Source organism: Dipteris shenzhenensis, chromosome 5 (assembly GCF_047967505.1).
Source record: "Dipteris shenzhenensis isolate YYH24624 ecotype China chromosome 5, Dip_SZ_1.0, whole genome shotgun sequence".
NCBI lineage: Eukaryota > Viridiplantae > Streptophyta > Polypodiopsida > Gleicheniales > Dipteridaceae > Dipteris > Dipteris shenzhenensis.
In genome coordinates, this window is record NC_141600.1 from 51505463 (window position 1) to 51793820 (window position 288358).

At 43.5% G+C, this 288358-nt stretch overlaps 3 protein-coding genes across 8 annotated transcripts; 2 read left to right on the forward strand and 1 right to left on the reverse strand.

The window, feature by feature from the left end:
- The first annotated feature begins 2518 nt into the window (after window positions 1–2518).
- LOC147902167 (cryptochrome-1-like) lies at window positions 2519–6769 on the forward strand. 2 transcript variants are annotated; one of them, XM_087374718.1, is made up of 5 exons: window positions 2519–3616; window positions 3706–3930; window positions 4016–4722; window positions 4848–5645; window positions 5750–6769. In XM_087374718.1, exons 1-5 carry the CDS (start codon window positions 3310–3312, stop codon window positions 5768–5770), a joined length of 2058 nt encoding a protein of 685 aa, XP_087230844.1. In that variant the 5' UTR covers window positions 2519–3309; the 3' UTR covers window positions 5771–6769. The 2 variants fall into 2 exon arrangements, with proteins under 2 accessions (XP_087230844.1, XP_087230845.1); XM_087374719.1 differs by having other exon boundaries at window positions 4848–5615.
- Window positions 6770–35843: 29074 nt separating this feature from the next.
- LOC147902168 (uncharacterized) lies at window positions 35844–168032 on the reverse strand. 4 transcript variants are annotated; one of them, XM_087374905.1, is made up of 15 exons: window positions 166989–168032; window positions 157408–157702; window positions 155896–156121; window positions 138509–138620; window positions 138124–138403; window positions 137781–137819; window positions 137490–137648; window positions 121986–122186; window positions 112502–112571; window positions 91296–91403; window positions 76963–77264; window positions 42275–42352; window positions 37230–37373; window positions 36873–37079; window positions 35844–36424 (listed from the first exon to the last, which is right to left on the reverse strand). In XM_087374905.1, exons 1-15 carry the CDS (start codon window positions 167864–167866, stop codon window positions 36293–36295), a joined length of 3231 nt encoding a protein of 1076 aa, XP_087231031.1. In that variant the 5' UTR covers window positions 167867–168032; the 3' UTR covers window positions 35844–36292. The 4 variants fall into 4 exon arrangements, with proteins under 4 accessions (XP_087231031.1, XP_087231030.1, XP_087231027.1 ...); XM_087374904.1 differs by having other exon boundaries at window positions 137745–137819; XM_087374901.1 differs by having other exon boundaries at window positions 137490–137819.
- Window positions 168033–218284: 50252 nt separating this feature from the next.
- Window positions 218285–222390, forward strand: LOC147902169 (pentatricopeptide repeat-containing protein DOT4, chloroplastic-like). 2 transcript variants are annotated; one of them, XM_087374317.1, is made up of 2 exons: window positions 218285–218839; window positions 218954–222390. In XM_087374317.1, exons 1-2 carry the CDS (start codon window positions 218481–218483, stop codon window positions 221211–221213), a joined length of 2619 nt encoding a protein of 872 aa, XP_087230443.1. In that variant the 5' UTR covers window positions 218285–218480; the 3' UTR covers window positions 221214–222390. The 2 variants fall into 2 exon arrangements, with proteins under 2 accessions (XP_087230443.1, XP_087230444.1); XM_087374318.1 differs by having other exon boundaries at window positions 218712–218839; window positions 218937–222390.
- Window positions 222391–288358: the final 65968 nt, after the last annotated feature.

Here is a 288358-nt window from a genome sequence, read left to right on the forward strand (position 1 = left end):
GATTGGGACTTTATGCTATGGTGGGGTAGGGATTCTATGTGGGCATCATCGCTCAATTCTAAAACTAATGTTATTTTGGTTAACTCATTGTTTGAGGTAGGGGGCTCTTACTCGAAACCCGATGGAAACAAGCTACGCCCTTTTGCATAATGCTTACATGTAATAAGCACAAAACCCTTGACAACGTGGGTGAAATTTAGGACTTATCTTAAACCTCACTTGTCAGTTTACTGTAGACATCATAGGGTGTATGGTCTCATAGCACTCCTCTATGCCTACAATCCAAGCATCTTCATGGTAGTGGGTAAGCCACATTTTCACATAATTTTGCAGGAGTTAGGTTGGATAACAATAAATAGGGTGCAAGCTACGACGACCCTATTATTGCTATATACCACAATTAAGATTGCTCTTATGGCAAGGCATGAGGTAACAACTTGCATCGCATGTCCTATACGACAATCGTTAAGCAAATCCACGATACTTGTAGGGCAAGGTTGGGCTAGAATGTATTATTTTCATGTATATGTATAAGAAATATGGATCTACCCAAGATGCAAAATTGGGGAGGGGATTTAAGGAGGGTTTTCATTGATTCAGGCACATTTTGACTCCAAATTAAGGAGGACTAGTTAAGTACTCAACAAAAGTGTATTTCAATTGGGATATTAAAGTGGGCCCAATTACTTTAAATCTCTTAGCGGCATGTTAAAGATGCTTGAAAATTTAACCCCTTCAAAATAGTTACTTTAAGGACCTTTTGTGAAGGGAAACGTGTTGAAAGAGAGAAAATAAAGGTTTAACTTAATGGTGGGTAGTGGAAATGTTACTTTAAGTAGATTTCGGTTAAGTATTTTTTAGGATTGAGAATATGAATTCTCATTTTAAAGCCTTTAAAAAGAAGCAGCCATTGTGATCATTAAGACCCTTTGTGAAGAACATAATGGGTACCGATGGAAATGGAATTGTGTTAGGGATAACTTTAGTGTAACTAAATTAGTTACTTCAAGGTCATTAACTAACATAACGATAGGTGGGCAAAGGCCCTCAATGTTGCTTTCGTGATTTCTTCCATCCATGGCTTTATGCTTTTGTCTTCCTTTTCCTACACTCATGCTTCTTTATATGCTCATACCTCATCATATCACCAATCTTCTTGGTGACTTGTCATTTGTTGAATACAATACTAGATTGTGTGAGATGGTCTATCCAATGGGTGTTTTTCCCCTTCCTTGTCATCTTGATTCTTACATCCTGATCATACCTTATTTGTATGCTTACAATTGATCATACGACTAATCTTTTTGGCAACTTGTCATTCATTGCCTACAATACTAGATTGTGTGAGATGGTTCATGTAATATGTGTTTTCCTCCTTTGTTGTATCTTGATTGCTACATTTGAAAGGTCTTCATGTCGATGACCACCATGATGACGTGCAACCCTCAAGCTTGTGCCTTACTTTTGCTGTGAGTTGTAAACTCCAATTTGCATTAGGTTATTTATGAAGGTGCCCATGTGTCGAGTTAGAAAATTTGGGGATTAGGGCACCATGAGATAGCCAACATACACATTTAGGATGTGTTTGAAGAGCATTCTTATGCTCGTAGGGGGGATTATTATGGGGAATGTAAGAAGAGATCAAATTGAAGCATGTCTTCACATCCACACTTTTATGATTGTGCCTAATAAACCATAGTGTTAGCAAGGAGCTATACCACCTTTGATTGCAAATAAGTTTCTAAGGCCTGAAGTGATGAGAGGCTACCACAAGCTTTGGATGTGAGAAAGGGATAGCAATGAGCTACTCATAAGAAGGGTGTGCTTTGGTGCAGTTGCATGGTAACAGTTGGCTTTGGGAATGTGTGTTAAAGGGAAGGAAGGGGGCGGGGGGATTGGAGGGCCTACTTTGACAAGGTAACAAGTTGGGAAGTTGAATGGGCTCTTAGGGCAGGTTCCATCTCGAAGGGGCGTTGATTGATGTGCGTATCCTCTAAAACAAAGGAGAAATGGCTTGGGCACACAATGCCGAACATGTTGTCAATCAGAAGGTAAAGACCACTTGAGCTAGGACATGTATTAAAGTTTGTTTACCGTTGTTGCCTCCCCCCCCCCCCCCCCCTCCCCAAGAGGACTCCAATGGCTCACTCGTTAAAGCTTTTGTAAGTAGACAATGTCTGCCCTATCTGAACACACAACAGTAGCAGTCCTCCCAAAGGAAGTGTTTGACGAGTGCCACGTATGGGGCGGGGGAGCGCTTGAACTCCCACAAACATGTTCACTCGTCGCTAAAGCTATCGTATGAAAAAGACGACCGTTCTATTTAAACATCACACAATGGTGGAGTCCTCCCAAAGGGAGAGTTTGACTACTGCTGCTGCGCGTCTAAACCCAACCTGAGGTGAGCACTGAGCGTCTAGAGAAAACTCCCCCTCTAGGGGGGGGTTGTAGAGAAAAAGAAGGGGGGGTGGGGGGGCCAATGAGGTTACTAAGCCTCATCTTGGGAGAGACCCAAAGCTCTAGAGACTTTTTGCTCTGAGAATAGCTCCTGTGTCTTCTGAATCTGAATCAATAGAATAGCAAAGCTCTGAGAGAGAGACTTTGCTCTGATGCTGCTCCTCTTCTTCTTCTTCATCTTGTGCTCTTGATTCAATAGCAAAAGCTCTGAGAGACTTTGCTGTGATGAGACTAGCTCTTCCCTGTCATCTGAATCAATCAGTAGCAAAGCTCTGAGAGAGAACTTTGCTGTGAGAGAGCTGCTCTTGTGCTTCTGTTCCGGCTCCTGCGCTGCCATATCGCCCTGTTTGGGCAGCAAGATGCTGCTTCTGCTTTATCAATGACACACCTCGTGCTACAGAACCACCCTCATCACTGCTCCCTTCTCTTTCAGCTCCTTCTTGGGTACTTGTCTGTAGTCGTTGGTGTTGCAGCTGGCTTCCCCTCCCCTCCCTTCCTCCTTCACGACTCCCGGTTTTACTCCTCACCCTCTCTTCGGCCTTTCATTGCCTCGCCCTCCCTCTCCAGAAAATTAGGTGCTCAACGAGATTGCCAGTTGCCTTGCTAGATTCTATCCTCACTCATACACACATCAAGCTGCTGCTTTGAAGAAGCCCAGCAGCAATCTGTGTGTGCTCTTGAGCCACCATGTTCTCCCCGATCCTGCCTTCAAGCCCTCAAGCCTCTTGCTCGCAGCCCAACCGCCGCCTGCATCCCTTCCTGCCTGATCTCTAAGCTTTCGAAGTGACCCTGCTTCCGTTTACAGCTCCACATCCTGCCCGCATATTTGCCTCAGCTCAGCTTTCCACGCCCATGGCGACGTGCACAATTGTTTGGTTTCGTCGAGATCTGAGAGTGGAGGACAACCCTGCGCTGGTTGCAGCATGTAGAGCAGGGATCACGGTTCCGGTTTTCATATGGTCGCCTGAAGAGGAAGGCCAATTTCTTCCGGGTCGGGTTTCGAGATGGTGGTTGAAGCAGAGTCTGATACACCTAGACCAGTCATTGCGCAGTTTAGGGGCGCCTCTGATGATGCGACGAGCCAAGAATGCCCTGTCTATCTTGCTTGAAATATGCAAGGATACAGGAGCGACCCAAGTGTTCTACAACCACCTTTACGGTAAGCTAGTGTTTTCTTATAGTCCGGTGTTGTTTCGTTTGTGTTTGCTTGTCGCGGTCTAATCCACTCTGGGTGCCTTGGTCCATCAGATCCTGTGTCCCTTGTGCGTGACCATAGAGTAAAGCAAGGACTCTCGCAAGCTGGTATTTTAGTCAATACATTCAACGCAGATTTGCTTTACGAGCCATGGGAAGTGAATGACGAGCATGGCAGGGCTTTCACAACTTTTGCTGCGTATTGGGCAAGGTGCATGGACATGCCTTTCGAGCCGGAGGCTCCTCTGCTCCCTCCTAAACGTCTTTCTAAATTCTCAGGTACCACCAACCGCCTGACTTGGTTGTTGTCTTGACGAATTCTAAGTTCCGCTTACATGGGTTATACGGCTGCCTGTTGTCGCAGGACCTATCTCGAGCTGCTCGATTGAGGACTTGGAACTTGAGGACGAATCAGAGAAAGGAAGCAACGCGTTATTATCACGAGCATGGGCTCCGGGATGGGCTAATGCAGACAAGGCCATAGAGGCGTTTGTAAACGGGCCTTTAACGGAGTATGGCAATAACCGGCAGAAAGTAGATAGTGCCACGACTTCTCTGCTTTCACCTCACCTGCACTATGGGGAACTGAGTGTCAGGAAGATATTTCACCTGATTCGCATGAAACAAGTGTTATGGGTGAAAGAGGGCAACGAAGGAGGCGAACAAAGCGTCAATCTGTTTCTCAGATCTATAGGTTTCAGAGAGTACTCAAGGTATCTGAGTTTCAATTTTCCTTTCACACATGAAAGGTCTTTATTGTCGAACTTGAAGTATTTCCCATGGCGGGTAGATGAAGGCTATTTTAAGGCATGGAGGCAGGGCCGAACGGGATATCCCTTGGTGGATGCTGGAATGAGGGAGCTGTGGGCGACTGGATGGTTACATAATCGGATTCGTGTGATTGTCTCCAGCTTCTGTGTGAAGTTTCTGCAGCTTCCATGGCGTTGGGGGATGAAGTATTTTTGGGATACCCTCTTGGATGCAGATCTGGAAAGTGATGTTCTGGGATGGCAATACATTTCTGGCAGTTTGCCAGATGGTCATGAATTAGATCGGATGGACAACCCCCAGGTATGAGTGATATAAATGGAAGTTCTTTTCTCTTGCTGTTTCGCATCATCATGATCACATTTTAGCAGCTTCAGGCTTTGCACCTATTGTGTTTGTCATTTTGGCTTCTGGTGCGTTTGTGGCAGATTGAAGGGTACAGATTTGATCCTTATGGAGAGTACGTTCGCCGATGGTTGCCTGAGCTGTCACGTCTGCCAACCGAATGGATACACCATCCATGGGATGCCCCTCCAGGTGTGCTTCGTGCTGCTGGAATTGAGCTTGGCTCAAATTATCCAAGACCGATTGTGGAGATTGCTTCAGCTCGAGAACGCCTAGAGCAAGCACTTGCAGACATGTGGGAAACGGAGGCAGCGGAGAGGGCAGCCATGGCAAATGGTTTGGAAGAAGGTCTAGGTGACACTATAGAAGTGCGAGGTGCAGATAATACTCTGACCGAGAATATGGACATTGACGGAGGTCCAACCCTTGCAAACGGCAAGAACTCAGGGCGATCACCTTATGACCAGATGGTTCCAAGCATGCAGATTGAAGCTAGAAAAACAGTCACAGAAGTTGTCTCAAGCCGAGCAGCCGAGCAGCCGAGTCCGGCAGGCCATGCATGTACCGCAAGGGAAACTCCAGGGAGAGAAGATATATTTGCCAGGCAGTTACAAGGACACAGGCTGATGTCCTCTTTGCCAGCGTTGGAAAATGCTAATGATGACACTAATTCTACGGCTGAATCTTCGTGTGCTCAGAAGGATCATCAGACCACTGGTGGCGGTATACCTGTCTGGTCAGACTACGTTTCTTCTCACTCTCCAGTGCTTCAAGATGATTCCCAAGTACCATTAGTACCAGAGTTACGGCGTGGAGTCTTGTCCAGAAGGCATATGCATTCACTGCCCATGGTGAGTCTTGAGGCCATTGCGGCAACTAAGGTAGTCCTTAGCTCCAAACTCTCTTGATGCAAAGGTTGATCAAAATTTATTGCCATCAACATGGAAGGTGGCCTTGATTCTTCATATATCTTGCCTGGGTGCAGACAAGCTCACTTTCGGCATGAATTTGTTGGGGATGCTGTTTGGTGGTTCGGCTGGTGACTTTGGGTTTTGGAAGGTCTACAAGAAAAACAGGCCTTCGCCCAGCTCCACGGATGTGCTGTGTACTTGCTTGCTTGCAGGAAAGAACCACCGTATCACCTGGAGAACAGCTTGGATTACCCCTTGTGGTCTTTGCAGAGTTGCATCGCTCCTCCCTCTTATGGATTGATAGGTATCCTTTTCACTGAGTGGAGAGTGGCATTTGTTCATTGAACCCATGGCAAGGAGGGTAATGATATTTTCAACCGCTGGTACCACAGAAGTTAGCTCTTCCATGATACTGAGGTGGGAGTTTGCTTCACCTGCAGATGTGCTGCTGTGAAGGCTCTGCAATAAAAATCTGACGAGGTTTCCCTTTGCTGCTAATCTAGTTGGGAGCTTAGTTTTTACAAAGGTTGTGAAGATCAGGCTACGAGTGTTTAGGGTGTGAGTGCTCGAAATGTTAGCTTGTTGCAAGCTCCATGGTTCTTCTTTACTCGTTTATTAAGGTATGAGAATCAACACACTTGCCTAGGTGAAGCTGGTCTCTGTACAATAAGGATGTATCCGAGCTTCTTGCTTGACTGTACAAAGGAGTTGCGTCCGTCAGAAGTGTTGGGAGGATGTTTATATGTATGCTGCTTTTCCACGGTGGCCTAACTGGTGTCTCCCAGAGTGGAGGGTTATGTCTGAGCTTTCTGTTCTTAAATTGGAGTCATCTTTGGGAGGGTTATGTTTGAGTTTACAAAACTTGAACCTCAGTTCTGTCTCCTCGAAGATGGTGTTAAGTCATAGATCTTACAGTAAGTGCATGCACGCAAAGGTATATACTTTTGAGGCGTCTTCATCTGGAGTGTGGGTGGCCTATCTGGTGGCGGACTTACTGGGGGAGAGTGCAATTCCCTGACCTTCGTTCGGCCTGCCCTGCTAAGTCTACCTTTGGTTTTTAATATTTAATACACCATTTTTTCTTTGATGGAGAATTTGTTTCCTAAATATAGAGCATTGTATACAAGGATGCCTTGCTAGAATATCTTGATTTTGTGAAAGGGATTGTGGGACAGGTTTGTACTGCAGTGAGTGGGAGTTTTGCGTGAACATGTTAAGCCATGGCAACTGCTTGAAATCTGTTGTTAAGACCATATATGCAAGCTTATATGTAATGACCACATGTGCTGTGTTTGCAGCAATCTGCTATTACCTGCCCACATTGAGCATGTTAAAGCTGAATTGTTTTACTTACGTGGGTTATTGCAAACTGGGTGCATGTTTAGTGCGGGAATTTGCTAAGGGACTCAATTGCCTTATATTATTTTCTGTCACACCAATACTTCCTGAGCAAGCCTCTGCAAGGGTATTCAAAGACTTGATGAGTGCCATTGCTCACATCATAATAAATTTAGTTTACTCTTGGTGGGCGAGGCTGCCATTCTTTGAGTAGACCTTAGAATCACAGGATTGCACTCTGTTTGGTTGTGTGTAATCTATTCACATGATAAGAATTTGGTAAAAACATTTTGGCCTTTTTTTCTGTGCTGTGGAAAGAGCTCCTTGTGCTAAGTCTCCACCCTTTTTTTTCCTCATCATATTACTGTACAGGGGACCATGTGCCTTGTGACTCACTTGATGCTTGCGCACCAACTCCTGAATATAAGTGGATTAGGTAAAACATAGTTTCAGTCACGGACCCTTTTGGGGCCGTACTGGATGTGGCCTCAGAAGGTAGAGCGCGGTTTGCTGTAGCTAACTCCCTGCAGTGGAGGACTTTAATCTGGGGTTCGCACGATGCCTAAAACAAATGTCACTCCCATGTTGTGTACTATTGTTACTGAAGTAGACACATACATCTCGATGAATAAACAGCCATGTAGACAACCAATAGAATGTAAGAGTCAGAGCCATATACAAATTTCCCTGCTCGAAGCGTGCCATGTGGATAGCTTGTGGTTGTTTCAACTTGCACCAAACAGGTGCTTCACCTGGGGTCCCCTACTGCTGTTGATCACCCTTCACATGCGTCACCCTAGGGCCTTCAACGTTCTGCAAAAGGATCTCCAGGGCAGGACTGCCACTCCACCCCTTGCTCCGTGTGCTGGAGATCTGCAGATATGAATGCCTCAACCAAACTGTATGCTGGACTTCAAGGCCTCGCAGCCCTGCTATGCAACTGTGGTGATGCACGGAATGAACAGCAATCCCCCTCACAAAACAAATCTCACTCCCATCTTGGGCACAAGTGTTGCTGATGAATAGACAGCTATGTAGACAATCAGCAGAATATTTAGTATGCTCTTGAAAGAGTTAGAACCATGTACAAGAAACCCTGCTCAAATGGTGGCCATGTGGAAACCTTGCTGCTGTCCCTCCATGCACCAAACAGAGGGTTCACCTGCTGTCCCCTACTGCTTTTGACCACTCGTTAAAAAGTGTTCCTCCAATGGATCTCCAGGGCAGGACTGCACCACTCCTTGCTCCTACCCTGCTCTTCCCCCTGCTGGAGATATGCAGACTGTGTTGCACAACCACACTGTATGCTGGACTGCTAGGCCTTCTTGCAGCTCTGCTATGCAAGTACTGGTGAAGCATGAAATGGCTGCAGTCCCCTTGGCTTCACACGATGGTAAAACAAACCCCACTCCTATCTTGTGCACGAGTGTTACTGAAGTAGAAACTCACATCTAGATGATTAGACAGTCATACAGACAACCAATAGAGTATTTCCTATACCATCATCCAAGAGCCTAATCCACGATTTGCCCCATTATCAAGTGTGGAATCCATGAGAGCGAAGGATACCCAACCATGCACTCCATGCAACTGCCACATGGCAGTAGTTCTACCAACCCCCCTCAGACTTAACCTAGACAAACTGCTTGTCTAGGAGACTAAAATGAAATCATTTAGTCTTTACGAGCAGAAATAGCTTGAATGAAGAGATTTTGGACTACTTTTTGATTAGCCTTCTCCTTTAGTTCTAGCCTTCGTCATGGTTGAGTTTGTCCTTCACCTCCGGAGTGTCGGCAGAAACCCTTAGGGTCTACACCCATTGTTGGCCGCTCATGACGTCAGTTGGGGATGTCATAGTAGCTAGTCCTTGCTATGTGTGACTGAGTTTATGTTTTCAACCTTATGAGTGACTATCATTAGATTGAAACTGCACTATGTTGTGTTTTTAGAGGATGAGTTTGGGCGTGTTCCTAGATTCATCTAGATACATGCTTCTGCCGTATTAGTGGACATGAAAATTTCACCTTTTGAAGTTTTTGTCCATGTTGCGGCCTATTGGTATTGCAATAATTCTTTCTATCTTAAGTGGTGCATTGCCCTATCAACTAGATTTAGATGCCGACAGAAAGCCTTTTGGTCTACACACACTGTTGGCCGCTCATGAAGTCAATTGGGGATGTCATAGTAGCTGGTCCTTGGTATGTGTGATTGAGTTTATGTTTTCAACCTTATGAGTGACTATCATTAGATTGAAACTGCACTATGTTGTGTTTTTAGAGGATGAGTTTGGGCGTGTTCCTAGATTCATCTAGAAACATGCTTTTGTCATATCAGCGGACATGTAAATTTCACCTTTTGAAGTTTTCGTCCATGTTGCGGCCTGTTGGTATTGCGATAATTCTTTCTATCTTAAGTGGTGCGTTGCCCTATGAGCTAGATTTAGATGCTCATCTGGGAGAGACTAAAATGAAATCGTTTAGTCTTCATGAGCAGTTGTAGTTTGAATGGAGATTTTGGACTACGTTTTTATTAGCCTTCTCCTTTAGTGCTAGCCTTCGTCATGGTTGAGTCTGCCCTTCACCTCCGGAGTGCTGATAGAAACCATTATGGTCTACACCCACTGTTGGCCTCTCATGATGTCAATTGGGGAAGTCATAGTAGCTAGTCCTTGCTATGTGTGACGGAGTTTATGTTTTCAACCTTATGAGTGACTATCATTAGATTGAAACTGCATTATGTTGTGTTTTTAGAGGATGAGTTTGGGCGTGTTCCTAGATTCATCTAGATACATGCTTCTACTGTATTAGCGGACATGTAAATTTCACCTTTTGAAGTTTTCGTCCATGTTGCGGCTTGTTGGTATTATGATAATTCTTTCTATCTTAAGTGGTGCATTGCCCTCAGCTAGATTTAGATGCTCATCTGGGAGAGAATAAAATGAAATCGTTTAGTCTTCACAAGTAGTTGTAGTTTGAATGAAGAGATTTTGGACTACTTTTTTATTAGCCTTCTCCTTTGGTGCTAGCCTTTGTCATGGTTGAGTCTGCCCTTCACCTCCGGAGTGTGACAGAAACTCAGTATGAAGACTTTGTATAAATAGATGCTCACGTGTGTATGGGTGTGTGGATTTGTATGTGTGAGAGCATATGTTTATACTATGCTCTACACCCACTATTAGGCGCTAATGAAGTCAGTGGGGATGTCATAGTAGCGAGTCCCTGCTATGCATGGAGTTTAGGGTTTTTAGCCTTATGAGTGACTATCATTATATTGAAACTCCACTATGTTGTGTTTTTAGACGATGAGTTTGGGCGTGTTCCTGGATTCATCTAGATATATGCTTTTGCCATATTAGCGGACATGCAAATTTCACCTTGTGAAGTTTTCATCCATGTTGCGGCCTATTGGTATTGCGATAATTCTTTCTATGTTACGTGGTGCGCGGCCCTATTAGCTAGATTTAGATGCTCATCTGGGAGAGACTAAAATGAAATTGTTTAGTCTTCACAAGCACTTGTAGCAATGAAGAGATTTTGGACTACTTCTTGATTAGCCTTCTCCTTTAATGCTAGCCTTCGTCATGGCTGAGTCTTCCTTTCACCTCTGGAGTGCCCACAGAAACTCAGTATGAAGACCTTATATAATTGGATGCTCAAGTATGTGTAGGTGCTTGGATTTGTATGTGTGAGAGCATATGTTATACTATGGTCTACGCCCACTGTGGGCGCTGACGATGTCATAGTAGCTAGTCTCTGCTATGCGTGATGGAGTTTATGGTTTTCAATCATATGAGTGACTATCATTAATTAGTGTCTTCAACCTTGCATAACTCAATGAAATGATCTGCTACTGCATGTGCCACTTCTTTAGTTTTTCTAGCCTCCTTGTTTCGTTTCTTCGTGTCTTCTCTCTTGAGGTACCAATACTCCTCACGGTGAGACCTCGTTTACCACAATAGCTACACTTCAGTTCAACATCATTATCTTTCTTTTTATCTCTTCTAGTAGTGACTTTCGAAACACAGACATGCTCCATATTAGTATATCCAAGAATTGTATTTTGGCAATGTTCATAATCCAATAGTGCAGCACAATCAATTAAGCTAGGATGATCTTGCTAATGACTCGTAAGATCTTCACAATATCACTAAAAGTTGGAGTCAGGCTGGACAAAAGCACTGCTTTCGCGCCTTCATCCTCCACATGAACTCCCAGATCAACAAGTTGACGAAGGATTGCTCGCATGTGATTCAGGTGTTCTCCAAAAGTTTCTTCCTCAGACATTTGCAAGCTATAGAGTTCTTGCTTTAACAACACTTCTGAAAGTTTCATCGAGAACCAAAGAAAGTCTCTACAACGAGCCAATTTCCACATGCAAACTTAGAAAGATCCAAATGATGATTGTACCTCCCACCTAGGGCACGATGAGGAATCTCGATGGCACCTTCATTTCTTGTTTTCCATTGATGGGTCTTCTCGGGAGCATCTTGAGCTGCCTTCCCTGAAGGCTTCTTCTCCGTTCCAGCAACAACAGGCCACAAACCTTTCTCCATCATATCCTAGTTGCTATGTAGGAAACTTCAATTCGTTAAATGTCACCAGCTTCACTGTCTCTCTTTTTTACTCCATCTCTGTACCTTCTCTGATACCAACTAAAGAAAAGAGAGCGTATCTTAAGTGCGCAATGATAGAAATAGAGATGAGTCCTTCTCTCAGTAGAAATGAAAGCATGAAAGTAGAGACACCATAGATTTAGACTCCTATTTCCGGTAGAAAGACTTGAGACTATATCTCAGACAACGAACTCTGAACTCACAACAACGAGCCATAATAAGGATTTAGAAATCCTTGAAGGGTAGAGGAGGACATCCATTATAGACTGAGCATCTCCACGGATGAGCCTGATCCACGATTTGTGCCACTATCAAGGGTGGAATCCATGGCAGCCAAAGATACCAAAGCATGCACTCCATGTAGCTGCCACATGGTAGTAGTTCCACCAACCCCCTTAGACCTATAACCTAGACAAATGTACTAACCCAACCAAATTTTGCTTCCAACACCCCCCTCAAATTGAGAATGGGTGAATTTCAAGAGTAATTTTATATCGTTAACATACTCATAAGCTCTAAAGCAGAAGCCTTGAATACAAGTTGAAAATAAAATTTGAAAATTCATACCAAATAACAACTCACAAATGCAAGTGAGTGTTTTCATGGGCATGCTGCTCTAAAGAAATCACAGCTAACTCAAACAACGACAACCTATGACTGTGACATGCCTTGAAGATATCAACAACTAAAATGGCCTCAATCCCATAGGGTATATTTCCAATTACGACGTTTTATTTATGATCATCTGAGAACTCAGTCACAACTTTAGAAAGAATATTCATCAAAATCATTGTCTTTGACCTCACACAACCCAATGAAATGTTGCATGCACTACTTTAGTTTTTCTAGCCTCATATTTCTCTGTGTCTTTAGAGATAGAAATACTCCTCACAATGACCCAGTTTACCATAATAGAGCTAACTTCAATTGAGTGTGATTATGTTTCTTTTAACCTCTTCTAGTAGTGACTTTTAAAACACAAGCATGCTATCCATGAATTAGGTTTTGGAGATGTTCATCATTCAATAGTGTAGCAATCAATTCAGCCAGGGTGATCTCACTATTGACCCATCCTTGAGCTTCTGTGTAGACTTTCCATCCATAACGATCCTCTCCACCTTGCTGTCTAGAAACCAGCCTAGGTGGGCTGCCACTCAAGCTCAGTCTGTAGCTCCTTCAGGGTCACCTTCACCTGGACCTATGGATAGGCCCAAGGCTTGCCTTCTTGCTACTCCTATTTGCTGTCAGAGGGCTGCTTCACTTGCTTGGATGGGCTCACAAGCAACGGTTGCTCACGATAGTTTTGGTTGCTTCTTCCATTAGAGGAGATTTGGGGTCTCAAAAGGGCCTCCAATTAGTGTTTCCTAATTTCAAGGGATTAGAGAGGGATTTGAGGTGTACCAATGAGAGTGCTTCTTTGTGTGGGGAAATGGAACATTGAGGTGTACAAAAGGACATGTTGAGCATTTATGGGTGGGGAGACCTCTCACCCATGGTTCAGACCCATGATCTTCCCTTCCAGCCATTGATCTCATCTACAATCCAAGAGATACATTCAAATTTGTGGTAGAATTCTCCAAGCCATTAGATCAAGGTGTAGATCCAATGGATACCATCAAAGGATAGAAGGATCAAATCTAAACCCTTGAAAATGGCAAGGATCTAATGGATGAGATCAAAAGAGAAGGGGGATCATTTTAAGCCATCCATCTAGAAATAGATCTAACGGTGGAGATGCAAGGAAAAGGTGTTGGAATCCGGGCCATTGATCTTAAGGAGATCCAAGGGTGGAGATGCAAGAAAAAGGTGCTCAAATCTGCACTCTCCATTATGGGCCTGAATCTCAACCGTTGATCTCAATGGCTCCATCTACACCCTCCAAAATGCGTATCAATCTAGGCTTTTCATTTGATTCTTTGATCTCCACCATTAGATCTATCCAAGATCTAATGGTCCACAACAAATGGCGACCTTTCCCCTTTATTACACCTCTATTTTGTCAACCTCTATTTTGTCAACCTTTGCCAGTTTGGAGCACACCAAATGTGCCTCCTACCAAGTTGAGCATCCTAGGCCTTTGATTCATCCACCATCCACCTCCATCCAAGGGCCAAGGTTGATCAATTTCAAAATAAAACTACCCATGCTAGTTGAGTAAATGCTAGGGGACCCTTAGCCCATGGGTTACCATAGTGGGTTCACTTGGTCTTAGCTTAATCCATTCCTTATGAGGCCCTTTTGAGACCCCAATTCTCCCCTAATGACTTAGCCATTAGCTCTCATTGGCTCCATCCTATGGGTTTTCTCTCCTCTCACCTACTCTATTGCCTCACTTTGTTGCTCACGGCTAGTTACAGTTTGTTGATCACAACTCCTACTCCTACGAAGCCAATCTCGCCGTTGTTGAGGCCACCTTGCACCTCTTTTATTATGTGCTAGTCAGTTCTTGGTGATGCCTCTCCCTCATAGGTCTTGCATGTCAACGTAGTTCTCTTTTGGTTTTTCTCTTAGTTGCATGACTCCCTTATCCTACTATATATATACTTCCCTTGATCCTACGTAGTTGCTCTACTGACACGTGTCCTTCCCTCATTATGTTGTGGTATTTTATCAAGGATTTTTTCCCCCTTTTTTTACTTTTCATGTATTATATATATATATATATATATATATATATATATATACCTTTTTTGACATCTATAAGTATACTTGAAAAATATATTCCTGCTTTTTAATTTTAATAAACGTAATCGGTCTTGTTTATTTTCTTTCCTTGTTTTTATTTTTTCCTCTTGGTCTTTATTACGTAGAAGATTTTGTATAAGTTCTATATTTACCCCTCTTAAGTCTTTATCTTTCCTCTACTACCCCCTATTATTATATATTAAAAATTTTCATTCTCTCTTTGTATCATTTTCTAGTTTATAGACCTTTTACTTTCCTTTATTAATTTATTTGTTTTATTCTATTTTTTCATTCATTTGCTTTTAATCCAGTGCACTTTCTTCTCCTTTAATTCATTTATTCATTTATTGTAATTTTTAGCTAAGTACCATTACACTTTTTTATAAAGGGTTGAATTGGTCTATTAACATTTGTGTTATTTCGCAATTTTCTAGCTTGTATTTTAAGGACATCGTCTTACTTGCTTAATTCAATAGAAAAGTTTGTTGTAGTTCCTGAAAATAATGTGCCTAAGTTTTTTTCTCCATTTGACCTTAACTCGATTGGTTTAATTGTTTTCATGTTAATGCTTATATTTTCCTTTATTAAATGTTTTGCCTTATTAAAAAATCCAGTCAATGTCCCTTGTTAGATGTTCTCCCTTACTTTTCCTTCAAAGAAATTTTCTTAAATTCCTTTAATTGATTGCCTTAATCAGTTAATTACCATACACATTTATAGAAATCCTTCAACAAATTGTTTTATTTTCCCTTAAGTTTTAAAAGTGTCTAGATGGTCCTTGTTATGCAATCACACACACACACACACACACACACATCATGCACATGCAAACAAACATACACATACAATCTAGAAAAAGAAAAGATAAACGACTAAGTTTTAAAAAAAAAGGGCTGACAAGAGGGTAACTACTAAGAAAAATAGCTAAAGAAACCTAAGGTAAGTAAAAAGACAAAAAAAAAACCATAAGAAAACAATGATGGCGAGGAAATATATCACTCCAAAATAAAGCACAACCCACAAACATGCACCAAAAGGGATGAGAAGGTTTGAGGTAAGTTGCCCCTTAGAAAGTGCGTGATAGTCGGGATGTTGTATCTATAAAAATCTTGACTTAGGTAATATTCCCTAATGTCAATGTTTCAAGGAGAGGAGACCATGCTATGTGAACATCATGTGTATGACAATGATAGACTGTGACCAACATGCATGTATGCACACATGTACGCACACTTTTTAGGGTGTGGGTTTTGACTTGGAATGTCTATGTATATATTTTCTTGATTTTAAAAATTTCAAGATTTCGAAAGAGGGGCACCATGCGTCCCACAAAGTGACATCGTTGTGTAGAAGTGTACTTTGGATTCAAGGTGTCGAGATGGGTTGGATACCAAATTCGAGATGTAACACTGATGGAAGATAAAAGAATGGGTGCCTAAAATGGACTTGTCGGCTGCTACTATACTAGTAAAGTTATAGAGACTAGGCTTGGATCATGATTACACACCTCACAGACACAAATGTGCAAAAGAAGGTTGATATTACAACACCAAGATCTAGGATTGATACAGATGCTATGAAAGAGGGCTGCACTTTCATCTTCCTCTCAACCACGGATTCTATTGAGAGCTCCCATCCTTGGTTTCTTTTTCATGAGATCTCTTTTTTATGAAACCTCCTTTCGATAATGGGACTCTCCTGGAATGCCAAGTGCCCTTCATAGGACCTTCATCTTTTAATCCTTCTTAGCCCCCCACTCTAATACGAGCCTACATATTCCTAGGCATTAGTTCTTTTGTCCACCGTTGCATTGTCACACCCTCTTGGTTTTCCGCCTCACCATGATCAAGCCTAAGATTTCCAAGATTATGGTTGATATAACATTTCTTTTGCCTTAAGAATGGCATCAAAAATAGAATTGGGAAACCTCCTCTGGAGATTGCTTACCTTTCCCATCTTGAACTCTCTTTAGGTCTATCTTTCCACTTAACCAGACATTCTTGATATGTTGTATGTCTCGTTCCTATTTCTTGCCTAGCTTTTTTTTGTTTTTGTTCATGTGGTAAAGTAGCAGGCTCAATGAGTTCAACTAGGCCTTCATTTCCAATTAGATTATCATCATCTCTTTTTGGCCTACTCACATGAAAAATTTGATGTACTCTACATCCCTTTGGTAAGGCTAATTTGTGCACAATTTCTCCAATTCTTTTAAGTATTATGAATGGCTCAAAATACCTAGGAAACAAATTTTAACATTTACTTGACTTTAGGGATTCTAAAGATTCAAGCACCTTGAGATAGACTTTCTCATTTTCTTCAAAGTCCAACCTTCTATGATGGGGGTTTGCATAATTTCTTACTCTATCTTGAGCCCTTCTGATGCTTGAACCTTCTCTCTTTTAGTCCCACTACAACTGGGATCTAGATTGAAATCCATACATCATCATGAATGGACTAAAACTTGTAGCCGAGTGCTTGGCATTGTTATATGCAAATTCTAATATGGGCAAGTACTTCTCCAAATTAGTTTGCCGTTTACTTACATATGCATATTCTCAATGACTTGATTGACCCTTTCAATTTGACCATCACTGTATGGATGATCCACAAAGCTCATATTCAAATAAGTTTCCAACCTCATAACCACAGCCTGCCAAAAGTGGCTACTAAATTTGCTATCTTGGTCACTAAGAATACCGATTGGTAGCTCATACAATCTATAGATATGCTTAGGGAGTCTACTACCACATTAAACTTTCCCTTTTGATATGTCAATTGGATATCAAACTCTTGCATTATTCCAACCCATCTAGCTCTTCTTTCTTTAAGTTCTAGTTGATTGCAAATCCACACAATGCTTTCATGATAAAAAATGATCTCAAATTTGGCACCATACAAATAGTGTCTCCAAATTTTCAAAGCATAAACTATAGCATACAGTTCATATGTCAAGCAATTCTGTTGGGTATGGTCTAACTTTTGCTTTCAAAGACACTGGTTGACCCTTTTGTAAAAGTATGCCCCAACAACAAAATCACTGGCATTTGTTTTAACCACAAATGGCTCATTGGGATCCACTATCTTTAAGAGGCATGAGTAGATGCTATAGCTTCTTTTAACTTCTCAAAGATATCTTTTGAGGTTCATACCATATGAAGGTACTCGCCTTCCCCTTAAGATGATGCATCATCATAACATCAATTTTAGCATAGTCTTTGATGAATCTCCTAGAATATCCAAACAAACCTAAGAAAGTCTACAATCCTTGTAGGTTTGTAGGCTATGGCCATTCCCATATGGCCTTTATCGTATCAAGATCCATATGAATCCCTTCTTGGGATATAATATATCCCAAGTGTTTCACTTGTTTGCTTTTTTCTTGTTTTACAATAGGTGAGGATATCATCTAAGAATACTACATCAATTTTTCCTAAATGTGGCCTCAAGACACTATTCATTAAGTGTCATCAAAGTCAATGGACCATTTGTTAAACCAATTGGCATTACTCTAAATTGGTAATGTTTGTATCTAGTACAAAGTAATGTCTTAGGGACATCCTCTTCTCTAATTCGCACTTAATGATATCCCTATCTTAAGTCAATTTTAGTAAAATATTTTGCTCCTTGCAATTGATTAAAGTGCTCATCAATGTGAGGCATAGGATACTTGTTATTCTAGTGTGCTTTTATTTAAAGCTTGATAATTTGTGCATAACTACATAGTACCATCTTTTTTCTTTACCAATCAAACTAGGTAAGATGAAGGTGAGCTACTAGTTGAATTTGGCCTTTCCTAAGATATTCAATTAATTATATTTTGACGTCACGTTCTTCCGTTTGACTAAATCTATATGGTGATTTACAAATAGGGGTAGATCCAAGAATTATGTTTATCTTATGATCTACTTCTCTCCCAGGGGGTAAGCCATTAGGCAAATCAAACAAAAAAACGTCTTTAAATTCAACCATCAAATCAATGAATAAAGAATTATATTTTTTAACAACCTCAAGAGAAATTTTACTCTTTTCAAACATAGCAAAAACAAAATCACTAATAAAAGTAAGTTCATAGAGATGTACTCACATTCGTGTTGTTGTAGAAGTTGTTCCAATTCCATCAAATAAACAAGGGAAGAATTGGGTACATGTTCTTCTTCCTGAATATGAATGACCCTACTAACTTTTACAAAATGGAGCTATTCAAATAACTCCACTACAAGGTAGGCCCAAGATTATACAACCAATCTCGACAAAAAACAACATATGTCCTATCAAGATGCATAATTTGGAAATCTAAGGCATCCTGATATCCTTGAATGTCCACCTCTACATAATGAATCATGGTGTCCCAAACCTTTTTATCACTTCCCTTTGCCAAATTGACCACACATTTATGGACGCTTGGACTCTTAGACTACTTCAATTTCTTAACTAATAAATAGTATAAGAAATTTTGTGTAGCACTATCATCGACCATAATTCTTACTTTTTGTCCCTTAATTTTTCCATGCATCCTCATTAAGTCAAGAAGACCAAAGGTGGGCTACCACATTGCCGATGATAGGCAACACATGTGGGTGCTATCCTCATAATAAACCTCTATCTCGGTGTACTTTTCAGTGCCTTTAAGTGATACTACGTGCACCGTGTGTATTTGCTTTTATGGAGGTTTATTTGGGGCTCTAGCTCTCACCTGTTTGTTTCTAGGATAGTTCCAAGTAGCTTGATCTTTGCCTAAACATTTAAAGCATATATTTTCCTACTTGGCCTTCTCATAATCCTCTTTTTTCAAAAGAGGATATCTTTGTGTATGAGGTTTCTTAGGTGCTGCTATGTGAGTTATTGAATCTAGGAACAAAACCAATTTGTTTTGAAGTTCCAACCCTTGATTTTTCCATAGTATCGTCATATAATTGGGCATACCTTATAGCTTCCTCAAAGGCCTTGGGAGAATTTCTTCTCACCTCAACCTTGTAGGTGTCTTTTGGAATTTATCGACCTTACAAAACCTCTTATCTTTTGGAATTTATCAATCCCCTTCAACTCAAGGACTACCTCCCTATAATTTGGTATGTATTGGACTAAAGTATTCTTGTCCATACTACAATTATCCCACACTTCTCATGCCCTTTCTAGCTCATTCTCAGGTAAGAATTCTTTAGGAAAGCTAGCCCAATACTTTGGAATCCTATCTATTTCCCTGAGGCTCATTCACCATTTATATGGCTTGTTTCCAAGGGAAAGGCTTGCTTTCATGACTTGATTTTCAGGAGGGGTATTCTTGAGTTGGTGGAAGTCCTACCACTTTTGCAAGAACATATTAATGGTGTCCTTGTTTCTTTATTTTTCTTCCCCATTGAATATTGCTAGTTTTAAGTCCTTAAGAATATTCGAGGTTTCTTTAGACAAGAGATAGTTACCTCAATTTGACTTAACTGTTTAATGAAAATATCATAAAGAGGGAAAAAAGAATGAAAAAAATATAAACATGAGACACGACACAGGGTCCATCAAGACCCGATCCTCCTTGCAAATATCCGGGGTAGTGTTTTATTATTACCTTGGTGATGTGCAAAGATTTGCGCCTTTTAGGAATTGAATCCCAATGAATACATGAATAAGACTACGCTCATAAGAGCTCATAGGATTGCAACCTAAATAATATTGTGTCATGGACTACAACCATATGAAATGCCATCCTTCGATCTTGCATCCCATGTGGCATCTCTACTGCTGATTTCGAATCTTATTTGCATCAAGAACATGCCGATTGGAGAGTGAGGATCAACTAGGTGTCGTTGAATAAGGATGGCCCAAGAAAGCATCCTGCCACTCATAGAAAATATAAGGTCCTGACAAAGAGAGCCAAGCCATTGATCCCCAAGTCATGAAGAAACGAGAAGGAACAAAAGTACTAAGGATCTTGGCAGCCCCTATCCATATGACTTACATGGCTGTAGTCCCATAAGCAATGATGAACCAACTCCTTCGCAGACGAGTACCTAGGACAAGTGGAGTCTGCTCAAATCTGGACCTCCACATGTTCATCGGCAATCTCTCCATGAATAGGAAGCCAAAAAAATAAATTGATCTTTCTATTTCTTCGGGATTTTCAGAGCCTCCTCCAAAAGACTCTCTGCAAATCTGCAGAAACTTGATAACTCTCCCAATGAGGGGCTCTGGAAGGTTTCCAACCTCTACAACTGATTTGGAACCTCCTGGCATTACTGATCGTGTAACCAAAAAAAGGATGCCTCTTCTCTTGGTTCCCTGCGACAATCCATTCCCACTCTTCGGGGTCCCATTGAAGATACTTTATGGGGACTCCTCCATAGAGCCACAACCTCCATGAATCTGAGATAGAAAGACGAGAGCTCGGATCTATATAGCAAGTAGAGCCCTTATGATCCTGGCAGGCTGAAAAGGCATGCCCAAAAGAATATCATCTGAAGAAATAGACAACCTGCCACTTGACTGTACATCAAAGACAAAGGCATCCTCGTGTGCTTCCAAAAAGCCAATGACCTAAAGAGGAATACCTACCCTTGAAAAAGCCCCCATCCACTATGAACAAACTACAGGCTTGCCATTTGTATCCATCCAATCATGGGGTAAGGCTGCATTTATTTGAAGTAACCTCCCTGCACTTCTTATGAGGTGACTAACCAATTGCTGTTGACGATCTTCCGGAAGCCTCTTGAAGGCTTTCCAAGAACCTACCGAAGTGGTAGGGCCTCTCTCCCACCTGGACCACTACATATAATGAGACAAGCCAAGCTGCCTACCATGCTCATCAAGTATACTATCATTCAGCTACTTGTTAATCTCTTTCGCAAAGGAGGGAGGAACTCTCTAAAGGGTATTTTTGAAGCTAGCCCAAGATTTCAAAATAGCAACCATAAGGGGGAAGGAAGGAGATCTGAGACAGGCTGAAGTGAAAATCCATCTGGTGTTGCCCATCTAGTCTCCACTTGAGGAGAGGCTATATATCCGAATGCAATGAAGTAAAAAAAAAGTCCATGGCTCATCCTCATGCATTAAAACTTCTAATCATAAATTTGCAAAGCAAGGCATGACACTACAAATTTGGGTCTATGATGTTGAGACTCCCCTCTTGCGTGGGAAGGATCAAGGTCTCCCACACCACCTTGGCAACAATGTTTGCTATGCCATCTAGCCCACTCCATAAAAAATTTCTTATAGGCCTTATGAGCTGAGTGATGCAATCACTGGAGTTGCATCAACAAGGGCAAACATACCAAGCTGTGGCTAGCCAAACCTGGTTAACAACCACTACCCTAGATGCAAGGTCCAACCAAAGAAATCACCCTTTGCATCAAGTAAATACTCCCATGCATCTTTTTTGTCCTAAATTCTATTTGATGCAAAAGAATTATCCATTTGAGCAAGCTGCAAGGCCAACAGTGATTTCGAAGAATCAGAGAATCTTCAGCCCGTAAGAGTTTGTCGACATCAAGATCCAGAACAAGAGCCCCTAAGTTGATTGTAATTTAGTTCGGGCTGCCATATACTAGATTCTATCTTATTTGGACCAAACCCCAAACTAGAGGTTGAATCATACAACCAAAAGCCACTCCCACCCTTCATCACGCATCAGGCTAACTCCCATCTTCACCTATGAGCATTTACCTCCGTGACAAGAGTGAGGTTTTGTAGTTGGCTATTCGAGGCTCAGCCAGGTGGGATCCAGTTTGGGTTCGATTTTCCATCTCGCACATCATGGTTTCAGAACATTGCAGTTTAGCTTCCCAATGACCCAATCAAAAGGGACATTTAGAACCTAATGATGATCTTGATAAAGACTTTCTTAAGGATAAAATCCTAGAGTTGGAATTCGTAAAGAAGATTCATCAATTTCAACATCTTTTCGAAGGCCCACATGTGTCTAAGCAGTGACTATAAGCCATCGCCGTTCCCCTAGTCTAGTAACTTCCCGATATCCCCCTAGTTCTATGGAAAGAGGGAGGAGTCCACTCCAAGAGAAAAGCGAAGGAGATCTTCTACTTCTCAAAGTAAGAAGCGCACAAGAAAGTCATCTACTACCAGTTCCAACACAAGTTCCTCTACTTCTTCACGTCAGAAGCATTCAGAAAAGCCTTCAGCACCTCAGGCTCGATGTGCCCTTTGGTGCTAAAAATTACGCAGAATCTTCCAAGCTTTGCATGGTGAGTCTGCATCTCATTGACACGGCCAATGCATGGTGGAGTGCGCAATTGGCTACTACCAAAGCTCCCAAAACTTAGGTAGATTTCAAGAAAGTGTTGTATCATGCTAGTTCCTCCCAAAACAACTCATGCATGAAGTGCCCATGACACGGGATTGTTTTCACATGGATGAATAAGAGCCTATGGAACTTTACAGCAATATATTTTGGGATATCTGTATGCAAGTTTCTTGCTTTTCAAAAATCCCTGATGAGGGCTGAGCTTACGTGAACACCTTGTCTCATACAAAGATTCAAGATGTTATCCATTCAGCTTCCCTTGGAGTTCTTTTGTACATCAAACATTATCCTTCCTTCGAGAAATCAAAGAAGGGAGGATCAGAAAAGAAGAATACAACATTACCAAGAGGACCTAGAAAGAAGTCTTCTATGCCACCAAGATTTGTAAAGGATTAGCCTCAGAAGCCCAAGGGTGAACCAAATCCCTATAAAGGAAAGTCTAAAATCACACTAGAGCAGATTGAGAACTTTAAAAGGAGGGGAAGTGTTTTGGATGCGGGACCTAAGGACATTAAGCAGATGACTGCCCCAAAAGATCCAAGAATTCAAAGAACCAGGGAAAGCCAAAAGAACCACCAAAGCCTTTGGCAGAAGGAGTCCTTGATGTACTAGGGAGATGGCCTGCTGTCCAAAGGCCAGAGAACTTTGTCTCTCATGGGGCAAAGTAAGAGACCAGAATGTTTTCATTTTGTTTGATATCGAAGCAACAGTGAACTTTATTTCCCAAGACCTAGCCATGCGGTTAGGGGTAAAGAACAAACAGCTAGGGCCGTCCCTTGATGCCCGACAAGTTTTTCGAGAAGTGTCAGTACCCATGACACCACTCATTGGAATGCTTAGGATCCATATTTTGGACTATGTGGATCACGAAGACTTCATGGTTTCACCTTTGGAACAATACGATGAAGTTTTGGCGATGCCTTGGTTCTATTAATGTGCATCTCATGATGCCTGAAAAAGACACTTGTTTCCAATCATAGAGGCAAAGAACATCACGAAAGGAGAGACAATTCCTGTTTATCCAATGTTTCATTTGGAAAATTAATAATGTCTTTATGTCAAGGAAAAAGAACATGAAGTGGATTCTCTAGATCAAGAAAAATTTCAGTTCTCAGATTCTTTTGAAGATTGTTTTTTTAAATTCATTGGCTAGACTATGCTCTGATACCATTGAAACCTTAAGCACACCACAAACCCATCCCCCAGAATAAAATAGCTGTTGGAGTCAATTTACACTTTGAAAGCAGGCTTGGAATTAGCTGGAAACTTCAATCGCAGCAAAAGGATGAATTGTAGCACTCTAGAGCAAACTGCAGATGGGGAGTCCTCGTCTGGAAGCAAAAAACTCTGGAGATCTCATTAGGCACTCAACGATGAAGCTAGTGGGTGAATTGCTGTAGAGAGAGGAAATGGGAGAGGGAGAGAGAAAATAAGAACACAATACTAGGGGCCAGAAATAAACCCCCCCCCCCCAAAAAAAAAAGGCTTTCATTGCAATAGGAATCTCTTTGTACAAGGTTGCTCACGTGGGTCTGAGTACAATTCTCAATGCAGCTGGAAGCCTAGAGGCCTTTATTTCATAGACTATGCCAGCCAACTAGAAAGCACGTGCTTTCTAAAAGTTGGGCCTCCTCTTCTTGCCTAGAATAGGCGTTTTTGTCTGAAAAGTCAAGCTTTCTCCAAAAGCAAGCGCTTTTCTTCATAGAGTGGGGCGCTTTTAGCCCAAGTGGACCCTTCATTAATTGGGGTGCCACTTGTTCTCTTCCCCTTAAAAAGTAGGGGAATTTAGCACTCTCCAAGTCCTACAACTTGCACAAACAATACCCAACACTTCAACCCATTAGAGGTTAGCCAAACACATGCATTCTAGTTCTTGGACTAATCCTAGACCCACAATGTTATTTAACCCATGCAACGCAAAGAAAAATAAAACTTTTTCTAGTTCACCAAAGTCAACTTTCTTTGAATGAAGTCAATCTTAAAGACTTCTCTTTATTCCTTGGGAGAAGTTACAAACTTGTGACATCTTGGTAGTTTCTTCGATGCTCTTATAGGTCCTTACAACTCCGAATAGGTTGGATGAGGCATGATGTGCTTGAGTGCTCCTCACAACAGCATCCACTAGTAGCTCGAAGTCTAGGAGGGGCCTAGATGCTGGTCACAGCAGTCCTTGTGCTAGTCAAGGGGCCCGAAGGCTACTTCCAGTAGCTCGTATGGCAGTGGGGGCCTAGGCATGGCCTAAAGGCTGCCCACAGTAGTCCACGTGCACCCGCAGCAGCCCACGTGCACCCGCAGCAGGCAATTAGCTAGGTCGAGGCCTAGGTACTGTCTCGAAAAGGAAAAGAGAAAGTCGATCAGCTTATGGTTGATGTGAATGCAGGTCACTCTTATGTGGATGGTGAATCCAGTGGCTCAAAACAGAGCTTTGATGATGAGTTGGGTATTCCTTCTGTTGTTACACCTGGAGTAAGGAAGACAAGGGATGTTTTGAGAGCACCTGGTAGTGAGCCTATTTTGTGCAGGTCTACTAGAGCTAGGTATCTCGTGGATAGGGTGAAATATGATGGATTTACAGCCATTCACTATGCCTATATGGTCAAAGTGATACATGAACCAGAACCCACTTCTTTTAAGCAAGCCACAGGAAAAGAAAAATGGGAGAAAGCCATGGATGAAGAAATGGATGCCTTGGAAGAAAATGCTACATGGGAATTAGTGCCTTTGCCTAAAGAAAAGAATGCAATTGGCTACAAGTGGGTTTATAAGGTGAAGCACAATGCAGATGGTTCTGTGAACAGATACAAGGCAAGATTAGTTGTCAAGGGGTATGCACAGACATATGGCATTGATTATGAAGAAACATTCAGTCCGGTTGCAAGAATGGCAACCATAAGAGCAATCATTGCTATGGCTGCATCAAAGGGATGGTCTTTACATCAGATGAATGTAAAGAATGCCTTCTTGCATGGTGATTTGCAAGAAGAGGTCTATATGAAGTAGCCACCAGGTTATGTTCATGCTGTTCATCCTGAGTTTATTTACAGGTTGAAGAAAGCCTTGTATGGCTTGAAGCAAGCACCCGGAGCATGGTCTGACAAGATAGGACAGTATCTTGCCACTATTGGCTTTTATATTTTCAAGGTAGATTTCTCACTTTATGTGAGAGAAATAGAGAAAGGCATTATGCTACTTGTCATTTATGTTGATGATTTGATCATCATAGGTGATAGTAATGAAGATATCCTTCATGTGAAAATGCTATTGAAGCAGAAGTTTGAGATGAAGGATTTGGAAGAGCTGCGTTACTTCTTGGGCATTGAGGTGATTAGATCCACAAGTGGGATATGGCTCTTGCAGAGGCAGTATGGGGATATGGCTCTTGCAGAGGCAGTATGGATTAGACATGCTGTCCAAATATGGGATGACAGGCTGTAAGCCTATTTCAGTTCCTTTGGAGCAGAATGTGAAGCTGAGCACAGATGCAGGTGAGCTTCTGGAAGACCCTACTATGTACAGATGCATAGTAGGAAGTTTGATTTATATGACTATTACCAGGCCAGATTTGAGCTATGCTGTTGGTTTGGTAAGTTAGTTTATGCAGGCTCCAAGGAAACTGCATTTGGATGCAGCTAGACACATACTGAGGTATGTGAAGTCCACATTGTAGTATGGACTATTTTATGAGACTTGGATTCAAATACAGTTGCATGGATACACTGATGTTGATTGGGCTAGTAGTATTTCTGATAGATGATCTACCAGTGGATATGTGTTCTCTTTTGGGAGTGTTGCAGTCACTTGGAGCAGCAAGAAACAGCCTACAATTGCCTTGTCGATCACAAAGACTCAGTATAGGGGTGTAGCAATGGCTGCATGTGAGGTAGCTTGGTTGCATAAGCTACTTTATGATATGCATCAGTCTACAGATGGGCCAGTTGTCATTTATTGTGAAACATGAGTAGTATACACTTGGCAAATAACCCAGTCTATCATGCTAGAACAAAGCACATTGAGGTGCATTATCACTATGTGTGGGAGAAGGTTCTAGTAGGTTTTATTGATCTAGTTTATGTCAGCACAGAGGATCAGGTAGCTGACATATTCACGAAGGCATTGGGTGTAGAGAAGCTGTGCAACTTCAAAGACCTACTTGGTGTGCAGGAATTGGGATTGAGCTCGAGGGGGAGTGTTGAGATATCGAGCTCCACTTGTGATATGCTAGGGTGACCGTTGTGCATTTATGTCACCGACTTGTTAGAGCTGTAGATGTGGTTGGTACACCGCCCATGAATAATAGCTGGATGACATCTATCTTTATGTACTCTAGTTAGTGGTTTGGTTAGTATGCCACCTTAGTTAGCTGAGTTTGGTTTGAGACCCACATATAGGGTTCACCTATTCTTTTGTACTTAGAGTTCTTTTGGCTTACACAACTAAGAAGAGGAGAATTGTTTTCAGCCTCCACCTTTGTGTATATTCCTCCATTGTGTATGTAAGAAAGCTGCAAGTGAGACTCCTTACTTCTCTCCCACTCTCTTCACATTTACTTGATCAGCTCCTTCTAGGCTTGCTTCTGCTTTCTCACTTACAGTAGGTGGAATTTTGATCTTCTTGGGCTTCTTCCCTCCTTTCGGTGTCCAACTCCATACTATTGAGTCTGCTTGCTCCCAACGTGTAAGAGCTTTGTCATTGCACATCCAAAATTTCTCCCAATAGTTTGCATACACTTCTTCCTCGCTTGCATTCTTCTTACGGGAACATGATGCCCAATACTGTATCAATACCATGTTGTATTCTTTAGAGGAAGTGTTGGGTTGAATGCCTGCACCCAACCAAATTGGATATATATTGTCGCTTGGCCTCACAAGAACAAAGTCAACCTTTTTTACAGCTATAAGAGGTTGGAATGTATCTTTTGGCTTGTTATGTTGTGGACCACACTAGTGGTCTTCCAATGCCTTTAAACCCATGAAACCTTCATTTTTGGTGCTGGTGTTATGTTCTGCTGCATGTGTTGTCTGTGGCCAAAAGCCTGAACATATATCATGACTTTGCATAGTTGATGCAAATTCTGACAATGCATTCATCAAGTTTTCCCAATATTGTATCACTAGCGTAATGTATATAGAATAAGGATCCAGTGAGCCTTTGTCAATGCGATGCTTGTTCCAATATTTTATATAGTCATTTATGCCATTCGCCACTTGAGCACTATCTTTTAAGTACTCACACATTGGAAGTACTTGTGGTTCCCCAACTGGCAACAAAGGTTTTCCAAGAGTATCTCTTTTCCAAAACTCTATGCCACCACCCTTTGGCATCCAATGATCTTATGTGTGATTCATTTTGTACTGCATTACTGGAATGTCATCTTGCATGAAAAAATGAAAATGCAGTGGCTTTGAATGTCCAATAAGTTTATCTTGGCCTTCACATAAGTAACCACCCTTTAAAGTCTGGAACCTTTGTCATCATAAAAGGGGCAGGCCTTGAGCTTGTGCACTCATTGAAGGTTTTCATAAGATGTGCTAGAGTGAGAGAATGACTTGTCCTCAACTGCTCTGAAAAATGACTAAACAATGCATCAATATCTTCATGGGTATGACCAACCATTAAGAAACCCATCTCTATCATTAAGAAAACCTGCCTAGCCACCAGCAAAGATAGGTATGCAAAAACATATCTGTTTTTATTCTCCGATCCACAATTGTCTAATTGCAACAAGAGGCAAGGTGGAGGAGTTTTGAAAGCTGTAGTGGATGTGTTATATGTGCTTGCAAGCACTTGTTGAGCATAAGGATTTGACTTCCCATCCATTGATAGATGAATATCCATTCCTATCCTTGAGGTCACATAATTTGGGAGCTGGCTTGAAGTATTTAAAGAACTATGTACAAGATCACCATAGTCATTCTTATCTTCTCTTCCCAAATTACGAAAACACAGTGCTAATGATCCCACGGTAAAGTTTGGGTCTGTGGGCCAAATACCAAGCAAAAAATGTCCATATGCTTCTTGTCCATGTCCATGTCCATGTGTTAGCATTCCAATTAGTGATACTGGCAATTGATATGACTTATCGATATAGACTTTTGCTCTAACTTTGAGCCTCGGTATGGTTGTCTTCTGTTGATCCATCTTATCATGTATGATGCAGAAGACTTGTTGAGGGTCCTTCTCTGATTTGTAATGCCATGAATAATATACATGCCGACAATTCATTAGTTGTTTCATATGCTTCCTCCTCCCTACAAAGAGCTTTTCATGTTCTACTGGTATCTTAGTAGCACCCAATTTCAACTTGATTTCACTACAAAGGCTACACTTTGAGAATGTGCTTGTATGAGAAACTGAGACATGCTTGAAGTCTGTGTTCCAAATTCTATTGAAGGTCGACTTTGGAACCTCCTTGTACCCTAGCTCTTTCATGGTCAGATTGATCTCATGCATTATGTCCACTTGTTTGTACATATCTAGAATGACAAGTCTTGTTTCTCTCATGCCATCTATTGTTGTTCGAGCTTTATGCGGCATCCCTTTAGCATTGTTATTCACAAAGTCACGTAATACAGCTCTTGCCATCTCCACATGATCCCACCCTTTTCTAATGATGCCTTTGTTTCCATGCATGGCATTTATGCATCCAACATTATGTTTCTCCTTATACCTATAGTATGATGTTTTAGAAATTGCGTGCAATTCATACCATGCCCTGCAACATATTTCCCTCCCATCAAAGCTAAACAGATGTGACACAACACCTTTTGAATCAATCCGCATAGCATTACTGAAGCTATTGAAGATATAGGTCATTCGATTCTCCAAGTTCATGCTCCAAAATTCCACTCTCATTTGCAAAACCAAATTACGATCTACAATCTGGCAACACTTCAACTCACAACAATCTGTAAGTTCCACTTATTGAACATCTTCATACGTGCACTTCTTCGTCAAATGGCATTCAATTTCCTCTGTAGGCTTGCGATTGACCATATGATATTTTCTTTTTGTGCGAAGTGGTTCGACATTTAGGAAAGTACTACCACTCCCCTCATGTGCTTTGGATTTTTTCAACCAATCATCCATGTTGCTTTCATAGACTAAGGGTTGTAACAATGAGCCATCCTCAAATGTGATCTGATCTATCGGCCATTTCTCTAGCACTGGAATAGAAACTTTAACCTTTTCACTGCTCAAGTTATTTGAGTGTGGCATATTACCTTCCAGTATCACTCCAACATCATTTTCACCTAAGTCTTGGAAGTTTACAACCTCATATGGTTGTACTAGAAACACTACCCCTGTTTTAGGTGTTTGTGTCTTATCCTTAGCCAATAGAACTTTTTGCTCTCTCCATGTCTCCCGTACATCATATCCATCTGCTCTACTAAGTTGCATGCTGGCATTATGTTCATGCACGTTGACCAAGGTACATAGTACGGAGCGGAGCAGTACGAAACCGTGCGGTTGTACAACACAGGTACAAGGGATGTACGTAGTGTAGTACAGAAATAGGTATGAAGCTGACAATCAACACCATGCCTTAGTAGCCACCTTCATTGTCCCACCATCATGTAGTAGAAGATAACTAGCCAGGATGTGATGTCCTATCACAAGAACTCGCATGTGTAATCAGTAAACATGTGATTATAATTAATATAAATAGGACATCTATTAATGATCCAAAAATAGGACATCCAATAATAATCCAAAAATGTAGTGTAGAAAGTGTAGTTTATCTTTGTTCCCATCTTGGTAGTATCTTAAATCTCTTTCAAGATTGTAACTCCTTTTCTAGGTACATGTTCCAAGCAAGATGGATCTTTGTTTCATCACCATCTTAGTAGTGTTTTAAATCTCCTTCAGGATTACAACTCCTTGTATTATTGAATCTTAGTCTATCAATACAATTTCTTGAGTTATAAGAAGCCAATTTACCATATAACTTGACACGTAGGCTTGTAATGTGTTTATTAACTATGGCTTCTCCTATTATGAAAATTTTGTTTGCTCATATATTTTCTTAACCTAACAAATGTTACCTTATGGTCCTTTGCTTAAACTCAAACTAAGGTAGCCAATGCCATTCAAATTCACATATAGCATTATTTTGTTTTAAATTCTTAGTAGTTTGCTCTTGATCTAGTGTTCAATTCCAATTTATACAATCTCCCAGGAATCAAAATTTTGATTATGTTGCATTAAAGTAAAATTTAAACATTCAAAGAATTTTTGTCTAGTTTATTCTTAGATGAACAGACGTAGAAACAATTGATTTCTATAGCATTAAAACATCCAAGAGTGTTTTTAATATATAATCTAGCAAATATACATACGAATCCTTTCGCACCACAACTTGTAAATCTATGGAAATCTAATATGGACACTCAATATATTTTAGAGCCAATTGCAGCTGCATCATACTGCACATCATACCTCACAAAATGTGATAATACAATAACAAAAACTTTTAATACTATTATACAAAAATGTAAGCATGAGCACAATGATGCTACCACATGTATCAAGCAACTTGGATCATCATTCCTAAACATGCAACAAATGTCTGCTCAACAAGCAGTTTTTGTACTACTCTCATTACCACTACAACATGCTTCCAAATGATTCCAATTTTTTAATCAACACGACACCTCCACAAGATCCATGTTTCATGTTAAAATGCAATTATGAGCTCCAAGCCTTGACAATTCCACATATATAAGTGCACGTCCATTATAGAAAAATACAAGGCACATCTCTCTTCCCTTGACAATTATACCCTATTTGACATTTTTGCATCTTATAATTACAATGAGAGCTTTAGAAAGTGAAAAAAAGATAGAATCATAAGATCAAAAAAATATAATAGACACCATGACCTTGAAAACTACTACAGAGATATGATCTTACTATGTCCATCTTTCTAAAAGAAAAGTTGAAAGGCTCGTATATAACATGGAAGGACTTCTACAATCTCCAAATTGATAATGTAATAAATAATGCAAACAAATACACACATGCTTTGTAACAATGATGAATCTAGCTGGAATAACTTTGAGGAAAATGCTAATCAATTATCAAAAGACAACGATGCCTTCATAAGTTGAACAACTCTCGACTTTCGTGAAAATAGTATCAAGTTAACAAATACTACAAATATTGAATTATATAACTTAGCTTATGAAGAAGACAACAAAAAGTCTAAACGGAGCATCCCACCATACTAGTTACTAACACCAAAAGGAGTTACTTTATCCTCATATGAATCTATGACAACTAAACCTATAGCAATGTCAAATTTCTGATGACATTGAATTCAAGTTAACTTACCAACAAGAACAACAAATATATGCATTTATCACAAGAGGAGATGGTACCGGGAAAACAACTCTCTTAAAAGTACTCGTTGAATTAACAAGAAAATTTAATTCAAATGAATATGCTGGTCCATTGAAAATAAAAGTCCTTACACTAGCATACACTAGTAAAAGCTGCATACAATATGGATGGAATGACACTACACTCAGTTTTGTATATTCCTATCAACGAAGTCCCAAATACCAGATAAACAATTTGATACACTCACAAAAGTGTACACAAAACTACAAGCAATATTTGTAGATGAAATCTCCTTAATAGGAGCACGGATGCATACAATACTAGACAAGCGTTTACGAACAATTGAACATGGGCAACATCTACCATTTGATGGACTACATGTTTTCTTCTTTAGTAACTTATATCACAACCCCCCCCCCCCCGCGCGTGTGCGTGATAAATGGATATTTGCATGACAAGGTATATTGCCTACAAACATTTAGATACAAAATTTCAAATACTATGAACTGTCACAGGTTATGTGGCAAATTGGTATTGAGTCCATAAATATTCTAAATAGATTTTGAAAAAACAAGCAAATACAACAAGAAATTGATACCATAAATGAAGCATGTTTTTGCAAAACCCCAGATCACTTGACAATACCACTTATTCTATACTTAAAAGGCTACAAATCAACACAATAAGGTCGTTTTCCAAAAAACCCAAGGTTAGATTTACATTTTCAAAGCAAAAGACTTTTACAACAACCATTTTAAAACAAACATAACGTTACCAAATAATCCAAATAAAACAGTTGGTTTATATACAACGCTCGAATTAAAGTCATCACTGTTAGTGGAACTATGTGCAAGAAATTAGGACACGGCTGATGGACTAGTTAATGGAGCAGATGGTTACTTTGCACATCGACAACAATAGATACGAATGATCCAATTATTTGAATACAATTTCTTCAACCATGTGTAGGTGCAGAACACGAGCTCGACATGCAAACTTATATACAAATGGCATACAACATAATTGGACATGTATCTTCCCTATCTCGAAATAAATACAAATAGGACACCATAGCACAAATATAGTAATCAAAAAATAATTTCCAATACAAAGAGGCGTAACTCGTACAATACATTGTTCACAAGGATTAACTCTAGTACAAGTAGCTTTATGCCCAATAAACGTCATTAAGCATGAGTTAACATTCACCACACTATCATGTATAGATCAAAAGAATATTTATATCTACTATCACCACTGACAACTTCAAACTTCTATGTAGACAATGTCATCGAAGAAGAAACTAAACGACTATTAACTGAATCCTTAAAGCAATTTTTGATCTTACAAATACAAGACTTATATGCAAGCGACCATAATATCATGACATTAAACACGTTTTTTATTAGCACATGATATTGATCTAAAAGCTTACTTTATGAAATATAGTCATATCATTTGTTTGACAAAATAACAAATATAAATCCATCCCAGCTCCTAGTAATTATGCAACAACACTTCTCTATGATAGTGAATATAGTTTAATAGAAACACACATAGAAATGACAACTGATTATGACATAATAGAAACAACATTACAGACTAACGGACACATGCTACTTCACATCATGGCAACATATCATTCACCATCTAGTAACCCAAAAACTTTCTTAACAGTACTCAACAACAACAAGATAAAAACCATACCAATTACTTCTCCAACATTCATCCTTGGTGACTTTACCATTGATATGTTCACAAATAGTAAAGAACAAAGAATGCTACAATCATTAATGTCTACAAATCATTTGGTGCTAGCAAACAAATTACCAACAACTAATTACATATCGCTACTAGATCATGTATGGACAAATGCATCGCTATTAGAATCAATTACCAATAACATACCGATCTACTAGTCAGATCATGATGCAATTATGCTACCTTACAAAATGCCATCATATATGCCTTCATTTAAAATAGCACAAGAAACTTGACACTAAAAAACTTCATACTTGAAAAGTTGAAGCTTGAAGCTTGAACTAGAAAGCTAGATTTCTAGATTCCTATTCCTCAATCAAGATGATGGCTAAATTGCTAGCTTGCTATTAATGCTCGATACATGGACAATCAATCCCTTCAGGTATGCTCGTAAATAAATCACATCAATACTTAGACTATTGTCTTTTCTTTTACATCCTAACTTTTCTTAAACTATAGCTACCGTTACTAAACAAGCGGTCCTATGTACTAGCAAAGTTCAAAAAGCCTTGCTATGCTTTGCAGAAAAAAAGTCGACGACCTCCAACAAAAAAGTCAAAGAGCTAAGCAATAAAGTCACTAATTAAAAGACAGGTAAATTGCATGCAAAATTATGTCTACCATCAAAGCAAGTAGAAAATCAAAACATCACAAGGGAAGAAGAGCAATAGCTTTCTATGACAAGATTAGCAACAAGTATGGGTTTTCTCTCTTTAAATGTGCAAACTAAATCATTGCTACAATCTAACCTACTTTCTTTTAACTTGTTGACTAGTAATGTTGACAACGAAATGAAAATTCATCAAACTAGATACCAATAAGTGCACATTGAAAAAATAGATCATGTATTAACACATAATATTGTTTGACTGATTAGAAAAAGGATCTGAGCGTAACTAGCTAAGGCACACATTACAATTTTGCTCATCTAGAAGTCAGCACTCTTTCATGATATTAGTGTGCTAACAAAAGCACAAGTCCGAATTTTCAATCTATTTACAAACATTGCGACCAAGACCTGATCTACTAATTTAAGAATGCCAAAGTTCTTAGGCGCATTGAATTATCACATGATGTAATCTACAACATTAGCCTCGCTATACTAATACAATCAAACACTTCAGTATGCCTTGCTTGAAGCTCCTCTTTAAGAGCTTTAGATTTCGAGGAGACAATCTTGAAAAGTCTGTTAAAACTTTGGTTCTATTCTTTCTTCTAAGGGCGATGGTCTCGATACCTCGTGCCTCTTGTTTATATATTACAAGGAGTTCCCAAAGAGAAACATGCCATTACAAACATAAGAAGATTTCAATATAAGACAGGTAGATCTTTCTTCTAAGGGCGATGGTATTAGTACCCCGTGCCTCTTGTTTATATATTACAAGGAGTTCCCAAAGAGAAACATGCCATTACAAGCAATAGAAGATTTCAATATAACACAGGGAGACAAAGGAATCTATCTAACAAGCACTGAGACGATCATAAAAAGATTGCCTGAGTGACATTCAGAAATAGTGCCATTTGGAAAAAGCCCACACACACTCACATACACGTCCCCCCTCCTCTAAACACACATACTGAGTTTCTGTTTACACGTTCGAGGTGAAAAAGGACTCAAGCATAACAAACCTGGTACTAAAGGATAAGGCTAATAAAAAAGTAGGCCACATTCTCTTATCCAAGCTCAATATTTCTTCTAAAGACGAGTATTATCATTTTAGTCTCTCTCCAACAAGCATTTCTTAGAAAAAGAAGGCTTCCAGAAAAAGCTCATGGGACAAAGGACCGCTATAAAGGATTATTGCAATATCAACAAGCCATGACTTAAGAGGAAAACTTTTCTAAGGAAAATTTACAGGTTTGCTAATGTGGCGTAAAATGTATCTAGATAAACTCCAAGAATGACCAAACAACCCTTGAAAACAAAACAAATAGTGCGGCTTAACAAAATGGTGTAGACCGTAGCATAAATATATTCTCACATATATACAAAGATCCCCATATTAAGTTTCTGCCAGCACTCTAGATGTGAAGGGCAGACTGAGTACCTGTGACAAATTTTAGCACTAACTGAGACGGCAAATCCAAACGTAGTCCATATTCTCTTTATCCAAGCTGCAACTGCTGAGACAACTCTCTCCAAATGAACATTTCTAAGCAAAAAACACCTTCACAAAGATAGCTGATAGGGCAACACAAATTAGGCCAACTCATTTTATTTCGTTTATAAATTTCATAAGAAATGGTACTGTTACTTTGATTGCACACGGCATTAGTCCATCTGTGGAATATATGGATGCCTTAAATAAGACATGGCCAAATCTTCAAAGTTCAATTCGCTCTTTACAAGATATATATTGTGTTTCATATAATTGCAGTTTACTGCAATAGCTAGAATTGAAGTGCGTTTACAGTTCTTAATGAGAAATTCTAATAAAAATTAATAGCTTTGAATTTGGAATAACCCCATTCATCTTGATTTTTTTAAAAACAGACATTGGACCATATTACAAGTGTGATCACATGGCCCGTGCTGCCATAGGAGGGTTTATCTTTGGAAAATCTGCTGCTGCAATCATATGCATCTGCTTGCTAAGAAAGATTGCAACAAAAGACAATCATGATGTTTGGAGTGAGTCATACTGTCCCTTTTGGATATACTTGAGAGAAATGGGGACCTATTCGATCCACATTCTTTCGCAAAATTGAGAAGTATTGATCTTCCCAATGCTTGTTTACACCATCTTGACCAGCGTCTTGCATTACTACCTGGAAATTTCCAAGAGGCTATTTACATTAGCAAGAACACCCCTAAAAGGCAAGCAAAATGGAGATGTCACGTGTTGCCCCTGTGCATATTGCTCATAAAGCACACATTTTAACCATCCAAATAAAACACAGATGTTTTCTCAACCCCAGGTTGGAAGGCACAGAATACCAAACAATGAGCAACAGTAGAATATAGTGCCGAAAATATATTCTAAATACAGAAAGCTCAACGTGCTACTAGGAGATTTGTGTTCCTTATTTTAAATAGATCCCAATGCTATGCTCTATGTAGAACCTTTGTGCAAAAATGATCCAGCCGTCAGGAATGTATTATTTCCTAAAAGAAGGGACTGATGACAGACAACTTGCAAAATGACCATTTTAAATCTCAGGGCTTACAAGTAAAACTGGAGAACATGTTCTGATATGTATATGCATGATTCTTTACCTGTATTGCAGGGGCGGATATAGTGTTGCTTTGCTGGATGTCATGCATACACTGCCAAATCAATAAAAGTAAGTCCGACATATCCTCGCCATCTAGTAATGAAACTATTTCTGAGCTAGATGCCAGAGCCTTGGGAAGCCAGCCAGCCATGGAAATTATCTGAATAAGACGACAAACTTGGACTCTATCAACTTCTTCGCCCGTAACCTGTGGATTGAGATAATGTGAAACTTTAGCAAAGATTTGAACGAAAAGGAGAAGTGTAATAATTGAAAAAGTAAATCTCAAACGTTTATAGACGATGGTTGAGAAACAAAAATTATTTCATTTTCTCTCATTACATGAAACAGACCCTACCGGTAAACCTGCTGAAGGATAATGCTTCTTGGCTTGATTACTGCTATGCCAGTAAGAAATGCTATCAGCTAGCAGGGCTCTTATGAATTCTGCACACTGAAGTATCGCATTTTCCCCGCCTTTCTCAACGATAATTTCCAACATCTGCCATAACATGTTTACAATCATCTTCTTGTCAAAAGTAGTATTAGACGGTAACCTTGTAAGTTGAAAGCATAGGTTTGGACGAATAGGGATCAAATATAGTATGGTAGAGAATTCTATCCCTGTCCAATGGGTATGGGAGACAAGACTTTTTACCTCACAGCACCTACCATATCTAATGTTAGATTCAAGAAACAATCACACTGCCTTGATTAACATTTCCAAGAAAGAAATGTATTCATAGCATACAAAAATATTTTACCAATTCAGTACCAAATTTCGGCATCAAAGTTTAGAGAAATGTAGGAAGCATGAGACCTTGGAAAAGGTTTAACGTGCTTTTCTGAAAACTTGAACTACCACATGTGAGAATCTCAAAAGTTGAGAATTTAGGAAAATATATGTAAGGCAGATGCAACAATTAATGAGCAGCTTAATAAATACCTTATCTACGTTACTTTACTTATTTCAATATCTGTGGTATACAAATTGTGAGCCAGCACAAAAGCAATCTCTCAAAGACACAATCCAAGGCTCATGAGGGTAAAGGTAAAAAAAGAATTATAGATACCTCATATTGAGCATTGCAACAAGTAATCAGAAGGCTTTTAAAAGTCTGATTGAGGTCTCTATGACAGAGACCTATTGTTTGGGATCATGTCCTATTTCCTGGAGCTGTAAAAAGCAGTTTATCATTGTTTTGTCATCTATAAGGGTTGCACATGCAAGGACTTGAGAAGCTTTATGGTTGAGAAAACTTTCAAAAGTTGAATGATGTAGGCATGGTTCAAAATAAATCCTAGAAAATTGTGTAGGACATACTCAATGTCATTATCATCAACATCACCATCGTCATAGTCCTCACTAACACCATCATCATCATAGTAGATGCAGCCTAATCCAATACAATACACTACAGCACACACACGGCATGAAATGTCAAAGTATGTCCGGTGACGGGCCAGGCTGTACCGGCAAAAAGCCCGTCATAGGTCGCTGTCTACTGTTTGGAAGTGTAGTCAGTTGAGAACTCCCGGCAGCAGCTCTACGCCTAACAAGTGCCACAATAACCCTTGTTGGCCGTATCCCGGTTCTAAACATAGATGAGATGTCAGTTAGTGTGATATGTGCGTCTGTCCTCTGTTGAATGTGCCGTGCCTTGGTCTTGGGGTCTCTGCCTTGCCTGCTGTCTATGATCAAGGAGGCGGTATGCTCAGGCTGGAAGAACTCCATGATCACACTTTGAGATAAGTCTAGTAAGGTCTCTCGCTCCTGTCTCTGTGATCTAATGAGACACTCTCTATGTCAGACCGACTCAAGAATGAAAGCGAAGAGGCACCTCTGGTTTGGGTATGAGAGAATTCTGGAAAGGGGCCCGAAGCCATCTCTGCAAAGGTAGTAAGTGCATCTCGTAGTAGATTGAGCAACGGAAGGCGAAGTGTTCCTCTGACTCGATCTCATGTCTGTCACATAGTGTGTAGATACGACGCTCCCTCTGTCGAATGAAAGCGGAGAGGCACCTCTAGCTTGGGTATGAGAAAAGTCTGCAAAGGGGCCCGAAGCCATCTCTGCAAAGGCAGTAAGTGCATCTCCTAGTAGACTAGGCAACGGAAGGCGAAGTGTTCCTCTGACTCGATCTCATGTCTGTCACATAGTGTGCAGATATGACGCTCCCTCTGTCGAATGTGCTGCGCCTCGGTCTCGGGGTCCCTGCCTTGCCTGTTGTATATGATCAGGGAGGCGGTATACTCTGGCTGGAAGAACTCCATGATCACACTCGACGAGGCACCTCTAGTTTGGGTATGAGAGAAGTCTGGAAAGGGGCCGAAGCCATCTCTGCAGAGGTGGTGATATCGTTCGTGGATCTCGTAGTAGACTAGGCAATGGAAGGCGAAGTGCTCCTCAGACTCGATCTCATGTCCAACACAGTGTGTGCATATACAACGCTCCTTGGGAATCCCCTCTGCTCGTGCACTCTTGATATAGAGCTAGTGTGATGAAACATGGAACTGCCCAATGCCTAAGCAAGTGTGGTAGGTGGATCTGAGTGTACCTTGGTAGGTCAATGAAACCCTCCTTGAAGATACGTAAGCAATGATTCCTATACAAGCTGAGCTTGATAGGGAGTTCTGTCGGTGCCAACCAAGTCCTGAATGTGTGTAGCTGCCAAAGATCCTCCCCAATGATCAAGTTTAACTTGTTGCCCCAAAACGGGACAAATTGGGCATCCATGCTATACTGAAAGGGTGGCAGCCTGTTGATATGGAAACCCAGTCTCTCGAACCATCTACAAGAGTAAGCATACCGGCATCTCTGATCACCCTGAGGTGCTAATGCCATGCAAGAGGACAATGCCAACCAAGGTAGTCTGCGTCTCCTTGCAGTACAAGAGCCATAGCCTCTCACAGGGTATAGATAAGTGATAGTTTGAAATGCACATCCAACTGCAATGGAGATGCCCCGAGCTCAGCTTGAATGATCTAATGAGGAACCTATGGCTTATAGCGGATCATCCGTGATAGCAAGAGAACCTGTAATCTTTCAACTCAGGTCCACTCTGTATCAGATAGGTCTAGTCCCCAGCAAGGTTTGCCATGCATGCCTGCAGGCCGAACCAAGGCATCGAGAGGAGAACCTTGGTCCGTGGATCCTGTACATGTTAGTGGAAGCACTACCTCTCCAGTCGGGAAACGGAGGCATATCCTCTGCTTAGGCGGGCCTACATCGCCGGTCTCATCGTGAAGATAAGGCCAAAAAATAGAACCCCCAGGTATGTGTATGATGAGACAATCTCAACCAATGACCCGTCAAAAGTAAACTGCTCTCTGTGCATAGCTATTCGGGAGGTGTTGAAGATCATGACCTTGGTTTTGCCCAGGTTGACCTTTAAGTCATGGGACTCACAAAAAGGTAGTAGTGCATCTACATGCCTCCTGAGCCCCTCGCAGATGAAGATAAGAGCACCACGTCATTAGCATATAGAAGAATCGGGAGGAAGGAGCCAGCAAGAGAGCATCCAGCTCCCCCTAGGGTCCTCATAAAAGACTCAAGGAGAAATTCCCTAGCTCTGACCATAAGGTACCGTTACAGTTCCAAATGGTGCAAGCGAGGGTCTCGGTATCCTATGTCTCATAGACCCCACCCCCTAGGTGGGAGAACAGTCAGATGTTTGATGGGGTCCGGTGATGAGGCATCCATCCCGCACTACTGCCCACTTCCCCTCCTTGTGGCCCACATCCCACTGCTACAAGGACATGTCTCTGCTCTATTTGCAGAGGTGTCAGGTCCTCATCCATGGATATCGAGGGGTGATCTCGTAAAACCGATCTATGACAACGATCTCGTATCCTACATCTCATAGACCCCACCCCCTAGATGGGAGAACAGTCTAATGTACGGCGGGGTCCGGTGATGAGGCATCCATCCCGCACTACTGCCCACTTTCCCTCCTTGTGGCCCACATCTTGCTGCTGCAAGAGGACATGTCTCTTCTCTATCTGTAGAGGTGTCAGGTCCTCATCCATGGATATCGAGGGGTGATCTCGTAAAACCGATCTGTGACACAAAGCTACTAGGCATGCTTGAGTGTCTTTGAACTGTAGAAGGGAGGCTGCTCTCTGTTGGGATCTCTCCCCACTCGTCACCATGCTCCCACAATAGCATGATCAAAAAACCGTAAAGTGGTCACAAAAAAGGTGGTTGCGTCGTCTATCGGTTTGACCTTTGTCAATGGAATCCCACGGACTCTGACATTGAGAGCCTTATTGGCCCTCTGTTGCTGCTCCAAAAGGGTAGCGGAAACACACAGAGAGAGAGAGAGAGAGAGAGAGAGAGAGAGAGACTTGTATTAACGTCTTTGAGAGGCCTCGCGGGCCTATGAGACAAAGTACAATCAGCAAAGTAACTCGTACAAGCCACTGTGGGCTGAAGCAAAGGGCTCGCTAAGGCCCCTGCTAAGCATGGTTACACTGAAAAGCATTTCAAGGGCTGCTTTGCCCCGAAACTTTTCTCGATGGAAACGGCGTTTCTGTTCCTATCAAGGTGTGTCCATGCTCCACAATGATGTCCTCTTGGAGGACCTTGAGCTTGTCTTCTTAAATGGAAATGATTCTCCTAACTAGCGGAGGTGGAGGGGGGTCAGCCGAAGTCATTTTGTTAATCAAGGGTGGAGAGGCCGGCTCAAATCTCAAGTGCAAAATTCCGATTCTTGTTGATGAAGAAAGGCTCAAGGGACCCTTCATGCGAATACATCCTTATACTCCAGAAAGAGTTCTTGGGCTCTCTCTGAGGAATTTGTTGGGGAGTTTTTCATTAATTTCGATCAACTTCCGTACTTTCTGCAAACCCACATTGATGGCTGCTCTTCTGTAATCTAGCCACTAGCTGATTTGGTTGATTCTCGGTACGCGCCTTGTCCCTCCTTGTCTACAGTGAAGCCTTCTCGGAGGGCCATCTTGGACTCTTCGTCTTCCACCATCATCTGAACGGCTACCGGAATTGCATCAATCGTTGCAGCAAACACAATGTAGAGGGAAAGTGGCGTATCTTTAATGTTCAAGGTGTATGCCTCTTCAACCTCCAAGCATTCGGGCTTGCATTGCTTCTTAATAGTTTCCAAATCAACAAAATGAAGTTTTTTATAACAACTTTGAGACTAATGCAACAACAAGACAAGCTTGTCCTATCCCATGAAGTGCATTCTCAAGATGGCATTATGATTTTGTGTAAGAACGAAGAGAAAGAGAAGAGAGTTGCAACTCACATGAGCCAGTTTTCCCTCCTTGACTGGTTCTTTTTGGAGCACCTTGTATATACCTATATCCTTGAGATTTATACATATGAAAACATACCTAGATATAAGATGTACATTTTAGAAACTCTCAAGATATAGCAAAGCTTACCTCAAAGAGGAGTGGGTTCTTGTTAAAGCAGTCCATCAAGAAAATGTGCCTAGAAGCGGAGATGAATTTGGGAAAAACCTGCAAAGAAGTTGTCAACGCATTCAGGTGAACAAGAATTAAGGTCAGAACTAAATCCACCCATACCAGTCCTGAAGCCAAAATCAGTGAACCAAGGCAAATATATTTAAAAACTACCTAAAGACAAAACTATTGACATGAGCAGAGAACAAAGACTAGTGAAAAAGATCAGCTATTCTTCAAGACAATGATGTATTGGCCATATTAAATTTGAGATTTTGATAACGACAATCCAAGATCCTTGACTATGATGAACCAATTTAATGATACCTCAAACTAAATCACAGTCAAAAAACATAAACAGGTTGTGTGAAGAATCCAACCGCAGTTATCAAGTAAACAAAAAAAATGTTAGCCTGCTTAGCCAAGTTGTGGATCTCCACCCAATAAGAAGGGTTAAAAGAAGCAGCATGAGTGAGGTTGAAAAGCTCACTGTCACTGGTTCACTCTTGACATGTCACTTGAGATTTTCATTTCAATTACCATCTTGATGTTTGCTTTATGATCTATTAAAGTTCACATCATGATACCTATGATGATTGATTATCATTGGACTTTTCATTTTTGTATTTCTAATCATTTGGTTGGTGACCACTTGCCTTGCAAGCTAGCCTTCTTGTTATTTGGATTTTGGAATTTCAATTCTGAAATGTGACTTGCAAGCTCTCGACTAGAGTCCATGTCTTCCTTCTTATAGCCTAGGACATTGAATTGTGATGGCACTTTTCACATAAAAGCATGGGGCAGCTTCCATGGCTATTTTGCAATCTCCTCTGGCCTTGGTTACATGGTACCTATGCCGGTGGCATTTAACAACTAGCCAGCTCAGTCACACTGATGCTTGCAAGAGATGAGTATCTACATCCATTTTGAAGACCCTTTTACCTTTCTTTCCTCCAGGCACAACTTGCATTTGAAACTTTATAGCTCTACCTAAATGAGATAGACAAACGTCTGTGGCTTCTTATTTATGAGTTTGTATTTGTGGCCTTTCTTGGATGTCTTCTGGTACCGAATACCTCCAACCACTACTTCCCACTTCTCATAGGTCGACGGTTCCCAATGATCCTGAAATGCTTCCTCCACCTTATGTGTGGGTTTGATACACTCTACCACAAAGTGTGTGTCATCTTCCCCGTTCTCCTTAGAGGTAGTGAGAATTGCAAAGTTATCCCTCTCTTCCAATGTATCAGTGAGGTCGTCGAATCCCTCCCCAAACTACGGTCCAATGTTTGTTTGTTTGACCCAATCATCATGTAGAGGATAAATATGGCATAGCTCCCATTGTTTCACAGTTGCAATGTCCTCACACTTCTCATAATTTCCCATGATACATGCATTGCAAAAGCAAGAAGGCTGTCGTGTTTTGAGATAAAGGTGGGTGTCTAAAAATGTCCATATGGTGTGCAAACTTTGTGTGCCGTCAATGATGTCACAGTCATATCAGGTTCTCCTTTCTACTTCATCCACTTTCACCTCGTGGAACACTCTACACGCTAAATTGTTGAGGCTTGGTTTACAGTATAATAACTAATGTCGATACAGTGATGAGCCACATCCATCATGTCCCCCCTTGCCATGACTAGATCCAAAGAAATTCCACAACATGTTTTGGACGAGTGAGAGCAACAAATTAGAATCCAAGGCTACTTTAATTTGAGAGGAAGTACCATCTGACCTCACCCAATGTTGGTTTTGGATCATCTCACAGGTTCCAAAGAGCATTTCATCTTGGAAGCAAAAGGTCAACCCATCTTGAGTGGTTTTCTTGGGATAGAAATATGGAGGGATGACATGGGCATCATACTTTCTCAGATCAAGTACACTTAACGGGTACTGAAGTAAATTCATCTACATGACTCCGAGCCACTCCCTACTCTATAGAAGCAGCATCGAATTGTAAGCCCTTGACAATTATTTAGCTTTGGATCCTCATCACTATAGACAAATAATTGACAGCTTGATCTATTTGACTATCACCAAGCTTGGCATCTCTTACTTAGTTGGTGTGTTCAGTCAGTTCAGCAGAGACATCCGACTTATACTTCCATGGATACACTCATGTCAATCAAGAAGTATAAATGAAAAAAGATCCACTAGTGGATATAGGTTTAGTCTTGGCTCTATAGCATTGTCATAATAGTGGCCTCATCTTCCATTGAAGTAGAGTACAAAGCATCTGCCAATGGTAGATGTAAAGCAGTTTGGTTTAAAAAGGCTTCTATCAGACATTGAGATTCTTTTTAGAGACCCTATAGTGCTCTATTCCAATAATCTTAGTAGCATACAACTATATGTATTTCATGCCAGGAAACCAAACACATTGAAGTGCATTATCATTTCATTTATAAAAAAGTTCTCAGTGAAGGGATAGACCTAGTTCATTGTCCAAACATAAGAATAGGTTAGAAGTACCTTCACCAAGCCACTTTCTATGAAAACTTTGCACACTTCCAACATCAGCTTGGTCTTTGCTAATTTGATATAAGAGGGGAGGTAAGGGAAAAATAGAAACCAACCACCCATTTATAAAAGATCCGAAAGTGATAGTCACTATCCTTTAGGAAATGCAGCATGTCATGTGAACATCATAAATCTTTGGGAAATGGAAGTTTATCGTGATATAGCAGCAGCTTAAGCTACTATTGTGCCAACTTAAGGCTCCACAAGGTCCTAGCTTTTGTCCAACTATGCAGATGTTTCACACTATTAACAAAACAAAGAATATGCAAATGGAAAAAATAGGTGCATATTGCATGACTGCCAAGTTTCCACTCCAAAAGCGACACATGGCCCACCACCTTGTGGATAAGGGTACACTCATTAGATTGACATGTGGCTAATCAAGCCATGCTCTTGGATTAGGGTTGGTCACCTTCCCACCTGTGAACCCCCAAATGAGGAGTGCATCGGGGGGGTGGACCATAGGATACTATGATGGGTCATGGGGCTGCCACATGGGCAGCACATGGGCTGCCATGTGGTTAGCAAGCAATGAGAGGAAGTACCTGACAAAGGAGATACACCATGTAAGGCAGATTTGGCAGAGGAGTTTCCAGAGGCTGTCCATGCTTGAAGAGGATCAGACTGCACAGAGAAACCAGCAAGAGATAGCTGTGTGGACAAGTGGATGACATCATCGTGTGTACAGATCTGTACAGAGGTGACACGCGGCTGTACGAGACTGGCAGGGGTCGGAACAGGAGGCGGAACCAACAGGAAGATGAGGAGCAGCAAGAGTCGGCTGTTTGGAAGGCCTATGAGCCTGGAGAGCAGGCTGGAATATGGGCAGGCCTGCCTGGGCCAATGGCAGCCTGCCACGTGGCCAAGCAAGGCCAACCAAAGTCTGGAAATATGCCCCACAAGGGGGCTTTATAGGCTGCAGAGAAAGTCGGTCTGGGGGGGGGGGGGGGGGGTCGTGTAGAAATATAAAAGCAAGAGCTAGAAACTAGAAGACTAGAAGTGAAATAAGAACAAGATTGAAGGACAAAGAGTTACCTTGAGATGAGTGTAGACAAGACACAAGCTAGATTGATTGCAATGATGTGACCCATGAATATATGGGCCAAAGTACAAGACATAGAGCAAGAGTGCTTATGGGATAATTGTAGATGTGCCACATGGCACACACTCAAGACACAAAGACTAAACTGAGACTAGACAAATGTAGACTAGAGAAATAGTACACCTAGTGTGCACTTATCTCCAACACCCTCCTTAAGTGGACACTAGGAGGAAGACAGAAAGACAAGACTAGAAGACAGACACAAAGACCGATAAACTGAGAGACAAGACAGAAGACATGACAGACAAAGATCCTGAGACACCCCTCCTCAAGTGATATCCTCATATGGGTCCACAAGGGTAGGGACAAGATGGATCTAAAACAAAACACAGTCAGATTGATAGACAAATAGACAGACAGACAAGACTAGATAGACAGAAGACTGACTGTAGACAAACAGATAGACCTTGAAGACATTCCCTCCTCAAGGGCACTCTTCCTCTTGGGTAGGGACAAGAGAGAGGTCCAAAAGCAGAATGAGTAAGACACTAGAACCCCTTGACCTACATCATCGGTGGTCAAAGTGGTAGACAAGAAAGATGAAGTAATCAGAAAGCCCACTTCTCATCATATGAGGAATGAACAGCAAGATCTGCTGATGGAGATGCTGCAACAACATGGGCTGAGGTAGATGCAGGGGCTGATGTAGAGGGTTTGGAGTAGCAGTCCTTCTCCCGGTGATTATCACGGCCACAAATGGTGCATGGATGAGCCTTGAAGCAGTCCTTCTCCATATGATTAGTTTTGCCACAATGGGTGCAAGGCTTTCTTACCTTAGAACTTCCTTTCTTTGCTAAAAATGTAGTGTCAGTTACCTTTTGTTGTTGAGTTCTTTCTTCTTCTTGGAGAGCATTGATGATACCTTCAAGAGTAGGATTATTGTGATACTTGAAGGTAGTGACAAGAGTAGCATAGGTGTCAGGTAAGCTTTTGAGAAGCACAACAATAGCAATATCTTCGGAGATGGGGGACTTCACTGATGCAAGCTGAACCATAAGACTGAGAAGATAATTGACATGAGAGGCTATAGTAGCTCCCTCCTGCATATGTAGATCAAAGAATGAGATCATAAGTGCAATCTTAGAGTTTTTAGATCGGGGTCCAAAAAGGGTATCCAAAGTGATCCATGCTTGAGAAGCAGACTGTATGTCAGAGATGTGATGAATGTAATCATCTCCAAGACCGAGCAAGATGATAGCATAGGCTTTGTCGTTCTTGGCAGTGGAAACATAAGTGACAACTTGCTCAATGTCGTAATCTTCGGGAGCAGCACCCAAAGACCTTCTTTCATAAGATGGCACTTGATTTTGATTTGCCAAGTATGAAAGTTGGACCCATTGAATTTGTCGATAGACATGAGAGAATGAGTAGAAGAGGCCATGTGGGAAGGTCTTACCTCTTGCTAAGATGCAAGGGCAGTGTCTATTCCCTTACAAGATTGCAGAAATGAATGAAAGAAGAGATCCAAGAAGCCGGCTCTCTCACCACTTGTCAAGGCCATAGCATGTGACAGCCCATCGAAGCATGAGGAACCAGCAGTTTGCAGATATGAGGATAACAAAAAGGACTGCTCAGCAAACTGAAAGAGACAATGCATAGTACCTTGTAGACTCTTCAAGAGGAGGCGATGGCAGAACTGAAGTGAGTAGAGCAAGTGGCAGCAGATTCAGCAGGCGGACAATTGTAGACAGATGAACAGGGACAGAAATAGGACGGCAGCCAGAGGTAAACAGCAGCGGCTGTTTGCAGGGATAGGCGGCGGCCTGTTGCAGGGCTGCTACAGCAGCATATATGAAGATGGCCGTAGCTGGAGCAGGAATACGTGCAGCATCAGGAGCAGAAATGAGTGGCCAGATTTGGAGCAAGTGTCGGGGCAGAGAAGGGCGACCAGCAGCTGGAGAAAAACGTGCAGAAAATGGCGGGCAGATTCCGAGGAGAGGCGGCCTGATGTAGAGGAAGATGACAGGAAGGGAACCTGGCTCTGATACCATGTAGAAATATAAAAGCAAGAGCTAGAAACTAGAAGACTAGAAGTGAAATAAGAACAAGATTGAAGGACAAAGAGTTACCTTGAGATGAGTGTAGACAAGACACAAGCTAGATTGATTGCAATGATGTGACCCATGAATATATGGGCCAAAGTACAAGACATAGAGCAAGAGTGCTTATGGGATAATTGTAGATGTGCCACATGGCACACACTCAAGACACAAAGACTAAACTGAGACTAGACAAATGTAGACCAGGGAAATAGTACACCTAGTGTGCACTTATCTCCAACAGGTCGGCAGCTGTTTGAGTCAGCCAGGAAGCCCCTACCAGTCGGTTTAATTGAAGGGAGTTCAGCCCCTATAAAAGGGGCAGGCCTGCCTGGGCCAATGGCAGCCTGCCACGTGGCCAAGCAGGGCCAACCAAAGTCTGGAAATATGCCCCACAAGAGGGCTTTATAGGCTGCAAAGAAAGTCAGTTTTGGGGGGGGACGGAGGGGGGGGGGGGGGGGGAGGGGCCCACGGGCGTTGGCTGTTTGAGTCGGCTAAGAAGCACCCTACCAGTCAGTTTTATAGCACGGGGTTCAGCCCCTATAAAAGGGGCCATTTGGGCCCCTTCTTGGCATCACTTGGAGCATCAATCCACAGAGCAGAAAGAAGCAACAGAGGGGTTCCCTTGGGCCTACATCCAAGAGGTGAAGGAGACATCCAGAGGGCTGCAAACTTAGCTCAAGACAAGTTGCCCACCTAGGCTGACTACCCCGGCAGCAAGGTGGAAGGATCACTAGACGGAGAGTCTACATAAGCTCAGAGGAGCACGCGGGCTCCGAGATTAAGAGGTGCCAAGCAGATAGTAGGAGGACACTTGGTAAGATCGGAGGCCCAAGGTTTGGGGGGGACTCCACATCTCTTTTGTATTGTGTCCAGTTTTGGACGGACGGAAATATATATTGTCCAGTTTTGGATAGACGGAAATATATATTTGTTGCTTCCATATTTGTCTTGGATGCACAGTCTATTTGTTGGCTTGCACACACATCAATGGTTCTGAAGTACACATGAGTTAAGAAGTTTGATTCCGTAGTGAAACACTGCCGTGTGTAATTCTTGGGCCCATCTATCAGTCTTCCGCGGTGCGGGATCCCTCTGGTGGGATTTTCATTTCTAACACATACTTTTTTGGTAAAATCCATTGTATTTATATGCTCATGAATTTACAATATGGGAAGTCTCCCACACACTAGCAAAGAACACATACACCTCTTATCTTGACACGTCAAAAGGTCAGTTAGTAGGCTAGGTCATCACTGGCCCAGATTATTCAAAGATATCAAGTAGAGACTGCATTCCTTGGTCATAACTATTTTTATTAAGCTAGGCACAAGATTTTGGAATTTTAGGAAATGCAAAAGGTGAAAATAAATGTACAATTTGAATTACAGCTCCAATATAAATGGCAGAAATTTGCACCAAAATTGAAGGTAACTATATAAGCTTTTTACTCATAGGCTACAAAACCACTTTGATATCTCATATATAAAAACTGCTAAGAAGAATCTTCACAACAAAACCATGGCTTTCTTTTGTACTAATTTCTCAATGAATACTTAAGTGTGCATTTAAATCACAAAAAGGGGCCTTAACATCATATGCATATGCTATTGAGTTTCAAGAAGCCTTGTCATGTCATCTAACCGTGCATTGCGTCTCTAACTTTTATCAATGTGACCCCCGAAAATAGAGTTGAATTATAGCATAACATATCCACATGTACTATAGCATCATTTGCCAGATAAAATAGGTCAAAGAACAGGTTACAAATCCCAAGGCAGAACATTAAAAGTCCTGCTACAATGACCCCAGGCTAGAGGCACAAACCCTCTCAGTCACCTTTTTCTCTCTCCTAGAGAAGAACTTTCTATTAATGCTTGAGAAAGACCAACCATAAAAATCAGCTATCCGCGTGGCGCTAATCGTGGAGAAATACAATGCAAGAAAACTAGCTGTCTACCAGCCTGTTTTCAAAGAACTCAGCTCCCTGCCTATGGATCTCTGAAACAGGGGCCAACAACCGGATGGGGGGCTATACAACCAATGAATGCCTCGCCCTGTGAAAATGTAGAAGACACCTGCAGACCAAGCCTTGCAAAATGTGCCAGCCTCTCAGCAGTCTTCGAAGATGCCATCGTCCGTGACTTCCAAATGGCATGCAAATTATAGATAATATACTGCCAAATGGTAACGATTGCAGCTGTGGGAAACTTGTTGGCCTCCCATCACCAAATTGCTTTGAGCAACCAAGATGTTTGGAGCAGTAATGCTGGACACTATCTCCCTGGCAGGAAGGAGTTTTCCCGTCCTGCACCTCCCTCCAGGACTCAGGGATGGCAGCATCCATTGCCAACATCCTCATATCTGCCCCTCTCTGGTGAGAGAAATCTCGCATGTGCCTCCGTCTCTCAAGGGAGCCGACTTCATGCTCCAAAGGAATGAGTCAGGCCATTGTCCAAATGTGCCCCTGCTGCTGCTCCTCCATCTCATGATACAAGTCTCGTCTGCTTTAAGGAAAAATTTCAAGCCGTGCTTGGATTAACATCCCAAGGAGTCAAAGTGAGAAACAACTTCTAATAGCAAAAGGAAGGGTGAAGGGAGGGAGGGAAACGGAAGGAAATTGAAAAGGAGGGAGGATTGTGCGCAACAGCCACCCAAGAAAACTTGCCTAGGATGGCAAAACAGAAAAAAAAGGGGAGGGGTTAAGTGGCTCAAGGCAACTCTTAGTAGAAAGCAAGGAAAGCTGCAAAAACTGTAAAAACCACATCTACTTCTACACACAACACACACACCCAACCAATTGAGAAAAAAACCCGAACTGAAAACCTTTAGTGCATGTAAAAGACTTGACTACAAAGAAAGCTCCATAAGGGCTCCTCATCCCTACGTGGCTTGTTGAAGGATTTTTCACTCACAACATGACAGATACTGCTCAGGAGAGTCAAAACGAATGCAAGGCTACATACTATTATCCCGGCAGCAACAAGCCATTATATCAAAGATAGAGGATGAGTCGCCAAGGTTGTAGCTCAGCTCCCCTTAGAGGAGACCGCTAGAGTCGAGGTGTCACCTTGACATGGCCCATCAGATATAGAGATCAAGGAGACCACGTCCTCCGGCACAGCGAGAGACAACTTGATAGACTTAGATCGGAGACATCTTTGCAGCCATCTTTGCAGCCCACTGGAGATCCACCATGGCATTGGGTTTTGGATTTTGAGTTTCAGTCAGTTTTCAGTTTTGAGTTTTGGGTTTGAGCTCTTGAGCTCTCTTTCTTAGCATAGCACTTAGTAAGGGCCCCAGCACGTGCTTTGCTTCAGCCCATAGAGGCTTGTATGAGTTTCTTCTCTTGATGTACTTTGTCCCATAGGCCCGTCAGGCCTTCCGAGGACGTTAATATATCTTTCTTTCCGGAATTTGTTGGCGGAATCATCTCTCGGCTCCCAGGCTACCCATGATTCCTGCGTGGATTATGGCGTGGATTTTGGCTCGTGATGACCAAACATTGATCATGCGTGCTCTGGTCACTCTCTGTATCGTGTGTGGTATCTGTGCCTCTGGATCGGCAGCATCACGTCGTCTCTTCCCACTAATCCACACTACCCTCATGTCAGCTAGCCCTTCCTCCACCACCCAACTATGCCTTGGAGCTGATTCAAATGCATAGAAGTCCATGACATGTCATTGTGCTTGCCCTACCTCAGTCTCCTGTGGTGCGGGCCTATTCAGCCTTTGCGGTGCAGTCACCTCCTGCTATTGTGTGATCTGTCTCAATAAAGTCTCTCTATGGCATCGCATCTCAATTAGATAGAGCCCAAAATAGACCTCGTCATGGAAGTGGATCAACTATGAGAGTGGACCTAAGTTGTGCCCTAAATGAGGAAACGGTATCGTCCCAAGACCTCATAGTAGGTTGGGCGGGCACACAAAATGTGCTCCTCAGTCTCAACCTCCCCCAGTGTGCATAACCTACAGATCCGCTCCTCTCTGGGTGTTCTTGCAGCTCTCCTTGCCTCAATCCTCTGCTGATGGGACAAGGCATGTGATACTCCTCTGTCCTCTAGGTACTAAGGTCTGATGATAAGTCCATCCTCCGATACTCTCAAGAAGTGGTCGTGAGAGAATTGGATCTTGGAGGGGAACTCTTGGTCCCCCCACCCAAGTCCAAGATGTATGGAGCTCGAGGAGATCTAACTATATGATACAATTAATCTCATCTCGTGGGATCAACTGGGGTAGTGCATCCATCCTGTACTGAAAGAAAGGAAGCCAATCCAATCTTAATACACTGATTGGCAACCATGTGGATGCGTGTGCATACCATGCTGTGCTAACCCCGCTCTCTGCTAACCGTCTGGATGACTCTAGTGCTAGCCTCATTAGTCTCCAAATGGGTAAAGCCCAAACTATGTGGAGGATGTCATGTCTGAAAGATGGCATCAATCTGGAGTGGTGCCATGGCAAGCTCAGCCTGTACTATATGATGGGACCTAAGTGCTTACTCCGAATCATCCTAGACCCCATGATCACCTGTAGCCACTCAAATCTCCTCCAGTCTGTCACCGAGAGATCACTCCCCCCAAAAGGTGTTGCATACATGGCATTCGGCCTCACTAGTGTCGAAAAGCCAGCCCTTCCTCGACGGATCCTGAAAGTGTGCCTAAAAGCACTGCCTCTCCAGTCGGGCCAAAGCTCCTTGTCCTCGTGTGAGTTGTCCCCAAGCTGCATATACCATCGTGAAAACTGGCCCTATGAAGACTGCCCCCAAGTATGTGTAAGATTACACTATCTCCACTGGCTCAACTCAGTAAATGAAGCTATGTCAGTGGAGTATTGCGCATGCGGTGTGGAAGATCATAACCTTGGCCTTTCCAAGGTTAATTGTCAAGTCTCTCTCTCTGCATAACACCTCTAGGGCATCCAAATGTCTCTGCAGTCCTATGTGCTCTGTGTATTGTAGTATTTGTATCATCAAATCAACCAGCAGTGATCCCTCACCTCCTAGGCGGTCAATAAAGAATGTGATCTCGTCAAAGAAAAACCCAAAGAGAGTCGGTGAAAGGAAGCATCCCTGCTTCACTCTGATCGTGCTCTCAGCCGAATCTGATAGGCCCCCTGGGAACGAACTCTCCCACTGACGGACTGATATAGGCTCATCACCCCCCAAATCAAGACCTCTCGAATCTACATCTCCTGATCATGCAAGATAGTGAAACAAGACAAGTTTCATTTCATTATACACTTTTTTTTTTTGGGTGAAATCTTTGATTGATTATATTATATGAGTAGCAACCTCAAAACAAGGTGCTACAATTACATCAACTGAAAATTTCAATATATGTCAAAAAGACCTCATGATCTATGCAGCGGTTTTGCAAGCAATCAAAGAAAGATTGCTGCAGAGAACGCTTGAAAAAGACAAACAGAGAGAAAGTAGGATCACCAAAGACTTTACAATTTCCATATGTCCATAAAGTCCATAGTGCCCAGTAGCAAATCCAAACGAAGAAAAGATGAAACTCCGGTCTGGATGGATGAAACCCAAATAGCCAGAAGAACTTCCCAAACACAATAGATGGGAATCTCACTCTAAGCGCTGTCGACGCAGATCAAAAAACTCACCAGAGCACGGACAATGCCAAAACAAGTGAGGCACAGTCTCCGAAGAAGCAGAACATCTGTGGCAAAGTGCAGGAGCAATGTGTCGATGAGCTAATAGCTGTCCAGATATAAACACTCCAAAAAGAACTCGCCAAAAGAAAACCTATTGCCGAAGCGGTACTTTATAGGCCCAAAGTTGCTGTAATCTTTTCCTCCACTACTCAGCTGAGCGATGCATTCGCCAAACAGAATCACCTCTCTCTGAAACCCAAGGTTGAGGCAAAAGGATTTTATACAATGCAGGCACAGTAATCTGAGATAGCCTCAAAGGACGAGAAGAGGACCTTGGAGAAGTCAAAGTCCAATCTTCCAGCCCGGTCCTGGAGTTCCAGAGGAGGAGTCGGAACAAAAGGTGAAAGCATAGAAGTAATTTGTTGCCACAAAGGACGATAATGAGAGCCCAATCCATATCTGGTGGTTGCCAGAGAAAAAGGGAGCACAGTACCAGCATCATCTATAACATCAGCAAGCAAGGTGATGCCTTTAAACGAGACAAAGTAGGAACGTCGAGGTTCCTGTAAAGCCAAGGGAGGATGAAAGACTTTCGACCAGTGAATGCTTTCAGCTCTCAAAGAATTCCCAAGCAAAGACTGCCGTCCATTCCATTCCAGATGAGAAAGAACATGCTTCCAGTCAAGAAGCAAGCGAGAGACAAAAGGACAGCCAGGCAAAGTGCCATCAGTGCAGCCAAAAAGGAAATCCCATTGATCAAGTTGCCAATGACTAAACGCAGAAATACTGATATGAGTGACCAGAGATCTAATCATAAGAGCCCAAGGCTGATCACCTTGCAGAAATTGCAGCAACATTTTTTCCCTATGGGCAAGGATATGCACTTGAATATCCGTGATGTTCAATCCACCATGCATCTTGGGAGAACAAATGTGATGCATCAAAAGCAGCCTGAGACTTTTTCTGCCATGTTTGGATTGCTAGAAGATTTCCATAAAGACAGACATGAAAGATGTAAGATCTGCCTTAGTAAACATAATCAATGGCAAGTAAAATTGATTATATGCCACAAGGATGGACTGCACTATTCGAAGACGAACGTGCAAAGGCCAAGTTGCCAGTTTCCAATACTCAAGCTTTTTCCGAAGCTTAGCCAAAACCCAATCAGTTTATTGTCGGCAAGTGAGTTCCCACCCCAAAGGGTAACCAAGATGACGAACAAACTGAGTGAGTGGAATGATATCCCCGGGCCATAAGAGACTATGCCAATCTATGGAATGCAAAGCGAACAGCTTAGACTTTTGAAAATTAACATCAAGACCAGACGGAGGTAACAACACTTTATACAAAGAAGGCACTGTGATATGTGAGAGCTTCACAAGACGGGCTGAAGAAGAGGAAGAATGGAGAGTCCAATCCTCCTCAAGCCTATCCTGAAGTTCCAAACGAGGTACTGGCAAGAAAGGTTGAAGCATTTCTAAAATTTTGTGTCATAAAGGACGATAATGAACTCCCAAACCATACTTGCTAGCAGCCGCAGAAAAAGATAGAAGAGTGCCATCATCCTGAAGTACATCCGCCACAGAAGCAATACCTTTGAAAGATATAAATAAGAATGCCTAGGTGCTTGTATTGCCAAAGGAGGGTGGAATACTTTGGACCAATAAATATTCTCAGCCCTCAAGGAATTTCCCAACAAAGAATCCCTGCCATTCCATTCCAAGTGGGATAAAATATGCTTCCAATCAAGAAGCAAACGAGAGACAAAAGGGCAGCCTCTGATCTTGCCTTGAATAGAGCCAAGTAGAAAATCCCACTGTGTAGGCTGCCAATGCCCAAAAGCAGTAGTATCAATATGCAACAAAAGAGAGCGGATCATGAAAGCCCAAGGCACATCCCCTTGCATAAACTGCAACATCATTTTCCCCCTGCGAGCAAGTATATGCACTTGAATATTGAGTATGTTCAAACCCCCGTGCATCTTTGGAGAACAGAGATGATGCATGGACAGTAATCTGAGACTTTTCTTGCCATTTTTTGAACGCTAGAAAACCTCCATGATAGCAGACATAAAGGAAGCCAGATCTGCCTTAGTAAACATAATGAGGGACAAATAGAATTGTATGTATGCTATCAAAATGGATTGCGTTATTCGCAAACGAACATGTAATGGCCAAGTTGCAAGCTTCCAATATTCAAGTTTTGTCCTCAGCTTTGTGAGCACCCAATCAGTTAGTTAAGAACGAGTGAGACCCCAACCTAGAGGATAGCCAAGATGTCGAATCAATTGAGAAGGTGGAACAATTTCCTCAGGCCACAAAAGACTATGCCAGTCTTTAGCATGCAACGGCAAGAGCTTGGATTTCTGAAAATTCACATGAAAACCAGCAGCCAAGCCATATGTGGAAACAGCCTGCATAATCAAAGAGAGATTGCTCTAAGTATTTTTCGGGGTAAAGAAAGAATCATCAGCATATGCTTGAGTGATCATGTTGCGGCTGCCAGGAATTTCCAATCCATGCAACATGCCAGTGTCCAAAAGGTGGTCCATATATTGAAGCATTGGATGAGTGGCTATGGCAAATAGTAAAGCACTAAGGGGACAGCCTTGCCGAACAGAACAACCAAGAGTCCAGGTTGTAGAAATATCCCCTGAAAGTATGCAGGCAGCTTTACTATCTTGATATAGCCAATTGATAATTTGCTGCATTTTTTTGCCAAATCCCAAGGCCTGCATTGTTTGTGAAATAAAGTCCCACTGAAAAGTGTCAAAAGCTTTTGCAATATCAACTTGCAATAGCAAAACATCCTGCTGCATATATTTGGCAGATTCTATTCCAACATAGGCATTAGCAATGTTGTCTGTGATATTCCTACGAGGAACAAAACCATATTGCACAGGATGCAACCCATCATGCGGATAGCCTTTTATCTTATCAACAATCATTTTGGTAGTAAATTTGTAAATAACTGGCATAAGCGTGATAGGTCTCCAATCAGCCAAAGATTCACAGATTTGCTTTTTTGGAAGGAGTTTAACAAGACCTCTCTTCCATGTGTCTAGCATTTTTTGATTTTGCCAAGCAGAATTCACCATATGCAGCAAAGTATGCTGCAAAAGAGGCTAATATTCTAAGAAAAACTCAACTGTAAGACCATCCCATCCTGGAGATTTTCATCTACCACAGGATTTGATTGCATCTGACAATTCCCTTTAAGTAAAAGGTTCCTCCGATTCCAAAGCTTGAGTAGTGGAGATATAGGAGAAACATGCTGTAAAAGCAAATTTCTTGCAGACAAAACCTCCTGTGAAGGAGGATCTGCATAACCAAACTGCTGAGAGAAATGATGTACACAAACAGAAGCAAGCTGTGACCGTGATGTAGTCCATGAACCATCAGGCATAAGCACCCTGCAAATGTTTGTGTTTAATCTCTTCTGATGCAAGCTTTTTAAAATTTGTTTGGAAGAACAACCTTTATCTATGAAAGCTCTTTGTCTTGCTCTGGTCTCCCATTTGGCAAGTTTCCTGTGATCATTGATTTGGAGACAATGTTTAGCTTGGCATAGTGTTGTTTGCTCATGCAAGAACAAAGGACGAAATTGACTGAGTTCAGTGAGGTCTTGGCAAGTCAATTTAGCCTGAGCAACACTTTCCCTCATAGTCTTCATGTAAGACTTGCCATAACCTCTAATTACAACTTGCATTTTGGAAACAAAAGAATCCCATGCATTATCAATATCAAAGTGGCTCTGAGAAGACAGAGATTGATAGGCATTCTTAACCATCGCCTTGAAAGTAACATGTTGCAAATAGCTATTGTTCACAATCATATGTCGCCTTTGAGGCAGTCTATCATCTGGCATATGATGAAAAGATAGCCTCAACCATAACGGTGCATGATCTGAATGCACAAAGGCATAGTCAACCCACATTTTACATGTGAAATCATCATTTTGTTGCGGGGCTATGCTATACCAGCGATCCAGACGTGCCTCGTAAGAAGAAAGGGCATTATGTTGAAAAGTGTATCCAGGTGACAAAGACTGTAATTCCTTCCAAAGATCAACCAAATCAAGATGAATCAGTAATTGAGACCATGCATGCCTTTCAGAGGTTAACATATGAGTATTTCCTGATGTATTGTCACCCTGTTGTGGAGCATTATTGAAATTCCTACATATAAAGGCATGATATCTCCATGGATATCGGTGCATGGCATCCCAAATTGCACTTCTATCCCAAGAAGATTGAGGTGCATATACAGAAGCAAATTCAAACACCTCGCCTTGAATGATGCATTGAAGAATATACCTTTGTAAGACTAGAATAAGTCCAATCATACAAATTTAGATTTTTTGTTGTTCTAAAGATAAAAAATCTACACAAAAAATAAAAGAGAAAATAAAAGAGAATATGAAAGAGAAGAAAAAAGAGGTAAACAAAAACTTTTAAGAAAAACAAAAGGAAGACATACTTAGCAAGCAAAGCAACACTTATGTTGTCATCAGTGCCCAAGCATAAGCAGCTATACTGGGTTTCTAAAGACCCGTGGAGTCTCTTGGGCAAACCCAGTGCTTACTAAAATACATCAAATAAACACAAGAGAACGAAAACAAGAAATAAAGAAGAAAGAAAGTAGGTGACTAAGCAAAAATAAACAAGCAAGTCAAGAAACAAAATCTTCCAAAAAACTAGAATCTCTCTCTCTCTCTCTCTCTCACTCTCACTCTCACTCTCACTCTCACTCTTATTTAAAATGTAAAAAGCTAAATGGTCCTTTACACTTATGTATTGTTTCCTACAAAGAGTCAAATATACATTTTTAACTTAGAAAGCACAAGCATACTCAAACAAACTCTCTTTTGAAACCAAAAGAAAAACGGGCTATTCAGCTCCCCGCTTTTTGTTTTCAGCTTATGTTCAATCATTCTAAACATACCTAAGGCCGATACACCATAGATAAAAGACTTCATATCTAAGATTGTGCATACTTTTTTCATTATTTTCCTTGGATTATACCTCGTGTAATAGTAAAGTGATCAAATTACTACATTGAGTGATAAAAGACTCCTTAGTTGTACAAAGGCGGGAAAATCTATGGAATTGGGAAGAAATGACTCCATATTTTGCCAAATCAGAAATGTTTGAGTCAATGTGAGGCATTTTTATAATGTGTAAACCACTATATTCAGGTTGTTCACATTTATCATATATATCAACCTCTAATCCTATGGTAGATTGAGAAATTCTAAGATCTAAGAAAACACAAGAATCCCCTCTTGAAGTGCAGTTTAGTTCACAAGAGTCACAAGGATAGATTCCTTCTCCAAAAGCACTAGCGTCAAATCCTTTTGAGAAACTAAGGCAAGGGCGTAAGTTTTGGCAAGCGAGTTCACTTCTCTCAAAAGACATTCTAAGTAAAACTTTTTGCAAATAAAAACAAAGTTATTGGAACATTTGTCCATATAAGAAATGACAAAATTCCTATGGAATTTTGGAAGGAGAGTTTCATCTTCTTTAGAAAGATGGTTACTTTGCTTTGAGCAATTAACCGAAGGGATTTCTTCTAGTTTCAAAGCAACTTTCTTCAAAATCTTCCCTTTCCATTCTGATAAGATATTTTGAACTCCTAAACATTCTTCTAATTGCAAAACAAACTTTGAGATTTCCTTATTGATAGCTTTTAAAAGGCAAGACTCTTCAAAAGAGTACAATCGAAATTTCGTGCCTTTCATGAAAAGGTCTCTTAAGTTACTAGAAAGCAAAATTGAGGTATCAGCTGTGACTACATGTCCTAAATCAGCATCAATAAAGCTTTGGAATCTCTTACTTTTACAACAACAAGGTTCTCTAAGGATAGAAGACTTTAAATGCTCTGAAAGCCTTTTACCTATCTCTCCATAGTTGAAAGCCTTTTGTCCTAAAGTTTTTACATACTTCCAAGCTACTACTGGATGCTTCCAAATTCTTCTCACAAAATGAGGGAGAGAATCCATTACTTCAGGAGACTTCAAAATTGAGTTTAAGCCTATCTTGCCAAGTGAGGGAGAAGTAAAAATACAAATCAAGAGTTCCGTATTTAGATGGACTTCTTTGCTTTGAAAGGAAGCTTTTACTTTTAAGAAGCGATCTAACAAAGTTTTAAGTTGTATATAATGGAGCTTATTTAGATTCAAATCCTCAAAAGAGAAGTTTTAAAAGAGTTTAAAAAGAACTTTGACATTATATTTTTCAAAAACTTTTATTGAAAAAAGACCCAGAGACATTAATCTATCTAGGTAGAGTAGTCTTCTTTTATAGTCTCGAGAAGCTAAAACTCTTGGAACTGAGGAAGTTAAAGGAACTAAAGGAGGGGGAAGTGGAGGAAGAGGAAGTGAGGGAGGCAACTCACGAACAACATGTGAGATTGCAGGAGAGCTAGGACAACCTCGTAACATAACTTTAGGTTTCCATACAATGTTAGGTGTATGACTATGTTGGTAATGAGGAATGTTAAAGGGCTTGATATGAGTTCTCCACATCAAAGGGTTCTTTTATTTTTACGACGAGTTGATTTTCCTTCCAAATTAAAACCTCTTGGAAAGAAAGTGTGTAAAAGTTCTCATCCAAAACAATTCACGAGGACGAGCAGCCTTGTAAAAATCCTTGGCATTATTAAAATGGCCCTCTATATGCTCAATGGGAAAGCAACGAAAAGATTCGAAACTAGACTTTGCCATTGCCGCATATAAGGGTTTTGAATTCTCAATTAAGGAATTCTTCCTATGAACTTTTCTAGCTTCCCTAACATGTTCTTAAAAACGAATAAAAGCTGTCCTATAGGTTTGTCCTACATAAAGCATATTACTACTATGTATGTTATAGACAACATAAATTACTTGCATGGCATGAATAGGACTAATAGAAACAAAAGTCTTGAGATGCTTGTTTCTAAGACGTCTTAGTTTATTAAGAATTCTTATGTTATTATAAGTATAATGAGTGCTAACTAATAAAGCCTTAAAGTTAGACCAATTAATGTTACCTTCCCCAAAATTATGAAGATTATTCATGTTTGACATAGCTAAAAAGTTAAACCTTTCTCTATATATGTTTCTTCTAACTTTTTTGTTTTGATTTACCGAGCTAGACCCAACTAAATCACCTACCAAAGAGACAAGACCATCACTAGTATTTCCAATGTTGTTTGGTGAGGTCAAACGATCCAACATTGGGGAGCTTGCTTGCACTCTCCCTGCCCATCCCAAGGCAGTTTCTCCCTTGCATTGAAGAATAATCCATCTGCCTTTTGTTGAAAGTTGAATAGCAGGAAGTAAAGGGGAAGAAGCATTCCCATTTGAAACAACTGGGGCTTTGCCTTTATCCTGATTCACAAAAAGCTGTCTATTACCTTTATTTTTATTCCCAATAGAGGCAGGAGCATCCTTATTGGGCATCTGAACAAGCAAAGTAGCAGGAGGCATTTTATGCTAACTCATTGGACACTGCGAAGCCATCTGCCCAAATCTTTTACATTCAAAACAAGCCCCTGCAAACAATCCCCATTTCAATTTATAAAATGCATTTCCCATGTCAACATTGTTCACCGTGACTGAATAAGACTCCGGTGTGGGATTATCAGTATCCCAGAGAATGCAAAATCGATTAGCGTTGCCGTTAGGCCGTAGTGGGCAAACCACTTTGCCTAAAGTTGTTGCAATTTTAGGCAAGAGTGAAGCCATGCATTGTGGAAAGTCTACAACTTCAACCCAGACCGCACATCGATGTCGAATCAAAGCCTGATAATCCCTTGTGGGGGACCATGGCAAAACGTGCACCATTTGCTACCCAAAAAAGAGTGGTGAATGTTCCAAAAGCATTTGCCTGTGAACCTCATCTACCATAATGACCTCAAAAAAGCCTCTCGCTGCATAGTGTACCTTACGAACAAACGAGCCAACCAGTGTTCGGGTCAACCAGTTGCCTACCTCTGCAGCAGGTGGCATCCGACCTGGGAAAAATAAAATGACTGCATTTTTGGCATATTCTCTAACTGGATCCACAATTTCATCCACTTCAACCATGAGACCAACCGATGGAACAGAGTCTTTCCACTCTTTCCTTGTGTCTGCAAATCCTTCGTGCATGACATCATACACCAGTTGTGCTTCAATGGAATCATGCACGGGGTCATGCTGACCCTCAGCCTGCTTTTGCTTTTTGCATTGAGCCGATTGATCCTTTTGAAAAGTTTTTTCATAAAAGTATTCAGCCATGTCTTTTGAAGAAGATGGAACCCAAAAAAGGGGGTACCTGTAAAGTGATAAAAGAGAAAAAACACTCCCGAAAAACAGCCCACAAAGAAGAAGAAAATAGTGTATTTGCAAGGAGAAGAAGAGGAAAGAGATACTTAGGGATTTAAAAAGAAGAAAAGACAAGTTCTGGAGAAGGAAAAGAGAAAAAACCAGAAAAAGATTCAAGATGAACCATAAATCAGAGAAAAAAGAGAAGTTCTGGCGAGGGAAAGAGAAAAGGTAATCAAGTAGAAAGATTGAAGTTTGAGAACAAACACAAAAACAGCATACAAAGAGAAAGAAGAGAGAATTCGATAGCAAGAGCAACCAGGATGTGAATTCGAATGAGAAGAAGTGCCTCCCACAACATGCAGGTCCCATCAGCGTCAGCAACAGCAGTCCGTACAGCCGTACGGTTCCGTACTGACTGCACGAGAACTGTGCAGGAAGGGGGTCGAGGCTGGACTTTGGCGGGTTTGTATGGCGAGAAAGAGGCGGACAGAAGGGTGCTGTACCGTACGGCAAGTAGGGGCTAAGGCCTCTCTCTCAATCTCGCCCTCTCTCTCTCTCTCTCTCTCTTAGGCTTCACACACACACTTCTTTTTTTTTTTTTTTGTGAGAAGAAATATTTTATTGCTGTGAAATAATTACATTCATAGTTACTTCCAAAGTGGAGTAACTACTACTCAACTGAAAATCTCAGTATCAGCTAGATATACATCATGATCAATCAAACGAGTCTGAAAGCAATCATAGAACAATCGCCGCAGAGATCGTTTGAAAAAAACAAAAGATGGAGAAATAGGATCACCAAAGACTCTATGAATTCTGTCTATCCATAGAGTCCACAATGCCCAGTAGCGCACCCAAACAAAAAATAAATCAAAACCCTGTCTAGCTGGATGAAAACCAAATAACCAGAAGAACCAGCCAAAAGTAACAGTAGGAAATCTCGCTCGAAGCCCCTGTCGGATGAGAGCGAGGAAATCACAAGTGTGTGGACAATGCCAGAAGATGTGAAGCATAGATTCGACAGAATGTAGACATTTGTGGCAAACAACCGGAGCAATATATCTATGTGCGAGTAGCTGCCAAGATGGAAAAATGCCAAGTAGGACTCGCCAAAGGAAAAGCTGTTGCCGAAGAGGGACTTTATAATGCCAAAGGAGACGCAGCCGCTTTCTCCACCACTTTAGTGGGCGATCCATATGCCAAACAGAATTTGCTTTGTCAGAAATCCAAGGCAGACATAATAACACTTTATACAGAGAAGGCACTGTGATATGTGAGCTTCAAAGGACGGGCTGAAGAGGAAGAGGAATGTAGAGTCTAATCCTCAAGCCTATTCTGAAGTTCCAACCGAGGTATCGGCAAGAATGGTTGAAGCATTTCTGAAATTTGATGCCATAAAGGACGATAATGAGCTCCCAAACCATATTTGCTAGCAGCCATAGAAAAAGAGAAAAGAGTGCCATCATTCTGAAGTACATCCACCACAAAGGAAATGCCTTTGAAAGATAGAAAGTAAGAATGCCTTGGTTCTTGTATAGCCAAAGGAAGGTGAAATACTTTGGACCAATAAATATTCTCAGTCCTCAAGGAATTTCCCGACAAAGAATCCCTACCATTCCATTCCAGGTGGGATTAAATATGCTTCCAATCAAGAAGCAAACGAGAGACAAAAGGACAGCCTCTGATCTTGCCTTGAATAGAGCCAAATAGGAAATCCCACTGTGTAGGCTGGCAATGCCCAAAAGCAGGAGTATCAATATGCAACAAAAGAGAGCGGATCATGAAAGCCCAAGGCTCATCCCCTTGTATGAACTGCAACATCATTTTCCCCCTGTGAGCAAGTATATGCATTTGAATATTGAGTATGTTCAGACCCCCGTGCATCTTTGGAGAGCAGAGACGATGCATAGAGAGTAATCTGAGACTTTTCTTGCCATCTTTTGAACACCAAAAAGTATCCATGATAGCAGACATAGATCTGCCTTAGTGAACACGATGAGAGGCAGATAGAATTGTATATATGCTATCAAAATGGATTGCGTCATTCGCAAACGAACATGTAATGGCCAAGTTGCAAGCTTCCAATATTCAAGTTTTGTCCTTAACTTTGTAAGCACCCAATCAGTTTGTTGAGAACGAGTAAGTCCCCAACCTAGAGGATAGCCAAGATGTCGAATCAGTTGAGAAGTTGGAATAATTTCCCTAGGCACACACACACACTACACACACACACACACACACACACACACACACACATGTTTTTTTTTTGTCAAATTTTTTATGCTTTATATTATAGGTTGGCTATTCCCAAGAGGGAGATATGCCAAATTACACACACCTTTTTTTTGGATGGGGGGGGTTGAAAATTCTGATACTTTATATTACAGTTTGGCTTTTACATACTTTTTTCTTTTTCTTTTTTTTTTGTGAAATCTTTTATTTCTGTATGGGAAACCCCAAAAAGAGGTAAAAACCCACCAATAAGTACAAAGAAAAAATTTACAAGTAAAGCCTCAGAGCAAAAGTCATGAGGCAGCCAAGTAAAAAGTTACAAGATCAAACTGGAGGAGGATCAAACACAAAATCCTCCAGATTTAGATTGTTGCTTTGTAAAAATTGATGCAGTGAAGAAACTACACCATCAATAGAAACCACCTATTTTTTGCCCTTCTGATTCTTCTTAATATAAGCTAGAAGCCGGAATTTTTGAATCACAAGGTCAAAAACCTGTTGCAACAAACGATGAAAAGACTCCAGAGAAAAAGAAACATCTGCATCCTAAATAGAAAGAGACTTTGGCACAGTCTTCACAGACACACACACTTTTTCTTGTGGAATTTCACACACACACACACACATTTTTTCCGTGAAATCTTATATTTCTGTGTGGGAAACCCCAAAAAGAGATAAAAACCCACCAACAAGTACAAAGAAAAATTTACAAGTAAAGCTTCAGAGCAAAAGTCATGAGGAGAAAGAGACTGATGCTCAATAGGAGAGGAAGCTTGAACTGCTGCAGCAACAAAAAGATCATCCTTGGATTTGTCTACCTTCCTCCAGTAGTGCTTTGGAGTAGAAAAAGAAGGCTTATCCAAGGAAGCCATAGAAGAAACCGGAGGAGAAGGTAGAGGAATCTTGATAGCTGAGGAAGGAGAGGAGTGGTCCTAGCAACAGAAGGGCAAGCCCGTGCGAAATGACCAACTTGTCGGCACCGATAACAAGCTGTAGGAAAAGATGTAAACTGCAGCCGGATGCGCAAAGGATGAACAAATCCCAAATCTAGATCCAGAGAAGAGGGCACCGGCTGCAGCATATGCCATAAAATACAAATGCGAACATCCCAAGTGGCCTGCACAAAGTCCAGTCTCAGAACATGTAGAGGCCTCCCCAAAAGCGCTGCAAGGGTAGGAAGATGTGGAAGAAGAGGAACAGGCAGCGCTTTTAGAGTAATCCAAACTGGACAGTGAGTGAGAAGAGAAGCAACCGGATCAAAAAGTGGATCCCAAGGCATCACGTAAGCAAAGAAACCAGCCCCAGGAACACTAGCACGGCTGACAAGGCTCTCCACCACCTCAATCGAAGAAACCCGGGCATAATAAAAAACTTTGCCTAGAAAAATAAAGGAAGAAACAAGATCTAGGCCTGCAACTTCAGCCCAACGACGGAGCTGAGCTGCAGAAAGAATCCTGCCCATAAAATATAGACAGATCCCAAACTGCTGAGCCTGTCGAAGACCAGAAACTAAGAGGGCAGAATCCAAAGAGCAAACCATAGGACAACCCGAGGAGGGAGCATCTGTGATGGAAGCAGCACACAGTTGTCGAAGAAGATCCAACTGGAGAGAGGAAAAAGGACCATCTACCACATCAAGCTTTGCAGATTTGAATAAACGCGAAGCAAGGAGACCACCACGCTTCCGCCGAATAAAAACACGAGCAGGAGGATCAGGCATGGAAGGAGTAGTAGAAGCAGATAAAACAAAGAACCCATTTGGCAAAGCAGCAGGGAGAATGGAGAATCATACATCAAGAAAAGACGAAGATAAAGAGGACTGCTGCTACTGGAACTGAAAAGATAGGAAAGGAGGAACAGAAACAAGCTGTAACGATGGGGAAGAAGGTACAGACGAAGCAAGAGCTGAAGGGCTAGGGACATAAAAAGAGGGAAAATCAAAATCTGCAGCACGCCGGAACTGAAGAGTCGACCGTACAGACTGTACAGCCAGCCGTACGGCTGGAACATGAACATCAGATGGTAAAAGCGCCTACAGATCAGGTACGGACAGCAACGGAGAAGCTGTTCAGGGCGACTGAGATGCACGTTATTCACCGTGACTGAATAAGAGTCTGGTGTGGGATTATCAGTATCCCAAAGAATGCAAAATCGATGTGAATTGCCATTAGGCCGTGGTGGGCAGACCACTTTGCCTAAAGAAGCTGCAATTTTAGGCAAAAGTGAGGCCATGCATTGTGGGAAGTCTACAACTTCAACCTAGACCGGGCATCTGTGTCGGATTAAAGCCTGATAATCCCTTGTGGGAGAACATGGCAATACATGCACCATTTGTTGCCCCAAAAAAAGCGGCGAATGTTCCAAATGCATTTGTCTGTGTAGCTCATCCACCATAATAACCTTAAAAAAACCCTTGGCTGCATAGTGCACTTTGCGAACAAACGACCAGCCAGTGTGCGAGTCAACCAGTTGCCTATCTCTGCACAGCAGGTGGCATCCGGCCAGGAAAAAATAAAATTACTGCATTTTTAGCATATTCTCTGACGGGATCCACAATTTATTCTACTTCCACCATGAGGCCAACTGATGGAACCGAGTCTTTCCACTCTTTCCTGGTGTCTACAAATCCTTCATGCATGACATCGTAGACCAGTTGGGCCTCAAGAGTATCATGTACCGGGTCATGCTGACGCTCAGCCTGCTTTTGCTTCTTGCAGTGAACCGAACGTTCCTTTTGAAATGTCTTTTCATAGGAATATTCAGCCATAGCTTTGTAAAAAGTGGAATTCAGAAAGGAGATACCTGTAAAGTGGTAGTGGAGGAAAAAAACCAGTCCCAAAAAAAGCCCACAGGAAGCCCACAGAGAAGAGCAAAAGAGTATATTTGTAAGGAGAAAGAAGGGAAAGAGGGATATAGAGGCCAAGATAGGATAGAAAACAGTTTTGTAGATGCAAAAGAGAAAAAAACCAGCAAAAAAACCCCAAATGAAATATATGTCAGAGGGAAATAGAAGATTTTGGCGATGGGAAAGGTGCAGCCAGCAGACCCAGAGACTGAAGAGGAGAGAAATGGGAGCGAAGGCCTTCAAGATCAGGGCGTAGCTGTAGTCCGGATGCAAAAACCCTGCGCAAAAAACAGACCAGGAACCAGAGATGATGTAGGAGCAGCAGGCTGCAACAGGCGAAAATGGCCGTGCAGGTCGTACAGCTGTACGGAAGCTGTATGGAGGTCTGACAGGCTGTACGGCGGCTTATGTCTGCTCCAAAAGATCGAGTTCAGGGCGTTGATGCAGCGCAATAGGGTGCTGATGCTCACGGGCTGGTTACGGGATGCTTTAGAGCTGATCTGCAAGGGCTCTCATACGGTTTTCGATGAGCGCAAGTAGCCAGTCATGATGTGATTGTGTTGTTTGACTCAGCGTCAACACACAATGTAATTAACTCAAAGCTTATTAAGAGGTTCAAGTTGAAAACTAGTCCGTCTGACTATGCTTATACAATCAAGATGGCAGACGGAAGTTCAACTAAAGTATGGGACCAAAGGGTTACCCAGTTGGAACTTCGAATTCAGGACTATGTTGAGAAGCTGGACTTTGAATTGACCAGACTTACTCACGCAGATATAGCCCTAGGCATGGCTTGGCATTTTTGGAAAAATCCAGCCATTGATTGGAAAAAGCATATTTACCAGTTCAAGATGAACGGGGTAGAATATGTTTTGCGAGGTGAAAAGGATTTACCTCGAGGACCACTGATTTCAGCCATAGAAATTCGGAGGACTCCGAAAGAGTTTATGTGTCTGTGTATAGCATCGGTAGAGTCGATTGATGATGCATCGACTAGCACTGAGGCTACCCAAGATGGGGAAATGGCCGAGTTGGCTAAAGAGATACTAGAGAAGTTCTCTGAATGTTTTAGGGATGAACTACCTTATGGGTTACCTCCAGAGCGGAAAGTTCAGCATAAGATTGAACTGATCCCGGGGGCAGAACCTGTAAATAGACCTCCCTATAGAATGAGTTTTACTGAAGAGGCGGAGGTGCGTAGACAACTGGAAGAATACCTCAAGTTGGGGCAGATTCAACCAAGTTTCTCACCTTTTGCTTCGCCAGTGATATTAAAGAAGAAAAAGGATGATACGTTTCGCCTCTGTATAGATTACAGAGCATTGAATAATATCACTGTTAAGCACAGGTATCCGATGGCTCGGATTGATGATTTGCTAGATGCATTACATGGAGCCGTGATTTTCAGCAAGATAGATCTTAAGTGTGGCTACCATCAGATTCGGATTAGAGCCGAGGATGTGCATAAAACCGCTTTCAGAAGCAGGTTTGGTCATTATGAGTTTTTGGTAATGCCCTTCGGACTTACCAATGCTCCAGCGACATTCGTCATGCTTATGAACGATTTACTACGTCCGTATATCAGAAAGTTCGTGGTACATTTTATTGACGATATTCTGATATTCAGTAAAAGTATTACTGAGCATCGTGAACACTTAAAAATAGTGTTCAGTACTTTGAGGAAAGCCAGTCTTTATGTAAATAAAAAGAAAACTATACTGTGTATGGTTAGGCTTGAATATTTAGGATTCATAATTACTCCATAGGGGGTAGAAATGGATCCGAAGAAAGTGGCTGCGATACTAACTTGGCCAATCCCCCAGAGTCTGACCGTGTTGCGATCATTCTTGGGATTTGTCCAGTTTTATAGAAGGCATATCAAAGGATATTCCGGAATAGTATCGCCATTGACTGATTTGACCTCAGATAAAGTACCTTTTATTTGGGGACAGAATCAACAAGAAAGTTTTAACACCATAAAACAATCTGTGGTCTCAGGACCGGTGTTAAAAATAGTTGATCCCCAGAAACCGTTGTTCCTAGAAACCGATGCAAGTGGCATTGCGGTAGGAGCAGTTCTCCTTCAAGAGGGAAGGCTAGTAGCCTTTGAAAGCAAGAATCAGAGTCTTTTTCTGTTCGGGATGCAGAAGTGCCTTTTTTACTAGAATCTTTTCATCCCATGTTACAACAGGTTTTTGACCCTGTGATTCAGAAATTTCGGTTACCAGCCTATATCAAGAAGAATCACAAGGGCAAAAAACAGCTGGTTTTTATTGATGGTGTGGTTTCATCACTGCATCAGTTTTTACAGAGCAATAATTTGAAGCTGGAGAATGCTGTGATTGATCCTCCTCCAGCTTGATATGTAACTCTTTACTTGGCTGCCTCATGACTTTTGCTCTGAGGCTTTACTTGTAAAATTTTTTCTTGTACTTATTTGGTGGGTTTTTACCTCTTTTTGAGGTTTCCCACACAAAAATATAAGATTTCACTAAAAAAAAAGTGTGTGTGTCTATATATATATGTGTGTGTGTGGTGGTGGTATGTGTGTGTGTGTGAGAGAGAGAGAGAGAGAGCTGCGTAGGTGTGTGTGAGAGAGAGCGTGTGTGTGTGTATGAGTGTGTGTGTGTGTGTGTGTGTGAGTGTGTGGTGTGGGCTTGGAAAGGATGTTATCAGGTGCACCGCTTACTAACTTAGTAACAGACACACTTAACAACACAGGTACTAACCTCTGAGAAGGTCCCGCCAATTGCATCTGCATATGTTCCGCATTGGGACTCTCATGCATTTCCGCGTCGCATTCAGATATTATCATATTGGCCGTGCGACGGTCTTTATTCAGTGGACAATCTTTCCACTGATGTCGCTGAAGGCAGCCGAAGCACAATCCTTCTTTTCTAGCTTTCACTTTTTGTTCAGGGGTCAACAAGGACTTTGACCAAGCCCGGGCTGCCATTGGAGTTATTTTCCTTTTCACCCCAACGGTGGTACTTGTTTTTGCTGGTCCCTCAACCGGCTTCACCTGCTTGGTTTGGCCACTTGGCTGCGAGACACTTGTCTTTGAAGTCCATTTCCTCTGAAATCCCCCTTTTCTCGGGTACTCATACTGAGTCCCTGCCTGCACAAATCTACTAGATCTGCCTCTGGCATCCTCATAGTTCAAGGCTACTGCAATAGATTCATCTAATGTAGTCACATATTTAGCCCGAACTTCCATTTTAATCTTGTCGTTCAGTCCATAGATATAGTCTTTTAACTGAACCGACATAGGGAGAGGGTCTGTTATTTTCATGACACATTCCCTGAATTTGTCGGTGTACTCTGCCACCGACAGACTCCTCTGACGAAGGTTTCTATAAGCATCCCAAGCTCGGGACTCTTCATCAGGTGGAAGAAAGTGTTTCTTAAATTCAGCTTTAAACCCTTCCCAGGTGGTAGGAGCAACTTGATCCTTCAGTTGCTTTATCCACCATCTATCCGCTGCCTCAATAAACAGGTGAGTGGCCTCACGGATTTTCTTTAGATCAGATCTAATTTCAAAAATGGCGAAGGCTTCTTCCCACTTGTGTAACCAAACCTCGATCATATCAGAACTGCGCTCGGTCATCCGACCAGCGTACTTCTCCGGTCTATAGTTAGCAATATTAGGCACCTTGACCCTCGCACGCTCTGATGAATGTATACTGGGCTCTGGCTCTGCTGGAGCTTTGCCCTTATCAATTCTAGATGGTCTAGCCGACAAGGCTTGCACCATCTCCCTAATCTCATTCTGACCAGCATTCACTACATCTCCAACACCTTTTACAGCATACGAAGCATTATTAGCACATGTAACAGTCCCCCCTCAAGGTGCATCAACTAGAGAATGAAACAACTGTCTGCAAGATGTGACATGCTTGGAAGCACTACTATCCAAGTACCAGGACTGAGCATCATTAGCAGTAAAGAGTGCATCAGCTTGAAATCAAGTTGACTTCAATGCCAAGCACAAAAAGGACATTTGTCAGAGTGATAGGATGGCAGGAAATGGATGTGAGCTGCACATCTCCAACACCTTTTACAACATACGAAGCATTATTGGCACATGTAACAGTCCCCTCTCGAGGTGCATCAACTAGAGAATGAAACAACTGTCTGCAAGATGTGACATGCTTGGAAGCACCACTATCAAAGTACCAGGACTGAGCATCATTAGCAGTAAAGAGTGCATCAGCTTTGGAGGGATCAAATGAGCAATGGACAGCCCATGCCCAATCATCCTGAAGAGCATGTGCATGTGAAGCATCTGCTGGCTCATGGGATTCAATGGCATGTGAGGCATTAACTGTCAATCCTGCTTTCTTTTTCTCCGAAGCAATGCGCTTCCTGCATTCTGAAATGTCATGCCCAAGCTTGCGACAATAGTTGCATCTTTTCTTCTTTCCCTTATCTACTGTATTTTTAGATGCATGGGAGGAATTGCAGCTGCTATGCGTAGATTTTGGCTTGCCCATAGGCTTGGAAGCCTTGCCTCTTCCTGTCTGCTGTGAAGCAAATGCATGATCAGGAATAATGGCTTGTCTGTTAGCTCTACTTTGCTCTTCCTGCAAAAGCAAAGTAACTAGCTGGTCAAAAGAGTAGTGGTCTGGATTACCCATGGCCACTAGTCGAAGGGTTGTAGCAAACCCTTGATATGTATCTGGCACTCCATTCAATGTGGTACTGACGAGCTGTGAATTTGGCACCACCTCATCAATGTTGGCAAGCTGTTCCATGAGGTCCTTGACCTTTGTCAAATATGCATCCATTGACTCACCTTCATTCATATTCACTTTCTGTAATTGCCTTCTCAAATATGCAACACGAGCTTCATTGCGTATCTGATAGAGAGAAGCCAATTTATCCCAAGCATCCTTTGCTGTCCTGCAAGACCGCATGTGTGGAATAATGATTCTCTTGCATTATAAAGCAATGCATGAATGTGCATTTGCATCTCTGTATCCCATCTTGACTATTCTTGAGTTGGAAGAGTAGCAGTAGGAGTGCTAGAGGAAGAGGCATCAGGAGGAGTACCCCCTACAGAAGGACCAGCAGTAGAAACAACCACTGTAGCATTGGCTAGCCTCAGATCAGCCCCAGAAACAATATTCCACAAATGCTTTGCAACAAGAATATGTTTCATGAGATAAGACCACATCGGATAGTTGGTGCCATCCAACTTATCATCTTCACGAAGAACTCCAAATAAATCTTGATTGTTCCCAGCCATAGCAAATGTGATACCCTGAAAAAGACCTGAAAACCCAAAAGCCTCAAGGCTATCACTGCAAAAAGCTGGCTGTCCCAAAAATGACAGCAAATATCTGCAAATTTCTGACCCAAATCAAAGGGCAAATGCAGATCTGACCCAAATGTGACTGTGACAGGCAATGTTCACTGCAAAAACAGCAAATTTGGCAAAAGCCCCAAATTTATTGAGGGAAATAGGCCAAAAAGAAGGCAAATGTAGAAAAGCCCCAAATTTTGCTGAAATTTTGCAAATGTGACCCAATGTATGATAATCTGACCCAATGTCCTGCAAATGTAACTGAATGTCCTGCAATCTGACCCAATGTACTGCAATTTAAACAAGAAATTGCAGACTAAATCCCAAAACTCCAATATTCTTGCAAGAAATTGCAATCAAAGGAGGTTAAAGGAAATGAAAGCCCCAAATTTGCCAATGTCCTGCAAAAGCCCCAAAACTGCAAATGTTTGTAGATGACTGCAGTGAGACCAAGAACGTGATTCAAGCCAATGCCGAAACAGGTACGGAACCTGTGGTGAAACTGTACGGAATACCCAGATCAAGTACAAGTTGTACGACTGAAGGTACGTGTGTACGGGAAGCTGGTACAGGCTGCTGACGACTGATCTGTAGGTACGGTGCAAGTACCTTGTACGGAGTTCCTACGCAGGTACAGTTGTACGGCGTACGTACCTTGTACAGAGTTCCTACGCAGGTACAACTATACGGTGAAAGTACCTTGTACTCCTACGCAGGTATAGTTGTACGACGTAGGCACCTTGTACGGCGAACTGAAGGTATAGGTACCTTGTACGGCAAACTGAAGGTACGGCGATGCAGGTACAGACGTGCAATACGGCAAAGCAACGCGCAGGTACGGACGTGCAGTACGGCAAAGTGATGCGCAGGTACGGACGTGTAGTACGAACGCAAATACCAAGCCTTCCGTACGACTGTACGAAAGGGAATGCAATTACACCTTTTGTTTGGGAAGCTGGACGCCTGGATCTTGGACAGCAGCTGAAGAGCCTCGAACAGGCTGGGAATGTGTCGACCAGCAGGGCAGAAAACTCCCAATGAGCAATGGAGGACTCGGGGGCTGAGGAGAGCTGGAAGACTAGAGCAATACCTGCTCTGATACCACTGAAGGTACGAAACGAAGAGAGAGAGAGAGAGAGTGCAGATACAAGACGAGTCGATAGATCAGTCACGTCAAATCTTAGATAGATGAAAATACACAAGTACAAAGTACTTGTACCTAGACCTAGGACTAAGTGTCCTAGGTGTCACATAGGACTAAGTGTCCTATGTGGCCTAGAAGGCACTAACACTATAAGTGCCTACACTCATGCCTACAAGGCACATACCATGGCCTATAGGGCATCACTAGAACCACCAGAAGATGGCCTACAAAGTCTTGCCCAGTATGTAGTAAATGCATTATGATGAAATGTATAACCAAGCACTGACCCTTGGAGAAGCAGCCATAAATCTTCAGCCTGCACAGAAAGCAACATGCTATCCCATTTCTGCCTTTCCAATGATAGCATATGAGATCTTGAAGTGGTGTTATCTCTCGGCAGAGGGGAATTATTAAAATCTCCACACATAAATGCATTAGATCTCCATGGATATTTGCTTAAAGAATCCCATAAGGAAGCCCTCACGGCAGAGGTCTGGGAGGCATAGACTGATGCAAACTCAAGAATATCACCATTGACATTACATTGTATGACCATCCATCTGCCACTGCTGTCATTGAAGGCTAACTGAGGCTCCAGCTCATGTCTAACCATTATGCATATACCTGAGTAGGTAGTGGTACCAGCATAATATATATCATAGCCTCCAAAGTAATCATGATGACCAGCCTTAGAGTGTTGATTATGCTCTTGCAAACAAACAATATCTGGCTGCATTTTATGTACATAATTCCAGAAAAGCCTCCACTTTGAGACATTGCAGAGGCTCTGTACATTGTATGTAAAGCACTTGAGTGTGTGATGCATGAAAGAGATATATACAGAAAAGTATAAGGGTGAAACAAGATATCAAAGAGGCAAAGCCTCTGCCTGCATGGGCTGCATGCCTTCATGATCCATGAAAGATATGGCATTCTCCCCTTCTTCAGAATCACATATGGGGATGGCCTTCTTCAAAACCCCCACCCAATTTTGAAGGACAGGAGCTGAAGTGGAAGCCTGTCCTGGAGAGGGAGAAGAAGCATCCCATTGACGTGATTGAAAGGGGCGTTGCTTCAATACAATCACCTTCTTGGGCTGTTGAAAACCATCCCGATCTGTTCCCACATATTCCTTCATCTTCTCTTTTTCTTTTTCTTTTCCTTTTCCAGCAAGTGATTGCACTTGATTGATTGATTTGGCATTCTTTGCTCCATTTCTATTTGCTCCCTTAACTTGCAAATTCTCATTCTTTTCCCGTGTCTGGGGCGGCAAGGCATTAGGAGGGGGTTGATGCAGAACCATTGGGCGTTCAGAGGCTAGATGCCCAAACTTGTGGCAGGCAAAACAAGCTCCTGCAAACACACCCCATTTCAATTCAAAATACTTTTTCCCCAATTGCACTCCCTCAACTTCCATTGCAATAGAAGGAGGGGTGGGTGTATCAGTGTCCCAGAGGATGCAAAACCTGTTACGGTTTCCCATGGGGCGTGGAGGACAAATGACCAGTCCCAAAGAAGCAGCCAGGCCAAGCAATTCTTCATGCATATAATCCGGGAAGTTAACAACCTCAACCCATACAGGACAATGATGTCGTATAAGACTTTGGTAATCCTTATTTGGTGACCAAGGCATAGCATGTACCATCTGCTTCCCGTAGAAGAGGGGAGAAAGCTCAAGTAGCCTCTGCTTGCACAAAGCATCTGATAAGTGCACCTCATAAAAGCCTCTAGATGCAAAATAGGCACCCTCTATAAAGCATCCTCCAAGGATGGACTTGATCCACTATGCAACATCACTGGCTGCTGGGATTCTTCCTGGAAAGAATATTATTACCGCAATTTGAGATAGCTTCCTGAGAGGATTCATGAGGGATGGCAATTTCAATTTGTATGTGACCTCTGGAACTGGTTTGCCCCATTCTTGTCGTGACTGCTGAAAGTCATCCTTAAGTGTATCAAACACATATTGAGCTTCCATAGTAAGCTCATCATCTTGTGATGCAGGCTGAGAAGGACAGCGCTTGGCATCTACGGGTCTTTCTTTGCGAGCATATGTACACACATCCGAACTTGAAGCCATGATTGAAATATGGCAAAGCAAGAAAGAGCTGTACGGAGGGATATAGAGTGAAAGATAAAGTAGACAGAGAACTGTACCGAAGAGCACCGGAGGAAAAAACCCAGAACTGTACAGCAGAGATTGTACGGAGTAAACTGCATAGAAGGGACTGTGTGCTGTACGGAAAAGTTTGTACGGACGAAAATGGATTGCACGGAAATACCAGCAGAATTTGTACGGAAGAGGCTGGGCTGTATGAAGAGGCTGACAGGGCGCTGGAAACTGTGTTGTACGGAAGGACTGATGAAAGGCGTACGTACGCACGGAAAAAACAGAGGTCGGAGAAAGTGTGCAGGCCTGCGCTCAGATCTGCGCAGGGATGGTGAGCCTACCCTAGGCACTGGTACGGTCGTCCGGAAATCATACGGCCACCGTACGGGCGTACGGATGGAAGGGGGGCCTGCAAGAAGATCTTGGCGGGGCGCTCAGCTTGCTCACGCTCACACACACACACACACACACACACACACACAACACACACACCACTCCGTTTCCACTAACACACACACACACACAAACACACACACACACACACACACATACACCCTTACAGGGACGAAAAGCTATGCTATATTTAATTTAGAGTGAACAAGAGAAATACATGACAAGATACTAAAAAGGAAATTCAAAAAACAAACACATTAGATTCTAGAAAAACCAGGGCAAAAGCATGTATTCTGATTTGGGTGAAACAACTGTTTTGTTGAGAGCGTTTACTCCTATTTTGAAACGTTTCGTCTGTTTTGCATTTTGAGGTTTCGAACAGGATGAAACAGGTTTTCATGTGACTGGATCGAAGCCAGAAGAATTGAAAAATCACAGGCCGAGTCTCTGCCACAGTGGGTTATACATTCACTGGGAGCAGTAGGTTGCAATAAGGAAAGGTCAAAGAAGGGATGCCTGCAGGGAATCCCTTCTTTGAGCATGCGGCCTTTGTGCAGGCAAGTGAAATATGGGAGCTACAGAATTTGGATTGAAGCCAGCTGCCAGAAGAATAAGATATTTTAAGCTTTTCTCTTAGCATTAAGAGATTTCAAGGCTTAACAATCGATTGATATCTCATAAATTGCTTTAGTACCACACTTTCCTAGGCTTGTTAGACTAGCAGATTTTCATCTACTATTTTAACTGAACTGGCAATTCACCAATCAAAGAATTCATTGCTGAGACTAGCTCGGTCTCATTAGACAAGAATAGACCTTTAATCCATGCCATACCCAGTTGCTTTTTCAATGCCTTGGACATGTCAGAGGAAACTAAATCAACACATATTTCATCATCTTCAGAACACCAGTTTTTAAAAACAATAACAAATCAATAGCCCATATGTGTCAACTAAGTAGGACCAAATGGAAAAACATCAATAATCCTGCTTCCTTGAAACGGTACCAGAGAAAAACAGCAATCCTGACTAGTTACAAAGTTGATTAAGCTGTGCGTAGTCACCAGAAAATTATACCTGTTCATAGTGCTCCTTTGTCATGGGAACCTCATGGGGGGTTTGAAGACGATCAACAAGAAGCTTTGCTATGACATTTGATGGTTGAGGTGGTAATACATCAGTCTTTACAGACTGTTCTAACTGACTGGAGATCTGTGCTAATGTTCGATGCAGAAGGTTTTCCAATTGAGCTGCTATTAGGCTACCTTGAGAAAAGCTACCTATTCTATCTACTCCGATGGTTTTTGTATGAGCAGCATCATGCTTCCATCCAGTTTTTGCATGAGCAACATCATGCTTCGATACGCTCCTATAGTTTTCTGGACATAAAATCATGAAATAAAATTCAGATATGATAGGCAACAGATTCGAATATCCTCTACTGAACACCAGTAAGGAAAATTTCTGTAAGTTCTAGGACAGAGACTTGGCTGGGTAAACTTGACCTCAAGTCCACTTACAAACAAGTCAACTATTACAAACATTGTTGATTTAACTGATCCACTTAAAACACAAACATAATAACTCAGTACTGCATTGCATGAAGTACAGTTTCTTCAAGCATTGATAAATTGCAAACTTCAAAATGCTAAAACTAGTATGGATAAAGCGATATGAAAACAAAGCAATCTGAGGAACTCAAAATAACGTGAACAAAGAAGAAAGGAAAAAGAGATTCGAAAAGAACTCAAAAGCAAAATGCAGATGTCTTTAACCAAGACAATCTTCCAATATCATCAATATCTTGTACAGATGTCATGTAGTGCAACAGACATATCTAGATGAATCCAACAACAATGCAATCAGAATGTAAAAGGGAAAAATCAATGCTGTTATTAATCTCCTTATTTCCAGGCACAAAGTTAAAAATCACGATGGTCTATAAACACGTACCCAAAGGGAAAAATCAATGCAGTTATAAATATCCTTATCTCCAGGCACGAATTTTAAAATTGGTCTATAGCACATACCCATATGCCATATACCCTCTCACATGAGTACACATACCATGGTCACCAAGAAACAAGCTTCACCCTAATGAAGCATAGCATATGTTCTATGGCAAAGCATTTTTCGAAACTCCAAGAAATATAAATTATTGATAACATATCTATATGTGCTATATTTGTGTATATAATCAGTGCAGATCAATTTGGAGGCATCTAGTGAAAAGGCTAAATTCCTAAACACTTTTTAGTGGAAACAAGTTTCAAAATGTTTCACTTGAAACATTTACTGTGGCCAAGAGTTATGCAAATGTCTGCATACTGAGTCTCTCTTACAATCTCACAGGTGAAGGACATAGTCAATCATGTTTAAGGCTAGAAATTATAGAGAAGGCTAGGAAAAAAAGGTTCACACAGTCTTCATCGAGGCTACAACTACTCCTAAGAGAAGACTGTTTCAATTTAGTCACTCATACAAAAGCACAGTGAAGAAACTAGGCAAAACCACCCCCAATACACATGTGCACACACCAAACCCAAAAAAGGCGGGGAAAGGAGAAAAAAGAGAGCTTATTACATATCAGGAGGCTGCAGCTGAGACAAGACTCTACGAGGTGAAATCCGCATCTCCAGTAATGTGGCAAAAAAAGCATCCAAGAGCAGTTCCAAACTGGTCATGTAACAAAAAACAATCAATGCAACTGTAACCTCAAAATTATCTACTTCATCCTGCACAGGAGGGAATAAATTTAACTTCTATGCATGAAGATCAGCTGCAAAGCGTATGATTATAGAACTAATCACTCAAACATCTTCATATCTCTTCTACGTTTTAACCACGGACAGGTTTTTGCCATGCGCCAGCTTGGAGGAGATGAGCTTAGGAGATGTTGCCACGTGCACCTTTGGACTCTAGGACTATCACTACCTCTTGGATTACCACCCTTGGACTCTTGGACTTTTCACAAGCTCTTGGACAACCACCCTTGGACTCTTAGACTACCAAACTCTCTTGGACTACCACACTTGGAGTCTTAAACTACCATGGGCTCTTGGACTACCACCCTTACTTTGATGGCCGTATGGATGAGTATGCAGGGAGACTCCCATGCAACCTCAACTAGGAGGGCTTCTTTCTTTAGGGAATGGAAGGATTCTCCTTTCTTCTCTGAGACTCCTACAGGGTTGAGGTGGCACTTTCAGCCTCAGCCTTGGTTGTTTTCCACCTCACTTTGAGGGGGTTTTATTTATCCTCATGATTTCATGATGTATTCCGCTTTGAGCTTACTCTCGCGGGTTTTTTCTTCTACTTAATAGAAGTCTATTTCTGAAAAAAAAAAAGGCACCTGCTTGAATCCACAGCCAAACAATGGCTCACTGCACAAATGCATGATAAAAGAAAAAACACCTGCAAGATTCACCTGCAATGAGAACTCTCCAAATGACCAAGGCACCCTTTTACAGAAAGACTAGAACAGCCCGTATAGTACGGACTGTATGGCTGTACTGACATCTAACGAGAGTTGTACGGCCCTAATGTCAGCACAGGTGCAGAAGTCAACATAGGTACGGTTGATCAGAACAGTACGCATGATCATACTGTTGTACGGCCTAATATGCATTGATAGAGGAGCTATTGCAGGTATGTACGGAAGAACTGTCGGGAGCAGTACGGACAGCGCAGGAAAGGAGGTGTACAGACTAATGCATGTGTACGGTCAACATTACGGCAGTCTACTGTCAACAGTACGATAGTCGTATAAACGAAGGTACGGCGCAAGTACCTGTACCAAACAGCACTGTTCAGAAGATAACGCACGTACGGTGATGTACTGCATTGTACGGACTACTTACAATAGTGTACGGATGGAGACAGTGTTACTCTATAGTACGAATGACAGCACTTGTACACATGGGAGCAGATTGGCGCTGGTACGAAATGCAGTAAGGCTAGAGCGACGCTGGGTGTATGGACGATTGCACTATACGGAACAACCAACTATGGCTGTACGGAATGATTCACAGGTAGGTAGCTTCTCACGCTTGAGCTGAAGCTTGTGGGTGAGAGCAGGTCCGAGAGCTCTAGCTGCTCTGATACCAAATGATGGAAAAGAGAGAGAGCAGGAAGCAAGAGAGTGTAAGTTGAACGTCAAGTATGCAATAGAAAAGTCAACCAAAATACAAAGGGGGGATAAGGTTTCGTCTAAGTGACAAACCTTATCCTTCACTAACCGTAGTAAGTGAACTAATTGTGGTTAGGGGGAAAAACCTCTAAATGAGGGAAAAGTGCCCCTAACCCACTTATTGTCATTACATTTTGTCTTCGAGGAAGATTTTCTTGGTGGTGACCCTTGGTGTGGCCAGAGGGGCTCTATGGCAGCACCCTCGAATCCCACAACCGTTAAGATTCTCCTTTCCCCAACCGACAAGCAACAGGTGAAGCATGCAGTTCGGTCACTTCAGGACAAGGCGATCGTGGGCAGAATTGTGGGCCTCACTCCTACAAGGAAACAAGTGCGAGAGTGGATCCAAGCGAGCTTGGCACTAGAGGGTGACCACATTTAGGAGGTCACCATCCATGGAAGAGGCGTATTCGTTATCTAGCTGAGCTCCCCCAACACTGCCTCGACAGTCGTGGAGCAGAGCCCCATCCTCCTAGGGCCCGCATCTGCTGTACCTCTTTCCTTGGTACCATGGCTTTACAGTGGAGGACATGGACACGACACACCATGTTCCCTGTTTTTCGGTTACGCTCTACTTCCCAGGGCTCCCAAAGAAGTATCGATCCATTCTTCCCTTCATTGGTCGGACATTTAGACCGTTGCAAACAGATGGGTCACCTAGCTAGAGATTGCCCCCGCAGCCAAGGCCAAGCCCCTCCCCCCCAACCCCCGTAGAGCACACAGAGTCAGCAGGCCTTAGCCCAGCACCCCCCCAGACAAGAGCAGCAGGAGTCTCAAACCCCTTGGGTGACCCCCTTAGAAGGGGATTGGGGAGCCAAGTTAAAAAGAGAAAGAAACCAAGCAAACAGGCCCGCAAGCGTCGCAGGCAGAGGACTAGATGCAGAGCGAGAGACAAGGCTTTTCAAGAGGCACCTGAGGAGTAGCAACAGCAGAGGGCCCCAGGAGCTCCTAACGCTGTGATGGTGGAAGCTGCGGACGTTACCCTGGCAGCGACTGAGGAGGAGCGAGTCCAGAGCCCCAGTGAGTCTGATCAGCAGGGGGGGCATGTGGTTACCCCTACTCTCCCCCTCCCCCCTCCCCCTCCGGATCCCGCTCCCTCTCCACTCCCCCCCCCTCCCTCCTGGATTCCCCCGCCCCCTCCCCTCCCCTCGCCCCTCCTACTATGGTCACCCTCACCACCCGCCCCCTCCCTCCTGGACGAGTGAATGGGGCCATAGGGACTGGACCTGTGGCACGCTCATGGTGCGGAGGTGAATTTTCAGCTGTAGCATAGGTCCTCGGGTTGCATTCTGGTGAGAAGTGTAGGCTGAAGCATGGAATGCAACTCTCATACTCGCATAGGTGAGAAAGAGGGCTAGATCACAACGATGGGTGGAGGTTCTGGACTCCATGAGAGTTCAAGGGTTTAAAAGGGGGTTGCATGGTTCAGAAGGGGGATAAGGTGGAGAAAGCTAATTAGGATTCCAAAATTCGGAGAGGGTTGCAGGGTTCAGGAGGAGTTGAGGCTTGAGGAATGGAGAGCTAGTCCCTTTCGCGTCTTCAGGGGTAAAGGGTTGAGAAGGAGAATCAAGGGAGGAAGGAGGAGGTGGAGGGAAGAGGAGGAGGAGGAGGAGGAGGAGGAGGAGGGGAGATTGCAAGTTTAGAGCATGCTATCACATGATAGTGTTGAGAGAGCATGGACCCAAGGGAGATCAATCACATGAACACAATGGTGAACTTGAAGATTGAATCCCAAAGAGTGCGAGCTTCATTCCATTGAGAGATATTTATACATGTTGGTTTTTACAAAATTCATAGGTACCTCCAAGGTGGGACCTCTTTTGTAGGGGACCTTTCGGGCAAGAGTCCCTCCACTTTTTGGGGGGACCTCTTGGGTCCCTAAACAAAATGGGGGAACCTCACACCATCTTGAGTGACTTTCATGATTTTAATCTTTATAAATGAGAAGTTCACGCGAGAGAAGCCAATGTGTGGTTGGGCGGTAGGAGTTATCAAATTGCCGCTTGAGGCAAAGGTTGATTAGGCATACTACTAGCCACTCCAGAAGTGTGCCAAGTTGTTCGGGGTGGAAGTCTCCTTTATGATGAAGTAGGCACGGAAGATTGGCATTGAGCCACTGCCCACCTTAGTAAGTCGACGTACAGACACGGACTACTCGCCCTCCAAACCCCCGACAAAGTCATATAAGACAGTCTTTGTGGAAGAGGCACCCACTCACAGGAGAGCCTTGTTTTCTGCATCCCTGTCCTCATGAGTTGGACCATAGTGAGTTGGAACGTGCACGGGCTTCACGACCGTGCTCGTAGTCAACCGCAGTATCTGATCCTTCAGCAGGAGTTGCAAAGGACAGTGGTCGGGCGGACAGTGGACATCCTTTTGATTCAGGACCATATGTTCTCAGCATCAAACATCAGACGGAGACACCACCTCCTCCCAGGGAGAGGTCCAGAGGTGTGGTCCCCTGCAGTAGGATACAGCGGAGGCGTCTGCATCTCGATCTCACAAACAATGGCTCTAGAGGTCTATGATTAGGACGAGTTTATCCCAGGATAGACAATTTGGATGGGAGTTAGGATGGGAGAGTCCAGGATTGGGATCCTGAACGTGTATGCCCCAGCATGCAGATAGCATCGACCGGCCTTTTGGAGGAGGCTTTCAGAGTGTTTTCCGGATATAGATTCCTAGATTGTTGGAGGGGACTTCAACAACCTAGAGTTTGGGGAGAACAAGCAGGGCAGCGCCTCCTTCTCTAAGATGCCAGCAGCAGAGCGGAGCACCTAGGAACAGTTCATTTTCATGATCAGTGGCAGAGACCCGTGGCGAGAGCTAGATTTCAGCAAGATACCTGGCAGCCTCCTCTTCTCTTCGGACAGAGGAGACACGATGGACATCTTCTGAGGACGTCTCTCTCCCCTTTGAGTACAGCATGGATGCACCTTTTGAGTCGATCCCGTGAGATGAGATCAACCGTATCATACGGTAGAGGACTAGGAGCTCCCCACCAAGACCTAGTTTTATCGCGACCACTTCCTGAGAGTGTCAGAGGAGGGATTCATCATCAGACCCCAGTATCTCGAGGATAGAGGAGTCTCCCATGCACTGAGGATTGCCATTGCTCAGATGTGGGTTTCATCCCATCAGCTCAGGATCGAGGCAAGGAGAGTAGCGGGTATACGTAGAGAGCAGTGGGTCTGCACGCGATGTACACTGGGGGCGGTTGAGACAGAGGAGCATTTTCTTTGTGTTTGCCTAGCCTACTAAGAGATTTGGGGACGCTACACTGTCTCTACCTAGAGGGCAGTGGCTTCGGTCCTTTGTCACGACTGATCCATTTCCATGAACAGTCTGTATCGGGCTTTATCTGATGGAGATGCAGCGACACAGGGAGACGCTTCTGCGACAGATCAGAGAGCAATAGGGGATGGTCGGACCACTACTGGACATAGAGGGTGACCGGGCACAGTGACACGACAGAGACTTCTAAACACTTGAGTCAGCCCTGGACATAGTGGAGTGGAGGAGGAGCTAGCCGATATGAGAGTAGTCTGGATGAGCAGCCGGCACAGTACCACCGAGAGAGCGGAGCAGAGACCACATGTGCGACAGACAGCCCCCAAAGTACACTCTTTTGAGGTCCGACCTATCACAACTTTCCTCAGAGGAGACCGACACAGACGGGGGGTCACTCTAGACATAGCCCAGAGAGTCCAGAGAGCGAGGAGACCGCGTCCCCCACCACGGTGCGAGACAGCTCAACAAACACAGATACGAGACATCTTCGCAGCCCACCAGAGAGCCATCACTGTACCAGGCTTCAATTTTGTCCCAGCGCCTGGATAGATTGATTGATCTGGCCCACTATGCAGTTGTAGTTGACTTTTTCTATGATTATGATATTGTTAGCATAGATTAGTACTCAGCAAGGGTCCTAGCATGCCCTTTGCTTCAGCCCAGTGAGGCTTATATGAGTTCGCTTTTTGTGTACTTTGTCCCATAGGCCCGTGAGGCCTCCCGTGGATGTTAATATTTCTTTCTTTCTTCTCTCTCTCTCTCTCTCTCTCTCTCTCTCATTTTCTGGAATCTAGGCAGTTACTCGCACAAAGACATATTGCTCCGCCTGTTTGCCACAGATGTCTACATTTTGCCGAATCTGTGCTTCACATCTTCTCGCACTGTCCACACACTTGTATTTCCTCGCTCTCATCCAACAGGAGCTTCGAGCGAGATTTCCTACTGTTACTTTTGGCAGGTTCTTCTGGTTATTTGGTTTTCATCCAGCTAGACAGGGTTTTGATTTATTTTTTGTTTGGGTGCGTTACTGGGCACTGTGGACTCTATGGATAGGCAGAAATCATAGACTCTTTGATGATCCTACATTTCCATCATCTTTTGTTTTTTTCAAACGATCTCTGTGGCACGTTCTATGATTGCTTTCAGACTCGTTTGATTGATCATGATGTATATCTAGCTTATACTGAGATTTTCCGTTGAGTAGTAGTCACTCCACTTTGGAAGTAACTATGAATGTAATTATTTCACAGCAATAAAATATTTCTTCTCACCCAAAAAAAAAAAGAGTGTGTGTGTGAGAGAGTTGGTGTGTGTGTGTGTGTGTTGAGGTGTTTGAATTTGCTTCTGTATATGCACCTCAATCTTCTCGGGATAGAAGTGCAATTTGGGATGCCATGCACCAATATCCATGGAAATATCATGCCTTTATATGTGGGGATTTCAATAATGCTCCACAACAGGGTGACAATACATCAGGAAATACTCATATGTTAACTTCTGAAAGACATGCATGGTCTCAATTACTGATTCATCTTGATTTGGTTGATCTTTGGAAGGAATTGTAGCTTTTGTCACCTGGATACACTTTTCAACATAATGCCCTTTCTTCTTACCAGGCACGTCTGGATCGCTGGTATAGCGAATCCCCGCAACAAAATGATGATTTCACATGCAAAATGTGGGTTGACTATGCCTTTGTCCATTCAGATCATGCACCGTTATGGTTGAGGCTATCTTTTCATGATATGCCAAATGATAGATTGCCTCAAAGCCGACATCTGATTGTGAACAATAGCTATTTGCAGCATGTTACTTTCAAGGCGATGGTTACTAATGCCTATCAAGCTCTATCTTCTCAGAGCCACTTTCATATTGATAATGCATGGGATTCTTTTGTTTCCAAAATGCAAGTTGTAATTAGAGGTTATGGCAAGTCTTACATGAAGACTATAAGGTAAACTGTTGCTTAGGCTAAATTGACTTGCCAAGACCTCACTGAACTCAATAAATTTCCTCCTTTGTTCTTGCATGAGCAAACAACACTATGCCAAGCTAAACATTGTCTCCAAATCAATGATCACAGGAAACTTGCCAAATGGGAGACCAGAGCAAGACAAAGAGCTTTCATAGATAAAGGCTGTTCTTCCAAACAATTGCCACATATATGAAGAAGGATGTTTTGCTATTGCAAGTTGATATTGCCAAAGCTTTTAACGTTGTTCAGTGGGACTTTATTTCACAAACAATGCAGGCCTTCGGATTTGGTAAAAAAATGCAGCAAGTTATCAATTGGCTATATCAAGATAGTAAAGCTGCCTGCATACTTTCAGGGGATATTTCTACAACCTGGACTCTTGGTTGTTATGTTCGCCAAGGCTATCCCCTTATTTATTTACTATTTGCCATAGCCACTCATCCAATGCTTCAATATATGGACCACCTTTTGGACACTGGCATGTTGCATGGATTGGAAATTCCTGGCAGCCGCAGCATGGTCGCTCAAGCATATGCTGATGATTCTTTCTTTACCCCAAAAAATACTCAGAGCGATCTCTCCTTGATTATGCAGGCTCCTTCCACATATGGCTTGGCTGCTGATTTTCATGTGAGTTTTCAGAAATCCAAGCTCTTGCCGTTGCATGCTAAAGACTAGCATAGTCTTTTGTGGCCTGCGAAAATTATTCCACCTTCTCAATCGATTCGACATCTTGGCTATCCTCTAGGTTGGGGGCTCACTCGTTCTCAACAAACTGATTGGGTGCTCACAAAGCTGAGAGAAAAACTTGAATATTGGATGCTTGCAACTTGGCCATTACATGTTCGTTTGCGAATAACGCAATCCATTTTGATAGCATTCATACAATTATATCTGCCCCTCATTATGCTTACTAAGGCAAATCTGGCTTTCTTTATGTCTGCTATCATGGAGATTTTCTGGCGTTCAAAAAATGGCAAGAAAAGTCTCAGATTACCCTCTATGCATCGTCTCTGTTCTCCAAAGATGCATGGGGGTTTGAACATACTCAATCTTCAAGTGCATATACTTGCTCACAAGGGGAAAATGATGTTGCAGTTTATGCACGGGGATCAGCCTTGGGCTTTCATGATCCGCTCTCTTTTGTTGCATATTGATACTTTTGCTTTTGGGCATTGGCAGCCTACACAGTGGGATTTCTACTTGGCTCTATTCAAGGCAAGATCAGAGGCTGCCCTTTTGTCTCTCGTTTGCTTGTTGATTGGAAGCATATTTTATCCCACTTGGAATGGAATGGCATGGATTTTTTGTTGGGAAATTCTGTGAGGGTTGAGAATATTTATTGGTCCAAAGTATTTCACCCTCTAGCTATACAATACGGAGATTTTTGGTTGAGTAGTAGTTACTCCGCTTTTGGAGTACCTATGAATGTAATTATTTCACAGTAATAAAATATTCTTCTTCCAAAAAAAAAAAAGGTGTGTGTGTGTGTGTGTGTGTGTGAGAGAGAGAGAAAGAGTGTGTGTGTGTGTGTGTAGGTGTGTGTGAGAGAGGAGAGGAGCAGACCTGCTTCAGCCCAGCCCTTGTGTGAGCTACTGTGGCTTGCTGCGCCCTTTTACAGTCTTCTCGTGATAGAGCTTTGATATGGACTGCCATGCATAGCTATCCATGGAGACAACATGCCTTCATTTGTGGTGACTTTAATAATGCCCCTCAATCGGGTGACAACACCTCAGGCACACTCATATGTTGGCTTCTGAAACATCTGTTGTTCTCCCTACCTCGATCCTCAACTGATGGGACAAAACCCGCATCTAACCAATGGCAATCCTCAGTGCATGGGAGACTCCTCTGTGCTTGAGATACTGGGGTCTGATGATGAATCCCTCCTCTGATACTCTCAAGAAGTGGTCGCGGTAGAACTGGATCTTGGTGGGGAGCTCCTGGTCCCCCCCACAAGTCCGGGATGTATAAAGCTGGAGGAGGTCTAACCGTATGATACGGTTGATCTCATCTTGTGGGATCGACTTAGGAGGCACATCCATGCTGTAATGAAAGGAGGAAAGCATGTCCATCTCGATACCGTGCCTGGCAAGCCATGTAGATGCATACCATGTGTCTGCCCCGCTCTCGTCTGAATGACTCTAGGGCCAACCTCAAAAGTCTCCAGTGGGGTAAGTCCCAGACTCTGTGGATGAAAGTCACTGTCTAAAAGGAGGTGTCATGGCGAACTCTGCCTATACTATCTCATGTGGGACTGAGGGCTTACATCGGATCATCTTGGACCTAATCGTCACGTGTAGCCGCTCGAAGCTCCTCCAGTCTATCCTCGGGAGATCGCATCCCCAGAAGGGTGGGTGTTGCATACATGGTAGTCAATCGCACCAGAGTGTCAAAAAGCTAGCCCTTCGTCGGTGGATCCTGAAAGTGTGTCTAAAAGCACTGTCGCTCTAGTCTAGCCAAAGCACTACGCCCTCGTGTGAGCCGTGCCTGGACTGCATGGGTCATTGTGAAGATGGGTCCGTGAAGATTGCTCCCAAATATGTGTACGACCGCACTATCTTCACTGGCTCACCACGATAAATGAAACTAAGATGGCGAATCACTGCTCATGAGGTGTTGAAGATCATAACCTTAGTTTTCCCAAGGTTGACCGTCAGGTCTCTCTCTCTGCAGAACACGCAGGTAGGATTCAGGAGGCAACACTCTACTCTAGACCACATTTTCACTCTGAGGGCTGTCATTGAGGAGGCGAGGTCCAGACATCAAAAAGTACACATGTTTCATAGACTTTCGAAAGGCTTTCGACACTGTCCCGCCATCCCGTATGATCAGGAGACTACAAGAGATGCGGATTCCAGAGACGTTGATCTGGAGTGTGATGAGCTTATATGAGTCAGTCAGAGGTAGGGTCTGTGCTCCAAGCGGTCTATCGGATTGAGTCGAGAGCACGATTGGGGTGAAGCAAGGCTGCCCTCTTTCACCGACTCTCTTTGGACTCTACACCGATGAGATCAAATCCTTCACAGATCGCCTAGGGGACGAGGGTTCATTACTAGGTGATCTCCTTATACATATATTGTTATATGCTGATTATATAGTCCTTATATCCTCTTCAACGAAGAGGCTACAGAGAGATCTAGAGGCCTTAGAGGTGTGCCCTAGTGCTCGCTGCCCCATGCGTCTGTATGACTGCTGATCTCCCTCTCTAGTACCGATCCATAGATCTTGGCCAATGTGTGGCCAATCATGTGGCTGCGATAGTTCCCAGTGTCCATGAGGTCTCTTGCTTTGTGTATCGGTACGATAGTGGTGGTGCTCCATGCTGGTGGGAAGCTGTGACAAACTGCAAGGTTAAACATGTCTAGCGGTGTTTGCCTCACGACATCATATAGGGAGCATGCATAAGTGTGCCACACTCCCGGATTAGTAATGGGGATGGATGGCTTCCCCTCCGAAAGAAGTCCCCATCCAGTGGTCGCGGGTCTCCTCGAAATGATCTAATGATCAACCGTTGAAAGATCCGTTGTGCCTCATATGATGTCAACTAACCCAAGGCTCACTCCCCTGTGAGGTGGGCTCATATCTCTCTGCACTCATCATCAAACCAGGGGTTTTGAGGTATCTCCGTCTTCCCTACTCTCCAAGCTGCCTAGCATGTAAGGTTCACTCCCATCTTGGCAAATAAGGCTTGAGCATCTGCCATTGGGGTGTCTCCCATTGTGAAGCCTCTAACCAGGACATTCATTGCTTTACCAGCCCGTCTTTTCTCTTCCTCTAGTGTCTCAAAAATGAGCTCTTTTTTGGGAGCTGTTGATCTCTTTTTAACAACTTCTGTCCATTCAAGCATCACTTCTTTCCCCTTGTTGAGATGTTGTGCGAACTCGGCATGTTTACCACTCATGGTAGTCTGCATGGCCTCCATCTCTTTCTTAAGAGCTGCATTTTCTGCTTTCAGCTCATCCATAACTTTGTTGCCTCCATGATGTTATTTGTTTGCCCTTCATTTGTTGTAGCTCAGTCCCCAATGTGTGTACTTTGTCTTGTAGCTTGGTCTCCTCATTTTCCCATTCTACTCTTTCCTTCTCCCATTCTTCTTTCTTGGCCTTCTCCTTCCTCCATTCTTCTTGTATCTTCCCACCTTGTTTCCTAATCTCAGCTAGTGTTTTGCCCACATGCGCTTTCTCAGCCAATAGGGCCACAATGGTGAACTCCAAGCTGTCTATTTTTGCTATTAGCAAGAGGCAGATTTTGTTGAGGCATGTGAGTACCTCTGTAGTGCCTTTGTGAGTTGTCCCTGTAGAGAGGACTGCCATGGCTGTCTCCAAAGCTAGTTTGCCCCATGTGTCTTCCACTCCCACTCTTGTAGGCATGGTGTTTCAGCCAATTAAATGATGGTGCAGTAGAGATAGGCTAGGGAGTGAACAAGTGGTACACAAATGTAGAATCCATGAAGGCTTTCATTCATTCATCAAGTATGACAAGACAAGTTAAGTACAAGCCTCATAGGCTACACACTCACACACTTGCACCGGATGAGTCCCATAGTGAGACGCGGTACTCACACAATGACTAGTACTAGATCTCCTAGTACTACACACCAACACATCACATCAACACACTCTTTGGCTATGATATCTCCAACCCAACACGCAAGGAGTAGACCGATTTCCCCTCCACTGCAATACTGCAAAGAGCAAGTACAACTATCCAACACCTCCCGTGTGATAGTGACTTCTCAGTCAGCTTGTGACCGGCAAGGGCAAACCATCACTCATCATCCCCCCTTACTCTGAACTGGGTGGTCAATACCATCAAACCAAAGTAAAAGACAATACATTTATTTTTTTGGGACGACCCAAGACAGAGTACCTCTTATTGACTGCAAATACATTCAGTTTAGAGGGACAACTGGCTGAAAACCTTATTGACTCAACAAAAACACACATAGCATAGAGGGCCTAGAAAGCCCAATCACTATCATATGGGTCCTCAAAAGAGAGGTCGTGAACCTCTGTTGTAGCTGCATATATCTCCTGAAGCTTGTTCTTTAGCAAGGATATTGGCATGGTGCTTCTCTTGTTCCTGTTCCTTCTTCATGAAGCAATGAGCTTCAATGTGTCCATTCCTCTCGCAAAACCTACAAATAATGTTCTTGTTGGTCTTCCATTTGCTTGTGGAAGCAAATGCTTGATCACCAGGATAGGCAAGAGAGGCTTCCTATTGCGACAGTCCTTCTCAGTGAGTAGTGCCACCATATCATCAAACGCGGTAGTGGCAAGACGAAAGACTTCAAGAGTTTGCTCAAAGCAGAATATTCCATGCATACACTTCATAAGGACAACCATCTTATCTTGATCATCAAGTCAGCTCTTCAAACGTGAAAGTTGTTGAACAAGAGATTGAAACCTTGCTAGATGATCACTCAGCTCCTCAATCTCTTCCATTTTCAAATCATAGAACTTGAGCTTCAGAAAGACTTTGGAGTTGGTGATTTTATGACCAAATAATGTCTCAAGGTGATCCCAAATCTGCTTATTAGCCTGAAGTAAAAGGCATTTGAGGTCATAGTGGATGAAGATGGACAAGCGTAGCTGCCATTTGCATTGCAAATGATGGTGTGGCCTATCTTATTATGACATGAAGGGATATGAAAAATCCTATACAACATATAATGAGAAACGCCAGCCACCATGCATACTCCGCAAAAAAGGATACATTTATGATAATCCATATGTCCTTTCACGTAAGAAAGCAAATGATAAGGATATAATGCTCACATGAACTGCCTCTACCTGTAAGGATATATTGCTAACATGTACTGACTCCCGATGATTAAGATTAAAAGAAACATCCAGCCAAATCTTTGATAAAACTGACCAACACCTTCTACAAGTAACCTTTCTTTAATTATGAAGTCTTTCATGAAGGATATCATCTGAATAAAAAACTTACTTGAATGGGATTGGTATTCATGGCTTGATGGGAGCACAAATCTCCCATAACGATTTAGCTTTCCCGACTTAAATGTTGTGAAATATGGAAAGGCCTTACTAGTTTTCCCTGCATACAATCAGAACGTTTGCATCATTGAGCCTTTTTTGAAATCTGAAATGACCTAGCTATGAGACAATTATACAATCATCATTATCAATTATATATAAATATAAATAAATATACATACATACATACATACATATATATGTATGTACACACACACACACACACACACACACACACATATATGTATGTATGTATGTATCTATACATACAATATATATACACTTTTTTTTTTTTGAATCTTTGAGTCATTATATTACAAAGAAGCTATCCCAGAAAGGGAGAGCTATAAGAAAATCTCACTGTAGGACAAATATACATCATGATCAAAGACACGAGATTGCAAGCAATCAAAAAGCGATTGCTGCAAAGAGTGTCTGAAGAAAGAGAAAGTGTAAAAAACAGGATCACCAAAGACCCTATGATTACGATCCTTCCAAAGAGTCCACAGTGCCCAGAGTGCCCAGTACCGAACCCAAAGAAAAAAGAAATCAAACTCCTGTCTGGGTGGATGTACACAAAAAAGCCAAAAGAACTTGCCAAAAGCAATCTGAGAAAACCGAGCTCTCAAAATCTGCCCAAGGAAGTCCAAGAAAGCACGAGAGGAAGGACAATGCCAAAAGAGATGAGGCACAGTCTCTCTCGGAGCCAGACATTTGTGACAAATAGAGAAAGCAATATGTCGTCGTGCCAAGAGCTGTCCATGAGAAAGAACACCCAACAAAGCTCTCCACAAGAAAACCTTCTGACGGAGAGGAATCTTAGAATGCCAAATCTGTCTCAAAAGTTCAACACACTTTTTTTGGTAAAATCCAGTGTATCTATATTCTCATAAATTTACAAGATGGGAAGTCTCCCACACACTGACATTAGACTCCAAACTAGAGCCCAATGGAAAAACTCAAAAACAGATAGAGAACACTTCAAGGCTAGTAGCATCCAAGTCCCTTGCAGCAAAACTGTCATATAAGGATTGCTTGAGGGACATTCTGAAGAAAATATATGCTTGAGGAAACTATTGACCCATCCTGGAATGCAGTCTCTGAGTCCAAATGGTCCATAGTACCCAAAAGCGAGTCCGGTGAAAGAAGAGGAGGAATGGAGACATCTGAGATGAGAGGCATCCAAACATCCAGAAAAGTTTCCCAAATCTAATAGAGGGAAACCGAAGCCGCAACAAATGAGAAATACGAGTGATCAATATGCGAGAGTGTGGGCAAGACCATAATAGGTGAGGAACTGTTTCACAGTGATGAGAGCAACGGGGGTAGGAGGGGGAAGCAATGCGGCGTGCTGCTAATTTCGCCCCAATGGAAAAAGCTCCCACTATACATCTCCAAAAGAAAAACCTCTGTTTCAATGGCAATTTGGCTTTCCAGATTTTCATGAGTCGTGATTGCCACCAAGATAGAGGCCTATCCAAAGTCCAAAGAGTGTTGGCATGCTTATCAATCCATGGCGGTGGAAGAAGAAATCTGTAGACCTTCGAGGAGGTCAGATTGTGCATTGAGAGCATATGAGTAGCAGGAGGTAAGGAAGTCAAATTCCAGTCCAGTAATCTGTCCTATACAAACAGTGGAGGGACCGGAACAAATGGCTGCAACATAGTTGAAAGAGTTCTCCAAATGGACCTATGATGTAGACCCAAGGAGAATGTCCTGCAAGCTTGTGGAAATGAAAACATACAACCTTGTTGATCCACAACATCACGAACAAATCTTATGCCCAATTTCATGAGATTGTATGCTTTAATAGGTGCCTGTAAAGCGAGAGGCAATTCAAACACCTTGCTCCAATGGATGCTTTCCAAGCGAAGAGAATTACCATGATGAGAAGAAGCACCTGTCCATTTTGCATATGAGAGAATTCTCTTCCAATCATGAATAAAAGCATTAGAAACAGGGCAACCAGGAATTTTCCCCTGAAATGTGGTCATGACTGCTTCCCAGTGATCTGTAATCCAATGCCCATATGCATGAGACGCCATGTTTCCACACATTGCTGCTAACATAATAGCCCATGGCTGTTTTTGCTGAAGAAAATCAGCAATCATAGTGCTCTTTCTTGCCAACATATGAACCTGGAGATTGAGAATATTCAGCCCCCCATGAGTCTTGGGTGAACAAATAGACTGCATAGGTAGTAGTCGCAAAGCCTTTTTATGAGATTTGCTTTTCCAAAATATCTCCATAGCCTGAGACATATAGGAAGCCAAATGCTTGAAAGACCAGGGAAGAAGAGGCAAATAAAATTGCACATATGCCATAATGATGGACTGTACTATCCGAAGTCGAACATGTAAAGGCCAAGTGGACAAATGCCAGTATTCCAGCTTCTTGTTGATCTTTTGAAGCAACCATTTGAGCTGTTGTTGCGGGGTAATATTCCAGCCAATGGGGTAGCCTAAATGCCTCACAATAGTGTGGGAAGAGATAATGTGACCTGGCCAGAGAAGTGCATGCCAATCAGCTTCTTTCAAAGCTAGAAGTTTTGATTTCTAAAAATTGATTTGCAGTCCAGCAGCTATGCCAAAGTCATTCAGTGTATGCATCAAGTGAGAAAGGTCACTTTGAGAATTCCTGGGCATAAAGTATGAATCATCAGCATATGCCTGTGCAAGAAATGACTGTGCCCCTGGAATTTGCAAGCCATGAAGCTGTCCTGTATCTGCAAGATAGTCCATATGCAACAGTAACGGATGGGTAGCAATGGCATACAGTAAAGAACTAAGAGGGCAACCCTGTCTCACTGAGCGGGTCATAGTCCAGGTTCTTGAACACACACACACACACACACACACATATATATACATACATACATACATACATACATACATATGTATATATATATAGAGAGAGAGAGAGAGAGATGCAGTATCAAATGCATAGTACCATTAGCACTTATTTTCTTCATACAACCAAAAAGGATACTAGCAAGGTATATTTAGTTTGCTCTCAAAGATGCGCACCAAGTATGATTCAAAACACGCATTCAATTTATAGAGCACAATATGTCATATACAAAAAGGGATGTCCAAATTGGACATTCAATCCTAAAATGCTTATTAGTTGTCCCAATAAAGGGCAATGGCTGAGTGCAGAGCTACGCTAGACAAATGCATTATGGAGCCTTTCTTGGGTCACACTTACCATGGCAACATTGTTCTATGTTTGACTGGAAAACTATTTGAACCTCGAATTTCAATAAAATAGGCAGGTGTAAAAACAGGTAGTAATCATCGGAGTCTGACTGTTGCTACAAAGTTTAGTGCACAACAGTTGGCAACATTAAAAGAGAAGAAGGCTGATTCAGGCCACTTTTTCTAGGTTATACTCCAGAGAATTTGGATCCACATTTCACTTCTGAGAAGCCTTCTCCTAAGTGCTGTTGGATATAGCATTCAACTGGAGATCTCTACATAAAATGATAACAGTTTCACATAAAATGACAGACAAGCTACGAAAGATCTTTGTATTGCAAGACAATGCTACTCACCCCTACTAGGTTTGTTGTAGCTTACAAGTAAATATGCTAAGCCACAAAGGCTTATTGAAAAGACTCTGATATGGGCAGCAAACATCCACAATCTCTGTCACCCATACACACAGATGATGACCTAGTAGCTGGAGAGAACCGCCATCTCAAGCTCACCAGCAACACGTACCAACCAGAGACCTCCACGAGTTGCCTCCACCCTGCTGAATCGCCATCACCAAGAGTCATCAACCAACTCTCATGGGAGAGAGAATCTTGCGAGCCGACCGGGGAAGAAAGCCTCTCATGGTGACCATAGCTCACCTCAATGGAACTACATAGAACCTCGCATGCAACACTGCCACATGGCATGTTTATTTTGACCCCTCCATCAACCTTAGAGTTGATTAGCTCCTCATAAGGACGACCCTATAATCAAAAACTTCCTACAAGTGCTGCTGAGATTCCACTAGGAGTTGGGATGGCTGCATCAATCTCAATCATCGATTTTTGCTTTGTGTTTTGTCCTCTAGGAATCCAATGGAAGACATAGGTCTCCCCTTCTGTAAAAACTCTTGTTGAGGACAAGCCCAAATTACTTGTCCTCTTGATGTCCAAGTTCAAGTTCACTCATTGCTACCTAACACCCAAGGTATCTTGCATTACAAAGCCAGTAGATTCATCCAAATTCACTCGCTCACTTGATGTTAGGGAATGGAAGCTTGTGTGATTGCTCTAAACCCAAACTGTCTCCTCTATGCACAAGGTTGTGTCATTCTCAAACTCAAACTCCAAAACCTCTTACTCGTATTGCATCAGAATCTAAGGCCTACCAACCAAAAGTCTTGTGGTCTTCGTTAATAGCCAAGGGATTCTGCCACAAACATAACAGGAAGCTAGCAAGAGGATATCACTATCAACTTGATCACGAAAGTGTAAAAGCCTCCCATGTGGCCCCCACTAAGCATTTGACTGGATCTCTTTGAGCACATCCTTGAGACACCAAGAATCTAGCTCTTCTAGAAACCTGTCTATTCATCATGCCCTCGAGGAAACCAAATCCACTGTTGTAAGCCTTCTCAAAGGCCAAGAGTTGGTTGGTGAGAAGCCTTTCTTGTGTCTAGTGGCCCTCCACAAAGTAAAGATGGTATACAAAATGTTGTGATCCTCCACAAAATTTATGTGCTTGATGTCGTCCAAGGTAAAGCTCGTGACCTTCAGTAAGGCGTACAAAGGAAAGGAAGGCAGAAGAATGCACAAAAGAGCAGAAAGCAGCATCTTTCATTGAAGCAAAATTTACAAGGAGAGGAATCATGTGTAAGAGTGTCAAATGATACACAAGTTCTAGAAAAGACTAATACAAATTTGAAAACCTTTGATGCTAATTGCCTCTCAAAACCCATTTATATATTAATAGCAACCTTAACTTCTAGCACTCTTCCTTAATGCTTTTTTTGTTTTCATTCAAGCATGCCTCCATTCAAACTTCACAGCTTGTAGAAATATCAGCAACCTAATGCTTGAGATGCAAAATACGATTCCCACTTCCTTTGATGCCACCTTTTCTATGATAAAGTGATATTACACTTTCACATGTTTTTTCCTAGGATTGAAAACTGATTCTTTTTTGTCAAGCATATTAAACTTATGTTGTCACAATGGAACGTTATAGTATCATTTTGTGACATCCCGATTTCATAAATAAAAGTCTTTCCAAAGATGGTTGCTTATATTCAGCTTCAATGGATGACAATGCAACAATGTTTTGCTCTTACTACACCAAGTGATAGCCTCAATAGAGAGAACATAGATACATTGTAGATTTTAAGTCATCCACTAAACTTGGCCAACCAAACAGTCTAACCATGCGGTTTCATTGTCCACATGTGTGTAATAACACAAATGAATAATGCCTTTCATGTACATCAAAATCTTTTCTAGCTGCTTTCCAATGTAGTACCTTTGGGTGATGCTTAAAGTGACTTATTTTGTTCACAGCATATGAAACGTCTAATTCTAATTATTACACTTCCCACTAGTTGTGTGTTCAATATTGCATCGACCATCATATGCTGTCGACTTTCCACTAGCATCCAGTGGACTCTTTAAAGGTTTGCATCTAAAATCCCTTTGAATACTAAGCCCAAGATAGAACTATTTTATCTCATGTATCCTAGTACTAGAAGTGGAGTGATAAAAATCAATAATACCAAAGGGGTTGCTGCCACATCTGAAGGTGAAGGCACACCACCTTGCATATGAGACACCCAAATCTGTAAAACTACCTCTGAAAGGCCTTCTTCTACATACAAAGCATCTGAAATCCTGATACTGGTAGAATGGAACACGTACGAGGCTCAGAATTGGAAACCATCAAAAAAAGATCCAAAGTGAAGACCCATAGGGCATTGCAATAGTGCCACCCCTATCCAGTGCCCAACCATCAACATAAAACCTGTCAATCCGAGCATGTCTTGGGAAAGCGCATTGTACAAGGCCTCATTTCAGAATGAAGTGTGGAATTTTCTCTTGCAATATGTGTAGGCCATTCTATGGGCTATCCATAGCTTCACTCATTCCTTAGTAGGTGCCTTGTAGGCCTAGTTACAGTCTGTTAGGTCAGTTGGTACAGTTAGTACATGTACCACTTAGGACAAATTAGGACAATTAGTCCAGTTAGGGCACTTTGCCCTAGGGTTTTGTTATATTGGCTCTCTCTTGAGCCTCCACTCAGTTTTTGCAGCAATTCATTACAGCAGCTGGTTTTTTGTCTTCTCTCCTTCATTTTTGAGCTTTCATTGCTTGCCCTAGCCTATAGTGGTATTAGAGCAGGTTGGGGATCCACTCCCTCAGACATTGACAGTTTGTTCAAGCTGTTTGGCAGGCCCTGGACCTTCTGGAGTAGTGAACAAGAGCGAGGGGAGAGAAATCCACTGGGGAAAGGACCTCCAAACCTGTGGCGGTTGACACTCGTTCAACATGAATTGGAAAGAAAGAAAGACGTCCATAGGAGACCTCGCAGGTCTATGGGACAAAAAAACACCAAAATCATCAACATCCGTAAGAGACTGAGAGTTTTTGGGGGAGTATATCAGCTCAGCCCCAATTTATTTAGATGCATAACTAGCTACTAATTTTATCTTAGAAAAAAATGGCTTGAGCAACATCAGTTTAAGACTGAGAGTCTTAGGGTTTAGATTTGAAATCATGGATCAAGGCTTGTCCATCCCTATATACTGCCCATTTTCCATCTTTGCGTGCATCCTTCACTTTAGCAAGTTCAACATTCCTTTGTTTGAGCTGATTCGGGGTACGCTCCTCACATATCCATACCCGTGTGCCTTTCAATTTGTTTTTCTGTCGGAGAATCTTCTCTATGAACTCAACTTGTACTTGTGTTCCCTTCTAGAGAGATCCAACTGATATCAGTTTCATCCCATTCTATCTATGGTATCTCCTTCTTGAGACTTGTGATCTTCTCTTCTACTGTGTATCCCTCCGTAAAATATATGTAGGACATCCCATACAATCCTTTGGCAGCCCCCCTATGTGCAATCTCTTCTTGTTTTTTGCTATAGCTTCCTGCTCTTTTGCTTCCGTATATAAATCTGCTTTGTTGATTTGTTGTTGGCTAGAATAGCCATCTCTTTCTTGGCTGAGCTGAGCTGAGCTGAGCTGAGTGGTGATCATCTTTTCGACCGTGGAGACAAATGTTTGTGCTCGTGGACATGAGCTGCATTTTTGTAAAACTTCAGCAATGATTTCCTGCTTACCTTCGTTGTTTTCCAACTCCTTCAATTTCTTCCCAAGAGCTGCTACTATAAGCCTAAGCTCTCTTACTTCCTGTGGTAGGTAGTAGATCTGCTCCTGCGGTTCTGGTCCAGCGGTTCTGGTCTAGGCCTTCGCTTGAAATGCAATGCATAAGGGCTGGGTGTCGCTGCTACATCGGAATAGGAGGGCTTGCTCAGAGACATAGTTGCAAATATCTTCGTCTTCGGTAATTCCATGGTGCCTGTTTTGAATGAGGAGCCCTTTAGCTTGAGTTAACCGCCCGAGGCAAAGCCAAGGGCTGAGCTCAGCCTGGGGGTTATCCCACAAACTACTACTGCTACAGAGGGTTGGAACGAGTTGGAGCGGAGGTGGAGCGGGTTGGGGCAGAGGTAGAGCGGAAGACTACTAGCGGGGATGGAGCAGCGGTAAAGCGAAGGTGGAGCGGGGTGGACCGGAAGTGAAGCGGGGGGGAGCGGTGGACTAGCGGAGCTGGAGCGGAGGGCTAGCACAGAGGGAGGCTGAGAGAGAGAGAGAGAGAGAGAGATGTCAACAAAGATGGAAGGTATGAACTCCACTAGGTCTCCACAATCAGCTAAAGGTGAGAGTTTTTAGAGAAAGGGGAGCAATGAGCAAGAGTGAGAGCAAACATAAGTATACTGAATAACTGAATAGAATGAGTGAGTACAAAAAGAGAGTGAGGGGTTTTGTCTAAGTGACAAAACCTATCCTATCCACTAACCATAGTTAGGGATTGGACTGTAATTAGGGGGGCAAACCTCAATGAGGGAAAAGTGCCCCTAACCTACTTATTACAATACATTGGCCACTGCCTAGAATATAATAATAATTCTAACACCCCCCTGCAATGCCAATGTGGTGTACAAGGTAGTGATCAATCACCAAAAGGAGATAAGTTTAGGGCACTGCAAAATGCCTCAAACTTCTCACGTGAAAGTGCTTTGGTGAAGATGTATGCAACATTGTCATGTGTCCTGTATACAAATAGCAACCAAGTGCCGGTGATAACCAGAGGCTTTACAAGGTTTGTAGAAGTCGTGCAAAAACCGAATGCCAAAATAGTCAACTCATGACTTTACAATGTGGCAAGTGCGTGCAAATGTGCAACTGTCCTGAATTAGGAACCCAAACTGCCAAGTGACTCAACAAGAGTGAATCTACCCTCTATCAAAGAATGAAACAGGTGTCGGTATGTGTGAGATGAATGCCGATGATAGGTTCCGTAGGGACTGACACTGTTCGGGAACTAATCGGGAATTTTTTGGCAGGGCTTCAGATTGGCTTTTGTGGATTATCTCCTCTAAGGTAGCTAGTCTTATAACTAGTCTACATGTCGAACGATATGAAAAAGCAGCAAAATAGATTTTATCTTCATTAGGTTTGTGTTGGGTTCGGTGGTGCCGATGGAGAGGTTTCTGCAAATACTGCAAACTGAAAATCCCAAATGTCAGAACTAATGTGACAGGTGCATAGAGCATGAGCTGGCGAGCGATTTTGGTTTTTGGAGCGTCTCCAAATTCCACCTGGATTGAAAGATAGAGCCCATGGAAGAATATGACCTCAAGGGTGCTAAAAAATGCACTGATGATGTGGCCTGTGTGTGCATCTGCTGGAGCACACTGTGCTTGTGAAGCACAGATGCTGAGGTGGCATTGTGGGCTGGCACTGCCACGTGTCAGGTGAGGTGGCAATAGTGATGTGGCTTACTTTAGTCAACCCAAGCCATGGTTAGTTGACCATTATGATGTAACCATGGTTAGGGTTAACTGTGGTTAAGGCTAACCAACCTTGGGAGGATAAGCCTAACCTCAGGTTAACTTAAGCTAATCCAAGTGGAGGCCTATCTGCCACGTGGCAGCTAGTGGTGAGGTGAGAGAATGTAGAGAGAAAGAAAGAAAAGAAAGAAAGAAATTTTATTAGAGTCTTCGGAAGACCGATGGGTCTATGAGACTGAAAGAAAACCTCATACAAATCACAGTAAGGGTGGAGCTACTGAAACGAGCATCATCACCCGTGCTGAATCCTAAGTCTAATCATACATAATCAAATACATCTGGATGTAACAATGAAAAGAAAAGGACTGGAGCGGAGCGGAATCCTCCGCATGTCATGTCCCCCTGGCTGGTGCATAGCTGGTGATGGGACGCTGGTGCCCGTCAAGGGGTGCCGTGCGTCTCGGTCTCCTGGACGAGGCTCGACGCAAGACCAAAGCCACCGTGACTCCCGTGGGACGTATCCCGGGTCTAAACAATGACGGGAGGTCCCCCAGAGTGATCTATGTGTCCCCTTGATGTCTAGTGTGTCGTGCTGCGAGGTCGGGGTCTCTGTCACGTCGGCGGCTAGAGACTGGACGATCAATGTCACTCGATGGGAAGACTCTATGATCATGCTCTGAGAGGTGTCTGATGATGTGACCAAGCCCCGTCGCCTGAGTAAGTACTCTCTATGTCGGATTCCCTCGTCAATGAAGGTCGCGAGACATCTCTGATCTGGGTAGGCGAGCAATCTCGAAAGGAGCCCAGAGCCGTCTCTGAAGAGGCAATGGTAGCGACCTCGGATCTCGTAGCACACTGGGCACCTGAAAATAAAATGCTCCTCTGACTCAACCTCCTGACAGTCGCACAGTATGCATAAGCGATGCTCCCTAGGAATCCCCTCTGCTCTGCCGCTCTCTATGCGGAGGCGGTGTGATGATACCCGAAATTGTCCGATGGAGATCCGTAGTGAGTGAGCCATATGAAGCTCAGTGTACCCTGGTAGTGTGATTAATCCTCCTCCGAAATGCGAAGACAGTAATCTCTGTAGAAACTCAGCTTCACTGGAAGCTCCCTCGGCTCCAACCAGGTCCTAAAGGTGTGTAGCTGCAGGAGATCCTCTCGAATGACCTGGTTGATATGTGGTCCAATCGAGATGGTGGGTGGGAGTACCAAAGGGGCATCTAAACTGTACTGAAAAGGAGGTATCCTATCGATGCGGAACCCTAGTCTCACAAACCATCTGTGAGTCCGTGCATACCAGCATCGCGCGTCTCCCTCTACTGCCAACCTCATGAAGGAATCGAGAGCCAACCATGGCAACCTCTATCTCCCTGAAGTGCAGTCCCCATATGATCTAACCCGGTGTAGATATGTGATGGTCTGAAAGGCTGCATCTAGCTGGAGTGGAGAAGCACCAAACTCGGCCTGAATGATGTGATGTGGTACAGACGGTTTCCCCCAGATCATCCGTGGAAGCATGAGGATCTGCAAGCGCTCCACCCGTGTCCAGGCCCCCAACAAGGGCTGCCATACATACCCGCTGATCGGACCAAGGAGTCGAAGAGAAGAGCCTTGGTCCGAGGGTCCTGGAAGTGGGAGTGAAAGCATTGTCTCTCTAGCCGAGTCAGTGAGGCGTATCCCCTGCTCAGTCTGGCCTGCATCGCTGGTCTCATCGTGAAGATCGGGCCGGAGAAGATGACCCCCAAATAAGTGTATGAGGATACGATCTCAACTGATGACCCACCCAAAGTAAAAGTAAACTGTTTCTGTTGCATGTTTGCTCGAGAGGTGTTAAAGATCATGACCTTGGTCTTACCAAGGTTGACCTCCAAATCATGGGATAAACAAAAAGCCTGCAGTGCATCCAGGTGTCGCTCGAGCTCCTCGGGTGTGGACGACAAGAGTGCCACGTCATCTGCATAAAGAAGAACCCTGATGATGATCCCGGAAAGTGAGCAACCGGTCCCTCCAAACGTCCCCATGAAAGTCTCAAGGTCATCGATGTAGAGGCCAAACAAGGTCGGTGATAAGGGACAACCCTGTTTGACCCCTATGGTACTCAAGATCTCATCTGTCCAACCTGCGCTTATACGAACTCGGCCCGAGACTCTCTCATACAGTGCGATGACTGCCTAGATGATCTCCTGATCAAATCCCAGTGTCTGTAGGCGTGTGATAAGACGAGCTCGAGGTATTGTGTCAAAGGCTTTGCGGAAATCCACAAAGCAACAGTATACCCTCTCCTTCCGTGATCTGGCCTCCTCATTGACACTCCTGAGTGTGAGTATGTGATCCATAGTCCCATGGTCTCGCCTGAAACCGGCCTAACCCTCTGCTATGAGCCCTCTCATCTCTGCAAACAGGCTGACCGATGCATCTAATACAGCTGCATAGATCTTGGACATCACATGTCCAATCATGATAGTCCTGTAGTTACTCGGTTCCATGGGATCCCCTACCTTTTGGATGGGGGTAATGGTGTTGAGTGTCCAAGTGCAGGGGAAGCCAAGGCAAACAGCGTCATTGAATAGCTTTGCTAGGATTGGGGCTAACGTGTCGATCCCATATGCGATAGACTCAGTGCATAGCCCCTCGTGATCCTTAGCTCAGCCATTGTGCAGTTTCAATGTCGCGTCCTTGACTCCCCCTCTGGTTAACAACGTGCAAGTGGTGGGATGAGGTGTGTGTATGAGGTCTGGAGTGGGCTGGTGTGGGACATCATATAGATGGTGTGCATACGTGTGCCAGACTCTCGTGTCAGTGAGGGGTGATGGGGACCTACGCTCAAGGAATCTCCGCCAAAAATGTTGTTGCTGTACAAGATGTGCAGCAGCTCCTCCTCATTTCGACGAAGAAAAGCCTACTTCTTCCGACGTACGAGACATCAATACTTGTGTACCGTGTCTGGTGTGTTCGGGAGGTGACATCTGGTTTCAAGTCGGAGCTGTCGGCAATAAGCCTTGCACTCCGCATCGTACCAATTGTCGCAAGGTACAGAACCAAGAGGTGGTGGTCTAGTGGACCGTGTGGTGTGGGGAAAGATTTGGAGGGCAGTCTCGTGGAGTGTGCAACTAATCAGGGCAGCACGGTCCTCTATGAGTGGTATGTGATAGATGTAGGTTAGGAGTCTGTTTAGGCATCCACTGTAGGCCGGTGAGAGGCTGTGATCAAAGTGTATGTCGTGGTAGGTGTCGTGCTTCCTATGTGGTGTGTGTGGTGTGGCTAAGCATGGGGTGGCGATAGTGAAGAATAGGTATGTGTCATCAGCTCCTGGAGGGAGTGGTGCTACGGTAAAGTCGATGATACATGAAGTGAAGGTAGGGGATCCCATGATGTAATCTACTACACTAGTGCCCCCCCCATGTGGGAAGCAAGTAAAACCACCTGAGGAGGGCCATAGGTCGAGCCCATTGTAGATGATGAGATCACGCATCCTGCCCAAATCAAGGAGCGCGTGTCCATATGGTGTAACAGGCCTGTGTCGGTCCGATGAGGTCCTAGTCATACCTGCTCCGTCTAGGTCCATGTCTGGAAGCATGATAGAGTCATCTCGAAAGTCCAAGAGTGGTGCCTGTCGCGTACTCGTCCTGGCGTTGAAGTCCCCAACAAGGAGAACTTCCCCGCGGGCTGAAAGGTATGGGATATCCTGATGTAAGGGTGCATATGGAGATGTCTCACCCTCTTCTCGTGCCACTCTGGCGAAGTGGGATGTGTCTGGCGGGAAGTAGCATATTGCTATAAAAAGGTCACAGGTGTCTGTGCGTCGGATCCGGATCCACATGAATCGGGAGTGTGCGTCCTTCCTCTTGCTCCAGCGAGGGAAGACCTATACAATACTGCGACCCCGCCTGATCCTCGGACTCCTCCTGTATACCTCGTCTCATCCCTGAAGGCTGACTCCCATAATGTGTAGCCACTGACTATCGGTAGTGGACACTCTGGCCTCTGGTGTGTCTCCGTGTAAAAGACTATGTCTCGTCCTGTATAAGACTCCGAGAAGTTTCCTGGGTCTGACCATAAGGTGCCATTACAGTTCTAAATGGTGCAGTCTAGGTTCTTGAAAACCTGAGTCTCATAGGCCCCGTCCCCCTAGGGGGTACAGGTGGGAGCCCGACGGGTGCCAATCAACCACCTACCATCTCGGACCACGGCCCATTTTCCCTCCTTGCAGGCAACATCCCGCTGCTGCAGAAGAACTCGTCGCTCCTCAATCTGTAGTGGTGTCAAGTCCTCGTCCATGGACAAGGTGGGATGCTCTCGTAGAGAGGCTCGGCGTCGGAGTGTCGCTAGACGAGCATGTGAATCTCTGAAGCGAATGACTAGGGGCTGCTCTCAGTTGGAATCTCTCCCAACACGCCATGCTCCCTCTATGCCATGGTTGGGGACCCCCATGGTGGTGGTCACAAAGGTAATCGCCTCCTCCATGGGCGTCGTAGTGGTGTTGGTGCTGTCTCGCGTGATCCCTCGTATCCAAATGTTGAGGGCCTTCGAAGCCCTCTGCTGCTGTTCCTGTATGGCGGCTGAAACGGTTGCCTTTGCAGGCTCCCGTTTTGCCACGTCCACCCATCTAGTCGTCTCTGCTATAGCCGACTGTATCGTGGCTATCTGTGCCTCCATCTCTGTGACTGAGGTCCCTCCAGGTGCTGCTCTGAGGGTCCACGGCGAGAATATTTATGGCTCTCTGGCGTCAACGGCGAGAAGGCGGCGTTCACGTCTGCCTGCTTCAAATCCCACCTCCTCCTTTGATCTGATCGTTTCTCAACTCACTTGCTTCAAACAATCGCTATTCATCACACAGTTTCTCACCCAGCAGCATAGAAAAACGATGATGACAGAGTTTCTCAATAGAGAGAATATTTATGGCTCTCTGGCGTCCACGGCGAGAAGGCGGCGTTCACGTTTGCCTGCTTCGAATCCCACCTCCTCCTTTGATCTGATCGTTTCTCAACTCACTTGCTTCAAACAATCGCTATTCATCACACAGTTTCTCACCCAGCAACATAGAAAAACGATGATGACAAAGTTTCTGAAGCACAAAGAGAAGTAGCAGCGGCCACGATGGAGTAGAAAAATGACGTGATGCAGCTTGCGGAGGACATGCTACGGTGTTTTGCACCGCTCTTGTAGCATTGGACAATACATTCTTGTGAAAAGATGACGTCCCAGAGACGGAATTCGAGGGGATGGAACTTGCGACGAAGCTTATCAACTCGCCTTCGAATTTCACCGACCCGAATTCTGGGATAATTTCTTCACGCAGCGAGGCAGGCAGCCTTTCGAGTGGTATGGAGAGTTTGTTGACCTCGCAGACTTGCTCGCACAGCACTGTGGATTGGTGGCCACTGCAAGTCCTCTTCCACGGATTCTGACTCCATGCCGAGTGGTTTTTCTTGCCTTGTTGAACGTGGAGGTCACTGAGTCCCACTTAGTCTGCTAGCTGTGAGCCGCCGTGATATTGGAGGTGCTGCCGGGAGAGGAGGCTAAGCGCTTTGGCGTTTGGAGAGTGGGTCGCCTGCTAAGTCGTCTGCTACTACAATTGATGGCGGATATAGCTGCGTGAAGCCCGTTTGTGGCGCCTGTGACGGAGATGGAAGCTGGAGGCAACTTTCGGTGATGTGGCGTGGAGCTTGATCAGCTGCTCTCTCTGTTTAGGCAGTCTTGGGTCAGCCAGAGCCTTTGTTGTAGGCTGCCTGTCGTGAGGGCTAGGGAGCTGGAGCTGAGAGCTTTGAGGCATAGGCAGATCCTCTCAAGAAAACCTCATGCTTCCTCTAAGATCCTCTCAAGAAAACCTTACAGAAGGCTCTCAAGAAGACACAAAATGAACTTTCTGACCCAATAACTTGGAAGGACCAAAAAGAATGATAGAAATCTCTCTCTCAACCAAATAAAAAACTCTCACATGAAGAAGAAGACCTCTATGAACAGAAATCTCTCTTGAAGGAAACTCTCTTACAATAGCTCTGAAACTCACAAAGTGGAGATGGAGGATGCCTCACATGCGGAGGGCTTATTGCATTGACAACATGCAAGGGCTTTGGAGCACCATAGCTCTGATACCATGTTGATGGAAACGAGAGAGAGGAAGAGAGAGGAGTGCACACAAGATACTAACTGTACACTAACTGTATTCCAAGGAAAATAGGAATATATACATGGACCCCTTAGGATTAGGGTTAGGGTTTGTCCCATAACCCTTATGGTGCAATTTACACACACCATTCTCAACTTAGAAAGCATGGCATTCTCGCCAGCCCGTGTTGCCATATTTCTTCTTGTCTGCTCTTCCTGCAACAGAAGTCCTACCAACTCGTGAAAAGAGAGAGGATTGCTGCCCTCCCTCAATGACAAATTCAGCGAGGTGTGGAAATCAAGATAGGATTCAGGAAGAGAATTCAGAGTGGTGGTAATCATCTCTGAATCCGGAATAACTTCATATATATTCAGCAGCTGCTCCCTCAAATCTTGAAGCTTTGTCAGGTGAGCATTCATGGAATCTCCCTCATCCATATGCATATGAGATAGCTCTCTCTTCAGGAAGTAAACTCTGGCATCATTTCTGCAAACATACTCTCTAAAATTTCCCAAGCTGCCTTTGAGGTCTTGCATGACCAAATGTGAGGAATAATGAACCTCTTGATAGAAAGAGAAATCACAAAAAGAGCTTGTGCATCTCTAGAACCCCATCTTTCTGCTCTGCTGTGGGAGCCACTGGAGTAGCAGCTGCTCCAATTACTCGTGCTGCATTTTGATCTCTACCCCTGCCTCCAGCTGTAGGAGTGACAGGTGTAGCCACAAATTCTGGCCTTGCCTCATCTCCATTGACATAATCCCAAAGATGTCTGCCAACCAAGATGTTGTGAACCATAAAACTCCACAAGGACTAGTTGGTGCCATCCAACTTATCCTCCTGCGTGAGGACTCCAAACACCTCATTTGGGTTGTTCTGAGCCATTTTTGCCAGAAAAACTCAAAAAACACAGCAAACTAGACAAAGTAAAATCCCATCAGGGATGTAATGCACAACCAGAGTCTACCAAAGAAAATCTGCCCACAGTGACAATTACTGTCACAGCCTATCAAAGGCTTGAAATGCACCACAATGCTCTGCAAATGCCCAAAAATCTGCAAAGAAAATCTGCAAAAAGTGGCATAAGTCTGCAATTTAACTCACACTAAGTCCAAAACTGCATGCAAATCTCCCGAATGGTCTTTCAACTGCCAAATTACATCCGAATGCCAAAAGCCCCAATTTCTTCACGGAAATTGCATCCAAAAGAGGGTAAATTAACTGAAAGCCCCAAAAATGCCTAAAATTGCAATGCAAAACAAAAAGCCCCAATCTTTGAGCTAAAATTGAGTAGAAATTGGGGCAAATTCACAAGCCCCAAATGTCACCCAAATTCCAAGTCTCTTGTAAAAGCCCCAAAATTTTCACCTGCTACACACAAATGCCTTCTTGAATCCACAGGTAAACAATGGCTCCAAGCAAAAAAGCGCCTTCAAGAGAACAATAGCTAGCAAGTATACGGACTGCTGTAGCTGACCATAATCGTACGATGTACAGTCACTGTACACAATAAATGCCACAAATCTGCAACTGTATGGAAACAGCTGTACGGCTATACGGTGCAGATGACAGAGGCTGTGCGACACTGTAGGCTGACACGTACGAAAACTATAGACTGACAGTACAAAATGCAGTACGGACGTTCGTACAGTGACTTAATTGACTGCTGTACTACGGAATGCATGTACGGTGACCAGTACGGAAGGCGGCGCTTTGAGGTACAGAGTCCGTACGTTTTTACGGACAGTGACGGGACTGTACGGAATTGTACATGTAGCTGGTACGGAACCCGTACAGTCGTACGGACTGTATGGAATGGAGGCTAGAACGGAATGGCAAGCTGGAGCAAGAGGACGGGCAGTTGGGTAGCAGGAGCACTAGCAGGGACAACCCACTCTAATACCAAATGTGAGAGAAAGGGGAGCAATGAGCAAGAGTGAGAGCAAACGTAAGTGTACTGAATAACTGAATAGAATGAGTGAGTACAAAAAGAGAGTGAGGAGTTTTGTCTAAGTGACAAAACCCTATCCTATCCACTAATCGTAGTTAGGGATTGGACTGTGGTTAGGGGGAAAAACCTCAATGAGGAAAAAGTGCCCCTAACCTACTTATTACAATACATTGGCCACTGCCTAGAATATAATAATAATTCTAACAAAAGTATTACGATGAATCAATTTAAATGGAGCTAGGGTCCATAAAATCCATACCTGCGAGATGGTGGCAATGAGCCGATGTAACCGGCCTTCGCAACCCCAAAGGGCGCTAAACCACAACTAACTTTGATCACACCGTCAATTACAGCCACTTACCACCCAATTAAACACACCACATCAGATAGCATAAACGAAATTACAGGTGAGGCTAGAATGCCCCTCCTCAATGATCACACAGCGACACCGATTGGCCCCAAACACTTGGCACCCCTTGCGGTATTTCTTTATCCTTCTTTAGTTAAAAGTAATAGCAAACTTACAACCAGGGCGCACCCTGTACTATTCCCATTTGCTACCACTGTTCACCGGCCCACACTAGACAGGCACACACTGCATCAAACTAGCAAACTATGCATCCAACTGCTAGAGCAAGGCATAGGCATCCTCTGACCTCAACAACTTGGTCTCAACCTGGGTTCACCCTCTGTGACTGGGTGATTGCAACAGACCCAGGGAATCCCGTAGAGAACCTCAAATAGAGAAACTAGACAGGGTGAAAACAAACAGAAATTGGGCTGGAAATCCGGGATCGCGCGCCCACAGCACGGGCCGCAAACAAAAACACTTGCTCCTCACAAGAACAGGTTCCCGAGGTATCCGAAACCCCTTGCGGTATTTCTTTATCCTTCTTTAGTTAAAAGTAATAGCAAACTTACAACCAGGGCGCACCCTGAACTATTCCCACTGGCTACCACTATTCACCGGCCCACACTAGGCAGGCACACACTGCATCAAACTAGCAAACTATGAATCCAACTGCTAGAGCAAGGCATAGGCATCCTCTGACCTCAACAACTTGGTCTCAACCTGGGTTCACCCTCTGTGACTGGGTGATTGCAACAGACCCAGGGAATCCCGTAGAGAACCTCAAATAGAGAAACTAGACAGGGTGAAAACAAAGAGAAATTGGGCTGGAAATCCGGGATCGCGCGCCCACGGCACGGGCTGCAAACAAAAACACCTGCTCCTTACAAGAACAGGTCCCCGAGGTATCCAAAACCCTGCCAAAGACCTCAAAACAGAGCTTTGCAGCCAGAAACCCTATTTCGCAGCAAGAAAAACCAGCCTCAGGCTGCGTACAAGCACAAGATGCCTGCAACAAGGCCCGTACAGTCCGTACACAGTCCCCGCAGCCTGGAGAGGGTTCCATGCAGTCTGCACGGACTGTTTATCAGTCCATACAGCCTGAGAAATCTGCCGTACAGCTGCAAATCAGCGTTAGGATGGGCTCCAGCAAGTCGCAGTAGTTGCTCCCTGGCTTGGACTGCGTGCAACAGGGCTGGAAGGCAAGGAAACAGAGAAAACCAGCAACGAAATAGCAACCAGCAACCTCCGGAAGGTCTGGCGCAGCTAGAAGGAGAAGGAGGAGATGGCAAATTCTAGAAACAGGCTCTAGAATTGGATGCCAGCTGCCCTAAAGGGGGGGAAAGATGCTAAAAGTGGAGCTGGTAGGCTGCATGCCTGGCACGTGGCACATTAATGCCCCTAACCCCCTGTAGCAAGGAAACGTTGGTTTCCTAGGGGCAACTTTTAAAGGCTCTTTCTTTTGCCCCCACGCTGGTTTCACGTAGGACAAATCAGCTTTGACAAATGAATCGTCCTGCAAAATGGTGGCGAAAAAGATTGTGGCAGATTTGAAATTCTAAAATTCCTCTTTGACAACAGGTTCTTTTATGGAGAGTATTGATGGGGTTTCTTCTATCTGGGCAACTTTTGGCACGCAAACATATTGCTCCAACTGTTTGCCACAGATGTTTGGCTCTGCGGGAGTCTGTGCCTCATCTTTTTTAGCATTGCTCCAACACCCGCCGTGATTTCTTTGGTCTCCTTGGGCAGCGTTTGAGAACTAGAATTCCTAATGCTACCTTTGGAAAGTTTTTCTCGCTTTTTGAGATTCACCCACCCAGACAGGAGTTTGACCTATTTTTCACTTGGGCGCTTTCTCCTTTTTCAGGCACTCCTTGCAGCAATCTCTCTTTGATTGTTCGTTTCATAGACTCTGATGTATACTTATCATATAGTGAGATCTTCTGCTGATGAACTTTGGCACATCCCGTTTTGGGATAGCTACTCTGTAATATAAAGTCACAAAAGTTTTCAACAAAAAAAAAAGTGTGTAGGATTTCCTTTACCAAAAAAAGCTGTCTGTGGTACAGAAGTGATTGTGAATGTGTGTGTGTGTGTGCGCGCACGTGCGTGTGTGGTACGGAAGTGAGTGTGAGTAGAGTGAGTAACATACGGGGACTTACTGCCATGCCATGTTAGAAATCACTGACCGCAGATGTGAGGCCCCGATCTGAAGGGACAAAGGGGCAGTAGGCACCACTGCAGCATAGGGGGCCTGCACATAGGGCCTCCAAGAGCGGCTGGAAGAAGGCTGGCTGTAGGGCAGCAAAGGCCCTACATCAGGGCCTTACATAGGCCCAGATTTGGGCCTGGTTGGTCGGCCAATTAGCCAATGGCAGGGCACCCCATGGGGATGCTGCCCAGGTCGGCTGAAGTGGCTGAGTCGGCCCTTTCTGGTCGGTTGATTTGCCCCAGCCCCTGTCTATAAGACGGCTCATATCCCCCCCAATTCCTCACTTACTCCAGCCCACTGAAGTCTACAAAGGACAGCACATCCCAGGAGGAAATTGCAGAGAGTTTTGCAGCAGAGTCTTGCCTCAGTTTGTCAGGTGTTTTGTGCTCACCTTGAGCTCAGTTTTCCCCACACTTGGTGGATGAATATACTCTCAGTTTCTCTCTCTCTTGCTGTTTGCGTAGATCTCTATTTGTGAGTGTTTTTTAGTGTACTTTGAGCTGAAGGTCGAAGAGAGGTGTGAGAGATTCTAGTCCTCCATATTCCAGCATGCCATGCCATGCCCAGGAGTCCAATGTAGCATACAATACTATCTACTACACTGTGCAGAAGAGTACTGAATGTGTATACATAGACGTATGCAAATAGAGAACTCACACACCAAGGACACATAAGTTTTCTTATGGTGGGTTATGCGTGGGGTTATTACGCCCTCTTTTTAATATAAATACAAAAGATTTCACCCAAAAAAAAAAGTCTGTGTGAGAGAGAAAGTGTGAGTGGCAAGGTTATGAGAATGGAAGCAAAAAGAAAGCAGAGAGAAGAAGTGGAAAGAATAGAGGTGCGGGAAGAAGAACAGCAGCAGATAAGGCAGAGGATGAACAGAAGCAGAGGATAAGATATGGGACGATCAGGGCTAAGTGTAGTGCAGGCTGGGTGGTGAAAGAGATCAGAGAGCAGACAGGTACGAGCAGGGAGGAGAAGTGTATGGCATGTGACAGCCGTTTTTCACTACAGGGCAGGTGAAATTCAGTAGTGCATGTTCCATTTTTTTCTTTCATCTATCCTGAACTTACTGAAAGAAGTTGGTGTGTATCTGTTAAACATTGTGTGATCATATATTCCATTGAGAGGGACATGTAATGTATTGGATTCACTTATATGCTTTTCAAAACATAAAAGTCTCACGAAATTTATAGCCCTCGAGTCTTTGACATAGAGTATGAGCAATTAGGACAACTCACTTCCAATACCAGAATTTAAAGTTCAGCTTTTTTATAGTCAACAACCATAGGAGTCAAATTCATGAGACATTGGCCTCGTCACTTTTTAAAGCTTTTTTTGATGGGCTCTTGGAATGAGCTTGAATATGTCTGAACTTATGTAAATTCATCAAAATATTCAACGCACATTAAGGCGTTCCCACTAAATAGCAGACCCATACCATTAAGTTTGCCCTTAAAAAAAGAAAACAACCACCCAGGAAAAAGAAAGCATACTTGTAACAGTTGCTTCGGGTAGAGACCGCTGCATTCCTTGAAATGAATAGTCTAGAATACTGTTTGCCATCTGAAAGAACCGACATCAGATGACAGGTTGCACAATTTAATAGAAACAAAGGTTTTTCAAGCAGCCCTAGTCCCTTTTTGGGCATTCTCAATGATCAAAATTGTCTAAATTTCACTGAAATACCAACAGCTCCAACAGAATTTAAAACTGATATCATCATACAGGCAGTCACAACTCGCATTGTTCAGAGGAATGGAACTTCATTGCATGAACACTTCACAACTTTGGAAGGTATTAGGGATGGATTAGAGTCTTTCTATTGTCTCTGCAGGGAAGAATTACCACACCAAGCAAAATAGAATATGCAAAACCCTTTGAGGCTGTATGATCTTTTTTCCATTAGCACTACTACATAGCCCAGAAGATGTCATAATCCCCTTATATCACATAAGAAAACCACAAATGAGACAAAAGAATTTCCAACATTTACTCCAGCATATAGTCTGTAAATTCAGGACACCAATGTGCACAGGCTGATACAAAAGAGCAACACTGAACTACACATTTGACTAGAGCTCCCTATGTACTAGACAGACTAATGTTAATATCAAGAGAATGTTTCCTTCAAAAAACATCTTGCACAGAAGGCCCTTGCATTCCATCAGCATCTCTCTTACCATAAACTTATGCCTCAAAAGATGATGTCAAGTCTGAAGATCAACGATTGTAGAATCCACCCCCCCCCCCTTTTTTTTGGAGAAAACTTGCAGGTTGTTATTAATTCATCAACAAAAAACACATAGGCTCAGTGAGCCTAAATTCAGCAAAACTTCTACACTGCTAGCTCTCAATACAGACTCAATGATCTTCTTTACTTTTTTTCTTAACACTGCCATCCATCCTATGTTTTGCCATAAGTCCTGAGCTAATTGTATGTTCCGTATTCTTCACTTCAATATCGGCTTCACCATCCTAAACTTCTCCTTCGTACTATGTTTTCATATGCACAGAAATTCAGATTTGTCGAAAAAGACCTATGTTTTGCACCTAACCCATACGTTCATAAGGCTTGTAGCTAAAGTCTATTTAAGAAAAGGTTAGCCATTGAACGCTATGAGAGATTGTGCCCCTTTATCAGCTGAACGTAGAAACTGCAGACAAGTAAAAAAAAACTAAAGAGACAAAAAGAGCAAAAGATTTTACTTTGCTCTCTTCTCATAGATCCTACTAAAGCCCCAGTTGTTTCAAATGGGAGTGCTTCTTCACCTTCGCTTCCTGCTATTCAACCCTCAGCAAAAGGACCAAAAACTCCAATTGATGGATGGCAAAGTCCAAGAAAAGTTATTTTTGTTCGACGACCTCCACCCCCTCGCACTTGGAATGGTGCATCTTCTAGTGGAAACTCTCCAGAGGTCAACTCAGGAATTGGAATCACATGGGCTGCAGTGATAGCGAGCAGAACCCTCTTCCCTGAAGAAAAGGTTGCTACATTGCTGTCTACTCCTCAGGCGGATGTTTCTTCTCAGGGAAGAGGCCCTGACTCTGATGTAAAAATGCAGGGTTGACATCATGAAGGTTGCTGCTGCACATAATTGTTTTTTTCCTATAAATATCTGTAAATATGCTTGCTCATATCAAATGCTTTACATTAAATGTTCAGGGGATGTGCGACAGTAGGAAATGGAAATCTGTGTGGCTGTATATCAATCGATTTCAGCCTGATATAGTGGCATTACAAGAACACAATCAACATGTCTATGCAGGAAAGACAGGTCATTACTGCGGCTATGATATCTTTTATGCTGGGGAGCACTCTTTCTCAGGTGTAGTCATTCTGATTAAGCATGAGCTTCAGCCAGTTATTGCTTTAAATGACAATCAAGGCACATGGATTATTCTTCAATGCATCATTCAAGGCGAGGTGTTTGAATTTGCTTCTGTATATGCACCTCAATCTTCTCAAGATAGAAGTGCAATTTGGGATGCCATGCAACGATAACCATGGAGACATCATGCCTTCATATGTGGGGATTTCAATAATGCTTCCCAACAGGGTGACAATACATCAAGAAATACTCATATGTTAACCTCTGAAAGACATGCATGGTCTCAATTACTGATTCATCTTGATTTGGTTGATCTTTGGAAGGAATTGCATCCTTTGTCACCTGGATACACTTTTCAACATAATGCCCTTTCTTCTTATCAGGCACGTCTGGATCGCTGGTATAGTGTAGCTCCGCAACAAAATGATGATTTTACATGCAAAATGTGGGTTCACTATGACTTTGTGCATTCAGATCCTGCACCGTTATGGTTGAGGCTATATTTTCATGATATGCCAGATGATAGACTGCCTCAAAGGCGACATCTAATTGTGAACAATAGCTATTTGTAGCATGTTGCTTTCAAGGCAATGGTTATTGAAGCATATCAATCTCCGTCTTCTCGGAGCCACTTTGATATTGATAATGCATGGGATTCTTTTATGTCCAAAATGCAACTTGTAATTAGAGGTTATGGCAAGTCTAACATGAAGACTCTGAGGGAAACTGTTGCTCAGGCTAAATTGACTTGTCAAGACCTCACTGAACTCAGTCACTTCCGTCCTTTGTCCTTGCATGAGCAAACAACACTATGCCAAGCTAAACATTGTCTCCAAATCAATGATCACAGGAAACTTGCTAAATGGGAGACAGAGCAAGACAAAGAGCTTTCAAAGATAAAGGCTGCTCTTCCAAACAATTTTTTAAAAGCTTGCATCAAAAGAGATTAAAAACAAACATTTGCAGGGTGCTTATGCCTGATGGTTCATGGACTACATCACGGTCACAGCTTGCTTCTGTCTGTGTACATCATTTCTCTCAGCAATTTGGTTATGCAGATCTTCCCTTACAGCAGGTTTTGTCTGCAAGAAATTTACTTTTACAGCATGTTTCTCCTATTATCTCCACTACTCAAGCTTTGGAATTGGAGGAACCTTTTACTGAAAGGGAATTGTCAGATGCAATCAAATCCTGTGGTAGATGGAATCTCCAAGATGGGATGGTCTTACAGTTGAGTTTTTTTTAGAATATTGGCCTCTTTTGAAGCATACTTTGCTGCATGTGGTGAATTCTGCTTGGCAAAATCAAAAAATGCCAGACACATGGAAGAGAGGTCTTGTTAAACTCCTTCCAAAAAAGCAAATCTGTGAATCTTCGGCTAACTGGAGACCTATCACGCTTATGCCAGTCATTTACAAATTTACTACCAAAATGATTGTTGATCGGATAAAAGGCTATTTGCATGATGGGTTGCATTCTGCGCAATATGGTTTTGTTCCTCGTAGGCATATCACAGACAACATTGCTAATGCCTATGTTGGAATAGAATATGCCAAATATATGCCACAGGATGTTTTGCTATTGCAAGTTGATATTGCCAAAGCTTTTGATACTGTTCAGTGGGACTTTATTTCACAAACAATGCACGCCTTGGGATTTGGCACAAAAATGCAGCAAGTTATCAATTGGCTATATCAAGATAGTAAAGCTGCCTGCATACTTTCAGGGGATATTTCTACAACCTGAACTCTTGGTTGTTATGTTCGGCAAGGCTGTCTCCTCAGTGCTTTACTATTTGCCCTAGCCACTCATCCAATGCTTCAATATATGGACCACCTTTTGGACACTGGTATGTTGCATGGATTGGAAATTCCTGGCAGGCGTAGCATGATCACTCAAGCATATGGGGATGATTCTTTCTTTACCTCGAAAAATACTCAGAGCGATCTCTCCTTGATTATGCAGGCTCTTTCTACATATGGCTTAGCTGCTCATGTGAATTTTCGAAAATCCAAGCTATTGTTGTTGCATGCTAAAGACTGGCATAGTCTTTTGTGGCCTGGGAAAATTGTTCCAACTTCTCAATTGATTTGACATCCTGGCTATCCTCTAGGTTGAGGGCTCACTCATTCTCAACAAACTGATTGGGTGCCCACAAAGTTGAGGGCAAAACTTGAATATTGGAAGCTTACAGCTTGGCCATTACATGTTTGTTTGCGAATAACACAATCCATTTTGATAGCATACATACAATTCTATCTGCCCCTTATTAAGTTTACTAAGGCAGATCTGGTTTCCTTTATGTCTGCTATCATGGAGATTTTTTGGTGTTCAAAAAATGGCAAGAAAAGTCTCAGATTACTCTCTATGCATCGTATCTGTTCTCCAAAGATGAACGGGGGTTTGAACATACTCAATATTAAAATGCATATACTTGCTCACAGGGAGAAAATGATGTTGCAGTTTCTACAAGGGGATCAGCCTTGGGCTTTCTTGATCCGCTCTCTTTTGTTGCATATTGATACTTCTGCTTTTGGGCATTGGCAGCCTACACAGTGGGATTTTCTATTTGGCTCTATTCAAGGCAAGATCAGAGGCTGCCCTTTTGTTCTCGTTTGCTTCTTGATTGGAAGCATATTTTATCCCACTTGGAATGGAATGGCAGGGGTTCTTTGTTAGGAAATTCCTTGAGGGCTGAGAATATCTATTGGTCCAAAGTATTCCACCCTCCTTTGGCTATACAAGAACCCAGGCATTCTTATTCTATATCTTTCAAAGGTATTTCTTCTGTGGTGGATGTACTTCTGGATGATGGCACTCTTTTATCTTTTTCTGCAGCTGCTAGCAAGTATGGTTTGGGAGCCCATTATCGTCCTTTATGGCACAAAATTTCAGAAATGCTTCAATCATTCTTGCCAGTACCTCGTTTGGAACTTCAAGATAGGCTTGAGGATTGGACTCTCCATTCTTCCTCTTCTTCAGCCCGTCCTTTGAAGCTCTCACATATCACAGTGCCTTCTCTGTATAAAGTGTTGTTACCTCCGCCTTGGGCTTCTGACAGAGCCAATTTTGTTTGGCATATGGATCGCCCATCAAAGTGGTGGAGAAAGCGGCTGCATCTCCTGCTGCATCTCCTTTGGCATTGTGAAGTCCCTCTTCGGGAACAACTCTTCCTCTAGCGAGTCCTACTTGGCATTTTTCCATCTGGGCAGTTACTCGCGCATAGACATATTGCCCCAGCTGTTTGCCACAGATGTCTACATTCTGCTAAATCTGTGCCTCACGTTTTCTGGCACTGTCCATGTACTTGTGATTCTCTCGCTCTCATTCATCAAGGGGTTCGAGCGAGATTTCCACTGTTACTTTTGGCACGTTTTTCTAGTTATTTGGTTTTCATCCCGCTAGACAGGGTTTTGATTTATTTTTTGTTTGGGTGCGCTACTGGGCACTTTGGACTCTATGGATGGACAGAAAACATAGTCTTTGGTGATCCTACTTTTCCATCTTTCATTTTTTTCAAACGATCTATGATTGCTTTCAGACTCATTTGATTGATCATGATGTATATATGGCTTATACTGAAATTTTCAGTTGACTAGTAGTTACTCCGCTTTTGGAGTAACTATGAATGTAATTATCTCATAGCAATAAAATATTTCTTCTCACAAAAAAAAAGTGTGTGGTTGGGGGGGGTGGGGGGGGGGGGGGGGGGGGGTTTATAATCACAAACTTCTTAACTTAATGTGCTTCACATAGATGTGCAGACCCTGCTGCTGGCTTGAATGCCCCCCCAAGGAGCTCCTTTTATATGCCCCAAGGGGGCTCTAAACTGACTGACTTGAAGGGCCTCCTGGACAACTTTCCTGCCCCCCAAGAACCAACTGTGGGGAGCTCTCCTTTTGAGGCTGTCTTGCAAGCCTATTTGGCCGACCTGATCCTTGCCTCCCCACCGACCTGTGGGCTATAAAACCAGGTGCAACTGGCCCATTCTAACATGCAGGATCCAGCCCTTTTGTCCAGCCTAACCAAGGCCTCGTTGGCTGGCTCAACCAGCCCCAACCAGCCTATCTGATGGCCGACCCATCTGTGGATCTGTCCCACCATATTCCTGCGCCATTTCTAAGGCATGTTGCAGGCCATGTGCCTGCCCACAAGCCTTGCCAAACAGCTCGCCATGTAGGTGCCTAAACCCCGGGATACCCCGCCATCTTGCTGCTCACCAGAAACCACTTGCCAGGGCAGAGCCAAGGCTTGCTGGCCCCGCCATCTCCCTTTCACAAAGGTGACATCTGATGCTGCCACTTTGATGCCTTCAGGTACATGATCCTTTTCTTTGTCTTTCTCTGGGCAAATGCCCTATGTCCCCCTCCCCGACGCTCTCCTCATTTGGGGGCTTATATTATAGATGGGGAGGTGACCTTTCCAACACTCTGATGTACACTATCACTCATGTTTGCATTTGACCCAAGGTAGGTCCCTTGCCTTGTTGCCGATAGAAGTTAATACAACAGATACTACATTAATTTGAGACTCCAATCTGCCCTCAAATTTTTCTTTGACTTTGCAAGAACCATAGCCAATCAGTGCCCAGCATATCTTTTCTATTTGGCTTCAAACAGTCTTCAAGCAAGTTCAAATCCACTCAAAAGCCCTCGCTTTTGGTCTTCAAAATGCCTTCATGACCACTTTGCTTAGACCTCATGAAATTGTGGGCTTTATGAAATGAAGACTGATGTGAGATCGTTGTGAAAGTGCACTCCAAACTAGTCCAAAGTCCAATTTTCCCTTCAAATGAGATGAAAGAATGGGAATTTTTAATCTTTAATTTTGGTTTAAGAAGTGATATAAACGTTGCTTTTTCAATTTCCCAAAAAGAAACTCATTTGCCTTTTGCCACAGGTCCATGTCGCCATCTAATGGCATGGCATATATGACAACTTGACAATCGACAACTTCACACTTGACATGGCTGAGAGGATTGATGACATGACATTGTCCACATATTGTGCTGATATACCATGACACATTTAAAGATGACTCGACGCCACTATATGACAGCGCACATGTCCAATTGGTGACATTGCATGCATCATCGATGACCTCATGTAAAGATCAGATCCTTGCAAATTCTCACGCCTTCTGCTCGACAGTACACTCCTTAGGCTTGCTGTCAACCCTCTGCCAATGGACACCGGTGAAGCCTGCACACTTTCTCATTACCACCCACATATCATTTGAGCGGCCCTTCAGCTCCTCTACCACACCTGACATTCACAGCACCCAAGTGCTTGAACGTCCATGCCTATGTTCCCAAGTTTAATATACCTCCTCAATGGTAGTGCTGGACCTCTTCTGCCACCCTAGCAAAGATCCCGTGTCCATCTCTCTCATGAAGAGAGTTCTCTTTGTTGGTTGTATTTCTACCTTGTTGATGCTTGCCTCACGCACCAGGACTACAAGAGACACAAATCATAACCGATAACTCACTTTGCCTGAGCAGAAGAGAGGAGACTCAAGTCGCCACACAATCAAGATATAGCACAAAGCTACCCTACCTTGTCCATTAGAAGTATCTGTACAGCCACAAATGGGCCATTAATACTCATCCAAGATTTAAGGTACACCATAATTGAGAATAGTATTTAGCAAGTATCGCACACCCTAAATAAGGGAAGGGACTACCGTAAAAGAATCTAGCCATTAGTCCTCCAAGACACCAATATACTTCCCACAAAATGTACCGAAACTCCTATGGGCTTTGATGTACCATCTAATGGCTTCTGCAAAGTTGTCTGCAATAGACCAGATAGTACTGAAATGCCAGAAAGCAATAGCCACATCCGCTTTTTTCAGACTCAAAAACCACATGAAAATTACACCTTTTTCTATAAAAAACTTTACCACCAAGGCATACTGCAAAATATCTTCCTCCCTTGTATTACAGGGTTGTGACATACAAACATGTTTATATTGCAGCCGGCCCCAGCATGGGGGTAATGTTCATCCATAAATCAATGTTCCCTCAGAGTGAGAGAAGCCAATCTGGCTTTTCATGATGTACAGCAAGTAATCAAATCTGGCCCCTCTTTGTATCCTCAACATGCCATCCCTTCCGCACTCTATAGTAGCAAGTCCACATGTCTCAGTTACAAACTTGATGGCTGAATCGATCCATAGAAAATTTCTGAGAATGTCTTTGAGCATTGCACTCAAGCTCTTAAAAGTGGCATGTAACGTAGCTTCTCTGTAGGACACAGTTTCTGGGGCCGGACTGTGAATTTCCATCAGTCTTGCCCCCAAAACCATATATCTGGATAAATCCAGGAAATGTGCAACTCCATCATGTAAAATCAAAACCAAACATGCAGCTTTTAACCTCATACTAATCACCACAAGGTCTAAAACCATCAATCCATCATGCATAGCAGGGACTAGCTAACATGGCGTTCCTGTCAATATCATCAGCACCTTCACATGTAATGGAAACCAACCATGCAGCTTTTAACCCCATCCCAGTCACCAGAAGGTCATAACTGTTACTTCATAATGCATACTATGGACAAGCTAATATGGCATCTCCATGAGAATTTTGGTCATACAAGAGAGTCATAATGAAAACCAGCCTCCCAACCATGCTGACCTTCCAAAAACTAATCAGAGATGCTTAGATCTTCATCAATCACCAGCTCATCCCATAATTTACACACACAGATTCTTAGCTTTTACTATGATGGTTCAAGTGCTTTATAGATGTTCACTTCCCCCGAACCCTTTCCTAATAAAAGCACTATCCAATTGTGATAACTTCTACAGCTTCAGGAGCGCTCAATAACAGAATCCTGAACAATGGGCAGCCTTCAGTGTAGGTGATGCATCATCTCCCATACTTTCCTAACTATCATTCAAAGCAAAGTTTAAAAGGCGAGAACTCTCAAAATCACACATTGGTTGCTTTCCACATGAATCCAAATTTAAAAAACTCTACGAAGGGCTGCCAAAGTTTTAACAGGCACATTACAATCTCTGAAGCAGGGATGTTCAGCAACCTGGAAGCACGCAATAATAAAATCCTGAAAATGAGCAGCCTTCAGTGTAGTTGATGAATCATCTCCCATATATTTCTAACTATCATTCAATGCAAAGTATTAAAGGCGAGACAACTCAAAATTGCATATTGGCTGCTTGCAACATGAATCAAATTTTAAAAACGCTACAAAGCTCTGCTAAAGTCTTAACAGGCACATTTACAATCTCTGAAGCAAGGATGTCCAGCAACCTGGCATGAAAGAGTATCAGCTGTCACCAAGGCACCATGATGCCATTTAGGTAAACCAGAAGAGAAAAGTGTGTCCCATGCAGAGCACCTACAGTCACCTGAATATTTTGGAATATGCATGTGTGCATGTGTGAAAGCATGCATGCCTTGGCTACACAAATGCTGACATGAGGATATTAGCAGTCTTCAAGCACTTACCAGCATGAAGCTTCCATCAAGACCCAAAGTATGGTGGCAATGTGTGCATCCGTGAGAATGTGCATTCCATGCCTTAGCTACAGACTGAAGATATTAGCATCTTTTCATGCACTTCTAGCGTGAAGCTTCATCACTTAAGTGAACACACAAAATATTTAACAGCCTCATACTTACCACTATGAAGCTCATTTGTCTTGAGGATGCTAGTTGAATAATGACACCCTTAATCAGCTCAATTAATTGAACAAACTGCCATTTCTCATCTGATTCAGTCCATGTTGTAAGCAAGCATGTGTATCTGCCTTCATAAAATTGAATCCGGTTGTCAATACCATATGCCTTGTCCACCCACCAAAAGAATAAACCTAAGGCTCCCTACAAAAATAACATTGTCATAAATAAAAATCCAGTTTCATCGTTAGTCATTCAAGTTGCTTGTCCACCCCCTCCTTCTCCCCCCTTCCAAAAAGGAAAAGAGAAAAGACAAAACAAGTTCTCAAACTCCATGAAGGGCAACACTCCATTCTTTACCTAGCTCATGCACTACAGCATTCAAGCTTTGTTGAAAGAATCCTACTTGACTTACGTGCTACCGCTGCCTTTTCAGAAATGGCTTTGGCTCCCTACCCAGTTTCCTATCTTATCCAGACCAGAGATGCTTAGCAGCCTTCATTCATGAGGCCGTACAACACAGGGAGAGGAAGGCGAAATCATGACACATCTAGACTCCACCCAAAGCATGATCACCAAGTTTTTCCCGTCAGAGCACAGACCAGCAGGACTCACGGAGACAACCGTCACGGGGAGCCGAGCTATAGTTAGAGACATGTCAGACTCGCCGGCGCACTAAGGAACAGATCACGCTAGGGGACCTTGCTTCCATGCTAAATAGACCCAATGCATGACCCACAAGAGTGACTGTGGCACTTGTTTTCCGCCTGCAGGGCTACAGCCAAGAGACTTCAGCGAGCCGTGCATGCCGACAGTCACCAGCACCCTATCACAAGGTTTTTGCAGCCTTGCACGTTGACACCCCCCTCCTAGAGCTGGCACTCTCATTGGCTTCCATTCATAGATTTTTTCCCTTCTATGTACCAGCGCCATTATGGCAGGGTTATGGATCATGGATTATGGATTTTGGTTATGGATTTTGTATTTGTCCCGAGTGTTGATGCCCATTTAGTGGCTCCACCCATCAGTTCATTGTATCATTTTCTCTTAGTCTCATAGACCCTTGATTATCTTCCGAATACTTTTAGTACACTTTCTTTCTTTCTTTCATCCAATCACATCACTGGACATTTTTAACCTTCGGTCTCATAATTTTCAAAACCTATGACAGATTTCCATCCACCCGACAAAAAATCTTACCTTGCCTGGGCATATGGCCTTCATTTTATCAATCTTCCCTCAGCATTATCTCTTGCGCACTATGCAGCCCTTTATGTTGAAACCAATCCAGGATCTAACCCTAATACTGTCCAACCACAATCAGCCAAACAGAAGGCTAATTAGCATGTGACTCACCTCCCAGCCACCCCCGAGCTCAAAGAAGGGGTTCATCGAACCACTAGGCTACTCCCACATGCATTGAAGATCTTGATGGGTCAGTTTCGAGTATCTACACACAGGATATGGGTTGAGACAAGACGAGCAAAGGGCTTGCCACGCGAGAGACGGATCTGCACTTTATGTGACATGCAGTAGACCAAGACAAAGGATCAATATACTTTCAGATGCCTTGTATACTATGAGATATGTGGACGGCACCACTGCCTTTCCAGTACCGATTTCGGCCCACTAGCACATCCAGATCAGTGGTGGCAGGTGGCTGTTTTCCTTCTTGAGGCCCAAAGACACAGAGATCAACTCCTACAAGCACAAAGGAGAGCACCAGGGGGAATCGCCGAGCCCAGTCCGAGCACGATTGTGGATTTTGTCTTCGGTGACCGGAGCCAGGGACAGCAAGGGATTAGACGCAGGAGAGAGCCAGAGGACACGACTCGCCAGACCCAGTCCTGACTGAACACTCACAACAGGGCCGCAGACATATTCTCTCATCAACATAGGGAGAGAGACCAATGGACTGAAGATGGCACTTGCCAAACAGCGGGCCACATCACGGAGATTACAGAGGAAGAGGGATGGACCCAGACAGGCCAAGTTCTATCACTTATTTTCTCTCTTGATACCAGCCCTTGCCAGATCCTATGCCACTGTCAGACGAACTCCTCTTGTCTCTCCTCAGACATTCTATCGTGTTGGTCCCATAGATAGCATACACAGGTCCACCCAATAAGGGCCAGGTGACCTACTCAGAAGAGGATTCTCCTTGGTGTTTGCTTCCCCCATAGTGGGTCTCTCTAGCAGTGATAGCGCAATGTACTACTTTTATTTCTTGTCACAGGCATCAGCCTTGCGTAGGGGTGCCCATTTTAGTGGCCTCCACCATTAGGTTTCATTGTATCTGGCTTCTTTTCAGTCTCATAGACCCTTTGGTCTTTGTAGAGGTTAATCATCTCTCCCTCTCTCTCTCTCTCTCTCTCATACATGGGAGTCAGTCCATCGGAAGGAAATGAGGGGAGACAATGGAGTGTGTGGTTCCGGAGGAGTGGCCATCCTCTTCAGATCACACATGAGACCCCTCATTTCAGTGGTTCGGAGAGAGGAACACGCACGACATGTGGGTCCGTGTTCAGCTACCTGACGCCCGACCAATATACATTGCAGTGTGTTACTTCCCTCCAGATACATCATCCTATGCACACTCAGTCACTACAGAGGGACACAGCCCATATGAGTCGATACATGATGATCTCATTGAGTTCTCCAGGCTAGGAGACACCCTCCTTGGTGACTTCAATGCACACACAGGTGACAGGCAGGTGGACCTACTTGACTCTACATCAGATTCTCTCATAGTACCAGAGCTAGACGCTACAAAGCTTGGGATAGTGCAGCACTCAGTGGATGCACCACACGTGAAGGGATACGGTCGACATCTACTTGAGCTGGGGGCTGTTCATGACTTGATCATATATAATGGCTTACAAAGATGGCCATTATCTGGTGGGCTCACTTGTTTCCTGCATGGCGGAGGTACAAGTACAGTGGATTACTTACTTGGTCCCTTAGCCTTCACCTCACGGGTACACGACTTCATGGTGCCTCCCCCCCCCTTGGTGCCGACCACTCATACCTAGCCTTCTATGTCTCCATCACTACACCAGTCACATGGAGAGCCCCCTCCACGCCCACTTGTGTACATGTCCACTTTGATCAGACCCTTGACCCCGTCTACGTGAGTCATTTGGCATAGGAGCTCCCAGGTGTACTACTTGGTGACGAGGTAGACCTCACCCATGCATCAGACACCCTCGCCACAATGGTCATGGATGCAACCATCAGATCTTTTCCTACGACTCGATCTGGAAGCGTTTCAGTGGGAAAGATGCCCCAAAACCCCTGGTATGATGACGAGTGCAAAGACATGAGAGCTCACCTCACACACGAGCAAGCCCCGGGCCATTTGACACCACTTGAGGCACAGAGGATTTCATGACGGCTAACACGCGGCAAGCGGCGGGCTTTTCTCACTCAAAGGATGGACAAGGTGATTAGCTCTTTCAGAGGAGGGGACCCTACCATCAGATGGGGGCTCTTATTGGAGGGGAAGCCACCCATTCCCATCATGGACCCGGGTGTTTGGCACACGTATGCATGATCTCTCTATGATGTCCCGACGCAGGCACCACCAGATATGTCCACTATGCCTAGACCAGCCACCTGTCACTTGTTCACTGCACAGAATGTATGGGCTGCACTCCGTCGGCTCCAAAACCAGAGAGCACAGGATCATGAGGGACTACGGACGGAGCATTTCGCCCACAAGCATGAGGTTTTGGCCCCAATCCTAGCGTAGATGTTCAACCATGCCACATGCCACGGCTTCCCACCCTCTTGGAGCACTACCACCATCGTCCCAATACACAAGGCAAGTGACCCATGGAAACTGGGAACTACCGCACTCTCATGATTGGCCATACTCTGGCCAAGATCTATGGATCGATACTAGAGAGAGAGATCAGCAATTACATAGAGGTGCATGGGCAGCGCGCTCTAGGACAGGGACGATTTCAGAGACAGCATTCCACCCTAGACCACATCTTCACACTGAGGGCTATCATTGAGGAGGCAAGGTCGAGGCGTAAGAAAGTCTATGCTTGCTTTGTAGACTTTCGGAAGGCTTTCGATATTGTCCCACGATCCCACATGATTAGGAGACTCCACGAGATGCGGATTCCAGAGGTTCTCATTTGGGGAGTGATGAGCCTATATGAGTCCGTTAGGGGACGAGTTCGTGCCCCAGGAGGCCTATCAGACTGGGTGGAGAGCACGATTGGGGTGAAGCAGGGATGCCCCCTCTCACCGACTCTCTTCGGGCTCTACATTGATGAGATCACATCCTTCATAAACCGCCTGGGAGGCAAGGGATCACCGCTGGTGGATTTGTTGGTTCCGATACTATTATACGCGGATGACATAGTCCTTTTGTCATCTTCGGCAAAGGGGTTACAGAGACATCTGGAGGCTCTCGAGGTGTTCTGCACAGAGAGAGACCTGACTATTAACCTTGGGAAGACCAAGGTCATGATCTTCAACACCTCATACCTAGTGCTCCATCACATAGCTTCACATACCATGGTCAGCCAGTAGAGATTGTGCAAACATACATATACTTGGGTACAGCTTTCACAGGCTAGTTTTCACGATGATCCATGTAGCTCGAGCACGACTCACACGAGGACACGGTGCTTTGGCAGGACTAGAGTGACAGTGTTTTCAGGCACACTTCCAGGACCCACCGACGAAGTGCTGGCTTTTCGACACTCTAGTGAGGCCAACCGCCATGTATGCAACACCTTTCTGGGGGTGTGACATTTCAAGAGCAGAGTGGAGGAGATTTGAGCGGCTACAGGTAATGATGGGATCTAGAATGATTCGTAGTAAGCCCTCAGTCCCTCATCAGATAGTACAGGCAGAGTTTGTTATGACCCCTCTCTAGGTCGATGCCACCTTTCAGACAGTGACATTCCTCCATAGAGTCTGGGACCTACCTCATGAGAGACTACCGAGACTGGCAGCGGGATGTTGCCCGCAAGGAGGGGAAATGGGCCGTGGTCCAAGATGGTAGGTTGTTGACCCGCACCCGTCGGGCTCCCACCTGTACCCCCTAGGGGGACGAGGCCTATGAGACTCAGGTTTCCGAGACCCTAGACTGCACCATTTGGAACTGTAATGGTACCTTATGGTCAGGGAACTTCTCAGAGTCTTATACAGGACGAGACATAGTCTTTTACACGGAGACACACCACAGCCCAAAGCGTCCACTACCGATAGTCAGTGGCTACACATGGGAGTCAGCCTTCAGGGATGAGACGAGGGATACAGGAGGAGTCCGAGGATCAAGCGGGGTCGCAGTATTGTACAGGTCTTCCCTCCCTGGAGCCATCTCCATTGTGAGGAAGGACGCGCACTCCCGATTCATGTGGATCCGGATCCGACGCACAGACACCCGTGACCTTTTCATAGCAATATGCTACTTCCCGCCAGACACATCTCACTTCGCGAGAGTGGCACGAGAAGAGGGTGAGACACATCAGAGCCCTGAGCGCCCATTGCTGCCGATCGTCAGTGGGTACACATGGGAGTTAGCCTTCAAAGACAAGACGAGGAAGATAGGCAGAGTACAAGGATCCGCAAGAGTGGCAGTAGTCTACAGATCATCTCTCATTGGGACCATCTCAATCCAGACGAGAGACTTATATTCCAGATTACTGTGGATCCGGATTCGACGCACAGATAGTCGCGACCTCCTTGTAGCAATGTGCTACTTCCCACCTGAGACATCCCATATTGCTAGGGACACACACAAGGAGGGCGAGACGTCGCCATACGCACCTCTCTATCCAGACATCCTAGATCTTTGGAGTCGTAGGGAAGTCCTTGTTGGGGACTTCAACGTGAGAACGAGCACACGTCAGGTACCACTTTCGGACTTTTGAGACGATTCCATACTGCTGCCCGACATTGAATTGATGAGGGAGGTATGACACGGATATCTACTGACACACAAGGACCAATCACATCATATGGACATGCACTTTTGGATATGGGTAGAATGCACCATTTTGTCATCTCTAATGGTCTTGAGCTACGGCCCTCCTCACGTAGCTTCACTTGTTTTCCACATGACGGGCTCTAGCTTAGTTGACTATATCATGGGATCCCATGCCTTCACATCACACATTATGGATTTCACTGTCTCACCCCCCCGCCCCCCAAAGGCAGATCACACCTATCTCTTCTTCAACATCTCCACCCCCGTCTCACGGTACCACCCACTGTACCGATCACACACACCACTTATCACGACATACACTTCGATCATGACCTGTCACTAGCATACTCCGCACAGCTATATACATTGATCACATACCCCTATTCCAGGACCATGCTACCTGATTAGCCGCTCACTTCAAGAGGCTTTCCTACACGCTTTCTCGTAAACCACTTCACTAGACCTCCACCTCTTGGTTTTGTGCCGTGCAATAGTTGGTACAATGCAGAGTGTAAGGATCTTCCCCGATAGCTCCGACTCGAGGCCAAACATAGCCTTTTGAGCGAACCTGACACGATACGCAAGTACCGTCATCTAGTACGCCGAAAGAAACATGCATTTGTCCATCAAAATGAGGAGGAGCTACTAAACACCCTGTTCAGCAACAACTCCAAGCATTTTTGGTGAAAGTTACTTGAGCGAAAATCACCCTCACCCCTCACTAACACTCAAGTCTGGCACACATATGCACGCAGCTTGTATGATGTTTCCCACAAGCCCGCCCCCGATCTCTCACACTCACCCTGTCCCACGACTTGCACTCTGTTCACCAGAGGTGGTGTCAAGGATGCGGCACTGAAGTTCCACAATGGCCGAGTGAAAGATCATGAGGAACTTTGCGCTGCGTTTATTGCATACGAGATTGACATCCTAGCCCTAATCTTAGCAAAGATATTCAATGAAGTAGTTTGCCTTGGCTTTCCACACACATGGATCTTTAACACTATCACACCTAATCACAAGGCAAGGGATCCCATGCGCCTAGAAAACTACAGGACCATTATGATTGGGCATATCATGTTGAAGATCTATGCATCAATACTTGACACACGGGTCAGCTCATTTGAAAGATACAGGAACTCAGGGCATAGGGGCAGGCAGGATTTCGGCGTGACCATGGGACCATGGATCACATACTCACACTCATAGTGTTATAGAGGAGGCTAGGGCACGGAAGCAGAGGGTGTACTGTTGCTTGTGAATTTCCACAAAGCCTTTAACACGGTCCCACGGGCCCGCCTCATTAGGCATTTGCAAAAGCTGGGTTATGACCAAGGGATCACATGGGCTGTTATGGCGCTCTATGAGAGAGTCTCAGGCTGAGTTTGGACAGGTGCCGGGTGGACAAAGGAGATTATGAATACCATTGGGATCAAACAAGGTTGCCCGTTATCACCAACCTTATTTGTCCTCTGCATAGATGAGCTCAAGACCTTCATGGGGACACTGGGTGTTAGAAATGGACCAACAAAGGGTACAACGGAAGACTGATAGAATAGCCCAGGAGCTCACATAGTGTGTGTGGGGACTGGAATCACAAACTTCTTAAACTTATGTGCATCAAATAGATGTGCAGACTCATCAATAGACAATGATCCAGCCACATATAGAAGCTACCAAAAGAATATATATTTCCATCCAAAACTATGGACACAATACAAAGAGAGATAGATCCAAAGTTCCACCAAAGCGTGGTCCTTTGATCTTACCACCACGTACTTCTACTATCTGCCGGATGATATCTCTGGACTTGAGCCCACGTGCTCCACCTCGAGCATATGTAGACTCTCCATCCAGATCACAACACCTTGCTGCCCTGAGAGACAGCCAAGGTTCAGCCCTTGAGAGCTCAGTCTGCAGCACACCTTCTACTCTTCTTCACCTTCAGGATGAGGACCAATAAAGTGTCTTCTGGCTGCTCTGTCTGCTCCTATTTTGCTGAGTTGTTGGATACAAAATGAGGCCCATGGCCTCTCCTTTTATAGGCTCCAAGAGCCCTCTGAAATGGCCTACTCTTCCAGGCCTAAATGGCCGACTTTGTCTGCCCCAAAAAGCGACCTGGTTGGCTGCCCCTACCAGCCCAACCAGGGCCCTATGGGCTTTCACTTGCCCTTCAAGACCTTTGTTCCAGGGCATAAAGCCCTCCATATTATTTGGGGTCCAGTCCCCCCTTGGCCCTGCCATCTTCTAGGCTTGGTAGGCTGGCTTTGACCAGCCCTACCAGCCCCAATACTGGCCCACCAAGCCTGCTGGCTCCCTCTGCTTGCCTATCAGCCTGCCCACAGCCCATGCTAGTCAGCTTGCCATCAAGGCGCCTATGAACTCTGGTATCCCCACTATCTGATGCTGCCCTAAATCTGCCTCTGACAGGCCAGATCTAGGCTGATTATCCTATCCATCGCCATTTCTCTGTCCACAGACTCCATTTATTGCAGCCACCATGGCTCCTCCACGTATTTTCCTTTTCTTTCTCTGATCTCTGCCCCCATGGCAGCCATAGCGCTGCCCTTGTGGCCTTATCTCTGAACCTAGGTCCACCCCCCCCCCACTTTCTCCTCATATAGGGGCTTACAGATGGGGAGGTGACCTTTCCAACACCCCCTCTCACCGACACATCTAGGCCCAATGCCAACACGTTGATGGCAATGCTCCAGTAACTCCCTGGTCGTAGTCCTCTGGAACATTTCAATGTCGAAATCTTTTCCTAGCTTTTCATCCAATGGCTCCTGCTCCACCAGGTCCACTTGCAGTTCCGCTTCCGCACACCATCCTGGTACACAGGTCCATCTCTGGTAACACCTCCTGGCACCACCACCTTCAGCCACCTTCCCACCTTCAAACTTGAGCAACCCAAGCACCATGATCTTCCAGTTGTCCCCCTCATAATGAGTGAACAACCTGGAGTCTTCCAGGCACCATGCTCTGAGGGTCTGTTTCAACCCGTCCTTCCTTGGCAAGGTCCGCAATAAAAGAACCATCTCGAGAAATGAAATCCCAAGAATATCTCCAGATAACCTGGACCACAAACTCTCACTGAGCTCTCAAGCAAGTACTCTTCTAGCTTCAATACACCTTGTCCATCACCTTCCAGCAATCTGTGTCCGAGATTTGAAGAAGCACCCACACTTCCCCTTTTGCCTTCAAAGAAGGCCCATTCCTTCCAATCTCGCCTTACTTGAGACATATGAGGAGCAGATTCTCTCCATGGCATGCTATAAAGGCTGAAATTAAGAACATCAAGTACAAACCAGATTGTCGTATTGTCTGTGTGCTTGTTCTGAAAGCAAACCATGCACCTCATTGAGGCACATACCACCTGTGCAATCCTGTACTGGCCCCTTCTGAATTACAGCATCCATCTGAACATGAAACCCTAGGGTACTCCATGGAATCCCCCCTCGTGTCAGTACCAACAGTGCACCTCGAAGATTCCAAGCACTCCATGTTGTCCTTCACCTTCACAAAGATCTCTAACTCCCCGTCAGCCCACATCTCAATGTCAAACATCTTCACTGCGGCTTCTAGGTCGGCATATCTTACCTCAGTAACACGCGGAGATGTCACCAAGAACAGTTCTTCAATTACCACATTAGCTTTGGCTTTTGTATCACCATCTCAATTTGAGTCGGATGACTCCTTGTTTGGTAGTGTCCTCATCATCTCCAGTGTCATCCTTCTTGCGCTTGCCACCGTTAGGCTTGCCCTTTCCTTTGCCAACGTTATCCCTTGCCAGCAACGCCTTGTCATCGTTGTCATTGTTGTAGAGCTTCTTCCTAGCTTCTTCCTAAAGCAGTAATGGACCCAACTCCTCAAAAGTCAGAGGTTTGGTCCTCTGACCTGTTATCACAGTCGTAACAAAGCTTTTGAAACTCCGTGGTAGCCTCCTCAGTACCATCAAGGCCAAATAGCACGAATCCACCTTCTGACCAACCAATGCTAGTTGATCCCTCACCGCCTTGACCTTTGTCAAGTGGTCATGTACAGAATCTCCTTCATCCATATCCAAGTTGTAGAGCTGATGCTGAAGAAGCAAGATCCGGCATGTGTTATCTATCTCGTACAAATCCTTCAGAATAGTCCACACCTCTATTAATGTGTCGGTCATCTGGATGTGAGGAAGTGCAGAGTCCACCATAGTCCCTATGATCAATGCTAGGGCATGGGCATCTCTATCTTCCCAAGCTTCAAGCTCCTGTCCATCGACTGGTATGAGGATCCTCCCATTGTTGTCCATCACATCCTCCGGCTTTGCCTCCATTCCCGTTGTTAATTTCCACAGTTTTCGAGCCACTAAATGACTCCGGATCTTCACCTTCCAGATAGGGTAATTTGTCCCACCCAGTTTCCCATACTCTCCAAAGTTAGGGATGGTGAAAGAAAGAAATCTGGGAGAGGAGGAAGGGAGAAGAAGAAGAAGAAGAAGAATATATTATCGTCCTCCAAAGACCAAAAATCGGCCTATGGGACCTGAGCAATACAAAATCCTCGTACACAAAGACTCCTCCCTTGGAGAGAGGGGGTTGAAGAGGCTTCTCAAATGGAACATCTCTACTGCTAAACCACACAGTAAAATCGAACAAACCCAACCTTCTGTAGACCAGAACTCTGTACACACCTGACTAAACCTGAGTCACCCTCCTTCTCACAAGGGCATTGTACTCTAGTCGTGGAAGTCGATTCCCAAGAGCCTCTGAATCAGGGTCGTCCTTCAGCAAGGTCCCTACCTTCGGGCTCCCGCACTTGTGAGCCTCCTACTTGGGCTCTGATACCATGTTAGAAATGGACCAATAGAGGGTACGCACAACGGAAGACTGATAGAATAGCCCAGGAGCTCACATAGTGTGTGTGGGGAGTGGAATCACAAACTTCTTAAACTTATGTGCATCAAATAGATGTGTAGAATCAACAATAGACAATGATCCAGCCACATATAGAAGCTACCAAAAGAATGTATATTTCCGTCCAAAACTATGGACACAATACACAGAGAGATAGATCCAAAGTTCCACCAAAGCGTGGTCCTTTGATCTTACCACCACGTACTTCTACTATCTGCCAGATATCTCTAGACTTGAGCCCGCGTGCTCCACCTCGAGCGTATGTAGACTCTCCGTCCAGATCACAACACCTTGCTGCCCTGAGAGACAGCCAAGGTTCAGCCCTTGAGAGCTCAGTCTGCAGCACACTTTCTACTCTTATTCACCTCCAGGATGAGGCCCAATAAGTGTCTTCTGGCTGCTCCTGTCTGCTCCAATTTTGCTGAGTTGCTGGATACAAAATGAGGCCCACGGCCTCTCCTTTTATAGGCTCCAAGAGCCCTCTGAAATACCCGACTTTGTCTGCCCCAAAAACCGATCTGGTTGCCTGCCCCTACCAGCCCAACCAGGGCCCTCTATAAGGGCTTTCACTTGCCCTTCAAGACTTTTGTTCCAGGGCATAAAGCCCTCCATATTATTTGGGGTCCAGCCCCCCTTGGCCCTGCCATCTTCTAGGCTTGGTAGGCTGGCTCTGACCAGCCCTACCAGCCCCAATACTGGCCGACCAAGCCTGCTGGCTCCCTCTGCTTGATGTGCCATCTCCAGGGCCTGTTGCAGCCTATCAGCCTGCCCACAGCCCATGCTAGTCAGGTTGTCATCAAGGCGCCTATGAACTCTGGTATCTCCGCCATCTGATGCTGCTCTAGATCTGCCTCCAACAGGCCAGATCCAGGCTGATTGTCCATCGCCATTTCTCTGTCCACATACTCCATTTATTGCAGCCACCATGGCTCCTCCAGATACTTTCCTTTTCTTTCTCTGATCTCTGCCCCCATGGCAACCATAGTGCTGCCCATGTGGCCTTCTCTCACAACCTAGATCCACCCCCCCATTCTAAAATCATATGGGGGCTTACATATGGAGAGGTGACCTTTCCAACACTGGGGGGGCTCGTTGCTCTCTCGCCAATACTTTGATTCAGATCCTCTTGTACGCAGATGACATGGTATTGATGTCCTCCTCTACCACAGTTCTCCAGAGACATTTGGATGCACTGCACGCTTCCTATGAGTCACCATTTGAAGGTCAACCTTGGGAAGACCAAGGTTATGATCTTCAACACAACTCGAGCAGCCATGCATAGGGAGCAGTTCACATTCGACGGATCATTGGTTGAGATTGTCTTCTCATATACCTACCTGGGTGTTGTCTTCTCATAGCCAACCTCCAGCAGCTCGCTGCCATGGGAGAGAGAGTGCTTCCACTCACACTTCCAAGACCCATGAACCAAGGCTCTTCTCTTTGACTCCTTGGTCCGACCATCAAGCATGTATGGTAGCCCTTTTTGTGGGCTAGACCTTTCAGACACGGAGTGGGCTCGAGTAGAGCAACTATAGATTCTCCTGCTCTCACGGATGGTCCGAGGAAAGCCATGAGTGCCGCATCATATCATTCAGGTCTAGTTAGGTGCTTCTCCACTGCAGGTAGATGCAGTATGCCATGCATAGGGAGTAGTTCACATTCGACGGATCATTCAGATTGTCTTCTCATATACCTACCTCGGTGTTGTCTTCTCATAGCCAACCTCCAGCAGCTCGCTACCATCGGAGAGAGAGTGCTTCCACTCACACTTCCAGGACCCATGAACCAAGGCTCTTCTCTTTGACTCCTTGGTCCGACCATCAAGCATGTATGGTAGCCCTTTTTGTGGGCCAGACCTTTCCGACACGGAGTGGACTCGAGTAGAGCGACTACAAATTCTCCTGCTCTCACGGATGGTCCGAGGAAAGCCATGAGTGCCGCATCATATCATTTAGGTCGAGTTAGGTGCTTCTCCACTGCAGGTAGATGCACTAGTACAGACCATCACTTATCTAAACCGCGTCAAACAGTACGGATCTTGCACATCAAGGCGACATAGGCTGCCATGGCTGGCTCTGTCCTTGTCCTTGGGCCTCGCGGATGGAGGGGATGAGAGAGGCTGGTATGCACAGACACGCAGGTGGTTCGAGAAATTGGGGCTCCACATAGATAGATTGATAGATTACCTTTCTTTCAGTACAGCTTAGATGCCCCATCTATCCCGCTCGGGTACCACAAGGTCAACCAAGTCATTCGAGAGGATCTCTTACAACCACACACATTCGGAATCTGGTTGGAGCTGAGGTAGCTTCTAATGAAGCTCAGCTTCTATAGAGACCACTGCCTATGCATCTCTGAGGAGGGCTTCATTGTCCCGCCAAAGTACACTCAGATCCACTTACCGCATTCCCTGAGGGTCTCCATCGGACAATTTCAAGTCTCATCGCATCGACTCGGTATTGAGAACAAGCGAGCTAAGGGGATGAGAAACACTTCACGATCAGATGCCGTGTGTACTACGAGATTCGTGGTCAATATCACTGTCTCTTTAAGAAAGGTTTTGGGCCCCTCTCCACACTTCTTTCATGCCCAGACCAGGGGTGGCTTGCTACCTTCATCCATGAGGCAATTCAACACAGAGAGCATTCACTTAGGATGTAGAGACAAGCCTCAGGCACACTGTCGACTTGTCAGAGCAGGATCATAGAGTTCTTCCAGTCAAATTACACAGGCCACACAGTCACCAACACGCAACAGAGGTCCAGAGCCTGAGGCACACCATACTCGATAGCGGACGAACACGCAAATCACACTAGGTGACCTCCCATCCATGTTCAGAGACAGCTGGGCATAACCCACAGGGATCACAGTAGCCCTGGTCAGGAACAAAGTCATTGCTAGAAGATTGAGATGGGCAGCGCCCAAAGACAGTTGCCAGCGCCCCATCATTAGCTACACATCAGAACGGCCTCCCCCCCCCCCCCCCCCCCCACCTTCGAGCCCTCCCTGACATGTACACCCCTATGGGGTCATATTGTATTGGCCAGAGCCAGCCTGACATGATGATGATTGACCTAATGATGGTAATTATGATGATGAGGAGGAGGAGGATGATGATATGACTGTGTACCACTTAGGACTTGGCATTCAGCATCGGTGAGATGCTCGTTTAGTAGCTCCACCCTTTTTGCTTGTTGTATCAGGTTTTCTACCAGTCTCATAGACCCATTGGTCTTCCGTAGACTCTAATAAACTCTCTCTCTCTCTCTCTCTCTCTCTCTCTCTCTCTTTCCAGCCCCTTGAGGCTTGTATGAGTCTTCTTTTTGTGCATTTTGTCCCATTGGTCCGTGAGGCCTCCTGCGGACGTTAATACATCTTTCTTTCTTTCTATCTTAGGCAAGATTCCGGCCCAAACATCAGCAATGGACCATTTGGTCACCATAAGGGGTGCAATAGAGGGGGTCAAACATAAGAAGAAAGCCATGTACTGTTGTTTGTGGCCTTCACGTAGGCATTCGACACAATACCACGCAAAAAACTCTGGGAAAGACTAGAAAAGCTGCAAGTCTCCCAAGCACTCAAGAGAAGCCACGCTTAGACTATATGAGAAGGTGCTAGCCGAACCGGACAATCACTAGCTGGTGGCACCTACAACCAAGGGAAGGTAACCATAAGCACTAACCTTGGGGTCAAGCAAGGCTGCCCTCTCTCACCAACCCTGTTCAGATTGTTCATTGATGAATTGGAAGAATGGATGAGAGCCCACAATGAAGGGGCAGTCCAGATTGCGGGCTATGCCCTACTCCTACTCATTTACGCAGATGATGTGGTCCCCTTTGCAAAGGACAAAAAGATATGCAGGCACACCTAGATGCATTCGGCAAATTCTGCAAACACTCAGAAATGCAAGTAAAAATTGCCAAAACTAAATTCATGGCCTTCGTGTTTGAAGAGGAACCCTTGGAATCAACCACCTCAGACTTGAGTTTGGGGACAACTATAGGTGGAATTAGTGCATGGAAAGGAGAGTCATGGGAGGGTTGAAAACATTATAAGCTTAAAAAACAATGCAAGAAGGCACATCTCTGGGGCTGGGAGATGAGAAGTTTCTGTACACCATGCTCGTACAAATGGTAGTGCTCTATGGTTGCCTAGCTTAGGCACCCGAACTATCGAGGCCCTATCCCGCTTGCAGAGACAGGGATGTTACCTCATGAGGAGGCATTATGATGTACATGGCCTACCTCAACAAGCTCAAAAGATAAATGCAAGCAAGATCCATGGAGGCCACAAGAACCACAAGGTGGCACAGAGAAGGGGCTAAATAGATGGAACAGTGGAAATACCGGCTGCTGATATCCCAGAGGATAGATAAGAAATCAGAAATCTGGTCATACAGAAAATGCTACAGAACGGCAAGACCCAGGGCCAACATTACAGAAGAAGGCAGGAGTGAAGTACCACATTTGAAGCTATTAAATCAAACATAGACCTGGCCATTACCACATAAGCTGACTACTGTTCCACCCTAGATAAAAAAGGAGAGGTGGCAAGGGGGGAGGAACAGTCTGTTTTGGGAGCTATCTGCTTATCATCACCCAAAAAAAAGTAATACAATTCAGTCAATGTAGAATATTATAGCTTGTGTTAGCTACAAACCTTCAGCCGACTCACAACTTCCTGGTAATGAGAAGATTTGTCTTGAGATAAAGCCTGAAGAATACGCAGCACCAACAATTTCATTTCCCAAGCTTTATCCCAGTGTAGCAATGAGAGTAGATGCAGCCACTGATTATTTAAGGCCCGTACAAGAAAATGCTGAAAAGGCATCCACAACTCCATATCACATTGGCTTCTTGCTTCCATTAATCTTGAGGGTGTGGACGAAGCACAGTCAATATCTCCAGAACTTACTGCGGACGAAGCACAGTCAATATCTCCAGAACTTACTTCCAAAAGTTTTTTGACGGCAAAGATCATAGGATATGCCTGCAGAAACAACCATCCCTGAACTTGTAATGACCTCTGTATACATTGGTGTGGTCTTTAGTGGCCACTGATGGCAGAACTTTAAACAATGTCACCCTTCCATCAATGACATAAAGTAACAGCAGCACTTTCTGAGATATTGAAGCATGGTTGAAAGAACCTACATTCAACTCAAATCATAGATGAGATCAAGACTAGGCATGTAATATATTTAAACTATTGAAAACTAGCCATGCAGATTATACCTTCCATGGATGTCCATTAAGATTCAAAAGATAAAACTCACCAAAAAATTAGATCTTACCTGATCAGGAAGTAGGGTGTGAACTCGATTAACCAAGCTCTTTGCCCATAGTTCAAAAATAAGTTGATTTTCATCTTTTGCAGTTAATATTCGCATCATGTTGGAAACCGTTACCAGCTTGTACGAGGAATTATCCTGCTCTGCAGTGGAATGTGCCAATGTAGTTGAATTTACAAGGACTTCGGCAATTGCTTGTGCATCAGACAATAAAATAGTCGAGAAGCATATCTGAACTGAAGGATGGTCATAGATAGATCGCATTGTCACATATGGCATTTTCCTGTGTTTTCAGCATTCCACGTCTTGGTCAGGTCTGCTACTATTCAACCAGATGATAAAGCTGTTTTCAGACATGGTATAACAGATTAATGGATTGGAACAGCACCTTTCAAGAGCGATACAACTATCCAGTACCCCAGACCATAACCTCGTGACATGAAGCTTTAAGTTCTCCATAAATGAAGCAGCAATGTCACTCGATCTAACAGCTGTCAGACCTGAATATCACATCTGTCCATTATTTCCAACATAAGCGGAAAACTATATATGTAATACTGGACTTATGCTTAACTTGAACTCACATTGATATGATATTACTCACTCAAACTCGTAGTATAAAATATCCCTCCACTCCTCGGGTCTCAAGCCAATCGTGGCTCTGATACCATGTGAGAAGTGCAGAGGAAATGAATGAGAGAGAGAGAGAGAGAGAGAGAGAGAGAGAGAGAGAGAAAGAAAGAAATTTTATTAGAGTCTTCGGAAGACCGATGGGTCTATGAGACTAAAAGAAAACCTGATACAAACCACAGTAAGGGTGGAGCTACTAAACGAGCATCATCACCCGTGCTGAGTCCCAAGTCTGATCATACATAGTCAAATACATATGGGTGTGACAATGAAAAGGAAAAAGACTATGAATCCTCCGTATGTCATGTCGCCTTGGCTGGTGCATAGCCGGTGATGGGACGCTGGCGTCTATCAAGGGATGCCGTGCGTCTCGGTCTCCTAGAGGAGGCTCAACTCAAAACCAGAGCCACCGTGACTCCCGTGGGACGTATCCCGGGTCTAAACAGTGACAGGAGGTCCCCCAGAGTGATCTGTGTGTCCCCTCGATGCCTCATGTGTCATGCTGCGGTCGTCAGGTCGAGGTCTCTGTCATGTCTGCGGCTAGAGACTGGACAATCAATATCACTCGATGGGAAGAACTCTGTGATCTTGCTCTGAGAGGTGTCTGGTGGTGTGGCCAAGCCCCGTCGCCTGAGTAAGTACTCTCTGTGTCGGACCCCCTTGTGAATGAACGCCACAAGGCATCTCTGATCTGGAAAGGCGAGGAATCTGGAAAGGGCCCCCAAGGCGTCTCTAAACAGACAGTGGTAGCGACCTCGGATCTTGTAGTACACTGGGCACCTGAAAATAAAATGCTCCTCCGACTCAACCTCCTGACAGTCGCACAATGTGCATATGTGATGCTCCCTAGGGATCCCCTCTGCTCTGCCGCTCTCTATGCGGAGGCAGAGCGATGATATCCGAAACTGTCCGATGGAGATCCATAGTGAGTGAGGCATGTGTAGCTCAGTGTACCCCGGTGGTGTGATGAATCCCTCCTCTGAAATACGAAGACAGTGATCTCTGTAGAAGCTCAGCTTCACTCGAAGCTCCCTCGGCTCCAACCAAGTCCTAAAAGTGTGTAGCTGCACGAGATCCTCTCGAATGACCTGGTTGGTGTGTGGCCCGATCGGGATGGTGGGTGGGAGTACCAAGGGGCATCCAAACTGTACTAAAAAGGAGGTATCCTATCGATGTGAAACCCCAGTCTCACAAACCATCTGTGAGTCCGTGCATACCAACCTCGCTCGTCTCCCTCTGCTGCCAACCTCATGGAGGAATCGAGAGCCAACCATGGCAACCTCTGTCTCCCTGATGTGCAGTCCCCATATGATCTAACCAGGTGTAGATATGCGATGGTCTGAAAGGCGGCATGTAGCTTGAGTGGAGAAGCACCAAACTCGGCCTGACTAATATCATGTGGTACAGATGGTTTCCCCAGGATCATCCGTGAGAGCATAAGGATTTGCATACGCTCCATCCGTGTCCACTCTATATCTGACATGTCAGATCCCCAACAAGGGCTGCCATACATACCGGCTGGTCGGACCAAGGAGTCGAAGAGAAGAGCCTTGGTCCAAGAGCCTTGGTCCGAGGGTCCTAGAAGTGGGAGTGGAAGCATTGTCTCTCTAGCCGAGCCAATGAGGCATATCCCGTGCTCAGTCTGGCCTGCATCGCTGGTCTCATCGTGAAGATCGGGCTAGAGAAGATGACTCCCAAGTAAGTGTATGAGGATACGATCTCAACTGGTGACCCATCGAAAGTGAACTGCTCCCGGTGCATGACTACTCGAGCGGTGTTAAAGATCATGACCTTGGTCTTGCCAAGCTTGACCTCCAAATCATGGGATAAACAAAAAGCCTGCAGTGCATCCAGGTGTCGCTCGAGCCCCTTGGGTGTAGACGACAAGAGTGCCACATCATCTGCATAAAGAAGAATCCTAATGATGATCCCATCAAGTGAGCAACCGGTCCCTCCGGAAGCCCCCATGAAAGTCTCAAGCTCATCGATGTAGAGGCCAAACAAGGTTGGTGATAAGGGACAACCCTGTTTGACCCCTATGGTGCTCAAGATATCATCTGTCCAACCTCCGCCTGTCTGAGACTCTCTCATAAAGTGCCATGACTGCCCAGATGATCTCCTCGTCAAATCCCAGTGCCTGTAGGCATGTGATGAGTCGAGCTCGAGGTATTGTGTCAAAGGCTTTGCGGAAATCCACAAAGCAGCAATATACCCTCTCCTTCCGTGACCTGGCCCGGCCTCCTCTATGACACTCCTGAGTGTGAGTATGTGATCCATAGTCCCATGGTCTCGCCTGAAACCGGCCTGACCCTCTGCTCTGAGCCCTCTCATCTCTGCGGACAAGCTGACCAACACATCCAATACTACTGCATAGATCTTGGACATCACATGTCCAATCATGATAGTCCTGTAGTTACTCGGGTTCATGGGATCCCCTGCCTTGTGGATGGGGGTGATGGTGTTGAGTGTCTAAGTGTGGGGGAAGCCAAGGCAAACAACGTCATTGAATAGCTTTGCTAGGATCGGGGCTGACGTGTCGATCCCATATGCGATAAACGCAGTGCATAGCCCCTCGTGGTCCTTAGCTCGGCCATTGTGCAGTTTCAATGTCGCGTCCTTGACTCCCCCTCTGGGGAGCAACGTGCAAGTGGAGGGGCAAGGTGTGTGTGAGATCTGGAGTAGGCTGGTGTGGGACATCATAAAGATGGCGTGCATATGTGTGCCAAACTCTAGTGTCGGTGAGGGGTGATGGAGACCTACACTCAAGGAATCTCCGCCAAAATTCCTTAGAGTTGTTGCCATACAAGATGTTCAACAGCTGCTCCTCATTTCGACGAAGAAATGCCTGCTTCTTCCTACGTACGAGACGTCGGTACTTGTGTACCGTGTCTGGTGTGTTCGGGAGATGACACCTGGTTTCAAGTCGGAGTTGTCGGCGAGAAGCCTTGGACTCTGCATCATACCAGTTGTTGTAGGGTACAGAACCAAGAGGTGGTGGTCTAGTGGACCATGTGGTGTGGGGAAAGACTTGGAGGGCAGCCTCGTGGAGTGTGCGGCTAATCAGGGCAGCACGGTCCTCTATGAGTGGTATGTGATCAATGTAGTTTAGAAGTCTATTTAGGCGTCCAAAGTAGATAGGAGAGAAGCTGTGATCAAAGTGTATGTCATGGTAGGTGTCGTGCATCCTATGTGGTGTGTGTGGTGTGGCTAAGCGTGAGGTGGTGTTAGTGAAGAATAGGTATGTGTGATCAACTCCTGGAGGGAGTAGTGGTACGGTGAAGTCGGTGATACGTGAGGTGAAGGTAGGGGATCCCATGATGTAATCTACCACACTAGTGCCCCCCCCCCATGTGGGAAGCAAGTAAAACCACCTGAAGAGGGCCATAGGTCAAGCCCGTTGTAGATGATGAGATCATGCATCCTGCCCACGTCAAGGAGTGTATGTCCATATGGTGTAACAGGCTTGTGTCGGTCCGATGAGATCCTGGTCATACCTGCTCCGTCTAGGTCCATGTCTGGTAGCATGATAGAGTTGTCTCGGAAGTCTAGGAGTGGTGCCTGACGTGTGCTCGTCCCTCACAAGGAGAACTTCCCCACGAGCTGAAGTGTCTAGGATATCCAGATGTAATCGTGCATATGGCGATGTCTCACCCTCCTCTTGCGCAACTCTGGCGAAGTGGGATGTGTCTGGCGGGAAGTAGCATACTGCTATGAAAAGGTCACGAGTAGCCGTGCGTCGGATCCGGATCCACATGAATCGAGAGTGTGCGTCCTTCCTCTCAACGGAGATAGCTCCAGCGAGAGAAGACATGTACAATACTGCAACCCCGCTTGATCCTCGAACTCCTCCTCTATCCCTCGTCTCATCGCTGAAGGCTGACTCCCATGTGTAGCCATTGACTATCGTTAGTGGACGCTCTGGGCTCTGCTGTGTCTCCGTGTAAAAGACTATGTCGCGTCCTGTGTAAGATTCCGAGAAGTTCCCTAAGTCTGACCATAAGGTACCATTACACTTCCAAATGGTGCAGGCTAGGGTCTCAGAAACCTGAGTCTCATAGCCCCCATCCCCCTAGGGCGAGACGGCGGGTCTCAGAAACCTGAGTCTCATAGCCCGACGGCGGGTGCCGGTCAACAACCTACCATCTCGGACCATGGCCCATTTTCCCTCCTTGCGGGCAACATCCCGCTGTTGGAGAAGAACTCGTCGCTCCTCAATCTGTAGTGGTGTCAAATCCTCATCCATGGACAGTTGGGATGCTCTCGTAGAGCGGCTCGACGTCGGAGTGTCGCTAGTCGAGCATGTGAATCTCTGAAGTGAATGACTAGGGGCTGCTCTCGGGGTCTCTCCCAATATGCCATGCTCCCTCTATGCCGTGGTCGAGGACCCCCATGGTGGTGGTCACAAAGGCGACCGCCTCCTCCATGGGCGTCGTCGTGGTGCTGGTGTTGTCTCGCGTGATCCCTCGAATCCGAATGTTGAGGGCCTTCAAAGCCCTCTGCTGCTGCTCCTGTATGGCGACTGAAACGGTTGCCTTTGTGGGCACCTGTTTCGCCACGTCCACCCATCTAGTCGTCTCTGCTATAGCCGACTGTATCGTGGCTATCTGTGCCTCCACCTCTATGACTGGGATCCCTCGAGGCGCTGCTCTCAGGGTCCCGAGCTCCTCTCGGAGCTGTGTGATGTCGTGTCAGAGAGGGTGCCCTGCTCATGTATAATGCAGGCCTGCTCTTGGGTGTAGCGGGCCTGCTCCTGAGCGTAATGTGTCAGATCTGCCTAACGGGCCCGGATGCTGTGTATCTCAGCCAATAGGGAGTCCCAAGCATCTGGTGGGGACCTAAGATATCCTGGTCCGGGTGGGAACTGGATCTCGAGAGGGGCTGGAATGAAGGTGGGGGCTGCTGAGGCTATACTGAGAGTGGGAACAATGTGATCTGGATGGGGGAGTGGTTTGTAGGAGTAGCGAGGCCCGACAAGGCGATGAAGGGTGGCTAACTGAGAGGTAGACGAGATACGAGGGAGAAGTATTGTGGAGCCATGGTTGATGGGGCTACTGGGGAGGAGGCGTGTGATGATGATGCAGGAGACGGAAAGGGGAGAGGTGGCGTAGATGATGAGGCGGATGCGGATGATGGTGGCGAAGTGGTGGTGGTAATCATACTGGTCGAGGCTGTGGTGAGCGGCATGGGCTTCGAGTGGGCCCCTTTCTTCTGGACCACGGTGCTGTCCACTGTCAAACCGCTCTGGTTGCTGCGTTTGTTGAAGTTCTTCAAGTTGAGTTGCTTTTGTGTTTTTCCCTTGTCACCGTTCCCCTTCCCCATCTCCTTGTGTATGTATATTTGGACTGAAGGGTCTCCCCCCATCTCTCTATGCGTGCATACCAGCACCTCTGGTCTCCCCCTGCTGCAAGTGCCATAGAGGAGGACAGCACTGGCCATGGTATCCTGCTACGCCCGGATGTGTAATCCCCATACTCCCTTACTCGGTACAGATACGTAATGACCTGAAATGCAACATCTAGCTCTAATGGGGGTGACCCAAACTCCGCCCGAATGATCTGGTGAGGAACGGATAGATTACCACGGATCATCCGTGATAACATGAGAACCTGTAGCCGCTCCACCCTGGCCCACTCTATATCCAACAAGTATAGCCCCAAGCATGCACTGCCATACATCCCTGCTGGGCGGAGCAAGGAGTCAAAAAGCAACCCTTGATGGAGAAAGAGAGAGTAGGAGAGACAGAGTGCTGAACGAAGTTGCAATAGATAAGAAGTAGAACATACAAAGCAAGGAAAGGTTTTGTCTAAGTGACAAAACCTTATCCTTCACTAATCGTAGTTAGTGAACTAACTGGGGTTAGGCAAAAAAACCTCTAAAGAGGGAAAAGTGCCCCTAACCTACTTATTACATTACATCGGTCATTGCCTAGAATATAATAATAATTCTAACACCCCCCTGCAAAGCCAATGTCATGTACAAGGAAATGATCAATCACCAAAAGAAGATAAGTTCAGGGCACTGCGAAATGTCTCAAACTTCTCACGTGGAAGTGCTTTGGTGAAGATGTCTGCAACGTTGTCATGTATTGACACATAGATCATATTGATCTCTCCTACATGCAACTTCTCTTTGACATAGCGATAGTGAACCTCAATGTGCTTTGTGCGAGCATGAAACACAGGATTCTTTGCCATTGCTATAGCACTCTGACTATCAGTGAGAACCCTCCAATGAAAGACGAAGATCAGCAAACAAACGACACAGCCAAACACATTCAACTGTCGCTGTGAAAGCTGCCCTGTACTCAGCTTCACATGAGGAGGTAGCCACTGTAGATTGTTTCTTGCTCAACCAAGAAATACAAGCATGTCCTAAAACAAAAGAATTCCCACTAGTGGACTACCTAGTATCATAGTCTCCAACCCAATCTGAGTCACTGTAACCATGCATCTGCAACTCACCCCCCCTGGGAAACATCCAGCCAAAAGACTTTGTACCTTGTAAGTAACGGAAGATGCGTTTTACAGCCTGCCAATGCATAATCTTTGGGCTGTGCATATACCTGCTCACCTGAGAAACTGAAAACTGAATATCAGATCGTGTATTGCAGAGATAAATAAGGCATCCAACAGCCTGGCTATAGAGTGTGACATCAATTGATTCACCTGCATCATGCATTGTAAGCTTCAGCCCTGGCTCCATGGGAGTGGACATAGGCTTGCAATCATGCATGTTGAATCTGTCCAAGAGCTTTTGAACATACTTGGACTTCTCTTGAATAAACTCGATCCCCAAATAGAAATGTAACAAGCCCAAGTCTGACATATCAAATGTAGCTTTCAATTGGACTTTGAAATCTGCAATTACTTCCTCATTTGATCCAGTGAGCATCATGTCATCTACATAAAGAATGATGACCAAAATATCCCCCCCTTCCTTCTTGATGTAGAGGGTGCTCTCAGTTGAACTAATGTGCAGCCCCTTGCTGGTTAGAAAGGCATCAATTTTTGCATACCATGCACGTGGGGCTTGTTTCAGCACATACAAAGCTTTATTCAGCTTGCATACCTGATGTGCATTTCCTGAAATTTCAAAGCCCAGAGGTTGCTTGACATAAACCTCTTCTAACAAGTCTCCATTAAGAAAAGCTATTTTAATGTCCAACTGATGAACATTCCATTCAAAATTTGCAGCCATTGCTATAACGAGAATATCCTTTTGCAACCAGCCTTGCCTTGTACCGATCAATGGACCCATCTGGCTTTTTTTTGACTTTGAAAACCCAACGTGTACCTATGGCATGCTTGCCTGGTGGCAAATCCACGACATCCCAAGTCTGATTTTCATGAATGGACTGCAATTCATCGTGCATGGCATTCATCCAATGCACATTATCCTTCGCTTCTTCAAATGTCTCAGGCTGCTCCTCATCAAGAAGAGTACCTGCATAAGCTGATTCAATAGAAAGAGCCCCCCCTGTGTGCCTTACTGCACTACAAGTCCTGCCAGGCAATGGAGCCTCAAGCTTACTCTCCCTGAGAGTCTGAAGTAACCAATTCGGGACTGTTTTGGCTGCATGTATCTCTTAAATTTCTTGCCTGACAACTTCCACACCCTGAGGTGGTACTAAATCAGCTGGGGGCTGAATCTGGACATGTGGATCTGGAGGAGGTTGCTGTAAATTATGAGTTTCAGCGGGGGAACCAAATGCTATAGGAAGCATCCCCTCAAACACATCATCTGAAGAGGCTGGAATCTGAAATTCAGCATGTGTATGTGCGGAATTTTCAATTCAGCATGTGTATGTGCGGAATTTTCAGAGAATATAACATCTCTACTAACAAAAATCTTGCGTGTAGCAGGATTGTAGAGACAATAGCCTTTGCTTTGTGAACTATATCCCACAAAAATACATTTGAGTGCCTTATCTGACAACTTGTGTCTAAACTCCACAGGCATGTGGAGCAACACAACCAAGAACTCTGAAATGGTCCATTGAAGGCTTTCTCCCATGCCATGCCTCATAGGGAGTGATTGTCTTCAAAGCCTTTGTAGGAGCCCGATTCAAAATATAGTTGGCACACATGAGGCCTTCTAGCCAAAACCTGTGAGGCAACTTCTTATTTGTGAGCATGCATCTATCCATCTCCATGGCAGTGCGATTCTTCCGCTCAGCTTTGCCATTCTGTTGAGGTGTAAGCCTCACTGTAAGCTGAAGCATGATGCCTTTCTCCCATGCATTTATCCATCTCCATGGCAGTGCGATTCTTCCGCTCAGCTTTGCCATTCTGTTGAGGTGTAAGCCTCACTGTAAGCTGAAGCATGATGCCTTTCTCCTTCAAAAATGTCTCAAATTCATGAGACATATACTCCCCCCCTCGATCTGTTCTAAGTGTCTGCACCTTGAGTCCTGTCTCATTTTCAACCATAGCCACGAAGTGTTTGAAATGCATAAACACTTCTGATTTTGCCTTGAGACCATAGACCCAAGTGTAGTTGGTAAAGTCATCTATGAATGTAACAAAATAGAGATAACCCCCAAAAGCAGGTGTCCTCATGGGATCGCAGACATCACTGTGAATAAGCTGTAATTTCCGTGTAGCTTTCACTACACCATCCTTCTTGAAGGGAAGTCTATGCATTTTGCCAAGAATGCAGCCTTCACATGCATGAGGAGGCGACTCCAAAGAAGGCAATGCATCAACCATATCATGCCTCTGAAGTGTCATTAAGCTGCCATAGCTCATGTGCCCATACCTGGCATGCCATAACTCCGCATTTTGCATCGCAGCAGTGGAAGTGCTAACTGATAATGCAAGATCGGATCTTTTTTCATATAGATCAAGCTGAAAAAGACCCCGATACAAAGTGCCAGACAACATCAAAGCATAGTCATTCTCTTTGTCTCTGATTGCACACTTGTCATCATCAAAAACAACCTGAAATCCTCCTCTATTGAGTGAGGACACTGAAAGCAAATTCTTCTTTATCCCTGGCACATAGAGAACATCTGAAATTCTGAAATATGTGCCATCAGTGGATGTGAGAATAATGTCTCCCACTCCACACACTGAATAAGAAGAATTATTTGCACAAGTTACCTTCTTTTTGGTGGGTGGAGGATGCAGAGATACAAACAGACTCTTCTTGGAAGTCATGTGCTTTGAAGCACCACTGTCAAAATACCAAGTATGAAGTGTCTCATCGACACTAAGAGAGCATGCATCCTTTGAAGGATCATAACTGCAAGTCAAGAAACCATATGGGTCATCATCATTAGTGGCTGTAACATCTGAGCTACCCACTGAAAAATCTGAAGTGCAAGACAGAAAGGCATAGTGCTCTTCAACAAAGTTGGCTGCAACATCTCCCCCATCATGAGAATGTGGAACTGATGCATCTGGCACAGCCATACTAGAATCCCTTTTCTTCTCTTTGGCTATGCGCTTCTTGCATTCTCCAATATAATGACCTGGCTTCTTGCAATAATGACAGACGCCCTTCTTTTTCTGCTTATTCGTATCACCCTTTGCCTTATAAGAAGGCTGTCCAGAATCAGCTTTATGATGTGTGGGGCTGATTGGCATGTGGCTTTTGCTGCCCTTTATCCTTGGGCTTGAACTTGGAGAGCATAGCATGCTCACCAGCTCGGGTTGCCATATTTCTGTGAGTCTGCTCCTCCTGTAACAAAAGTCCTACCAACTCGTCAAAAGAGAGAGGATTGCTGCCCCCCCTCTGACAAATTCAGCGAGGTGTGAAAACCGAGATAGGACTCAGGAAGAGAGTTCAGAGTGGTGGTGATCATCTCTGAATCCAGAATAACTTCATCAATATTCAGTAATTGTTCCCTCAAGTCCTGAAGCTTTGTGAGGTGAGAATTCATGGAATCTCCCTCCTCCATATGCATATGGGAAAGTTCTCGCTTCAGAAAGGAAACCCTGGCATCATTTCTTGCTGCAAACATACTCTCTAGTATCTCCCAAGCAGCCATAGATGTCTTGCATGACCGAATGTGAGGTATAATGAACCTCTTGACAGAAAAAAGAAATAATTTAAAGAGCTTGTGCATCTCTAGAGTCCCATCTTTTTTGCTCTGCTGTGGGAGCTCCTGGAGCGGCTGCTCCAACTACTTGTGCTACATTTGCACCTCTACCCCTGCCTCCAGCTGTAGGAGTGACAGGTGTAGTCCCTGTATCTGGTCTTGCTTCATCTCCACTGACATAATCCCAAAGATGTCTGCCAACCAAGATATTGCGAACCATGAAACTCCACAAGGAGTAGTTGGTGCCATCCAACTTATCCTCCTGTGTGAGAACCCCGAACACTTCATTGGAATTGTTCTGAGCCATTTTCACCAGATAATCTCAAAAAGTACAGAAAACTGACCAAGTGAAATCCCTTTCTGGGATATAAAAAGCACAAGTAAAATCTGCAAAGAAAAATCTACTCACAGTGCAAATACTGTTACAGCCTGTTAAAGGCTCAGAATGCACTTCAATTATCCTGCAAATGCTCTCCAATGTCACTCAAAAATACCTGCAACAGTCTCAAAATGCTTGTACACTACCAAATTGCATCAAAATGCCAAAAGCCCCAATTTCTTCAGGGAAATTGCATCCAAAAGAGGGCAAATTGCCTGAAAGCCCCAAAAATGCAAGAAATTGCTGTGTAAAGCAAAAAGCCCCAAATTTTTGCAAGAAATTGCAACTCAAAAGGAGGCAAATTGTCTGAAAGCCCCAAATGTTGCACAATTGGCACTCTGCCTGCAAAAGCCCCAAATTTCACTACAAAATTACAGTGTAATAGCAAAAGCCCCAAATTTCTTCAACACCCGCAAACTTACTGCAATGTCTGCCCAAAAATTGCACAAGAGCACTCCAAAAAATGCAATGTTCCTTCAAAGATCTCAAAAGCCTCAATTTCTCTGCAAAGAGAAGAACCTGTAAAGGAAAACCTGCAAAATAATCCTGCAAGGAAAGCCTGCACAAAGTGCGGACGCCAACAAAAGGTAACAAGGGCCTGCAAAATGTACGAAAATCCGTACTGTGTACGGATTTGCAGCAACAGTACGGATGGTAGCTGAACTGTGAAAGTGCAGCTGACTGTACGGACCCCTGACGCAGCTTGTACGGACAAAATGGCAACCTGTACGGACAGAATGGCGCTGACTGTTTGTACCGATAGCAGATTCGAAATCCATACAGCGTATGGACGTTGTACGGCTGCTTGTGCGCACATGTACACTGGCAAATACGGACAGTGCACGACTAGTACTACGTAAGAACTGCAGTACGACGCAGGTGGGCGTGGTACGGACGTACGAAACAGCCCACAAAATGTTGTACGGACTTGTTCACGGGCTGATGTACGACAGGTTGTATGGCTGGAGCGGCGTTGGACACGGGACTGGAGATGCATCGCTAGTACGGGCGTACAAACAGCAACGTGGGCTGATGTATGGCTGTACGGAATCAGTCCGTACAAATTGTATGGAAGTGTTTGGTGTAGATCAGCCAGGCGCTGGAGCAAGGGTTGTACAGGCGGGAGCTGCGAGCAGAGAGCTAAGCGCAGGGAGCTAGGAGTAGGTCCGAAAAGAAGACTCTGCTCTGATACCAAATGATGAAGAAAGAGAGAGTAGGAGAGACAAAGTGCTAAACGTTAGTTGCAATAGATAAGAAGTATAGAACATACAAATCAGGGAAAGGTTTTGTCTAAGTGACAAAACCTTATCCTTCACTAACCGTAGTTAGTGAACTAACTGGGGTTAGGGAAAAAAACCTCTAAAGAGGGAAAAGTGCCCCTAACCTACTTATTACATTACATTGGTCACTGCCTAGAATATAATAATAATTCTAACAACCCTTTGGTCCATGGATCCTGAAAGTGAGAGCGGAAGCACTGCCTCTCTAGTCTATCCAATGAAGCATATCCTCTGCCCAGGCGTGCATGCATCGCGGGTCTCAACGTGAAGATGGACCCGAAAAAGACGACCCCAAGATAAGTGTATGATGAATCTACCTTAACAAGGGACCCATCAAATGCTAACTGCTCCTCGCGCATGACGGCTCGAGATGTATTGAAGATCATAACCTTGGTCTTACTCAAGTTGACCTTCAAATCATGAGACTCACAAAAGGATTGTAGTGCGTCAAGGTGTCTTTGGAGCCACTCTGCTGAGGAAGACAAGAGAGCCACGTCATCTGCGTAAAGCAATATCCGGATTAGCATGCCCGCGAGAGAGCAACCTACCCCCCCTGTGTCTACATCACTATCTCGAGCTCGTCGATGTAGAGGCCAAACAAGGTAGGTGATAATGGATACCCTTGTTTGACCTCGATAATGCTCATGATCTCGTCTGTCCATCCAGATCCTGTCCAGACTCTGCTTGAAACTCGCTCATAAAGTGCCATCACAGCCCAAATGATCTCCTGGTCATGACCCAAATCCTGTAGGCGTCGTATGAGGCGGGCTCTCAGAATGGTGTCAAATGCCTTGTGGAAATCCACAAAGCAACAGTAAACCCTCTGCTTCTGTGTCCTCGCCTCCTCAATGATACATCTGAGCGCGAGATTATAATCCATGGTCCCATGATCTCACCTGAAACCGGCCTGTGTCGCTACTCTAAGTCCTCGACACTCTGCAAATGTACTGACCTCATAATCAAGTACTAATGCATAAATCTGGGACATGACATGTCCAATCATACTGGTCCTGTAGTTCTCCAAGCTCATGGGATCCCCTGCCTTGTGGATGGGTGAGATAGTGTTAATGGTCCAAGTGCGTGGAAACCCCAAGCAAATAGCCTCATTAAATAGCTTGGCTAAGATTGGGGTTAGGAGGTTAATCCCATATGCAATGAACTCAGTGCATAGTCCCCCATGATCCTTCGCTCGGCCATTATGAAGTTTCATTACAACTTCCTCCGAGACCTAAAGGTTGGAACGGTTGGATTGTACGTGTCTAAATTCACGGAAGACGAACTAGGCATCCTTTACCCCCCCCTAATGAAGAGGGTGCAAGATGTGGGGCGTGGCATATGTGAGTCCACGCGAGGGAAAGGAGGCCAGGCGCGGGAACAACCTCGCAGAGGAAGGCTTGCAGATCTGCGCACAGAACAGTGCATTGGCCGGGATCTGTGGCCGGGTTTCGGACGGCTGCCCGGCAAGATCCACATGCGGAACTGTGGGGTGGTTGAGGTCCGAAAGTTTCGCCGCCAAGGATTGGACAGGGTGGAATTCGGAGGCCATGAGGTAAGGGCTTTCTCTGATTTTTTTTTGTCTTTGGACGGGGAACAGGGTGACCCCCCGTGCGAATAGACCCTTAAACCGTGAGGAAAAGAGACCCCCCCGTTCTCCCCAACGGAAAGTCGAATCGAAACAAGATTTTAAGGGGGTGATCCACCCGCCAAGCACCCCCTATAACGGTATCTAGAGCTCCAAACCACTCAAAATAAGTAGCCCAAATGGAGTGCACCAATTTACAGCAGAATACAAGAAGAAAAGCCTAAAAGAGAAGAAAGAAGAGCTCATTTGAAGTGGTTTTTCGACACAAGCAAAGCGGGAGTCGGATAAGTACCACCAACTCTACAACGCTTGACTTTTGCTGTAAAATAAACCCCTTTCTGAAATTACAGCAAGTCATTTTCTCTCTTGTATTACTAAAAGGAAAGAATGGAAGGAGAAGGGATATTTAATAATGAACTTATCCTTTTTCCTCCGCTAAGGAGATAGGGAGAGAACACCATCACCTCCTCCTGAAGAGGATGATGTAGATGAGAGTTACACACATATTCAATATGATAACCCACGTATACAATTACCTTCATCTCAATCCTCGGAAACCTTTCAACAAAGGAAAAGAGAAAGCTATTGTACAAAATGTTAACAACCAATCACATCCTGAATGGATACCCTTTCCCTCCATGACTGACGATGAGAAGAAAAAGTTAATTAAAGAGGGTAAATGTTTTGGATGTAAGAAACATAAGCCAGGGCATCCATGGCATAACTGTCCTACTCTATTAGCCAAAATTGCCAAAACCAATTCTATAAAAGGGAAAGGCAAAGCATCCAAGTAGGAGGGTGAGGCTTCTACCTCCTCATCCCAGGACTCTACGGTGAACATAGAACCAAGAGCAAATACTATCCATTCAGCCAACACTAGTGTATGGATGTGTGAACTGAATAGAGAGTAGGCATATTCATTGTAAAGTATGGACAGAGAATAAAGAATCTTCTCCTCCATGTAGAGCATCTTATGGGATGAATAGGGCTGAAATAGAAGAGTTGGAAAAAGAAAGTAATGATCTATAGTCTCTATAGATTAAGAAGCTCTTCATCACAAAATCATCTATAGCCAAGGTCCACCTAGTTCAATGAAACATTTGGGGGTGAGAGAATCGTTTTAATACTGACCAGTTTGTTGAGAATGTGTTTCAGCTTATTGAGCACATTACTGTAGAGAGATTTCAACAGCTAAGTATTCAAAAGAGGATTCTGAGCATGAAGAGATATTGAAGAGGCATTGCAGTGGTACTTCTGCATTTGAATATTCAGCATCTAGAGGAACCAGAACTTGAAGATGGGATTTAAGTTCTGATTTAGAAGAGATCGTGTACTACCAAGAGAAGATTATTTGCAGATTATGAAGAGGAGATGCAAATGCAGAAGTAAAAGAGAAGCGTACACAAGAGAAAGAGACAAGAGAAACATTATTATATATTATACGCCAATGGTGTAACATATATTTGTATTCATGATGGACACCAACTGATTTGTTATGGCGGTGGATCATCTCAATAGATAGGACTAGTCGAGCTAAAGCCACTGCTTCAGACGGCATCGAATTTGGACATGTGAAAGTTATTCTATTAATAAAAATGTACACACACATGTCTACGTCCTAGGGGCAATAGGAAGGGAAGGGTGCATTAAGGTGCATTGAATGGTAGATGCATGGGTCATAGGCTAAGGGTAGGTGTAAATGGGAAGATGGAACTTGAGTGATCTCAAGGGACATTAATGAAAGGGTATCACCCTTTCATTGTGAATCTCACGTAGCATTCTTCATTCACCTTGCATTCATTTGCCATCTCTCTCCCACCTTGCATGTAGGTCGAAAATAGAAACAAGTACTCTCACGAGGGCGCTCTTCCCCATTGGAGGGCCAATCAGCATTCAAATCTGCATGCATTGCACACATTTGCATTCTTGAGAAGGAGCTAGTTCTTTACAGGAAAACCCACAAGCAAGGCCCTCTCTCTCTAGGTGACATCAGGAGATGTTGACCTCCAACATAACTAACGTTGCAAAACGAGCGATGCATAACCAACAGTTCATATATGGTTCTGTATAGCTTGAGACAAAAACTATATACCAATGCATAGCAACTGTGACTCGTACACTGATCATAGAAGTCCCATGACAAATATACCGTCAACAAGCGGTACCTCGGGTGAGACATGAAGTGTCACCAAGCGACTTCTAGATAACTAAGCATGTGGCCAACAGTCCCATCAACACCTACAAGGCAGAATCACCCTCTTCCTGGCTGTCCAAGCATCAATCCCTCAGAGACACAAAGTTTGCACACAGCCCGGAGCTGTTCCAACTCAGCCACACATCTCTCGTAGGCTCTTACTAGTGCCAAACCTTTGCTGCCCTCCTCGGGATACACTAGCTGACAGAGAAAAGAAGGCGACTCTCCATGCAAACTGTCTGATAGAGAATTCTAGAAGCAACTCTCTGCTATCAAGAGCTGGCATGCATCCTTGGCTGTAGGTGAATCAATCTGGAGGCTCTTTGGCAGTAGGCAAATCAATCTGGAGGCTCTTGCAAATCAATATGGAGGCTCCTGGGCAGTAGGCGAATCAACCTGGAGGCTCCAAAAACCTAATTGAAGCAAGCCATCAAGGTAGTTTCGCCAGCGAAACCCCTTTGAAGTAGGACAGCACTTTTAAAAGTGGCATAACTTTCACATCCAATGTCCAAATATAGTCATTCAGCCACTCAAATTGATTAGAAAACCCCATTTGAGCACATCTATGGGGTTATATTTTGAATAAATATTGCACGTATAGTATTAAATATTACATGTGTTTTATGAGAGTGATATATAAGCCCAAGTTAATACTTATTTATAGTAATTTAAACTTCTTTAGAAACATATCCATAAATATCTTGTTATTTATGCTATTAAAACACTCTTGTCATATTGATATGAATGTATTTAATAAGGAATTATATATGTATAATATTATTACATTGAGAGTGATTATGAGGAATGTTTCTTAAAGGAAATATTTTTCAACACTTTTTTAAGGCAATAACAGTGGTACAAAGGATGAAGAAAAATTATGTTATGTAAATTTGAATGAGTGACAATTCTGTATATTTTTATAATAAAGGGATCTAGTTCTAGTGAAAACAAAAGTGTTTCCTAAAGAAATACAATTTTTTAAATCTCTTGAAAACCACGCTCAGATAAACCTTTTTGCTCGTAAAATTGACGCATCCAATATAACCTAGAGTTTCAAAACTCAAGCCTAATTTTTGGACTGTTTCAGAAGCTCAAAGTTTCAAACGTCCCATGTTTCAAAACTTTCTGGTGACTAGGATTTTGTGACGAAGTACTAAGTCATGGACAAAATTGGCCATTTCTTACATGCCGTAAAAGTCAAATTCATTTCTCACTAGCAGGTGATTAATGGCTTGGGGCTAGTCATAAGATGCTAGCAGATTTGAAGACGCCATAGGTGATTTGCCTATGAAGAACACAACTTAGGCATGACTCAATTTGACATTCTTCCAAAAGTAGACCTTGTCATGGGGCAGACATGAGAGAAAGTCTTGTTGTAAAGGTTTACTCAACAAAGAATGTACCTTCATAACATGCAAACTAAAAACTCCTTAACAAGTTACAAGAAACGAGTTTTGAAAAGATAGAGTCACACAAATAACCTCCGATTCTTAAAATACGAATTAGGAGACCTCAAGTGAAAGATCTTTTGCAATTAGTCCATGTACGTATGTAACCTAACAACAAGTAATGTGCGGGCAGGATGCTTTTCAGCAGCACTGTGAATTCAAGTGTAAGTGAAGCTCCCCTCCCCACCTATAGAATTGGAAAGTGCATTGGTGCCTGTACCTGAGACCTTCAAAAAAGTGCTTGCACAAAGCTCCTGTGAAATATCTTCAAGCACTGAATAAGCAGCTTCAGCCAGCTTCAAGTCTGTTTGACCCGCAGGACAATTACAAAGGCGATTTAAGAGCAAGATGATATCTGTGGCAGCTGGCGACAAGTGATCTAACCTCCTCCTTAAAATAGCACGAAGCCAATTTTTCAGGCCTTGAGATTCATCGATATATTCACCCTGCACATAAACTATGTGTCAACATAAGTAGCGACAAAAGCATATACAATTCTGGAAGAAGGCCCAAAGCTGCAGCCAGTTTCTGTTGTCAAAGGCATCGCAATGTAAGGTTGATACTCAGACGTCATCTCTGATGAAAAGCTACACAAAAGATGCAGCAGTAAAAGATGAGGATATCTACTTATAATAGCTGAATCTTATTTGATTGGAGTGGAGCTCATTATAAGAATTATCATCACCTTCATGAAATGCATGGAAATGAGAAAACTACTTGTAACAGCTGTTCTATTCATACAAGATTTGCAATGCAAGTAAAGAAGACTACTTTGAGGAATGCCCACTCGATATTGATTTGGACATGATGGATGGGATTCTTGTTCAAAACTGGTGACTCACCTGCCTCAAGATCCTGCAGTAGCAGGATCTCCATCATCGATTTCCAAGTCAGTCTATGATTATGTACATGTCAAATGAATTCTTTGGATGCTTTTATAGACAAATGAGATGCGAAAAACTCATCTTTCAGGTCATATTAGAAGAGCATCATTGAAAGACAGTTGAAAGAACTTCCAGCATGGCAACAAAGCACAAACTTCAAAATCCATAATTACGGGGAGTTAGGAAACAAACAACCCCAGCCAAGAAACCCAAGAAAACTACTTGTACCAGCTGTTCTATTCATACAAGATTTGCAATATTTGCAATGCACGTAAAGACGACTGCTTTGAGGAATTGCCCACTCGATATTGATTTCTTGATATGAGGACATGATGGATGGTGACTCACCTGCCTGGAGATCCTGCAGTAGCAGCATCTCCATCATCGATTTCTAAGTCAGTCTATGTTTATGTACATGTTAAATGAATTCTTTGGATGCTTTTATAGACAAATGAGATACGAAAAAAATCGTCTTTCAAGTCATATTAGAAGACCATCATCGAAAAACAGTTGAAAGAACCTCCAGCATGGCAACAAAGCACAAACTTCAAAATGCATAATTACAGGGAGTTAGGAAACAAGCAACCCCAGCGAAGAACCCCACAGCTAAACTTCTGTGACTTTAAATCTCATCGAAAGGAACCCATAAAAACTGCAACTGACAATTGCTGAAGCACATCTGCAGAAAAAACTTGTGGAGAGATTGTATTTGAATGCATCATTTGACTATGAATTTCGAATGTCACAACTAAAGGAAACTTTAAGGACCTAAAGAATCATGCATGGAACATAATTTTAATTTAAGGAAAGATGGATTAGCAAAACAATCCTTAAACCTCTAAACTCACCAGAAGCATTTTTGAAACAGCCAACAATGGTAGCTTTTCAGAATTCCAGCTTTGCAACAAATGCCACCATTTTTGGACAGAGGCATCAAGTACGGTTGGTACCAGCAAGCACAGGCAACTACTCACAAGTCCAGGGCAAAGAAATCCCAGCATCAACCAGAAACTTTGGAGACAGCATCCCTGTGCAATACAAGGTTCATAGAGATTATGTGCATCTCCTCCTTGTGGAGCACTGGTGGGCTCTTGAAAAAGTTCATAAGAAGCCAGGAAGATAACTGCTGCTTCATCCCCATATCTGCGATCATAAAACAGCCACTTTATGATCCACAGATATGAACAGCTAGCAGCCTAGCTAAGAAATACATCTCGACATGCACATAAAAAAGCACATGAACTCAGCCAAATAATGTTGTATATCTTCCTATTCAAACCCTCAAAAGCCTCAAACAAGTGTACAACCTGCCTCCAAGACACCCCTTTATGCCTAAAGCCAAGAGACACAAGAGGAGGCATCCAACTTGAATACATATCTGTGCACAAAGCAGGCGTCAACTTACTTGACACTGAAATGCACACAACATCCAAAAGTAAGGTGCATGCATAAGGTTATATATTTGCAATCACACTGGCCTAAAAAACATGCCCCCCCACAAACAGAAAAGAGAAGAAGGGAAGAAGAAGTGGCTCCCTATGCATTTACACATACATATGTAAACAATAGTTATGAGTCTTTAATATATTCAACACTGAAACATATGAATATGAATATCTGAATCTTAAACATGGCATCATATTGTCAACTCCTGAAATATGAAAATGCGTCAGATACCCATTACTAGTCACATATTACAGATCATCATGATCATATGAAATTGGAAGTTGAACCTGCAGATCTAAGTTGAAGACAGGTACCTGCAAGTCAAAGCATGCAGGTCGCTTAATGCTATATGGATGATGAGCATTCGACATGTCATACTAACGGCATTTATATATGAGTTAATAAATGTTGTAAGAATGATTTAAAACATATTAGCATAAAAGGTGAACATACAAAATCTAACAGTTGAAACAAATAAGTCCTAAAAATACTGTACAGGATGCTGATAACACAAATATAAAAGTTGACACATACAGCATACAGCCCATGTGTCTTTCTCTTACATAAATACTTGTACATGAGAGGTCACTGAATGTTGGATAGCCCGTGTGTGGCTGCCACATTGGCAGCACATGGGCTGCCATGTGGGCAGCGACTACATGTACAAGAAGAAATCAGAGTTGCCACATGGGCAGCAATCAGACTGCCATGTGGGCAGCTGAATCAACCATACCTGGCTGTCATTGGAGGCTAGAACTAGCACCAAAGTACTGCACAACACTACGGAACTGAACAGGGCAAAAGAATCGATGGTTAGAGTCAGGACAGCACAAGAACATATGCGCAGCAGAGGCATGGGGTAGCGTAGCCTGGATGCACAGTATCTGGAGCAGAAGAAAGTCACCTGGAGCTGGAGAACCAGAAGGAATAGTACGGATGAGGGTCCTGACAGACGGCGCAGATGTACAGGCCTGGAAAATTCTGGAATAGGTGCAGACTGGCTGGAGGTGGATCTGCGGACAGGCAAAAAGAGACCAGGAGCAGCCTGGGGCCTATTTATAGGCCTATACAGGGTCAGCTGGCAGGGAAATGGCTACAAACTGGGTCGGCCCAGACTGCAGGAAAACAAACCAGGCTAGGGCTCCTCCAGACCTATTAAAGGAGCCCTTTAGGGGCTCATTCAATTGATTCAGTTAGCCCAGACTTTGAGCAGATCAGCCTGCTTCAAGAAGCCAACCAGGGACCATCTGGTGCAGCAATGGAGGTGGTTGTCTGCAGCAAAGATAGAGCAACAAGTGTCTTCATCAAGGACTGCCTTCACAGCAGCAAGGGAAAACGGGATCAGGGCAGAACTTGTGCCTCACCAGTGGTTGTCCTCAAAGTAGCAAGAAGGTCAAGCATCCATATCAAGCATAGCCTTACAATAGGCTGTCCAGCAGGAGCAGCAAGGAGGCGTGACTGCAGGGCACACATACGAGGCCCACATGAGCTCTAGGGGAGCAACGCAGGCCAAGTGTTTTGGAGGTGCCATGAGTACTGGACACACATTTTGTATATGATCTGGTCCACATTGGACAAATATATATTGCTGTTTCTACATCTCTCTTGTGCATTGTTCATTCACTGTCTGCACATCTACGTAGTACATATCATGGAATTGAAGTTGGATTTGAATTTAACACTAAGTAATTCTTAGGCACTATCTCACTGTGTTGAGCTTCCACTGCGTGTGGGAAGCGTTGGCCTAGCAAAGCAGCCTCTCCCGCTGTCACGAAATCATCTAATGGGTTAAAGTGTAGGAGATTGTTTATCGAATGTGTAGCACCTAGAAGAGTGCAAAAATGCCAAATTATAAGATGCTATCAGATGCTGTTTTTCCCTGTTATCTGTGAAATTCAAAATCTATTGTGGTGATAATCTGCTGTGAATTGAGGACCCAGGCTGCATTACTACCAGAAGTGATTCATTATTAGGGCTTCTCACCTGATTATAGATTTGTTTTAGGGTTTCTAGTCCGATTACAGTGGTATCATAGCTCAGCCTTGTCACTTTCCCTTGTGACAACGATCCAAAGTACTTCTAGATTGAAGAGGACAGTAGCGATTTGGAGAAGGGAGATTTTTAACGCAAAAGATCCAACCAAGAAAGCTACAGATTGATTGTGGATCAGCAGCCCCAAAATTTTGGCAAAACCCGTGCTTTTTGGATTAGTTCAAGTTTCGAAACAGTCCTGCGTAGATTGTGATTTGAGCTGCATACTCACAATCTAGAAATTGGGAGCTGTTTACACTTGATTTGACGTAGCCCAAACAGTGTTATCAAATCCTTGCAATTAGTCATGAAAGAGATCACAAATCAGAAGATCAATTCCCTATTCAAAGGCGACATGCAAACTGTTATTGTTCCTAGGGCTTGCAACGATTGAGAAGTGGCAGACAAGCGGGTGAATGACCCATATTTGAGATTGTTTGTGTTGATGGTAATTTCAGCACTTCAAAATTAGAACTGGAGAGCATTATCTACGTTGATTTTGAGGAGCTAGAAACCCAAGGATCACAGATATCTAGAAAACGATCAAAGGATCACATACATGTGGAAATTCCTTATTAAAAAGGTATTCCCAGTAAGGGCTAAGTATATTAGTTTTTTTTTGTCTCTAAGCCCTAAGTATTTATGTGCTGTTTCCCTTGTTTATGTCAGGGAAACAAGAGTAATACGCACTTGGTTTGATTATTTATCAAAGTTATACTTTCGTGGATTTTAAAAGAATTTCTTGATGGGACAAAGCCCAAGCATTGGAAATAGCAAAGATGAATATTCAAGTTCTTATGCCAAAGATATATGGAGCTACAAATCAATTCCTGTGGTCGGCGAGATCAGATGTCTGTTATGAATTGCAAGAGGATGGATGTGCTAAGGAAGAGAAGTGTGTTGTTTTCTTGATTGTTTTAGAAATGGAGTATAGTTCAAGAGAAGGCCACCTCAATGAAAGGGGGTGTTCGCCGAGTTTCAAAATCAGTTTTCGCATAGACATTTATTCCAAGTTATACTATCTCAACACTGGAGGATTCCAGTTATATTGTTTTTGTTAAGAATACAATTTCTTCTATTCAGTCAAGAATATGAACTTACAATTTTCCCATTGCAAAGGAGAATGAATATCTTTCATGGATATTGAGAAATATACAGCTGGACCTTATATGATTTGTGGTTCTATTAAGTGCCAAGCTTGGTCTCTCAATTATTTCCAAAGCAATAAATTTATATGATTCAAGCATAGCTTGAAGAGTTCTTATAGAAAGGGAAACAAGTACCCTTGAGATCTAGGAATAGACCCCACTTGAGGGTAGCATATTCTAAGTTAGCCGAGTCACCAATCATGAATATGCTTCATTCTGACGCAGCTGTACGTTTCCAGTTATCTCATTTCAGAGGATTTATGTTATGATATTCAGTTTCATTGTTTCTTATTATGAAGCATGCTATGCTCAAGAACCAGCTCTTTCCATGCCAAGTCAGATTTTATCATCCTAAAGTTTTCATTCATTGGATGGGACCTGTTTATAGAATAAACAGAAATCTTTAAAGAGAATAGTGGTATGGTAAGTGTATGGCAAGGCAAGGAGAATAGTGGATTGTTTTCTAGAATTTGATTCAGGAGGACACTACTAATAAATGAGAAGTCCATGGAGGTTAATATGCTCAAGTATTGGCACAAGTGATCATTGGCCAAGCGTTTCTTAGATTTATGTCTTTATTTTATTCGGATTTGAAGAAAGTTGCTGCTAAAGAAGCCGAGGGGAATTTTGGAGGTGGTGGCCTTCACCCCTCTCTTGGCGTGTGGAGCCTGGCTTCGTTGATTTGCCCACAGGGAGCCGCAGGCTGCTGACACGTGTAATATGAGGGGAAAAAAATCCCATATGCATTGGTGGCCCTTTTTTGCACCAGGGTTTGTCCACAGGGGGGTGTTGTCCTTCACCCCTCTCTTGGCGTGTGGAGCGTGGCTTGGTTGATTTGATCACAGGGAGCCGCGGGCTGCTAACATGTGTAATATGAGGGAAAAATAATCCCATATGCATTGGTGGCCCTTTGGCGGCCTTGGATATAAAGACTTGTATTTCCCCTTCTCTCTCATCCTTCCCGAGACTTTTTGGGGGGAGAGAGAGGCTTGACGTGGCTAGGAGGCATGGGATTGGGACCCCCCGCCTCGGCATCTCCTGGGCTGCCACTTGGCAGCTCAACAGGGAATACAAAGCCCTTAGAAGAAATTGGCAATCTTATCCCAAAACTGTTTGAGGATTCTCCGCAAGAAAGATGTTAAGGCTGAATTTAAAATTAACGGATTTCTACCATGGTTGTCTTGAAATAGCTTTTCCACCAAGACTGCACAAGAAAAAAGGCATGGATTTGCTAAGAAAAAGGGCATGCATTTGCCAAGAAAGAAGGGCCCATGGCTGCCCAGTGCTCTTAAAGAGTAGGAAACGCCAGAGATTCTCTGCAAGAAAAGCAATTGCTTCAGATGAAAGAGGTGTGTGGCTGCCCATGCCCTGGAAGGCTAGTTAGCCAAAAGGGAGCGGACAACGCCACAAGACCAATCTAAGTCTATCCACGTAGCTCCAAAAATCTTGACTGAAACTGGTCCGATTAGTTCATCAAGGACACCCCTTCAAACTGACATGTCAAACATAAACTTGAGGAAAGTCAAACTTAAAGCAGCTTCAAAATTGACGACCAAATCTAGGAAACACCAAAACAAGAAGTGGCCAAGTCGAAACCCTTAAGAGTAACTCTAAAAGCCCTACAGAAGATGGCGGCATGTTCAAAACCCTAATTAATAGCTCTAAAATGCCACCAAAGCATGCCGACCAAGCAGGGAAAGACCTTCAAAGATGGTAATGGTCGAGGCAGGTCTGGGTTGATGGCAGCTAACTGAGGCAAGACCGACTTGAAGCTTTCTTTGCAACAAAAGCATGCTCCCGATCGCTTGAAGATGCGGGGATGGAGTGGAGAGGTGTGATGGAGGCTAGGGCAACTTGCTCTAATACCAAATGTAAGAAATGGACGAAGGATTGAGAGTGGAGTGAGCAATTGCGAAGAAAAACGAGATCTGCAGTTGCAAGAATGAAATGAGTATAACTTACACATAGGGTTATGTATCCTCACACCAAAAATAAAACCCTAATTAGCCCTAACTAGCCCTGGGGGGGGGAACTCCTAATTGGGGATAAAAATGCCCCAGGTGTCTAGAGTAATCCATGCTACTAACATCTTACAAGCATTACCCTAAAATCACCCTGCAATGCTTGCATTTCCGCTTTACTGGATGAACCATTTGATCACATCTTTCTTTGAAGAGGAGGGGCATTGATCCTAGACACAATCAAGCCAGCTTAGATGGACTGGGGCACGCACCACCTCAGATAGACATATATCTTCATAAGAATAGAATATATCCAATCTTACAAATTCAAAATTTTCGTAAAACAAGCAAAAGAAAAAGGAAAGAAGGAAGTTTGTGAGTAATCTTAGACAAAATTATGAGTAAATGAGAAAAATAAAAGGAATAATAACTTAGTAAGTAATATGTCTCAACAGTACCCACACATAAGCTGCCATCTGAGTTTCAAAAGATTCCGAAATCTCTTGGGTAACCCAATCTTTAACCTATTAACCATGGACAACCAAAAAAACAAAGGAAGACACGTGGTGGCTTGGAGGAGAGAAGAAGAGCCACGTGTCACCAAGAGGATTTTTTGGAGAGTTTTTTGCAACCAAGAGAAACGTTTCACCTTTCATTTCTTAGAAGATGTTGATATTCAGGCTCGCCCACCTTTTCTTAAGCACTTCCTTCTTCCCCGGATCTCCTCCAACCTGCTTTCCCCTCCATCGACCTCACAATCAAAGTCCTCCATATTTCGTGAAATGGCAATCAATGGGGTCGCTCCCAATGATGTCACTTACAGTGATGCCATAGTATTGACGCGTAAGTTTGCGAAATTCCCATTACTTTTGCGTCTTCCATTTACCTAGCATGATGCCTTCCTATTTTTTTCTGTTGTTCCCGACTTTGTTCCTATCTTTTGCACGCACCGTTAATGTCAGCAGTTATGAAGAATTTGTTTGATCCATTCGGTCCTAGCAGTTTTGATATTCGCAAGCTCCAAATCCGGACGGGAACAAGGGCAAAGCGAGTTGAGAGAATGGAATACTTCTATGAGATGGTGTAAAAATACGGATGACAAGGAGTCAAAGCATGTTATAGGAAGACAAAAGGTAGTAGGCAAGCAGTTGTTAGCAAGCAAGTACACAACTCCATCTTCATACGCTTTATCCCTCTTCTTTTCCCCCTCTTTGTAGCTAGATTGCCCCTCTTCTCTCCCACTATCAGGACTGCCTCCTTGCCAAAACCCCCTCCAACCATCATCTGCAAATGTCAAGAGGCTGATTGGTCAAAGATTTTTTGTATGTCCAGAGCGGCATTAAGCTCTGGCCTTTCAAGATCATACCAGGGCCTGATGACAACTTAGAAGCCCATGATCATAGTTCAGTCAGCAACATTTTTCACAGTGCTCCCAAGATAAGCGTGAGCGATGATGCAACCTTTTAGGGTGCGCTTGCCTTTTGATCGTGGATGTGGGACATAGTGGAAGAAGTCAGCTTCCAACGAAGGGCATTGTTTGCAATTTGCTGGCTATTCAAAAGCACCATCCAAGTTTCCCGTTTGTGTTACCAAGGTATTCAGATTAAGAGAGATTTCTTGCCATGGTCCATAATTACCAGCAACCACACAAAAAGAATGGATAGTGTGATGATGGAAGGTAATTGCGTCATAGGTTGCACTGTGCATTGCGCACCTTGCTTGCATATGAGAGACAAAAATTTAGGAAAGAGATAGCAAGCTTGCGAGAAAGTGAAAGTTCTACCGTGATAGGTAAACAGCAACATGCCGTGTAAACTAGAGTTTGCAAACATGTGCAAGTTCTGTGATAAAAGTTAAAGGGCAAGTCTTTGCGTAAGTACTTGGAGGAGAAGAAAGATTCAAAGTTTGTTTGCTCGGATATGGTGGCCACCAGCTACCAATTTAGAGGGGTTGTGTTAATGGGTGAGTTTTCAAAGCTCTGGTCGCTGACACGTTGGGGGAAGGATGTTTTGTGCGTTTGGAAAGTTTATTGCACCTTCATTAAACAGCAATATTTTTAGTTTTGAAAGTTTATTGCAACTTCATTAAACAACAATGCTTTTAATCCGAGAAACTCTCTCATTACAGAACAATATTTTTAATCCGATAAGCTGAGTCATGCTGTAATGTGGGAAGCTTTCAAACTCTAACATAGATAGGTTTTGGGTTTTGAGAATGAAATTAGGACATTGGCATGATCACGTGCCTGAATGTGGTGTGAATCATACCTATAGCCGCCACTATTACTATGGGCTTGACAAAAATATTTTTTTTTGTTTGAGTGGCGATACCTCTGATGTCTCCCTCTCGACAATTGAGGAGGGCATCTACTAGTCAACTTCTCTGATATCTCCCTCCTGACAATTGAGGAGGGTATCTACGAGGTCAAGTCGACTGCCCGTGATACGCATCCTGGCGGTGAGTATTTTGATATCTGAATGGTGAACCACTTCGTGCAGAGTTCAAGAGAATAGACAAGAACTCTAAGAAGGCTCATTTATATATTGCAAGAGAGCAAAGAGGACCCTTTTGTCCACGGCTCAAACCATAGAGTTGGATCATTGTATGAGAGGATAGATTTCTATTCCACTATTACTGGAGTTGACATGAATATGGATATGTTCAAGGTGAGTATTTTGATATCTGAATGGTGAACCACTTCATGCAAGAGTTCAAGAGAATAGACAAGAATTCTAAGAAGGCTCAAACCATATTGCAAGAGGGCAAAGAGGACCCTTTTGTCCACGGCTCAGACCACAGAGTTAGATCATTGTATGAGAGGATAGATTTCTATTCCACTACTACTGGAGTTGACATGAATATGGATATGTTCAAGAAGTGTATGGCTAAGATGGACAAGACGATGTGGTGGGCCTATTCTATGCCTTGGAATTTGATACAATCAGAGTAGACACAACAGTCCAAGGAACTTTAAAAATGGAGTTTTACAAAGGTAGACTCAGATCGAATTTCGTCTAGCTTGGTCTCCAAGTATGTAGGTACATTCTGTTAGACACCTTGGCTAGGATTCAACAATTTATTCTAGAGGGGCTAGCATTTTTTAATGATGCGGACTCTGCAAGAAGCGTTACAACTAAGCTATTAGCGAGTCACCAAATATATATATATATATATATAGAGAGAGAGAGAGAGAGAGGTACCAGTCATAATGAGGATGAGAAGGTAGGCATCAATGCCGCGATTGACCTACTCTGAAATGGGCATGAATTGTAATTGTTTATAAGGATTCATTTATAATAACTCCCAAAGGCTTAACTCCAAAATTCGACAATTGTGTTTGATCACAATACGAAATCAAGTTTACTCTCCTCACGTGATCAATTGTTGGAGATGATTGAGGTGATCAACATAACAATTGGAGTTGATGTCTTTTACATGCCGCAGCAACGCGCGGATTTAGTACTAGTGCTTACTAAGCTACAAAAAAGATTGATAGCAAAAAGGAAGGAGGAGGAGAAAGAAACAACTACTAATGTGCTAACAATAGGGAACAAAGATAAACCAACGTAAAGATAAATCGATATAGAGATTTGCTCTACAGGAGTCCACCCAGAGGTAGGCAAGATAGAAGTAGTAGCAAGCTAGCAGCAGCTCAAAGTACACTCCATGATTATTTATACAAGGAGAGACGCAAGAGCGAATGGATCATTGAATTTCACTGCTATGGTTTAATTATATTTGACTTGTATTTTACTTTGTCCTTTTTGGCTTAGGAGCTGCCTTCACTTGAAACAGACGTGCTAAATCGTTCGTTACTCGGAAAAAGGCGAACCGACGGCATACCTTAGAAACACGAATTCCAGAATGGCTGCTGTTCGAACAAGCGGCAAAAGAGGAGCAGAATTTCCGGGTTTACAATAGCGACATTCCGCCGCTATAATATCGAGTAGCAAAGGAAAGAACACGTCTGGATTTGCAGCGGATAAAAGCGCCAGCAACCAGTCCAAATCCCTACTCCTGAAATCCATTGTCTTGTTGCAAGGCTTCCGTAAATCTGAATGGGCAAGTGCGCTCTTAAAAAGCCAAGCGTGCAACCAAGCCTGTTCATTATCTGACCTCTTCAAATCCGAGAGAAATACGGCCACCTGTTCTGGCCTTTCTTGATCCAAACTAAGCAGCAGACACTGTTTGATTAGCTTCACTAACAAGGGACATCCAGGTACACCTAGCTTATCACTGATCATCTCAACCATACGCTCGCCTGCCTTCCCCATATCAGCGAGCCTGATTTCCTCTGCCAATTGAGCTTCATCGTCGCTCTCTGCCGAAGCCTCCATCGGTTCTGTGTGATGCAATTCACCACCCACATCGCATTCTGCGGAAGCCTCCATGTCATCCAATCCGCCATCCACAGCGACTCTCCTCTGCTGCGCATTTGCGTTGGACTGGCAGAAAAGCTCATAATTTCCAAGAGAGGTCGACTCAGGAGTGTCAGTCTCGTCTGGATTGACATTGATATCGAGAAATGAAACGGGAGGGCGAGAGATTGGATGTGGGGAGGAGGATGGAGGAGGGTGGAGGGAGAGAAGGGAGGAGAGAGCCCAGAGGAGGGCATCGAAGGTGAGGGAGGAATTGGAGAGGTCGAGTTCGATGTCGAGGAGCCAGCGATGGCAACGCTCTTCCAATGGAGATACAGATGCAGCAACAACAACTTCTTCCATGGACGCCTCTCATCATCCCTTCTCCTCCCACTGCCACTCCATGCAACCCATTGCAAAACACCCAAAACGTACTACTTTGCTCTCTTGCTCTCCTCCTTTCCCTATGCTTCTCGAAGGAATGAAGCAAAATCCGTCCTTTAGTCTACTCTGCACCTGCTAACACTTTTTTGTGTATAAGTGCAAAAACCCACATTTGTCCTTAATTTGCCTTGCTCGGGCATGTTACTTTTTTGTGTATAAGTGCAAAAACCTTGTTCGAGAGTCAAAAACCCACATTTGTCCTTAATTTGCCTTGCTCTGTGAGGCACTAACACCCACCACACAACTCATCTAGAACTCTTTCCCCCCACATTATATATTCGGCGCCACTTAAGTGTGTGGACTTAACTAATAGAGAGAGCTCACGTGTGGACTTAACTAATACAGAGAGCATAGAAGTATGTATATATGTCTGTTTCTATTCAAAATAGTACTCGTATGTATATGTGTGCATGTGTGTGCGCACGCGCCCGTGTGTGTGTACACTAGTAAGGGGCCTCCCGTTATTGGATTAGTACCTAGTTCTCGAAAACAATGGATCTAGAAGCAACAACATACCCATGTGCATTACCGCAACTTCTTCACGAGTATTTCTCAAAGACTTCTCTAAAATTCAAAATTGGGCGAGAGTGGTGGGCAGGGTGGGAGTGTGGGAGGATGGACACCATTGATGGTAGTGCCCTTCCAATGCAGCAACAACAAATGAAGGCCACTCATCCCTCCTCCTCCTAGCAAAAAACAAAGTACTTTTTGAAGGAATGAACTTCCCCCACTCAAATTCTCTCTCTCTCTCTCTCTCTCTCTCTCTCTCTATCTCTCTCTCTCTCTCTAAATAAATAAATAAATAAATTATATATACATATATATATATAAGTATTATATCGTAACAACCAAGAGGTGAGAGACTCTAAGGGTACGAGCACATATGGCCCACCGATCCATAACTCCCTTGCCTTTACTAGGATCTCAGAAAGAGTTGACCGTTTCTTTTTCGTAAAAGGTAGCAAATTCAATCTTTTTGATTCAAGAATGTACATGGAGTCATATTTAAATAGGCATATGTAAGTGATGACCTTGCAAACTTTCCATGTACTCAGATTGTGGCAAGTTTGCATTTCGTCCCTCTACTAGGACGATCCTGCAAGCCTCACAAAAGTGTTGCCCATCAATGGGCTCGAGCCTGCATCTCTCCAAGAACTTGTTCTTTGCTAGCATTAATTTCTTTGATAGGTCAATCCTGTATCTACTCTCGTACAAATCAACTGCACGAACAAGGTCACTGGTTTTGTAGCTTTCAAAGGCATTGTGAAAGTCTTTGGGCTTTTGAAATTTGACATCAAGAAATTGAGGATCATCTTCTTGATATCTCTCAAATGACATGGGAAGTAGAGTGATATTGCCAAAAAAATGGCAATTTAGTGCCCCTCGTATCTTCATAAAATTTGTGTGCAAATTCCTCATAAAGCTTTCGTTGATTGGTAAACAACGAAGCACGATCAATCATTGGCGTGATCACAACGTATTGAGACGATCCCCAAATATATCCCTCGTCTTCGAGAGGATGTAAGTTTTTCACACCCACAGAAAACTCAGCTAGTAAAGAATCATCTGCTTCACCTACATCCTCTTCATCACTATCGAACTCCTTGCCTACTTGTACATAAGTTGCACTCGAACGATCTACACGTGGCGTTGGAGTTATTTTGGCTTCTTTTTTTAAATAGTGGTGACAGTTGAATCAATCTCAAGATGATTTCTTCGAGTTCTTGCTGTTGCAGTCAAAGATGATACAACCTTAAAGCGAGATGATGTTCGTGGCACACTTACTGCAACTTGAGATGTTGCAAGGGGTTCTCCTTCTGCACGAGATACTATTGGTGGCACAATTGTTGCAAGTACAACAATGCACATAACAATTGCCGCTGCTCTAAGCAAGCTAGCCAGTTATGAATAGGTCCCTTCTCGACAATTCGTGCGGCTCCCTTCTATAGATCCGAGAGGAGGAGAGCCCAAGAGGTGCTTGTTCTGAAGTGTTCTAAGCAGCCTGGCAAATTCTCAGTAGGTCCGATGGCAAAACATCCCGGTTGTAGGTACAACAATGCACATAACAATTGTCGTTGCTCTAAGCAAGCTAGCGAGTTATGAATAGGTCCCTTCTCGACAATTTGTGTGGCTCCCTTCTACAGATCCGAGAGGAGGAGAGCCCAAGAGATGCTTGTTCTGAAGTGTTCTAAGCAGCCTGGCAAATTCTCAGCAGGTCTGATGGCAAAACATCCCAGTTGCAGCCTTCTCAACAATTCATAGAGCAATAGAATCCAACGATGACTTTGAGCAGCAGAATCCATCGATGACTTTTGCATGGCCCATTCTATTTTTTGTGTTTGCATTATATTCAGTTTGCAGGCTTCTGAGCAAGTCCCAGAGAAAGAGGGCAAAGGAGTTTCTAGGACTTCAATTAGCATATGGTGCATGGAAGAATTGAATGAATAGTGCGCCATTTCAAGTATGCATTTAACACTGGAGATATAGTTGCTGGGCAGCTCATTAGTAGTAGGATTTCATTAAAGATTCATCCTGATCTAGTCAAGGAAGGTAGTGACTACTCAGTTCCTTTATAAACCACAGTGTTGCAGGCTAATCCTCAGTTAATGTCTTTGTTCTAGTGTTCTACATGATGGAGCGAACTCCTGAGTCCATTGGTGAACGACGTGCTTCCCCTGAGTTGATGGATACTGAGGATAATACGTTCCATCAAGGTCTATGCATTATTATTTTCAAATTGTTGCTTCATGTCTTCTCTATTTTGATTCTATTTCTTCTTTGTTAAGTATTTCTTGGCTTGTTGCAAAGATGGTTAAAAGGGTCTCTATGAAGACGCATGACGAAACTAACGATGCCACTTCTTCAATGAACCGTGAGATGTCGACTCGTACAAGTTCTTGCATCTTTATTTTTTAATCGTGTTGCTTGTAACATGTTTGGAACGTGCTCATTGTGTATGCAGATTTCTGAATGACGAGTGCTCCATCCTTACCGATTGGGAGAAAGGGAAAGCAAAAACTTCAACTTTCATAAGCTGTCCTCTGATGCTTATGTCTTCTAATCCGCCTCCCAAACAATTTGTTTCCCCAAACAACATTGTCATCAACAAAGGTGCGAAGAGGGATTTGAGCAAGGCGTTTCATGTGGCTGCACGTCAAGCGTATGCTAAAGGTTGATCTACTTTGTGTTTTGAATCCATAAATTCTCGTGTGTATTAACATATGTTCCCATTTTACTGAAAATTGAACACTGTGCAGGAGATGTGTACAAGTGCAAAAACCTCTTTTGAGATTGTGAAAAACCCACATCACTTTGAGATTGTCCTTAATTTGCCTTGCTTGGGAACGTTTGAGTGTCGGTATTTTAGGTGTGAGGGACTACTTAACTAATCCAGAGAGCATAGAAGTATATATGTGTGTTTCTATTCAAAATGGTACTCGTGTGTGTGTGTGTGTGTGTGTACTAGTAGGGGGCCTCCCATTATTGGATTGGTACCTAGTTCTCGAAAGTAATGGATCTAGAAGCAGCAACATACCCATGTGCATTATTGTACCTTCTCCACCAGTATTTCTCAAAGACTTCTCTAAAATTCAAAAATGGATGAGAGTGGTGGGCAGGGTGGGAGCGTGGGAGGATGGACACCTTTGATGGTAGTGCCCTTCCAATGCAACAGTAGCAAATGAAGGCCACTGATCCCTACTCCTCCTGGGCAAAAAACAAAGTACTTTTTCAAGGAATGAACTTCCACCACTCAAATTAGTACTCTCTGTCTCTCTAAATAAATGTGTGTGTGTGTGTGTGTGTGTGTGTGTATTATATCGTAACAACCAAGAGGTGAGAGACTCTAAGGGCATGGCCCATAGTTCGTTGTTCCAATTGAGGGGAGTACAGTCACATGAAGATGGAGGAGATGAGGAAATTGACGGTAGCAAGCAACTCCCATGGGCTGAGCATGCACTGACGGGAGTGCATTAAAACCCTGCAAGTTGCCTATTGTGCATCGTTTAATCTATAATATATTAACGAGGCTAATCATTCGATTCAATCGCACCCAAATACAAGTTTTCATAGAACACCTCCTTCCTCATCCAAATTTTGTAGTCCTTATCACCTGGAGGGATTCCATGCTATGCTCTAAGCGCAAGTGACAATGAAAGAAAGCGACATTTCTGCTCATTTGAAAGCTCATGCCTTCACAAATGATGCAAGAACCATGGAACGAACTAAAGCCCTTAGATTTAGATGGATGTATGTAAGCCCTAGGATGAAAATCTATCTAAAGGTTTGGGAGAGGACGATTAAGGAGATTTAATATTGTATGTTAGATCTAAGTAGTTGAGATTTAGGGAGATGAACTTCCACCGTGCACCTCTTCTTCCTCTTCCCATCTTCTGAGCCATTAGATGGAAGCGAGTTACGAGTGAGGCGTGACCATTCGTAATGACCAGCACTAATGCTTCAATTATGATGCATGATTGAAGACAGTGCTTGACCTTGCTGGCTTTCACTGGTCAAGGATACCATCATGTGCAATGCACTCCTCAATACTACATGAGTGGTTTCTTTTTCCCTTGTGAATGGTGAGACGATAGCTGATAGGAGCTTCGATAAAGCCAAGGTAGATGTTTTGTTTCAATACAACACTCTCATATGATGCACCAATTTTTCTAGGGCCAAGACAATCCAGCGACATGGACTGCATCGATTCGAAACAATTGGCATACAACATGCAATATTCAAGACAATTGGCAGAGGTGCACATAATCCCAATCAAATTCAAGTAGCAATTCCATCAGCATTATGAATTTGCACCTACTCCATTGTATACCTAGATTCTATCTCAAAAATCCCAGCCAGGATCTAATTGAAATCGACATAATTGTCATCAACTTGTAGCATCAATTCACAGGCAGATCTAAACGATGGATGGGCTTGGTATGCTAGACCATGTGGATGGAACAGTACATAATGGAGATCAAGACCAAAACCAGCTCTCCTTGTTGAGAGTTGAATTAATTATAGAGATTGTGACCATCACTGGTACTCTAATAATGCTATGATGATTTTGATCTAATAGATGTTCTCATTTGAGCAATTGCTGCAGACCCATACATGCTAGAGGTTGGCAATGGAGGAATGACTGAGAAGGAGTACCACTCACATTTTCACTCATGAATGTTTTTGCAATAATGTTAACTTTAGGTGATGTTCATCTGATTTTGTGCATGTGAAGTGACTCGAAATTCCTTTTAATCTGGTTAAGCTCCTCTCCTCATCGGTTGTGATATCTGTAACATGACAAAGGACGCTCTCAATATCCTAAGCAATGTAGATGTGATCGGCAAAATTGAAGGTGGTAGGTCATTGCAAAGTGCTTTGTTGCTATACTTGTCCGCATGATCTGGTAAGGGAGTTTTAGTTAATTTCATGGTTTGATGGGTTGTATGCTCCAAGTAGATTCACTTGGAACATAGGGGATGAAGGTGGCAGTAACGGCCGAAGATCTAGAGGTGCATACTAAGAACAAACTTAGCTACAGCTCTTGATGAACTAAGGGGTAAATGGGAGTCCTAAGATGATGGGTTTTTGCATAGGTGTGGATAGGGCCATTGTCGAGGGGGAGAGCAGTCGTTGCGCTATGGAATCGAGGCAATTTGGAAGCTAATGCTGCCACAAACTGGCAAGACTTGGGGCTGTCAAGCACGCATGTAGTGCAAGTTCAAGATCTGTGGCAGGTAAAAGATGAAACTACTATCCCATCTCCTCATTGCATCGCATGGAATGATACAGATGTGTGAATATAAACTCAGCCAATATTAGATCATCGCTACTGTGTGCATGGAATCATGGTCGGAATGTATCATCATAAGTTAACCTTGCTAAACAACAATGTAATGGAAAAACAATGATGGAGATGAATTAAAATTTGCCAACAATACATCGATGGTTTGCTTGACAAACGCTGTAGCAACGCGATCTACCCAACTACTATCAAGCGTGTTTGAAGGGGAGGGGAGCGTGGGATCGCACAATGCCTCCATGTTCATCCTCACATTGGCCATCTACTACAATATCAACATCACATTGGTGTGCAGTAGTAGATGAGAGCTTGCATATGGGCTCGGATATCTCTACAACTATTAATATCGCTTTGTCGAAATTCAACCTCCATAGCTTGCACCGATTGGAACTCAAGTTAATCTATCTATCGATATCTATCTACTTATTTCATCTATCCATTATGCACAAAAGGCGCATTCTAAGGGGATAGAGGAAGCGATAGCGATTGAGGACAATAGTTTGGGTGGAGGAAGATAATTACAGAATGAGGAAAGCCCTGGAATGTTTTGTACTTGATTGCCAATTCATTCTTAATCATGTAATGGACTGTGGCTTTTGCCACGAGTTGCACACTAGTTGTCTCAAGTGTTGTTCATTAATGAAGGAAGCAGGTTCGGATGAGTAGCCCCTCCTCTCAAGGAGGGGCAATACTTTGCTGTGTCAAAAGAAGTAATTCCCACCTTTTGGTGAAGCAATTTGGCCATCTTTTGAATTTTGGGCCACACATGATTGTGCCCTAAATTAGGAGAAAGAAATCGTGTGGCCTGCCAATGGGAGGTTAGGTAAGAAAGTAAGTGTGGTTTGGTTAGGTCGATAACTGTGGTTGGATCAAATGGGGGAAAAATATGTGTGTGTGTGTGTGTGTGTGTGTGTGTGTGTGTGTGTGTGTGTGTGTGTGTGTGTGTGTGTGTGTGTGTGGTAGACAATACAACAACGCCTTTTGCATAGTTAAAAGACAAAGGAGTTAGGGAAGAGAAAAAATAGAAAATTATAGAGTGAAAGGAAGTGCTTGAGCGAGTAGGTAAAACACCTACGAGAATGTATAAAATAGTATGTAAGAGTTTAATTGACAAGGAATTCCAATAATGTTTTAGCAAAAAATATTTGCAAACAAAAGTAAAACCGGTGAAGTCGTGACAAGCATCTCTTTCACTGAAGAGGAGAATCTTCATACCTGCCACCATCCAACAAGAGAACATGATAAGAACCAGGTTAAGTTAGGAAGATAGGTGTCATAAACACTCCTCCCTTGCTATCAGGGTCACAATAAATAGAAGCTTAACCACAAACTTGACCAACACGTTGTAGAGCTGTAAGCGAGGAAAAAGTGGGTGGTTATAGGAGTAGGGCGAAAAAGACCCTTATGGATAGAATGAAAAAAATTGCACAAATTAAAAATAGATTAAGGAGGTATAGTAAGTTATTATAGGGGGGGGGGGGGGAGCCTTTCTCAAGGGAAAAATTTAAAGAGAGATTCTAAAAGGATATTGTAAAGGAAAATGTTTTAACAAATAATGGAGAGAATACAAAAAAGATTTAAGGTAGGTTTGTTAAAGGGAGTATACATATAGGTGAGTAGGGGGGAGGGAAGATAGCAGAGAGTGTAGATGAAAATATGTATATGGGTGAACCTTAGCTTAGAAATATGTGCCTTAGAGTTTATTGAGTGTAAACCTTAGCTTAGAAATATATATGAGCTTGGCTTAGAAGGGGTAAAAAAGGAGGAGGAAAATATTGGGAGGGAGGAGGGGGTGGATTAGAAGGTGAAAATAGAAGGGGAATTAAAAGGGAAACTAAAGGGCAAATAATAGAGAAGGGGGAGGGACAAAGAGAGGAGAACCAAAGAAAATAAATATTTAGAAGAAACAAAAAGGGGGAAAGATATACATATAGAGAGGAGGGGGAGGAAGGGAAAAAGTGTATATAGAGAGGGGGGCAGGGGGGGTTAGATATAAATATTTAAGAGGGGAGAAAATTAGAAATAAATATATAGAAAGGGGGAACTTAGATACTAATATTGAGAAGGGGGGAAATTAGATGTAAATAAATGGAAGGGGGGAACTTAGATACTAATATTGAGAAGAGGGGAAAATTAGAAGTAAATATATAGAAAGGGGGAACTTAGATACTAATATTTAGAAGGGGGGAATTAGATGTAAATGTATAGAAGGGGGGGCAATAAAAAAGGAAGAGGGGAGGGGGTGTGGGGGTGTTTAAATGAATAATATTATAAACATGAAAGAAAAGGAGACTTTGTTGCTGTGGATTGCACCTGTGAGTCCATGGAGCTAGAGGGCCGTGTGACTTTGGAAATTGAGAAGCGAGACGTGCCTGACGGAGAACTAGCAACCATAGTGCGATGTGGAGGCGCGAGGATAAGATCTAGACCAGGTACGGGAGGTATGGGAAGCCTGTGTACTGCATGGCTTGTAGCATGATTAGTGGAAAGTAGGGTGTGGGGGCTAGAGAGCAGGTCACTGAGATCGGGGCCAGACTGTAATAGGCGGTCAGAGCAAAGCACAAAGATTAGGGTAGCTTGAAGCGGGCGAGTGTACAGAGCATGGTGCAGGGAGTAGGAGCCTAGAGAGAGCAGCAGGTCTCGTGCAGGGGGAGGAAATTGGAGCATGTGAGGGAGGGTACATAGTAGAGGGGCTTAAATAGGGGGAGAGAGAGTGGTTGAGAGAGTTGGGTCAGAGAGGGGGGGAAGACTATGATAAACGGAGAGGTGTGGAGCCTGAGGAGTTTGAGGCACAGAGTGTGCCTTGAGGCATGGATGGAGGAGTATGTGTATTCGGTGGTGCAAAGTACGCATTGAGGCAAAAATAATGGTGCAGACAATGGCGAGCCACGTGGGGTTTGGGTCGGGGGGGTTGGGTTTTGATAATGAAAGTCTGTTTTTAAAGGGGATAATAAACAAGGGAAGAATTGTTTTTAGAGGAAAGTTTAAGGAAATTAGTTAAAAAGGGTTTAAATTGTATAGGAAAAAAGGTTTATAGGACTTCAAAAATATAGCCTAAGAGTTTAAATAAAAGAATTAGTTATTTCTTGAAAAAATCGACGAGCTTGGGAATTAGGGAGTTTTTTAAAAATAAAAATAACAATTGGGGTTGGAGGTAAAAAGATTTATAGAAGATTTAAACGACTAAAAAAACCACAAGGAGGGAAATATTTAAAACCAATGTTAAATTAATGGGGAAATTTTGGGAGGAAGGGAAAATAGAAATTGGGATTACGGGAGGTAGGTGTGAAAGGGAGAAGAGGAATTTTAGGAGATTAAAAAAGCAAGGAAGGAGACATTAAAAATTTGTTAAAATAGTGAGAAAGTGAAATAAATAGAAATTGGGATGAATCAAGGGAAGTAGGTGTGGAGGGGAGGAGAAAGGGAGGGGGGGGGTTAAGGTGGGAAGAGAAAAGGAACCAGGGAGTAAGCAAAAGGGAGGAGGGGGTAGGATGTGTGTGTGTGTGGGGTAACAACCAAGAGGTGAGGGATATAAGGGCATAATCATGCATGGCCCATAGTTCGTTGTTCAAACTTGGGGGAGTACAATCACGGGAGGGTGGATGAGATGAGGAAATTGATGGCAACAAGTAGCTCCCATTGGCTAAGCATGCATTGACAAGAGTGCATGCAAGTTTAGAAGGCCTAATCTACATCGTTTTATTGGCTCAAGTGATGTCCATTAATGAGGGAAGCAAGTTCGAATGAGTAGCTGCTCTCAAGGAGGGGCGATACTTTGTTGTTTCAAGATATTTAGGTGAAATAATTCACGTGGCTCACAAAATGGGGGTTTAGGTAAGAAAGAAAGTAACACACTATTGACAAAATTTGGACTTCTGTAAAGTCCAATTTCAAAACTAGGCTAAAGAAAATTCCAAAATCCCAAATACACTCGTAATGCAGTTTTGAAAGCTAACTTTTAAAACCAAAGTTTAGTGAAAATACCAAGTACTTGATGAGATTACCAAATACTTACTATTATCAATATTGTGCTAGTGATGAATGCAAATTTTAAGCTTGATTATCTATATATTTCTATCGTTTTTAAAGATTACTCAAATTATGATACAGGGTCAAAAACTTTCCATCAACATTCTACTTTCTATCGTTTCTTAAGAATAGTAATAGATTGACCAATTCTTTTGGAAAGGTGGTGTACATATACACCATCTTGGTGTAGAAATACACCCTTAAGCATAAAGTCAAATTAATAAACAATGGTTATAACATTATAGAGCCATAAGATCCATAGTTGATGAGAATTTGCAACCTACCTTATGTGATATGCCACACAAGATGAGACCACACAGGTCATGATGGATTGCATAAAATGATAGGCTCATCACCACATAGATGAGCTATGAGGTTCTAAGATGAACATGCAACACATGCCAACTGATGCAAGAAGATCTATCAAGAGATGGCAACACACGCCTTCTATACAATAGCATGTCATGAGCTAGTCGATATCTTATGAAGACTAGTGAGCTTGTTGCCTTGATTACAACATTAATAAAAACAAAAACACATCACTAGAATATTTCATAATTAGTCTCTGTTATCTGCTCAGCAACCCACTCTTCCATTGACTCCATGTATGTATCCTCGATCTAATTACAAAGGAGGAAGAAATTCAAGCACTTAGAGATTCTTTGTTGATAATTTCTTTGTGAGGCGCTTATTTTTTCTTCAACATCTGCATCAAATCGCCCATACCGAGTGTTGCGATAATAAAGATTACTTAAGAAGTCTACCACATCTTGTCATGCTTTTGTCATATTTCATAAAAGTGTTTCGCTCTCTCCTATCTTGAGAGTTTCCTCCCTCTCTGCTTGCCTCTGTGAATTAAATTCATCTCTCTCCATTTGTGTCAATGGAGAGCCTTCTCAAAGTCTGGCATCTCTCCTTGCTGATTGATCAGCAATCTATTCTTTAAGACTATTAATTCCTGACTCCACATCTCTTGCAATATGGTATACATCCATGGGTGGGGAGATGGAAGAAGAAAGTCTTTGCAAAGGACTAGGATGGAGCTATAATTAAGTTAGTTTCTGTTAGGTTAGGTTAACTATCATTAAGTTAGTGTAACTGGAAGTTAAGTTAGAGCAACTAATAGTTAGTATAACTAGACAGTTAAACTAATTGGATAATTAGAGTAACTAGCTAGTTACACTAACCAACCCTAGTCTAGTTACCTTACATCTTAAGTCCATTCACACCATACTTTTGGCCAAAGGACCCCCCCAAAAAAAAAACAAAACAAAAAATGGCCACATTTTACCCTACTTTAACCCAGCGTGACTCATCCATTAGGGACCCAAACTGGACTCCGATTAAGCCACGATTTCACACAGAAAAACACCATGCTATGGGGAATTTTCCCAACCCATTTAACACCATTTTGTCATCCCTATCACTCGCTAATTTGCACCCCTGTGTGGGCCCCTTTTCATAGTAATTCGCTCATATATTTCCACCGTGACCTTCGATTGACGATCCGTCTATATCGGCACATTTCCACACTAATGTGGGACAATCCTAGGCACATTATTAACATGACGGTCCCTACTACACTAACACATATCTAACCCCCCTAACACATCTACATTAACACTCGCCACACTTGCGGAAGCGAAAGAGGCACACATTCCTCTTCGACAACCCTCTGCCTTCGACAAGCCTCTGCCCCAAATTCCCCCCTTGAAATTCAGCCAATCCCTTTGACTCCTCCACAACACGACATGGCAGATCGTCGTTGTGATGACAGTGACCTTGAACTTGAAGCGGATGGGAATAATTTATTTAACCCTCGCAATAATTTTGCCTACAACAATAACAATCAAGGCAGGTGCCCCCTGGGCAAACTCGAACTTCCCAAATTCAATGGTCGAGGTGATCCAGCAAGATTCCTTCAGCATTTTGATGCTGCATGCTGAGCTGGAGGAGATCAATCAAATGAAACCAAGGTCACATGGTTCCCCATGGCCTTAACCGATGAAGCCTCAAAATGGTACCAATACCTCCTAGTGGAAGAAAGAGCCACATGGGACCTACTATAAACTGAATTCAAGAGGCGCTTTCAAACAGAGACACTACAAGATGATCCCACTCTCCAACTAAGCAAGCTCAAACAAGGTCGGCGAGAAGATATATGCACATACCTGGGCAAGATGAAATGCTTAATTGCCAAATGTGACCCATGTCCCAATGATAAGTACCTCACAACCTGGTTCATTACAGGCCTAAGAAAGAAAATACGCAGACATGAAAAAATTTAGCATAGTTATGAAACATTCCATGTTGCTCCTGTGGCAACCATTGACATTGAGGATGGCATGACTGACTCTAACACCAGCAATGATGATGGAAGAGCCAGTGTGCCAGACAAATGCTCTAAAAAGGAAAAATCCAAGTCCACTGTAGAAACATCTAATGAAGATCACCTAGAGGCCATGACCGTGAAGCTAAGAGAAGAAATGATCCAAGAGTACCAAATCTAGCTCCTCCGGTAGTTCCAATACAACTTCAAGATGAGGAAGTGCATTCAAAATTTGAGTATACCCAGTGTACTATATGGAAGGAGGAGAAGGTTTAATACCTATCTATGAGAATCAATTTTGGCCCAACATGTATCAAGGGCTACGGTGTTGGAGAGAATCACTAGATTGTAGAGTGCCCTCATCATGGTAGCTCCGCTACTTTCCAACACCTCTGCAGAGATTGTGGCATTAGCCAGCTTATATGGATTGTCCCATGAAAAAAAAGGTCCCACAACAAAATGAGGCTAAGCCCAACGTCCCAATCTCCATTATTGGGGTGGACCATCAAAGTCTAGGGCGGGCAAGCATATAATCACAACCTATGAATGCAATTATATGCTGCCAAAAGATGCCAACAAGGCCCTAATATTCCAATTCAATCAAGAAGACCTCTTCAAAAGAAAGCACAAGTGCCTATACCTTTGCCAAGCAATGAGCAACCCAACTCATCCACATTAGTTCCTGACCCTCAAATAAAAGAAGCTCCATACCCTAATGCAGAAGTGGACAAGGCTCAATTTCAAGCACTTCAATAATGGGTGCAAAAAGAACAAGCTCAATTCGACACTGAGAAGCAAGCACAAGATCTAATCCTTGACTTGGCCCCACCAAGTATTGACACTATACTTGAGTCTCTATTCCAACAAAAGATCCACAACCTAATGTACCACCATGCCAACTTGAAGGTGCCACACTCTCTAGCATTCTAAGTTGCCCGAGGTCCATTCCCATTGGAATTCTCTTATGAAATTGTCCCAATCTGTGGGAGAGTTTCAAAGAATGAATTGAATTATCAAACCCCCCTCCACCTATGGAAGACATAGAAGATATCCCTGTGAGGATGGGTGAGAGAGATGACATACACAACATCACCGTGTGTGTGATCTATAAAGCATATGATGGAGTCTAGATCATAGTGGATGGTGGAGCATGTATAAATGTCTTATCCAAGGAGCTCTATGAATAAATGGGGTCTCCCACCAATGCAAAAGGCTAATTTTAACATGCACCTTACAGATGATTCACATGCAAAGCCCTTGGGAATATTGAATGGAGTGTCCACAAAAGTCATAGTAGTCCGCTTTACTCTTCAATTCACAATCTTGAATCTCCCCAAGAAATCTTATCAAATCTTGCTTGAGCGTCCTTGGTTGCATGAAGCATCAGTCCTTCATGATTGCGGAACTAATTGATTGACAATCCAAAATAGTGACACCTACAATAGTAAGAGTCAATGTGAGGACCCAAACAATAAAACCAATTGTGCCTAGAGCGTTGGATGAAACCTCTTCAACGATGATCTCAAGCAAATCAGTCCACTTGCAACAGCATGCCTTAGCGGGCGATACACAAAGAAATGTCAACAATTGGATCCAAGAATTGGCGAGACCATTGACAACTGCCATACACTAAATCCCATCTTCTCTCAAATTGATGCTAAGGTCATGCAGGTAAAACCTCCACTCACACATGAAGAACCAATCAATATAGAGGTGCCATTCTTTATGGTTGACCTTGAATGGAATATTGAACCTAAAGAAGCTATCCATTCCAATAAGGACTCAGATTTTCTTTGGGACCTTGAAACAGAGGCTGAAAATGCTCAGTTTGAAGACCACATCTTTGACAATGATTTAGCCATTCTCCATGCCCTAATGGTGGTCAAACTTCCCAAAGTTGAAACTCCAAAGTTTAATTATAGCAGAAGATCCTGCAAGAAAGCTGGAGGACATCGCCCCTGCAAAGCCAAAGCCGACCACTTCAATGAGTTCAAACAAGTCCAAACTAGGATCGTCGAGTTGTATCTTACCAAGCCAGCTCCCCCAAAACCTAAGCCACTTCCTCTTGAATGGTCCCTCGATGGGATTGAAGGAGTATGCATAGCAAATGAAACATTACTTGGGAGTACTTTGCTAGTGGAAAAGTTACCCCACAATTCCCAATGTAAGAAGTTTTGAAAGTTTAAGCCACATGTGAGGATGAAGCTTGATAATTAGACTTAGCAAACACTCAATCTATTGCAATGTGTATAATCAACAATACATAATAGGCTTCTTATATAGAGAGAGCCCTTTGAATAGTCAACACCTGTGGGATCCTCTGATCCACATCTCTCCTTGTGGATGTCCTTTATCCACATCCTCACATCATGTAGTCCACATCCTAGGGTGGCTACTTTAATACATTCCTATACCATACCTTAGCCTCTGATTTCAATCACCGTCTACATAGATAGAAGGGAAATCTATGTTAACCCCTCTATAAAAGAGATTAGCCACAGGCTGGGAAACCACCACAAAGAAGGAGACAACATCCAAGCTGCTCACAACAACCAAGCAAAAAAGAGAAAGTGAAAGTGAACATATGTGTACAAATTGGAATGAACCAGCATTCAAAGAGGCCGAAATTGAGGATCTTCTATCATTTTGCATGTCAACTCTCCTCTAGATGTCAAAACTAGCTACGTTGACTCTCCTCTTTTTTGGATGCGGATTGAAGTTAGAACTACCTGCAGTCTTTTCCTTCGATTGAGCTACTGCTTTTTTGGCAGTGGTGCTCTTCTTTGACCTTCAACCTGGAGCTAAAGCACATTTCCCTCAAGTTTCCCTCCAAGATGATGCCCCCCCACCTGAAACCCTGCATGTGTTTTGAGCCCCTCCTCCCCCTTGTGGAGCCATGGAACCACCACTCCCCTTCCTCACCATCGTCAAGCTTGAAGCAAGTTGGTTACAATTTGTAATGAGCTAGCAAGCTAGTCTGTTGTCTAAGCTTTGGAGCAGTAACTAGCATGCTTACCTCTCAATTATTCGTGGCCCCAACTGTCATTCAACCTCATCCCTTGAAATGCCCCTAAAATGCCATGCATTGTAATTATTATTCAAGTACTCCCAACGAACATTATTCTATTAAATAAATAATTCCAATGAATATAATTCAATCTCTCTTGTGTGTGATTTAAACTCATGCTATCTTGTGAGTGCTAAGAAGCACAAAATGAGTAGTGGGTTAACGAAAAAGAAAGTCCACAATAGCCTCAAAAATTAGTTAATGATCCTATGCCACCCAGTGCCCATAGCCCATGTTAGGCTAGTTCAACACCATCAGAGGCTGATCTTCGAGAAGTGCCAGAGTACTTCAAGAACTACAAAAGTGGTAGTGTCACCATAGCAATTCCAAGGCTAGTAAGAGAATCTAAAGTGCAAGAAATCGATAGCATTGGAGAGACTCCAATCTATGAGGGATCGGCCAAAACTCGCACAATAAACCTTGCCCTTGAAGGGGAGGAAGAGAAATTGGTATTCATTGGGAAGCAACTTACACAGGAAGATGAAACAAAGCTCAAAGCACTCCTAATGAAATACCAAGAGTGCCTAGCATGGTCATACAAGGAAATGAAGGGAATTTCACTAGAAGTGGAAGTACACATTATATTTATTAGAGAAGGTGCCCATCCTAAGGTATGTGGACCATATAGAACAAATCCAAAATATGGCACCATGGTCTATGACAAACTATAGAAACTCTTAGATGCAAGATTCATCTATAGATAGAGCACACTGATTAGGTTTCACCCATCATCATTGTTCCTAAAAGCAACAAGAATCTAAGAATATGCTAACTTAAAGAATGTAAATGCCACCACAATCAGGGATCACTATCCCCTACCCTTAATAGAAATAGTGTTGGAAAAGGTGGCTGGATCAGAGGTATACAGCTTCTTGGATGGCTTTAGTGGCTATAACCAAGTGCAAATCGCTCCTGCTGACCAATCAAAAGTAGCATTTGCTAGAGAATGGGGCATATTTGCCTATAGAGTCATGTCATTTGGCCTTTGTAATACCCTAGCCACACTCTAGAGAGTCATGTTCACTGCTTTCAAGTAATTTCTAAATAAGTTCATATAGGCGTTCTTAGATGATTTGTGCATCCACTCAAACAAAAAAGACCACTTAAAATGTCTTAAAGCAGTTCTAATCAAATGCAAGGAGTATGGCATCTCCCTAAATCCAACAAAATGTCAGTTCATGGTCACCCATGGAATTGTTTTGGGACACATTGTTTCTCAACATGGGATTGCACAACTGACATGGACAAAATCAAAATCATCATGGAATTGCCTCCTCCTACAAATTCCAAAGGTGTACAGGTCTTTATGGGACATGTTGGCTATTATAGAAGATTTATCTTGCGGTATGCCATGATAGCTACACCATTTTACAAATTATTAGTGAAATTCTTATGGATAGAAGAGTGTGACCAAGCCTTTGAGCTTTTAAAGTGGTGCCTAATCACAACACCCATCCTTGTATCTCCCAATTGGGATATTGATTTTCATGTTCATACTGATGGCTCCAAGTATGCAATAGGGAGTGCTCTTTGCCAACCTAGTGAACATAAGAAAGACTACCCATTCTACTTTGCCAGTCGACAAGGATGCCCAACACTACATTGCCGATCACATGTCTCGTGTCAAGTCGGGAGAAGAAGTCATTCGAGTAGAAGATGACTTGCCAACTACTACCACACTATTTTAGATGGATGCTATTCTAGATTGGTGTGCAGATATCGGTGGGTACTTAATGGCAGGAAGACCACCCCCTGAAATGAAAGCAGTGGATGCTAGAAAACTAATTTTAAAAGCTGCACCCTATCAACTCATTGCAGGACAACTATACAAGATGGGCGAGGACCAAGTTTTAAGAAGATGTGTAATGCCACATGAGATCATGCCAATCCTTAGTGAAGTCCATGAAGGCATTGCAGGAGGACACTTCCAAGGGGAACAACAACAAGAAAAGTCCTCCTTGGAGGCTACTGGTGGCCAACACTTTGGGTAGATGCCTATGAATATGTCAAAAGCTGTGATGCATGCCAACGGACTACTAAACCACAACACAAGGACTTCTACCACCTAACAACAGTTGTTGCAAAAAAACCATTTGAAAAATGGGTGATTGATTTTGTGGGTCCCATCCATCTAGCGGCAAAAGGAACACATGAACGCTACATCATTGTGGCCCCACTGATTCCTTTACCAAAGGGGGTGAAGCTAAAGCAGTCAGAAAGGCAGATGCTAGAAGCACAGCAAGGTTCTTATAAGAGAAAGTGATCACCTGATTCAGATGTCCCATTGAATTCGAATAGAGGTACACATTTTGTCAATAAGGTTATCCAAGAACTCTTGTTCAGATTTATGGTAATCCATAGAAAAAGCACACCCTACTACCCCCAAGGGAATGGATAGGCCGAATCCACCAACAAAATATTATGCATTATCCTCACCAAGGTAGTAGAACCAAAGCATTTTGATTGGGCAGAGAAATTGAATACAGCCTTATGAGCATATCGAACCATACTCAAGGTCAGTACCGGGAATACACCTTTTTAATTGGTGTACGGCCTTGAAGTTGTGGTCCCATTAGAATTTGTAATACCAAAGTAATATCAACACCTCGCTTCATGAAATTTATTTTCCTAAGTCAATGGAGCTAACTGTTGACCTAAGAAGGAGGTATTGGTAGAGAGAGAAAAAACAATTACACGGATAGGGAATGATTATAGGATCTTAAATTCTATTTTCTTGCTATCATACTTAGCATTTGTAGTCCACTATTCCTTGATCAATGTCCCTTATTTGAAGCTGTTGAATAATGTTCTATTGAGCTATCTTGATCCAGTCAATGACATTGAGGACCATTGACATGTTGCACACTGGTAGGCACTCAATAGCACATAAGTTTGTGTCTTCAAAAAGACCTACTGTCATCTGCTCAGTTGCCTCCTAAATTGCTTCCATAGCGCCTGAAGTGAAACATACATCATCCTTGTAATGCTGTGCTATTTCACGTACAACACACTGGAAGGGTGCACGGGGAATGAGATTGTCCACAGTGGTTTGAAACTTTTGGATCTCTTGAATAGAAGAAAGGCGTGGTTTGACAAAAACCTTAAAGCTAAAGACATCAAGGAAGGTGACCTAGTTTTGCTATATAATGCCAAAGTCCAAAGGGCAAACTCAAGTATCTAGGTCAAGGGCCTTATCAAGTAAGAAAGATGAATCCCATCGGAGCTGTGCTGCTAGAAACATTGGATGGAGTCTAATTCAACACAACCATAAACAGGAGCCGACTGAAGTGCTACTACATCAACACGCAAGCCATTTCCAACAATAATGAAGATTTGGGAACCCCAATTCTTCAATAGTTAGCACTAGATTGTTACACGTGCTCTCACTCCTAGCATATGCACATTTTTGCACATATAGTTTACGCTAGATTGTCACAAGCATACTCACTGGCATATGCACTTTTTTGCACATATAGGTAGACCTAATCAATTTCCACCTAAGGATGATTGAGTCTAATTTGCCCTATAAAATCCCACAAATAAGCATATAGTTAGTCCCTACCTAGTTGATATGTCATGTGCACTCACACGATTTTGCATAGGCACATAATAGATTGCATCAATAATAGTATCATACACTTTCATTCCATACTCTCAAAGCATGCAATGAATTCACAAGCAGGACAAGAAGCTATGCCAAATCTCAAGATGATTCAATAAAAGAGTCCACAGCCTCAACAATGAGACCCTGCCAAACATCATAGCCATCCCCTCATGCACAAATATCACACTTGCATACAAACTGATCTATAAGTTAGTGATCTGGGTATAATCCCATCCAACATGAATGCAGAATAGCAAGAAATGCCAGCCTCAACAATGAGACCCCCACCAAATCTCTTCCCAATAAGATTTGACACTAGAGCCTACAACTTTAGCAACAAATTCACCTCCAAAATTTGCAGCTGTCTACCTCTCCTCAAGTCGATATAAGCCTCCTGGCTACAGCCCATAAATTATATAAGTTTACAGCTAGAGCGAATGGCATGCCACAAGTTCAACATCCACTGCTAAAAGATGAAATGATGCAGGCCGTCGAGCAAAAGCTGCATGTCTCTCAGCCACCATAGTACCCATGGAGATAAAATGTTTGGTGCCCACACTATATGGCCGACCATACAACCAATGAATGCCCACTCTTAAGGAACAGACTAAACCCACTAGAAGTGGCTCAGCCCCCACGGTTATGGTGTCCCATTTGCAATGTTGTAGGGCATGATGTAAATACTTGTTTATACAATATGAGGGTAGCACAACCCCGGCCCTAATACCAACAGTCGCCAATCCCAGTGTACAGACAACCGGCACTGGCACCTAATGCACAAATGCCACGTCTCAACCCACTCCCAACGAGAACACAAGTGCCTCAACTAATGAGGAATCCCAATCCTTCACAATACCCATGGGCTCCCAATCTTGCTCCAATAGTTCTGGTGCAACAACTCCAACCTAAAGAGCTAGAACCTCACTATGAGTATGAAACAGAATACCCTATGTACTACATGGATGGTGCCAAAGGACTCATCCCGGTGTATGCTAATCAAGTAAGGCCCACCACATATCAAACATCCATCAAGTGTTTTGGTTGTGGAGAAAACCACCGCATAGCAGAATGCCCACATAAGGATAATCCCGTTACATTCTAACTTGTGTGCAGGGAATGTGGAGTTGGGCATGCTTGCATGGATTGCCCACTAAGAACAAATCCTCAACCAATCATGGAAGTAAAACCTGATGTACCCTTGGGGATGATAAGTGTGGAAAATCACAATGTGGCAACACATAGTGTGACATCACAGCCAGTCTTGATCATAACAAGACAACAGAAAGAAGCGGCACGGCAAAAACTCCTTTTCGCTCAAAAAGCAAAGAGCCCTCTGATAAAACAAGCCATGCCAATCCCACAACACAGTGAGACCATGCCTAGCACATCAACGAAAAGTGCCACCCAAGGAGCAAAGGAAGCATATCCTCATGCTGAAACTGAAAAGGTGCGTTACCATGCCTTGAAGCAATGGATACAACAAGAGCAAGAAAAATTTGAGGCAGACAAGATGGTAGAAGCAGAGATCAAAGCACCATTAGCACCCAACACATTGACATAGTGATTGATCCCAACAACTTCCAACGGGTAATAGAGCAACATGCAAAACATCCCCAATTGGATGGCACTGCACTAGCAAGCTTGATAAGCTGCCCCATCACAATGCCAATTGGGGACTTACTAACGAATTGCCCTACAATGTGGGAGTGTTTCAAAGGATCGATCGAATCTTCACAATACTCCCCCCCACCTAAAGAAGAGAAAAAGGTAATTTCAGTAAAATTTGGTGCTAGGGATGACATAAAAAATGTAACCATCCCGCTGGAGCATAAAGCCTTTGGTCAATATCTGCAATAGTGGATGGTGGAGCTGGACTAAACATTCTGGCAAGAGAGCTACATGAAGAATGGGGCCTACCTCCAATGTAGAAGGCCACATTTAACATCCGCCTAGTTGATCTCATGAAAATGAAGCCATTGGGTATCATTGACAATGTGTCAACAAAAATTGCTAGAGTAAGGTTCACTCTCCAGTTTACTATCTTGAATCTTCCTAAGGGAGCCACAACATACAAGATATTGTTGGGAAGACCATGGCTTCGGGAAGCATCGATACTCCATGATTGGGACACTGATAGAATCACTATCCATGATAGAGAAACCACCATCAAGATAAATCTGGGAACAAGGGAAATCAAACCCACTATTCCTAGAAATGTTGAAGACAATTCCTCCACTACATCCACCAGTCATGCATCCCCTGTACCTACCATTATATTAAAGCCCATAGAAGGGGATACACAAAGTGACATCAATAATTAGATATAGACATTGGCTACAATAGATAATTGTAAAACAACACATCTAATGTTGCCAGATGTGGATGCCCAAATGATACAACTAGAAGCACCAATCTGGGATGATGAATTAGAAGTAGTGGAAATGCCAGTGTTCATGACAAGTGTTGAGTGGGACAGTGACCCTGAAGAGTCCATAATAGAAGGCTACGGTGCCGACATAGATTGGGATATGGAAACAGAGGTTGATAATGCAACCTTGGAGGACCAAGTATTTGACAGTGACTTGCCAATCCTACAAGCACTCATGGCCATAGAATACCCTAAGATCGACCCTCCAATACTATCCACCAATATCAATCGGTCCAAGAAGGAATGCATGGCATCAAGAGAGATACTTGTGCACACCAAAGTAGAGCTAGACGCTCAAGAGCAAGAGATACTCCAACTCCACGTGCTTAATGATTAATTTCCAGGGCATCCAAAAGCAGCTCAACAATTCAATAGTCTAAAGCTTGCATACACCTCCACATTGGGTAAGTATAAAGACAAGTGCATGGAGTGGCAAAATCAAAAGGCAATAATTTTCAAGTTGAAAATTCAACTACTAGGTCAAGCCGATGATGATGCAAAGGGGTCAGCACAAGATCTTTTGCTACAAGGCATTACTACATTATACCAAGAGCTTGTTGTAGTCCTTTAGCGAGAGGATCACCTTGAAGGAAGAGTACACATACTCTGGAAACACTTGCAAATCAAAATGTTACATGTAGTATCTTGATTGGACCAGACCAGTAAGCACAAAGACTCTCCAAGATCTATGCTAGCATATGGATGAAGATGAGAAGAATGTGGTTTGTCTCTCAGTGCATGCAAATCTAATACGGTTAAAGGCTGGTGCAATACTACTATATAAATGCTTGATGGGAAGCCACCCTCTTCGGGTAATAGTCGGACTCCTACTCTTATTGCAACAATCACCAACAACTTCCATGGGATATAACTTCGAGAAAAATTCAACATTAAAGCTGTCAATGCCTACTAAAAGCGACAAGGATTTGCTAGAGGAATATGTGGTCTACCTTCAATCTAATCTCCCCTATCTTGCCATTCTCTATTCTGATCTACTCACATCCCTCCCTAACTCCACTACTATCCTCCATACCTTTCCAGAAATCCATGCTAACCCATATTCCTTGCCCATGCCTCTCAACACTATCGCCTAATCCAAGAATCTAACTCCTATCATCCAGTTATACCTAAATTTTTTCTAGCACTTGATAATCCATCCCTTGAGGATTATCAAGTTGCTAAATCAATTTGCCTTGCTCTCCCTCCACTTTTCACCAACATCCCTACTTGTACCTTCTCAAATTCACTACTTGCTTTGACCTCAAGCTTTTCCCCTATAACCTCTTCCTCTCTTCCAAGATCACATATTTTTCCAATCTCCCTTGAGTTTTCAATCGAAGACACCATTAATGATTCCATCAATGAGATTCAAGAATTGTATAATTCAATTTGCATACCCACACGAGAGTTGCAACAAGATACAGATAGGATTCCCATGCCCGGTAATCCCATTGGTGATTTTTGAAGGCAATACCCAAACATGTCCATTTGATGCAGTACCTCGTCGCTCTACTGGTGGGAGGCCAATCATCATAATCCAGATAATGCAGATGCTCCTCGTGCAATTGGCCGTTAATCAATATAAACTCTAAAATCAAATGGACAAGCCAGGAAACACTCATCAGAGCCTTGGATAAACATGCATCAATTATGCAAGGCAGTGACAAAACACTCAAGGAAAGTGCAAAATATAGTGAAGCCTTAGCAGTCATCTTGGAGGTGTCCCTCACCATTGATAACGATTTGCCCAACCTCAGCTTCAATCCAAATCAACAGATAGATGCTCAAACAACAAGTCACCTCTTTCAAAGAGCCATATCTCTTCAAGGGCGTTATGTGTGTTTGTTCGAAGAAATGGTTGACATTGGCTTCTTAATAACTGAGCAAGCAATCTACGGTGTTCATGGATTACAAGGAAAAGATCGACAACAAGCTCGCTCCATCTATCACTGCCGCCATCTTTACCATTCTCATTCGGTAAAGACAACCACAGCACAACATCATCTGCAGACTCAACCATAACCCGAGGATGGGTAATTAAATCAATCCAGGGGAGTTGCTAACCCTGTGGCAATAAGGGCCAGAAGTGCAGTTTAGGACAATAACTATGACAACATTGTGTGTGTAGAGTAGCGGCAAAGCTGCGCTTGTAATATCTTGAGCCTGAAAGATGGTATGATGAATCTTAAAGGATGAGGATAGCCAAAATCTTGTCTAAAAAAGATCCAATCATACTTGCAAAATCAGGATCTAGACAGAAAGACAAAATCTAGAGAGAGAAAGACTAAAAGCCTAGGTCCCCAAATAAGTATGCTAATCAATGGGATTAGTTAAGAGAAGAATGTGGGTTCAAATAGCTCAAAAATCGGAGTCATATTGAGTGAGATAGGAAGGACAAAGATTATGTTAAGTTTTAGATCAATTCCCTAGGGGTGGAAAAAAGATTACCTAGGGGTGCCATGTAAAAGCTAAGAAGAGTACCTCGCTATATATTTGACGAAGAATAGTACCTCGTTGCAAAAAGGAAATTTCTTATTTTACGAGAATTTATAAAGTGACTTAGTAATAGTATAAAGTGACGCACAACGAAAAAGAAAACTCAAGCCACAATTGGATGTAATTGCATGCCGTAATCTTGCTCTCGGGTGGACGAAATCCCCGTGGATAGTGCTTGTCAGATTTCCTGGGACATAATCCCATTCTCGGGTTGGCGTAATCCCCGGCACCCACAGTCCGTCGTAATCCTCGAGATGAAATCTCGCTCTCAGGTGGACTTAATCTCGTGTGGGCACAGGTGGGCTCTATTGGTTCATGGCGGGGCTCTCGCATCTCCAGACGTAATCCCGCTGTAGCAGACACGTTCACACGAAGAAGGGATGGAGCTTGAATGAAGAGATGAATTTCTTTGCCCTCCTTCATTGAAGTTGTGATATAATCCACCGTTAGGAGATGAGATAGAGGAGTTCAGCATGGCTAGAAATGAAAACAGTCACCATTGGTTGCAAGAGCATCGCGCTTGCCTCCACAACAGACGTAGACACAGATTCAAAATCACGAGACCCATGAGCCGAGAGCCACGAATGATTCGGGGTAGCCTTGAATGGGATGCGTATTAACTCCTTGAGGTATCAACATCTCAATTCCAAACACACTTCCCTGAGGCTCCAACACCTCCAAGTAGCCAAGATCGCTGATGGTGTCGAACACACCACGACCAAGGTCATGTGCGAACATGCCGGCATCTACTCGCCTATCTCCCCCCCCACACGCCCACACACAGAGCGACCAGAAATGATGACGGACCAAAAACGACGATGAACAAAGTTTTCAAAAAGCTGCCAACTTGGACACGAGGGGGCTTGGAACTTCGAGGCACCGAGACGGCGTCTTGTCGTATGCGACTCCGGTACTCCGACGGTATGTGAGGCAATCTGGCACGGCGGAAGGGAGCTTGAAGGATAGATTTAGAGTGGAGGACGGAGGGACTCAGGGGAGGGCGAGGACAGAGGCATTTTTTAAATGCGGTGGCAGTGGCATCAGTTCCGCATTGGGCCACGTGGCAGAAGGCATGGGCGTTGGACCCATGCATGTGCATGGACGCTCCATGGCCGTGCATGGATGAAATTTGGTCCCCATCTTCACCTATTGCCATGTCACGGGATTACGATCTGGTCAAAGGCATCTTGCGTGTGGGGGCTGGCGGGTCCATGTCTCCATGTGTAGAAGCGACAAAACGTAGCACCCAAAATCTATCCTTAGGCTAGTTTATCCACGTTGTAGTCGGTGTATAGTTTGCATGGCATTTTCACAGTTATGTTGATCACGGGACTTGCTCCCTCTTTTTGCTTATTCGTTACTACTCGTTGCCAATAGGCGTGCTTCATGCTTTTCTAGCTCGGGTATCACATCGAGTGGCTTGCAGGACTGTGTTTGTGTTATCCCACCATTTGGTTGTGCTTCCTTTTCTTGGAATAGTTCCCTTACTGCTTGGCTGATTACCTCAGCTCCCACTTATGGAATTGTATCGCCCCACTATTTTCTCAAGCTGCTTCGAAAGTTTTATTGCCTGCAAGCAATTGCATGCCCCTGTTGATTTTGGTCAGCTGCCTTGCTCTTCCTTGGCGCATCCCGAACTGCATGGCGATCAGAGTTGGGCCTTCATGGTTTTGGGCTAGTCAGTGGTATGCCTTCACACCCTGCCTTTATCGTACTTTCATGCTCTTAGCCTCTTCTCCTATTTAGGGCTTGTCTTGTGCTTTCTTTGCTGTCTACTTCGATTTGCAGCTCCTTGCTTTTTTAATTTTATGTTGCTTGGACACCCTTCATGCTTGTTAAGCCCTTTGGCCACCCTTCTCGCCTAGTCAGTTACCTTGTATCCTTAGCGCATCATGGTTATGTGCTCCTTCCCCTTCATTATCAACACTGGTATTTGTCTCTTTATAATTTATATAGATGTTTTTATCTCTTTACTAAATATATATTTACATTTAATTACAATTTTATATAGTTAATTCTGATACATCTATAAATTTTCATAAATTTGGAGGCATAGGCACCCCACTCAATGATGATAGTAGTCTTATGCTAGCCCTCATGTGCCAAAGAAACCTGATTATATGTGCCAATGAAATGAGTACATCTTGTGTCTTGCAACTTGGTCTAGGATGCCATCAATGAAAGGAACTATAAATCGATTTGGCACCCTTTGAGAATTGATTATATGATAATCAAGGCATATTAATGGCTTCCCATTCTTCTTAGGCACCTCAAGATTGGAAATAGCCAATCACTTTGATCGATCGCATAAATGAAAACTTCTTGGATTAAGTGATTGAGGTTGGCTTTGACTCCATGGCATAATTTAAATTTGTATGATATATTTTCTATCAAGCATGAGCTTGGCATTAGGCATTAATGGAATCTAGTGTTGGCATATCTTAAATGGAAAGCCTCATAAATTAGTGTAACTCTAAGAAAATACATATTTATACTACATAAATAGATTTTTGACTGTGTGGAGTTGACCATCAACCACATTTGTGGTTCCAAGACTATGCATCACTACTCTACAATTCCCAAATTTAGTTCCTACATTGGTTTTAGAACCAAAGTCTCATAAACAAGCCACATAATGGCTATCTTATGCTCATGTCGGTCTCATTCCCCAATGTCATCTTCAATGAAATGCTCATGATACATATGCTTCTGTTCTTCAATCTTGTCTTCCTTAAGTTTCTATTTAACATCAGCATGAGCCACCTAGAAAAGGTCTATTTCACTAACAAGTAGCATGTGCATTTCTATTAAATGGGATTTGATGTCCTACAAATTTTTTTCATCAACCTCCACATCCTTGGGTCGACAACTACTGGGTACTTTTCTTGAGTTGATTAGGATTTTCACCTTAGTATCACTAGTTTTGATTGTCAACATAGCGGATCTCCAATCATGCAATAGTTTTGCACTTTCTAGCCACATGAACTTCCTAATAGGAATAGATATGTATTCATTTCCATAGCAATGACAAGCAAACTAATGGTATAGTGAACGTTTCTAGTTGTGATGACCACATCAGATATTATGCCTTTATGCTCCACTGGTCTCTAATCTGCAATGCACACCCAAAATTGAGAAGGCTTTAAATTCTTGAGCTTTATTTTTTTAACCATGTTTTCTAAGTCACTCTTGAGCCATCATCCACAATGAAACCTAGTATGGAAGTGATGATTAGGACTACCTCATCAACCATAGGGTTATCAGCCCACCAGAATGGTGACCAACAATGCACAATATTATAGGATTCAGCTTGGCAAGCTACTCAATAAAAAATTCATGGTAGTACAGATCCAATTGCAAAAGTTAAGCCATTCTAAGTATTACCTTCATGTTTTGGAATGATTGGATTCGAGCTTGTTCATTAGGGCTTTGCTTCCTCAACTTGGATGCCACTTGTATTTTTGTTTTGTATTGTTTTGAGAGCCGGCTTTGCTGTGTGAAGCACTTACACCCACCAAACATCTCATAGAGAACTCTTTCCTCCCACCTTATTTATTTGGTGCCACCTCAAGTGTGGACCCGCTGTATTAAGTGGAAATTTAGAGAGTGGAGAAGCTACCATGACCTTGATGGACCAAGGCATGTGGGACTTGTCTTTAGGCCTCTAGCTCACCAAGCTAAAACTCCATAAACCGATGGGTGCTCAATCTAGAGCTACCATACCCATACTGGTCATCGGCTAAACGGTGGTATCACCAAGCATTCAAAAACCCATCTCCTCATGCCTTGCAATCAATGTGGTACCCTCTATGTACTTGCATTCCAACTCTCTTTGCTCCATACTACTCATGCCTTGTGTCTCTTGTTTCAAATTAATGTCCTTGGTTGGGAGGTGGTATTTATCAAAACTTGATGTAGTTCCTTGAGATTGAGTAACTGCATAGGCATATATTGTCTCTATTGCCTTTGAATGGACTGCTTGATAAACTAGATCAACATCTCATTGTTTAGTACTACTCTTTAGTAGCATGATGTGCTCTAACCACAATTTACATTCTACCTTAGTATGACCATCCTCTTCATAGAGGACACATCTAATCCTCAGAGGATTCTGGTGTTGGCCTTAGTCACCTTTCCCTTTGCCTCTCACTTACCCTTGCTTAGGCCTTGGAGGATGTTTGTCCTTAGGTTTGTCTTCCTACACCACGTAGTTGACACCTTCAATGCATTTCTTAGCATACCAGCACTTCTTTTGCTCATGGCCAATCTTTGAACACGCATCTGCATTCATCCTCAGTATGTCCACATCCGAAGCACCTATCACACCATTTCTCATCGATTCTAAGTCTTCTTAGATAATCACTTCCTATAGAGATTTCTTGAGCTTCAACTTTAGCTTATTTTGATTAGATGAGGTGCCTTCTTCATTGTGCCTGCCTTCTTCTTTTTCTTGGGCTTAGCTACACTAGTTTCTCCAAAGCCATAGCTCAGTTCTTGAGCTCTTCAAAATTGACTTCACATCTCAGAGGAGCATAAATCCATCTATGTACATCCAATAATCAACCAAGCATGCATTGATTGGGTGCTTGTGCCGACTCAATGTTATAGATCTCCTCTGGTCAAATGCATCTTTCACCAACAAATGTCGATTTGACTTTGCATATCTTCCTTCAAGAAAATTGTGCCTTTAGTTCTCAGATGCTCACCTGGACTTAAAATATCTTAGCTCTCATTACACGTATGACTTGCAATCAAAAACCTTATCATATTTGTTGCTTAATATGAACATGGGTGACCATGCTCATGGCTTAGATCTTGCACTACTTCCTTGCTTGTGCAAGTATTTCTTGTCTTTGTTTTAGGACTCATCAAATTGCTCATGGATCACCTTATGTTGTGTGTCATTCTTAATCCAAGGTTCATCGCAATTTTGAATTAGATGCTTGCTCAACTGGTCGATGTCCGTGCTCATGACTCATCTCATAAACAAACTCATGGAAGGCATTTGAATCCTAGCTCTCCATGGACAAATGTTCAAAATATTCATACCACTACATTTAGGACCCCTTCATATCTAGCACTTTGAGATGTCTTGGATACAACTCAAGGATAGTTCACTCCTAGTCTCAAGGTAGTAGCCTCACACCATCTTTGCATGTGCATGGCTAGACCTTCTTGATCCTCATGCTCTCTGTTCTAGGGACCATCTATTACTCCCTCTCTTTGTTGTGGGTCATCCATCCCTAGCTCCAAAATCACTCCAACTTATATATTCTCTACTCTTCGTGGGTATATTTGGGTCTTCTCAATCCACATGCTCTTCGCTACCATCTCTCCTCCCATTCTCCATTGCACTTCATCCATTCCTAAATCCAAAATCATTCCAACATCTATGTTGCCAAATCCATCTACTTGAGCACAAGTGTTCCTCTTGCGTGGCTACGTATCATTGACATCTTTCCAAGCATGTATCAAAAATTGGTTACAGCTTTAAATGCTATGAAAATTGCTTATGAATAATCCTCTTTCTAGAGAATTGTTGTCATATAGGTCCTTAGATGCTATTGATTAGCTTTGAAGACCCAGATTACTCTTTTGTAGTAATATGCTATTCCAAGAAATCTATGTATCTTGTTGTAAAGACTATCCACTTATATCCATAGATTGCTACCACTCATTCCAATTACTTCTTTTGCTCATTCTTGTAGCACTATCCCTGTAGGATAACCAAATGTTGACCTTCTTTTCCTCTCACCTCTGAGGTCACTGTGACTATGTAGTGCTTGGAGTGTGCATGGTTCTTGGTACATGATAGAGTAATGGTTTGTAAGATGCCTTCTCTTACACGCTAGGGCTTGCTTGGAGCACAGTGACCTATTAGTGCTTGGTTGCCAAAAAATGAGTGTCAGAATAAATGGGGTTTGCACAAGCATGGATAGAACCATATTGACACGGGTGAATGAACAATGAAAAGATAGAGAGAGTGATATGTAGAAACAATCCACTTGTATTAGTATGAAGAAAGGGGCTTGCTGCTCATTACAACTAATTGTAGCTCCAAGGAAGTGCTCATGAAAAAAGGGTGTTAGTGAAGCAAATCCTCACACACACTCACCTCAAATTGACCCACAAGTCTATCCCTAATTTGAGCAACACTAGTTCATAACTCATTTTGCATTAGGTTCTTCACTTAGATAAACTTAAAACCATTAAGACTTGGTGTTCTTGTTATGGCACCTTCCAAAATATGCCCTAAAAGATATGTGAAATGTCTTCTCATTGATTGGATCGCTTGCGTAATTTCCATCCACTTGTCCATGTTGCTCAAAGTCTTGCTACTTGGATGCTTTGTTGGTGGTACATTAGTGCTTGGTCACTCAGAAACTCGGGCTAGGTAGTCAAACTAACTAAGGGTCCCCTTTGCATATTGGTTGCTTAGCTGTTGTTTGCTATTTCTTTTCTTTTCCATTGCTTGCTTTGCTTCTTCATAACATAAATCTTTGCTGGCTACTCCTTCTGGCCCTATGTGTACCTATTCAAGCAAAGTAAAGGGCTATAAGTCCAAAATAACACTCATAAAATGTGACCCGTGTAGAAGAATGAAAAAAATGGCACAACCTAAGGACAATTCATTGCTATTATATGTATCCTATTAGTGAACTAAAAAATGTCACTGCTTCTTCATATTGAGCTTGTTGCTTCTATTGCTAAGCTTATTTACTTCTACTTCTCTACTTCTCTATCACTTGCCTGTATTGCTTGGTTGCCTACATTGCTACTCTCTTTGTTGCTTCTATTCTATTTGTCTCCTTCACTCTATGATTTTGCTACTCTTTACAATGTTTTTAGCACCACTTTGTTGCTTTCTTTGCAAGATTAGTTGCTACGATGCACTAATGCATTCTTGCTAGTTTTTTGTTGCTCACCTACTACATTACATTGTTTCTCTCTTTATGCTTTGATGTACTGCTCTTTTTGTTTGTTGTTGTGACATTCCTAGTCCCTTGTGTTTTGTTGCTACAATTAGCTGTGCTTGCTTTTTCTATTGCCTTACTAATTGCAAGAATACTTGTTGCACAGCTACTAGTGATAAGCACATATTGTCCCTCAAAAGAAAAGAATGTGATACAAGCCAAATTAGGTCACCAAGAGATCTTCAAGTACTTTGAGGTTTTAAGCTTGCTCCCAAGGTAACTCTGTGAACTATCAAAGGCAATTTTTCTTCAACATGGATCTTGTTTTCACATTCATCTTGATAGCATGGGGGGTTATATATGGGTAGAAGCCTTTTTATGATGAACCAGAGGCTCTGATCTGGGACAGAAGTAGAATAAACCATCATGGTACAAATGTCAACAGTGATTGAGAAGAAAGAGACAATCGAAGTGATGAAAGTGGAACCAACAACCAATATGCAAGAGTGAAAATAAGGATTGGGAGGCTGTAGGAGAGCTAGAAACACTCTGCATAGTGAAGTGCAATGGATGTTGAACCCTATTTTCATGTAATAACAACTCATTGTGATTGATTCATTGTCAAAGTAAATGATGCATGTGATGCTTTGGAAAGAGTGAATTGCACATCATCATCATACCTCTCCCCTTCATGGATTGATATAAACTACCCAATTAAAGCAACGAATTCTCATAAAAGTTGGGGTCTAGACACTAAGACAAGGTAGGTGATTTCTTGGTATAGATTCACATGGCTTCCATTGAGCAACAATCACTGCTATAAGTCAGCCCCAGTTGTACGATCTCATCGATTTCTTGGTATGGATTCACATGGCTTCCATTGAGAAATACTCAATGCTTTAAGTTAGCCCCAGTTGTACTATCTCATTAGTGAAAGATTCAATGAGCCACCAAGTTCCATTTTAACATTAAAGTTGTGTTTAAGAGGACCCAAATTGGCATTATACAATAGAACAAGCATTCACTTTTCAAATTATTTGGAACAATGTGCTTATCATGCCAAGATTTCTAACATCATTGAGTCACAAAGTTGCTTGGATGCATAGTTCATCCAATTCTATGAGTTGCTGTGGATGCTTCTTAATTGCTCCTAGATCTTTGAGCTAGTGCTAAATAGCTAGGTAAAGACTTGAAACACTACTACACATGGATCTTATTGCGACATTTACGTACCGACGTTTAGCGCCCGCTTAGCGTTAATCGTCGGTATGAAAAGCGAGTTTCCTAAATCGTCACTATATAGCGACTCTTGCTAAAAGTCACTATATAGCGACTATTATAAAGGTCGCTATATAGCGACTTTTAAGTGTCGCTATATAGCGACACTGATATACAATTTTATAGCGACGTTTTTCTAGAGGTTTTTTTTTAAATATAGGCCTTAAAAGTTAGTTTTTTTCAATGACAAATTTTTTTAAATTTTCATACATGTTTGAGCTCATAGAGAATAAAAAAATGAGAGCATGTACATTAAGCCTTTGAAGCTCATATATTCATGTCCAAGTTTGAGATGAGCAAAATCAAATAAGAGCATTTCATCAACTGTTTCATCTTGAGCCAAGTCTAAGGCACCAAACAAGTCTATCTCCAACTCTATACCGAGTTGATCTCCTATATCATCATTGTACTCTAGCATCGTATGTTCACCTAAAAGTATTTGATCATCTTCTTCAATAAAGTGTCGTGATTCTTGATGATTGTTGTCTTCTTCCTCAATATCATGATCTCCATCCTCCTCTCGTGCGATGTCATTATGCGCATCTTCCTCTTGGCTCATATGGTGATCTACATCTTCTTCGCTAGATTCATCAATTGGATCTGGCATTGGTAGTGGCATCTCCATATCCACATCTCGATCTTCAAAAATTTGCTTACTTCGTGGTGCAACTTGGATCACGTACCACCATCTTGGATCAGAATGATCTGGATGAAAAACCACCTATATTGAAGATGGGTGCCAAATGTCATCAATTATATATATGAAATTATGCTCAAGTACATGTATCAATGGACTTTAAAAACGAAAGCTTCGACTAATTAAATCATTAGTATGCACCTGCTCACAGTGCTCGGGAAGAACAAAAGTATCACTTTCATCGGTCCAATGTTTGGTGGAGTCTATTGCAAAGAGACCGCTACTATCTTTTCTCACTGTCGCATGGGGACCGTTGCAAGTAGTTCTAAACCATTTTACATCAAGAATGAAAATAGTAAATCGTCTGAAATCAATTTCATAGATGTCACGTATGGTTCCACAATAATCCAACTATGAGGAGAGAAGATTGGTATCTAAAGCACTTGCTCGGCTATCTTGTGTGAAGTTAGCCATGACTCCACAATCATACGTGACTCTCTTTGAATCGATGCGTTCCACGCGAAAATGTGCACTATACTTTTTGTACTGTAAAAGAGCATCATTAAAACAATGAAGATGCATCTATTTTATAGCATATATTGCCACAAATAATTACTTAATTACGTCAAGAGGTAAGAAACTTACATGCATCATATATCCAGGTGATAACTCTCGCTCGTGCTCGTTTATTGTCTCTCCATCACGTTCGGCTTTACGTAGAGCCAGTTGTACCCAATCAAGTGACATGTGAGTAGGGAGAAGAGCCAGATCCCGTGGATATGGTTGTGATCGCCTGTACATTACTCTGAATCTCGTCGTTGCATTTATTCTTTCTACTTTGGCCACTTCATATCTCTCAATCCACTTCTGCATCTCTGGGCTATTGAGGATACAAAACTTATTGAATTTCTCCATTTGCTCTTCGCTCATCTTTCTTTCAATCCCTTTTCCTTGGGGAACCTCGCCAACGATGCGATCATCATCCTTGTTGTGCCAAGCTTGCGGCATATCAGGATCCGTGGATGCAAGAAACTTTGTGATATATACTAATGACTCTTGCACAAGCCATCCCTTTGCCATGCTTGCTTCCGGTCTTGCTCTTTGTCTTACAAAAATCCCTTTAAAGTTTTCATAAATCGCTCGAGAAAAAACATCCATCGACTATGAACAGTATCTGCTATAGCCACCTCATCAACTATGTGCACAAGCAAGTGGACTTGAGTTGTCATAATGCTTGAGGGAAAGTGCTTCTCAAGCAAGCATACGGCTTCGATGGATTTCACCCTAGCCTTCTCAATGCTTGATATAGAGATCTCTTTTTGAGATATCCACCTATTTCACATGTCCATGCATATGTAAGATATTTGAGATATCCACCTATTTCACATGTCCATGAAGAAAATACATAATGCGATTTGATAGTAAGCATACCTCACAATACCACAGATCTTGAATATAGCATTTCTAACATCTTCTTGTAAGCACCCTTTTATTATAATTGGGAGGATGAACTATCAAAGCAACAATGAAGTCATGTCAACAATATAACATAATAATAATTACGCTAACGCATCACGATTATCAGTACACTAATTCTACTTAGAATACCTGTAAGACCTTGTGCGAATCATGGGACTTGAGCCCACTAAGCTTATTGTCCTTTGAAAATGCTCCTTTCAAGCAACGCATGTACCCTGTCGGTGTTTGAAAAGAGGCAATGTCTGCCTTGACTGCTGCCTCCTCCCTCGTAGAGAGGATCCACGTTGCTTTCGGGAGGACAACTTTTCCGAAAGCATGCACTTGGGGCCACAAACGAGACATCCTATTCATAGCATGCAAGTCTTCTCGCACTCCTCTTGAGTCCTTGGAACCAACTAAGTGTGCCCAAATAGTAGCCCCCACATTCTTGAAGATATGCATGGGATCCAAGAGATGATTGATTTGTAACTGACACCAATAAGGAAGCTCATGAAAGATCAATAGCCTCTTCATACCAGCAGGAGGTTCCTATCCATTCGCCCTCCAAGCTTGAATCCAGTCACTTGCCTTCAAATATGATGGTGGTGGATCAAGCTGATCTCCACGTGCGAGATGGTTGAGTGGAAGGTATCGAGCATGACCTTCATAAACATTTTTCCTCATATGTTTGGAGTAGCGTGCAAGCGATTTCAGAGCCGGTCCACAAACAGGACAAGCATGGTACCCACTTGTAACAAGTCCTGCACGTGTGGATGAATGTGTTAGTACAAGACATGCGTGCAAAAGAGAGTCAAAAATGCATAATCCCTCATTGTACATGTAAAGACACAACCACATACCTGCGTACTCTCCATATCCTGGGTAGTCATGCATGGTCCACATCAAGATACCCCTGACCAAAATATCATTGGTATGTCTAGGAGCTCTGGAAATATCAAAGACCTGCACTCCTCTCCATAATATCTGTAACTCTTCTATCAAAGGTGCCATGTACACGTCCATGTTTGTACTTTCCTGGCACAAGTAGTGCAAGCATGAGGTGTCCCTTTTTTATTGTTAGCCATGGTGGGATATTGTAATTCACCATGACTATGGGCCATGTCGACCAAGATGTCGAGCATAACCCGAAAGGATTCACACCGTCCATGGCTAGCCCAAGATATAAGTTGCGTGGCTCCCTCGCAAAGTCCGGCCACTAATTATAGTTTTCCCCATGTATTCAAAGTAAAATATTTTGTGTGTGTCAAATAATGGTACTCTGCCATGGACAGCAGTCCTCCTGGTCTATGCTCACAACTTTCTTTTCTTAACCTTAAATGAAAAGGCCATTTAAGAATTTCATCAAAGGTTTATTGCAAAGGAGCATAGTTAAAGTTTTGTTTGATGACTCTTGAGTAGTTAAGCAATCCCCAAACAGCAATGCTTAATGAGAAGGATCTTCCAAATCAATATTGGGCAAAAGCAATAGCCATTGCAAACTATTGCTTAATCGGCTTCCAACAAAACCGATTCAGGGTATGACACCTTATGAAGCATTCACCGCACACAAGCATGCATTGGGCATCTCCACATATTTGGTTGCATAGCATATGCCCACATACATGATGATCATCATCGTAAGAAATTGGATGCAAAGTCATGTAAATGCATCATGGTTGGCTATAGTAAAGACAGCAAAGCATACAGGTTGTATGATCCCATCAACAGCAAGGTCATTATCTCCAAAGATGTAATCTTTAATGAGAAATCAGAATCGAAAAACTCAAACACATAGGAGATAGATGCACCGATTTCACAGTCATCTACAAAAAAGATTGATGAAGAAGAGCAAGAATTTCCAGAAGCACCCCAAGAAGAACCATACCAACTCAGATGGCCTACTAGGGAAAGAAGACCTCTAGCCAGATTGACATATGCTCAAAAAGGCAAAGCAATTCAGGTTGAAACCACCAACTATGCTCTTATGACTACCATCATGGCTATAGAAGAGCCAGTGAAAGCCAAAACAATTCAGGTTGAAACCACCAACTATGCTCTTATGACTACCATCATGGCTATAGAAGAGCCAATGTACTTCAAAGATGCAGTAGACAAGCGAGAATGGCAAATTGCTATGAATGAAGAAATGGATGCTTTGTGCAAGAACAATACTTAGGAATTATGCAACCTTCCAACAGGAAAGAAGGCCACAGTAAACAAATGGGTATACAAAGTGAAGTACAATCCAGATGGCAGTATTCAAAGATACAAAGCCAGACTAGTTGCAAAAGGATTTGCACAGCAATATGGTTAAGATTATGATGAGACTTATGCTCCAGTAGCAAAGATGGATACCATATGGTTCTTGATATCACTAGCAACACTTAACAGATGGAATGTGTACCAGATCGATGTCAAGAATGCCTTTCTCAATGGTTACCTAGACGAGGAAGTCTACATGCAACAACCAGTAGGTTATGTTGAACCAAGAAAGGAGAATCAGGTTTGCCATCTCAAGAAAAGTCCCTATGGCTTAAAGCAAGAACCCAAAAGTTGGTATAGCAAAATCAACAAGTATTTTGCTGATCTGGGATACATGAAATCCAATGCAGATCATAATCTCTACTACAAAGCTCAAGGGGAAGACATTACTATTGCACTTTTGTACATAGATGATTCGATTGTGACTAGCAGTAGCAAGGATGGCTTTATCAAAAAGTTGAAACAAGACTTATCTATAGAGTTTGACATGAAAGATCTCGAACTTATGCACTATTGTCTTGGATTTGAGTTCTGGAGAGATTCAGACAACATGTTCATGAGTCAGCTAAAATATGTTGACAATCTCCTGAAGAAGTTTCATATGGTAGATTGCAAGATTGCAACCACTCCCATGGCACAGAGTTTGAAACTTACAAAAGATTCAAAAAAGCCTACAATCAATGACAGGTACTACAGGAAGCTCATCGAATCTCTTATATATCTGACTATCACACGGCTAGATATTTGTTATGCAGTAAGTTCACTAGCACAATTTATGGCAAATCCAAAATAGTATCAGTGCGATGAAGCCAAAAGAGTCTTGAGATACGCATGGATACTGTGATGACAGTGACTATGCCGGAGATCATGAGACCAGGAGATTGACACAAGGATATGCATTTTTCCTTGGTCAAGGTGTTATATCATGGTTGTCAAACAAAAAACCAATTGTTTCTATGTCTTCAATTAAAGAAGAATATAGGGCACTCACTACAGATGCATGTGAGGCTATATGGCTCAGAAGACTATTGTCAAAAACATATTACTTTGATGAATCGAAGCCAATAACAATATACTGTGATAATCAATCAGCTCAAGCATTGGCCAAGAATCTAGTAAATCACTCCACGACAAAGCACATTGATGTTAAAGAGCACTTCATTAGAGAAAGAGTGTTACTTGGTGACATCACATTGCAACATTGTGATAGCAAAGAGAATGTTGCACACATCTTTTTCAAACCACTTGGTAAAGAGCTTTTTGAGAAACACTGACAAGCTCTTGGTTTGATGTAGAGGAAGGACATTCCCATTAAAGGGGTGTGATGGAATGTAATGCTCAGTCCTTCTTCAATTCCCTAGAATCATCATCTTGAGGGAAGGCCTACTTCATGATGTTAATCTTGAGGGAAGGTGTTGAGAGACCATGCTCAACATCATGTGATTACATGTGCATAGCACTAACATGTGATTACATGTGATTACATGTGATTACATATAGAGTGCTATAAAGGAAAGGGTTCGATGCCCTAATCCTAACCCTAAATGGGTTTGTATATATTCTACATTTTCAACTAAATCTAGTGTATAATTAGACATTTTTAGTGTGCTCTCTAGCTGTGCCCTCTCTCCTCATCTCCACTCTTCTCCTCTCCCCTCTTCATATTTTCTCATGCATGCACACATGCACACACACACACACACACACACACACACACACACACATGCATGCACGCACGCACGCACACACCTTTATCATATGTATATTATGGCAAATGCACACACAATTGATTTGTATCTTTGTAGATGAGAAAATGTGACACATACTATCGCAACACATCAATTATGTCATGTGTCTGGATGCAGGGATCTATCTCATTGATGGAAGAATGAGCCATGATGGCTATCAATATATTGCTCCCCCCTATTTTTTTGGAATTTTGGCTCTAAATCCTTATTGTAGCTTTTTGAAAGTATATTTTGGCCCCACTTTTATTCTCATAATGCATTAGTCTTTATGAGAACTCGACACTTTGAGTTCTTTCCTAATAAATTTCCCCCCATTTTTTCTTTGTCTTTTTAATCATTTGTTTCATGTAAATGTTTAAAAAAATACCCCCCCTCCAAAAGCACTTTTTCACGCCCCCATGTGTTAAATTTTAATTAAATCTGTAGTGTGTAAACCCTTAGGCCTTTACTTTCACCCTCCCCTCAACACCCCACCCTTTCTTTTCTTTTTTTTCCTTTTTCCCCCTTGGCTAGGATACCTTATATGCACTACTTACCTTTATTGCTTTGTACAATTCTTGTTGTTTTGCAGCAATCATTAAATGTATTGGTATATGCTCTAATTATATCTTATGTTTAAGTTGCAAATGGTTAATTAGTCTTTGCTAACCCCCCCTACTCTTATAACATTAAAACTTACTAAAACCCAACCCCCCCACCCCATAACCCCCCTCCCCCCCACACACCTAACTGCCCACCTCCCTAACCATTCCCCTTGAAACCCCCATATTCTGATCCACCACGTCCTCTTTAATACCATGCCTTGTATGCGAGTGGAAGAACAACTTGTTTTGGTCTTACTTAGACTATGTTTTGATAAGTGCAGACCTTCTAGATCATTTGAAGCCATCAAACTGTGCATTCACTATTTGCACATGTGTTCTTCTTGCCACCGTTTTTTGATAGATGGAAGGGTGATTCATTCCTGAAAAGTGGAGGCCATTTAGGTTGTAGAATCACCCTAGAGCATTAAAGAGTTGATGCATTTCATTAGGCAAGTGAAGTGGTATAATAGGTTTCTCAACTACTTGTGTAATCTTTGCCAACCACTCACAACACTTACAAAACGGTATTTTTTGTATGTTTGGGATAAATAACATGAAAAGATGTTTGGGATAAAGAACAAGAAAAGATGCCAGAAGTGGCTCTAATATTGAAACCATTGGACTAAATCTTTGATTCCATGTCTTTGTGGATGAATCCAATATTGGAATTGGAGTAGTGCTAATGAAGACAAGAAAGAAAGGATGGCACTAACTAGTCTATTATGCAAGCTAAACATTGACACGAGTAGAATGGAATTACTCATCATAAAACAAGAAAGGTTGGGCATGATATATGCACATAACAAGTTCTATCACTATCTTCTTGGAAATAAAATTGTGTTTCATGTGGATTACAAGGCATGTTGTGCCTAGTGAATAACCTACATTCCACATGGAGACAGGCACAATGGACCTTATTACTACAAGAACTTGACTATATGATGACTGACAAACCTAATAAATCAGCATTTTGTAGCAGCTTACGTAAGCAAATTGGAATTTGAATAGATACCAATAGAAGGCATGCTACATGATTTAGCCGTTGTGGAATTATTTCAAGTGGAATCGATTTGTGGAACATAGTGGCAAGATCTTATGTTACATTTCTTCATGAATGGTGTTTCCCTAGAGACCATGACAATATATTAAACACAGAGGCTCACTTTGAATAGCAATCCATTTAGGGTACTAGCAAGAGCACTATACAAATGCAAAATTAGCCAAGTACTTTGACATGTGTACCACAGCACGAACACTACTCCATTCTACAAGAGGCACATCAAGGTGCTTCTAGAGGTCACTTCTTTGGTGACATAATAGCAAGAAAAATTCTTCAAGTAGGTTTTTGGTGGTCTATAGTAATCAAATATGCCCATGATTTTGCAAAGACATGTTGATATTGTCAAAGAGAAGGACATCTAGTAAATGCAGATTGGATTCTCCAAAATTTGGTACTACCCTTTCAACGTTTCTAGAATGTGGGGATGGGTTTTGCTAAGTCCTTTAAACTAGCAACAACAAGATACATTTCAAAAAGTTCATTTTGGTTGCAATAGACTATTCAACCAAAGGTTGAAGGTACGTGGCTCTTAAAAATAGTTCCACAGGTAGTGTTGCAAAATTCTTATATTAGAATATCATGAACCAATTGGGATTCCCCATTGATGTTAGTTTCAGATCAAGGAGGCCAATTCCTAAATAATGTAATAATAAAGTTCATTGAGATACATATGATTTCACATGATAATTTCATGACTTATCATCCATAGGCAAAATGGTCGGTTGAAAAGTAGGAACAAACTATTGAAGAGGATCCCAAATTTGATAGTTTCTGAAAACAGGAAAGATAGGTGTATAGATTAGGAATAGCATTATGGAGTCCATTTCATCTAGTTTACAAATTGCACTAGAAAAGCTAAATCTAGAGGAGTCAATGGAATTTCAATGACTTTGGTTGCTACAGTTAGATGAAGATTAACTGTTTAGGTGATATACATCTTAGGTTATCTAAGAGAGAAGGAAATCTTGAGGGAACCACAATATGAAGTTTGAAAATTTCAAGGAAGATGATTTGGTTTTAATATATTTTTATACAAGAAAAAGGATGACTACTAACGATTGAGAAACTAACCATCAAATCAACAAAAATGAAAGGTATTAACCATGGGCAAAGAAAGCATAAAATAGAGCCTTGGTTGTCCAAAAGAGAAACCAACGTATTTTTGGAGAAATCAACTCATTGCCTAGGAAATCTCAAAAACAAGGGCTAACAATCAAGAAAGTGGACTATACATCCTACAGTACATTAAAAATGCCCATACGCCCTGCCTTCCAAAAATGCTCCTGAATTTTGGTAGTAACTCTAGAACCTAGAGTCTCAAGCTCCCAAATGATGCATAGACTATAGATGATGTCCTATTGGATGGTGCCAAAATGGCTATCAGGGGAGCTCAGTGTCCTCCCATCACCAAATTGCGGTAGGCAACCAAATTTTCTAAGCAACGATGCTGGAGACCCTCTCCCATACACTAAAGGCAAAAGCATACACAGGAGGGGGGCTCGACATCATAACCTCAATCTTGGCCACATTATGGACCTATATCTGGTAGGATGTGGAGGCTAGCTCAATTGAGAAAGCATGCCCCCCCCCTATGAGCCACGCGACCATCCATCAGTAAAGTCCCACTGCATCCTCTACATGTTGGTCACAATCTTGAGAGTTGCTAACCAAATCCTCTACACTACAACCCCATAAGTATCAAGGGATCATCTCTAGCATTCTATCCATGCAATAGTGGCAGCTCTACCATCCACCCATATCTACTCTAGCTAGGGGCAGATAGGCAAGCCTCCTTATTCTACCATCAAAAGAAGTAAGAAATCTTCTAGGGTCTATGGGTCACCTATAGTTGTGGCCAGAAATGAGAGATGACCTTCCACAAAACCTCTTGGTCTACCCAATGCCATGCTCTTAAGGGAGTCCAAGCTGCTACCTCCATCTAAAGACGTCAAGTGGTGCAAGTTATGCAAGAAAAGAAGGGTACAGTACGAACCTATGTACGAACCTATGGGAGTGCCCTATCCATGCAAGCCAAAAACACTCACTCCGGTCCCACCAAACCTCTCAAAGAAGCTAGCCCATAGGTTGGGGGACCTTCCCCTCTCTTTCATCATAACCTCAAGGGAGTTACTACTTGAAAACACCATACTATCACATGCGTTCGAGGGGTATTATTAAAACTCTTTATCTGTAAATTGTATGGATTTAAAATGACCCCTTTTCCTATACAAAATTTTTAGCTTTTCAATGCACCCTAATTTTAAAAACCCCTTCTGTAAGTGTAATAATGTTTTTAAAAATGTACCTTTGAAAACCTCTTCTATTGAGCCCATGTGCTATATTTACATATGCTAGTCTTGGGATGTTTAGGTCTTCAATCTTCAAATGAACGAGATGCTTCCAAGGGAATCATTTGTATAAAACTTGGAACTTGAAAATTGTATAAAACTTGGAACTGGCAAATCATTTGTATAAAACTTGGCTGACCAGTCTATCACCCAACTAGATGTATACCTACTCCAACATGGAGGTATAGTTCTACTAAGCTTGTGTTGATTGTGTACAGCCTCTCTATTGATTGAGTCTACTATTGGCCCCACTTTGGATGTTGTTTTATCAACCTATGTCCTAGCCTATAAATGAACCTAGCCATAAACCTGGAATTGGTAGATCGTGTGATAGATTAGCTGACCAGTCTGTCACCCAACTAGGTCTGTACCTACTACCAATGTGGAGTTGTACTTCTAAGCTTGTGCTGATTGTGTAGAGCCCCTCTATTGATTGATTGTTGGCCCCACTTGGGATGTTATTTTATTAACCTATGGCCAAGCCTATAAATGACCCTAGCCATAGACCTGGAATTGGTAGATCATGTGATAGATTGGCTAACCAGCTGCTGCTGTCACCCAACTAGGTCTGTACCTACTACCAATGTGGAGGTGTTGTACTACTAAGCTTGTGTTGATTATGTATAGCCTCTCTATTGACAAACTATTGTCCTGATGAGCTGTTGTTTTCACAACCTATGTCCAAAGGCCTATAAATGACCCTAGCCCCCCACCAGGTGATTCTATTATGCTGATCCTACACTAGCCCCAAGGCCCCATGTATGACTCAACTATTCCAACCCCATCGTCTACCCTAAATTTTGTAGACTCTCATCCCTTAATGCTAACCTAGGTGGCCCAATGGGATGCCACAAAAAACATACCGAAGGATTCTGATCTATTGCTCATTTGGCATCTATCTTACTACTACCCACATGGTAGCATCATTTCTTCCCCCTATTGGTCCATCTCTCCACATTCATATGTAGTTGTCAAGGCCCTGAGCTCTCCTCATTTGGGGGGTCACAGCTGGGGCATTGATCCTATACCTCCAACAACCCCCACTTAATGACACATTGCAGCCTGACAATAGCTTTGTCAAAGAACTGCTCCAGTAGCTCCTGTGTAGAAGCTCTTAGGAACAAGTCAAGATGTCTTCTTTATTTGGTAATGTATCCCATAGTATCTCCAGGGAGATTCATCCCTCATGAACAAGCAGACCCAATATGGAATACTGCCATAATTTTTTGTCCAAGTCACAAACACTCAGGTGTCTTTACTATCCCAAGTCACCAACATAACCACCCCTCAAAAGATAAGGACTGACCAAAACCTACAAGGTACCAAAGATACTAGGTTTATTTCAACTCGACATACAACAATGCCATCTGCATCCTAGATCTCGATTCTTTGCACAATGGCTTGCGTCCACGTTGATCCCCACTACTAGGAGCCTCTAGCTAGCTCTAGAATGAATTTGTCACCCATTGACCTTCCATGGGTACTATTATCTATCTTTTGACCTTTAAGATCCCTCATCTCTATCATAAAGGCATTGACAAGATCATCCTTTCATATTTCTCTAATATCCTACAATTTGGCTTGTTTGGAGAAGCCTTTTGATCACCCTCATCGATCAATAACTCAAACTTGTCAAAGTCTTTGTCGATAATCTCAAGGGCAATCTTACAAGAAGGATTGAAAGCCTCCACAATGAGAGATCCCCCTCTAGTTGTACAAAAATCTTTCACCTTCCAGTTTCCATCCAATTGAGAGAACCTATACAAAGACTCATTCAAAACCAATCTACAATAACATATAGAAACGATTCTCATGTGTCACCCATGTGGTATCCATTTTGTTGCCTACATGGAAGCCTCATTCCTTTGCCTTATTGGCCCATCTATCCACATTCATATGTAGCTGTAAAGACCTAGAGCTCTCCTCATTTAGGGGCTCACAAGTGGGGCATTGCTCTATACCTCTGACATATAGTGGGTGCAAAGAAAAATTGGGAAATGATGAAAATTCAAGCAACAAGGGGAATAGACACCCTCGATGAGGAAGCCATTCATACTTTTCCTACCCTTGATTACTAATACTTGCTTTAGAGTCAATTATTCTAGGATGTACATTGATTTATTCCATTTGGAAGTGCATCAAGACCTCTCATGTTGTAGGCTTTGATGTAGAGGACTCCATGGGCATCACTAAATGATCAAGGATCTGTAAAATTGAGAAATGTAGTCACTTTTGCTCACTCTTGCAAATTCTATCCGTTTGAGTAAGAATAGCATCCCATGGTGTTTTTGTCAAAGTTCTTAGGATGCAAGTGCATTATGTGGGGCTTGATAATTGTGATTCTCCAAGCCATTTAAAAGATCATAATTCCTTCCACTCTTTGTGTGGAATCTCTTGCATTTTCCTTACCCCTCAACACCCTTATTTTAATAAGCCACATTTGTCTTATTCCTTACTATTATAACCAAATCCCTATTTTCTTGGTCACATCCAGGGCAATGCATGGTGTTCCTTTAGTGCTTATGCTAGTAAGAACATCCCAATTCAAATAGCAACCATGATGCATCAAATGATGTGTGTACATCCCATCCAACCCTAGCAAACTGATGATTATTGTGGATGATGTCTTAGATTCAATTTCCTATCTCATTCCATATATTTAAAAACCACTATACATAGTTCTAAGTTTCATTGAATAGTAACAATTTTACATCTCATTCATTTTCCTATCTTTCCTTGGTTATCTTCCCATATTTTTAAACTCTAGTCCAAGGTACAAGAGAAAAATCAAGTGGCTCCAAGGCCAAATTACTATCTTCTTTACATCTCTTTTATTTTGCTATATTTCCGTGGTCATCTTCCCATATTTCCAAACTCTAGTCCAAGCTACAAGAGAAGGATCAAGTGGCTCCAAGGCCAAACTACTTCTATCTATAGTCTTAATTCTATTTTACCTAGAAAAATCTCTTTCATACAATATTGTACTAGCAAGGGTAGCTAAAATTGTTTGCCATCATTGCATAAGATATGGAAACTACATTAACTATTCATGTCCACTAGATACGAAAGACTCCATGCTTTAGGAATATGTTTATTAGCCCCAAATGCATGCAATTGCTTCACATATTCTTCTTCATATAATTCTTTCTTTGTAGCTAGATAGTCCTCATTACAGAATTTATCAAGAAAATTTCATAGCTCATCTACTCCTTCGGCTCATCTACTCCTCACGTAGCTCCTCTACTCCTTTAGCTACCTCAAGCAAGACATTCATCTCCTTCTCACGCCTTTGTGCCTCCAATCGCACTTTGTCTCCTTCTCACGCCTCTTCTTCTTCTCAAGCCTGTATGCCTCCATCTGCACAACTCCTCTACTCCTTTAGTCGCCTCAAGCTCCCTTCTTGGTAGCTCGTGCTCTATTCGGTAGTCCCCTCTTGAGCAACCTCTTCATGCTGGCGGCTTCTTAGTCACCTCCTTGTTTCCTATTCACGATGCCGCCACTGCTCTAATTCAATGCCCCACCCCCTGGCCTTAGGTTGCACTGTCAATCAACTTGCCTCAACTCCAGGAAGTAGCTTTAAGGTCATAGGGGGGGTCTTTATCCCTTTCCTAACCCTTAGTGGGGTTGAATGCCTACACTAGCTAGGGGTTTAGTCTTAGTCAAGGTTAGCTATAGATATGGCTTGCATGGAATGGCCAAGCTATCTTCTTCTTCTTCTTCTTCTTAGAAATCCCCCTAAAACTTAGCAACCTCAACCAAGAAGACTCAATATGCTATAGTGGCAGCCATGACACCCTCTCTATATGCAGCATCAATCCATTTTTGGGCAAAAAACTCTCCACAAGGAGGTTTGAATCAACCCATTATTGGGCACAATGAGCAAATATTTTATTTAGAGCAAAACGGGTAAGAGTGTTGATGTTAACCACATTGGTTAACAAAGGTGTCATTTTGGCATCATGATGTTTTTGCAAATCTAATAGGATCAGGGAGTAGAATGTATAGGTGACTATGTCTTAGAGGTAGATAGGCCGAAGTGACTTGTAAAAAGAGAGAAGAGAGAGAGTGGAAGTAAGAGAATAGGGTTAAACCTCCCTTCAAACTGTAAGATATATATAAGACCAAAAGTTTGACTTTGGTCTTCACTTGTTGGAATACAAGCTCTCATTTCTCTCAACGAGTTGTTTTGAGTGTTCTCTTGTTTCCAGTGTAGTGCCCTTGCGATTGCCACTCCCTCTTTCTCACCCTTCCCCTTCATCCTCCTCTCTTCCCCTTCTCTCTCCATCTCTCCTTCCCTTTTATTCTTCATGCAATCACATTGCAACAAATCGGAAGCTGCTGGAGGAGTGACACTAGTGGTTAACAAGCCTTTGCATTGCTCCCAACCAGGAGTCAGGTGGGGTAGAGCTCACCGGCATATCGGCAACATCCCCACAAGATTTGAGTCACAGTTAGGACTATACATTTTTGGTGCTGTTGCTGGGGATAGCTAGGTACGCTTTTGCATTGTGTTTTGTCTGCTTTCATTATATACCCATTACTTAATGCTTTCTAGCTTAACTAGGAGTGTTGGTTTTGGAGAATAGGGAGAGGTTCGGAAGAGGAAAAACTTTTTTTTTGGTCTAGCATTTGAGGTGATTGTGAGTTGTTTCTGGTGTTTTGTGTTGTCAAATCATAGTAGAAGCTAGTTTAGATAATTGCTAAGGTGTTTGTGCAATCAAATCCCAAGAAACAGATCGAGGAATGATGATTTTGGGTGAATTTTAAGCCCTTTGGAAGACTAAAATTGTCGCATCATAGAAAACTTTCTATTTTCACTCTCCAAAATGTGTTTTTTGTTTGCAATAGGTAGTATAGAGCCCCTTAAAGGTCACAAAAGAAACTCAAAATTGGCTGAAAATAATCAAACTCCCATCAACAAGCTGCATGGAATAGAGACATTGCAATATCCTTAACACAACGCCACGTTGCATTAGTGCTAACCCGATGCCATGTCGCATTATGATATAATCCCACGTAGCATTAGCTTACCTGACTTTGACACATCCCATCAACTACTAGTTCGCATTTAATGCACATTTAATGATGTTAGCCACCTACCCATGTTGCAATAAAGAAGTCAACCCTCGTTGTAATAACTTTAACAAAGCGCCAGTGCATTAGCATAACATAGCATCCGATGCGATATATGTAACACGACATCGAGGCATACCGCAATGTGATAGATGCAGCAATAACTTTAACGTAGCATCGTGTAGGGTAGTACGTTGCATTAGCCACATCGACATCGCAACACGTTGCATTATCCATAATGTAGTGTCCTTCACAAGCTGCCTATAGGGGTTGTAGTAAATCATTTGGATTGTGCATCTCTTTGACCTACATGCACATGAGGTCTGATAGGGTCCTTGGAATAGAATCTAAACCCAAAGATAGCACTTTTGACAATGTTCTAACTAGTTATCTACCTAGCTTCACATATGTCCATTTTGGAGCTTCAGTCCTTAGCACCTATTCTGTGCACATACCACCCCAAGAGGACACATCTAGCTTCAAAGACTCATGAGTGTATATAGAGACATGGGTGAGCCAAACAACCTTAGTGCCTCGAAGGCTCCAAGCTCAAACTCAATACCACCTCTCCCCTACTTCCTTTGTAGTAGCAGCTTGAATAAGCGTACCTTCGCCAATATGATGGGAAGATGCGGAGGACTATCAGAGTCCTCATACATGATATACCCATTTGCTCAGACATGATATACCCATTTGCTCGGTAGAGCAGGGATCAAAATAGCCCCAAAAACCCCCAGTTTCCACCCCACTTGTGGTGTTGGAATCCACATTCAGGGAACCAAATCCCACTGGGCTCATGGGCTAACCCATGGTGTACCCGCTTTATGATGATAGCCAGTCAAGCTCACACACATAATGCAACTATGATCAACATGTAAGACAGTAATAGTGCAATGCTCAAGCAGCCTTACAAATTTAAGCAAGTTGCAAACTTGAAACCACTAAATCTATATGGAATAGGGATGCAACCACTTGAGTTTGCTGATAAACAAGGAGATGAAAGTATTAGATTGAAATATATGGCACCAGTGTGCATTGCAGCTTGTAGGTTGTAGCTATTTGACCGAGTGTTAGCTATCACGTGACAATGGAGTCAAGAAGAACTCCCGTTCTTTCCCATTTGGGAGTTGGAGTCGTGAACAGTAAAGAAGGAGAGAGAAGTATTGAATCAAAACATAAGGCTCAAGTGTGCATTGGTAGATTGCAACTATTTGAGCAAAGAGCAGATATCACATTACACTGGAGGTAAGAAGAATGCCCTTTTTTTCCCATTTGGGGGCTTTGGAGCCCCTATCATCATTGGGGTAGTCAGTGACAAAGGTAGGATGACTTAGGATTATTAAAAAAGGCCGCATGTGGAAGAAGTTTCAAGTGTTAAGTTACCCAAGGAGATGAAATCTTTGATATACACAACACATATGGAAAACTTGAAAGTTGAAGTACAAGGAGGAAGAGTATGCTTTATAGATCACAAGAGGAGAATTGAAGAGATTTGATCGTCCCCATGACTGAAGAAAGTTGATTTTTGATGTGTATTGTCGTTCAATAGCTCTGACAGAACCATTCATTGTAGAGCCAAGTTGAAGGGGGAGGAGTTAGGATTGAGCACTCTCAAGTGAGTGTGGACTTTGGAGCCTTAGGGAAGAGAGGCTCAAAGTAGAAGTTGGAACTTAGAGCCCCTCCCTTGAGGCTCTGAACCAAGAAGATTGAAAGTGGGTTGAGAGATGAGTCCCTCACCTTCTTTATACCATAAAATCCTACTTAAGTCGGGTACACACAGCCCCCACACTTGCCCATCCGCTAGTGGGATGGGCAGGTATAGTGTTCACAGAGAGGTTTTACTTTTGTAGATATAGAAGCCTTGAACTTTCCACTTTTGAGTTTTTTCATAGAACTTTTCAGGTTTTAACTCCAAAATATATTTAAAATATGAAAAATTTAAAAATTACAACGATAAATCTCTCCAAAATATATCTAAAATATGACAAAATTAAAAATTGCAAAAATAAATCTCTCCGTAATTTTGAAAACTTGAAGTTTAGTTTGCTAGTTTTTTGTGAGCAAAGATGGGTGTACTTTACACACTGAGGGGACCGGTAGGAAGAATCCATGAATAGGTCTTAGATCTTTCTACAGGCTTGCTGTAGCCTATTGGTTAACTCTTGTCTTTTGCTCATGGTGTCCATGGTTTTAGACTTGGGTGGGGGATGGACGATGGAGTTTGCTTGCTTAAGATCTTGTCCACCCTACTTTTGCATATCTAATGATATTTTGCAATGTTGTGTGTACCTAGCCTTAGATGTTACTACATTCTACTCCCTCATATTCGCGTAACAATTGAAAAAGAAGCGACAACTAGATAAGCTTTTCATTTGACATTAAAAATAAGAAGTCAAAGCTATTCTTGAATGTCATTTGACAAATAAAATTCACAGCAATGTGTAAATGACAAAGAAAAGGCCAAATCCTTGTCAAGTTCCTCACACTCTGCTGCCAAGGCTAAAGTCCTTAGGGAAATGCCTGAGGGAGGCATTTCCAGATTATGTTGTCGCTTGCCATTTGATTTTTTGGAAATGCCAACCTCAAGCGTCACGTATGCGTGGTGATACATGATAGGGATGCATAAATCATTGGAAAAAGAAGGGCATCCATATGAGTGATAAATGCTCAAGAACAAAGTTAGAGCGGTTAGATCAAAAACCATTTAAAAACCCAGCAAAATCCATGAAGATCAGTTTGCCTCGATGGGACTACACTTGTTGCCGGGGAGTTCAAGGTATGCTTTTGCTTGCACATGTTTCTTGTTCAGTCGTAATGGCGACCTGCTAAGATGCGGATGGAGACTTCCCGCCCGATATCGCACGGTTGAGCTCGTCTTCCGTGAGACCGCGGACCTTGACACGATAGGATTGGGCTGCCCAAAGTAGCATGCAGAAACAGGTCTCCAAGAAGATTCAGACAAGATTAATGAGACAAGGAGAAGAATCACAATGCTTGTTGGGCATTGCAATGCTGTGCTACCACACAGGCATTCCAGAGCTGGGAAAGAAGATCAGTCGTGGGGAGGCGCTCTCGGTCCTTGTGATTTTGCAGCCAGGCTTCAATCGAGAGCATGGCCGAAGGGCAGCCAGTAGCCATGCAAGGCACACCTGTAGAACGTTTTGGGGTGCTTGGAAAGATGAATAGGATGTCGTATACAACATACACTTAGTACACGATCGACGTTGGCTGTCGCGGGACCTATAGGCACGTGAAGACGCACAGAAAGGACTCCTGCTCGAGCAATTTGCCCAAACCTCTGAGCAGCAGCACAGGTTCGCAACTGGGTTCTCAAGAAATTTGCCATTGTTGCTTGGTTGAGCGACGGAATGTGTTGTTCTTTGTCGGAACCAATCCAGGTGGAGTGAGATAACCAGCTATGTTATCAACTATCGCTGCCCGAACTTCACCTTTCGCAGAGATGCATCCATCCTGGCAGCACAACTCTAAACCCTCACCCTCAGGATGCCAGCTCGCTATCCCCCCACCTTCACCTTCATGTTCACCGCCCTGTCCTGCAAACAGGGCGTGGAGCAATTGTCCTCCGGGACGCCAATTATCTGATCCTCGATCCGGTGGCCAGCATCAAAAGACTCATTTGGTGCAGAAACCTTCCGCTGGTCCTACAAGTTTCAATTATTTGCTACGGCTCGACAGACCTGTTCTTCTAGTTCATTATCGATTAGAGAGGGCTTACGGCAGGAGTACTCTCAGTTTTGGGACAACACAAAGACCAAAGTAAGCGAATCATATGCTGTTTCAATATTGTGTACAACTGAAGCTGTGGAAATATAAGTGGAATATTGATTGTTTAATCTCTGGTGACTTTTAACAGACGCCTCCACCTTTCAGGGATAGAAGTACGAAGGAGACTCACCAACCAGGTTGGGTTGAAGAGATGCTTGAGAAAAAGGACGCCAAGGATGGGGGAAGCCAGGGAACCAATGGGGCCAGAGCATTTGGCTGGCATGCAACCCAAGAAGAGGGCTGTCCAAACTCAGCACACCCTGGCTTTAGCGAGACCCTAGCACGGTCCAGCCTCATGTGCAAGGCCAGATTTAGGTCTGGGTTACAAGTGGATGCACAACTAGTGCAAGAGGGCAGGGGTTTGGAAGTGCTGAGTTTAGAGGAGATACTTGGTATTTTGGATGGGACGGCTGAGCTACATCCAGTTGAGAACTTTATCAGCATCTTGCAGAAGTGCAGAAGAAATAAAAATCTAGCCTATGCAAAGCGCGTGCATGCACACATTTACAATATTGGGCTGGAAGCTCAAAAAGCTGCTGGGAACTATATTGTGTCAATGTTCGTTGATTGTGGAAATGTGTCCAATGCTCAGCAGGTTTTTGATAGGTTGGTTCACCGGAATGAGCATTCATGGACTTCTCTCATATTGGGTTATATCCAATGTGGGCAAACGCAGTATGCTTTTAACCTGTACCAGATAATGCAAAAGGATAGTGTACGTCCTAGCAGCTACACGCTTATGGCCCTACTGAAAGCTTGTGCAAGGCTGAGAGATGTAGAAAGAGGACGTGAAATGCATGCTGAGATTTCACAAAAAGGCTTTGAAGAAGATGTCTTTGTTGGCAGCACGTTGGTTGACATGTATGCCAAGTGTGGCTCACTTTTAGAGGCACGGGAAGTCTTTGACAGGCTGGTAAATCGTAATATTGTGTCGTGGAATGCTCTTATTGCGGGATATGCTGAACATGGACCTGGTCAGGAAGCACTGAATTGTTTTGAACAGATGCAACAGGATGGCACCTGTCCAGATATTGTCACGTTCATGTGTGTTTTAAAAGCTTGTGGCAGCATGGGAGCCTTAGACAAGGGCCGAGAGATACATCTTAAACTTGAACAAAAGGAATTCGGTAGAGATCTTGCTGTTGGCAACACTTTGTTGGACATGTATGCCAAATGTGGCTCGCTTTTGGAGGCACGGAAAGTCTTTGACAAGTTGCCAGCTCGTACTGCCGTGTCGTGGACAGCACTTATTGCAGGATATGCTGAACATGGACCTGGTCAAGAAGCACTAAATTGTTATGAACAGATGGAGCTTGAGGGCGTCACTCCAGATGCTGCCACATTTGCCTGCATCTTGAAAGCTTGTGGCAGCATGAGAGCCTTAGACAAGGGCCGGGAAATACATATGAAAATTGCACAGAAAGGATTTGGGAAAGAACTTGCTGTCTGCAACACTTTGGTTGACATGTACGCCAAATGTGGCTTAATTTCAGAAGCGTGGGAGATCTTCGACAAGCTTGCAGTTCGAGATGTGGTGTCGTGGACGGCATTAATTGAAGGATATGCTGAACATGGACTGGGTCACAAGGCACTGAAATGTTTTGAATTGATGCAGTTGGAGGGCATCTCTCCAAATGCTCTCACGTATGCTTCTGTGTTGAAAGCTTGTGGCAGCATAGGAGCCATAGCCAAGGGTCGAGAAATACACATGAAGATCACAGGAAAGGGTTTTGAAAGAAACTTTTTTGTTGGGAACAGTTTGGTGGACATGTATGTCAAATATGGCTCAATTGCAGAGGCACAGCAAGTCTTTGATAAGCTGCCAGTTCGAGGAGTAGTGTTATGGAGCGTAATGATCAAAGGGTATGGCATGAACCATGAGGGGAATATGGCTGTACAAATTTTTGAGGAAATGCAAGAACAGAATGTGAAGCCCGATGCTATCACATTAACATGTCTTCTTACTGCCTGCAACCATAGCAACCTGATATTCAAGGCTCAGCAGTATTTCGAGGTGATGAGAAGAGAACATGGCATTGCACCGACAAGAGAGCACCATACTTGCATGGTTGATCTATTCGCACAGTCAGGATATTTGTGTGAGGGGGAGGATTTGATAGAAACTATGTTGTATCCTCCATTTAAAGGAACATGGACAGCTTTACTGAACGCCTGCAAAACTTATGGGGAAGCAGATTTAGGATTGAGATGCTTTCACCAAATTGTCCAGATGAACCCAGAATTTGCCGCTTCATATGTGCTCCTTGCAAACCTGCATGCAAGTTCTGGCAAATGGGATGACACATACAGAATAGAGGAGCTGAGGAAGCACACAGAGTTGAAGAAAAGCCTGCAGGTGCTTTGACAGAGATGATTGAAAATTGCATGACTTTGTAGTGAGTGGCAGCTAAATTCTGGGACTTCCAGCAATGCTTGAGATGAGTTTATGGGGAAAGCATGTGCAACCCGGTCAAACTATGAAAGCTGCATAATGCATGCAGAGAGATTCGCCAGAGCTTTTTAGGTTCCTAAAGATGGCACAAAAATGAATGATGCATCCGCCTTTAGAATTCAAAGATGCACACCGATGATTGGAAGACAGTCTAGCATTGTTCAAGACAACTGAATTGCTGCCTCATGTCTCTTCAAGGTGGTTTTTTGTTCTTGAGAGATTGTGGTGTTCTGCTTAAACACAGTGCACTCTGGCAGACCCCTACGTTGAAAAGAATTTTGTAGTGGATGACTGTATGCATATTTTTGAAGTTGGCAATGTATTTTTGTGTCTTTCAGTAATAAGCAAAGGGATATGCTTGTTTTGTGGTATATGTACACACCCACACAGAGGTGTGTCCGTGCTCTCTTTCACCAAGTTGGAGACACTGACAATGGGGGTGACAGTGGCACTTGTCCGACGCAGGGCTACAGCTAGGAGACCACATCAGACCACACACACCAGCCGCTGCTAGCGCTGTTACAGGTTTTATGCCACCATAGCTTCCTACACCACCGGACTCCCCCTTGGGCTTGATCCCTCTGCCAACTTCCAGCAGATCATCTTAGTGATGCCACACCACAGCTTCCATCCTCTCCATGGGCTCATACATTTTTATGTATTAGTGTTTCTACGTTTATGTTCTGTCTATCTTGGGTGTTGATGCCCGCTTAGAGGCTCCTCTCATCCAGCTCATTGTATTTGGTTCTTTCAGTCTCATAGACCCTTCGGTCTTTCGAAGACTTTTAATAAACTTTGTTTCTTTCTCTCTCATGATTCGAAGGTCAACCTGAGTAAAACTAAGGTTATGATCTTCAATACATCTCGAGCTGTCATGCGCCAGGAGCAGTTTACATTTGATGGGTCACCTGTTGAGATAGTTTCATCATACACTTATCTTGGGGTTGTCTTTTCCAGACCCATCTTCACTATGAGACCCGCGACGCAAGCACGCTTGAGCAAAGGATATGCTTCATTGGCCAGACTAGAGAGGCAATGCTTCCGCTCGCACTTTCAGGATCCACGGACCAAGGGGTTGCCTTTTGACTCCTTGGTCCGTCTAGTGGGGATGTACGACATTGTTAGGGGCCAGATTTGTCGAATACAGAGTGAGCCCGTGTGGAGCAGCTACAGGTTCTCATGTCATTAGAGATGATTCGTGGTAAGCCATCCGTTCCTCACCAGATCATTCAGGCTGAGTTTGGGTCACACCCCCATTACAGCTAGATGCTGCATTTCAGGTCATCACGTATCTGTACCGAGTCAGGGAGTCTGGACGTAGCAGGCTACCATGGCTAGCACTGTTCTCTTCTATGACACTTGCAACAGGAGGGGATTAAAGATGCTGGTATACATGCATAGAGAGATGGTTTGAGCGATTGGGGCTCCACATGGATAGACTACCTCCCTTCCAATACAGCATGGATGCTCCGTTTTCTCCCCTCATATCACACGAGGTCAACCAGGTTATCTGTGAGGATCTCTTACAGCTACACATATTGCGGACCTAGTTGGGACTGAGTGAACTTCCAATGAAGCTTAGCTTCTACAGAGATTACTTATTAGATATCACAACTGAGGGTTTCATTGACCCCCCAGGATATATGCAGATCTACTTAGCCCACTCATTGAGAATCTCTATTGGGCAGTTTCGGGTCTCTTCACATAGACTTCGTATCGAGAGCGGCAGAGCAGATTGACTACCCAGGGAGAGGCGCCTATGCACATTATGTGACATGCAGGAGGTTGAGACAAGGAGCACTTCATCTTCAGATGTCATGCTTACTATAAGATTCGAGGGCGTTTCTATCACCTCTTCAGAGATAGCTATGGGATTTTGGCCCAATTCCTCTCCTACCCAGACTAGCGATGTTTGGCAGGTTTCATTCATGAGGGACTTAGACACCACGAGAGGATACTTCGAGCATGGAGACAGGAGCATACTTTTTTCTTAGCTGATTCCTCGTAGAGCTCTATCACAGAGTTTTTTCAGCCAAATCACATGGACCCACACAAGATGAGGCATCGACGTGACCGTGACTAGGAGGCAGTGATCGGGTTGACACATAGATCACACTTGGGAAAATCTCCTTCCTATTCAAAGTCGGAGCCCGCCCAACAAGGGTCACAGTAGTCCTAGTTAGATGCAGAGCTATGACCAGGAGACGTGCCAGGGCTGCACCCGTGAGTGGTCGACAGCACTCAATCGCCGATTTCATGCTCCCATCGCCTCATCCACCTTGATGTCCTGATGATGATGATGACGACGATGAGATTGATATATAGTCAACCACCGACATGACTATGTTGTACTTAGAACTTAGTACTATCACTTTGCATTTTGTGCATTTTGCATTGGTGTGGATGCTCATTTAGTAGCTCTACCATCACAACTCATTTGTACCAAGTTTTTCACAGTCGCATAGACCCATCGGTCTTCCGAAGACTTTAATAAACTTTCTTTCCCTTGAGGGAGGTCCAGTGGGATCTGGGAGAGTGGTTCTGGCCCTCTAGGGGTGGCCTAACTGAGCTGGTGGATGAGGTGTCCTTCTTTTCCTACACCACACAGATTGACAGGAGGCTTTAGATGGACTCGTCGAGGTGGACCCCCTCGAGGGAGAGGCATTGGGTGACCCAGAGAGTGCCCCCGGATGTTCGCTCCAAGTTTTGGACGCGGTTGTGGTCCAGCTTGTGGTCGAGGAACATCTCATACTTCTTTTGGCTGGCCGCCCACGGAGGCTTGCCCATCGGACCGTGGTTGGAGCAGATGTGAGTGGAGGGACAGTGCCATTGTTGCTCCGATGGTATCCTGGAGACTATCTTGCATTGTCTGTGGAGCTGTCGTAGCGCAGCGAGGATCTAGATGAGAGCCCTCAGGATCATGACACGTATGCAGAGTCTTCATAGAGACTACACCTAGGGGATGGTGGCTTGGTTGACAGAGAGAGAACACGCATTTCAAATTAATGAGATCTCCCTAGTCTATCGGATACAGGGTCAGAGCATCCAGAGGATTGCACTCCACGAGGCAGTCCCTCTTGACAGCCTAGCTCCCCCTTCTCCTAGGGAGGACAGTGTTTGGGAGGTGGTAGCCAGCATCACGGCTTGGAACATTTGGGTGGCTCATTGCAGTCTTGTGATGGGTGAGCATCCGGTTTCACCCTTGGCTACCCCAGTTGTGATCTGGTAGGATATCATTTACACTCTACGGTCCACCTGGGAGCGTGGGACTCTAGGATCCAAAGCGACTATCGAGAGGCATGCTCGTTTCTGCAAGGCCTGGCAAGAGTTTTCTACATCTTCATCCTGCGAGGGATTCGCTAGCTGTATAGTTTCCCCACTTGGGTGTTAGCCCCAGTTCCAGAGATCCCCTAGGCAGTGAGCTGGGTTTCTCTGGAATAGGCCGGTTTCTTTCTTTCAGCCTTTTCCGGTTTTTTCCATACTCAGTACCTTCGGGGCTGCTATCTTGTATGAAATCTTTCAAGCATTAATAGAAGGTTTCTTTCTTTGAAAAAAATAAATAAAAATAAACTTTCTTTCTTTCTTTCTTTCTTTCTCTCCAACACCGTCGTGCATGTAGTTGAAGAGTTTTGTGAAACCAACGGCTTATCAATCGATGTGGAAAAAACAAAGGTTATTGTAGTCAACACGAATTAGCCAAAGGTCTACCCATGTTTCACATATAAGGGTGACACAATTGAAATAGTCAACTCATTTAACATCGATGTACCAGCAAGTCATGGATGGAGTGATGCATAGAACATGGACTTAAGGCAAGATGGACGAGCTACAACATGAATCTAAATGTAACTCAAGCAGCCTACAAAGAGACCGCACACGAAGGTTGGACACCTTAGTGCTCTAGTTGGTCCAAGTTTTGCTTTATTGATTGACGTTTGGGAGGGTAGCATATCTCAAGCCTGTTGGGCTGACATTGAGAAAGTGCAGAAGTTTGTCCTTGAGATGGCACTTGTGGATCAAGGCAACTACCTCTTACTCAAAGATGCTTCTAGAAACTGTGATGCGACCCATTGACATGGAGGCCATCATGAGGATGTACAAATATGTGACTAAGGTTAAGATAATGGAAATGCATTGTCCACCACATTGTACTTAGAATGCTAGTTGCAAAGTACAAAAGACAAACAAAAGTAAGATTCTCTCTTCTACTTAGAGGCACAAGACATGAAAATGGTTTCAAAGATGGAATGTGGAGAAATTACTGTTAGAAATCAACCAAGAGAGTATACACACAGCGGAAGACTGATAGAATTGCCCAAGAGCTCACACAGTGTTGGAATCACAAACTTCTTAAACTTATGTGCATAGAATAGATGTGCAGACTCATCAATAGATAATGAACCAACCAGATAGAGAAACCACTAAAATAATATATTTCCGTCCAAAGCTATGAAAGAGATAGATCCAGAGTCCCACCAATGGTGTGGTCCTTCTGATCTTACCATAAGGTCCTTCTCCTATCTGCCAGCTATCTCTAAACTCGAGCCCGTGTGCTCCACCTCGAGCGTAAGTAGACTTTCCATCCAAAGATCTCTTCCACCTTGCTGTCTGCAAACCAGCCTAGGTGGGCAGCCCTCTGAGTGAGCTAAGTGTGCAGGTCTCCAGCCAGGTTCACCTTTAGGATGAGGCCCAACTGCTGCTGCTGGTGCTGCTCCTTTCTGCTCCTCAAAAGCTGCTCCAAGTGATATGGAATGAGGCCAAGGGCCTCTGCTTTTATAGGCCCCAAGGGCTCCTTGAAGTGATTGACTGGCCTGCCCTAATATGGCCGACCAGTCTGCCATAAAACCGACCCAACATGCCCTTATTTATTGGGCTGTGGGCACATCATAGGGCTGTGTGCTCCATGCCTTGAAGTGGGGGCCCAGCCCCCCTTGCTTTGTGTGCCAGCCCCCCTCCACTCCCCCCTATGCATGGGGATGTGGGCTGGCCAGCTTCCTGGCCCTATATAAGAGCAGGGTGCTGCCCACTGCAGCCCTTCTAGGCTGCTCCACCTGGCCTCCATGCAAGCGCCTCCAAGACCTGCTGGTTCCGCTTTCTGCTAGGCCATGTCCACGCATCCAAGGATCTGCACCAGTCCCGTACAGCTATGCGTAATCACCCGTACTAGAGATGCTGCTGTTCCGTACTGTTCCTTCAGGGATCCTCCACCTTAGTGCTTTGATCTTTGTGCTGCCCACATGACAGCCTGTTTGCTGTCCATGTGGCAGCCCCTTTCCCCTCTCTTGGCTGTGAGGTGCTGCCCATGTGGCAGCCCCCTCCCTCTCTCTTCTCTGGGCATCTTTTGCCCTAGGTCTCCCTCCCCCACGCTCTCCTCATATGGGGGCTTACAGACGGGGAGGCGACCTTTCCAACACCCCCTCTCACCGACACATCTCGGCCTAATGCCAACACGTCAATGATGATGCTCCAGTAACTACCTGGTCGTATCCGGAACATTTCGATGTCGAAATCTTTTCTTGGCTTTTCATCCAGTGGCTCTTGCTCCACCAAGTTTGGTTTCGCTTCCGCACACCATCCTGGTGCACAAGTCCATCTCTGGTAGCACCTCCTAGCACCACCATGTTTAGTCACGTTCCCGCCTTCAAACTCGAGCAATCCAGCCGTCATGATCTGTTAGATATGCTCAATGCCCCACCCTCCTGGTAACCACCAGTGGTCCAAGGTACTCAAGTTGTAAGGCCCCCATATGAGGAGAAGCCATGTGTGAGCCCGGGACACTGGATGGATCTTGACTTACATGTCATATGAGGTCTATCAATGAGACTGTTGATGGTAGAAAGGTGATCGTGTGGGAGCCCCTTATTCTTGCTGGGGCTAGGGGGGCCTGCTGGCCCCTAGCTGGGGGGTCCCAAGGGATCCAATGGCCCCCCTGGTGGAGGTTCGGGGACGAGAGCCCCCGAGGTGACGGTATAGGAAATATTTCCTAAATATTCCATGGACGACTAGTCGGCTCCACCGACTAGGTTGACTGGTCGGCTCCACCGACTAGGTTGATCCAACTACCGCCCTCATAGCTATAAAGAGGCTACCTCCCTAGTCCATTGTATTAGATCAGTTCAAATTAGATCTTCTAGCTAGTAGCTCTTCACCTAGTATTTGTCTAGATCGCCATCTAAGCTCCACTGTGGGAGTGCACAGGTGGACGGAGCCATCATCTGTACTACATCAGTATTGAAAGAAAAGTTTGTTCCTCTCCAGTTTGTTGCATACTCTCTATTCTTTGTTCGGTTTCTATTTCGCTGCGCCGTGTAATTTAACATGGTATCAGAGCCCAGGCGGCTCTAAGGATCGAAGAATAGAAGAGAGGTGAGGGCTTCAATAGCATACGGAGTGATGGCAACAGGAAGCGGCTCAACAAGAAGCAGCTCGAGTTCAGTAGCTGCTGCTGCATCAACAATCCAGGCGTTGAGGATTCACCCACTAGCCTTCACTGAAGGTAAGCTAGATGGTACGAACTACACTCTGTGGAAAATTACTGCTATTCTGGATTCATATGAGCTTCTGGAGACAGTACGGGGGACTGACCCAGAACCACAAGGAACCCCCGACCCAGCAAATCCGGGAAGTATGATACCTCCTAATGTCGACCTTCTACGAACTTGGAAACGCAGGAACGCAGATGCTTTGTGTGCCCGGGTTACAAGTACTACTGATAGTGTTTTGACCTTGATTCAGCATACATCTAAGGCAACTGTGGCTTGGAACATATTGAAGAGTCAGTATGAGACGCGGAATCAGACAAGGATCCAGAACTTGGAGAATCAGCTCGCAGCTGAGAAGTTTAATGAAGGAGAGATAGCGGAGGCGTTCATAACCCGAATCAAAAATCTGTGTGACCAGATAGCTGGTGCTGGGATACAAAAGACTAGCGAAGAGCTAGCTCGACGGTGTCTCCGGATATGTCCACCAAGGTTTGAGGGACTAGTAACAACGCTTAACACTCAAGTGAGATCCCAACCATTGTCATTTGAGGAGTTCTGTGCTTTACTTATGGAGGAGGAATTGAGGCTTACAGCTCGAGATGGAGGCGGCAATGGGGATGCTGCATTCTCTGTCACTGCGAAAGGCAAAGGTGGTTCCTTCACCAAAGGTGAGTCCTCTAGTAGTGGTGATAAAAAGAAGAAGGGCGGCAAGAAGAAGTTTCAGGGAGAATGCTTCTACTGCAAGAAGAAGGGCCATATGATTGCAGATTGCCGGGTCAAGAAAGCAGATGAAAAGAATGGTACCCTGAAGAAGACATATAAGGAGAAAGAGACAGCTAACACAGCGGAAGCAGAGTTGGATCTATTTCTGGCCATTGAGGAAGAGTGTTCCTCAGTTCAAGAAGCTTCAACCACTGATTCATGGGTGTTGGATAGTGGTGCCTCCCGTCACATGACCTGCAAGAAGGGTCTATATTGTTCCATGCAGCCTCTATAGGAACCCATCACCGTGACGGTTGGTAATAATGCAAAATGCCATGTTGAGGATACAGGTACGGTTTCATTTGTTTCTATAAATGGAGATGTTAAGAAACTATCTAATGTGCTGTATGTTCCACAAATCAAGAGAAATTTGCTATCAGTTGCTTCCATAACTGACCTTGACCATGAGGTGAGGTTCAACAAGACGAGCAAAAATTTTGGATAGTGCAGGCAATCTTGTTAGCACAGGAGTAAGGAGGAACAACTTGTATGAGCTAAGTGCTCTTACAGCCACGGCTGGAGTGGGCACAAGCAGACTTTGGCATGAAAGATTCGGCCACATCGGATTTGCAGTGCTGAAGGAGATGTAGAAGCAAGGTATGATTACTCACTTACCTGCAGTCGTAGAAATCAAAGAACTGTGTGAAGCTTGCATGATGGGCAAGCAACAGAGAAAGGCATTCCCACAAGAAAGCAAGAATAGAGCAAACGCTCCTCTAGAGTTGGTGCATGTTGACTTGTGCGGTAAGATGCCTACACAGCCTTGGGGGGATCTTCCTATTTTTTATTGATTGTCGACGACTATAGTAGGAAGATGTGGGTGTACTTTCTTCGCGTAAAGGCTCAAGCTTTTGGTAAATTTAAAGAATCGCTACAGCTTGTTGAAAATGAAACAGGGAGAAAAGTGAAGAAAATCAGATCGGATGGTGGTGTTCTACAGAGTTTGGTGATTTTTGCAAGAGCAAAGGGATCAAGTGACAAACGACGACACCACATACACCTCAGTAAAATTCGATTGTTGAACGCCGAATGCGGATCACCATGGAGATGGGGAGGTGTATGTTGAAAGGTGCTGGACTGCCAAACCACTTTTGAGCTGAGGCTGTCAATACTGCGGTTTACATCCTTCATCGTAGCTATACAAAGGCACTCAAAGGTAAAACACCACATGAGGCTTACAGCGGTAAGAAGCCATCTGTCTCCCACTTCAGAACGTTTGGGCGTGAATGCTACGCGCACGTACCAGACAAAGAGAGAAATAAGCTATAACCAAAAAGCACCAAATGTATCTTCTTAGGCTATTGTGATGAGAAGAATGCCTATAAGTTGTATGACCAAGAGGCAAAGAAGATCATAGCGAGCCGCGATGTGGTGTTCAGGGAGCAGCCACATGCAGTGGAGGCAGAGAAGAGCTCTTCCACTTTATCATCAAGCGAAGAGGTAATTCACTATGGACCTGTCCCAGGAGCTATAAAGGAGGAGGAAATATCAGATGATGAAGGTATAAGTCACCAACCTGTTGTTACACCACCGGAAAAGCCATTGCCGCGATGGGTAAGGTAGCTCTATGACCATGATAATCAAATGCCTATGTCTGTTGAGCAGCATGCAGATGGACCAAGGCGGTCTCAGAGAATCGAGGAGCAAAGGAGGACTTCTGCTCACATAGTCAATATGGCCTTGATGGCTGAGATTATTGCAGAAGTAAAGGAGCCTGCGAGTTTGGAGGAAGCACTTGTTGACTGAGATTAGAAAAACGCTATGCAAGTAGAATATGACAGCATCATGAAGAATGAAACTTGGGAGCTGGTAGATCGACCACCTAACAGAAAGGTTATTGGCACCAAGTGGGTTTGGAAGGTAAAGTACAAGGCCGATGGAACTTTGGAGAAGTACAAAGCCAGATTGGTTGCACAAGGATTTTTGCAGGTTGAAGTGTTTGATTTTCAGGAATCTTTCGCTCCGACTGTCAGAATGACCACTATTCGTACAGTACTATCGGTGGCTGCTCATAAAAAGTGGCCAGTTTATCAAATGGATGTTAAATCAGCATTCTTGAATGGTGACCTCAAGGAGGAGGTGTACGTGGCTCAGTCACCTGGGTTTGAGGTCCCCCATTTTGAGAACAAGGTATGTAAGCTGAAGAAGGCTCTGTACGGGTTGAAATAGGCCCCAAGAGCATGATACCAACAGATAGACAAATTCTTTCATAAATTAAACTTCAAAAGATGTGCCTCAGATGCTAACTTGTATCAGATGCTAACTTGTATTATGTGTACAGGAAAGGTGGAAAATCTGCTATTATTGTTCTATATGTGGATGATCTCCTTATTACAGATGACTATGAAGACATGATCCTACAGACAAGAAAGGCATTGAGCACTGAGTTTGAGATGACAGACTTAGGCTTGATGCACTACTATTTGGGGATTGAAGTCTGGCAAGAGCCAGGCAAGATCTTCATCTCTCAACAGAAATATGCAAGGGAGATCTTGAAGGCATTTGGTATGTCCGAGTGCAAGGAGATAGCTACACCTATGGAGGTAAATGTGAGGTTGTCTATGGAGGATGCCTCATCGGAAGGTACAGGAAGTTGGTCGGCAGTCTCATCTATCTGTGCAACACCAGACTGGACGTCAGTTTTGCTGTTGGCGTTTTGAGTAGGTTCTCCAATAAGCCCCGGGAGAATCATTGGAATGCAGGGATGCGGGTACTCAGGTATGTGAAGGGTACTCTTGATTATGGCATCACCTATGGTACGGGCACTTTCTTGGCTGGTCATTTTTACTGAGATTGGGTTGGAGATGTTGATTCCAGGAAATCAATTTCTGGATATTGTTTCTCTTTAGGTTCAGGTATCTTCTCTTGGATCAGTAAGAAACAACCAACGGGGGCATTGTCTTCTACCGAGGCTGAGTACAAGGCAGCATGTTTTGCTGCATGTGAAGCAGTGTGGCTGAGGAGGATCTTATGACACATGGGAGTGCAAGAGGATGAGGCAACTGTGCTGAGGTGCAATAATCAAAGTTGCATGGCCATTACTAAAAATTCAGTGTTTCATGCGTGCACAAAACATATAGAGATTCGGTATCACTATATGCGTGATTTGATCGAGGACGGGATAGTGAAATTAGTCTACTGTCCAACAGAGCAAAATGGAGCAGATATCTTCACCAAGACACTCGGGAAGGATCAGCTTCAGAGTCATCTTCAGAGACTCGGCATTGGGCCGAGAAGATAGTTCACCTACGGGTGGACATTGAGGGGGGGTGTTAGATATGCTCAATGCCCCACCCTCTTGATAACCACCAGTGGTCCAAGGTGCTCAAGTTGTAAGGCCCCCATATGAGGAGAAGCCATGTGTGAGCCCGGGACACTGGATGGATCCTGACTTGCATGTCAGATGAGGTCTATCAGTGAGACCGTTGATGGTAGAAAGGTGATTGTGTGGGAGTCTCTTATTCTTACTGGGACTTGGGGCTCCCAGGGGGGCTAGTGGTCCCTCTGGTGGGAGTTCGAGGACGAGAGTCCCTGAGGCGACGGTATAGGGAATATTTCCTGAATATTCCATGGACGACTAGTCGGTTTCACCGACTAGGTTGACGGGTCGGCTCCATCGACTAGGTCGATTGGTCAACTCCACCGACTACGTTGATCCGACTACCACCCTCATAGCTGTAAAGAGGCGACCTCCCTAGTCCATTGTATTAGATCAATTCAGATCAGATCAGATCTTTTAGCTAGTAGCTCTTCACCTAGTATCTGTCTAGATCGCCATCTAAGCTCCACTGTGGGAGCGCACGGGTGGATGGAGCAATCATCTGTACTACAGCAGTATTGAAGGAAAAGTTTGTTCCTCTCCAGTTTGCTGTGTATTCTCTATTCTTTGTTCAGTTTCTGTTCCGCTGCGCCGTGTAATTTAACATGATCTTCCAGTTGTCCCCCTCATAATGAGTGAACAACCTACAGTCTTCTAGGCATCATGCTCTGAGAGTTTGTTTCAACCCGTCCTTTCTTGGGCAAGATCTGCACAAATGAATATCTCCAGATAACCTGGACCATGAACTCTCGCTGAGCTCTTAAGCAGGTACTCTTTTGGCTTTAGTACACCTTGTCCATCACCTTCTAGCAATATGTATCCGAGATTTGAAGAAGCACCCACACTTCCCCTTTTGCCTTCGAAGAAGAAAAATTCCTTCCAATCTCGCATTACCCGAGACAAATGAAGAGCTGAGTCTTTCCACAGCATGCTATAAAGGCTCAAATGAAGAACATCAAGTACATACCAGATCGTTGTATTGCCTATGTGCTTGCTCTGAAAGCAAACCATACCAATAGCCCATGTAATCCTGTATTGTCTCCTTCTGAAGTACAGCATCCATTTGAACATGAGACCCCAGGGCACTCCATGGAATCCACCCTTGTGTTTGTGTCAATAGCCACGCACCTAGAAGATACCAAGCACTCCATGCTATCCGTCATGTTAGAAACATGGTGAAGGGAGATAGAGAGAGAGAGAGAGTTAGGGTGTGAGGAAATAATGCTCAAATGAAGACATGACGCTTTCATTCATTCATTAAGTATATCAAGACAAGTGAAGTACAAGCCTTATATAGGCTACTCACTCACACACTAGCACCTAGTGCATATGGGATGAGTCCCATGATGACACGTGGCACTCACACATGACTCACACACATAGACTAGTACTAGATCACCTATACACACCAACACTTCACACCAATACACTCTTTGGCTGTTTTATCTCCAACACGTCACCTTCGTAAAGGTCTCTGACTTCTCGTCGACCCACATCTCAATGTCAGACATCCTCTCTGTGGTTTCTAGGTCAACATATCTAATCTCAATAACACACGGAGATGTCATCAGGATCAACTCTTCAATTATCACATTTGCTTTGTCCTTTGTATCACCCTCTGAATCTGAGTCGGAATCCTTCCTTTTGTTTTTCTGATCCGCCTTCTTTTTCTGCAGTCCTTCACAAAATATCATGGCGTGTCACAATAGAAGCACTTCTTCTTCTGCTTCCTCTTGGAAGTGTCCTCGTCATCAGAGTCGTTGTTCTTGGACTTGCCACCGTTAGGCTTGCCCTTTCATTTGCCAACTTAGTCCTTCGCCAGCAACGCCTTGTCGTCTTTGTCATTGTTGTAGAGCTTCTCCCTAGCTTCTTCTTGTAGCAGTAATGGACCCAACTCCTCAAAAGTTAGAGGTTTTGTCCTCTGTCCTGCTGTCATAGTCGTAACAAAGCTTTTGAAGCTCCGATGTAGCCTCCTCAATACCATCAAGGCCAAATGGCATGAGTCCACCTTCTAACCAACTGATGCCAGTTGATCCCTCACCACCTTGACCTTTGTCAAGTGGCTATGTACCGAATCTCCCTCATCCATATCAAGATTGTAGAGTTGATGCTGAAGAAGCAAGATCCGGGATGTGTTGTCTGTCTCGTATAGATCCTTCATAGTGACCCACGCCTCTACTGACATCTCGGCCATCTGGATGTGAGGAAGCACAGAGTTTGCCGTAGTCCCTATGGCTTCGAGCTCCTCTCCGTCTACTGCCATGAGTATATTCCCCTGTCTGTCCACCATGTCCTCCGGCTTCGCCTCCACTCCCATTGTCAATTTCCATAGCTTCCAAGCTACTAAATGACTCCGGATCTTCACCTTCCAGATAGCTTCCCAGACTCTCCAAAGTTAGGGATAATGAAAGAAAGAAATCTGGGGGAGGAGGAAGGGAGAGCAGGGGCTGAAGAGGCTGAAGAGGTCGACATTTCTGCTACTAAACCACACAGCAAAGTCGATCAAACACAATCTTCAGTAGACTAGAACTCTGAACGCACCTGACTGAACGTGAGTCACACATGTGAGCCTCCTACTTGGGCTCTGATACCATGTTAGAAATTGACCAATAGAGGGTACGCATAGCAGAAGATTGATAGAATTGCCCAGGAGCTCACACAGTGTTGCGTGGGGTGTGGAATAGATGTGTCGACTCATCCATAGACAATGAACCAACCAGATAGAGAAACCACCAAAATAATATATTTCCGTCCAAAGCTATGAAAGAGAGATCCAGAGTCCCACCAATGGTGTGGTCCTCTGATCTTACCACAAGGTCCTTCTCCTATCTGCCGGCTATCTCTAGATTCGAGCCCGCATGCTCCACCTCGAGCATAAGTAGACTTTCCATCCCAAGATCTCTTCCACCTTGCTGTCTGCAAACCAGCCTAGGTGGGCAGCCCTCTGAGTGAGCTAAGTCTGCAGGTCTCCAGCCAGGTTCACCTCCAGGATGAGGCCCAACCGCTGCTGGTGGTGCTGCGCCTTTCTGCTTCTCAAAAGCTGCTCCAAGTGATATGGAATGAGGCCAAGGGCCTCTGCTTTTATAGGCCCCAAGGGCTCCTTGAAGTGACCGACTGGCCTGCCCTAATATGGCCGACCAGTCTGCCATAAAACCGACCCCACATGCCCTTATTTATTGGGCTGTGGGAACATCTCTAGGGCTGTGTGCTCCCTGCCTTGAAGTGGGGGCCCAGCCCCCCTTGCTTTGTGTGCCAGCCCCCCTCCACTCCCCCCTATGCATGGGATGTGGGCTGGCCAGCTTCCTGGCCCTATATAAGAGCAGGGTGCTGCCCACTGCAGCCCTTCTGCGCTGCTCCACCTGGCCTCCATGCAAGCGCCTCCAAGACCTGCTGGTTCCGCTTTCTGCTAGGCCATGTCCATGTATCCAAGGATCTGCACCAGTCTCGTACAGCCACATGTAATCACCCGTACTAGAGACGTTGCTGTTCCGTACTGTTCCTTCAGGGATCCTCCACCTCAGTGCTTTGATCTTTGTGCTGCCCACATGACAGCCTGTTTGCTGTCCATGTGGCAGCCCCTTTTCTCCTCTCTTGGCTGTGAGGTGCTGCCCATGTGGCAGCCCCCTCCCTCTCTCTTCTCTGGGCATCTTCTGCCCTAGGTCTCCCTCCCCCACGCTCTCCTCATATGGGGGCTTACAATGGGGAGGTGACCTTTCCAACAACTACTAGATTTACCATCAATGTATATTCAGTTGCAGACCTTCAGTTATATCTTGTGGATGTGCTTGAGGTCAAGTGGGCAGGGGATGCACAGAATAGAAAACTAAAGTATTATTGCACTCGCATCAAGTTAACAAGTTGGGAAACATATAAAGCAAGATCAGGGTGCACCCAACCACCTATTGTCATTCCCATACCAACCCAAGGCAAGGCGAGCTATCACATGTCTTCACATCTACTCGCATCAATCTAACAAGTTGGGAAACATATAAAGCAAGATCAGGGGGCACCCAACTACCTATTGTCATTCGCATACCAACCCAAGGCAAGGCGAGCTATCGCATTTCTTTGCATCTACTCCCATGATTTGGCCATTGAAACCGCGGAGCATGGAGGGGTCTAGAAAGAAAAGATTGAGTATGCACATTATTGAAGGTCATGACATTGAAGATGAGGAGGAACTTCACATGCACATGCCAACCTATGCCGACATAGAGTGCACTTTCTGGCATTGATTACCAATGTATCAATCTACCACAACGTCTTGAGGTCAGCCATAGTAAACCCCGTATCACCAAAATGGGCCTGGTATAAGTCCTTATATAGGCCAGCAAGGGGGCTGGTGAGCCTGCTCAGGTTGACCAGTCCACAGACTAGGTCAGCCAACCATGACTGAATCAGCCTGGTTCAGGGTCAGTCAGCCAGAACTAGGGGCTGTTGAGCTGCCCTATAAAAGGAGCTCAATGTGGAGGAGCAAAGCAGCCACTGCAAGCGGTCTCTCAGGACTGCACCATAAGCACTAGAGAGAGCAGAAAAGGTGCACCGGCAAGGTGCAAAGGGTCCAGCCCTGGTTCCAGCCTCTAGAGTGCATCAGGGCACGTAAGAAGGTGGTCCAGGTCCATAGGCAGCACCAGCAGTTGATCAAGAAAACCCTAGCACTTGTAAAGAGCTCAATGGTGAGCAGATCATAGAGGTGCAAAAGCGAAGCTGACAAGACCTCGTAGGAGAGGCACACAGTAGGATTTAGCAGATGATAGGGCAATAGTACATGGCCTCCGATTGAACACCAGTGGAGCAGCATCTCACTGGCCATGTAGTGTAGTTAGTGAATGCATGTTTGTATCTATGTTCTGGTCCTTTCAGTGGGCATCACTATTCCCTCATTTTTTGGTTGCCATATCTTGTTGTATTCAGTTCTGAGCATGGTATTGATTTACATGTATGTGCACATTGACACGACCCCAGCACTCCTGAAACCTCTGCACTAAACATGAGGAATCTAAGTAGGCTGCTCACCACCCAACCATGGCATCTACGGGATGCAATCCCGAATCAGGAGATGTCCCCTCCGAGCCACGAGCTGAGCTACTGGCATGAACTCCCAACTAGATCCTGACCAGCCTAGTGTCCCATACCACCAGGTGGTGCCTAGAGGCCTTGAATCTACTGCTGGACCTTGGGCTACGCTAAGATGCAGGCGTGCGTCCACGACTCAATCCAGGATCAGACCTAGCACCCGGGAACGAGACTTGCTCCCATCGGCTCACTGAAAACTGAACCTCTGGGCCCCTTATATAGACTCAGGCCCAATGTGCCAAAAATAGCGAAGACCTCTTTCTAGTTCATACCCTTGCCACTCAACCCGAGAATCAAGCCTGCCTAGCCCTAAGTCTCCCCAGGCTACCTGAGCTAGTCTTTTGTACCCCAGTACATGTCAGATACCAATCAGTGCACATGACATACTTCCCCTCCTCTAAGAACTCACTCCTGAGTTCGCTAAAAAATGTGGGAATGACCTCTGGAGGTTAGGTAATGTCTCCCATGTTGCATCCTCCTCAACACAATCCTTCCACTTAATCTTGTATTCTGTGATAGTTCTATTACGAATCTGTCTTTCACGAAATTCAAGAATACTCTCAAGTTCGTGTGGAATAAAAGTCAAATCTGTAACTTTTATTATTTCTTGAGGAGAAACAAGTTGATCATCTACACTCAGTAACTCTTTCAATCTACTGACATGAAACATTGGATGTACTTTAACATCAGGAGGCAATTCTAGTTTATATGCAAATGGTCCAATTCTTTTGATAATCTTGAACGGGACCACAGTATCTGGGGGATGATTTTGGAACCAAACCAATACTTAGGCTCTTGGATTCCTTGGGAATACGTAAATATACCATCGTCCCTTCAGAGTACTCTCTGGGTGAACGATGTCTATTAGCATAAAATCTGTCCCGATCTTGGGCACTTCTAATAGACTCCTTGGCAAACTGCAATATTTCTTGCATGTCTTGCAAGAATGTCCTTGTAGCATCATTTTGAATTCCCTTGAACCCAACCATAACTAGTGACTTAGGTTGAAACCCGTACATAAGCATAGAAGGGCTGTAACATGTTCTTGAATGCTTTGAACGGTTATAAGCAAATTCTATCATGGAGAGATAATCTTCCCATGAAGACTGTCTCTTAGAAACATATGCCCAAAGCATATCAACCAATTGGTTAACCTTCTCTGTACTGCCATCGGATTGTGCATGATGTGAGGAACTCATACTTAGAGTAGTTTCCAACTTCTCAAAAACAAGTGTCCAGAAGTTACTTGTAAACTTAAGAGTCCCTGTCACTGACTATGTCGGATGGCAAACCATATAGCTTAAACAATTGGTCCACAAACTCGTGAGCTAATTGAACAACTGATATGGTCGATCCAGTAGGTAAGAATTTAGCCATCTTTGTGAGACGGTCAACTATGACCCAAATGGAGTCATGACCCTTGCGCGTTCCAAGCAAACCGGTAATAAAATCCATGGAAATACTTTTCCATTTATTACTCGGGATTTGCAATGGCTGTAATAAACTTGCGCTTCTAAGGCATTCTGCCTTAGTAACCTAACAAATCCGGCAACCTACCACATAGTTTTCAATAAATGCATTCATCTTAGGCCAATAAAAGGTATGTTTCACAAGAGACAGAGTCCGATGTATATGTGGATGTCCAGCACTAGGAGCATCATGCACTCCCAGAGAATCTTTGATCGAAGATCCGAAACATTTAGCACACATATCTTTCCATTCCGGAATAGCAAGCCGTTCCTAATCATCCACTGACCTCCCGCCCCCTGTACCGTAGGTGGCACAATTCCTGAGTCCTGGTCAACCATGGAGCTCCCATCTGAGACTTTCTGCCAATAAGAACTGAAATGACTATCAGTTGCACAAAGAGGATATTTCCTTAAATGACATAGCATCTACAAACTTGACTCGACTTAAGGCATCCGCCACACTATTCATCGAACCCTTTCGATAACGTATTTCAAAATAAAAATCTTGCATTAACTCTAACCATCTAGCCTTTCTTTCCCTCAACTCAGACCCGTCACACACATACTTGATTGACTGATGATCTATCAATACAAGAAACTTCGAACCATACAAGTAGTGTCTCCAAACCTTAAGAGCATACACAAGTGCATATAGCTCTTTTTCTAGTGTGGGCCAACGATATTGGGTGTCGTCTAGCTTTTTACTCTCAAAAGCTACAGGTCTGCCCTCTTGGAATAAAGCTGTCCCAATCGCAAAATCACTCGCATCGGCCTCTGAAACATAAGGCCGGGTAGGATCGGGTAATGCAAGAATAGGAGCTTCCTTGATAGTTAGCTTCAAGGTTTCAAAAGCCTTGTTCAATGCATCATTCCAAGAAATCGGCTGGATAGATCTACGTCCACGACCTTTTAATATGTTGGTCAAGGATGCCATGATGTTCGAATAATCATGCAGGACTTCCGTAGAAAAACCGTAAATCCTAGGAAGGGACAAAGTTGTTTCACTGTCTGAGGGATGGGCCATTCCAAAACCTTTTGGATATGATCTAGATCAATGCTAATACCTTCAAAAGAAATCTTGTATCCTAAGTAAATGATCTCCTTCATAAAGAAGTCATATTTACTCATCTTGGGATAGAGCTTATGCTGTCTTAGAATAACTAAGACAATCTGGAGGTGTCCAATGTGATCCTCTAGCATTCGGCTATATACCAAGATGTCATCTAAGAACACGACAACAAATTTGCCCAAAAAATCTCGGAACAAATCGTTCATCATTTGTTGGAAGGTAGCAGGAGCATTGGTCAAACCAAAAGGTAATATGAGAAACTCATAGTGGCCATACCTAGTACGAAAAGCGGTTCTATCTATGTGTTTAGCATAGATATGGATTTGGTGATAACCCGTACGCAAATCAATCTTAGTGAAGTACTTCGCTCCAGTCAAACGGTCTATCAAATCATCTGAACAAGGAAGAGGGTATTTATTCTTAATTGTCACTTTATTCAATCATTTATAATCTACACATATTCTCCACGAACAAACGACCGGTGCACCCCAGGGTGATTTACTTAGGCGAATGTAGCCCATATTTAGATAATCTTGTAGCTGTGAAGCTAACTCATCCTCCTCAAGTTGGCTCATCCTATAAGGTGGAATGCTAATAGGTTGAGTCCCAAGTACTAAATCTATGCGATGATCTACTGCCTATTCTGGAGGTAAACCTTCCGGCAGTTGAGCAGGCAATACATCCATGAAATCATCTAACAACGTTCTAAATTCACGGTGTTCAAACACGCTTAAATCATTTTTGTTATTAACAGAGATAACAAATGAAGAAAGTATTAGAAAATACCCAACAGAGGCAGAAGACTTATAGTAATGCCCAGGAGCTCACACAGTGTGCGGTGTGGGTGTGGAATCACAGACTTCTTTACTTATGTTCATACGATAGGTGTGCAGACTCATCAATAGACAATGAACCAACCAGATAGAGAAACCACCAAAATATATATTTCCATCCACAACTATGGACACAATGCAAAAGAGACAGATCCAGAGTCCCACCAATGGTGTGGTCCTCTGATCTTACCACAAGGTCCTTCTCCTATCTGCTGGCTATCTCTAGACTCGAGTCCGCGTGCTCCACCTCGAGCTTCTGTAGACTTTCCGTCCAGATCCCTTCCACCTTGCTGTCTTTGCACCAGCCTAGGTGGGCAGCACTCTGAGCTAGGTCTGCAGCTCTACAGCTCTCTTGTCACCTTCTGGATAGAGACCCACAAGTGGCTGATCTGCTGCTCCTTCTGCTCCCTGAACTACTGCACCAAGTGATGATGATCTCAGCACCTGCTGCCCTAGAAGACAGCCAAGGTCCAGCCAACCTTTCATCCTTGGGATACCCCACCAACCATGAATGCTCCAGATTTGTCCCAGATCCACACATCCAGGTAATCTCTCTTTGGGCACATCTTGCCCTAGGTCTCCCTCCCCCACGCTCTCCTCATTTGGGGGCTTACAGATGGGGAGGTGACCTTTCCAACAGAAAGCGGGATCAACACGCAATGATACACATCATAATGAGAAGTGTTTATTATAATCCAAACCTGCATCGCAGATACAATAGGTCCCCGAGAAGAGGGAGTATTATCACATTGAATACAAAATTGGGTGTCCTTGTCCAAAAAAGAGAGTGTATGATCTTTCCATCCAATCCGAATATCGTGGGCTTTAAACCACTCTATTCCAATTAACAAGTCCACATGTTCCAAGTGCATGACATAGCACGTAAGAGCAGCTGTGTGTAGTCTTGAATCCGGATAGAAAGTTTGTCAACGTTACGATCCCAAAACTGCTTCCCAGTTGGAAGCTGCACCTCGTAGGTGTGATTGCTAGGTGTTGTGGACAGCCCCATCCTCTACACAAGTTTTATAGTTCACAAAATTGTGAGAGCTGCTCGGGTCAAAGAGAATGTGAACTCTTTTGTCTCTTACTTCTCCATAAACTCAGAAAAGGTCATGGGGGCCAAATAACGAATTATTAAAAGTGCAATTACAAGAAAGTGGGCAAGTAATGACATTTATAAAAATACATGTCATCAAGGCTTGGTTAGCTCCCTCAGCTTTGATACCTTGTCCAGCATGGAGTCCCGACGCTTGCATCTGGTTCTTGCACTTAGGACAATCATTCCGAGTGTGGCCCTGCTCCTCCAACGTCCTTCTTTCTTTAACTTCTTCAAGGTGCGTAGGAAACGGGCTCGACCATTCTTTGTCTAAGTCGAGGTCTTCTTGGAGGCATTGTCAATTGACTTCGACTCCCCGGTACCAGTTGTAGACTAGAAGAACTTCCTCTTGTTCTTCCCACTCGTGTCGTTTGTAGTGGTTCCCTTTGCGCTAGCCATGGTATCATCATAGATGCGCGCATAGTTTATGGCCTCTTGCAAAGTGGTACACTTGTTATTCTTGATATGAAGATTGTACGAGTCAAGCAAACCATCCACAAAGAAACCTAACAAGGTGATGGGATCCATCTTTGTAGCTCTGGTCTGCAAATCACGAAACTTCTGAAGATAGACTTAAAAAGTCAAATTGAGCTTGGACATATCGAGGGCCTTGAGCTTGCCTACGATATCGTAGTCCTCCTCCTTCAGAAACTCTTTTCTGAAGACCTTTAAATTCGATCCATGTGGCAGGCTTCAGTCAGAGTTCCACCACAATAAAGCCTTCCCTGATAAATACCCTACTGCAAGTTGCATCTTCTTTTAATCGGGGTAAGGGTGAAATTGGAAGTGTACTTGCCACTTGTGCGACCAAGTGTCAGCCACCTCCTTGGTCCTGGATTTCTTATCTCCAGGATAGGGATCGGCAGTAATTTTTGGACCCAACACTGAAGCCAAAGCATCCACATGTGTGAGTGCTTGAACAGTGGTGGTCAAAAGCGTGATTGAAGCCTGAATCCCTTGGAGTTGCTGTGTCAACCCCGTTTGATTCGCATTAACAGCTTAAACTTTTCATCGAGAGTGGTGGTGAATTCACTGAAGGCAGCCTTCATAATCAAATCATCGTAGAGGCCCTGGTCGTTCCCTGCGTGGTAATCCATATCTTGATTACCCTTTTGAAATCTAGGCTCAATTGAATTGGCCATAACCGGAACTGGATTTGCTGAAGAGAGTAGTCTAGAGAAGAGAAGCAACAGGTGGCCTCGCAGCTAGAAAACTAGAACGCAATGGAAGCTTGCCACGAGGGTGGGAGGTGGCAAAAGAAGAGCGAAGCTGGCTGAGGAGAAAAAAGGCTGATTCAGAGCTGACGATCAGTTGAGCTGACGAATCACCAGACCCTACCCCCCCGATCCTGGCTGCCAAGCTGCTGTTCCGTACGGTCGTCTGCGGCAGGCCGTACCAAGTGACGCAGTATGAAAGAATGGCGTGGAGAGGTCTTCACGTGTGCGCAATCAACGAACTAGTGTAAACTGCAATTCTGCCAAACTATAAGGTGGGTGGCCCAAGCTTTTAGAAAGCTCAGCTTTCTAAGAAAGACCACCCTTCTAACTTGGAGGGGTGGTGCTTTTTTTAGCTTTCAGGCCCCCCTCGAAACAGCTCAGCCCAGTCGTGACCCTGCTCCAGCCTACTGCGCACCTCTTTGCGCTCCCTTTTGTTGCACCATCACGATCTCTGCGCAGCCAGTCCGTACACGGGATCTCTTGGGTTCTGCCTCGGCCCTACGCTTGCCTAGCGGCTTCTCTCGCACTCAATCCTTCAACCCTAGAGTCCATACCGCTCCCTCCTAACTACAACTCTCCCTCTTACCTAGACCTTCACGTCAAGCAGCAAATTCACCCTTCTCACACTCCCGCTTTCCTTCTATCCCACTTCAGGTAACCAACAAGCACTTGCAATGCATCAACATGAATTTCAAATTTAAAGCATACCTTGAGTAAATCGCGTCCAAACTTACTCGCAACAGAGATCTATACCTTAACAGTTGGCTCTGATACCAACAATTGAAACAACCCTCGCACTTATGAAACCTCTGATCTGCAAGCAAACACAAGAACACACCAAACGTGAGGAATTCGAGTAGGCTGCTCACCACCCAACCATGACATCTACGGGATGCGATCCTGAATTAGGAGATGAGCTACTAACACGAACTCCCAACTAGATCTTGACCAGCTTGGTGTCCCAGACCACCAGGTGGCGCCTAGAGGCCTTGGATCTACTACTGGGCCTTGGGCTATGCTAAGATGCAGGTGCGATAGTGGAGACCTCTATTTGGTTCATACCCTTGCCACTCAACGCAAGAATCAAGCCTGCCTAGCCCTAAGCCTCCCCAGGCTACCTGAGCTAGTCTTGTGTATCCCAGTTAGATACCAATCCATGCACATGACACACATCCTGAGTAGGATCTAGAGTTGTCAAGTGTGATCTCATAGATTATTTATTTTTCCCCATGCGTGTTCTAACATACGGCCAAAAGGTAGGAGTTGAACCAGAGGTACATGCTTAGATTTTCTAACATGGTCTCAGAGCCAGTTGATTATTTAGAGGTGTAAGAGCCAAGAAAAGTGATTGAGCTCCAAGGACCATAGATCGACATGAGTGGATTCAAATGGTCAACTTGGAGTGTGTGCTTTAAGAAAAGTTCCACATTGCTAACTCTCATATCATCAAGCAAGAAGAGTCGCATACCTCTGCTATGAAGTGGCTCCCTTTGGCTATGTAGCAAATCTTTAATCCTCTTTCTCCCTACTAAGAACTTTATGCCAACCATACACTCCAAAGCATTTTACTACTGAATTCAATGATAAATAACGAGAATACATACCTTAAATGAATATTCTCATGATAGTTCCTGTATTGCAGCACTCCTGACATAGCTTTTGAATGCCATCCTTTAGTGCCTCTGGACCTATGCAACAGTCCTAGTCATTCTGTTCTTGAAGAATCCGCTCAATGCGTATACTTGTATCTTCATGCCCCTCAGTGTTCAATGACCTCATACTTGGTCTTTGAATCTGAGCAACACCCGATGTCCTCTAAATCGGTCACTAGCACTCAAATGTCAACATCCTAATAGTCACCTCAATGTCTGCCAATGTTGTCTTGGGGATGCTTGGCCTTTGGTTCTTCCTTTTGGGATTAGTCCTCCTCCTTTTGTTAATCTGCAATCTTTTGCTATGTGTCCGGGCTTGTCACAATCGAAGCATTTACTTTTTCCCTTTCTACCACTCCTTGAAGAGTCCACTACCTCTTTTGTAGATCACGATCAGCCTTGGACTTATCTTGTACAGGTTTGCACTTGATGTTTGCCTTTCTGATGCTTGAGACAAGAAAGGCCTTGTCCTCCACACTATTGTCCCGTACTTCTTCTCATTGGCTTTCAATTGCATGAGCATCGGGCCTAGCTTCTCAAAAGTGAGTGGCTCTATTGTAGCTCGTGTCATAACCAAACCCTTGAAGCTCTTGGAAAGCATATTGAGAACTAACAATGTTAACTAATTAGTATTGATCTTCTAAGCTAGAGCTGCTAGCTGAACCCTGATAACCATAAACTTAATCAAATGCTTACTAGCTTTCCTTGCTGCATCTTCATTGTAAATAATAGATTCGAGAGCGTAAGAATCCGGCAAATGTTATTTGTCTTGTACAAGTCTTTAAGTATGGTCCACGCCTCCTTTGAAGTATTTTCCAATTGGATGGAATCACTCCACCTGTCATCGTGACAATAAAGAGATATAACGCCTCCATATCCTTCTCCATCCACTCTTCCACGTCTACTGAGTCAGCTAGTTTTATTGCTGCACCCAAGGCATCCACTTGATCCTTGAGTTTCAATTATGCACCTATGGCCACCTCCCAAATCTTTCTAGCTACCATGTGGCTCTTTATCATCACCTTCCAGATCGCCTGTCTAACTTGCCGTTACGCCTAAGTTGGGTAGTGGCATCTGTGAAGCCATCGGCTCCTAAAGAAACCAGAAAGTAAACTGACAATTGCTCATGTATCTTCTAGGAGGCCATGAAGTTGACATTGTCAATTGTCAAAGAAGCCTTTCCAAAGAGACCCAGTTCAGAATGCTAGAGATTTACGAAGTAGACTCTATCAAAGACTATGTCAGAGACGAGAGAGCCACAAGTGGAGAGTACGGATTGAACATTGGAACACTTGGGATCCAAACTTTAGGATTGGTCTGGGGATGATCAAATTTTCTGGATGCAGATGTCCACGGAGAGAGGTATAAGATGGTTGCTACCACTTGGAAGGTGACATCATGGACCGGTTATTCAGTATGCCTTACGTGGAGTGTGGACCCTATGGAGCGGGGAGGCTGCTTCCTAGGGAGCAGATGGTGCGCATTCGTCGAGGAGTGGGCTACAACTCACAATGGCTGATTGAAGGGGTATGTCAGAATTTATGGGTCGACTCCCCATCTGTGCCCCACAGTGGACAGCCATGTGTGGGCCGTCCTTGGGCTGCACATGGGCATTGCCATGGGGCAGCCTTGCAGCCAGCAAAGGGCCCCAGTAGAGGAACATGTGTGGAGCTGCACAATGGCCTGCATATAGGCAGGCGTACAGTACAGACAGCAGGGCTGGAGTAAGGCCCAGCTGAAATGGCCCTTATGTAGGTGAGCAAGGGGGCTGGTCGGCCTGCCCTCAAGAAAGGAGAGAGATCATCTCAACAACGGCTTATGGCTTACAATCAGCTGGAACCTGATGCTAGGGCAAGTCATGGCTTTTACCCAATATGGATGAGAGGAGAAAAAAAGGTCTTTGTTTTGAATGTGGTGAAACTGCAGAGGAGTTCCATGATTGTGGTCAGGATGTCTCAAGGGATGATGAGATTTATGTGTTCCATCTAGGTGGCAATAACCTTTGTTGTGAATTGAGAGCTATGAGTAGCTCTAGGACTTGGAATTCATTATCTTATCCTTCACAGTCTAACTAGAGAGCACTGAGTAAGCATAACTCTTACAATTTTGAAAATGTAATGAAGGAAAAAGTTGGTCAAGTTAGTGGGGGTTCGGATTATCAGAACTTGGGGAGGTCAAAAGGGGATAAGGAGGAACTATGTAAGTACCATCCTCTCATGTGCAATGCATCCTTTAGACGGTCACCTCCCCAGTTGTGAGCCCCCATATAAGGAGACCATGGGGGAGGTGACCAGGGTAGGATGGGGCTGCCACATGGACAGCACATTGGGCAGCGAATTCACACAGAATAGACATAAAAAGGGGCTGCCACATGGGCAGCACATAAACTGCCATGTGGGCTGCACATCTGGCAATTTGAAGGTTCCCAGGTGGACAGAAGCTGTACGAAACTGCCACATGTCAAGCAAGAGCATGACGGTGAAGAAAAGTGCAGATCTGGTCCTGGGACCCTGCAGCAACAGTACGGATGGCAGGCGCATGTGTGCGGGCATGTACAGAAGGCTGCAGCAGACTGTATGGAACTTGGAAAAGGATCCAGGGCAGGAGCAGGACCAGAACACAGGCGGAAAGTCTGGAGCAGGTCTGCGACAGATTTGCAGAGGTTTTGGACTAGTCAAAAGCCTGGAATAGGCCCCGGGACAGGGCAGATCTGCCTGGGCCAGTGGCTGCCTGCCACGTGGCCAGGCGGGGCTGCAAATAGGGCTGAAAAAGCAGACCCAAGTTGGGTTCTATGGACTGGGGCTGAGGCTGACTGGCTCGGCCGATTTGGGCCTGACCAGTTTGTTATTTTGGAGGGCATCTGGCCCTATAATAGAAAGCCCTGTTAGGCTTATTCATGATCCATTTGGCGAGCAGCTTGGAGCAGCAGGCAGCCAACCTAAAGGACCTATCCAGGAGCAAAGAAGGTGGCAGATTGCAAAGACAAAGAGCTCACAGAGTCTTCACCCTTGGCTGTCTATCAGGGCAGCAAGGAGGACGGACCAAAGGGGGAGCTTGTGCCTCATCATTGGCTGCATTTAGGAGCAGCAAGGAGGTCAAGGTTCCAGGTCAAGCACTGCCTTACTTGTGGCCGTCCAAGAGGCCCTCCTTCCTCCTCCTTGCATCCTACGCTTTCTCTTCCCCAATCTCTCTCTCTCTCTCTCTCCCCTGGGTCATTTTTGGCCCCCCGAGGACGTTAATAGACTCTACTTCTACTTCTACTTCTCTCTCACCCCTTCTCCCTCCTTCTCCCCCTTATTCTCTCTCCCTTCCACTCTTCTATTCTCTTCCTCTCATCTGCCCCTACCCCCCATGATGAAGGGGGACAAAGGGCTACTTTAGTGGCCCTTATGTGGGAAATGTGGAGGGACTATATAAGTCTCCATCCACCACTCATTGCACACTTTTGATGTGACATCTCATCTATCTACTGTCCCTCCTCCCTCCTACTTGCAGCCTACTCTCTCTCTCTCTCTCTCTCTCTCTCTCTCCCCCCCCCCCCCACCCCTTCCCCTTCTTCTTCCTTCTCTCCCATTCTCTCTCTCTTCCTCTCCTCAATCCCCCTTTTCTCCAATCTGTCCCCTACCCCTTTTCTACAATCCTCACCCCCACCCCCCCTAAAAATAGTATATTTTCTCTTTATTATTTTGAACAAGGATGACTACCTAGAGATGAAACCAAGCATCCTGTGGCTTCATGATTTGATGAGCACTATGGAAGGTCCAAGGGCAGCCTCATGTGGTTGTCGATATTGCTTAAAAAACCCTTGCTTTATTTTAAGAAGTCACATTCAAGCAGTCCCACTTGGGCCCACTACCGTTAGCTCCCATCATCATCATCATCATGCAGTTGTTGATGCCAACAATGGCACCTTGGGCTGCACGCCATTTTGCTTTCACTGCCAATCACTAGTGTTGCCTGGCTGATTGGCTAATAGTAGACAATAAGGGCTATCGGTGCCCACACCCCTCCCCCCCAAGCACACACCCCAAAGCCGCCTTTGCCTCACCAATGAGGCCTTACCACAAGGCAGCCTGTTTTTTCTGCAGGCCTTTTAAGGCTCCCTGGCTGAGCTCAGCTGCTCTGAAGGTATGTTTGTGGGGCATGAGGACAAGGCCTGCATAAGCTCATAGAGAGCATGCAGGTCAAGTGTTTTGGAAGTGCCACAGATGTAGAAGAATGGTGTTTCTTGTCTTCAGGGGTCCACATCTAGCCAGCACTCTGCTGGTAGAGTGTGAACATATCTATTTTGTATGTGTCCATCTTGGACAGAAATATATATTTGTTTGTATGTGTCCACATCTTGGACCTGCTCCCTCACCCCTCGACCTGCTCCCTCACCTCTCAGCCTCTCCCCTCACCCCCTGCCATGCTCCCTCACCTTTCGCCTAGCACATGCTCTGTTCCATCCTACCTCGCGGCACATTGTGCCTCCACTCCCGTCCACCGTGGCGCAAAATAGAGCAACCGACCGACGATCGCCGTTCGACCTAGAGCCATCCGGGATCATCTGGGGCTCCAAACGGGCCCCGCAACCCAAGAGTGGACTGTCCCGAAAAATGCTCCGTCTACCCTCAGTACGGTCAGTCATGGGATGCCTTCCCGCACTTGCATGTAGCCTAGTTGACAGTGTGCCAACTCTATCTGAAGCCATCCAGCCATCAGGCCACACATGGCCCCCATCTGGTGTCCAAACCAGGACCTACCGGATAACCGAGCTACTCAAATGCCTTCTCCTCATATGGGAGGCTTACAAGTAGAGTTAGCTGGTTCCCGCGTAGTTACACGAGAGTGGAGCATTGATATCTGACACTCTTCAAGTAAAATACAACTTTAGAATGAGATTTCCCAGGCAAAGTGAAGCACTCTTTTATCAAGGTGTTCCCTGCCAAAGAAGCAATTCCATGCATACCACTATCTGCATTGCTTTGAGGAGATCCTCCTGATCTCAATCTTCCTGTCCATGACGAAGTATGTGAACCACTACTAGATGACACTATAGCTCCACTAACTATGCTAGATGAAGGATATCGAGATGGAGGAGCATTTTCTATGTGTCTGCCCAGTCTATTACGAGATACGAGGACGATACCATTGCCTCTTTCAGGAGGGGCATAGCTTTGGTCCACTTACACGACTGATCCATTTTCACGATCAGGTCTGTGTTTGTAACAAGGGCAAATAATAGTTGTTACTTAATTGTCACTAAGCTAGTGGCAAAGCAGAAAAGGAGACACTCTCATAAGAGAGGGCATGGACTTTCAACTCTATGGGCCGGCTAGCCATTGCTAGGGAAAGTTCTTCTTGGGATTGGGTCAATCACCAAAAGAGAGTAAAATCCAATTTGTATTTATGATCAAAGGTAGTTGGAACTACAGCTGAAGCCCCTTTTATATTATTGGAAAGTGGGCCAGCAACATTAAATGCTTATGGGATAATTCCAAAGGAGATGCCACATGGTATTGCCTTATTTAAAGTAGCATTTACAATAGAAAGTAGTAGTTTCCTAGTAGTAAGATGGAATTAACTACTAAGCTAGAAGTAACTACTGTTACAATTGCCTCCTACTTACAGAAAATTTGCCCTCAAAATGAAGACAAATAGTACAACTGAAAATGAAAGAAGGGTAAGAATATTCCAGCCTGGTATGAGCAAGTAGGCATAGACGCAATCCATGAGATGTGGATGCTCCTGCAAAATGTTCTCTGGTTGCCATGTAGCCTCCTTCTCAGGTAGATCTTTCCATTTGATGAGATACTCCACCATGACTTCATTTCTGAGTACCTTGTCTCTATAGCCCAATTTCTTTTCTGGAATATACTCAATTTGACCTGATTCATCCATTGGAGGCAAATCTGCTGCAACTGGAATGGATGGGCCCACATACCTCTTGAGTAGGGAAACCTGAAATCCATTATGAATCTTGGCTGTGGCTGGTAAGCTGAGTTTATAGGCTAAGTCTCTCACCTTCTTAAGGATGTGAAATGAGCCATAGAACCTGTAAGCTAACTTAGTGCTAGTATTGCGCCTTAAGGAAGCACACCCATGAGGGTGCAGCCTGAGATAAACCCAATCTCCCTCCTCAAATTCCACATGCCTCCTCTTCTTATCTGCATTTTCCTTCATCCTAGCTTGTGCTTTTAGAAGGTTATTCTTGGCCAGCTGTAGGATGGCTTGCATTCTATCCACTTCATCCTTTGCATGCTGATTTAACAAAATCTGATCTTTGATGGTGGAGGGTAATTGAACTTGGCCTCCATATAATGCTTCAAAACGTGACATGCCAATAGAGGTAAGCTGGGTGGAATTGTAGCAAAATTATGCTTAACACAACCATGTATCCCAAGACTTTTGTGTCTCAAAGAAAAAGTGTCTCAAGTATTCCTCTACCCACTTATTTACTCTCTCTGATTGGCCATCTGTTTGGAGATGATATGCTGTACTAGGGGTCAACTTTGTTCCAATTTGAGTGAAGAATTATTTCCAAAAACCACTCATGAATTTTACATCCCTTTATCACTCACAATCTCCTGTGGAAGGCAATGCAACTTGAAGATATACTCCACAAACTTATTGGCCACTTGTAAAGAAGAATAAGTGGTCTTGGTAGGAATAAAGTGAGTTGTCTTGGTCATTCTATCCACCACCACCAAAATACTATTCCATCCCTTTGCTGTTGTGGGCAATCCTATGATAAAATCCATGCTGATGTGTGTCCACTTACCCTCAGGAATGGGTAGGGGATTTAATAGGCCAAGAGGATGAGTGTTCTCAGTTCTATTTTTCTGGCATTGCTCACAGCTCTTTACATACTGCATTACATCAGTCCATAGACCCTTCCAATAGAAGCTTTGTTTAATCCTTTCATAGGTCTTGCCTAGCCCAATATGTCCTGCCATAGGTGAGCTATGAAACTCAGCCAAGATCTGATTTTTGAATGAGGAATGAGGGACCAAATAAACTCTATCCAAGTACCATAGCAATCCATTCCTTAAGCCATATTGTTGATAGTCCAAACATTGAGGGTCCTGAAGTGCCATGAAAATATCAGCAGATTTTGAATGCTCCATATATTCCATTAGATGTCATGGATCCAATCCTTGTGGAGAGTAGTGACTGCATAACATTGACAAGACCAAAGCCTAGACAAAGCATCAGCCTACCACATTATCTTTGCCCTTCTTATACTCAATGTCAAAGTCATAGCCTTGCACTAATGCTAACCATCTGCTTTGCCTTGGGGATCTATGATCAGTTTTGACCTTGAAGTGGCTGCCATATAGGTATTGGTGCCATTTCTTGATAGGTTGAACAATGGCAAGCATTTCCTTATCGTGAGTAGGAAAAATAAACTCCTTGTCACTCAGCTTCCTACTCTCATAGGCAATAACTCCATGATCCTGTTTTAGAATAGCCCCTATGCCCTTGCCACTAGCATCAACCTCAATAAAGAAAGGCTTTGAAAAATATGGGCATGTAAAGATAGGTGCTGAAGTAAGAGCTTCCTTGAGATCATTGAAAGCTGCTTGGGCAGATGGACTCCATGAGAAGGCTCCTTCTTGAGAAAATCTGTTAAAACTGCAGCTCTCTTGGCATAATGCCTAATAAATCTTCTGTAGAAAGAAGTCAAACCAATAAAACCCCTTAATTGAGTGAGATTTGAAGGTGTTGTCCATTGCTTTACCACTTACACTTTTGCTGGATCCACTGAGATACCTTGAGGTGAGATGATGTGACCCAAATACTCCACCCTTTGCACCATGAAAGAACACTTAGAAGGTTTGGCATATAACTAGTGCAGCCTGAGAATCTCCAAAACCTTAGCAACATGCTGCAAACGCTCTTCCTTACAATTGCTATATATGAGTGTATCATCAAAGAACACAAGTGCAAACTTGAAGAGATAAGGACCCAAGATTTGGTTCATCAAGTATTGAAAAGTAGCTGGGGCATTAGTGAGCCCAAAGGGCATCACTTTGAACTCATAGTGTCCTCTTTCAATTCTAAAGGTAGTTGTACTCTCATCTCCCTCCTTGATCCCTATCTGGTGGTACCCTGACCTGAGGTCTATCTTTGAGAAGTATTTGGCTCCCTTAAGGTCATCCAATAGGTCATCCACTCTAGGGATAGGAAACCTATTTTTAATTATCATTTTGTTTAACTAAAACGAAACTGTTTCTTTCTCTCTGCTATTCCAACTCAAATCACGGGCGATGGCATATCGTTTTTCCTCCCAGCCTTGCTCTCGTGGATCACATTTTGTCAGATACGTTATTTCTTTTGCTCATGCCTATCCACAAGACCCACAACTCCCTAGATGGTTTCCCTTGCCACATGTCATCATTTTAGCCCTTTTTACTTGGTACACCTTTTACCCCTCTCTTGGGGCACAATTAAACCATTTGCCCCTTGCATTATTACATATTTAGGTGCACCTAGGCCTTAGCACTCAGGACCACCTATTCACCCTCACCTAGGACCTTGGCAGTTACTTCTCTTGACCATTTTATTTACGCATATTAAATATTACAAAAGTCGATCGTCTAAGAGAAAATGCCCACCGATCTTTCCGAGGTCATGCTATCTCGGCTAGAGCATAACATTCCTTCCCTCTTCAAGCATCAGCGTTCTTGATGATGAAATCTGGAAACACTCTCCGTAATTGGTATACGGATTCCGAAGTAGCTTCCGATAGAGGTAGACCATGCCATGCAACCAACACCGTGGGGATCTTCCGATTGCGCACTTGCATTGTTCCTCGGTCCAGGATTCTTGTTGGTTTGCGTCTTGCATTATCCTCTATCTTCTGAAACAAAACAACACCTTCGATTAGTGAGTCACCAATATGCAAAAATTTCTTTAAACGAGAAACATGAAACACTGGGTGCACCTTACACCCCGGTGGTAATTCTAATTTATAGGCTACCTTGCCTATTCTTTTTAGAATTAACTACGGCCCACAGTATCGAGGTGATAACTTAGCACACTCTCCTGAAGTCGACGACTTCGAGTGCGAAGGAACTCTGAGAAAAACTTTTTCTCCTTCCTTAAATACTCTTATAGACCAGTTTTCATCCGTATATACCTTGGCTCTATCCATAGCCTGGCGGATATTAGCTCTCGCAAGTGCTAGCATCTCCCACATCTGAACTACAAAGTTCACGGCACTAGGCACTTTCTGAGGTACTCCAACTATAGTTGGATTTGCTGGTCTATAACCATAGTTCAGCTCAAACGGACTGAACCCTGTAGAGGAATGTTTTCAATCATTGTAGGCAAACTCCAACAATGGCAACCACTTGTCCCATGTATGTTGCCTCAATGACACATATGCCCTCAGCATATCCTCTAAAGTCTGGTTGACTCTCTCCATCTGACCATCTGTCTCCGGATGATCCCCACTACTCATTCCCAACTCAGTCCTTAGTGTCTCAAATACCGCTGTCCAAAAATGACCGGTAAATCTGACATCTCTGTCTGACACTATGGATCTAGGCAATCCATGCATACGAAATATATGTCTAATAAACAAATCCACCACTTGCAGGGCACTAACAGACTTTCTAGTCGGAATGAAGTGAGCCATCTTGGTTAGACAATCAACCACCACAAGGATAGAATCATACCCTCCTTGTGTTGTAGGCAGCCCTATAATAAAGTCCATGGAAATGCTCTCCCACTTACTTAGTGGTACTTCCAAGGGCTGTAAAAGTCCGGGTGGCTTCACCCGCTCGGCCTTACTTACCTGACACGAGAAACACAGTGTCACATATTCATGAATATGCTTTTTCATCTTTGGCCAAAAGAAATCTCGCTTCACGAGATCATATGTCGTCTCGACCCCTGGATGTCCCGCACATGGGCTATCATGGCACTGTCGAATGACTCTCTGCCTGAGATCATTCTAACTAGGTACTACAACCTTGCCATTTCTTTCTAGCATACCATCCCTTATGGTATATCTTGCATATGTTTGGCCTTTTCTGGATGCCAAGTCATCCTTTTCATTTTCCCCGAGTTTTAACACATGAGCTTTAGGCCATAAACTATGGACAAACTCGTCCACCTTTTGAGTTTCTCTGATCTCGGTCATTAGAGCACTCTCTAATACCGTGAAACTCAGGTTGTGCATAATGCGAGACAACGCATCAGCCACCTTATTATCCTTTCCTCTTCGGTACTGAATCGTTAGATTAAACTCCTGCATGAGCTCTGCCCACCTAGCTTGGCGGCCCCTTAAGTCAGGCTGTTTATAAAAATGTTTCAGAGTATCATGATCCACATCCACATAAAACTCTGAACCATACAAATAATGCCTCCATGTTTTCAAAGCATGGATAACAGCATACAACTCCAATTCATGAGTTGGCCAATTCCTTTGAGAGGGAGAAAGCTTCTTGCTTTCAAAGGCTACTGGCCTTCCCTCTTGAAGAAGGACTTGAAGAAGGACTGCTCCTACCGCAATGCCACTTGCATCGGTTTCTGGGGATCAACTATTTTTAACACCGGTCCTGTGACCACAGCTTGTTTTATGGTGTTAAAACTTTCTTGTTGATTCTGTCCCCATATAAAAGGTACTTTATCTGAGGTCAGATCAGTCAATGGCGATACTATTTCAGGATATCCTTTGATATGCCTTCTATAAAATTGGACAAATCCCAAGAATGATCGCAACGCGGTCAGACTCTGAGGGATTGGCCAAGTTAGTATCGCAGCCACTTTCTTCGGATCCATTTCTACCCCCTGTGGAGTAATTATTAATCCTAAATATTCAAGCCTAACCATACACAGTATAGTTTTCTTTTTATTTACATAAAGACTGGCTTTCCTCAAAGTATTGAACACTATTCTTAAGTGTTCACGATGCTCAGTAATACTTTTACTGAATATCAGGATGTCGTCAATAAAATGTACTACGAACTTTTCGATATACGGACGTAGTAAATCGTTCATAAGCATGACGAATGTCGCTGGAGCATTGGTAAGTCCGAAGGGCATTACCAAAAACTCATAATGACCAAACCTGCTTCTGAAAGCGGTTTTATGCACATCCTCGGCTCTAATCCGGATCTAATGGTAGCCACACTTAAGATCTATCTTGCTGAAAATCACGGCTCCATATAATGCATCTAGCAAATCATCAATCCGAGTCATCGGATACCTGTGCTTAACAGTGATATTATTCAATGCTTTGTAATCTATACAGAGGCGAAACATATCATCCTTTTTCTTCTTTACTATCACTGGCGAAGCAAAAGGTGAGAAACTTGGTTGAATCTGCCCCAACTTGAGGTATTCTTCCAGTTGTCTATGCACCTCCACCTCTTCAGTAAAACTCATTCTATAGGGAGGTCTATTTACAGGTTCTGCCCCTGGGATCAGTTCAATCTTATGCTGAACTTTCTGCTTTGGAGGTAACCCATAAGGTAGTTCATCCCTAAAACATTCAGAGAGCTTCTCTGATATATCTTTAGCCAACTTAGCCATCTTTCCATCTTGGGTAGCCTCAGTGCTAGTCGATGCATCATCAATCGACTCTACCGATGCTATACACAGACATAGAAACTCTTTCGTAGTCCTCCGAATTTCCATGGCTGAAATCAGTGGTCCTCGAGGTAAATCCTTTTCACCTCGCAAAACATATTCTACCCCGTTCCAATCAATGGCTGGATTTTTTCAAAAATGCCAAGCCATGCCTAGGGCTATATCTGTGTGAGCAAGTCTGGTCAGTTCAAAGTCCAGCTTCTCAACATAGTCCTGAATTCGAAGTTCCAACTGGGTAACCCTTTGGTCCCATACTTTAGTTGAACTTCCGTTCACCATTCTGACCATATAAGCATAGTCAGACGGACTAGTTTTCAACTTGAGCCTCTTAATAAGCTTCGAGTTGATTACATTGTGCGTTGACGCTAAGTCAAACAACACAATCACATCATGACTGGCTACTTGCCCTTTCATTTTAATCAACTCGGGCTCATCGAAAACCGTATACCCCGTTGCTGCGGGCTTTGAAAGGATGTTATCAGGTGCACCGCTTACTAACTTAGTAACAGACACACTTAAGAACACACGTACTAACCTCTGAGAAGGTCCCGCCAATTGCATTTGCATATGTTTCGCATTGGGACTCTCCTGTATTTCCGCGTCGCATTCAGATATTATTATATTGGCCGTGCGATGGTCTTTATTCAGTTGTGGACGATCTTTCCACTGATGTTGCTGAAGGCAGCCGAAGCACAATCCTTCTTTTCTAGCTTTCTCTTTTTGTTCAGGGGTCAACGAGGACTTTGACCAAGCTCGGGCTGCCATTGGAGTTATTTTCCTTTTCACTCCAATGGTGGTACTTGTTTTTGCTGGTCCCTCAACCAGCTTCACCTGCTTGGTTTGGCCACTTGGTTGCGAGACACTTGTCTTTGAAGTCCACTTCCTCTGAAATCCCCCTTTTCTCGGGTACTCATACTGAGTCCCTGCCTATACAAATCCACTAGATTTGCCTTTGACATCCTCATAGTTCAGGGCTACTGCAATAGATTCATCTAATGTAGTCACATATTTAGCCCAAACTTCCATTTTAATCTTGTCGTTTAGTCCATAGATATAGTCTTTTAACTGAACCGACATAGGGAGAGGGTCTGTTATTTTCATGACACATTCCCTGAACTTGTCAGTGTACTCTGCCACCGACAAATTCCTCTGACGAAGGTTTCTATAAGCATCCCAAGCTCAGGACTCTTCGTCAAGTGGAAGAAAGTGTTTCTTAAATTCAGCTTTAAACCCTTCCCAGATGGTAGGGGCAACTTGATCTTTATGTTGCTTTGTCCACCACCTATCCGCTGCCTCAATAAACAGGTGAGTGGCCTCACGGATTTTCTTTAGATCAGATCTGATTTCACAAATGGCGAAGGCTTCTTCCCACTTGTGTAACCAAACCTCGATCACATCAGAACTACGCTCGGTCATCCGACCAGTGTACTTCTCCGGTCTATAGTTAGCAATATTGGGCACCTTGATCTTCGCACACTCTGATGAATGTATACTGGGCTCTGGCTCTGCTAGAGCTTTGCCCTTATCAATTATAGATGGTCTAGCCGACAAGGCTTGCACCATCTCCCTAATCTCATTCTGACCAGCGTTCACTTGAAGCTGCTGGTTCATAATTTGCTGTAAAGCATCTTCTAATACCGAAATCCTACCCACTAGAGTAGGTGTTGTGTGATGTGACATTTGTTATGTAGACTGTGCTCTAGACTCACTAGGATTCACCCTGGAATCTTGTCCTTCTGCCTTCATAGTTTCAAAAGGGAAAATAGTTTAAAAAAAAAAAGATTCCTCTTTTTATATACAGGAAAAATAAATGGCAGCCTCTGTTGTACAGCACGACTCGACTGCAAACTCAGATTTTGACCAAAAAAAAGAAAAGAACTGCTCCCTGGAACAATTCATCAAAGACAATGTTGACGTACGCCTGCGTGGAGTCAAACGAAGGTGGAGCGATTTGGGCGAGAGCCTTGAACGGGGGCGCATGTGACATAGCGATTGGCGTAGGATTTCGCACATAACAGTTGGCTATAGGGATTCTGCCAGTTAACGAGTTGCAGCCCTGGACCTCTCTGGTGATTGACGACGTGACAAATTTGGGCACATAGAGAAAAACTAGACAGTCCCGTTTTACATAGGCCGGAGGACCTCGAAGCTTCGAGACTTGTCCCTGAGGTCCAAAACCCAGGGTAACAGGGTTCAACAGGAGGGGTGACGAATGAACTTTGAGACTTCTCTCTCCTATTCCAACTCAAATCACGAGCGATGGCATATCGTTTTTCCTCCCAGCCTTGCTCTCGTGGATCACATTTCGTCAGATACGTTTCCATCCCCCTCCCCTGCCCCCTCAGCCCCCTCTCCTCCCCTCGCCTTGCAACCCCCATCACCCCCAACCCCCCCCCCCCCCCACCACCACACCGCCTCCCTCATTTCTTCAGCTTGCCTCTCCCCTCCCCTCCTCCCTACATCCTCACCCTTCTTCCTCCCTTCACCCTCATTTCGGACCCTGCTCTACCTTCACCCTCATCCTAAGCAGCTTGTTAGTCAGACGGTGTCCAACAGTGTTAGAATCGGCCTTTCCACCCTGATTGATGATGGCTTTGCCTTCAACCAATCCTCGTTCGCTTCCACTGGCTGTGAAATCCATCACATTCTCAAAAGACGGGTTGCAGCAGCAGCTCAAAAAAGTTATAGAGTAGGACAGCTCGACATCGCTCTTTGCTCGCATCCATGGGTCCCACCCTTCGAGATTACAGGCCAGGATGCTCACCGTTGCTTTACTTGGAGTCTTTCAGCAGGTACAGTGCTTCAAGCCAGTCCTTTAGCACTGAGCTCTAGGAGGATCATCTTGACACCTTTCTCATTGGGCATTGGCCCTGTGGAGGAGGATGGCCGGACATTTTCACTCTTTCTTAGATTCCCCGGCCTCCCCCAAGTGTACCATTGACTCTTATCTTCCATTGGAGCCGCTTTCGCGATGGTCACCGAAATCCCCCCTTCTTGGGATGCCTTCTTCGGCAGTAGAGGCAGTCAGATCAGATGGGGTACCATGTGTTCTGGTCGTTGCCTCACTGACCCTAACCTTACAGATGACCACATCATGCTCCATCGTCCAGATGGCTCCTTATTCAAGCAAAGAGTCGAGATTGCTAGGAGACAGGATTAGTGTAGGATTTGCAGGACCCCTGGGTACTTTGCCAGAGATTGCCCAAGGAAGAAAAAAAGAAAAAGGCCTAAAAGGTCCATGGGTGTTGTGCCTCCTAGCACCACCACGGCTGGACCTACTTCACATTCTACCTCACATCCTATCACTTCTTGCACTACTGGACCTTCCACCGCTCGCCTAGGACCGTCAGCTACTACAACCTTTCATCCTGGAATTTTGACAGCACGCATGAGACCTTGAGCATGTCCTATTCCAGTCATCCCCTATTGGGTGCCAGTCAGAGTTGTTGAGCTAGCTCCACATCTGGAGCCTAATGATGGCACCACGGACTCTCCCTTACAGGCAGGAGATATACCTGTTTTAGTTCCTTGTGCTAATGAGGTTGTTCCTATCTCTTCAGATGTTCATGGGAAGAAGCTTTCTCCTACGAAGCAAACCTTTAATGAAACTCATGTTGTACTCAAGGCTTATGCTGCTATTCTGGCCGAGATCCATTAGCAGCAGCAGTTCCCCCCTCTTGTTCCTACTTTTTCACCTCTTGGCAGAGGCAAGGGGATAATTGATTCTGCTCCTTCATCCGCATGGATCCTCTGCACACCTATGCCAGGAGCATCCTTCAGAAATTCTTTTACAGTTTTGGCAGACATGGCAGAGTTTTATTTAGAGGAGTTTGTACCCTCTACCCTTGGGGAGCACTTCATTCAGAGCACCATGGATAGAGCTTCCCCCTTTGTAGGTGTGGGAGTACTTTCCCCAGTTGATTTCCCTCCTCTTGATAGGAGGAACTTTTCCTAGGAGAGGGATATCTCCGCTACCAGGTCGGGTAGAGTTTTTCATCCGGCCTCTTCCTGTCATCATGTTGGAATGTTTAGGGCCTTGAAGCTATACCTCACTCCCACCGTAGACAGCTGATTCGTAACCAAGGTGTTACTAAGGCCTCTATTGATGTCCTCATGATTAAGAAACACAAACTGAATGTTGGGGATTGTGCCACGTCGGGTAAGCTTTTTTCAAGGCATACTTTTTTGTCACTCGCCTTGGGCACTAGGGGAGGCACTTGTATCTTTTTTCTTCTTCTATGCTATCCTTGGTGATTGGACACGGGATTATAGTTTCCTCTAGAGCTCAGTGGGTCATTCTTTTGATTGGGGCGTAAGTTTGATTTATTAAACCTTTATGCCCCCAATTCAACAGGGGACCGTGTCCTTTTTTGGAAGGAGCTGCTTCGTGGTCATGCATTGTAGAGTCTTGGATCATTGGGGGTGATTTCAAGACAAAAGAGGTGGTAGGGAAGGTGGCTCACACTCCCTAGAGAGAGCAACTTGGGATGCCTTCCTTTTTGAGTACAGTGGCAGAGATGCTTGGCATGATGATGGTTTTCACACTCAGCCACATTCACTCTTGTTTTCTTGGTCGAAAAGGAGGGTGCAGATGCCTATCCATGCATGGAGTGACAAATTTAATGTGGATGATAGGGCTCTGGATAGATGTGGGACATTATGCATTACACCTTGGGTGTCCACTTCATATCATTTTTCAGTTATTCTGTATGTTTCAGATCTTCACTTGAGGAGTTGCTCTGCTACTATCAGGATTCCAAATGCTTTCTACGTAGAGGAGGGTCTCATAGAGGCAGTTTTGCAGACTTGGGCTTCTCACATGCATGATGGGCTGCTTTCCCCATCAGATATAGCAGCAGACCTCTCAAATATTAGTGACTTTTATTACTTAGCTGCTCGGTTCTGGAGAAGTGAGACTCTTAGGTGAGAGATAGGTATCCGCCACAGCAGTTGGCTGCTCTTCAGAGGAAAGAGCAGAACATGCCTACAGATGCTTGGGTTCAAGAGTGCCTTGGTGCAACAAGGGCTCAGCAGACAGTCATTGTTGGATCAGAGAGCAGAGTATGCCTTTCATGCCAAGGAGTCATTTTGGACCCATAGACGGGAGGAAGGGTCAACAAGCAGTTCTTCTCTACTCTTGGCCCCAAACATAGTAGGGAGAGCGTTTCACAACTTGTTGACTCAGACGGAGTTTTACAGACACATCTAGATACCGTCTTGCATCATGTAGCTACAGATTTCTATGCCTCCCTTCTTACAGCAAATCCTGACACTCAGGCCAGAGATGATGCTTAAGGTATTATTTGATAGCATTTACCTATGTTGGTGATTGGAGATATGATAGTCTCACTTGATGCACCATTTACCAACATAGAGTTTAGGATTGCACTCTCTGTCCTTCACAAGGGCAAGTGTCTTGGTTCAGATGGCCTTACACCCTCTTTCTTTATTTCGTTTTGGGATCAGATTGGGGATTACATCACGTTAGCCTTGCAGGGCGTTTGGGACTGGGGCGAGATGCCAGACTCACTCACTGAGGGCCTCATTCATCTTATCCCTAAAGGGGGTTACAGGAATTTAGTGTCGTAGTGGAGAGCGATCACTTTGTTGGGCACTTTGTACAAAATCCTAGCAAAAGCAATCAACCTACATCTGCAGCCCTTTCTTCCAGATCTTATACATGATACGCAAACAGGTTTTGTGCATGGCAGGAGCATCTTCAATAATATTTTCTCATTCTGGGAGGCTTCTGAATGGGCCATACATAATGGCCACAAGCTTGCCATTCTACTCTTGGACTTTGAGAAAGCTTATGATAGAGTAGACTGGGGCTTTCTAGAGGGTAAAATATTATGATTCATAAAGATCCAAAGAGAATAGTTGATACCATCCAACCTATCCCCCTAGTTGCAACCGTGATGTGCTAATTGAGAACTATGAGAGAAATTTGGATTAATTAGAGGACGGGGAAAATTATAATGATGATGGTGGAAATAGGGCACCATGCTAGCACTACTAGTTACGACCAATTAGTGAGCACATGCATGAATTCTAGTTATCATGCATGATCACAACCACCACGTGGTCTAATGTAGATATTGAACTATAAAAGTTTCTTAAAATTCTATAACTATTTGGATTTTTAATTTGACCAGTTATTTCATCAATTTTCACTCAACTACTATATGCCATGGCATTCAATAGGCTTAAATAGGATGTGGACACTTAGCCAACAAGGCATTAAATGTCTTTGTGAGGGGTTTACCAATCAGTGACACACCAATGGCAGATGCCTAGGTATCATTCACAAAAATGGGAATGAATCTCACATGCGAGACAGCGTGGAGGGTAGGCAAACCTGAAGCACCTACAAAGCTGAAGCAACCTATGGGAAGGGAGAGAAACAAGCTAACACTAGGAACAAAAAGAAAAGATAGCAAACATAATGAAATGGAAAGGAAATGAAAACAATGAACAAGTACCCACATGTAGACCAAAGTAGCTTGTACTTAAAGGAGTTGAGTGATTTGACAAGTGACAAGTATAATGCCTTTATAGGATAGACACACACACTAAGCACCAAATGTATATGAGATAACTCCCAATATGACACGTGGCAATATGACACGTGGCACTCCTAGACACCTAGTACTATAAAACTCACACTAGGACTCACTAGAACACACCAAAACTGACTCAACTTGACTCCATTTCCTAACACTCCCCCCATGGAGGAAAGGTGAATGACTATTGGAATGGAAACATGACAATGATGGTCATTGAACTATGCAATGATGGTCTAGAAATAGACATAGCTTCCATGCTAACTCAGAGGCAACTGATCATGGCTCAGAGGCTAGTGAGCATGGTATAGACTCAGAGGCTCACCTAGCATGGCTCAGAGGCTCATCATGCATGGATGCATGACCAATTCAGAGGTCTAAGAGACCAATGCACCAACATCCTAGAAGTCACATGCCAGGCTTGATAAAATAGACCTATCAAAGCCAATACATGGCTCCCACAGTACATCCCCCTCCTGGCTCTAGGGACTAATGAGAGACATGGAGCCACATACCATAGAAAACCCATACACATTTTAGAAGAACGATCCAACTCAGAGAACCTTTATTGACTCAAGAAAACCATAATTGCAATCATTTTGGGGGACTACCCAGGGCAGAGTACCCTTGACTTAAACATATAAAAAATAAGAAATATATCAATCATTTTATGCATAGAAAGGGCAGGGAACCCGTAAAACATCTCCAAGTGGATGCCTGCACTAATTTGCACATCCCCAGTCGATGAAATATGTCGATAAGATCATGGCAAGAATGCCCCGGATGATATGTTGATGTCGGCCATGGGAGAAGCTACAAGCAGCAATCATATGATGACTCTTAAAATGTCGATGTGAGTCACCAAGATTGGAGAAGAGCCTCAAATTTGAGCAATTATGCCCAAAGGAGGCAAAATCCCAAATAAATGTACAAAATAGTAATGAAATTACATGAATTTTGACAGCTAATGTGGAGGTGTGAGCCTCATCTAAGTGAAGAGGCTCTTTCCATTTCATTTCCATTATGCTTGTTATCTTTTCTTTCCATCCCTAGTGTTAGCTTGCTTCTCTTCCTACCACTATGATCTTTCATGTAGTATCAGAGCCATGTTCCTAGCTTTGCTCTGTTTTTCCCTTTCTCTTCCAAGAGGTTGAGGTGAGGGAGGCCAATGAAGCTACTCTACCTCCTCCTCCTTGGAATGCTGCCCTCTTCTCTCCTTCCTTGAGCTCTCTTCTCCATGCCATGATTTGCCACCTCTCTTCTCCTTCCTTCAGCTACATCTCTCTGTGACCTACGGATGATGTGATGCTTCTATCCAGATGTAAAGGTAGAATCACGGCTTAGTGTCTTCAGCAAAGTTGTAGAGGCCTTGAGTACTACAAATTTTGTTTTTAAATCATTGCAATCCGAGTTCTCTGTGAAAAGTTACAGCCCTTGCAAGAAGGGACGAAATTTGTTTCTTTGCACGAATTTTGTTCTGGAGCTCAATGACTTGACAGCCCAAGCATGATGTAGCCAGCTAAATGTGGAGCTGTCCATCCTCTTCATTGTTGACCTCTTCTCCAGCCCACCATTTGCTCCTTCTGCCCGACATTCTCTTGGAGTTGCTTCCTGCAAGTTGGTGCCCGTATTTTTCCCGTCATTCTCTTGGAGTTGCTGTCCTTCTACTTTTGTCTACCATGAAGAAGTTCCAGACTTGCTCCAGCTCATTAAGAACTTATCAAGGTGAACTTTCCATAGTTACACTTGCATTTCTACTCTTTTCGAGCCATGAACAAATATATATGGGAAGGCTCCCAATATGACATGTGGCACTCACACATAAGACTCTACTAAAACTCCTAGTAGAACACACTAAAATACACTCAACTTGACTTCATGCTCTAACAATCTAACTATATGATATAGTTAATCTCATCTCGTGGGATCAACTTGGTCAGTACATCCATGCTGTACTGAAAGGGGGAAAGCCAGTTCATTTGAATACCCTGATTGACAAACCATGTGGATACATGTGCATATCACACTATGCTAACCCCTCTCTCTACTAACTACTTGGATGACTCTAGTGCCAGCTCGGCAATGTCTAGTGGGGTAAGGCCCAAACTGAAGTGGTGTTATGGTGAACTTTGCCTATACTATCTCATGGGGGATTGAGGGCCTACTTTGAATCATCCTAGACCCCATAATCATTTGTAGCCGCTCAAATGTGCTCCAATCTGTTGCCAAGAGATGAACCCTACAAAAGGTGCTCCATACATGGCAATTGGTCTCACTAGGCTATCAAAAAGCCAGCCCTTCATTGGTGGATCCTGAAAGTGCACCTAAAAGCACTACCTCTCTAGTCGGGCCAAAGCTCCTTGTCCTCAGGTGAGTGTGTGCCCTAGATGCATTGATCATCGTGAAAGCTGGCCCTATGAAGACTGCTCCCAAGTATGTGGAAGACTACACTATCTCCACTAGCTCAACCTTGGTAGGCTGAGGAGTACTGCACATGAGGTGTTGCTAAAGATCATAACCTTGGTCTTCCCAAGGTTAACTGTCAAGTCTTCTTGATGTTTTGTACTTTGTCTCATAGGCCCACGAGGCCTTCCACGGACATTAATATATCTTTCTCTAAAGCCTCTAAGTGTCTCTGCAATTCCTGTGCTAATGGTTCATGTGAGGATGAGTTGGATTCCATGCTCCCTAAAGGAGTGTCATTTGTATTTATCAGCTCTCTAAGTATAAAGCAAATTCTTCCCTATTTGGAGGAGGGGGCTCTCAGTGGGTACAAGGACCGAATCTAGTGTCACCTATATTTCTCTAATCCTAAAATACTCTCTCTTCCTCTCTGAGGTGCATACATATATGCCTTGCAAAATGGCTTAAAGGTAGTCTCGCTGCTGCGATTACACAATCTCATTAACCGTTGCATGCTACAAGCCTTCTCCCTCCACTTCCATTGTTGCAGCTTTCCCTTTATCCATTGGGTTTCAAAGGTTTTTTTTTTTAAATACACACTAATCCCAAAACTAAAAGTACAATTTGCATAAATCGGAATTCTAAAGCCCGTTGCTATATAGGCATAGTCCAAAAGTCCAAAACTACAAATCTGTAACACTATAAATTCACATCCAATAGAACAAGTGTCATTTCTCTATGCTAGAGAGATAACTACAAATTATCCCAAATCACTCTTACACTAAAGCCCTGTTGTTAGAAGTCAATGGTTTCTCTTCAGTAAATGGTAAAGGCTAAAAGCTAGAAGGTTGAGGCTTGTGCAGCCATTTATACTTGTAGTTGAGAGCTTGCATTCTCTCACATTTGCATTGTCAGTTGGTGATTTTGCCTTGCATTTTTGCACTATGGCTGGCAACAGGGGTGACTTGTTTGGGATGCTTGGATCTGAGGACAAACTTGATGAAACAAATTATCCCATGTGGGCTTATACGATGGGGCATGTCTTGACTCATCTTCCTATAGCAGAGGCACTTAGCTTATAATCCGAAGACTTCAATTCGCTTGTGGCGTGCAAGTCAATCCTACTATAAAGCTTTGGCACCATACACTTTTTGCTCTGTTTCCAGGAAGCCTGTATCCACCATTTGTTTGAACAGAGATATGTGGCGTGCTTCTTAGAAGATGACTCTTCAATAGAGTAGGTTTATAGTCTGAGCATCAATCCATTCATTGGGATTGAAACTGAGTGTAGGCAAATGGTGGTCAATGTGGATGGGGATCTCCAGAATGTATTCAAATGTTTTGTAGAAGATAGCACTTTGACGAAGGATGTGGTCAATGTTGCCGCACATTATTTTCTCATGCTGTTGAAGTGCTTAGATCAGTGTGCCTTGGATGTTCCATTCTACACCAGAGTATGGCTCAATCATTGGTGACCAATTAATGGTGTGATCCTCACCAAAGTGTGTATATTGGCCTCCCATCTGTGACATCGTGAAACTGCATAGAACTTGGGATGCATTTTGAGACATGGAGTTGCACACAGATACTCTTTCAAGAAGACTACATCAAAGAGCTTGGGGTGGTGCCAATTAGGTTGGGGATCTAACTTGTTGGCCCAAGCTTCACTAATTTGGTGCTGATGAAGGATGGTAGGGAAGTTGTCCAAGGTCCACCATCCACCTTGAGTTGTCATATTAGGATATTGGCTCCAGAAATCCTGATGGAATTATTGGGAAGTGGTATTACATCAAAATCATAGCGATCATTGGAATTTGGCATGGGAATGTGAATTGGATTATCTGGATCTTGATATTCAAAGTCAAATATTGGGTCATTTCTACTGATGGGTGGAAGCACATTAACCCTCTATGCTTTTTGTGCTTTTTAGCATTGACAAGATAGTATGAGTTAAAAGCACACACATTTGAGAATGATTCATGCTTGCACAACCTAATCATCATGGCTAGGAACAGAAGGAGTGGCGAGCATGGGCTCCACAACTTCAAGGAGGGAAGGAAGCACAAGAGAGAACAAGTTCGAGAGAAGCTAGTGCCGCCTCCAGCTCCAGCTTTGAAGAAGGCTGCCAACAAAAAAGATAAAGCTACTATTGCGAGAGAAGCTAGAGCCACCTCCCAGCTCCAAAGAAGACTACCACACAAAAAGAAGAAGGAGGCATAGGAGAGGACAAAAAGCAGAAGACAAAATGCCTCCAAAGAGGAGAATCGACATGCAAGCCTCTTCTACTACTGGTTCATCATTTTTATGTACCTAGAGATTTGTTTTTTTTCTATGTCTCATCTCCACATCGTTTATTCTATGTTCAGGGTGATGGAAAGCTCCCAAACCTGAGTATCCAAAGCAAAGGATGTTATGCCTTATGAAGGGGGACTTTTCACACTGAATATGGACTTAGTTTGATGGGAATGGATCCAAAAACCTTAAAGGAGGCTGATCTGTCTGAGAGAGAGTGGTTGGACGTGTTTAAAACTCCCAGAGACCCGTCCGTTGTATAGAATTAAGTGCAACAGTATTCGTCTTGAAGCATATAGGGATTTTCTTCTTTTCCATAATAAGGTGTACAAAAACAATGGCCTACTAATATGGAGGTCACGGTGGCCTTTGCGAGGGTGTCCACATAACAGTTTAGCCCGGTTGTGATCGAGTATAGGGTAGTTCAGTTGATTTTGCATGGGCAGTTTTTGCAAAGCTGCACGTCAATGAATTAAAGAAAAGTTGCTATTTTAAGAGCCACACCATTAAGTGGAAGAGAAATAATGAAGGAAGCTCTACAATCCATGGTGATGAGGAATATTACTTTCAAGATGACATCCCTGGAACAGATGAGAAGGGGCATCCTAAAGAAACCCCCATATCAAAGAGATAGTTTACAGGGCATGGCAAGAAAAACAGGTGTCGTATGCTTGTTTGCCACCCACCAAAAATATTTCTCTAATGGATCACTTGGATGCTGAACTTAAAACTATTGCATAGGAATTGGAGAGGGCAAACACTTCATTAATAGATGCAATGGTTAGGAAGAGGAGTTGGGAAAGTGTAAGTGCAGTTGGTGAAGCAACTTAGAGCATAGAAGGAGAAAGCAGAGATTGAACTGCGATCCTTGTAGCAACCAAACTTTGTAGATACAAAGAGGATGTTTGAGCTGCAATTGACAATTGAACATCTCTCTAAGACCCTGGCATGCTTGGGCACACCGAAGATGCTGAGAACGACTTGTTTGATGCCCAAGCATGTTCATCTAGCTTTAACTGTCACTAGTCCCATCTTGAGTTGCATTTGTATATATTCATTCAATAATTCTAAGACTTGGTCCATGTTGTATCTGTAAGAAAACAATACAACGTTTGTGCTCAATAGATAACAGGATCTCATATGCAAGAGAGAAAAGCAGATAGTATGGAGAATCAAAAATTTGATTACTGTAAAACTGATACAATAGATGGCGCTGCCTCCCAGCCATGTACTCCTGTGTGAGAAGCTTCGATGGCATGCTGGAAACAGTAGAGGATGAAAGCTGAATGCTAAGGAATTAGGGTTGCTATAGCCAGTGATGATTATGGGCTTCACAGGCTTGTTCTTATATAGCCACCAGTCGTAGTCAGTTAGACTCAATTGGGAGACCAACCCAGTTCGCCCAAATCAGCCGACTGGAGGTCGGTCCTGAAATAGGCCACTGGAGGTCGGTCCCAAAATAGGCCGACTGGAGGTCACAGTCCCGAAATAGGCGGTGGACCACACTATAGAACCATGGCGCAGAATAGAGCAACTAACCACCGTCTCCGTTCGACCCACAGCCATCCGAGATCATTTGGGGCTCCAAACGGAAGTCGCAACCCGAGAGTGTGCTGCCTTGCGAAATGCTCCGTCTACCCTCAGTGCGGTCAGTCATGGGATGCCTTCCCACACTTGCATGTAGCCTAGTTGGCAGTGTGCCAACTCTATCTGAAGCCATCCAGCCATCAAGCCACACATGGCCCCCATCTGGTGTCCAAACCAGGACCTATCAGCAGATAACCGAGCTACTCAAATGCCTTCTCCTCATATGGGGGGCTTACAAGTAGAGTTAGCTGGTTCCCACATAGTTACACAAGAGTGGAGCATTGATATCTAACACCCCCCTCAATGTCCACCCGCAAGTGAACTTACTTTTTCGGCCCAATGCGATGAAGATGCCTCTCCAGCAAGTCTCTTCCAAGAGCATTCGTGAAGATGTCCGCAGCTCTCTCTGTAGTCGGACAGTACACTAAGTCGACCTCTTCATCCATGATGAGCTCGTGTACAAAGTGATATTGAATCTCAATGTGTTTTGTGCGAGCATGGAACACAGGTTTCTTTGCAATTGCCATGCAACTCTGATTGTCACATGATAACTATGTAGGTTGGTTCTGCACTGCACCCATGTCCCCTAAAATCCTCCTCAACCACATTGCCTCACAAGAAGCAAAACATGCTGATTTGTACTCAGCCTCGGTAGAAGAAAGAGCAATTGTGGGTTGCTTCTTACTGACCCATGACACAGCTCCAGATCCAAGTGAGAAACAGTAACCTATCACTGATCTCCTGCTGTCCACGTCTCCTGCCCAATCCGAGTCACAGAATCCGGTCAAGGTGTTGCCCTTGGTATAGGTGATGCCATAATCAAGTGTGCCTTTGATGTATTTTAGCACCCACATCCCTACCCTCCCCAATGGTTCTCCCAGGGCTTATTGGAAAACCTGCTTAGTACACTAGTCACAAAACTGATGTCCGGCCGTGTGTTGCACAAGTAAATCAAACTACCCACAAGCCTTCTATACTTCGCTTCATCCACCAGTGGTGATGAATCCTCGTTTGAGAGCACATCAACCCTCCATAGGGGTGCCAATTGTCTTGCACTCAGCCATGCCAAATGCCTTCAATATCTCTCCAGCATACTTCAGCTGTGAGATGATCTGTTTTGGCTCTTGCCAAACTTCAATCCCCAAACAGAAATGCATCAGTCTGTCTGTCATTTCAAACTCTCTTCCTAGCAAATGCTTTGTTTGTGAGATCTTCTCTTCATGGTTCCCTGTTATGACAAGGTCGTCCACGTAAAGGACCATGATCATACACCTGACTCCTCTGTAGTTATACAAATTTGCATCAGATGGGCTCCTCCTAAACCCGTTTTGCAAAAAATAGGCATCAATCCGCTAGTACCATGCTCGTGGGGCCTGTTTCAGCCCGTAAAGTGCCTTCTTCAATTTCCAGACATTACCTTGTGAATCGAGGATCACAAAACCTGGTGGTTGTTCCACGTATACCTCCTCCTTGAGATCTCCATTCAGAAAGGCGTATTTTACATCCATTTGAAATACGGGCCAACTTTCTTGTGCTGCTAAATCCAAAACACTGCGAATTGTGGTTAGTTGAGCTATGGGAGCAAAAGTATCCTGATAATCAAAACCATGTACCTGTGCGAATACTTTTGCCATGAGTTGAGCCTTGTACTTTTCCAATGTGCCATCGGACTTGTACTTGGTCTTGTACACCCACTTGGTGCCGATGACCTTGCGTTTTGGTGGTCGATCCACAAGGTCCCAAGTGTTGTTCTTCATTATGGAGCCATACTCCGACTGCATAGCCTCCATCCACCTATCATCACCCTGTGCCTCTTCAAGACACTTCGATTCTTCTGCACAAATCACCTCTGTCATCAAAGCATAGTTGACCACCAAGTGTTCCTGCGCCCTTCTTTGCTCCTCTAATCTCTTGGACCGGCGGTGTTTAGATGGTTCCTCCTCAACAGCTGCCGGTTCTCTGCCATCCAAAAGCTGCTTTACCCACTTCAGGAATGGCCATTGCCATTGTGGTTCCACAGGCTCTTCTTCCTCTTCTTTATCTTGAATCCTCCCAAGCACCGTTGGGGGATTTCGGTCTGCTATTGGTGGTTGTACTGGATGGATATGGATGGATATCCTAGTCCTGGTTGTCTGGGAAGGAAGCATCCTCCTCCAATTAATGTGGCTGTTCTGAGAAGACCACATCGCGACTTACTATTACCTTATTGGTAACAGTATTATAGAGACAGTAACCCTTCGCCTCTTCACTGTAGCCCAAGAAATACACTTCCGGCTCTTCGGTTCCCATTTGGTCCTGTTAACATCAAGGACATGCACAAAACAGTCACATCCAAAAACTCTGAAATGTGCAGCTGAAGGTTTCTTACTAGAAAAGGCCTGCAGTGGAGTCATTATGTTCACAGCCTTCGTGTAGCTATGATTCAGAATGTAAACTGCCGTGTTACATGCTTCAGCCCAAAAAGCCTTTGGCAAATCTTTCCCTTTCATCATACTCCTACCCATTTCGCAGATGATGCACATCTTGCACTTTGCTACTCCATTTTGCTGTGGTGTATGTGGCCGGGGGTTTCTGCCTCTTGATCCCGTGACTTTTGCAATAACTTTCGAATTCACTTGATGTGAACTCTCCACCTCTGTCTGATCTCAACTTCTTCACCTTCCTCGCCGTTTCTTTGTCGACCATTACATGCCATTCTTTGAACTTACTGAAAGCCTCATCTTTAGTCTTCAGGAAGTATATCCATATCCTTCTACTGTAGTCGTCGATCAGCGTCATGAAGTAGTAGGAACCACCCAAAGCTTCCGTCTCCATCTTTTCACAGAGGTCCGTGTGAATGAGCTCTAGAGGATCCTTTGCCCTGCTGGCCTCTTTAGGAAAGGGCTGCCGATGCTGCTTGCCCATTATGCAAGCTTCACATACATCGGGCAGATCTATAATTTCTGGTAGGTCTGCAATCATTCCACTTTTATGCATCTCCTTTAAAGAACTAAGGCTTAGATGACCAAACCTTTCATGCCATAGCTTAGTGTTGCTCACATTGGCTCGAGCATTGAAAGCTGAGAGTTCGTAGATGTTATTACACCATGTACCTTTACCAATGACCTTCCCTTGAAGATCCAAAATCTGTGCACCATTCTTATCGAAGTGAACTTTGAGGTCCCGATCCATGATCGTAGAAATGGACAACAAGTTCCTCTTGATATCTGGCACATAAAGAACATCGGACAACTGTTTTACAACTCCATCTGACTTGAGAGCAATTGTACGTTTTCCTTTTATTGGACATTTTGCATCATTGCTGACTGCTACCAGGATGTCATTCCCTACGGGATGTAGAGAGGTATACCAATCCTTCCGACTGGTCATGTGGCACGATGCACCACTATCAATAATCCAAGGTTCTTCTACAGGTACATGAACTGCCTCTGTGCAAATATCCTCAATTGCTATGAATAGCTCTACTAGTATTGCCTGCGTGCTATTATTGGACTCTTTCTTTACTCCGTTCTTCTCATCTGTAATCTTCTTCCGACACTCATTCTACTTGTGCCCTGCCTTGTTGCAGTAGAAGCACTTGATCTTCTTCTTTCTCTTTTTATCATCTGAAGAAGATGGGTTACCAGAGTCCTTACCCTTACCTTTCTTATCTAGCATAGAAAGCCGAATCTTCTCCAGTCCTCATCTTTTGATGCATCTCCTCCTCTAGAAGCATTGCACTGAAATCCTCAAAGTTGAGGGGCAGATTTCTATTCTGCGTATTCAGCGCTGTAAAAAGATCATCGTACTTTGGTGGGAGAATCCGTATGCACCTTCGTGCTAGATTCTCGCTGGTGATGGTGATGCTAATCACAGTCATCTGATCGCGCAGATTCTTCACCCTGGTGATGAACTTCTCTACCGCTTCAGACTTGGATAGTTTTGCATTCGCGAGTTGAGTCTCTAGATTCTGAATTTGCGTCTGATTCGTGGTCTCATACTGATTTTTCAAGACCATCCATGCCTCCTCCGCTGTGGTGACATGTTGAATTAATGCCATGACAGAGTCACTTACACTGCAGACAATAGAAAACAGCGCATCTACATTTCTTCTTGTCCATGCAAGAATCTCATCCGCAGTTAGTACTATCTGTTGTGCTGTATTAGCTGAATTCGGCCTCACAACCGGCTTCAAGTCTACCCCAGTAGTAGTATCCCAAAGCTCGTATGTGCTTAGGATGGTCTTCATCTTGAACTTCCAGAGTGGATAGTTAGTGCCGTCCAACTTTTCACTTTTGCCGAACGGTCGGATTCGCAGTCTTGCGGGTTGGGCCATCTCTCACAATCTGCTCAAAACAAAAACACACTACCAAATCTTCTTGCTAGAGCCCAAGCTCTGATACCATGTAAGAAAACAATACAACGTCTGTGCTCAATAGATAAATTGATCTCATATGCAAGAGAGAAAAGCAGATAGTATGGAGAATCAAAGATTTGATTACTATAAAACTAATTCAATAGATGGCGCTGCCTCCCAGTTGTGTGCTCCTGTGTGAGAAGCTTCGATGGCATGCTAAAAACAGTAGAGGATGGAGGGTGGATGCTAAGGAATCAGGGTTGCTGTAGCCAGTGATGATTATGGGCTTCACGGGCTTGCTTTTATATAGCCACCAGTCATAGTCAGTTAGACTCAATTGGAAGACTGATCTCGTCTGCCCAAACCAGCTGACTGGAGGTCGGAAATAGGCCACTGACCATAGAACTGTGGTGCAGAATAGAGCAACTAACCTATGGTCCCCGTTCGGCCCACAGCCATCCGGGATCATTTGGGGCTCCAAACGGGCCCCGCAACTTGAGAGTGGTCTGCCTCGGGAAATGCTACGCTCAGTGCGGCCAGTCATGGGATGCCTTCTCGCACTTGCATGTAGCCTAGTTGGTAGTGTGCCAACTCTATCTGAAGCTGTCCAGCCATCAAGCCACACATGGCCCCCATCTGGTGTTCAAACCAGGACCTACTGGATAACCGAGCTACTCAAATGCCTTCTCCTCATATGAGGGGCTTACAAATAGAGTTATCTGGTTCCCGTGTAGTTATACGAGAGTGGAGCATTGATATCTAATAGTATCATGTTTGCAGGCTGTAGTTGAGACCTGCACTTAGAGCATTTGTTAGAATTGGGAGGCTAGCATGCTCTGGCTTTGTAGATGCTACATGACTTGAAGAGCAAGGGGCATGCATAGTTTGTACCTGCCCCGCCTCATCCCCAACATGTAGTAAAGGGCCAAATCAATGTTGCAGGGTGCTACATAGGCTGTGGGATGGCCCTTGAGCATGACTACGCCATGATATTGGTAAGCTTGCCATGAAACATAGCTACCATGTTCTGCACTTTGCCACAACTTGCTCCATGGGCTCATCATGTAGGGCTTCCGGTTGCACCTACGTAATTGATGATGCTATGAAGACCATGGTTGGGATATTTGTGGACAATGATACCAAAAACCTCATGTTGGTATGCAATTTGCAACAACTGTTGACAAGGATCTATTTAGTATGAAGCAAGTGTAAGGTTGAATGTCTCAAGTTTACTAATAGAGGTCAAATTCACTATACCTATGTTTTGAGCATAGATATGATATTACCTCACTTGTGTGTTAACATGTAAGTTAGTGAAAGTGTGTTGTTAACAGGTGTGCTTACAAGCATTGAATGTGCTAACTAGCATCTAGCAGTGGTAGATGAAAGTGCTAATAAATGTTGCACTTGTGCTAACAAGGATGGAAGGTGCAACAAGCATTGTAGGTGCTAGCAACCACAAGTGGTGCTGGCAAGAATTATAGGTGCTAACTAGCTTATGGCAATGGTAGATGAGACTACTAATAAGAATTGCAACTACTAACAATGACTTGAGGTGCTAACAAGCATGGTGCTAGCAAGTAGTGTAGGTCCTGGCAATAATGGCATGTGCTACATGCAATTTTTGTGAGCGCATGCCTGTTATTATGTGTAAACAGGCACTTGCAATTACAAGCATTGCATGTGCTAACTAGCATCTGCCCCCAGTGGTAGATGAAAGTGCTAATAAGCATTGCAAGTGCTAATAAGGATTGCAAGTGGTAACAAGCAGTGTAGGTGCTAGCATCTGCAAGTGTTTGTTGTGAGACGAGAGTGCTAATTGCAAGTTCTAGCCAAGAATTATAGTGATAACAAGCATTGTAGGTGCTAGCAAGCATTGATTGTGGTAGCAAGCATTGTATGTGCCAACAAGAGGCCTGACATTGGTAGAAGAGAGTGCTAATAAGAATATGACAATTATGACTAGCATATGACATCGACCAAAGGTGAGAGGAAACCATCCCATGATTTTGGTTAATAGCATATGACAGTGGAAATCAACATATCATACTGTAACTATCATGTCAATGGTAGTAAGTTATAGAGTAGGCACTATCAATCATGCTCTTTAATAGGGTAGTACTTGAGGCTCCTCGAGAAGGTGCACTGGGTGCTTGATGTAAATAACTCTTTCTTGGTACACGTCCTTTTGTTGGGGGAAACACGCATCTCGGCCTCCCAAAATGATTGTACAAGTTCCTTTATTTCATCACTGATTGGGCTAGTGCATTGTTGCTTCTAACATGCAGCCAATGAGAATAGTCCATTACCATCATCAGCCCATGCATAGACTACGGATCTTGCCTCATACAAGCTATGCCTAGCAACTTGAAGTACTCTTGAGACCTTTGCTAGGGGAATGCATTGATTGGAGTTCATCAACATAGTCAATGCACTTTTCTTCAAAAACAACTCATCTTTGGAAGCTGGTTTCTTTACAATGGCTAGTGTACTGCAAACATTATCAATGAGGTATGCTTGAACGTCACCTTTTTCTCTTGATGAAAGGTCACGAAGTCATTGGACCCAAGGATGTTCCAATATTGAATTGAAAAGTTCAGTTCTGAGTTCTACACCCATGCTGGTCGTCATGCTATCAAAAAAATTCACAATTTTGGCAAGTCATCAATTCCATGTATAGTAACCTCCCTCCTCCGTTTGTCTCTTGCGCGCTGCTCTCTTTTTTTTCCAGCTTCATAATCCCTTATAGTTCCATACTATTGGTTCAATGGATCTTCCCATGTTGCCTTGCATTGGCTCACCTTATTGGTAGCTCAAATGTAAACCCAAAACCTGTAATTCAGTGCAGGCTAGAACTAAGCAATGCTCTGAATGGTTAACATGCATATGTTATGTAGCACATTACATCAACATAGTAGACAATTTCAATACAAAGAGATGGGGCACAACATGTATGCACTGTATAACATTATGTGCTATACAAGGCTATACACCCCACAAAATCTGCTATGTAGTGCATAGTTTGAGTGCACACATAGATGTGGAGCTATGTATACTATATAGCTTAGTGTTTGTGCTACTCAAACCTATATAGCAGTAGACAATTTCAATATACATAGACACGGCACACCATGGATGCTCTATAGCACACTATTTGTGCTATTCAACCCACAAGTCCTACCTCAGAAGGCTTCAGCTTTCATTGTTCTCAGTGTCAGTTGCTTAGTCAAGCTAATATAACAGCCTTTCCTAGTTATGACTTTGAATGATGTAGAGATAATTAACGTGGAGAGGGTAGGACTTGGGCAAAAAGCTTTTGATATGACGATTGTTTTCAAGGACTTCAAAAGCAAGTCCCTAGCATCATACTTCAAGGCCTAGGTAGCATTAACTAGCATATGATAGTCCACATCTTCAAGACATGTAAAGAAACCCACTATATAGCCTTCCATGAAATTATAGATATCTCCCATACACTTAGGAGATAGTAATATTCTTTGTAATCCTCTCTTCCTCTTCATCTAGTTTCACTGGCTGTCGAAGTGTCCTTGGAAAGATCCATAGTTTCATCAAAGGCTAGCACAGAGCACAAGCTTCCATGAAATTATGGATCTTCTGTAGACTTAGGAGATAGCAATATTCTTTGTAATCCTCTCTTCCTCTTGATCTTATTCCCTTGGCTTCTGAAGTGTACCTGGAATCTATAATTTCATCAAAGCCTAGCACACAACACAAAAAATTTTCCATTGTGGGCTAGATTGGGGGTTTCTTTTCATGTGCCATGAGGATTGGGACTCTAGACAACAGGACAAGTGAGGAGATAAAGATGAAGATGCCCAACATAGTGAAGAGGAGACAAAGACTTCATGACTATGAGTAATGGAATATTCTTTGTAGCACACAAACAAAAATGTGAAGCTAAGCAATGCTTAGAACAATGAACAATATAAACCAAGAATCCATACAACTTTCTACATCAACTCCATAACTCAAAGTCTTTAAAAAAAAAAGCAAGTGGAAGCCATAGGATCTGGTGACTACATATCGTGAGCATACTTACCAAAGCTTCAAGAAATCTTGATTGCAAGGAGATCCTGACACGATTGCGGTTGCCCCTTCAATGTAGTTTGAAATGATTCGTGTTGTTGGAGAGAGAGTGAGTCCACATGAGAGAATACTCCGACTCAACAAGGATTCTTAGTAATGGACCAGGTAGGAGGAAGCTTGCAGTTGTGTGTGAGTGTATGAGAGAGAGGCAGTCCAGGCATTGCAATGTTGCGTGCAGCACAACAAAGTGAGTGAGAGGGAAGACAACAGTTTTTGGCGATGGAACAAGGAGGAGGAAGATTGCACCTCTATTAGAGAGAGAGAGAGAGCTGGTGTGATGGAGCAGGCAAGACTGAACCTCTGTGCATGTGAGAGTGAGAACAAGAGAAAGAGAGAGAGAGAGAGAGAGAGAGAGAGAGAGAGAGAGAGAGAGAGAGAGAGAGAGAGAAAGAGGAGAAAAACCTATAACTAAAATTTAAATTCAAATTCAAAAGATAGATACACTCCACTTATGGGCTAAGTGTAATTGCCAATGAACATTATGCTCACTTACAAACAAAGCCAAAACATGCATTGTGCTTCTTAGCATTGTCCATGGACATGCTTTTTTGAGAGGGTTAACGTGCTTCCACCCTGATGGCAGCACAAGTAGTATTAGAGGTGATGGTGGGGTAGGGAGAGAATCTGGGGATATGGGGGAGAAATATGAAAGAGTGTTAGTTGTGGGAGGGGAATCAGAGGGGAGGGAGGGAAGAAATAGGCAAACGGTTTGAGCAGCTTGGTAATGCTCGAGGGTAGGATTAGCAAGGGAAGGGAAGAAGTTAGTGTGAGGGGCTAGTAAGTTTGTGACTATTGGGTTAGTTGAAAGTGGTGAGAGGCATGAGCAAAGAGATGATGAAGGGAGTAGATATAAGGAAGAATGAGAGGGTAGTAGCAGTAAGGGTAAGGGAGGTTATGAGATTGGCATAGAGAGTGGTTAGATACGGGAAGTTAGATGATGTGAGATAGGTCATCTCTTCCTTCGACACTTCTTTTTGTTGGTGCGATGGGATCATCAGTTGTGCAAGGGTGGGATATTGTCATTTCATGCCCTATAGATAATAGTGATGGTTTTTGTAGCAATGGCAACAAACCAACAATAACCCTGAGGGGAGGACTGCCCATGAGGCATACATATGTGATGAAAGCATCCGTCCTGAGTGCTATAAACCAGGCATGTGTAGATAGACAGAAGATATTTTTTTCATCTTCGGACAAGTCTTGGCAAATTTTGCGCAGAGTTTTTGTCCCTAAGGAACATTCCCATTTGATGTTTGGATGTGCAGATACAATCCTGAGTTAGAGTTGCTTCCATTGGATAAGCACTCATTCTTTGAGGTGATCTTCTACTTGTAGAGTGGTCACAAGCTCTTGGTACACCACCATTGTGCATTGTAGTGGGACTTCATTGGTGGTGTCTTCCATTGCCTTATTGTTTTACACTAGCAATTGGAGTTCAAAAGCTTTGAGATTACTATCTTTTGGGATTGCATCTCATCCATTTTTTCCTTATACTTATGGTGGATGGATGTATATGCCTCCTTACGCTTTTTCATTTGCAAGATGACCTACACTTGTTGAGGAGTGACTTTAGTGGTATTGGACCATTGGTCCAAGACATGTGCTTGAGAAATGTTGGCCTCTCTAGCAGTGGCAAGTTGGTCCTTTAAGATTTGGGAGTCCCTTGTAAGCTCTTCAATGCTAAATGTGCATGTTGTCAAAGATTGTTGCATGTCCAAGTTTTTCTTGGAAATCCTAGAGCTCTTCTTCTTTTTGGATTAGAGTGAGTTGAGCTTGTGCCAGCAGTTCCTCCACCTACCGAGCATGTGTTGAGGTCAAGTAGTCATAGGAGGTTTGTAGGATTGCCATAGCTTGGACTACTATTGTCAGCTGTATTTGGCTTTGGTGGAGGTTGGAGGTCACATCTTGCTTTGGCCTTCTCTTGAGCTTGGAGAGCTTGGTTGATGCACACTCCTTCAACCTCTTTCCATCTATTTGCACCCAAAACCTTTGTGGCGATTCCATGGAATTGGTCTTGGATGGCTGCTATAGTCTATATTTCCAATGCTTAGGCATGCTCCTCCTTGGCTGACTGCTTTCTTCCTACCTTTGAAAAATCCAACGTAATCTAGTTTGATTGATAATGTTGTATCCAACATAATCTGCCTCGATTGATGATGAATTGAGAATGAAATCAGCCTCTGTCTTGAGGGAAAATCAATTGTGTTGAGGAAATCTCAACACAATCGATTAAGATTTAGGCTGTACCTTCAACAATGTCGTAGTGTGTATTAAGATTAATCCTTAGTTCACTATTTTACCTTGCTATTGGAAGTACTAGCCTTACAAAGCATGCAACATGCTCATGTGACATGAGCTTCTAGCTCTAGAGATGTAGGTTTCTCTTTCTCCCACAGTTGATGTACAAACTACCTCTTACACTTTCCCTATTTCTCTCAATAGGAGAACTCACAAGGAATCTCTCTCTCTCGCACACAAGAAGAAGGAATAGAAACTCAAAGAGAATGCCTCTCATGGACAGAATTCTCACATGAACAAAAATTTCTCTCAAGGAAAAAGAGAAGTTGTCTCAACGGAAGAGCACTCAAGAACTCTCAATCACTCTTAGGCATGCTCCTCCTTGGCTAAGCTAGTGAATAAATGATGGAGAATGACAGACAGTGATGAGGATTGGCAATACTGTTGATACAAATTTTTCCCATGTAGCCATCCTGATGATTCTATAGTACTTGCTAGGGGTTGTTCCAATGGTAAGCCAACCACTTGGGTACAGTAGTCGTATTGATGATCTAGCACTAGATCTCCTTGTGGCTCAATGATTGGCATGATGTTGACAGGTGGTGCTGGTGCCGATGTAGCCTTAGCCTTTGGTTGCTATTGTTGATGTAGATATATTGGTTGCAACAATCGTGTGCCAAGTGCGGTACCTCATGGGGCAATTCCTAATTTCCTACCTCCAGAATAGGCATTTCTTCTTAGGTATCTGCATTTGCCAATGTGATAGTAGGAGAAGGTGGTGACAGCTCCCATGCTAGTGATAAGGGGATGTCCATATCCTCAAAAGCTTTTGGCAACTAGGATAGAGTCATTTCTCTCTTTTATTTCCTTACTGATAATAATAGCCAATAAGTGTGGGATTTTGCATTTTTGGCTAGTTGAACCATCCAGTTTCTTTGTGAAGAAGACGACTAAGTGTTGGATCCAATCTTGCTTTAGCTGCCTACTCAACAAAACAAATGGGGGAAGTTTTCCCTTTCTAAGCTCTCATTAAACCACACATCAGACTCTTAGGCATTGATCTTCAAAGATCTAACGATTTGAAGAATCATGTTTTTCAGGCTTAAAAGATCCAACATGCTCTTTTCATTGCGAATTTGAAGGTACTTCTAAGAAATGAATAGCATGATTATCAAGAACAGTAGGAAGAAGGAACTTTGTTCCCTATCAAAGGCTTGCCATGTTGATTCTAAGACCGAACTCACAAATGATTTTCATACCTATACCAGGGACCAATTAGTGATTCAGTATTGCTCATCAGCTGGGTAGAAATTGTTGACTAATGGAAGGGATTCTCATGTGAAGGATGAGTGCACTCTACTATCATACCCCTCCAACGTTGAGTCCCTTGCAAACACTAGTACACATGGGCCCTATTTCGACACTTAAGCACCGACGTTTAGCGTGCGCGGGGCGATAATCATCTATAATCAAAGTGGGATTAGTTAAGTGTTGCTATATAGCGACTTTAGACAAGTGTTGCTATATAGTGACCTTTAAAGAGAGTCGCTATATAGCGACACTTACTAGACTTGTGAATGGTTGTTATATAGTGACACTGAGATAGTTTCCTATAGCGATGTTTTACAGAGAGTGTTTTTTCCCATATCGACCTTTAAAGATAGTTTTTCCCAATGACAAATTTTTTTTCCTTTTCATACATGTTTGATCCTTTGAGAGAATAAAAGTACAAGAGCATGTACATCAAGTTTGAAGCTCATATATTCATGTCCAAGTTTGAGATGAAAAAAATTAATGAAGAGCATTTACATCAACGACTTCATCCTGAGCCAAGTCTAACATGCCAAATAAGTCTATCTCTAACTCTATACCAAGTTGATCTCCTATATCATCATTGTACTCTAGCATTGTACGTTCACCTAAGACTTGATCATCTTCTTCACGATAAAGTGTGGTGATTCTTGATGATCGTCATCTTCATCCTCAATATCGTGATCTCCATCTTCCTCCTGTACGATGTCCTTATGCGCATCTTCCTCTTGGCTCATATTGTGATCATCTTCTTCATGCTAGATCCATTTGGATCAATTAGATCTGACATTGGTAGTGGCATCTCCATATCCACATCTCTATCTTCAAAAATTTGCTTACTTCGTGGTGCAACTTGGATCACGTACCACCATCTTGGACCAAAATGATCCAGATGAAAAACCACCTATATTGAAGATGGGTGCCAAATGCCATCAATTATATATATAAAATTATGCATGAGTACATGTATCAATGGATCTTTAAAAACGAAAGCTTCGATTAAATAATTCATTAGTATGCACCTGCTCACAATGCTAGGGAAGAACAAAAGTATCACTTTCATCGGTCTTGGTGGAGTCTATTGCAAAGAGACCGCTATTGTCTTTTCTCACTGTCGCATGGGGACCGTTGTAAATAGTTCTAAACCATTTAACATCAAGAATGAAAATACTAAATCGTCTAGATCAATTTCATAGATTTTGCATATGGTCCCACAATAATCCAACTACGAGAAGAGAAGATTGGTATCCGAAGCACTTGCTCAACTATCTTGTAAGAAGTTAGCCATCACTCCACAATCATACATGACTCTCTTTGAATAAATGCATTCCACGTGAAAATGTCATCCATATGACCATAATTTACTGTACTTTTTGTACTACAAAAGAGCATCATTAAAACAATGAAGATGCATCTATTTTCTAGTGTATACTACCACAAGTAATTACTTAATTATGTCAAGAGGTAAGAAACTTACATGCATCCTACATCCGAATGATAACTCTCGCTCGCGCTCGTTTATTGTCTCTCCAATCCGTTCGGCTTTATGTAGAGCCAGTTATAGCCAATCAAGTGACATGTGAGTGGAGAGAAGGGCGAGATCCCATGGATATGATTGCAATTTCCTGTAAATTACTATGAATCTGTTCCTTGCAACTATTCTTTCTACTTTGGTCTCTTCATATCTCTCAATCCACTTCTACATCTTCTTGCTATTGAGGATACAAAACTTATTGAATTTCTCAATTTGCTCTTTGCTCATCTTTCTTTCAATCCCTTTTCCTTGGGAAACCTCGCCAATGATGTGATCATCATCCTTGTTATGCTGAGCATGTGGCATATCGGGATCCATGGATGTAAGAAACTCTGTGATATATACTAATGACTCTTGCACAAGCCATCCCTCTGCCATGCTTGCTGGTCTTGCTCTTTGCCTTACAAACCCCTTCAAAGTTTTCATAAACCGCTCGAGAAAAAGCATCCATCGACTATGAACAGTATCGGCAATGGCCACCTCAACTCGATGCTCGATATGGAGATATCTTTTTGAGATATCCACCTATTTCACATGCCCATGTAAGATATATTCATAATCAATCTACAGATTATTCAGCTTAAATTGAAGAAAATGCAATCAATGCAATTTGATAGTAAGCATACCTCACAATTTGATAGTAAGCATACCTCACAATTTGATAGTAAGCATACCTCACAATACCACTAATCTTGAATATAGCATTTCTAACATCTTCTTGTAAGCACCCTTTTACTATAATTGGGAGGATGAACTATCAAAGCAACAAAGAAGTCATGTCAATAATATAACATAATCATAATTACACTAGCGCGTCACGATTATCGGTACACTAATCCTACATCTTAGAATACCTATAAGACCTTGTGCCAATCATGGGACTTGAGCCCACTAAGCTGATTGTCCTTTGAAAATGCTCCTTTCAAGCAATGCATGTACCCTATGGGTGTTCGAAAAGAGGCAATGTCTGCCTTGACCCCATTGCCTCCTCTCTCTTGGAGAGGATCCATGTTGCTTTTGGAGGACAACTTTTCCCGAGGCACGCACTTGGGGCCACAAATGAGACATCCTATTCATAGCACACAAGTCTTCTCGCACTCCTCTCGAGTCTTTGGAACAAATATGGTGGTGGTGGATCAAGCTGACCTCCATGCGCGAGATGGTCCTACGAAAGGTATCGAGCATGACCTTCATAAACATTTTTCCTCATATGTTTGGAGTATCGTGCAAGCAGTTTCAAACCCGGTCCACAAACAAGACAAGCATGGTACCCACTTGTAACAAGTCTTGCACACGTGCATGAATGTGTTAGTATAAGACATGCACGCGAAAGAGAGTCATAAAAGTATAATCCTATATTATACATGTAAAGACACAACCACATACTTGCGCACTCTCCATATCCTGGGTAGTCATGCCTAGTCCACATCAAGATACCCCTGACCAAAATATCATTGGTATGTCTAAAAGACCCGCACTGCTCTCCATAAGATCTGTAACTCCTCTATCAAAGGTGCCATGTACACGTCCATATTTTTGGCCTTGTACTTCCTTGGCACAAGTAGTGCAAGCATGAGGTGTCCTGTCTTTATTGTTAGGGGATATTGTAACTCACTAAGACTATGAGCCATGTCAAGCGTGACCCGAAAGGATTCACGCCATCCATGGCAAGCCCAAGATGTAAGTTGCGTGGCTCCCTTGCAAAGTCCATGTCTATGTGCTTCCAAGCTGCACAATCTGTGGGAATCCTCAATGTGTCATCAATGGACCGATGAGATGCATGCCAAGTCATCAACTCTACTATGGATTTGCATCAAAACATGTGCTTTATTCTTGCAATGATGGGAAAGTGTCTCAAGACCTTTACCGGTATCTGCTCACCCTACAAGTCATGTCTATATCGTTGTTTCCCACACTAACTAGCCAAATCTCCATGCTCATGACAAAAGAGAATACAGTTATTACAGCAAGTAGGGATGGTATCATAATCCATACCCACCGTTGTTAGCATCTTCTTCGCTTCATCTCTTGACACGGGCATGGTATTTGGTGCAGGCAACATCTTCTGTATCATAATTCAAACATACATAGGCTTCAAATAATGATGATTCGTAAACATACATGATGATTCTCAAAACAAACAATATCCAAATAATGAGTAAAATTAATGTGGGAGCTAACCTCATTAAAGCCGAGACACTTGTATCCGACCACCCATACTTTGCTTGCAGATTCAAGATTAAGAGACAAGCTTGTAGTTTAGACATCCTAGCACCCTCGTACAACTGTGTTGATTGCAACTCTCGCATATTGACCTCAGACTCAGACATCACATGTACATGTGATGTAGTGCCCCTAAAAATAGAATCCATCATGTCCACCATATCCTCATCATCATCTGGCACATCCGAGAGACTATAGTCTTGCTCAAAATGTGAAGGTATATGCACACCCTTGCCACCCTCCTCATCTAGTCTCAAGATTTCGTGTAAATATAAGATCTTGTCTGAAGGTTTCGTGTCATAATGGTATGCAATATTAATCTCACGAACTCAAATAGCATTGACTTACCGATGATCCATCACCATGTGCAACACCAACGGTGGATACTGGTTCGGGCTCCTCCCCATATATCCGCAAGTGGCACATGATAATATGACATTGATGTCACACTTCTTGCTTATAATGAGTGCAATGACAATACACCCTTCCGTAAGCCACTCTGCACTCCCGGGTGTTGGCAGATCATCTGACGAGCTTCCACTCATCCCTTCCATCTGCACACCTCTAAAATCATAGCATGAGCTACAAGGAAATCTATTAAGATCCAAAAAATAGCCACCCATGAGCTCCTTTCCTCTCTTCTAACAATAAGTGCCCTGAACCATCGCTATATAGCAACACTTTGTCCTGTTCTATCACTATATAGCGATGCTTTTAGGATATAAGCGTTGCTATATAGATACTGACCAGCATCGCTATATAGCAACATTGGGGGCTAAAACCTGAAACCCTGCGCGACACCATCTTTCACATCTCTATTGCGAGAAAAGCAAAAATCTCTCCTCCCACCTTATATTTGATGACCTCACTTTCCTTCTCTCTATTCCCCACACTCCTCACCCCCTATCCAACCCCTCTCCCAACACTTGTGCTCCCTCTCCACCCTTCTCCCTCTCTGCATGTGTGAAAGGAAGTTTTTCAAGAAGATGTGTCTCTTTAAGTAATATAGGTTCATTTTTTGTGAGATTTCGTTTTGTGAGTGTTGAAGCATGTTTCTCCTTGTATTGCTAAGCCTATGTGCTAATTTTGATGCTTGATTTTCAGAGGTTAAGGATAAAAAATGAGATTTGGTGAAAGAAAGAAGACTCACCTCTTCTCTTTTTGGTATTTCTCTTCCTCCTCTTTCTCCTTGTTTATAGGCTTATTCTTTCTCCTTGTTTGTAGGCTTATGCTTGTCTCCTCAATCCAATCCCTTTGAAAAGTTGCTTCTTCAAACTCCTCCTTCCTCTAACTAGTTATCTGAAAAAATGATATGTTTCCTCTTTTTTGTAGAGCCAGTCCACGAAACACCGAGCGGGAGTTTTCCAGGTAATAAAGTGCTTCCTCTTTTTCCCTTTTGTTATTTTCGTTATTTGCATTGGCCTGCATCTAACGCCTTAAGCGCTAGCTACAATGATGGGTGTAGGAACCCTCTCTTTCTCTCTCTTCTCTTATTCCCTCTTCTTCCCCTCTTTTCCTCTTTTCCTCCCTCTTTCCCCCCCTCTTTCCCTCATATGCTCATGCATAAGCATAAGCATATGCTTTCTCTCTTTTTCTCTTATGCTTATGCTCTTTTCCCCTCTTCTCTTTCCCCTCTTTCAATCTCTTTTCCCCTCTTGCTTCTCTTCTTTTCCACTCTCTATTTTCCTCTCTTTTTCTCCTCTTTTCATAAGCATATGTATTTGCCTATGCTTATGCTTATGCATGAGCATATGCTCAAATGCTCATGCATGAGCACAAGCATGTGCTTTCTCTCTTTTTCTCTTATGCTCATATGCTCATGCATAAGGATCAACATATGCTTTCTTTCTTTCTCTCTTATGCTCTTTTCCCCTCTTCTTTTTTCCCTCTTTTCAATCTCTTTTTCCCCTCTTTCAATCTCTTTTCCCCTCTTCCTTCTCTTATGCTTATGCTCTTTTTCCCTCTTCCTTCTCTTATGCTTATGCTCTTTTGCTCTCTTCTTTTTCCCCTCTTTCGATCTCTTTTCCCCTCTTCCTTCTCTTCTTTTTCCCTCTTCTTTTTCCCCTCTTTCAATCTCTTTTCCCCTCTTTCTTCTCTTATGCTTATGCTCTTTTTCCCTCTTCTTTTTTCCCTCTTTTCAATCTCTTTTCACCTCTTCCTTCTCTTATGCTTATGCTCTTTTCCCTCTTCTTTTTTCCCTCTTTTTTCCTCTTTTAATCTCTTTTCCCCTCTTCCTTCTCTTCTTTTTTCCTCTCTTTTTTCCTCTCTTTTTCTCCTTTTCATAAGCATATGCCTATACCTATGCCTATGCTTATGCTCATGCATGAGCATATGCTCATATGCTCATGCATAAGCATAAGCATAGGCATAGGCATAGGCATGAGCATATGCTCATGCATAAGCATAAGCATAGGCATAGGCATGAGCATATGCTTATGCATAAGCATAAGCATAGGCATAAGCATAGGCATATGGTTACGAAAAGAAGAGAAAAAGAGAGGGAAAAAGAAGAGAAGGAAGAGGGGGAAAGAGATTGAAAGAGGAAAAAAGAGATTGAAAAGAGGGGAAAAAGAAGAGGGGAAAAGAGCATAAGCATAAGAGAAGGAAAGGTGAAAATAGATTGAAAAGAGGGGGAAAAGAAGAGGGGAAAAGAGCATAAGCATAAGAGAAGGAAGAGGGGAAAAGAGATTGAAAGAGGGGAAAAAGAAGAGGGAAAAAGAAGAGAAGGAAGAGGGGAAAAGAGATCGAAAGAGGGGAAAAAGAAAAGAGGAAAAGAGCATAAACGTAAGACAAGGAAGTATGCTCATATGCTCATGCATAAGCATAAGCATATGCTTTCTCTCTTTTTCTCTTATGCATATGTTTTTCCTTCTCTTATGCTTATGCTCTTTTCCCCCTCTTTCTCAATCTCTTTTCCCCTCTTCCTTATCTTCTTTTCATAAGCATATGTCTCCTTCTCCTTCTCCTTCTCCTTTCTTTCTCTTCTTTTCCCCTCTCCTTCTCTTATGCATATGCTTTCCCTCTTATGCATATGTTTATTTCCTTCTCCTTAGTCGTATTCGATTCTCTTTTCACATGATCCTTAGCCGTATTTGGTTCTTTTCCCCTCTTTCAATCTCTTTTTCCCTCGTCCTTCTCTTCTTTTCCCCTCTTCCTTCTCTTATGCTTCTCCTTCTCTTTTCCTTCTCTTATGCTTCTCTTATGCTTCTCCTTCTCTTATGCATATGCTTATTTCCTTCTCCTTAGTCGTATCCGGTTCTTTTTTCACATGCTCCTTAGCCGTATTTGGTTCTTTTTCCCTCTTCAATCTCTTTTCCCCTCTTCTTTCTCTTCTTTCCCCTCTCCTTCTCTTATGCTTCTCCTTCTCTTTTCCTTCTCGTATGCTTCTCTTATGCTTCTCCTTCTCTTATGCATATGCTTTCCCTCTTATGCATATGCTTTTTCCTTCTCCTTAGTCACATTCAGTTCTTTTTTCACATGCTTCTTAGCCGTATTTGGTTCTTTTCCCCTCTTTCAATCTATTTTCCCCTCTTCTTTCTCTTCTTTTCCCCTGTCCTTCTCTTATGCTTCTCTTATCCTTCTCTTATGCATATGCTTTCCCTCTTATGCATATGCTTATTTCCTTCTCCTTAGTTGTATTCGGTTCTTTTTTCACATGCTACTTAGCCATATTTGGTTCAAATAGATTCTAAATGGAACAACCACGCCCTCACCCACAAGTGTCCTCCCTAAACCCCAACGCAATTCCCCACGTCGCAGGGATTGTAGACATAGCTTCACTGCTAGCTCATTTAAAAGAGAAGATTACAAAAGAGAGTGACTGGGTGAAGTACAATGTGGGGGTGCGTGCTTCTAGGTGGGGTCCAAGCCAAAGGGTAGTGGAGCAAGGGCGACTGAGGAACGCAT

Coding starts and splice junctions, on each gene's coding strand:
- LOC147902169 (XM_087374317.1), top strand. CDS start 218,481: ATGTTATCAACTATCGCTGCCCGAACTTCACCTTTCGCAGAGATGCAT. Junction 218,840..218,953: donor GGGACAACACAAAGACCAAA/GTAAGCGAATCA, acceptor TCCACCTTTCAG/GGATAGAAGTACGAAGGAGA.
- LOC147902168 (XM_087374901.1), bottom strand. CDS start 167,866: ATGGAAGAAGTTGTTGTTGCTGCATCTGTATCTCCATTGGAAGAGCGT. Junction 138,621..155,895: donor CACTTTTTTGAAGGTCTCAG/GTACAGGCACCA, acceptor TGTGATATTCAG/GTCTGACAGCTGTTAGATCG. Junction 37,374..42,274: donor AGAACCCACTCCTCTTTGAG/GTAAGCTTTGCT, acceptor ATGTTATGGCAG/ATGTTGGAAATTATCGTTGA.
- LOC147902167 (XM_087374718.1), top strand. CDS start 3,310: ATGGCGACGTGCACAATTGTTTGGTTTCGTCGAGATCTGAGAGTGGAG. Junction 3,931..4,015: donor ACGTCTTTCTAAATTCTCAG/GTACCACCAACC, acceptor CTGTTGTCGCAG/GACCTATCTCGAGCTGCTCG. Junction 5,646..5,749: donor AGGCCATTGCGGCAACTAAG/GTAGTCCTTAGC, acceptor GCCTGGGTGCAG/ACAAGCTCACTTTCGGCATG.